This window comes from Pleurodeles waltl, chromosome 1_1 (genome assembly GCF_031143425.1).
Source record: "Pleurodeles waltl isolate 20211129_DDA chromosome 1_1, aPleWal1.hap1.20221129, whole genome shotgun sequence".
NCBI lineage: Eukaryota > Metazoa > Chordata > Amphibia > Caudata > Salamandridae > Pleurodeles > Pleurodeles waltl.
Genome location: NC_090436.1, coordinates 717,885,303 through 718,173,660, shown reverse-complemented (window position 1 = coordinate 718,173,660; position 288,358 = coordinate 717,885,303). Strand labels below are relative to the sequence as shown.

The following is a 288,358-nucleotide window of genomic DNA, read 5'->3' as shown; positions in this document are numbered from 1 at the left end:
TGCAGTGGTCTCAATTCACTTCTGTCAGAACACCACACCACATTGGATAGTTTGAATACCCCACACCTGATACACATCCACACACCCAACACACCTACTCAGTGCATAATATAACACACCCCTACACAACCCACAATCCTTTACAATCAAAATGCCACACACAGCCACAGACAACCAACATCCCAGAGACTGGATAGGCACCCATTTGTACTTCACAATGCACACATCACACGCCTGTACAACATACAAAATGCACATATTAGCACCACACACAATCCACAACACCCGTCACCCACTCACATCACAGCACTTACAGCTCACCATTTACCTAACTCTGCACCCTTTCATTTTTAACACAACAGCACCAGCTACACAACTACTATCATGTCCCCACAAAAACACCCACGTTTCACTGATGAAGAGTTTAGGGTCATGGTGGATGAAATTGCCAGGGTAGAGACACACCTGTTCAGAACACAGGTACAACAAACATCTATTGCCAGGAAAATCAAGCTGTGGAAAGGATAGTGGACAGGGTCAATTCTGTAGACAATTATCCACGCACAAGGAAGGACATCAGGAAGAGGTGGAACGACCTCAGGGGGAAGGTCTGTTTCATTGCATCCAGGCACCAGCTCGCAGTGCAGAATAATGGTGGTGGGCCCCCACCTCCATCCCCTACTTTCACCTCTTGGGAGGAGAAGGTCTTGGACACACTGCACCCTGAGGGCCTGAATTGAATACCAGGGGGAGTGGAGTCTGGTAAGTACCAACAACATTCATGTCACACAATTGTCTTGTTCTACATGCTCCCTCACCACCTATATCCACTCTAAATTATGTTCCACCCACTACAACTCTCACCTAATCACCTAATACTCCTCCCTGACATGCCATGTGTCCACTAAACACATCTGGCCTCACAATCCTTGGAAATGGTATGATTAGCACCGGCTAATCATAGTGTTACAACTCCCAGAATGCTAAATCCTAACATTGCCAACACCAGTACGCTGCACCAAATATTACTTGTCATGCATGTCAAAGCAATATCCGATCCAACCCATCTTGATTGTGCTAGTGTGGAACAGTACATGGCAACAACAGCAATGCAATGGCTCACTCACACTAACATCCCAATCAAAATACATCTTTAGCTGAGTGCCCATATATAATGGACACAGATCAAAGATCCCAAGCTAGAAACATACTAACCTGTGTTGGAAAGTCAGATTGCTGAGTGGCTGCACATGCAGTACATCCAGATACAGGACAATGACCATTGTAAACTCATATACTATGTTACTACAAGGACACCAATGTGCATTCCACAGCTCTCATTTGTGCCAGCTATCATGCCAGACAGTTCACTAGGTAACAGAGGTGAACAGCCATGTCAATTATCTGACAATACCAGATACCATCAGCTGAACAATCACTACCAACATGGTTTATCAGCATAAAACATGGTGTATGGAACTGAAGTTACAGAGTTTCATGTTGTATCCAAGTTACATAGTGCATCAGCTGTTAATTTAATTGTTGGGGATCATGCCAAGGCACTGTCTGCAACTCACACAACTGGTACAATAAGTTCATTGTAACCTGAACTCTGTGTTCCAATCCCTCCACAGGTAACCTTGCCATTGTGAGCATGAGAGGATACCAGAGACTGCCACTGCACCTCTAAATGAAGGCATCAGTGAGGACAACACCCCTGGATGGCTGGATAGTGACAAAACACCTGGCCCATCTGGGATACCTGGTCAGTCAAGAATTGTCTGCCTCACCCTGCCCATAGCAACTCCATCCAGCCCTGTAGCATCTATATCACAGGTAACCATTCACCCCCTTACCTGTGTCCCAAGGACTGTGTCATCCATTTTGTGCCCCACAATACATATACCGGAGTCTCACCTTGCCACCCCAGACAATGATGGAGCTGCCACCACTGGGAGTGGGCACACTGTGGCAAGGGCACAGGCATGTGGCGGCAGGGTGTGTGAGAGGGATGCTCTGGGCCAGAGGATAGATTCTCAAAGGGACACTACTGACCCTGATACCATTTCCTAAGTCTTGGGAGCCTACCAAATTTTCCAAGGCATGAGGGGCCAAGTTATCACCATGTTGGGGGAAATCCAAAAGCTGCAGAGGGACAACCACCAGCAAGTCATGCAGCAGTGGCAGGCACAAAATGGGCACTTGGCTTCCATTGCAGGGTCGCTGAGAGACTTGAATAATACACTGAGCAGGTCTTGTACCCATAATCTGGCCCCTTCCACTAGCAATACAACATCAGGCCCTTCTACATCTGCGATTGCTAGTAGAATGGAGGTCCTGCTAGGGGAAGGACACGCCTCAGACATCCCACCCTCTGTAGTTGAAGAACTCCCCCACAAACTTGGGCATCTACCCAGACATCCCGCAGGACCAGATGCCAAGACCAAGCCCACTGCCAGGAAGTAAACCTCTCCTGCACTGTTCCCCTTGTGTGCCATAGATACACCCTGTTGACTGTTCTGTAACCAATCTTCATTTTCCTATGGTGCAAGGACACTGGACCTCTGTTCCCAAATGGTGCTGCAGGTACCCTGATGATGTTATCTACCATGACTAAACCTATCACCCTTTTTTGTGTCAGTTTGACGTTCATAGTTACAAATGTGTTTTGTTTCTCCACAATAAATCACACTTAAACACAGGTCCTGTGTATGCCTCATTTATCAGCTATATTCATTAGTTATGCATGCCAACTCTAGTCTGATCATGTCCCACTGTATTGTACACCCATTGTTATGGACCCCATATGTGGACTCCATCAGCAGGAGACTCATTACAATAGGAATGTAACTGTATATATACCAAATAGGTTGTACACTACAAATACACATGATCAGTGAAATATATGCTAACAGCATAAAGAGCATGACTGAGAGTAGCACCAGGATGTCTGCTCAGGTGTAACACAATGCTAAACAACACGATACAGAAGATAGGGACATGTCACTCTACCAACAAGGCAGGAGCCACACAGATTGGTACTTTGTTTCACCAGGTACAGCCTTATCACATATCCATACCATTGCTTCCAAATATACATATCCCTTGGTACGGACACAGATCAGTACTGATCAACCGTGCCTGGAAACTTTTACTTACATTGGCCACATATCTTTAGGCTTGTAATTCACTTATGTCAGTCCACAGTGACATGCACATCGGTCTGCAAAGTAGGAATACACGTACAACTAGATTCAAGGTAGAATATATAAACCTGTTACCATTGTGCAGGGAGAGGCTATGGTCCCACATTTCCACATGAGCCAGACACATATTCAGACACAAATGACAGCATTAGACAACCTCATGTACCCTATAGGGGACCTTCATCGGAAAACACTTTACTACCCCAGTGTCCTGACAGTCTAAAAATGTCAGTAACACTCCACATAATCAACACTCATAGTATCTAGTATAAACCATGTTCACTTCTATGTCTTTCTGTAATTCCCATCTGTTTCTGACACTGGCTGTCATTTGCCAAGGTTGATCAGTCAAACAGGATCTTGTGTTTGTAAGAAAAGATGGATGGTACATAGCAGTATACACTCCTCAGTTCAGTTCACCTGTTCATTGTCACTGGCTGGAACCAAGGCTACATGGGTGCAATCTGTGATTCCAACCACATGTGGAGTGTGTCTCGTAACATAAAACTCCACCTTTACATAGGCCAAATCCACACATTGGGGAACCCTGATGTAGCTGCCCACGTGTTTCAACAATGCACACAGAACATCCCTCAATACCAGACTGAACATGGGCTGAGACATTCCTAGGGTTAGGGCCACTGTATTCTGAAAGGACCCAGTGGCCAGGAAATGTAGCACTGAGAAGACTTGAACGATGGGAGTTACGCTATAGGTATTGTGAATGGCAGGCATCAGATCTGGCTCCAATTGATCACAGAGATCCATGATAGTATGACGATTCAGCCGATAGGTCCGGATACAATGTTTCTCCTCCATGGTGTGCAGGTCTACTAGTGGACAGTACGCTGGAGGTTGTCATCCTCTCCTCATGGCAGGAAAACTATGTGAAGAAATTAAAATATAGTATGTGGAATGCAGACCTCTTGTAAAGTCACTAACACAACAAAGACATAGCTGCTGTCAAGTTTGGTTACAAACTCAGATAACTACATTACAGCACATAGATATTAACCCGATGACACCCTCATTGGGGCACATTCCCCCACTTAACTATTGAACTATACATACAGATTAATCAGTTACTGTACATGGTTGTCACTCCAACTGATATGACATGTCTTACACTGATTGTTGCACATCATCTATATTTTCGAGAAGCCATGTGAACATCTGACTATGTGTACATTTCTAAGCCCATATGTCCTCCTATAACACAGTATTTACTGTACAAATGCACATATTGACAACTTATCATAAAGACAGTACTTACAGTTGTACTGCATGATATGGGGTACAGTGAATGATGCAGATGATAAAACTATTTCATACATGTAATGTGCTTCAAATGGCAGCCACCTGAGCTACTGTAGTGGACACATGGAAGTGACCTAAGTCCGCCGGCTGAAGTCATCATGGCAGTAGGCGGTCACAACCATGGTGGAAGTTGCCATTGAAAGACATTGCTGCCTTTGACGGACTTGGGCCAATGGCGAGGTCAGACAGTGGTGACGGTCCTGTATGTGGCGGACGTGACTGCCATCTTCTGCAGTATTGCTCACTTGACTCCTGACTCTGGGAGCTAGCATGCCATGTCCTGCAGGTGATAGGGCACCAGCTCATCACCTGCAGGGAGAAGCTCATGAAGGAGGTCCTACCCCTGTATGAACAGCTGTATGGTGCACCAGAGGAGCAGGCGAGTCCAATGCAATATGTATGTGTGATGGGTGTGGTGAATAATGGTGTTACTTCATTTTTACGTAGTGAAGGTGTTGATGCATGCAGATGATAATCTGTAAATGAGTGTGAGTTGAGGGGATGGGAATGTTTGCCTAGTTGCTGCCACTGATGTATACTGTCCAGTACTAGTGGTATGGTGCATGTGGACATTACTTTTTCCTTATGTTTGTGTCATCCATGCATGTCAACGTCCATCAGAAGAAGGGAATTTGGCATGCCATTGGCAAGCAAGTGCGGACGCTGGGGGTCCACGGCCAGCAGAACCTGCTGTAGGAAGCTGTGGGAGGATCTGAGGTGGTGGGCCCGGAAGACGGTGGAAGCCCAGCTGGGGATGTGTCTGGAGCCTGTCGTACCTTGACCCCCCCTAATGGCCCACATTTTGGCAGTGGCTTACCCTGAGGTAGATGGGTGTTTGAGGGCAGCACAGCAGCCACAAGTGGGTAAGTACTGACATATCCCATGTAATTGCCTCTGATAGCTTAGTGTATGATGTCTGAGTATTGCAGCTGTGACAATGTAGTACATGCTACAGGTATGGTGGCTACTAGGAAGACATGGTTCTACTGTTGCCAACATACAAACACAGATGTTCCCATTGTATTGTGCAAGGGAGCATGTTAGTCAGATTTGTCTACCAAATAGTATGACTGTATGTGGAGATGCACATGTGACTGAGTCATATGTGTGACTCTTCTCAGCCATACATATCTGTAACCTGCTCTGTCATCCTTCCCACCTAGCGCTCCCAAGTTCATTTACCCAAATGGTGAGTTGTATAGCTCTTTGGTGTCTGTCCACTCCTATTGCACTGGATCCGCTACATGTGCAACATTGGGTCTGACAGATGAGTATCAGGGCCAAGTAATCCTGTGTTCTGAAATAGTTGGACACTTCAAGTAAGACTGTCATCTAAATCAGTCTTTTAGTATAGCTAACTTACAACACTCCCCATGAGGTCTGAGGTGTCCCCATTGTCATGTCAGATTCATACATTGGTAAATGTATAGTTTAATAAGGGTGGACATCCTACAATGGGGAACTTATGGTGACAATACGACATTGACATTTCAGGGTATGACATTGACATGTGTACAAATACCTTTTATTCTAATTAATTTGGTGTAGAGAAGGTAAGTGGCTAGGCTGCTGAACCCTTAGCCTATGTGTATTGCCTATGCTACATAGGCCAATCCCATACCTATATGAGTGCAACATATGGTATTTGCTGCCTACATTATGTCTCAATTGATACTTTGTGCTGATTTGATATTGTAGCCTGTTGTTTCCTAGATATATTTTTGCAAATCTGAAGCCGTTTGGACAGTTTTGCTTATGACTATGCTCATTTCTGCCTGATGTAATAGTGTAGCAGGTGTTCTATTTTACATACACCTGTTGGTGTTGTGTGATATGTTGTCATTTGATTAGGTTTACTCCTGGTGTATGTGTCATTAATGGGTACAAAAGTAATCAGTTGCAAAGGTATTTGTTCTGGAATTAGGTAGTGTGAATCACATGTCTGGACAGTTGTTAGTGATGTAGGTGTTCATATGTTGTCATATAGAGGTTTCTATTTAGCATGTATGGTCGAATGGTATGAACCCTTCATGAGCATTGTTTGGTGTCCACTTTTTTTGCTGGTGTAACTATGCTCTCTGTGGTTGTCTGTGGATGTGTTCTGTGTGCTAGGTAGGCCTCTATTGCAACACATAGGACTGTTGCCTAGATGACAATATCTCATATTAGTGGCTGCAGAAACTCCTAATGAATCTTTTCCTTGGATTTATATAGATGTTTCAATGACATGCTATGTCATTTTGTGATGCACCCTTTACGGGAATGCCACATGTAGTGTGTTCATCTGAGGTTTTTGCCATTGTGTAAGCTGTGTACAGAATGATCAGATAGGAGCGTGATTGGAAAGCAACATGCTGTGTCATATGTGAAGTGAGATGAGTTTACTTTCAAAGAACATGAGTTGAGTTTTGGTGATGGACTGTGCAGGTGTTGAGTAAGAGTAAGCGTGATATTGTGTTATCAGTCAACTGCATTTCCCTAGACTGATTGGATGATGGACAGTGATGATCTGTATTGGGGATAGATTTTTGATGCAGCCAATCCATCTTGAGCATGATACTTTTGAGTTACAGCTGATTTGATGGGATGGTAATGTAGTGTAGCCATATTTTACTGTAGCCTTTGCACGTTTGCCTAAAGTATTAGGCCTCTGTGCACTTTGTCCTAGATGCATTTTATTTAGCCTCGCACTGTTATTTTACAATAACCAGTTTCACAATCTTGTTTTATTTTCTTCTATCACATTGTTTAGCTTACTTCAGCACTGAAGTTCTCAAACAATACATTCCTGCTCGCTCTGTGCTTCAGTCAAGGATACAGTCTGGTACATTGCCGATAGACGTGGTAGAAGTTTAGTCTCTAGGGTTCGTAGAAAGTACACATTCTTACGTAGGGACGTTTCTTAGAACATTGGTGTGTTAATTATAAAAACACTTCCTAGTCCTGATACACGTAAGAGGGAGATTCCGACCAGGAACCCACAACTAGACGCTGACTGCCATGTTGCAGATGCTGATCCCGATCACAGGCCTTTGCTCAGGTATGAGGGTCAATGTCCTCCCAGGGGAACATGAAAGGCAGGCTTAGAGCTTAACATGCTGTGCTCAAAATCAAACTTAGGAGGGAGAACGTAATCTAGTTGCATTATGATAGCGTTATTTTTATGTTTCACTCTCCTCATTACTATTTCCATTCTACTGTGTTGTATGGTTCTGGTTATTGCGGCTCACGCCTTGTTATCTAAAATGCAGTTGTTTTATTAAACCAATCTATAAAACTCAAACTGCCTTTGTCATTTCTATATGAGACCACACTGTGTATGAGAGAACTGGTTGGGATCTGAGTGACCACGACTTCCCTGGGAAGCACTAAGATGTCATGCGCTCGGCTGACCAATTGTCTCTTCCCTTAGGGAGAGATGAGGCACTGCTAGTTAGCCAGAGCTCAACCCGGATTTGGGGTGACAAGGGTCCTCCACCGTGGGTTAGACTTAGTCCCCCACACTGCGAATGATCCTGCCGCCCAAAGATCAAGTAGTCTCATTAGGATTATGAGAGCCTACGCGACATGGCGGCGCCAACGTTTGGTCTGGCTCTAATTTTCGGGTCCACCAGTCTCTCTCGGTCTCATATATGATAATGATCCCTCGGTTCCTTTAACGGAGACGTCCGTGGCACAGAGGACTTCCACCACCGTGATATAGGTAACCCTGAATAGAGTGAATGGTTGTTTAAGCTTGAACCTTAAAAGGAAAGACCCCGTATTGGTGTGCCCTCTCTGAACCAGTACTGTTTTTCCAATGGCGAATCCCCAAGTAATACAAATAGCTCTTAATATGAGACAGCCGCTCACGGCACATTTGCTTGCACATGGTCTTACGATCCAGGGTGGTCCGGTCACGTTTGTGGTGGCCGCCAATGCAGCCTATAGAACAGAACTTTTTTACTCTTGGGTCACATTCCCAGCAGTTGATGGGAATACAAATGCATTTCATACATATATGGTTGCGAACGTGCCTGGCCAGTACAGGGCGTACGCATACCTAGAGATACCTCTATCTTATCAAGAACATAATAATTGGCTTGATGGTGCCCTACCCCATACTATATTGCCAGTAAGGTTAGGTCAACTGAGTAATGATGGTCTGACCTGGCCTTTATTGGCCACATATACACCACATCCTGCGGTTTCAAATATGCCGGTGGCAGAAGTTCGTTGTTTATATACAGACTTAACGGCTACATATAGACACTTAGTACAATTTGTGATGCAGACACTAAATACAAACCCAGAGCGTGCTGCTCCAGCACAACAACATGCAGTAGCTCCAGGTATAAACCCGGCGACTGTACACTCTATTATGGGTAAAGTTCCAGCAAAGCGGGAGGAGACTCCATTTTGGCTGGCACAGAAAATTAATACGCTGGAGGCGGTATTTCCTCAGGACAAACATATAATATTAACTATGTGTTTACCATTTGGCATGGTTCCCACAGTGGAACATTGTAATACATGGGGCACGGTGTTTGCCGTGCTCCACACAACGCCACACGGCACACCGACATTAGCGAACCTACCGGAAGTGCTTAACCAGATTCAGGATGAATATGGGGCTGCCCCAGCCCTAGATTTAGGAATGCAACTGATGGGCAACTTTGCCACGGTTTCTTCAATAATACTAAGTAATCTTAAAGGGGAGGCAGTTGCACTTGCGGTGCGTATGCGTCTTCGTGACGTCCCACAACTAGATCAGGAGCGGGAACTGCCTAAAATAATAGCAGAAACATATTCCAGTATTGGTCGAGATAGCCTACGGGCTAGACTGCAAAAAACACAGTTTCAGGGAAAAGTTAGTAAAGACAATGCTAAACAACAACCTGAGGGTAATAAGAAGTGCTGGGAGAAAAAACAACAGACACCTAAAAAAGAAAGGGGAGAATCTCCGCATACGGAGACCCCGCAGACTAGGTATAATCTCAGAAATAGGGATAATTTGAAAACGCCTGATAGATATCAATACACTGATACACGCCAATCTCGTTCCTTTCAGGACTCATCGGAAAAGAGAAATGAGAGAGGTGGGTGGTCAGAGCGGAGAACAGAGTACGTGAAACCGAGACAGGAATCACAACGCTCTTCGGAGGTTTCTGTCAAGAAGGAAGAGAAACCGATACAACAAAAACAACAGTTTAAAAAGAAAAAAGTGGCGGCAGTCTCAGTTAGACATGCCACTCAGGAAGAGAGTTCTCTTGAAGAACAAGACTTGGGCACTAGCACTGCTAGACAGCGCGGCAGAGGTCACAATAGTTCGCCGAAATCTTCTGGAGCATCTGGAGGCGAAAGCAACTGATGACTTCATACAAGTTGAAACAGCAGATATGAGTGTCTCTGAACCCGATAGGGTGTATACAGTGACTTTACAATTGGAAGGACACATTGAACGCACTATAAACGCGATCTTTTGGGATCGTGTAGTCAAGATATATGACATTTTGCTGGCTGAGCAGGATTGGCCGCCTGACTTTGTTCGCACTTGCCCAGTGGGAGAGGAGGTTATTAAACCTTCATTCTCATCACTTGTTCCAGGGGAACTCGCTGAGTCCTATTGCATCAAATGGGCTCAAGCACAACCACCTGCCTTATATAGAAATCCCGTAGGGTGGGATAGGGATTCTCCATATCATGTAATTCCGATTAAAGGTGAACTTCAGCCACATCCGCAGTATCCTATAAAACATGAAGCAAGGGCACCGGTGAGGGAAATACTTACACAACTAGAATACCAGGGAGTAATTGAACCCAGTGTCTCACCGATGAATAATCCCTTGTTCCTTGTAGCTAAACCAGACCATTCATATAGAATAGTCTTAGACTACATACATTTGAACGGACATACACGTACATTTGCTATACAAAATTCACATAGCGCCGCACTGATGAATAACATTGTGCGGAAAAAATACAAAACGACTTTAGACATCTCGAATGGTTTCTTCTGCCAGAATATAGCACCCGAAAGCAGGGATTTGACAAGCTTTAGCGCGTTAGGCTCCCAGAAAAATTCTGTTGTTTACCTCAGGGGTATAAGAATAGCCCGGGACTGTTTGTGGCTCGTGTGACTGCAATTTTACACGAGTTGGACCCTGAAGCATTGTCATATGTAGATGATATATATCTCATGGATGACGAGTTACTACAACATTTAAGACGGGTAGCCCGCATTGTTGTAGAGTTTGCCAAAATTGGCTACAAATTTAACTTCAAAAAATCCAAAATTGCCTTCCTCAGCGTCATATTCCTGGGATATGAGCTGTCGAATGAAGGTAAGAGCCTAGCGCCACAATTTTTAGAATAATGTGCACAATTGCAACCACCTAATACGATTAAGAAACTCCAATCATTGATGGGCTTTCTAAATTTTGGCAGAACATACATTCCTGATTATGCTACACGCATAAAACCTTTATACAAATTAATCTGTCCTGATTTTTCAAGCAAATTTTGGACAATTGAACATACACATACTCTTCGGGAGTTACAGACAGACCTAATTGCTGCAAAACATTTACATACACGGGACAATAAGACGCATTTGGTCATCAGGGTGATAGCTGGGGTCATTGGGTTTACGTATGTCACATTTAATGAAGGTGAGACAGTCCCGATTGGATACAAGTCCCACTTGTATTCGGCTGCTGAACAACGATTCGCACCGACAGAGAAAATTCTCACTGCAGTACAGATGGCTGTTATTAAGGAACGACCTCTTGCCCAGGGTAAATGCATTATAGGTGTTTCCCCTATTCCGGCCCTGGAGGCTGTTACAAAAGCGAGCGTTCCTAACGCAAAAGCACTACACCTGCGATGGATACAATTGGCTACGTCTTTAACAGCCTCTGATGTAGATTAAATTTTTGACCCAAAATTACAAACTCAGGAATTTATGCAATATGAAGTAGAATATCCAGTTCCCGCTGACATGTTGCCTATTGATCAATATTAAGTAGTCATGTACAGTGATGGCTCTGCGCAACCGGCGGTGGGGACAAAACACCAATATTCTGCTGCATGTGCTGTAGTGAGTGGCCATATGGAGGGGGAAGAGTTCAGCCCCCAACATACTTATACACAAACATTAGGGGATTGTACAGCACAATTGGCTGAGCTGAAAGCTCTACTAATGGCATTGGAACATACAAATCTGACACAGTTCATACTGTTTGTTTGTGATTCGTATTATTGTGTCCAGTCTTTTAATGAATACCTACGTTACTGACGCTTGAATGGGTTCAGAGATTCAAAGGGTAACACCATAAAACACAGACTGCTGTGGGGGAAGGTAGCAGACCTGAAGGAGATGCTACCTAAAGTCCATGTTGTCCATACTCTTGGACACCAGCGCGTTGGAATATATGTTGCTGGGAATACTTTGGCTGATGAAGCCGCCAAGTCGGCAGTGGCAGTTGCCACTGTGGCCGCAGTGACTCGTTCGAGTTCCAAACCAGACACAGAGATTCTGGACGCCATGAAAGCTACGGTTGATGGCACGCCTTTTCCTAAAGGATTTCCTAATAAATATCAGTACTTCATGGGAAGTATGCTCTATGCTGAGGTTAAAATACCTAGTGTAGGCATACTCGAGATCCCCAATAAAGTTGTAAGACCACAATTGATTAATGCAGCGCATGAGGGAGTGGCATCTGCACATGCTGGCGTGGCCGCCACAATTTCACTATTACAGGCCCATTACTGGTATCCTGGTCTTCATAAAGAGACTAAGCGGTATGTCCTTTGTTGTGACATCTGTCAACAGATTAAAGTTTCAACAGCTAAGCGCCCGCCGCAGACACCCCTCTTAATATCTAACAGACCATTACAATGTGTGTATTTGGATCATAGCGTTCCACTCACACCGGATAGTGCATACAAATATAAACTAGTCGCTGTGGATTCTTGCTCAGATTTGTGTAGGTGTGGCCACAGCGCTCGGCTGACTCTCGAACTGTTATTAAAGATTTGCGTATCTTTGTCAGTACATATGCAGTTGCGGCATTCCATTCGGACCGGGGCCCTGTTTTTGCCTCAAGGGCATTCAGGGACACCATGGCTTCGTTGGGGGTCCAGCTCCAGTTCTCGTCTCCATTTCATCCGGAGGGAAATACTGTTGTGGAGCGATTAAATCACGATTTAAAGCAATCCTTCACAGCCAGAGTATTAGGTACGGGTCGTAGTTGGCTAACCCACCTGTATGGAGTTCAGAGAGCACTGAATAACCTGCCTAGAAAGTCCCTGGGGGGTCGTACTTCATATGAGTGCCTGTTCGGAACACAAATATTTGTTCCGGATCTTGCTGGTCCTGGTGTGGAGGTGGCGGAAACACCCTTTGACATAAATGATCGTGTCACTCTTTTGCAGGAATTACAACAGTTCCGTGATGATAACTCTTCTAAAAGTGCTGCCTCCACAGGAATTAAGAATGTGCCAGTAACACCTACTGGTTGGATTCCCAGAGTCGGGGATCGTGTGCGTGAAAAGGTTGCAGTGAAAAAAGAATTTGTCCCTTCTTATCGAGCACCTGTCTCTGTGTTGTGAATTCACGGAACGAGAACTGTTGTTTTACCACCGTTGCCGGGGGCCAAAGAAAATTGCTTTGTTTCTATTGATAATGTCAAGTTACAACATGTGGCCGATTCTGCACAGCAGACCAAGAGGAACGTTCCCGAATCCCTCTCACTACTGGAGAAGATGTTCTGCTGCAAGTTATCTATACCAGCACTGTTGCCTCTCCGAGCTTGGGGAGGCTGGACGATGATCTCGCTTTAGTTCCACTGACAACAAATAACTTAGAAACATTTGATCGAGTCACCATGACTACTGATGTGGCGGGTGGTGCTATCTACAGTGTGCCACCGTGAGAAACACCAACTCCTCCATTGAATGCGACAACACCTTTTGCACAAACTGCCTCTGGGTACTTTGCCAACAACAACGATGGTCTATCGGACTCGTTTGCCTCCTCTACTACTGACCCAGGTCCACGTAAGCTGATGTCTTGGCTTAAAGATACGTATTTTGTTTTCCCTTGGAAGTATCTGTGGCTCTTATTGACTATGTCAGCATTCTTTCTTTGGATAGGGTTTGTTATTACCTTTTTTCTGTTGATACATGGTCATTTTCTTCCTGAGAGATCAGCGGTTGAACAGGTGGAGGAGGTGTTGAAGCCACATTTTTCATCACATAAGGTTCGAAGGGACTTGTCCTTTGTGAACATTTCTGCGGTGCCAATTCCTGATGGGATTGTGTGGGATAAAGTAATGTTTGATATATCCGGTCCCACTGAGATAATTCAAATACCATATGTCCTAAAGTTATCTATGAATGATATTGTTATACCAGGCATTGTATCTGATGATTGGGATGTGAAGACAGTTGATTCTATGATGACTGAATTACAATACTATACTGTCTATGAAAATGAAGATGTTTACCAGTTTAAAGAGAATTATGGTGACATGTTTTGTTATAATTATTATGGGCACCATTTTATACATAAAGCAAGTAGTCCAAAAACAATATTTGACTATACGCAATGGGAGCATTGCCCAACTCCCCCGCAAGGGAGTTCCAAAACTTATTATGACAAATTTCCGTATTTTTCTGGGCATAATCAAATGAATGCTAAGTCGTGTTATTTTAAGTTAACTCCGTCTAAAGGTAAGCAAATGTTGTTGACTAATACGAAATTCATACATTCAGATTCTTTTGTTTCCCGACTGTCGATTGAAGGTTATGAATATTGGTCAAATAATGTTGATTTGAAAAGTGTTTGGGGAACAAAACATTGGCAGACAAAGGGTAGAGAAACATTGTTTAGAGCATGTCTCATTCCCGTCCAAATGATTTTCTTGAATGAAACAGTACAACAGACTAGCTGTTTGGGCTTAGCAACAATTAGAGAATTGAATGTGCCTAGTATACCAGTCCCGGCAAAAATTTATAACTGGCAGAAATACATAAATGCCACTTTTGGTAAACTTACAGGCTGGGTCCAGAATGGTACATTTCACACTTCATTGACACGTCCGGGCGGGTGGTTGTTGTGGCCTATAGACACCAATGGATGTCATCAACGTTTTGTCACCTCCTTGGGGAGTTTCAGGGCGAATCGGGCAGACCCTTGCTGTATATTACCAGAACATGCTGAAATTATTACTACATATAGTGTGGGGAAATTGTGCCAACAGTGGTTCACATCATCCTCACTAGATGCAGTTAAGACACATCTCACACTCCTGTCTAATAACACTGACTTACAAGACTTTTTGTCAGGCCGGAAGACACCACGTAGGAAGCGTTTCTTGTACAAAGTGTACAATGAAATATGGAAACTTTCCCAGCAGGAGGCTGCAGCACGATTAAGGCAGATAGATCAGGAAAATTTGAAAAAAACATTAGCTGTTGTGGATAATGGAATTCACAACTTGTCCGACCAAATATATACGATTAACAACATTGTTTCTTCTGCTATAGACATTATACGATCTGATATGTCTTCTTTATATCATGGACAAAGTCAGACCAGGTCCATTATGCAGTTGGGTTGGACGCTTCAGACATTGAAGGCGGGTCGCGTTCCGTGGCAGCACATCAGTGCCAGGGAGATATTTTTTTCCTTTAATTTAACGCGACAACAACAACTAATGGCTAAGAAGGAGGTGACATGTCATGCTCAACATTGAAAAATTAGAAAGATTGCCTTTTACTGTTTCCGAAATACCGTCTGCAGAGTGGTTGATGCACGGGGTTATTAATCTGCCTATTTCTGCGTTACAATTCACATCTTGTTTGAAACATGTTCCGGTCGGCAGATATGAAAACCTGGGAGATAGTTTTATCCATGAGGTGTGGGAGCTTCCCTTCTTGTACAAGTGCCTCAATGGCATGAAAGAAGTCTTTCTTAGCGGTAGTGAATGTGAGACTTCAGTCAGCCATTCGATGATTTGTAAGCAGCTGTCCTTGCATGGGGCATGTAATGCCTCGGTTGCGAATTTGGCTTGCTATCTGAAGGGAGTTCCAGTCCCCTTGATTAAACACACATTCCAGGTGCTTTCAAACAGCAGCTACATCCTCCTCAATAGTGAAGACTGTTGTGGTATGCGAGCCGGAATAGTTTACGTTGTTTCGGTCTCTAAGGTCGTTACTTGCTGCGGGAATGTGTTGTTTCCCCCCACTAAATTAAGGGAGGTAGCAAATATTTGGCCTCATATTGCTACTTTACAAGGTGAATTTTGACAAGTTAAGTAGACTAAAGGCTTTATTGTTTCAGAAGCATGTGGCCCTTACATCTGCACGCGAGACCTACGCACTTCAGGTGGCAAGGTCGTCAGCAGAAATACAGTCCCTGTTAAATACCAACTTTCCGAGCCACTTTGGTGAACTCGTGGGATGTATATTTAATGAGTCCAGCACAGCTGGATTAGCACATTTTTTCAAAGCCGTTGGTGTTGGTTTCATTCATACCTTCTTTTCCATTCTTGGTTTGATACCTTCGGGTATTCATTCGATTTTCGGAAGCATTTTTGGAGGATTTCCGATAACTTTGGCTTTATTAGCTGGCGTTTTGCTGTTGCTGTTGTTTTTCCGCAATGGCTGTCCGGCCGCAACAAGGACGAATGTGGGCCGTCCCATCAGCGCAGCTGTGTCGTGAACGTATGATGCAGCACTTTGGAGCAACACTCCTGGAACATTTGGGGTGTGACTGGTCTCTGTCATTCCGACCGGTTTTGGATTGTGTGCAGCCCGTGTTTCAGTGCCATTGGTGCTCTTTTGAACATGCACTAGTCATCTGTCTCTCACAGCAATGCCCCCAGTGGTTGATGCTGCTCTGTTGATGTTCCCGATGAGGGCTCATTCCCAGACATGCGCGCTGCGGCTGCGTTTGCTTCGTGAGGCTGATTACGAGTTACCCTTCCTGGAGGAAGTTGATATTAACTCGTTCACGGACTGTGTCCGGGATGCCGCCTTGGTTGATTCTGGGGCTTTGGAACACACCTGCTCCTTGATAGTCTTTGGCCTGGATTTTTAGGTTTTGTCATCTGCCGAAGTGGAGAACCTCCTGCTTTCCATGACCACTAATTGACTTGGATCATCTAAATTGACACTCTCACATGAATTTGGCTCTTGCCACATGCTTATTTTTAAATTGAGGACTGTTGTGCCTTGGTGTCCTCATAACTTGTTGAAATTCTATAGAGTTTTAATAATTTTTTAGCTTAGGGCATTTTTAGCTTCGGCTTAAACCACTTTCTACCGACAAGGGGAGGGTGTAGTGTAGCCATATTTTAATGTAGCCTTTGCACGTTTGCTTAAAGTATTAGGCCTCTGTGCACTTTGTCCTAGATGCATTTTATTTAGCCTCGCACTGTTATTTTACAATAACCAGTTTCACGGTCTTGTTTTATTTTCTTCTATCACACTGTTTAGCTTACTTCAGCACTGAAGTTCTCAAACAATACATTCCTGCTCGCTCTGTGCTTCAGTCAAGGATAAAGTCTGGTACATTACCGATAGACGTGGTAGAGGTTTAGTCTCTAGGGTTCGTAGAAATTACACATTCTTACGTAGGGACGTTTCTTAGAACATTGATGTGTTAGTTATAAAAACACTTTCTAGTCCTGATACACGTAAGAGGGAGATTCCGACCAGGATCCCACAACTAGACGCTGACTGCCCTGTTGCAGATGCTGATCCCGATCACAGGCCTTTACTCAGGTATGAGGGTCGATGTCCTCCCAGGGGAACCTGAAAGGCAGGCTTAGAGCTTAACATGTTGTGCTCAAAATCGAATTTATGAGAGAGAACGTAATCTAGTTGCATTATGATAGCGTTATTCTTATGTTTCACTCTCCTCGTTACTATTTCCATTCTACTGTGTTGTATGGTTCTGGTTATTACAGAAGATCCATGTCTTCTTCATCTGAATCCTCCTCCAGTGTACATTCCCTGGTGGTGGCGGACATATCTGGGACCACCCCAGCTCCATCTCTTGTTATCTAAAATGCAGTTGTTTTATTAAACCAATCTATAAAACTCAAACTGCCTTTGTCATTTCTATATGAGACCACACTGTGTATGAGAGAACTGGTTGGGATCTGAGTGACCACGACTTCCCTGGGAAGCACTAAGATGTCATGCGCTCGGCTGCCCAATTGTCTCGTCCCTCAGGGAGAGATGAGACACTGCTAGTTAGCCGGAGCTCAACCCGGATTTGGGGTGACAAGGGTCCTCCGCCGTGGGTTAGACTTAGTCCCCCATACTGCGAACGATCCTGCCGCCCAAAAATCCAGTAGTCTCATTAGGATAATGAGACCCTTTGCGACAGTGAAGTAGTGGTCAGATGGTTGGTTTATGTTGTGGGTGTAACTGTTGTCATATAGGAAAGCTGGAAGTATCTTGCGAAATGATGTAGACTCTGATTGGTTTCTGACTGGGGCTTTATTAGATGTTTTGTAACAGCTGTGCATGTTGTAATGTATGTATATGTGAAGAATTTGATGACTCTCTCTCTCTCTCTCTCTCTCTCTCTCTTTCTGTGCATCAGCATTGGCAGGTGAAGGAATGGGGCACAGCCGAGTGGGGAAGCTGCCAGCCACAGGACCTGGAGTGCTGAGACCACGGACACCGAGGGACCCAGTGGCCTTGAGGGTGAAGGGAGTGCCACAGGGGTGACAAGATCCATGTCTTCTTCATCAGAATCCTCCTCCGGTGTACATTCCCTGGTGGTGGCGGACATATCTGGGACCACCCCAGCTCCATCTCTGTCCACCACCCCTCTTACTACCACCCTGTAGATCCCCACACAGTTGGCCATGCCCACTCACCCAAGAAGGTGGACATCTCCTTTGCCACGGGGACCTCTGCCCCTGCCCTTGTCAGTCCTGCTGCCCTTAGTGTGAAGGTTATTGACCTCCTGAGGCCCATCTATGTGGGTCAGTTGACCAACGTAAATGCCATCCAGGGACTGGAAACTCAAGTCCAACTCAAGTAATGCGTTCCTGGATGGCATTCACAGTTCACTGGCTGGCCTACAGAGATAATTTCATGATCTGACCTCCACAATGACAGCAGTCAGTCACCCTTTGTCTTCCATCCCCTCTCCACCTTCCTCTTCCCAATCCCAAACCCCTCTTCCCCCCGACCCGGCCAAAGCACAGAGACAGACAAGCATGCATGCACATCAACATCCATTGGTAGCTCAATCAAACACTAGCACCACAAGATATACCACCGGCATGCACACAAGCAACAAACACCTGCACACACATCAACAGTCACTACCGTCCCTCAAACCCCCACCACCCTCAGCATCACATACACAACACCTAACACACCTGCATAGACCACACCAACATTCACAGATCCAGCCACTACACCTATCTTACTCACAGATAGCACCACAGCAGACCTGCAGACATCCATCCATATCACCAGACACACAGACATCACAACCACTAAATGCTCCTACATGCAGCACATCCACCATACCTGCAGTCACCACCCCAAAAAACAGTCACCCACCCACCATAGCATCCTCCAGCACTTCCACCCCCCCTCAGTCCCATACACATAAACACTCTCACTCACCCACCCAATAGACAGCCACCACCCACAAGCATATCTACCCCACACACTCACCCACTACAAGGACACAACATGTCAGACAACCACTCCCTCACCCTCCACTCCCAAAACCCCTTTTGACGGCCATCCCCTGTGCCTAAGAAAGTGTTCCTTTCATGTTTTGACCTTTTCCCTACTCCTCTTCCCCCCATGAGACTCCTAAATGCTCCATTTCCCTCATCAGGCCTGTCCCTTTTACCTCCAAGACCTCCTCTATCCCCCTGCAATGTCCCATGCCCCTCCCCCACCAAGAAGAAGTCTACCCCTCCCAAGATAATCCAACCCTCCCCTAAGCCTAAATCGAACCCCCCCCTTACAAGCCCAATCCCAAAAGACCCTCTCCCAAGGCTAAGGCCAAACCTCCCTCTAACCCCCACTAATCCCTGAGGTACCTGCCTGACCCCTTGATGCCCCTACCTGTGGAGGTTACATGGCAGTCAGGAGTCTGTTCTGGGCACCAAGAAGTACATAAAGTGCATGTTGCATGATTCATATATGTACTGTCCTATCACCTTGAACTATTTAATATTTGTACTAATTTATATTACATATTTGGAAAACTAGTTGTTTGTTTTGATGTTACATATTTGTCCTGGATTTCTTTTCGTGGGGCATTTTATAAAATGGCTGACTTTATTTGTGTGTGAGTATTTTTGTGTAAGTGGTGCTTGTGCTTCCTGTTTTGCTGGGCTGCATGTGAGGTTGTATGCAGTGCATTTGTCCCCCAATGATGTTTGTGTGTTGTGTAATGGGCATGTGTATGTTGGGGATATGTTGTTGTCACGGTATTGAGTGATGTTAGTATTGGCATGTGTTTGTTGCATTATTGTGTGCCTTTGTGTGGTTTGTCTGTGTGCGTGTGTGGTGAATGGTGTGTCAGATACATTGTGATGTGTGTTTGCTGGGTATGTTGAATGCTGCGTTGTATGGTTGTGTGATAGTGTGCGCTCGTTCCTTGATTGCAGTACGTTGTGTTGTATGTGTGATTTGTCAATGGGTAGTGTGTATTGTCGGTGCTTGCCGATGCTTTGATGGTTTTGCATATTAAACAGGATGCAGACTTTCAAAGTCTGTAGGAACACAATGTTGACTTTATCTGTCAGGTGAACTCCATAATTTCTATATATATCCATTTCAAACCATTAGTTATTGTGGTACATAGCACACATGTTATGGTCTCTGAGGAACGCAGAAACACTTTTATTAACATGTTTCCTGGATTTGTCTATTTGTGGATTTAATTTTTTGACCACTTCCACTTTTGTCTTTGGAAAATGTTAGACAAAACAAAGGCAGTGTGTGGGAAAAGTACCATTAATTTTCCAAAAGTATCTTTCATTAGGATTTCCAATCCTATCCCAGTAACTATGCCCACGTCATTGCCCCCACAGTGCACAATCATGAGGTGTGGATGTTGGCTATGTTAACATCAGTGTTGTTATCAGATCAACCAATATACACAACCAAACACCTTTATTTACGAAAGATAAATTTTCATGCACAAAGTCAGGTTGCCCCTGAGGACTCTACCTTCATGGACTCTCCATCAACCCCACCATATAGGTACATGGTTAGACAGGCTCTGTGGCCCAGGCCAGAAGGTTAATGACTGACAGATCACAGGTGGTGTAACATTTAGCCAACAGCCAAACACACAAGCTCAGATCAGATCCCACAAATAGGCAGCAGTACTACAATGGTCACATAGGGACACATGCATTCCCAAAATACCATAAAGTCAGATAACACATGTAGTTAGGTACACTCAGCCAATTGGGACATGGCACACACAGCACATGCAGTGACCATGCACCCCTCAGGCCGGACATCCGGACATGTACTCACTGGCCCACATGGTATCCATGCCAGATTGACGCCAACCTGCATTCCTTATCTGGGAATTGTATCTGTGACTCCATGTCAATAGTTCTCATATTTCACCAGGAAAATAATGTTTTTGTGTTTATTGACCTCAAAAAAGATGTATAAAACATTGGTAATTTCGATGTTCTATGAGTGACAGTCATCAGATCCAGGTACTGTAACTGCTGTCCAAGCCGTAATGTTTAATTAAATAAAGTGTTTCCTGTTTTACCAGATGCCTCTTGTTTCTTGTGTTTATAAAGGTAAAACCTAATTCGAGCAACAACAATCCATAATGATTTCAAGCAAAGGCAGCAATTGATGCCACTTCAACCGTCTCCGGCCAACCCAAGTATTATCTACATCAGAGAAACCCAGATCTCTATCAAAACCACTCTTTCTAGCACTCTCTCTGGCCCAAAACACAAAGTGGTGACCCATAATCCAAACTCTGAGTATTCAGGAGGGGAGCTAGAGTACTACACAAGACAAGGCTGCAGTTGAAGGATGCCATTTTCAAATAAAATGCAGTTGAAATGGAGGCTGCTAGTTACAATTTGAAAGAACACATTTGAATGGTTGTTCTAAATATGTAGGTGTATAAAGCTAGGTAGTGATTTTGTGAGAAAAGTAACTATATGTTGGATTCAGTTTTGAGAAATTATAAAAAAGTATTGCTGTTCGGGATATGTTTTTTTATTTCAAATATTCAACCACACCTGCTACATTTGCTTTAGAATTGAGCATGGTGGTCCCAGAAACTATTATGAACTTGTGACCTACTGCTGCAAAAGAATGTTGCAAACTAAGTTACCATTGTATCACAGCTACAGGAGAATAGGAGGAAGGGAATAAAAATTATGAGAGTGTTACTTTATAGTTGCAGTTCTTGTGGAAGAAAAAGGTTAAAGGTCTGATTAGGTGTGTACAACTTTTTGATTTGATCAAACAGGAGTATATGTGACATTGTTTGACAATAAATAGCAAAAATGAATTATTTCTTCCTGTGCAGATTCATTGCGGTGGATCCATGGATCCAGTGAAAACCTCTATCGTTTCGGGCTATCTTTTGAGGAGTGTTGGTAAGCGCTAACTATATCAGCCAGTCAGAAGACATTTAATATAAGTTAAATATGAAAGGGAGATTGTGATTGATTTTCTGATTGAGGAACTGTTGGAAAATGGGTTATTGGTAGGGCAGGTAGGTACCTACACCTAGCAACAAGCCACAAACCTCCACAAAAGTACAGTTAGGTCTCAGTAAATTAATCCCAGCTCTACCCTTGGTAGCTTGGCATCGAGCGTCAAGGCTTAACTTAGGAGACAAAGTGTAAAGCATTCAAATATCACACAACAGTAATTAAATAAAACACAGGAAACAGTTTAAAAATCCAAAACCAATTTATAAAAATAGCTTATATTTTTATCTTTAAAATGACACAAAAACGATTAAAATCGGTTCAGGGGAACCGGAGATATGAATTTTTTAAGTATTATTATTTTCTAGCGCATAGAAACAAAAAGCGCCAATCGGGTCATCTGGTTGCACCAGGACCGGGACAAAGTCAAACTTTCAGGCCGACCGCGATGGAGCCCTGCTCGGATACAGGTCGCGGGAAGCCTCGGTTAAAAAGTTACCTTCTGACTTAGTCTTTATTTTGAAGTTTTTCTTCACCGGGACGAACCTGCCAGTTGGATCCGACCTCCTGGAGCCCTTGTCCGGATACGCGAAGTCGGTTTCCTCGGTGGTGATTTCTACCTTCGGACTTAGTCGTTTTTTCGAGATGAAAATCCTTCGACCGGGGTAAACCTGGATCTTGATCCGACGTCCGTGGAGCCCTTCTCGGATACGATGGCTGGAAGGTCCCGGTCAACTTTTTACGTTCGGACTTAGTCTCTTTTTCGGATGTTTTTCTTGACCGGGACGAACCACGAAGTCAGGCCGGGTCGCGGTTGAGGCAAGCCGGCTAGAATTTCCGCGTCGAGTCGGTCACTTTATGGAGCTTTTTTCTAAAATTTCTCCAATCTTTTCCAAACTTCTGGGGCTTCACCCAGATGTTCTTTTAAGGTTCTTTTGGGGTCCACAGCTCACCCCAAGGGTCCAGAAGTTCTGTGATGGTCCTTGGGAAGTGCGGACTTCAACTCCCAGAGTGCACCTGGCGCAAACTCCTTTTTGGCCACTGGGCAGTGGTCAGCTGGTCACTTTTTCAGGAGTTGGTGCAGGGGACTCTGGTTAGCAATTTTTCACCTGTAGCAAACAGGGAGTCCCTCCTTGAACCAGTGGAAGCCAGGCAAAGTCCTTCTTGTGGTGAAGCCCAAGTGTGCAGCTGGTGCAGTCTTTCTGAGTGCAGGGTCCAGGTGCAGGCCAGGGGTCCAGCAGGGCAGTCCTTCTTCTCCTTGTAGTTCTTTCTTCTTGAAATTTGGTGGGGATCTGAGGCGTGGGTGCAGGTCTGCCAGTTTTATCCTTGCTCCTGGGTGAAAAGCAGGGGGGCCCTGGTCCTCCAATCAGGGACAGGGTCGTCCCCCTGTGATGACCACTTCCTGGGAAGTGTGGCAAAAATCCATCCCAGAAGGCAACAGTCTCTAAAAATCCAAAATGGATGAATCTGATTTTTAGAGGAGAGATCTGGCTGAGCCCACCCACTGGTGTGGCTAAAAATCATAAACACACCCCTCTCCTGCCCTCTCCTAATCTAATCAAGGGGGCACCTAGCTGTCTGGGGTTGCAGGATGTGGGGGTGTTGCTGGGTGCTCCAGATGTCCTTCTCTGCCTTTGAAGACCAGTTTGGCAGCCCTCCCCCTTCCTGCTTCCCCATCTGCTGAGGGGAGATTCTCTCCCCCAAGCACATTCCTTTGTGTGAAGTCAGGCCACTTCACACCTCATTAAAGTAGCCTGGCAGAAGCTGCTGCAGGCTGGCCAATCAGAGCACAGCAGCAAAAACAATGCAGAGCTGAAATTGGCAACTTTTTAGGTAAAGTCTAAACTTTTTACCTGCACTAGTTATATTAAATCCAACAACTGGAAGTTGTGGGATTTATTATAACAATCAATTTGATACCAAATTCTTGGTATGTAACATTTAAGGAGACTTTAAAATTTTAAATAAAGTCTGCCCATTCTAGCCTATGAAGGCCATTTACTTCAATGAGGGAAAAACGAATTTGGCTGTTTTTACCTCACCAGGGCTTATAAATCTATTTTTATAAAGTCCCTGCTTATAGTTACATGGCACCCAGCCCTAGGGGCACATAGGGCACACCTTAGGGGTGACTTATATGTAAAAATAAGGTAGTTTAAGACTTTGGAAGTACCTTTAATTCCAAAGTCGAATTTGCATATAACTTTAATTTAAAAGCAGCCAGGAAGGCAGGCTTGCTTTTAAAATGACACTGGGCACCTCAGCAATGCACCTAGGTGTGCACCACCTATGCTGTGGTCCCTAAACCTACATGCCCTACCATATACTAGGGACTTATAGGTAGGTTTACTTAGCCAATTATAATTAGCCTAATTTGCATATCCATTTTACACAGAGCACAGAGCACAGGCCCTGGGACTGGTTAGCAGTACCCAGCGCACCATCAGAGTCAGGAAAACACCAGCATAAAGTGGAAAATGGGGGCAAAAAGTTATGGGGCCTCTGCAATCAGCCCCAGTTTCTCACACAACCCCCCCCCCAGCCCACACGCCCAGGAGACTCAGCCCAACCCTGGGAGAGTCTTCCTGGCTTGTTAGGCGAGGAAGACAGTGAAGAAAACTGGCTGTCCCTTTGCAGGGCCTACTCTGCCTTACATCCCCCTGTCAGGGTCACTCCCTCTGGGTAGGGAACCCACCCCAACAATGAAAGGACCCATTTCAAACTGAAACTTCCCTCTAGGGGGGTCTTCCTCCTCTCTCTCTGCCAACTTGGGTAGTGAGGTGCCCACCTCCCCTACTCCTAACTTTGCTAGGGCAACACCTAGCTTACCCAAAGAGGTCACCCAACACTTGAGCAACCCCACCATGACCAATAGGGTCAGGGGGCCTACTTTGCTATTGGCCCTGGGGTCTGCCTCCCAGGCCAAGTACAGTGCTGCCAGGAAGGCTAGCACCCAGCAGAGGCTACTGACAGCTGTCAGTACCCAGAACCACACCCTAAGCTCTCCACTGACAGGTGGCTGAGCTGCTTTAGGGGCATCTTTGGGGTCCTGGTACCCCTCTTGCTGTCTAGAGTGGGGGGCTACCACCTCCTGTGGCAGACACCCTCCTTCCACTCTCCCTTCTGTCAGTGCAGGGGCAACACCTTGCATCTGGACAGCTGCCTGACTACTCAGGACTTCCTTGGGGTCAGGTGAGGCCTCACCAGTGCCAACTCTGGGCTCCCCCCCTACTGGGGCAGAAGGCCTTTGGCTCCTTGGAACTCTCTTTAAGAGTGGCCTACCTTTCCTTTTCTTCTTTCCTTTTCTTGGGGACCCCTGTCTCCTAACTGTAGGGACTGACTCCCCAGGACTTTGGGTAGGGAGGGCGCCCTGGGCGACCACCCCATCTGTGACCAGACTCACCTCTGGGAGGTCATTGCCCAGGATACAATCTAGGGGAAGGTCAGCACTGACTACCACCCTAATCCAGTCAAGGATACCCTCCCTCTCTAGGGGCACTATGGCTACAGGTTTGGAGGTGACCTCCCCTGTGGCTATCCTGACTTTCTTTGTCTTTCCTGGGACATACATGTCTGGGGTCACTAACCGGTCACTCACTACAGTGTGACTGGCACAGGTGTCTCTCAGGCCAGTGGTAGGGATCCCATTCACTTGAATGTGGTGGAAGTGCCTACTCCCACCCTCAGGGATCACCAGCTTACCATCTGGTCCTGTCTCCCAGCACAATGCTAGGAGGACTTCATCATCTGAGGAATCCTCCTCTATGGCTACACTGGACAGCCCAGTGCTAACCACCTTCTTTGGACAGGCTGCATCTCCTCTGAAGTGACCTGTCTGCTGACAGTCAAAGCAAGCCCTACTGTCCAAGAGCTTTTTTAACCCTGGGTCTCCCTGTCTCTGCATGTCAGAGTGGGAGTGGGATTTACTCTCCTCCTTCTTAGGGTTCTGGGGTACAGAGGGAGTCTCTGTGGTGGGCTTACCACCTCCCTCCTTAGGTTTTTGGGGACCTGTCCCCCCCTTCTTGGAGTCTCCCCCCTGGGACTTGACAACCACCCTGGTTCTCAACCACTCATCAGCTGCCTCCCCTAGCTCTCTAGGGTTGGTCAGCTTAGAGTCCACTAGATGCTGGCGTAACCTTTCTTGGATACAATTGGTCAAGATGTGCTCTCTCATGATCAGATTGTATAACCCCTCATAAGTATTTACTTTGTTGCCAATAATCCAGCCCTCTAGTGCCTTTAGTGAGGTGTCCACAAAGTCAACCCAAGACTGGGTACTGACCTTCTGGGTGTCCCTGAACTTCATTCTATACTGCTCTGGGGTTAGACCAAACTTTTTAGTCAAGCAACTCTTCATACTGGGGTATGAGTCTGCATCCTCCCCACTCATGGTTAGGAGCCTATCCCTCCCAGAGTTGGGAACTAACTCCCAAAGGAGTGAACCCCAGTACTGAGGCTTGACTTTCCTCATCTGGAGGGCCCTCTCAAAGGCCCCCAGCCACTTATCGATGTCATCCCCCTCTACATAGGCAGGAACCACCCCTTTGGGTAACCTGGGGGCAAAACCCCCACCCAGGGACACCTCAGTTTCTTTCTCGCTGCTTCCATCTTTTTTTTCTTTGCTTGCCCACTTCTTTTTTTCTAGGGCAAGCTTATCTGCCTCCAAAGCTATGTAGGCTAGCTGGGCTTCCAGCTCTCTCTCCCTGATGGATGGGTTCTCTCCTCCTGAAAGGACCCTCTTCCTACCACTAGCTTTGGGTCTGCCCCTAGTGACTGTATCCAGTGAGGACCGTTCCTCCTCTTCCTCACTTGGGGTCTGATGCCTTCCCTCCCCTGAGTGGTTAGAGTTAGCATCTTCCTCTTTTTCTTCCTCCACTGGAGCTTCCTCTGTCTCTACCTCTTGGGCCTCAGCCCATGCTGTCAGGGATGTGATCAGGATTTGCTTCCTGAGATCAGTGGTTGCAGGCAACCCTCTTTCAATACACAACCCCCTAAGCTGGACTACTGTCAGTGTGGGTAGGCTAGCCAGATCAAGCTCCATGGTTCCCTAGTTTTGTGTCACCAAAAACTTTTTGCAAAAATTGGAAACAAGAATTTAGAAAAATTACAAAAATTCAATAATTGAAATTAATCCAAATTAATTTTTAAAAAAAATTAAAATTAAAAATTAAAAAATTTTTTTGCACTAGGACAATTTAAAGGATTTTTAATTTGTTTTATCTAAAACTGTAACGTGATATTGAACACAAGTACAGGATCCCGTCGCTGCTTCCAATTATGTTGGAAAATGGGTTATTGGTAGGGCAGGTAGGTACCTACACCTAGCAACAAGCCACAAACCTCCACAAAAGTACAGTTAGGTCTCAGTAAATTAATCCCAGCTCTACCCTTGGTAGCTTGGCATCGAGCGTCAAGGCTTAACTTAGGAGACAAAGTGTAAAGCATTCAAATATCACACAACAGTAATTAAATAAAACACAGGAAACAGTTTAAAAATCCAAAACCAATTTATAAAAATAGCTTATATTTTTATCTTTAAAATGACACAAAAACGATTAAAATCGGTTCAGGGGAACCGGAGATATGAATTTTTAAAGTATTAATATTTTCTAGCGCATAGAAACAAAAAGCGCCAATCGGGTCATCTGGTTGCACCAGGACCGGGACAAAGTCAAACTTTCAGGCCGACCGCGATGGAGCCCTGCTCGGATACAGGTCGCGGGAAGCCTCGGTTAAAAAGTTACCTTCTGACTTAGTCTTTATTTTGAAGTTTTTCTTCACCGGGACGAACCTGCCAGTTGGATCCGACCTCCTGGAGCCCTTGTCCGGATACGCGAAGTCGGTTTCCTCGGTGGTGATTTCTACCTTCGGACTTAGTCGTTTTTTCGAGATGAAAATCCTTCGACCGGGGTAAACCTGGATCTTGATCCGACGTCCGTGGAGCCCTTCTCGGATACGATGGCTGGAAGGTCCCGGTCAACTTTTTACGTTCGGACTTAGTCTCTTTTTCGGATGTTTTTCTTGACCGGGACGAACCACGAAGTCAGGCCGGGTCGCGGTTGAGGCAAGCCGGCTAGAATTTCCGCGTCGAGTCGGTCACTTTATGGAGCTTTTTTCTAAAATTTCTCCAATCTTTTCCAAACTTCTGGGGCTTCACCCAGATGTTCTTTTAAGGTTCTTTTGGGGTCCACAGCTCACCCCAAGGGTCCAGAAGTTCTGTGATGGTCCTTGGGAAGTGCGGACTTCAACTCCCAGAGTGCACCTGGCGCAAACTCCTTTTTGGCCACTGGGCAGTGATCAGCTGGTCACTTTTTCAGGAGTTGGTGCAGGGGACTCTGGTTAGCAATTTTTCACCTGTAGCAAACAGGGAGTCCCTCCTTGAACCAGTGGAAGCCAGGCAAAGTCCTTCTTGTGGTGAAGCCCAAGTGTGCAGCTGGTGCAGTCTTTCTGAGTGCAGGGTCCAGGTGCAGGCCAGGGGTCCAGCAGGGCAGTCCTTCTTCTCCTTGTAGTTCTTTCTTCTTGAAATTTGGTGGGGATCTGAGGCGTGGGTGCAGGTCTGCCAGTTTTATCCTTGCTCCTGGGTGAAAAGCAGGGGGGCCCTGGTCCTCCAATCAGGGACAGGGTCGTCCCCCTGTGATGACCACTTCCTGGGAAGTGTGGCAAAAATCCATCCCAGAAGGCAACAGTCTCTAAAAATCCAAAATGGATGAATCTGATTTTTAGAGGAGAGATCTGGCTGAGCCCACCCACTGGTGTGGCTAAAAATCATAAACACACCCCTCTCCTGCCCTCTCCTAATCTAATCAAGGGGGCACCTAGCTGTCTGGGGTTGCAGGATGTGGGGGTGTTGCTGGGTGCTCCAGATGTCCTTCTCTGCCTTTGAAGACCAGTTTGGCAGCCCTCCCCCTTCCTGCTTCCCCATCTGCTGAGGGGAGATTCTCTCCCCCAAGCACATTCCTTTGTGTGAAGTCAGGCCACTTCACACCTCATTAAAGTAGCCTGGCAGAAGCTGCTGCAGGCTGGCCAATCAGAGCACAGCAGCAAAAACAATGCAGAGCTGAAATTGGCAACTTTTTAGGTAAAGTCTAAACTTTTTACCTGCACTAGTTATATTAAATCCAACAACTGGAAGTTGTGGGATTTATTATAACAATCAATTTGATACCAAATTCTTGGTATGTAACATTTAAGGAGACTTTAAAATTTTAAATAAAGTCTGCCCATTCTAGCCTATGAAGGCCATTTACTTCAATGAGGGAAAAACGAATTTGGCTGTTTTTACCTCACCAGGGCTTATAAATCTATTTTTATAAAGTCCCTGCTTATAGTTACATGGCACCCAGCCCTAGGGGCACATAGGGCACACCTTAGGGGTGACTTATATGTAAAAATAAGGTAGTTTAAGACTTTGGAAGTACCTTTAATTCCAAAGTCGAATTTGCATATAACTTTAATTTAAAAGCAGCCAGGAAGGCAGGCTTGCTTTTAAAATGACACTGGGCACCTCAGCAATGCACCTAGGTGTGCACCACCTATGCTGTGGTCCCTAAACCTACATGCCCTACCATATACTAGGGACTTATAGGTAGGTTTACTTAGCCAATTATAATTAGCCTAATTTGCATATCCATTTTACACAGAGCACAGGCCCTGGGACTGGTTAGCAGTACCCAGGGCACCATCAGAGTCAGGAAAACACCAGCATAAAGTGGAAAATGGGGGCAAAAAGTTATGGGGCCTCTGCAATCAGCCCCAGTTTCTCACAGGAACCTTCAAAGCAAAGTTGAAAAGTTTGCCATTAATGGTTGCCTTGTATGAGAGTGGTGTACCATTCTTCTGCTTGGCTTTTGCACATTTTCAGTGAGGAGAAATTCTAACTGCTACTGAAAGACAAACTTATAGAACAGTAGACACACTTAAGAGGTATATGTACTAAAATGTAGTTTATTTTAAAGGGAATAGTAAAGGCATAACTGCATATGAGGCAAATGAAAGTGAGTAACGTTCATAAAAACTAAAAAGGAACATACATAGAGGGTAAGTGATAAAAATAAGAGAAAGTAGAATAATCAGCAAAGGAAGAATTAAAGGCTCTGCTTGGAATTAGAAAACCTGGTTCACAAGCCTTGAACTGTTGTTGTACTATACAAAACTAACACCTTAGATAGGTTGTAGCTAAGACACAGACTAGGGTGCTTTGAATTTAATAGGTGTAACACCATTCAGAGTTTCAGTGACTTAGATGTACAGTTGTAGAGCAATATGCCTAGTTAAATATGCAATCTCTTACCCATACTGCACGTCACATACCTATTTAGAAAACCACAGAGGCACTCACACACTCAGAGCCTGCAAAACCCACTTATACATTTGTGCACACATCCAGACAGCAAGTATTTATGTAGTAGTGTGACCAGCACTTGGGGACTGATGCAGTCCCTCCGATATGTAAAGAACTACTCAGACTACCAAATTAACCATTCAGAAAAGTAGTCCTTTAAACATGGCTTTGGCATACTACTGCAGAGCTTGACTGTGCAATTTTACTACCAACATGGCATGACTTTCAAAGAATCTTTTACTAGTCTTAAGCTCTCCTTTTAGTACAGAACACCTACGGTTCAGTGACTAAAAGCTGAAACACGTGCTTCTGACTTTCGCTGAGTTAGATGTGCACTTACAAAGTCCTTTGCTCAGTTATATATGCAGTTTCCCACCCATACTGCAATTCATATACCTATTATCAAAATGATAGAGCTACTGACACATCCAGTCAGACACTTGGAGAGCCGCTTATACATTCATGCACACACCCAGACAAGCAGTTATGTTTCCAGCAGTATTGGAGCCAGTTGCACACACACAGTTCACCATATTTACTTAAACATCCTGTGGGGTATTCATAGAGGTACTGATACACTCAGTCAGATATGTAGCCAAGTAATGACACAATCTACTCACCCAACTAGACAAATAGTCCTTTAAACATGGCTCAGGCCTACTACTTCTGAGCTTGAGTACGTAGTTTTACCGCTAGGTCAACTTGCCATTAAAATTCCTTTGCCAAGCCTTAAACTCTACTTTATCTACAGATAATCTCCCCGCACCTAGACAATCAGTGACACACATGTACATGGGAGTGAACACAATGACACACCTACTTATTTGTAAAATGTAATTTGATACTATTTTCTGTAGCACTTAATGTATTTTTTATTTGATTTGAAGACATCCATTTTTATTGAAACAAGAAGAATCAGAATGCCTGATAAGAGACAAAAAAGAAGGAAACAATACTACTTATTTGAAAGTGAGAGTAAAAAGATAGAAAAGGGGGAGAGTGTAGCCAAGAAAGCTGGTAAGAGTGCTGAGGATTTTCTGAAAAAGTATGCAAAAAATTGCAAACTGAAAGAAACTTGTCTAGTAAAAAGAATAGTTTAAAATCAAGTGATAAATAGCAGTGATTACATGCTTTTAAAAGTAGGAAATGTAAAAAGGTAAGAGAGACTTTGACTTGGAGACAGAAACAGTTTAAGGAGATAAGAGTAAAAATGTTTTGAACTAGAATAATGTAAAATGTACTAAAGAAACTGAAGATGTATAAGAGGAGAAGTGCTGCACTTAAAAGCAATATATTGTGAGTATAATGACAAAACATTTGCTCTGAAAAGGATTTTTTTTATCTTAATATTCAACACAATGAAGACACTAGACAAAACAGTATTCTGCTTGAGGAAGAGAACATTAAGGAAAAGGCTTTTTTTTGTAAAATCTTTAAAGGTGAGTGGATTCCCACATCTAGTACAGGACCATTTTTAATGAAGAGAGCTACTTACAAGCGAACCCATTAGTGCATGCAGTTGACACAATTAGTTGTAGCTATGAAGTAAATGGTGGTACTCCATAGAAAAATAAGTGATAGTTCCTAGGAATTTAGAAGAAGTGATAGCTGAAGAGGTACAAGGAAAATGTAGACAGTCTCCTGTGTACAAGCGGAAGTGTAGTAGTATTTGTGCTGTCCGTCAGGAACCAATTGATAAATCGAGAAGTTTCATAAGAGAATTTTCATGCAGAAGTCTAAAAAAGAAAATTATAATGCTGCAAGGATTAGATGCTTGCAAAGTTCAGAAATACACTTGCATTCAAGGGCATTCACTGGCATGTCTTTTAAAGAAAGTGTGCAAAAGCACCTTTGATCACTTTAGAATGTTAGCTGTGCATCATTAAAAAATGTGAAATTTTGTTAGGAGAGTTTACTATCTAAAAAATCCTGCTTTATGTTTAGGAGAAATGAAGAGAGCCCTATTGCATGGTACTGTGGCAGAGGTAGAGAACATTTGTGAGGTTGTTCAGTTTTGTTTCTTTGGACCTGAAGAGGAGTGTAGGGAAAATGAGGAGATAATCACTGCAGGTGTAGAGCAATAGGACACTGAGATTAGTATTGAAAGATGTGTGCAAGAGACAGCTAAATTCAACACAGTGGCCCTCATTACTACTTTGGCAGTCTTCTCAGAAGACAGCCAAAGCCGTGGGTGCTAGAAGACCGCCAGAGAGGGCGGTCTTCCCACCACCATAATACAAGTACTACAGGATTGTGGTAGTCATTCTGGCTGTCGGAGGTGCTATGGCGGTTCTGCCACCGGCCCACCCCGCTAGTATGACTCCACCAGCCGCATTATGTGCAATAATATGGCCTGGTGGTGTCTTGCTGGTGTGGTGCTGCCGGCGGTGGAAGCGCCCCTTCCCGTTCCTTGCTGGGCGGCCTTCTCCCCGGACCAGGTAAAGTGATCGTCTAATATGGGAGAAGGGTGGGGGGTGTTGTCTGTGCGTATGTGAGTATGTGGTGTCTCTGTGTGTGCATGAATGTGTGTATGCGTGGTTGTATGCATGTCTGAATGTTGAAGTGAGTGCGTGTATGCATGTGAGTGTGTATGCGTGTGTGTATGCGAGTGTGAGTGTTGTGAATGCATGTTTGTATGTGTGTGTGTATGCGAGTGTGAGTATTGTTGTGAATGCATGTTTCTATACATGTGAGTGAATGCATGTATGTAAGTGTAAGTGAATGAGTATATGCATGGTGCATGTGGGTGTCTGTGTGCATGTATGTAGGGATGGGGTGGGGGTGCTGTGTTTCAGGGGATAGGGGTTTAGTGCTTACTGGGGGGGGTCATCTACTGGTGACAGGGAAGGAATTCCCTGTTACCAGTACTTTTTCTGCCATGGTTTTCATGGTGGTGCTACTGCCGCAGAAAGCGTGGCAGACTGGTGGCTTCTAATACCGCCAGCAGTCTTCTGTGGACCGCCGGGTCGGAGATGATCATCTGCAGCCCGGCAGCTCCGACAGCCGTGGTGGTATGAGTGGAGATGTGGCGGGTTGCAAGAGGCCAAAATGCCACACTCATAATGTGGTGGTCTTCACTGCAAGCCTGTTGGCGGTGGGACCGCTGCATTTACTCATAATGAGGTCCAATATCTTCAGAGAAACCAAAGTATGTTTGTATTTGTTGTCACTGTACTCACTACAAAAGTCAAACTCATAAAGTAATTGTATTTTTTATAAGTGAGGAAAAAAACTGAGATAGGTGGCAGGAATTTGGTGCATATCTATTTGCAGAAGAGGACTGTGATTTAGCCACGAAACAAACAATATATAAGTATTGTTATTATAAACCAGATGATAATGAAATGCAAGCTAGAAGAATACATAACAGATTAGAATTGATCGCAGTAGAACTTCAATTATTAAATGTTTATGAATCAATTCTCATTCTATTTTGAAGCAATAGTTTGAATGGAACCAAAGACAGGAAAACTATCACCAACAGAGTTACAGAAAGGACGTAAAGGAAGAGTAGTCTATTTAACTTTAGATTAAAAAAATGTTGAGACTCTAGGTATTGAGAGAGATATTTATGAACCACTCATCATTCTAGTAAATTGTGTGCCCACCAAAAAGTTTAAAAAAAATATGACAAGAGATAGTAGATGTAAGCAAAGTGAATAAAGCCATGTTATACTTGAAAGCAAATAAGGTTTTATACAAAAATTTTGATATTATTGGAGATGTAACTTGTATAAATGATGAAGTATTACCATCAAGTGTACAAATAGAAAAAGTGGATAAACAAAAGTCAGAAGAAATAAATAAGCACTATAGTATCCATCCACTTTATCCCAAAGAAGCTGTTGTGGGTACCATTGATATGTTTCCTGCTACAATGAGTGTGTGGGAAAAAAGGTTAAATGCTTGCTGCTTTCCACAGCCATTTCCAACAGGAGCAAGTGGGTGATATGATGACCAGCCTGTACAGATACCAGCAGCAGAATACAGGTCAACAAGACTACAGTCAAAGAACCCTAGGTTTTACTAGTGTATATCATATATATTCCATCTATTATTTGAGAACAACTTGACAGGACTTTTTTACGCTGTGAACTATAATCAAAAAACAGGAGTTAATCTAAAATCTCTCTGCAAGGGTGTTTGTTGACAAAGTACAAGGTAATGATGAAAACCTGGCATACAACTTAATTAATTTGATGGCATGTCAATGTGGTACCAATTGGTATTGGTATCGTTGCCATAGACAACCTAAATGAATGCTGCAAATCTTAGGTGTGCCTGCTTGGTTTGTCACACTTAGTTTTGCATAGTATGATAGGGATGATTTACTTGAGTTTATAAGAAAAGAAAACTCTAACATTAAGGATATTAATTTGAAGACAGCAGAATAACTTTTCTCTCTAGATACTTCTAATGTTTGTAGATATTTCAATCTCACGTTTCAAGCAATGCTGGGTTTCCTATGCAATAAAACAAATCCTCCTCTTGGTGAAGTTACAGATTTTTTTGGCGTAAGGAGTACCAGGCAAGAGGTGCCCCTCATATTCACACGCTCTTATGGATAAAGCACCAACATTTGGGACTGACAGCGATGAGTCTGTGCTATTTTTTATAGAACAGTATGTTACATGTACCATTTCAAAAGACAATGATGACAAAGGCCTAAGACACCATGTTCTATACTTACAAACACATAACTGTGGCAAGTATTGTCGCTGAAGATACAGATGTAAAGCGACATTTTATACAAGGTGTTGTTTTGGATTTCCAAGACCTATCATTTCCAAAGGAATAGTGAACATCTATTTATCAGCAGTCAGACATGCACTGACACAAAAATATCCCAAAAATACATATAATATGAGAAGATCAGAGGTCTCCAAGTATATTAATGATTATAATTCTAAAGTTATGAAATGCAAAAATGGACATAAAGTTTGATGCAGACAAATCCATTATTGTTGCTTGCTGTGTCACTTCGTACATTACAAAATCAAAGAAGACTGAAATGAAGGAAATGGGGGAGGAGATTTCTGAAAAAAAATCTCTAACCAAGAAATTGTATAGCTTCAGCTTGAAAATGCTTTCATATAGGGAAGATAGGTCTTGTTTGGCCACCAACAACCCCATATTACACAGCAGTAGTTTCATCCTCGGTACGTCCACATCATTAGATATTCCCCAGGAGAACATATTTGGGGTTGGCCAGCAGCTGTATCCCTAGTATAGCATTGCGTTCTGAAAGCACTCAACGCCAGTATGTTTGTAATTCCAAACATGTCCATGGTATGTTGAGGAAGTCATCCTTGTTGCTCCCACAATGCAAGCAGTCTGATGAGGCTGCTCTTCCCATTCTATGGAGTTGGGCCATATCATAGTAAATCCTATGTAGGATTGGATAAGACGTTGGATGGCTACTTCTCGGGGAAACATCAGTGCAGCCTCCTAGTCAAAGGGCCTTATTACAACCTTGGAGGATGGGATACTACATCACAAGCATTACAGATATCCTTTACACATTTTACAAGGTCCATATTATCTTATGAAACTTGTGAAACTGCTGGTGGAAAAGCTGTCACGGTTGTGACAGAGTATCCCACCCACCAAGGTCACAAACAGGCCCTAAGTCTTCAAATGTGCCAATATCAGCTTTCCATGTAGCCCTCAATTTCAGAAGGACACCTGGTATGTTGCTATTAATAGTTTTGTAGGTGCAAGATACTGCTTTTTCCTGTATTTCCTCCACCAGGAGCCTGCTCTCCAGGGGGGCACATTCATGGAGGTCTGGGGGGATATTTTCAGCTTCCCATGCATGTGTGTGTTGCAGATATTTTTTTAAACTGTTGGTTGTGGTGTTGGAATTCCCTCTGTACGAAAGAAAATGGCATTTAGGCATCCTCCACCAACAAATCACCCACCTTGGAAATACCTATGCGGTCCCAGGATGTAAAGCCTTTTAATTTGGTTATTTCTTTCAGGATTCTACCCAACCATATTGGGATTTTCCGGGTGATTTTCTGTTTCCATCCCATACAGGACTTTGCTCTATCCTATGCCTCTAGAGTCAGTTGGGTAGCAGGTAAGAGGCCATATCGTTCCCTGCCTCTGTAGTGTTGATATGGCTGCACTTGAAATTTCATCTTTTCTAGGGCATACGTTGGGTGGTCACTGGCCACATATCTCCAGTCATTGAGTACTATTAGGTGCGATGCCCAATAGTAGGCCCGAAGGTCTGGGAGAGCTATACCTCCATTGTAGGAGTTAAGTTGTAGCTTATAGAGGGCTATCTTGTTATGGCCATCATTCCACAACAGTTTTCTAAGTTTGTTCTTGATTCTATTGAAAATGTCATCTGGGAGTCTGTAATATGAATTTTGTAGCGCATATAGACATTTTGGGAGGGTGATCATTTTAAATAGTGCTGCTTTACCCAAGAGTGCTAAGGGAAGTTTCTTCCAGTGGCTCACATCCACCTCATAGCATTCAAGATTGTCCTGATATTTTGTACCATGCATCTCTCAGACTCTATAGTGGCATAAATCCCCAGTTATTGGAATCCCTCCATAGTTATTTTGAGTTTCTGGGTCAAAGCACCCTCCAATGGGGAAAAGTACTGATTTTTCCCAATTCATTGTGTATTCGGAGTGAGATTACTAATGTTCAATGTGTGGAGAACTGCAGGGATTGAGCTTTGAGGTTGGGATAAATAAATCAGGATGTTGTATGTATATGAGGAAATCTTTTCTTCCAGGATTGGGGAGCCGTATGGAAACCTTTGATTTTGGGTGGGCATGGATCAAACCTGCTAGTGGTTACTGTTGGGTTCCGCTCCTGATGGGTAATTTGGAGGACTGTATGCAATTTACTTTCCTAGTTAGTCACCGGCTTCGGGTAGAGTAGGTTTATTCATTTCCTGAAGTGTGGTCAGAACCCCTTTTTTTCAGCGTCTAGGTCATGAAGGGCCAGTGGATTGCATCAAAGGCTTTTTCGGTGTCATTTGAAATGAACAGGTGGGGGTCTTGTCTGTTGCCATCCAACCAATTCTCCGGTGGAATGCTTTGGCATGAAGTTGGATTAACCACTGTGGAACAATGGAATGATCACTTAAAGAAGGCTAGTGGCCAGGATAGTCGCTAGGACTTTGGTTTCCTTGTCAGTCAATTAAATCAGCCCGTAAGAGACACTGGATGTTGGGGGCTTCCCGGCTTTGTGTGTGATCACCATCGTAGTTCTGCCAAGGTCAGATGGGAGGACACCAGCCTTTTGTGCCTTTAGGTATATTTGCAGTAAGTGGGGAGATAATATATCAGCTTGTTTCTTAAATAACCTCACCCGGAAAACCATTAGGTTCCAGAGTTTTACCTGAATGTATATGCGTATGTCTGCATCTGGGGAATTGCAGTCCTCACCGGATAACATTGGCAATACGATCTCATTGAGATAGTCATCAATTTAGGCAGTATCCACCAGGAGCCGCTCTTCATGAAGGGCTGCATATTATTTAACAAATTCTCTTGTGATCTCCCCATCCGTGGAATAGAGGGTACCCTCCCTCTCCTGTATTTGCTATAATCATCTAGCCTCCAATTCTCACCCAGGCCAACAGTTTCCCAGAGGTGTCACTGACCTTGTAGAGGCGGTGTTGTGTGACTAGTATATAATTGCATACCACATCGGTAGCCAGTTCGATATATTCTGTGAGTAGGGCATCTATCTGCCTTCTTAGCAAGAGGCTCAGGGAGAGGACAAGAACAGCCTCTGCCTTCAAGATTTGTTTTTCTAGCTCTTCAACTTCCCTTGTTGCCTTTCTTTTCTTAAAGGTAATAATAGTTTGAATCCTGTCCCACCAAGACTGCCTTGTATACCACCCATAGTGTGACAGTCGATGCAACTGAGTCTTTGTTGATTAGAAAGTAGAGGTTTGTGTCTGTATGGATCTCTTGCTGCCTAGATTTTTCTCTTATTTCCCAGGCTGTCTGTCTTCAGGTATTAATTTTTGTCGCAGGATTTCTTCCCATTGTCACCCACAGCGGGGAGTGGTCAGAAGGCCCCTCGCTAGGGAGTCAGCCCTGTGTTACATATCTACCTCACCCATTGGTAAAAAAAAATATGGGCAAGTCTGGAGTAGGCTTTGTGGGATTCCGAATAGTAGGAATAGCTCTGGCTCTGTGGATGGTGTAATCTCCATAAATCAGTGAGACCCAGTGTGTCAACAAAGTGAGACAGGGGTGTAATCCTACCCAGATTAGGTGTCCCTCCTGATGTGTTCATGTCAGGTACATCAAATTATTGAAATCATCCCCTTAAATATGCAGAGATGATTTGGTGTCAAGTCAAGTAGGATGTCAGCGATTTTAGTTAGAATGTATGATTGGAGGCAGGGGGGTATAAGCACTGATTAAGGTAATGCTCAGCCTCCCCCAGACACCCTGAACTGCTGCATAGGTCCCCAGGAGATCAGGCCAGGGTTTCAGTACTTGTTAGGTGGGGTTTTTGGATCAGAGATTCTACCCTCGTGAAACCAGCATGTGACAGTGTGATATAGGATCCCGAGCCAGAAAATGACAGTGGGCTCCCTTGAGGTGGGTCTGCTGTAAAAAGGCCACCTCTGGCTTAAGACGTTTAAGGTATGCAGCCAGAAGCCCTCTTTTAGTCTTATACCCCATCCCATTTATGTTCCAGATGAGGACCGACTGCTTCCAGGGGCCCAATCAGTGCTGTGCATTATGCCTAAGTGGTATCATCACTCTCTGACTCTTGTCTCAGGGTATGTGAATAGTACAGTATGTATGTCGATTCCTCCGGTGAAAGAACCATATAGCTTTGCTCCCTCCCCGTCCCCCATCCCCACTGCTTGCATGTCTCCTAAACTCATAAGGCAAACATGTTGCAGGCCTAACTTGGGGATCTGCCACCCTCCCGATCTCAACATTTTCAAATAAGGTTAGAATCACCTACAGAAAATAAACATGCAGAAAAGAGAAGAACCCAAGGGAAGAGAGAAATCGGGGTGGGAAGTAGTGGGGTGGGAAGCGCAAGAGAAGGAAAAAGGAAAGGGGGGGGGGAGAAAGAGAGCACTTAGTGCACACAGATGGGTAAGTATGTCCAAAGGTAGGTATGCTCTCTAGAGGGTCATATCACATTGTAGCTGTCAGAGCACCACAATGCTCCTCAGCTATTTAGTTGCCACTACCTGTGTCTGACGCACTGGATTTAGAGTCTGAGTCTGTGTGAATGGGTCAGCAGTTGTCTGGTCCCGCTCCAATGCTGTGATTTCTTTTGCCAAAGGATGATTACTCTCTAGTTCTGAGGAGGAGTCCACTCCACTCAATTCCGTCTGTGAAGTTATTTGGGGGGCTGTTCTGGGGTTGCTTTTGCCCCTGTTGTTCATCCCCCTCTGCATCAGACATCCAGTGTCCATTTCTTCTTGGTTCTCTAGTTGTATAATGGGTCCAGATGGAGTACCTCTAAGATTCTTTTGTAGTCGTTGCAATGGATAAGCTTTGGGCCTAGCTCCCGTTGGTTGGGGCATCTGGCATCCTGTGCCAGTCACCAAACTGGATTGGATCTGTGGTTGTTTCTCCAGCCAGGTCCAGGCATCCTCCGGAGAATGTTAGGAAAGGGATTTTCCCTGGTAGAGGACCTTTATCTTGGATGGAAATAGCAGCATGTATTGGAGTTGTAGGGCACGGAGTTTCGTTCTCACTGAGTTGAACGTGCATCGCTAATGTTGGACTTCCAAGCTGTATTCAGGGAATATCATGATCTTGGAGCTTTCATGGGGTACATCCCCTAATCTGCATGCTTCTCAGAGGAGCATGAGCTTTGCAATAATAGGTCGTGGGGGAGCTTCCGAGAAAGGTTCCCGCTCTGGGCTCTGTGAGCCCACTCCACCACAAAACATGAGGAAAATAGTTCAGCAGGAAAAATGTTCCACAAACAGAAGGTTAGAAACTCACTTGTGGCAGTGCCTTCAACTCCCTCTGGAAATCCGACAAAGTTGAGATTGATCCTTCTGGCTAGATTGTCTGCATCTTCAATTCCCCATAGGACAAAAGAATTGGTCCTGTGTTGATCGTCTGCTCTTTTCTTAAAGGTTTGGACAATTTCCTCCACCTCGGTATGCCTTGTCTCCACCACTGTCGCTCTGTCAAAGACATTGTGAAGATCTTGGCATAAGAGGGACACCTCCAAGCACACTTCTCTAATATTACTTTTAAGCACTTCTTTAAAGGATTGTGTAGCTTGTAGTAGGTCTGCATTACCAGTATCAGGACCAGTGGTGTCTTCCTGTTCTGTAGGAGGCGTAGCCACCATCATATATTGGCCCAACTTGCCCTGTTGTGTTTGTTTGGGCTCTTTGTCATCAAAAGTGGACTGGTGATCTAACAGAGAGGAAGAAGGCTGCATGGGTGGCTGTGGAGTTGTTATTTGTTGTTAGGGAATAAGTATCTTTCCACAGCACTCACTTTGTGGGACAGGCAGAGTAGTTAGGGCAATGGTCCACCCCTCACGTTTTTGTTGGTATGGTGAAATCTGTTATGAGCATCACCCCCATGTGGCACAGATGAGCAGTCAGTGAACCCTGTACCCCCTTTCTCCTTAGGGACCCATAAGGGCCAAAGCATTGCTTCCCATCTGGGTAAGAGTGGATCCTTGTTGTGGCCGATCCCCTCAACCAGTCAGTTCCAGCAGCCCTCCACAGCCTCCCCTCCACTGGTTCAGGGTAGCCAGAGACACTTGGGGCTTAATGTGCCCCAGTCAAGGTCCCAGTACAGGGGTGGGGCCCCAGGTTCAGACCAGATAGCAGGGGTTCCTGAGAGGCATGGAGGTTAGAGGGGGGTTGACAAAGCACCCCTTGCCGCAACGCTGTTGGGGAGCCTGCTGTGTACAAGTCTTTTTTGGTGCAGCGTGACAGCACAGCAAGGGAGTCCCAGTTTTGTTATTGGTCCTAGTTTGTCCCTCTTGCTCAGGCACTATAGTTTGCACGCATCAGCACCAGCAGAGAGTGGACCAGCTGCAGGTAGGTCTCGTGGTTGGGGGGAAGGAGAGAGAAGGCACTTCTGCCCCATTGCCTCAGGAAGCCCCCAGTCAGTGCACACAGCATCTGTAGTCATTTCCGGCCCTCCAACTGATGAATTTCAGCTCTGATCTCCCAAGCTCCAGGAAATCCCTCACGGCAGCTCCTCACCTTCACAGGCCGCCTTTACCCACCACCGATTCTCTATGTGGGGTAGCAGTCTGGACACACCACAGAGAGCCAGGTTGCCTTAGGATCTTGCAGTCAGGGGTGTCCTCAACTCCAGTGTCCTCACAGGGCCCGGATTCAGCCCATATGGGCTCTGAGACATCTCTCGGAGTGCCAGCGAGAGCAGCAGTTTATCAGTTCAAAGTCCCGTCTTCCTTACCTCTCAGCAGCATTGCATGCAGCCTTTACCACCCTCCAAGTCTCCACATGGGGCAGTGGTCTCAATGCAACATAATGAGCAGGGCCACATAAGAGTTTCACAGCCAGGGGGGTGGGGTCCTCAACCCGGTGTCCTCAAAAGACATATATTTGAAAAACAAATATGATGCATACCTACTATCCAAGAAGAGGTCCACACCTAGAAAACATGTGTCTTAAAAAAATTCTGCAACACTATAGGTACAGAAACATAGTGATGGAAAACATTGATGAAGGGAAATATCCTGTAATTGGTTGTGACTATTGTTTGGTTCAACATGCAGAAACTAACAATAAACAAAGAAAACTTGGCTGTCAAACTACTGAGAAAGAAGTGTTTTTCTACTTAGCACTTCTCAAAATGTTCAAGCCTTGGTGTTCTGAAAAGGAGTTACTTTGGCAGAATGACTGCTATAAAGACTCTCTTAATCTCTTAAGAGACAGCATTGAGTATCCACTCATTCCCAACTACCTGAACATTAGAAATTGAACAAGAAGACACAATTGCAACTGATAAAGCAAAGGATAGGTCACAAAGCAGCCAGAGTACAAGCCCTCTCAGTCAATATCCACTTGGTCAGCCAATAATAAAAAATGACACAGCCATAGCGATGAATGAGATGGTGACAGCAATACAACAAGCAAAAGAAGAACATTTTAACTTGGAAGAATTAGTAAGACAACTACATGATGAGTAGAAAGATATATATATAGAAGATAAAGAAAAATACAGCATGGATTGCTACATGAAAGAATCAATGTAAATGTCCAACATTTAAACCAATTCTATTGTACATCAACGGACAAGCTGACACTGGGAAAAGCTTTTGGATCCAAGTTCAAACCTCTTACGTACAGAGGGCTACAGACTCCATTTTGTTCTGTGTAGCAACAGCACCTGCTGGATTAACTGCACACAATATTAAAGGAATTACTTTGAATTGACTACTTATGCAACCTGTTGAACACAATGTTTAACTGGAGTATCAAAAGTTATCTGGTGAAGCTTGTCTTGAAGTTTCCAGAGTTTTGAAGAAATTGAAACTTTTAATCATCAATGGGGTGAGCATGGTCTCAAACTAGTTGTTGCAATAAATCACCAAAATCAATTGCATGATTTCCTCCAAAAAGTACATCATACGCTCTCCTCAGTATCTGTTACATTCTCAAATGGAGAAAGGCAAGCATTAAGTCCCTGGTTTATGAAAAGTTAGTGCTGCGTTTATGTCATTTTTTGACTTGGAAGTTTGTGCTGCTTTTGCGTCAAAAAACGTCTCACAACAATTGACAAAAAAGAACACCAAGGAGTGACTGCAATCAAAATTGAATTCTTTGGAGAAGTTGTTTTTCAAAACTGCAGGATTAGAAAAGTGTTTATGTGCTTGTAAAAACTGTAAGGTAACTTTGAGGTTTAATTTAAAAATTGACGAATGATTTGTTAATGGTGTCTTGTGTAAAATAATTAATTTAATTTTCTTTCCGAACAGAAATAAGGTGGAATACCTAACAGTTAAGTTTGATCAGCTTGAAGGTGTAAAACACATAGCAAGACCTGTCACACGTTTCTTGCTTGAAAAAGTTTTGTATGTCCGAAGGAAACAGGTCCTAGTGTCTCCAACATGTGCTGTAACAATCCAGAAATCTCAAGGTTTAAGTGGAGATGCAGCATTCAATAACATTGGTAGTATCGTTTCCAAGAAGGTATCTGATATGTAGTATTGTCACGGGTTAGAACTTTGTCCGATATGCATCTCATAGAGTTTGATGACAGCAAAGTAAATGATGATTCAAGTAGTATAAAAGAGTATAATCATTTGCAAAGCATGCAAGATGCTCATTCAGGACAGCATCCAGTTTAGGAAAAGCCTAGAATGTTAGCAAAATGAAAGGCTTCAAAGAGTAACAGTGACATTCAAGAGAAAAAGTGCAAGGAAGGCAAGAAAGATTTGGAGAAAAAAATAAAAGTGCTGGTGAAATAGTTGGTTACCAGTTGACAAAGCCCTCTGAAGTCAACCGTTATGCCAATGTATTTCTCAATGCTCTATTCTCTTTACCTCATCTGGTTCATGCAATTGAAGAGAAAAAAGATATAAGATTGCGCTTTGCACTTTCTTCCTTGTTACAATGCTTGTGCAGTGATAGAACAAAAACATATACTGCATCTTGCATTAGAGATCTTGCAGATCTGTGTATTAGATCTGTACATTTCACTCAAAACACTCTAGAAGATGCACAAGAATTCTTGATGGCCGTACTTGGGTCCAGATTTAAGAGGGCCTAGTGCCGTTCCAACGCCACATTAGCGTATTTTTTATGCTACTATGGCATTAGAAGGCCAAATACACCACACCATATTTACAAAGTGGCACAATGCATGCATTGTGCCACTTTGTAATACTTTGCGCAACATCATGCCTGCACCAGGCACATTGTATGCAAAGGGGGCGTTCCTCCACTAGGGGGGCCAAAAAAATGGCGCAAAGAAATCTAACAGATTTGTTTACATAATTTTTCCAGGATTTTTAATGCCCACTCACAGCAGGCATTAAAAGGAGACTCCCATTGGTTTCAATGTGCCTCTGGGTGCTTTGAAGGATTAGCTTCAAAGTTTTTGATGCTATTCCTGCAAAGCACTGAAGTAGCGTCAAAAATTCTAATGCTAGTTCCCTAACTACCTGCATGGTGCACCATATATTAAATACGGCGCACATATGGTGGCATTAGGGGGGTGCTAAAAGTCCAAGAAAAGTGGCGCTGCACTAGGCAGAGGAGATGGTACCTATTGATAACCTATTTGGACTTAGTTACTCGTGGCAACATGACTGTGACAATTGCTATTTTTCATCAAAAACAGAAATTGATTCAGAAAGATTCATCTACCTAAGTTTACCAGACTTTAAAACTGTCAGTTTTCACAAATTGTTTAAAGATGCATCACAGAATAATACATGCCCGAAATGTCACCCAGGACTCTATAAACTTTGACTATAAGAACTGGCAAATTTATCATTCTAACACTACAGTGATGCACAGTGGATGGAACTAAAGTGAAAGACAACTTACATATTTTAAAGCTGGACAAATCTCTTTTTCTGGCAAATCATATAGCTGTGAAGCCACTATTTTTCATGAAGTACTAAGTATTACATCTGAATGCTACACCACCTACTTAAAAAATACAACTGGACGGACAAAGTGTAATGACAGCAACTTTATATTCAAGCAGAGATTACTTTATAAACTACCAAATTCCCATCTACTCTTTCTTCAACCCAAATTCTAAAGAGGATTGCTGCATAAAAATGGAATAATGCACTTCTAGGACTTCTAATACAATAAGTTAAGACACCATTTGGCCTACCAAGGGTTATGTCTACAGAAGGGACTACAAATACTGAAATGCACTTACTCATGGAACAAAGCAATAGATAAACTACTAAACTGGAAATCGAGATCAGAATCTAGAAACTAGGAGAAAAAACTGTTTTATACAGAAAGAAATACTGCTAAAGTTATCAAAGTTAAACATATTTGTGGATGTTGAACTTGTTTTTCAAAAGTTAAACAAGATGGAAAGAAAATCATAAGAAGAATGTTACAATGAAAGAGAAATTAGAACAACAGCTACAGAATTATAAAAGAATTAGAATTGGAACTCGGATATACTTTACTCCTTTTTAAAAGATTGCCAGATTCAACAACAGCATGCGGCCCTCCAAGGGTGATGTCTTTATGAGGCTTTTCATGTAGTGCTATGCTTGATACATATTAATTGTATTATAATGCTGTTAAGATAGAAATGCACTCACCTTAAGCACATGCCTGTTACATAACTTAATAACTGCAGATAAAACAGTTAGGTATTTAGTTGTAGTGAGTACGATGCATAGTAATCTTAATTTAAAATAGCATACCTTGCTCTTATGGTTTTTTTTTACAGTCCAAATGATTGTTTATCCCCACTGTTCAGTGATGAGTCTCTATACAACACTGCATTTATGGTGTAAAAATATGGAAGCTAAGAACAGTGAAAAAGGAAATTAAAATGCTTAAATTGCTTTAAAATAATATAAATTTGTTGTGTTTTATTATTAACAACATCTTTTTTCATTTCAGATTGTGAAACTCTCATGATAAAATGTATAATATGAAACTTAATTTTTATTTAGGTGTTCCTCCATTCATAAATATACCAAACTAGACATAGCTCATTAGAAGGGTACACTAATACACTAATGCACACACTGACACAATAAATTGCACATTCATGCGTACATTAACACACTGAGGCACACATTGATGCATAAACTAACATACCCAGACACACAGTTAAGCTTGCACTAACACACTCAGACACACACTGATATATACACTGAGACACCCAAGCACACCCTGATGTATACACTAAAACACCCAAGCATATACTGATACATTCACTAACATACCCAGGGGCACATTTATGTATACGCTGACTCACCCAGGTACACACGGTGGCATACACTAAAACACCCAGAAACACAATGATACATAAACTCACACACCCAGTCACACACTGATGTATGCACTAATACACCCAGACAAACAGTGATACATACACTAACATACCCAGACACACGATTAAGAAGCACTAACACACTCAGACACACAGTTATACATACACAGAGACACCCTAGCACACCCTGATGTATACACTAACACACCCAAGCACACACTGATAATACACTAGCATATCCAGGCACACACTTAGGCATGCACTAACATACTCAGGCACACACTGATTTATGCAGTAACACACCCAGACAAACAGTGATACATACACTAACATACCCAGACACACGATTAAGAAGCACTAACACACTCAGACACACAGTTATACATACACAGAGACACCCTAGCACACCCTGATGTATACACTAACACACCCAAGCACACACTGATAATACACTAGCATATCCAGGCACACACTTAGGCATGCACTAACATATTCAGGCACACACTGATTTATGCAGTAACACACCCAGACAAACAGTAATACATACACTAACATACCCAGACACACGATTAAGAAGCACTAACACACTCAGACGCACACTTATACATACACAGAGACACCACCCTGATGTATACACTAACACACCCAAGCACACACTGATAATACACTAGCATATCCAGGCACACACTTAGGCATGCACTAACATACTCAGGCCCACACTGATTTATGCAGTAACACACCCAGCAATACACTATTAAATACACTAACATAGCCACACTCACATTTAAGGAGCAGAAGCAGGTGGATGATTGCCTTCTTCCATGATTCCTCTGGAGGAAACGATTTGCAGATTTCTCCAAGAAGAAATAGTACAGAAATAACTGTTGTGTGTGGTCTTCTCAAAATGTTGTACATGTTTGAACATTACCCAATAGGAAGGGAGCTTCTATGTTTTTACATTGAGCGGATCCGCAGACCTCTACTCGGATCTGCAGATTCACCGAAATCTCAAAATAACTGATTTCTGTAGAAAAAATTAAAGAGGATCATTTTTAGGGTCCCAACTATGTTCACCCTTATTCTGTAATGTAATTGAAAGGCTCCTATATACTTAAAATATTTTTTAAATAAATCTGCAAACTCATTCAACAGCACACAGAGGATCCAGAAAAACAATTTAAAAAAATGAAATAATAGAGTAAGTGTAGTTGCATTTTAATTATCAATACTTTCTTATTGTTTTATCAACGTTATTGTCTTGCATTTCTACATATATTTACCCCATTCTCATTAGTTTCTCCTTGGTTTTTCTCCTCTGTTTCCTGTATTGTCTCCTTGCTTTTCCCTCATTGTCACTGCTTTTTCCTTGCTTTCTTTGCATTTTTTGAGTACCTTCTCATTGCTATTCCTTAGTTTTAAGAACTTTGTCCTTTTTTTGCCACACTTTCTGACTACCTATTTATTATTGTTAATTTATAGTGTGAAGTAGGAACAATGTAGGAGTTTGGCCACAGCCCTTTGGTCAATCTCCCACTGCATTTTAAAGACCATAGAAATTCACTGAAAAAACAAAGGTTACAGGGATGTCATAGTTAGGTACTGAATTTACTCTAAAAAAACATAGAAATTCAGTAATTACAGTTACCAGCACTAACTATAACTTACGACCCACAATGCACTGTTCATCATGAGTGATGTAATATGTGAGTTCATATGAAGTGCATTGCGGGGGTATATATATTTTCTAGTGAGGATCGCCACTAGATAGTTATTGTTAGGACCACGTTTCTATAGAAAGAACATTTTTTGTTTTGCTAATAACTTTGGCGCTGCTGGACTTTTTGCCTTACGCAGGATCATCCTCTGTCTTTTTGCCTCCTTCCTCCTGCTTTTTCTGACCTCTCGCTGTTGGCTCTAGGACTCTGAGCACTTTGTCACTGCTGACCAGTGCCAAAGTGCAGGTGCTCTCCCATCTAAAGTTGGTATGATTGGCTTATACCTAATGGGCATATTTAATTTACCTATAAGTCCCTTGTACAGTGGTATCTCTATACCCAGGGCCTGGAAATTAAATACTACTAGTGGGCCTGCAGCGCTGCTTGCGCCACCCACTGAAGAAGACTTTCAGACCTCTTTCAGGCCTGCTAGCGCAGGGCCAGTGTGCGCAGTTTTCTGCCACAGGGACCTGGCACCTAAAGTTACTTACCAGGCCCAGAACTCCCCTTTTACTACATGTAAGTCACCCCTAAAGTACGCCCTAGCTAGCCTTATGGGCAGGATGCCATATGTAGAAAGGCAGGACATGTGCCATATTGCATGGCCTGTCCTGGTAGTGACAAACAGCCTAACTTGGTATCTCACTGCTGTGAGTGTTGCCTTCTCATAGGATTGCATTAGAAATGCCCTGCCTTATGTGTAAGGGGTATTGTCTGATTTATGAGGGGTAGCGTAGGCATGTTTGGTATGGTTGTAATTGTGATAATAAATACTGTTTACTGGTGGGGGTGTTTTTTTTATTACTATCACAGAAATGCCACTTCTCGAAAGTGCGCATTTCTCTGTGCTTATGACTCTGGTGTTTTGCAGCTTGACTCCAATTCACGTCTGGGCAGAGTGACAGTTGGGGCTTTGTGCATACTTTTCAGACAGCCTGTACACAGGGAGGGTGGGGGTTTTCACAGATGTGCATCTGCGTACTAAATAGTCTTCCTGGGCTGAGAGAAGGGAGAGGCGGGGCACACCTATATTTGTAAAGGCTGTGCCATGGCCTCACACAATAGGGTCATTAACCCCCCACTGATGTGTGGAGCCTGTACTGAAAGGATAGAGGGGGCATTCCCAGAACCAATTGTAACTGGCTGGAACCTCTTCTCCCTACCATTGCAAAACATTGAAAGGACTGAGTATAAGTATAGGGGCCCCTGACCCCTGCATCCATTTCTTCACGAGGGGTGCTTCTCAGTGGTTGCGGCTGCCATAGCGCTGATTGCAGCACGCCTATGGAGCCTTGGGAGCTCATAGGCTCCTTGCTGCATTGTGCCCCTTTGAAAATGATCACCGCCGCAGCCCGGACTTCAAGAGTGGCTTTGGCGCTTTGAAAAGCGCTCTTTTTGATGCCATTAATCATCGCCGCAGCTCAGGCGTCCGATATTTACAGAGTGCGAGCCTCGCGCACTCTTCAGTGCCCCCGGGGTACCGTCCGCTCCCTGAAGCGCCCCCGGGGCACCAGCCGCCTGCGATCTTAGAGAAGATCACCGCGGCGGCCCGGGTAGCTGGAAGAACACTCGCGCACCGCATTGGGTGCAGGCGAGTGTCTGCTCGGCCCCAGGAGGGGTCCGATCTTCTTGTGGCTTCAGGCAGGACCAGGGGAAGGCACAGGGAGTGCCCCCTTCCCCCTGGCCTCTGGGTTAGGAGCGGGACGCTCCTTTTTGGATGCTAGTTGGAGGAAGGGCCAGTTGAGGCCCAGGGGAGCCCCAGAGATTGTGGGTCCCCAGAGGGGCCCGTCATTAAACCAGAGCGGGTGCGTGGCGCCCCCCTCCTGCCCTAAGTTGTTTTTGCTGGCTTTGGCTCCCCCCGTGAGGGCGGGTTGAGGCCCGGGGGGGCACGGGGGAGCCCCAGTAGTCACGGTCCCCAGAGGGGCCAGTCTATAAGAGAGAGGAGGTGCATGTCACCCTCCTCTGACCCCAGAGGATAATGGAGGCCCCCGTTTAGCACAGAGGAGTGCCAGGGGCCCCATTGTTCGTCTTTCAGGCACTGGAGGTGCCTTCATCAAACAAGGTACTGGCTAAAGGACCAATATAGTTACAATCCAAAGTTCTTTCCACAGACTTTTATTGATTCATATATTACCTACTTGCGTTTGGTTTTTTTACATTTGTATGCAAATGTTCCTTTTATGGGCATGACTTGCTAATATGTTTTTCTAACTTGCCATATGTTTTCTAATGTTCCTACTATGGGCGTTTCATGATATTCCTATGACAAGTGCTTTAGTGTAATAACGTGTTTCCTGACTACTGCTTATGTTGCAGAATACTAAGTAACCTGTGTGTTATGTGTGACTACTGCTAGTTTGAAGAGTAACTAATGGGTAACGTTCTGACAACTGCTAAGGTAGCAGGATAGTACTTATATGTGATGTTTGTCTAATAATTGTGTTGTGTACAATACAGTATATTTTTATATAATTTGGTGTTTTGTTTCCTTTGTGGTTGGGATATTGCGTCACGTGTGTTGTGTGTGTTGTGCAAACGCTTTACACATTGCCTCTGGGATAAGCCTGACTGCTCGTGCCAAGCTACCAAGGAGGTGAGCCGGGATTATCTTGGACGTGTAACTCCCTTGCCCTTACTAGAGTGGGTAAGTTCTGCCTGGCTGAGGTGCATACCCTAGCCAACCAGAAACCCCATTTCTAACAGGCGCCGACTGATGAATCTTCACAAAATTTCCAAGAAAATATGACGCTCACTTGAGCTCATTTTTGGAAAGTTTTGGGGTGATCTGTCCAGCGGGGGGCTGGGAAAAATGGGGACCCAAAACACTTTTTCACATGGAAAAATTGAACAGCGATAGTGCCAAAACTACTGGACGGAATTACAACAAATTTGGCAGAAAGGTAAGTCCTGGTACTGAAAGGGACCTGTTTCTTGTTTTGGTGTAAATCCAGTCAGTAGTGTTTGAGAAATTCAACAAATGGTATTTATAGGGATGCAGAGGATTGGTGACCACCCCTGATCTTGCACTGAGATCTGATTGGCTGTCAACACTTAAACCAAGAAGTATTGGCAAGCATCTTGGGACTTGGCAGCTGAGTCCCAGAACAAAATACAAAAAAGGGGGGCCAGGGTACAGACACCCAGAACCCTTTGCTCTGGTGGTAGGGTCTCTGAGGGATCCCCGGGCTAAAAAGCATTTTTTACAATTTTCACTGCGATTTACGGCAGATCTGAGGATCCAGTGAATAAAAAAAAAAAAAAAAGTACAGGCTCTTGCCCTTCAACCTTTTGAAGCCCATTTTTTAAATTATGTGTGGGGCGCTGCACAGCCCCCCCAAACACAGGAGACCACCGCCTCCCCAGGGTGAAAATAATTATTGGCGTGGGGGAGGCCCATCAGCCTCCCCGACAGCCCCAGGGACTGCCACCTCTTTGGGGCTTTCATTATGTAACAAGAGGAGGCCTTCTGGCCCCTGCTGTCCTGGGGGCTGCCACCTCCCCATGGCTTTATAAATTAAATAGAGGGAGCACCCATACCCCAGAAACTGCCAGCTACCCAGGGCTTTTTTTACTGTGGAGTGTGGGGGGGCTGTGTGCTCCCCCACTGCCCTGAGGACCACCACCTCTCTAGGGGCAAATATTAGAAAGAAGTGAATGGGGTCCATTTCGGACCCCCTTATCCATGGGAACTACCACCTCCTCGGGGCTATACTTGTTGGAGGGGTGCCACGTGCCCCCCTCAAGGAGCCAATGATAGCCCTGGGGACCTCACCCCCCAGGGCCCGCTATGTCCCGAGGTACCCACCCAAGACCATAGCTGTTTGCTGTGGCTTGGCTGCAGCTTTCACAGCTGTAGTCAAGTCACAGCAAACACTCCAGTTTCTGACAGCAGGATCTGTCAGACAGGCCCGCTGCCAGAAAGTGGATTTTTTATCTCATTTCCCTGCACACAGGTATGCATGAAAGCTTTGCTTCAGCAACCTCGATGCTGCTACTTAGAGGAGCTCCTTGGTTGCTGATGCAATGGGACAGTGGGGGAGGCCTTGAGGCTTGCTCTGCGGTCATGAATGACCCATAAAGGGCATCTTATAAAATAAAGTAAAAAAAAACATGTAGGGACTGTTGGGAAGCTCTTGAGGGTTCCCCCGTGGTCCCGATAGCCCATAAAGGGCAAAATAAAGAATAATCAAAAGGCGGACTTGTTTCCTTCCTTCCTTTTTTTCTTCGAAGCACAAATGTTTAAGGCTCATATGAAAGGTAATCTTACTCTGTTTAAATGGCAAATACATTTTTCTTTTCAAGTTGTGCAGAAATATTTCATTCTAAGTATATCATACATGAAAGCCTAAAAAACTCTCTATCTCTATCCCCCTCAATCTCTTTATCTCACTCTTTCAATCTCATTCTCACATTCACAGACCCACTCAGACAGCTACGCACCCACTCACAGACCCACTCAGACACTCATGCACCTACTCACAGACGCACTCAGACCCTTGTGCACCCACTCAGACCCATGGCCACCCTAATGCACCCACTCACAGACCCACAAAAACACTGATACACCCACTAAAACACTGATGTATGCACTCTCACATCCTAGACAGACACTCTCACAGGCATTTTTACCCCCAGATACACCCTCTCACACCTACTCAGACACCTAGAAAGCCTGTGGCCACCTCTGCCACGCACATCAAAGGGCCGCGCACAGCATGGGGTTGGGTGGTTGGGGGGGGTGGCTGCAGGGTCTGGCTTGTGGTCAAGCTCCTCTGCACACAGGTGGTGGCTCTGCACTGTGCAAAGTTGGGTGCTTCTAGGGCGCTAGCTTCAGGGCCTACCCGCCACCGGCTGTGTGCAGCAGTGGTTGGATTAAAGTATAATAATAAAAATTACTATACCGAAACAAAAATTGAAATTCACTGAAAATAAACAAAGGCTACAGGGCCGTTATAATTCGGCTCTGAATTTACCATACAAATTCACTAGTCATAGTTAGAGTTACCACAAGTAACTATAACTCATGCCCTCACCATTCTCTGATAATTACCCACAAATCACGGCACTTATGGCATCTTTGATAACTTCATTGATAATTTTAATGTAATATTTGCAGTACATTTTTTAAAGAAAAAAGCGTGCATGGCAGGGGCATGAGTTACAGTTACCTTAGGATAGAAGTTATAGTTACTTGAGGTAACTCTAACTGGTGAATTTCTATGGTTTCTTACGTTTAAAATGTGAGCCTAACCATAACTGTAACCTTTGGTTTTTTAAGTGAATATAAATATATGTGTGTATATATATATATTAATATATATATATATATATATATATATATATATAAAACAAAAAAGGTCTCGGAATGCAGGTGCTCTGCACAGCGGTCCTGGATGGGCTCCGAGAGGCCCCAATACAACTTCCAACACTACTTCAAATACCAGGAGACCCAGGACACCTCCAAAATGCAATTTAATTTATTTCAGCACAAACATCCAACGCGTTTCGGCAACAGCCTTACTCATGGATAAATCATTGTCATAGTGCTCCAAGCTAAAAACCCAAGTTAATAATAGACATAAAAAACAGACAAATCTACATTCCCCCACCATGAAGCACATAATGCGGCGGCCATCTTAAAGTGCACCTATACGTGAATTACACAGTAGTTTGTACCATAGTCTATCAAGCTGTTAATGAAATTCAGCTCCAATATTTGTTCAAATCCATCATACTATTTAACATGATATCGTTTTCCAAAGAATAAATAGAATAAAAACCAATTGCAGAAATACATGAATATATGGAATACTTCATTATAATATAAAGGTATAATAAATATAAATCTTTACAAAATTTAAAATTCAATATATTACTTATAAATCTTGAGTACTTATACCTATGTCTGAATTACTACCATTAAGTCCTATAATATCCGAATGGGCATGTATATTTGCAAAAGACTTTCTTAAAAGATATCGTACTGTTCTAGAGATATATTTACAACCTTTTTCATATCATGGAACCTATCAACCCAAATGGGTAGACGTACACGTTCTTCTACTGTAAAAACCTCCTAAAACCCAACAACTATTCACTTAAATAAATAAATATCAAAAAATCACCACCACTCAAAAGTGCTATTCTAAAAGGCCGCCCTATTACCCCTACTCGCTCGAAAGAAATGTCCCTAAATGGATACTCAGCTCCTCAATCGAGTTCAGTCCTACAGGTTCCAATGTTTCGAAGTCTATTATATATTTAGACTCCAAAATACGTAACAACCTCTCTCTGTCACCTCCCCTTCTGCTAATCCTCACTTGATCAATAACTACAAACATCAACAAATTCTCATTGCCAAAATGTTGGCTAAAGAAATGCCTAGCTACTGGGTAGTTCTTGTCCTGATTCTTATTAGCTCGTCTATGTTCCAAAATTATTTTCTTAGCATTGTGTATTGTGCTGCCCACATACAACTTCTCACACTGGCATATCAAACAATACACACAATAAGACGTGTTGCAGCTGTGATTACCTCTAATTACAAAACTGTCTGACCTTCCTGGAACCTTTAGTGTCCTGCAGCTGTTGCTAGTTTTGCAGGCTTTACATTTCATACAACAGAAAAAACCTTCCATTCTCGTGTTTTGCATACATCCTTTCGATGTTACATCATTGCGACACAAATTATCCTTGAGAGATCTGTTCCTCCTAAAAGTTATCTGGTGATTATCATTGATCCAGTTGGTCAGAACAGGGTCAGTCTGCAAAATATGCCAGCTCTTAATTAGTATGGAACGTATTTTATACGACTGATTGCTGTAAGTTGTAATGAATCTAATGGAGTCACACTCCTTCTTTTGACTCTTGTTAGTTCCATATAAGACATCATCTCTATTCAAGGTCTCCACTTTCCGTGTGGCTTGATCAATCACTTTAGCCCCATAGCCTCTGTTTCTAAACCTCTCACACATTACCTCACACTCCTGTTGAAAATCGGCTTCCTCACTACAATTTCTCCGGGCTCTCAACAATTCTCCAAACGGAATGCTACGTATCAGGGTCCCCGGATGCGCACTGTGAGCACATAACAGACTATTGCCAGCCGTTACCTTCCTATACAGTTTGGACACTAGTTTACTACCCCTCACAGAAATTTCTACATCGAGGAACTCAATGCGCCTCGAATCTAGATGTTCAGTAAATCTTAAGTTACATTTGTTAGTGTTCAAATCTCGCACAAATTGCATAGCTGCCTCCTCATCACCCCTCCAGATTACAAAGATGTCGTCAATAAAACAACACCACAAGACCACATTGGTATCCAATTGGGTGATCTCTTCTGCCACCTGTTCCTCCCACCAGCCCATAAACAAATTTGCATAGCTGGGAGCGAAACAGGTGCCCATAGCTGTCCCCTGCAACTGCCTGTACAGATGACTATCAAAGATGAACACATTATTTTTAAGACAAAACTCAATCATAGTGTACAGCATTTCCGAATGGAAAAAGAAAGACAATGACCTTGCTCTGAGAAAGTGTCTAATAGCTCTCACCCCCAAGTCATGATCTATACTTGTATACAGGCTAGTCACATCTAAGGTTAACAGTAAGAAGTAATCTTCCCATTCGATACTCTCAATGATTTTTTAAAAGTGTGTGGTTTCTTTTACATAGGAGGGTATTGCCTCAACGAAAGGGCGTAAGAAATAATCAATATAGTTCGATGTATTCTCCAAGAGGGACTCCATAGCCGAAACTATAGGCCTCCCTGGTGGATTAACTGCATCTTTGTGAATTTTAGGGAGAAGATATAGAATTGGAATCTTCGGATGATCACACTTAAGAAACAGGAATTCATCCCATTCTATCATCCCTTGATCTCTCCAATTAATAAGCATGACAATATATTGCTCATTCATTGATTTAACATCTCCCCAACTCACTTCTTCATAACACAGAGTGTTACTAAGCTGTTTCATTCCCTCTGCCACATATTCAGTGGTATCCTGAATGACTACATTGCCCCCCTTGTCGGATTGCCTGATGACAATGGTATGATCTTCTTTCAACTTCCGGAGAGCTTGCCACTGTTCACCTGATAAATTGCTGTTCTTCACATTCATCACACCATACCTCAACTTCTTCAGTTGTTTAGTCATTTCTCGTTCAAAGACATCAAGGGCATCACAATGAATGGCAGGTAAAAAGGTAGATTTCGGTTTAAAATTGCTCGGGCAGATACTATTTAAGGCAATACCAGTTCCCATCAAATTTAAGATAGGATCCTCATGAGCAACCACCCCCTCACATAAATCCATTGCTGTATATAACACATCAATATCGGAGATGCATAAATTACTCACATTTTTCTCAACCCCCACTTTCTCATAATTTTTAACCTTAGTGTGATACCACTTTTTTAATTTCAATTTCCTAATGAACTTGAAGGTGTCAATCCTAGTTAAGGTATAGTTAAAACAGCTGGTTGGGCAGAATGACAGACCCAGAGGTAAGAGATCCTCTTCAACAGCAGACAGCACTCTGCTGGAGAGATTTATAATATTCAAAGTTTTCACCTGCACGCTCGGGTTACCACTCCCAGGGGTCTTGCATCGTCTCCTGCGTCCCCTCTTCTTGGCCTATCTGTTCCTCTCCCTCTTCCTCTGACTCCTCGTCCTCTGCCCCTCTGGGGGTGAGCTCCTTTGTGTTGTTCCATCCTTCCCTGGTTCAACAGTCTGAATTGCTTTAAAAAATTCAATTTGTCCACTTCTTTATCCGATGTAGAGACCCCAGACAAAACAGTGTCTGGTACGTCTGAAAGATTTCCATCCGTAATGTCACTTTCTTCCTGTTCCTCAATTGGTTGATTAGCCTGTACAGAGTCTCTCAAATTTAATTCAGAAACTCCCTCGTTGTACATATGATCAAATTTCCGTTGGAAAGTTAGAATACGGCCTGCTTGATAATCCTTAAAGTCCAGTATGAATTTTCTCTGCTTTTTAGCCGTGATCCCTTCCTCTAATTTACAGAGTTTTTCTCTAAATTCTTCATATGCTCATCAAGTGTTTCTTGTGTGACTAATGACAATAGCTCCAATCTTATTTTCTCCATCTCTTCCAAGACTTTACTCCTGTCCTTCGTTGCATATTTAATTAGTATACGCATCATATTCAATGAGCTCTGTTTCGAATTCTCAGCCCACTCTTCGAGCATTTACGGATCAGGATCCTCGTAGGTAGGAACAGTATAAATCCTCAGTCCCCTAGGGACACGCTCCACATCGATATATCTCTGTAATGATTCAACCTCCCACCATTTAGACAATTCCTTTCTGTGCAATTTTTCCATTTTATCATATAGGGTTTGCAGTTTCACTTCAACCTTCATATTACCGCGACTGGGCTGAGTACGAGGCCCCTCATCCATCTGGGCAAAAAATAGTTTATTCGATTTCTCCTTTCGTCGTGCTTCCCATCCGGAAGCCATAGTTGCTGAGATAAGTTAAATAGTTTGTCAAGTCAAACAGATACCAATGTCTCTGCTATTGTTTTGGATGTGGACAATACAACCTTAGATCTGGTGTATTTCCCACTCTGTTCCTGTACCATGTAACTACCAGGAAGAGGTTCACGACTGGGCACTTCTATAGTCTTGAAACGTTCAAAAAATTGGTTCAACGCAAACACAAAAAGGCAGTTTTTCTTAACAGCATGTATGGCTTCTATATTCACAGTATCACTTTCACTGGCTGTGCGCTGGTGTCACATTGGTTCAACGAGAGCTTCTATGTTAGTAGCCAAAGTCCGTCACTCCTCCGCATGCCAAAACAAAATAACGCGCTGTAATAATAACGGCAAGTGCGCTTGTCAATGGAATGCAGCCGCGCTATCTCATACAGTCATAATGTGCCAGTACTGCGTCCTGACTGCGTATTTGTTTCCAAGATCAGCTGTACACACGACTCGAAAACAGTATATTATACAAACAATACTGATCGGGGAACAGACGCACTCACTTGTGCACTTCCTCCCCGTTTCAGCGTTTGACGCGCTGCGCGAGAGCACACCACGGCCTCCCGATTCCAATACTCACACACAATAAAAAAATAAAAAAACACCCACTGAATCCAAGCTCATGCTTGGGTGCAGGCAGGAGGGTTGGCCACAGTGTCTGGCCATCCAGGCCCTGTTGGCAAACCAGGCCGTGCACAGCCAAAGGCAGTGCGTGGCGCTGCTTATATTCACTTCTGTGCATGCTAAAAAACAATACAAATTCATTGAAAAAAACAAAGGTTACTGATACATTATAGTTAGGTCCTGAATTTACTCACACAAAACCTTAGAAATTCAGCAGTTATAGTTAAAGGTATTTCAAGTAACTATAACTTACTCCCTAAGGTAAATACAACTCACCCCTTCACCATGCGCAGCTAACTACTCCACATTAAAATCACTGATGACATCTTCTTTGGCATCTTTGTTATTATCACTGCAACATTTCCAATAAAATTATTGATCAGAAAACTGTGCATGGTGAGGGTGCAAATTATAGTTACCTTAAGATGCAAGTTATAGTTACTTGAAATAACTATAACTGCTGAATTTCTTTTGTTTTGTGTGAGTAAATTCTGAACCTAACTAGAACATCCCTGTAAACCTTTGTTTTTTTCAGTGAAAATATTTATATTTTATATTTATTTATATACATATATATGTAAGTATAGTTAGAGTTAGGGTGACAAGAGATAGGGATATATGAATATTTGACACCAGGTTAGAAAACTAGAGTAGATTTTAATAAATACAAGACCAAAATGACAAAAATCCAATCAGTAGAACTTGACAGAAATGTTTGAAGAATAAACTGTAGTAGGGCGATTAAAAGCAAAAAGCACCAACACGGGGTATCTGGTCATGCAGGACCAGGACAACATTATAAGTTCAGGCCAACTTTGATGGAGCACGGGCCAGCTACAGGAACTTAATTAGGCCCAGTGAACAAAGTGCTGGTTGCGGAACATTGCATGGATCTGAGTCAAAGATGCGTTGTGCAGCTGATGCAATGCATGGGTTTCAGGATGCGGCAAGGCTACGGTATTAGGTCCTGTTGCGTCCAGGCCAAGGATTTTGTCAAGATAAGAAGGCCAGTGTCAGAGATGCATCACTCAGCTGAGGCAATGAGCCGGTACTGATGAGGGATGAATCTGCAATGGCGTCCTCATCGAGGCTGCCTTCACTGAGGGATGTGAGGATCTGCTCTGGGGAAGCATTGTGCAGTGGCAGTTCTGAAAGCAATGCGTTGAACCAAAGATGCAGGCTGATGTGGCAATGTGAGGCTTCTGTGCTGGGTCCAATCCATGCAGCAGCGGCAATGCATCGGTTCTACTTGAGAATGAGCTGCTCAGCCAAGGAGATGTGTTGTTTCTGCTCTGGGATGCAACTCTCAGCAAGGAGTATGCGTCGGTTTTGTGGGAAAGCTTCTTAGGCCCGCTTTCTAATGGTCCAGGACTGGGGTGGCACCACTTTGCAGGGAAGACTCACAGAATGACAGAGTCCAGGTGCAGATGCAGGTTGGTTGGAAGTCTTTTGTTTCCCTGAGACTTCAGTTCAGGAGGCCAGCCAAGTAGCCCTTGGAGTCACTCTTGGTTCTAGAGAGATGCAGGTCGAGCACTTCTACTCCCAGGCAAGAGGGTAGCAGGCAAAAGGTCAGAACAGCAAAACAGAAGTCTAACAGAGTAGTCCTTCTGCAGCACCACAGTCCTTCTTCCTGGCACAGTGTCCACAGATCCACAGTATTTACAGATCCAGAAGTGTACTGAAGTGGTGATGTCTGAGGTCCAGTCCTGTCTGAGGTCCAGTTCTTATACCCAGTGTTGCTTTTGGTTTCAGACTAACAACAGGGGGTATGCAGCCCTTTGTGTGGGGATAAGACACAGCCTATTCAGGTGTAGCTGAAGCTGTTTCTAGCTCCTCCCTCCCATCCCCCGATGATGGCCCATCAAGTCACAGATGGCCCACCAAGTCACATCTAAGCTACATTGTGTGTGGCTATCTAAATGAAATTCACACAGCCCAACCTCCAACTACACCCAATCATGTGACCAGAGGCAGGCTGTAGGCACCAAATGGTTATGGCAAGAAAATGCTAACTTTTCTAAAAGTGTCATTTGCAGAATTGCAATTTAAAATCTGACTTCATCATAAAATTAGATTTTAAATTGTGATTCAAGACACAGTATACTTGGGGTGGGTTGTCTCTTCCCATTTAGAAATTACACTCACAAAATGTGATAAGTTAACTCCCATGTTGTCCTATGCGAGAGGCAGGCCTCACACTAATGGTAAACAAATTTAAGGGTTTTTCACTACCAGGACATTTAAAACTATGTCATACTTTTCAAACACATTACACTCTGCCCTCTGGGCTGTCCAGGGCATACCCAAGGGTAGCCTATTTTATTAAAAAGGAAGGTTTGGTCTTGGCAAAAGCTTTACTTTGTCAAGTCAAAATGACAGGTTGCAACTTCACATGTTTAAAGGGCTACCTAGTTAGGGGGCACAATCAGTGCTACATACTCTTTGGTAGCATTTAATTTACAGGCCCTGGGCATAGGTAGTGAACTTTACTAAGGACTTATAAGTAAATTAAATATGCCAGTGTTAGCATGTTTCAGGGAAGAGCACAAGCACTTTAGCACTAGTTAGCATTGGTAAAGTCTGCAGACTCCTAAGACCAGCAAAATAAGGTAAGCAAGATCAGGTGGTCGGAAGGCAAAACGTTAAGGGAAACCACAGCAAGGATGCCTGTCTATCTATCTGTCTGTCTGTCTGTCTGTCTGTCTGTCTGTCTGTCTATCTATCTATCTATCTATCTATCTATCTATCTATCTATAGATATCCCATGTGTTGTAGTACCAGTGTTTGTCTGTGGGTAGTGCTTAACTTACTCCAGGGCTCCAAAGCCTTTTTTTTCACTATTAGGGCTGCAGCAGAATAAGAATTGTATATTGTGAATAGTAATTATCTTACTCTTATGTGGCTGTGGGTTTTGTATTAGCATGTCACTTTCTAAACCTCTTTTCAATTTTCCATAACCGAACCTCTTTGCAGTAACTATTCCTTATTTTACCACCACTTCTGCTTGTCCATCCCACATTTACTCCTAAATCTTTTACTTACATGTGCAGAGAACTATGCCACTGGGGTGGAGATCTCCTTAATGAAAAGGTAAGAGAGACAAATATGGAAATGCTCACCTGTAAGTTTGTGATGTTCTTTTTTGTAGTACATGAAGAAGTACTACTGGAGTACTTTTTTGTGTAAACTAAAATGCTTTTGGCGAATCAGGTCCTTTGTCATTTTCCAAGGCCAGGGCCCTGTCATTCACATTCTGTGTCATGATGATCTGGAAAGCAAATTTTGTATGCGCTACATTCCAATCAAATAGGGCCACAGACCTTCTATGGGATCTTACCCATTCTTCCAAACCTTCAATAAAAGTGAGCACATTGTTGCAGTGTGCACAGAGGGGCTTGGCATTGCGAACGCTGCAGCTCAGATGACAGTGGCAAAGGGAAAATGAAGGTGAAGCCATCCTATAGGCACAGGCAACGTCTTAGGTTATACAGCAGAGGCACATCATACACGAGCATCGTACCGCAATCCCGAAGTCCTCACAATTTTTCACAAACAGGGGAGCAAGTTCTTGCAAACAGGGAAGCAAGCACGAAGCAGGCACAGACATTGTACCTAGATAAGGGGGGACAGCCTGGTCACTGCTACCTTACAGCCACACATTAATCAAAATACAGCATAAGCAGTCTGATCCGGCCTCTAATTTCATAGACGAGCATGCTTGTGTATGCCAACCAAACAAGAACCCACTGCACTTTCTGTTTAAGAACTTTTTGATTTGCTTTCCATAGCCCCTAAGTGCTCTTTTGACATCTCTTTTTTTAGCAAATTTTAATTGGTTTTAGTGTATGAGACTGATTTTATTTTCACATATGTGTAACACGCTATTACATACATAATTAAGGTTTTAAATGTTTGGTGTTAATATGTAATTAAAACATGAACTTGAAACTCTTCAAATTCTGTATGTGGAACTGCTTTCTGCCATTTTCACTGTTCATGCTATATAAATGTTAAAAATAAAATTACAAATAAGATTTGATTCAAGACAAGTGGGACTTAAATAAAAAAAAATACGGTTCATGTTCCACATGTTTCAAATACTTGGCTTTGATAGATGTCCATGGCCATAGCTGTGCAGACAGTGCTAGGGATATTGACCAATTATGATGCTTCAATATTTGTGGAAGGATTTCTAATACATTCTGTATTATATATTTTAGCTGCATTCAGATCACATTTTTTATAAAAAAGAAAACATGTTAATTAAATACAATAAAATACCAAACACAATTTCTTTCCTTGTAAGATATTTATTAATTTCCTTAATTTTACAGTAGAAAAATCATGTGAATATAACAATAAGAATGATAATGGTAATCAATATAAACGTCACAAATACTAGAAGTAGTATAATTCGACAGTATTTTAAATGTTTTTTTTCTTTTTCCTTCTTTTTCAGCAGGGAGTCGTATCCTGGAGTATAAATGTCCTCCAACCAAAACTGCAGGTCATTGGGATTTTCCTTCAAGAAGAAAAACAGAATTCAGTTTCAGTGTAAAAGCAGAAGCTGTACAGACAATCTAAGCAATTATGTTGTGACATGCTTTAGCGCCTGATTTAAGGTTTGCCTGATGGTTTACTCCATTAAAAATGTGACTGGTATCCTGGCTACCTTATTACAAGTGCCATAGTGTTGGCAAGTGGATTATTAGTATGGGCAGATAAGTACCTACACCTAGCAATAGGCGACTGACCCCCACTAGGTTCAGTTAGGTCTCAATAAATTAAGGCCAGCTCAACCCTTGGTAGCTTGGCAACGAGCAACAAGGCTGAACTTAGGAGAAAACGTGTGTAAAGCATAAAAAAAACACAGGAAACAGTTTAAAAATCCAAAACCAATTTATAATATTAGGAAATATTTTTATCTTTAATTTGACACCAAAACAAATAAAATCAGAGAAGGAGAACCGGAGATATGAATTTTTAAATGATTAATGTTTTTTAGCACTTAGAAACTAAAAGCGCCACTCAGGAATCTGGTCGCACCTCGACCAGGGCAAAGTCAAAGTTTCAGGCTGACCGCGATGGAGCCCTGCTCAACTACAGCAAGCAGGAGGCCTCGGTCAAAAGTTTACCTTCAGACTTAGGCCTTCATTTCAACCTTGGCGGTCTCCTCCAGAGACCGCTGAGGTTCCGCCGGGCTAAAGACCGCCAGTGTTGGCAGTCTTCCGCCAATCATATTATGACTGCTGGCGACCCTCCGCCAGTTTTTTGGACGGACAGTACCCCCAGCAGCCATACTGGCAGTCGGCGGTGTAGTGGAGGCTGCTCCTCCGTCACCGCCACGTCATCAGAACACCGCCGACCGTAATACGACTCAGTATTCGGCGTGGCGGTGTTCTGGTGACGGGGTGCTGGCGGCGGAGCAGCCTCCATGGATCCCGTTCCCTCCTGGAGGATCACCGGAATAGGTAAGGTGATCGTCCGTTAGGGCAAGGGGTTGGGGGGGTGTTGTGTGGTGTGTGCGTGCATGGGGGTGTGAGTGTGTAGAGGGGTTGTGTGAGTGCATGTATGTATGTGGGGGTTAATGTGTGTAGGGGAAATGTAATGTGTATGTATGTGTGCATGTGTGCATGTATGTGCGCATGTATGTGTGTGAGTGGTGTGAGCATGCGTGTAGGGGGTGTGGGGATATGTTTGGGGGTTCAATGGGGGTCAGAGGGCGGTGTTGGGGAGGGGGTCCTACTACCTTTGGGAGGTGGTAGGGGGGTCATGGGTGTTGGGGGTGGACTCAGGGGAGGGGGAGAGGGAGACCCCAATCAGTAGCAGGGAACGAATTCCCTGGCACTGGTGGTGCATACCACCATGGATTTTGTGGCAGTTGAAAACCCCACAAAATCCATAGCGGTATGCGGGGTCCTCATACCGCCGGCGGACTAATGACGGCCGCCGGGCTGGAGACCATTGTCTCTAGCCTGGTGGTCGTTACCGCCGTGGCGGACGGTGCAGGACATTGGCGGTTTGGCATTTGCCAAACCACCAATGTCATAATGGGGCGGTAATGACCGCCGGCCTGTTTGCAGTCTTACCGTCCTATTTGCACCATCCGCCAGGGTTGTAATGAGGGCCTTAGACTTTTTCTTGAAGATTTTCTTCATCGGGACGAAGTCACCAATCTGATCCGATCCAACCTCCCTGGAGCCCTCTTCGGATACGCTTCACAGGAGAACTCGGTGAACAATTCTACCTTCGAACTTAGACGATTTTTCAGGATGGAAATCTTTGACCGGGCCAAAGCTGAATCTTGATCCGATGTCCCTGGAGTCCTCCTTGGATACGTCGCACAGGAAGTCCTGGTCATCTTTTTACATTCAGACATTGTCTCTTTTTTTGAGGTTTTTCCTTCCGACAAGGGTAGACCCTCCACAGCAAGCCGATTTCGATGAAAGGTCATCGGATTATCTTTCCAGGAGTCCCCGGTGAAATCCTGGAAGTCTGGGGCTCGGGAGCTTTTCAGCAGGATGAACCTGCAAGTCATGCCGGGTCGTGGTGGAGATATGCCCGCTTGACTCACCACCGCGGGTCGGCCCCAAAAGTCTTAGAAGGTCCTTTAGGAGTCCACAGCTCACCCCAAGATTTCAGAAGCTCTGAGCTGCTCCTTGAGGGTTAGGACTCCAACTCCCAAAATGCACTTGGTTAAACTCCAAAAATGACCACAAGCCACTGGTCAGCTGGACAGTTCCTTCAGGTTTTGATGCAGGTGACTCTAGTTAGCTCTTTCTCACCTGTGGCAAGCAGGGTGTCCTTTACTGAACCAGTTGAAGACAGCAAAGTCCTTTCAGTGGTGAAGCCCAAGTGTGCAGCTGGTGCAGTCCTTCAGAGTGCACTGTCCAGGTGCAGGTCAGAGGCCCAGCAGGGAGTCCTTCTTCTTCATGTCTTGCTCCTGGTAGGGATCTGAGGTGGTGTGGGTGCAGCTCTCCCAAATGTATCCTTGTTCCTGGGATGAAAAGCAGGGGACAGCTGTCCAATCACAGGCAGACCACTACCTTCTTCGATGACCACTTCCTGGGAAGTGTGGCAAAAATCAATCCCAGGGAGCAACATTCCTTAAAACTCCAAAATGGCAGAAACTGAACTTTGAAGGTTAGGGCCCATATTTATACTTTTTGACGCACAACTGCGCCAACGCAGTTGTGCGTCAAAAATGTTACCGCCGGCTAACGCCATTCCCAAGTGCCATGCGGGCGCCTTATTTATTGAATGACGTTAGCCGGCGCTGCGGACTGGTGTGCGTCAAAAAAAATGACTCACACCAGGCAGCGCCGGCGTAGGGGAAAATGGAGGTTGGGCGTCAAAAAATGGGGCAAGTCAGGTCTGAGGTAAAATTCAGGCCTCAACCCGATTTGCGCCATTTTTTTGGACGCCCAACCCCCATTGAAATGACTCCTGTCTTAGCAAAGACAGGAGTCATGCCCCCTTGCCCAATGGCCATGCCCACGGGACTTATGTCCCCTGGGCATGGTCATTGGGCATAGTGGCATGTAGGGGGGCCCAAATCAGGACCCCTATGCCACAAAAAAAATACTTACCCCAACTTACCTCTACTTCCCTGGGATGGGTCCCTCCATCCTTGGGTGTCCTCCTGGGGTGGGCAAGGGTGGCAGGGAGTGTCCCTGGGGGCATGGGAGGGCACCTCTGGGCTCCTTCTGAGCCCACAGGTCCCTTAACGCCTGCCCTGACCCAGGCGTTAAAAAACGGCGCCCATCACGCTGGGCGCCGTTTTTTAAGGCCTGCCCCCTCTTGTGCCTCAAAATGACGTCACAGTATAAATATGGGGCACAGGCCTTAAAGTCATTTTTTGGAAGGGAACGCCTACCTTGCATATAATTAACGCAAGGCTGGTTCCCCCTTCCAAAAAATGACGCACATGGTGGAACTTTGACGCCCGCGGGGTCGGACGTCAAAGTATAAATATGGGGCAGGGTTTGCGCCGATTGTGCGTCAAAAATGTTGACGCACATTCGGCGCAAACAGAGTATAAATATGCCCCTAGGTCTGGCTGAGCCCACCCACTTGTGTGGCTAAAAATCCTTAACACAACCCTCTCCTGCCTTCTCCTAATCTAATCAAGAGGGCACCTGGTTGTCTGGGTTTGCAGGAAATCGGGGACGTCCTGAGCTGCTTCAAATGTCCTTCCCTCCTTTGAAGACCAGTTTGGCTGTTCTCCCCCATCCTGGTTCACCATCTGCTGAGGCAGGTCTCCTCCCCCAGGCACTTCCTTTGTGTTCAGCCCAGGCCACTTCACACCTCATCAAGGCAGCCTGGCCAGGCTGCCAGAGGCTGGACAATCAGAGAAGGGCACTACAGAGCTGAAGTTGGCAACTCAGTTCTAAAACTCTTTCCCTAAACTAGTTATATTAAATTCAGCAATTTCGAGTTGTTGGATTTATTATAACAATCAGTTTGAAACAAGCGTCGGCACCACATACCTGGACCAAGACGGCTGATTGGACTTGCCCTCCCCATTTCCCTTACATTTTGGAAAGTGCAATCCATTGAGGAAAAAAATCATCAATTTATACGAGAAGACTTTTCTATAGCTTAACATTGCTCTAACGTTAGAGGACTTAGTTTGTGAAAAATGTCAAAATAAAAAAAAATCTTGGATATGTATATTGGTATCACTATAGAACTGTAATATTTCTTGGATAGATCATGGGAAAAGGGGAAATTCATTTGTTTTCTAATCTACATTTATATTGTCATCTGATGACTGCTGTGTCTAGGTTGGTTTTTTAACATGTATGACTGAGTATGTATGGTTGTATGTTTTTTTTATCTGTAATTGTCTTTCTTAGGGGGTATTGTATATTTGTTCATGATTCTGTTTATACATATCAAGTATGTGAATCAATAAATTGTATTATGCTTTCATTGATTTTCATCTAGGACCTATTGTCCTTTAGTAGTTATTATTCTTGGCTTACTATTTCATTGTTTGTTTATAGGGATTCTGTTATTTCAGAACCCTTGTCTGAAGGTGGGTTTCTTTTTCGTTTGGATCAATCAGAGAAGGGCACTACAGAGCTAAAACTGGTAACTTTTAAGAAAAGTTCTAAAACTCTTACCATGAACTTGTTATATTAAATCGTTGTTGCATTCATATTAACAATCAGTTTGAGACCGAGCTTGCCATATGTAGCTCCTTTACTAATTAAAATGAAGTCTCCCATTGTATCCTATGGAGCCTATTCACTACAATGAGGCAAAAACAAATTTGACTATTTTTTGTCACCAAGGCTCATAAAACATATTTTATAAGGTCCCTGCTTATAGTTACACTGCACCCAACCCTGGGCACCCAGGGCACACATTAGGGGTGATTTATATGTTAAAATTAGGTAGTTTGAGACTTTGGAAGTACTTTTAATTCCAAAGTCAAATCTGCATGTAACTTTAATTTAAAAGCATCCAGCAAGGCAGGCCTGCCTTTAAAATTACCCTGGGACCTCAGCAGTGCACATATGGAGGCACTACCTATGATGGGGACACTAAACCTACAAGCCCTACCATACAACAGGGTCTTATAGGTAGGATGACATAGCCAATTATGATTAGCCTAATTCGCATACTCATGTTACACAGAGCACAGACCTTGGGACTGGTTAGCGGTGCCCAGGGCACCATCAGTCTAGAAAACACCAGCACAAAGTGAAAAATGGGGGTAAAAAGTTTGGGGCCTTATATATCTATATATATATATATATATATATATATATATATTTATATATATATACATAGTTTAAAGTAGTATATGTTAAATATTTTAATATAAACATCAATATAATGTTATTTTAATAAATTCCACTAATACTATATAAAACACACATATATATATGATATACGTGTGTATTTTTATACATATATGTGTGTGTGTTTATATATATATGCATATATATATATATGCATATATACATACAATGTAACACAATTAATAAAAATATCTAGTTTACATTATATTTATTTTTTATTATTTATTAGAAATTCAGCAGTTATAGTTAGAGTTCTTTCAAGTAACTATAACTTGTGCCGTAAGGTAACTGTAACTCACACCAATGTCATGCACAGTTGTCTCATCAATAATCTTATTGCAAATGCTGCAGTAATAATATGAAAGATGGGATAGAAGATGTCATCAATGATGTAATATTTGTAGTAATAACCTGTGCATGGCAAAGGCGGACGTTATAGTTACCTTAGGGCACGAGTTATAGTTGCTTGAAAGAACTCTAACTATAAATGATGAATTTCCATGGTTTTCAATGTGTAAATTCAGAACCTAACTATAACATCCATGTAACCTTTGTTTTTTTCAGTGAATTTGTTTTTTAACTTCTAGTAATTTTCATTGTTATATGCTAATTCAATCATCGCTACACACAGCAGCGGTTGGCCACAGGGCGTGCCTCAAGCCAGGCCCTGAGCCAACCCCCTATAAGCATTCAACCTTGCATCGTGCACAGCCTTCACCCTGCAGCCAGTCCAAGCAGCCAACCCCCCTAACCACCCAACCCGCATGGCCTTCTGGCTGTGCACAGCAGCAGTTGGTAGCGGTCTTTCTGGGTGTGAGAAGGTGTATCTGGGGTTGAGAGTGGCTGTCAGAGTGGCTGTCCGGATGTGAGTGCGTACATCAGTATTTTAGTGGGTGCAACAGTATATGAGCGGGTCTGTGAGTGGGTGCATCAGTGTTTCAGTGGGTCTGTGAGTGGGTGTGTGACAGTTTGAGTAGGTGTGTGAATGGGTGTGTGAGGGTCTGACCGGGCTGTGAGTGAGTGCATGAGGGTCTGAGTGGGTCTGTGAGTGGGTGCGTAAGTGTCAGAGTGAGTGAGTTAGTGGGTAAAAGATTGAAAGAGATAGAGTAAGAGAAAGAGAGTGAGAGGGAGCAAGACAGAGTTTTTAGTAAAATTTTAAAAAATGAAACAAGTCCGGCTAGACTCACACCCTCAACATTCAATGTGAACGTCATAGATCTTCACACTGAGATATTTGTTTCTTTTTTGTTATTTTTTTAGACCTTTATGGGCTATCTAGGACCCCGGGGGAGCCCTCAAGGGCACCGAGGGCCCTACATACTTTGTTTTAATATATAAAGTTTTTTATTACATTTTTAATGTTTAACAAGCCTTTTACGGGCTATCTAAGACTGTGGGGGAAGATTCAAGGCCTCTTTTGCGGTGCCATTGCTTCAGCAGGAACAGAGCTGCTTTAGCAGCAGCTCTGTGCTTGCTGAAGCATGTCATCCCTTTTCTTTTCATGTATGCAGGGGGAAAGAGATGAAAGCTTTGGTTTTTGACAGCGGGACCTGTTTGACAGGTCCGGCTGTCAAAAAATTAAGTGTTTCGTGTGGCTTGTCTGCAGCAACAAAGCTGCAGACAAGCCACAGCAAATAGCTATGTCCTGCGTTGGGCACCCAGGGACATAGAAGGAGCTGTCCCTGGGAGTTGGTGGTCCCCAGGGCCATCAGAGGCTCCTCCAGGGAGACCACTCTGCCCCGCTCCAGTGTAGCCATTGCCCCTGGGAGGTTGTGGTCCCCAAGGCTAATGGGGGTCCAAAAAGGACCCCCTTTACATACTTCTATTGTTTACCCCGGGGAGGTGGTGATCCTTGGCGCTCAGGGGTTGCCTGGATTCAAGCTAGTCTGGCTGATGAAGGGTGATACCATGAAACTGGTCCCAGGATGCTTGTTTCCAGTCCAGGGAGGACTTGGCGTCGCAGTTCGGGTGAGACTGTTCCCATGAGGAACATGGTCAAGACTCATTTGCATATGGATGGGTCCAAACTGGGGTGGCATGGTGAGCAAAAGAATGATGGATTAAACCCAGATCTGTGACTGGGGGTGAATCTTTGCATTGTTCGGCAATCCGTCCATCATCCTTTTGTGTTGCTAAAGTTGCCCTATGTGGGAAGGGTAGGCTCTGACATGGGTCCTGTGCTCACTGTGCAACTGGATTCAAGCTAGCTTGGCTGATGAAAGGTGATACCCTTAAACCAGTCCCAAGATGTCTGTTTCTGGTCCAGGGAGGACCTGGCTTGGCAGTTCAGGCTAGACTGTTCCCATGAGAAACAGGGTCAAGAGTGATTTGCATATGGCTGGGTCCAAACTGAGGTGGGATGGTGAGCAAAAGAACAATAGATTAAACCCAGATCTATGACTGGGGGTGAGTGTATGAATTGTTCAGTGCCTCGTCCATCATTCTTTTGTGTTGCTAAAGTTGCCCTAAGTGGGAAGGGTATGCCCAGACGTGGGTCCCGTGCTCACTGTGCTACTGGATTCAAGCTAGCCTGGCTGATGAAGGGTGATACCCTGAAACCGGTCCCAGGATTCTTGTTTCCGGTCCAGGGAGGACATGCTTTGGCGGTTCGGGCTGGACTGTTCCCTTGATGATCATGGTCAAGCCTGATTTGCCTATGACTAGGTCTAAACTGGGGTGGCATTTTGAGCAAAAGAACAATGGATTAATCCCAGATCTGTGACTGGGGGTGAGTGTTTGCATTGTTCAGCACTCCGTCCATCATTCTTTTGTGTTGCTTTGTATGGGTAAAACATTAAACTAACTATAACTTTCCTGTAACCTTTGTTTTTGCAGTGAATTTCTGTGCTTTTTGTAACGCACACATTAATATGTCTGTCAGGCAGTGGCCAGCCAATCACAGCCTTGATTTTCCCCTGGATTCGAGGAGGATCCTCAGAGGATTTGCAGATTGTCCCCAAAATAATGGGTAATTTTGTGCCCATAAAGGGTCCCTAGGGGACGCCTCCATGTATCCTATGAGGTCATGTATCCTGACCCCTTATATGTTTTTACACTGTTTTCTTTCTCACGACCAAGGCAATGCAAGAAACAAAATAGTGGCCACAACTTTTCTGTCAGGTTACGACCAGCCAATCAGGGCCTTACTTTTCCTCCAAATCCGCGGAGGATCAGAGAAGGAATTGAGGTGCATATGAGGAGGATCCATCTCCCTATATATTCAAATTTGGGCCCACGTTTATACTTTTTTTGCGCCGCATTTGCGTCATTTTTTTATGGAAACCGGCACATACTTACAAAATATAATTGTCTTTTCTAAGTGTGCGCCACTTTTGCGTAAAAAAATGATGCATATGCGGTGGAAAAAATGTATACATATGGGACTTGGTTTCATTAAATAACTAGAAAACTACTTAATGGATTTACACCAAATCACAAAAAGTGGTTTTCTGGACAAATAGCTAGCTTTATGCCACATCTGGTGTAAATCCACCTAGCGGTTCGGGCTGCAGTCATGTTCAAAATCCCTATGAAAATTAACGTAGAGAAAAGGTGCTTTTGTACCCCCACTCCCAGCCCATTCTGACCGCGGCGGAAAAGCCGCGGTCAGAAAAGGGAATCCGGCGGTTTCAAGCAGCGCCGCCATGGAGATTCCGACCCCCTTCCCGCCACCCTGTTTCTGGTGGTTTTTACCGCCAGGAACAGGATGGCGGGAACAGGTGTTGTGGGGCCCCTGGGGGCCCCTGCACTGCCCATGCCACTGGCATGGACAGTGCAGGGGCCCCCTAACAGGGCCCCATAAAGATTTTCACTGTCTGCATTGCAGACAGTGAAAATCGCGACGGGTGCAACTGCACCCGTCGCACCCCTGCCACTCCGCCGGCTCCATTCGGAGCCATCTTCATTGTTGCAGGGCCTTTCCCGCTGGGCCGGCGGGTGCTCCTTTGGCGGGCGCCCGCCGGCCCATCGGGAAAGCCAGAATGGCCGCCGCAGTCTTTCGGCGGCCTGATTTTGGCGGGCGGCGACCGCCGCCCGCCAAAGTCAGAATGAGGGCCATAGTGCCATCATAATGCAAATCTAAGGGCCTGAGCCTACCCTGTAATTGTGAGTGCAGGTAAACTACTATTATTATTTGTGATCTCTGGGAGTGGAGAACACCATACCTTTGTTTGCATAGTCAAGTGGTCCTCAAAGGGAAGTGTAAACTCAGTTTGCACAGGCTGCATGCCTCGGAGGGCATCTGTTCCATAGACGGGTCAGCTCTGCTAGAATCCTTCTCTCCTAAAATAAACGCTATGGTGACCTCACTTATAAAGTTAGCTTGATACAGTGAAAAGCTACTGTGATATGCCTTTAGGAGCATGGGAAGAATTGCTGAATTGACAGAAAACACCCCTGGCACTTGTTGTGCCCACTGAGCAGTCAGGGAATATACAGACAGAATCTTAACCAAGTGGCTGCACAACAAGTGACATTACAGTGTGTTTTAAAACAATGGCACAAAAAAAATGTGCAATGTATGACAGTGCAGAGCAGAAACATCTAAATTACTAGAGTGCTAAGAAATGAGACATAACTATAGTGAGTCCATGAATGGACCTCATGACAAGCCCCCCCCCTACGGACGGGACAGTAATCTAATACACAAGTGAAATAAAAACAAAAGTATAAGTCAAGCAAACTCAATGCAATACTAGAAGACATAATATACAAAAATTATAAAAACTATTTACAAAAGTACTGGTGAGAATTTGAAAAACAGACCAAGTTATTTGGGGTTGGAGGCACCCAAGACCTCTTCCACCAAGTCAATGTTTAGTGAATCCAGGATGGGTTCCATCTCCGCAGATGATCAGTAGCTCAAAGGAACAGATATGATCCTCATTATCAGCCAATGCCGAGTGAATGGCTGGTTGTGCTGCAACATGTTATCTAAGTCTGAGGTGAGTAATCCTGGTGCCATTTACCTGTCTCCCCATTGGGATGAAACTCATACCAAGCATCTTGAAGCAAGCACAAGTTCATTGGATCCGGAAATGGGTCTTGACTCCTCAGCCGACTTATGTCCATAGGAACAGGAGGTTGCAAGGCAAGGCAGATATCCAATGTCCATTCAAAGGGACACCAAGGCAGCGAAATACGGGTTGAATGCAGGTAAACCAGGTCAATCAGAAGTACAGTGACCACTCAAAGTCTAGTTCCTGGAGTAACAGGGCTTCAAGCCACTGGACCATGCACCTACAGCACTGCTGGATTGTTGTAGTAATGCTGCAGATGAGGAATAATACCAAGGGAATGCCTCCAAAAATATTGGAAAATAGTGAATGAATAAAACCCATAAATAAGTTACCTACCCTAGTTCATTTATTTCTTTTTTAAAGTGGTGGGATTTGTGAATTGGTGGCAACACACAGAGCAGCCCCCCGTGTAACGTTGTGACGGATTCACAAATTCCAAAGACATCAAAAAAACTGTTTCAAACTATTTTTGTCATCCTTTGCAGATAATAATATCACCAAATTAAAAGAATAATGGGGTCAGGGTACCTCTACCCTGACTGTATCAACTATATTGTAGCCCTTATTTCATATTTCAGCACCAGGGACCATTTCCTGATGTAGAAAAATAGGGTCCACAACTTTCCACTCAAGTTGCAACCAGCCAATCAGTGCCCTTCTGTGGCACGAGTGTCACGAGTGTCGGCCCCCACTTGACGGATCACCCTGAAACTTCACATGCACAACAAGATCCTTTGGCACACTTTGGCCCATATTTATGGATTTTGACACAAAACTGTGCTACTGCAGTTTTGTGTCAAAATCCTTAGCGCCTGCTGGTGCCATTCCCCAGAGCCAGCTGGGTGCCATATTTATGGAATGGCGCACGTTGGTGCTAAGGAATGGCTAGCGTCTAAGAAGAAGACACTAGCCGAGGGGAGATGGCGGTGGGAAAAAGACGTTAGTGGGCCAAAAATGACGCTATGCTGGTTAGCGGCAATAAATATGCCACTAACCAGCCTAGTGTCATTTTCTGACGCAGTATCACTGGAACATGACTCCTGTCTTATTAAAGACAGGAGTCATGCCCACCACTCCAATGGCCAGTGTCCCCTGGGAAAGGCCACAATACCCAGTTCCAGGCAGGAGGCCCCATGTAAGGGGCCCCCAATGGCACAGAATAAAAAAAAATATATCCTACCTGTACTTACCCAGAATTGGGTCCTCCATCCTATGGTGTCCCTCTGGTGTGGGTGGGGGTGTTCCTGGGGCTTAGGGTGGACATCTGTGGGCCCATTCCATGGTGTTTAGCCCGTAACACCTGGTCAGACCCAGGCATTAAATAATAGCACTAAGCAGGTTTAGCACCATTATTTGGTTGCGCCTACTTCTTTGCACCAGAGTATAAATATGGTGGTAGGGGTTAGCATGATATTGTGGACAGGAACGCCTACCTTGCACCTAATTAGCACAAGGTAGCTTGCTGCATCCACAATATGGTGCTTACTCCTATATTTTGACACTAGACGGGTCTAGCATCAAAATAAAAGTCTGGAGTTAAGTTTGCCCTGTTTTAGCGTCAAAATAAATGATGCTAAAATGGTGCAAACCAAGTATAAATATGCCCCTTTGTTTTGAAAATTTCATGAAGATTTGTGAAACAGTACATAAGATATAGGCAAGTCAAAAATGCTTTTTCAATGCGTGAGTTATAGTTACCTTAGGGCAAAAGTTTTAGTTACTTGAAATAACTGTAACTATAATGTCTCTGTAACCTTTGTTTTTTTAGTGACAATAAATGGCACTGCACTCAGGGATCTTCTTTGAGCAATTTATTTCACAATGAGAGTTGTTGCACAAACCACCAACGCATTTTGACTATATTAGTCTTTCTCACGGTTGGTGAGTCCGTTTTTTCTGTCAGTTTATATTGCTTAGGCACTACAGAAATAGGACATTATGGGACATGTTTTCCTTTTGTGCAATGATAATCAAAGTATGAATAACTTTCACTTGTCCACATACAATTATTTTATTGTGTCAATTACAGACATATGTATTATAATTAAATACAGTTATTATGGGCCAGATGTATCAAAGGATTTTGCATTCGCACACAGTGCAAATTAGTAAATGTCACCGTTTACGAATGCAAAATTGCCTTTCTTGATTTATGAAAGGAATTCGCAGTGCAATTTTAAGGAATCACAAAAATAGCGATTCCTTAAAATTAGGACTCCATTTAGGGAATCGCAAATTGCGATTCTCTATATAGGAAAACACAAATAGGGAATTCCTATTTGCGATTTCCAAAGCACGTGTATCATGCATTTCCTAAATGCGAATTGGGCATTTAGGAAACGCAATTATCACCAAATCCAATTTGGTGGTAACCATGTGCAATTTAAAAAATGCATTAAAAATGCATTTAAAAAAATGACATGTAGCACAGACATGCCCCTATGGCATGTGTGCGCTTCACATGTCCACTGATTTTTTTTGGGGTGCCTCAAATGGGGCCTCAGGCCTCCAGCACCCTGGGATTTGCATTACCTAATTTGTGAATACCTAACAGGAATTTGCAAATTTGGAAATGCAAAACCATTCGCACCTATGAGCCTACAGGCCCACAGGGATGAATGGAGTCCCACTCCCTAACTGCGATTCGGTAATAGCGGTTGCGACTTTTAAGAAATCGCTATTACTGAATCGAAATTTTCATACATCCCATTTTGCATTTCTTAAATAGCGATTTCTTAAAATTTGCTATTTGAGAAATGCAAACCAGGAGCTAGATACATCTGGCCCGCAATTCCTTAATGCGAATTGGGCATTAAGGAATTGCTGTTTACCACCAAGTTGAACTTAGTGGTAACCATGTGCAAATTTTAAAAATGCATTTAAAATGCATTTTTTAAATTTACATGTAAAGCACACATGCTCTTTTGGCATGTGTGCACCTTGCATGTTGTAAAAAGATATTTTGGGGTGCAGCAGAGGGGGCCTAAGCACCCTGGACTTTGCAATTCCAAAAACTGCGAATTCCAGTTAGGAATTTGCAATTTGGGACATGCAAAATATTCGCAAATATGGGCCAACAGGCCCATAGATGTGAATGGGGGCTGTATAGCAATTTGTGATTCGGTAATTACCGAATCGTAAATATGATACATTGCATTTTGCGAATCAGAAATAGCGATTTCTTAAAAATCGCTATTTCCGACTCACAAAATGCATTCTTGATACATCTGGCCCCAAGTAATTTATATTAACCCCTTCGCTGCCAGGCCTTTTCCCCCTCCTGTGCCTAGCCTTTTTTTGGCTATTTGGGGCAGTTCGCGCTTAGGCCCTCATAACTTTTTGTTCACATAAGCTACCCACGTCAAATTTGTGTCCTTTTTTTCCAACATCCTAGGGATTCTAGAGGTACCCAGACTTTGTGGGTTCCCCAGAAGGAGGACAAGAAAATGGCAAAAAATACAGTGAAAATTTCGTTTTTTTTTTTAAAATGGGAAAAAGGGGCTGCAGAAGAAGGCTTGTAGTTTTTTCCCTGAAAATGGCATCAACAAAGGGTTTGTGGTGCTAAAATAACCAGCTTCCAGGAACAGGCAGACTTGAATCAGAAAACCCAATTTCTCAACACAATTTTGCCATTTTACTGGGACATACCCCATTTTTACGATTTTTTGTGCTTTCAGCCTCCTTCCAGTCAGTGACAGAAATGGGCATGAAACCAATGCTGGATCCCAGAAACCGAAACATTTCTGAAAAGTAGACAAAATTCTGAATTCAGCAAGGGGTAATTTGTGTAGATCCTACAAGGGTTTCCTACAGAAAATAACAACTGAATTATTTTTAATTGAAATTGAGGTGAAAAAATCTGCAATTTTTCTCCACGTTTTACTCTGTAACTTTTCCCTGCAATGTCAGATTTTTTAAAGCAATATACCGTTACGTCTGCTGGACTCTTCTGGTTGCGGGGATGTATAGGGATTGTAGGTTCATCAAGAACTCTAGGTACCCAGAGCCAATAAATGACCTGCACTCTGCCTTGGGTTTTCATTCTATACCGGGTATACAGCAATTCATTTGCTGAAATATAAAGAGTAAAAAATAGCTATCAAGAAAACCTTTGCATTTCCAAAATGGGCACAAGATAAGGTGTTGAGGAGCAGTGGTGATTTGCACATCTCTTAATTCCGGGGTGCCATTACTAGCATGTGAATTACAGGGCATTTCTCAAATAGACGTCTTTTTTACACACTCTCTTATATTTGGAAGGAAAAAATGTAGAGAAAGACAAGGGGCAATAACACTTGTTTTGCTATTCTATGTTCCCCCAAGTCTCCCGATAAAAATGATACCTCACTTGTGTGGGTAGGCCTAGCGCCCGTGACAGGAAATGCCCCAAAACACAATGTGGACACATTACATTTTTTGACAGAAAACAGAGGGTTTTTTTGCAAAGTGCCTACCTGTACATTTTGGCCTCTAGCTCAGCCTGCACCTAGGGAAACCTACCAAACCTGTGCATTTTTGACAACTAGAGACCTAGGGGAATCTAAGATGGGGTGACTTGTGGGGCTCTGACCTGGTTCTGTTACCCAGAATCCTTTGCAAACCTCACAATTTGGCTAAAAAAACAAATTTTCCTCACATTTCGGTGACAGAAAGTTCTGGAAGATGAGAGGAGCCACAAATGTCCTTCCACCCACCGTTCCCCTAAGCCTCCCGATAACAATGGTACCTCACTTGTGTGGGTGGGCCGAGCGCCCACGAAAGGAAATGGCCCAAAACACAATGTGGACAAATCCCTTTTTTTTTTACAGAAAACAGAGGTGTTTTTTGCAAAGTGCCTACCTGTGGATTTTGGCCTCTAGCTCAGCCGGCCCCAGGGGGGGGCAGAAATGGCCTAAAATAAATCCCCCCCCACCGGGGAGCGACCCTTGCCTACGGGGTCACTCCCCTTGTGTGGGGGGACAGAAATGGTCTAAATACAGTTTGCCCCTCCAGGGGAGCGACCCTTGCGTGACGGCGCAAAAAAAAAAAGATCCCTGGTGCCTAGTGGTTTCTGCCCCCCTGCAAAGCATTTCTCTTCCGATCGTGCTGGAAGCTGAGCTTCCAGCGCGATGGGGGAGGCTCTGTGACAATCAGCGCGCGCTCGCGCGCTCTCGCGCTCGCATGCTGACGTCACAGGTGGGGGAGTGGGGGGTTGGGGGTGGAAGGGGAAGGGCTTCCCTTTCCATCCCTAACTTGGGGGGTTGGGGGGAACCCCACAGAGGGAGCGCTAGCACTCCCTCTGGGCTGTGTGCCCTGGATGTAATGGTTACGTCCTGGGCACAGCAGCACTGTGCCGCAGGACGTAACCATTACGTCCGCGGCACAGAAGGGGTTATTCAATTTGTTTTATTTCTTAACGGCAGAGACAAAAAATACTTATTTCTTCCTGCATACTAATTATGGAATCATTGTAATGCCCCAGTGGGCATTAACTTCTCTGTGTATCTCTTTCAAATTAAACATTTCTCAATGTTATGTTACAACATTTCCACTTTCCTTTCTCCGCTGCTTCCTGCCGATCAACTGTGTACCTGTAGCCTAACACACAAGAAAACAAAGCAGAGTGATTATTGGAGTGACCTGACCTGCAAATACAAAAAAAATATTGCAATGTTTCATATTTCTTGCAGTGTCAAATAGGCAAACATGATTCCATAAGTAGTATGCAGAAATAAGTAAGTGTTTTCTGTTTTGATTGTGGCATGGTAAGGGAAGTTGTACATTTTTTTATTTAATTTAAAGGTATGTGCTTGTTTTACTTTGCCCACTTGATCTGCAATGGTTGAGAAATCTTGACTATGAATATAGCTATAATATTTGGTTTACATGTCACCAAAAAGCCCACTTGTGGGTAAACACTACAATTGGGTGGTGTGTTTCACTTAAATAATTTTGAGTAGCGTGAGTCACTAGCGTAACATTGGCTCACACACACACACACACACATATATATTGATTTATTTATATCTAGATAGATAGCTAGATAGATAGATAGATATTCACAGAAAATAAATAACAGTTACAGCGATGTTACAGTTAGGAATTATAATTAAAACACATAGAAATTCAATAAAAAAACAAGAATTGCAGGGGTGTGCTGGAAAGTGGATTATTAGTAAGAGCAGGTAAGTACCTACACTTAGCAATAGGCCACTAACACCCCACTAGGTCCTGTCAGGTCTCAATAAATTAATCCCAGCTCTACCCTTGGTAGCATGTGCGACAAGGCTTAACTTAGGATACAGGTGCCTACAGCACTTAAAAATCACAAAACTGTAAATAAGTAAAACACCAAAACTCAATAAAAATCCAACATCAATTTAGAAAAATAACTAATATTCTGATCTTTATAATGACACTAAAATGGCAAAAATCAAACGTAGGGAACGAGAGATATGAATTTTTAAATATTAAAAGTAATTCTAGTGCTTAGAAGCAAATAGTACTTCAAGGGTTAAAAAAAGGTAACACTGGACAGAGACAATGTTCAGAGTTCAGGCCACCCATGATGTAACACTGTTACACTTACTTTCAGAAGTGTTTCTTGATACAGGAAAGTATTCCACAGCACCACCCAAGGGTTCAGAGGCTCTGGTGTGCTTCTTGGGGTCTGTGACTACAGCTCCCCTAATGCACCTCTTCAACTTATGGAGCTCTTTACAACAGTTGCTTCAAATGTCTCCAAACTTCTGGATCTTCTTCCAGAAGTCATTTTTGGGTCCTTGAACTGTCCACATCTTGATCCAAGGTCCCAGAAGCTCTGAGTTGCTCCTTGGGAGTTAAGACTACAATTCCCAGAATGCACTTGGTCAGAATCATCAAATGGCCACTGGACGCTGGTCAGCTGGGCTCTTCTTGCAGGGGACTCTGGGCAGCTCCATTTTACCTGTAGCGTACAGGGAGTCCCTTTTTGAAGCAGATGAAGACAGGCAAAGTCCTTTTAGTGATGAAGCCCAAGTGTGCAGCTGGTGCAGTCCTTCAAAGTGCAGTATCCCGGTTCAGGTCAGGGGTCCAGCAGGGCAGTCCTTCTTCTTCTTCTTTGTTTGTTCCTTGTAGAGATCTGAGGTGTGGGATGAGTTCTGAAAAATGTATCCTCGCTCCTGGGGTGAAAAGCACTTGGGAGCAACTGTCCAATCACCATTCACAGGCAGGCCACTACCCTTTTGGATGACCACTTCCTGGGTAGTGTGGCAAAAATCAATCCCAGTGAGCAACATTCCTTAAATATCCAAAATGACAGACACTGAATTTTGGAGGTTAGATCTGGCTGAACCCACCCACTGGTGTGGCTAAAAATCCTTAACACAACCCTCTCCTGTCCTCTCCTAATCTAATCAAGAGGGCACCTGGTTGTCTGGGTTTTCAGGAAATGGGGGCGGTCCTGAACTGCTCCAAATGTGTTTCCCTCCTTTGAACACCATTTTGGCTGCTTTCCACCCATCCTTTTTCACCATCTGCTAAGACAGATCTCCACCCCAGTCACTTCCTTTGTGTTCATCCCAGGTCACTTCACACCTCATCAAGGCAGCCTGGCCAAGCTGCCAGAGGCTGGGCAATCAGAGAAGGGCACTACAGAGCTGAAACTAGTAACTTTGAGGATAGTTCTAAAACTCTTTCCCTGAACTACTTATATTAAATCCAAAAATGGCAAGTTGTTGCATTTATTATAACAATCAGTTTGAGGCCAGACTTGCCATATCTAGCTTTTATAAGGTCCCTGCTTCAAGTTACACTGCACCCATCCTGGAGAGCACAACCTAGGGGTTACTTATATGTAAAACAGAAGGTAATTTAAGACTTTGGAAGTACTTTTAATTCCAAAGTCGCATTTGCATATACCTTTACTTTAAAATCAGTCAGCAAGGCAGGCCTGCTTTAAAATGACCCTGAGCACCTCAGCAGTGCGCCTATGGGGGCACTACCTATGCTGGGGTCCCTAAACCTACATGCCTTACTATACACTAGGGACTTATAGGTGATTGACATAGCCAATTATAATTAGCCTAATTTGCATACTCATTTTACACAAAGCAGAGACCCTGGGACTGGTTAGAAGTACCCAGGGCACCATCAGAATCAAAACCATCAAAAAGTGAAAAATGGGGGCAAAAAGTTAGGGGTGTTTTACAATCTCACACAAGCCCAGCCCCTCCCCCCAGAGCACACACCCGGGAGACTCAGCCCAACCCAGGGAGAGTCTTCCTGGCATATCAATGAAGTTAGAGAGTGAGGAAAACTGGCTGTCCCTTTGCAGGACCTACTCAATTACATCCTCTTGTCATGGTCACTCCCTCTGGGCAGTGAACCCATCAGAACAGTAAAAGGACCCATTTAAACTATAACTTCCGTCTGGGGAGTCTTCCTCCTCTCTCTCTGCCAACTTGGGTAAGTGAGGTGTCTATCCCCCTATCCGTAACTTTGCTAGGGCAACACCTACCGTACTCAAAGTGGTCACCCAACACTTAAGCAACCCCACCATGACCAACAGGGTTAGGAGGCCTACTTTGCTTTTGTCCCTGGGGTCTGCCTCCCAGGCCAAGTGCAGTGCTGCCATGAAGGCCAGCACCCAGCAGCGGCTACTGACAGCTGTCAGAACCCAGAACTACACCCTAACCTCTCCACTGACAGGTGGGTGAGCTGCTTTAGGGGTGACTTTGGGGTCCTGGCACCCCTTTTGGTGTTTAGAGGTGGGGGCTACCACATACTGTGGCAAACACCCTTTTTCCACTTTCCCTTCTGTCAGTGCAGGGGCAACACCCTGCAGCTGAAAAACTGCCTGACTACTGAGGACTTCCTTGGGGTCAGGTGAGACCTCACCAGTGCCAACCCTGGGCTCCCCCCTACTGGGGCAGAAGGCCTTTAGCTCACTCGAACTCTCTTTAAGAGTGGCCTACCCTTCTTGTTCCCTTTTCTTGGGGACCACTGTCCCCTAACTGTGGGGACTGGCTCCCCAGGACCTTGGGCTGGGGAGTGCCCTGGGCGACTGCCCCCCTTAGACCACACTCACCTCTGGGATGTCATTGCCACAGATACAATATAAGGGAAGGTCAGCACTGACCACTACCCTAAACTAGTCAAGGACACCCTTCCTCTCTAGGGGCACTATAGATACAGGTTTGTTGGTGACATCACCTGTGGCTATCCTGACTTTCCTGGTCTTCCTGGGACAAACTTGTCTGGGATCACCAACCAGTCACTCACTATAGTGTGCCGGGCACAGGTGTGGCCAGTGGTAGGGATCCAATTCACCTGAATTAGATAAAGGTGCCTACTCCCACCCTCAGAGATCACTAGCTTACCATCTGGTCCTGTCTCTCAGCCCAGGGCTATGAGGACCTCATCATCTGAGGAGTCCTCCTCCATAGCTACACTGGACAGCCCAGTGCTAACCACCTTCCTTAGGAAGGCTGTATCTCCTCTGAGGTGACCTGTCTGCTGGCAGTCAAAGCAGGCCTTATTGTCCAAGAGCTTCTTTAACCCTGGGTCTCCCTGCCTCTGCTTGTCAGAGTGGAGTGGGATTTACTCTCCTCCTTATTAACCGGTTCTGTGCCTTGGACGAGATGATCTCGTCCAAGGCTACAGTTCCCCTGTGCCTTGGACGAGATCATCTCGTCCATGGCACAGGGGAACTTGGGGGCGTGCTAGCGCGCCCCCCGTGCACCCCCCTCCCCCCCCCCCCCCAAGTCGGGATGGAAGGGGAAGACCTTCCCCTTCCACCCCCGACCCCCCCACCCCCCGTGACGTCAGCGGATTTGTCACAGGGGCCTCCCTAGTCGCGCTGGAAGCTCTGCTTCCAGCGCGATTGAAAAAGAAATGCAAAAGCATTTCTTTTTCAATCACTTGGGAGGCCCGGAGGGGCTTCAAAGGGAATGAAAAGTATTTCCTTCCCTTTAAAGTCCCTCCGAGGGTTTCAAAAGCCGGATTGCTTGCAATCCGGCTTTTGAAACCCCACTAGACACCAGGGATTTTTTTTTTTTATTGAAACTGACAAAAGGGAGCGACCCCTTGGGCAAGGGTCGCTCCCAGGGGGGGCATTTATTTTTTTTTATTTTTTTTATGTTTCATTTATTTATTTTTTGGTGGGGAGCGACCCCTTAGGCAAGGGTCGCTCCCCTTGGGGGAAAATTATATTTTGGCAATTTCTGCCCCCCTTGGGGGCAGATTGGCCTATTTTGATGAGGCCAATCTGCCCCCAAGGGGGGTAGAAACCACTAGACACCAGGGATTTTTTTTTTTTTTTATTGTTATTGACAAAAGGGAGCGACCCCTTGGGCAAGGGTCGCTCCCAGGGGGGGCATATTTTCGGGAATGCCTTTTCTGCCCCCCCTGGGGGCAGATCGGCCTACTATTAGGCCGATCTGCCCCCAGGGGGGGCAGAAACCTCTAGGCACCAGGGACCATTTATTTTTTTTATTTTTTTTTATGTTTCATTTTTTGTTTTTTTTGGTGGGGAGCGACCCCTTAGGCAAGGGTCGCTCCCCTTGGGGGAAAATTATATTTTGGCCATTTCTGCCCCCCTTGGGGGCAGATTGGCCTATTTTGATGAGGCCAATCTGCCCCCAAGGGGGGTGGAAACCACTAGACACCAGGGAGTTTTTTCTTTGTGTGAATTTCACGCAAAGGGAGTGACCCCTTAGGCAAGGGTCGCTCCCTGGGGGGGGAGGGCAATTTATTTTAGGCCATTTCTGCCCCCCCTGGGGGCAGTTCGGCCTATTATTAGGCCGAACTGCCCCCAGGGGGGGGCAGAACCCTCAGGGCACCAGGGCAAATTTTTTTGTTGTGTTTTTTTTTTTGTTTGTTTGTTTTTTTCGAGATGGGGAGCGACCCATCAGGCAAGGGTCGCTCCCCTGGGGGGCAAATTGTATTTAGGCCATTTCTGCCCTCCTTGGGGCAGATTGGCCGATTTTAGGTCAATCTGCCCCCAAGGGGGCAGAAACCACTAGACACCTGGGATTTGTTTTTTGGCGCCAATGTCACACAGGGGGAGCGACCCCGTAGGCAAGGGTCACTCCCGGGGGCGGGGGTGGGGGCTGCGGGGGGCAAATTTATTTTAGGCAATTTCTGCCCCCCCTGGGGACAGTTCGGCCTATTATTAGGCCGAACTGCCCCCAGGGGGGGGGCAGAACCCTCAGGGCACCAGGGCAAATTTTTTTGTTGTGTTTTTTTTTTAGTTTGTTTGTTTTTTTCGAGATGGGGAGCGACCCATCAGGCAAGGGTCGCCCCCTGGGGGGCAAATTGTATTTAGGCCATTTCTGCCCCCCTGGGGGCAGATTGGCCGATTTTAGGTCAATCTGCCCCCAAGGGGGCAGAAACCACTAGGCGCCTGGGATTTGTTTTTTGGTTCCAATGTCACGCAGGGGGAGCGACCCCGTAGGCAAGGGTCGCTCCCGGGGGCGGGGGTGGGGGCTGGGGGGGGCAAATTTATTTTAGGCCATTTCTGCCCCCCCTGGGGACAGTTCGGCCTATTATTAGGCTGAATTGCCCCCGGGGGGGGGGGGGGCAGAACCCTCAGGGCACCAGGCCAAATTTTTTTGTTGTGTTTTTTTTTTTGTTTGTTTGTTTTTTTCGAGATGGGGAGCGACCCATCAGGCAAGGGTCGCTCCCCTGGGGGGCAAATTGTATTTAGGCCATTTCTGCCCCCCTGGGGGCAGAAACCACTAGGCGCCTGGGATTTGTTTTTTGGCGCCAATGTCACGCAGGGGGAGCGACCCCGTAGGCAAGGGTCGCTCCCGGGGGGGGGGGGGCCTGGGGGGGGGCAAATTTATTTTAGGCCATTTCTGCCCCCCCTGGGGGCAGATCGGCCTATTATTAGGCCGATCTGCCCCCAGGGGGGGCAGAAACCTCTAGGCGCCAGGGCAAATTTGTTTTTTGTGTTTTATTTTTTTTTGTTCTTTCTTTTTTTAGAGATGGGGAGCGACCCATCAGGCAAGGGTCGCTCCCCTGGGGGGCAAATTGTATTTAGGCCATTTCTGCCCCCCTGGTGGCAGATTGGCCGATTTTAGGTCAATCTGCCCCCAAGGGGGCAGAAACCACTAGGCACCGGGGATTTGTTTTTTGGCGCCAATGTCACGCAGGGGGAGCAACCCCGTAGGCAAGGGTCGCTCCTGGGGGGGGGGGTTGGGTTGGGGGGGGGCAAATTTATTTTAGGTCATTTCTGCCCCCCCGGGGGCAGATCGGGCTAATATTAGGCCGATCTGCCCCCGGGGGGGGCAGAATCCTCTAGGCGCCAGGGCCAATTTTTTTTTTTTTGTTTGTTTGTTTTTTTAGAGATGGGGAGCGACCCATCAGGCAAGGGTCGCTTCCCTTGGGGGGCAAATTGTATTTAGGCCATTTCTGCCCCCCCGGGGGCAGATTGGCCGATTTTAGGTCAATCTGCCCCCAAGGGGGCAGAAACCACTAGGCACCGGGGATTTGTTTTTTGGCGCCAATGTCACGCAGGGGGAGCGACCCTGTAGGCAAGGGTCGCTCCCGGGGGCGGGGGTGGGGGCTGGGGGGGGGGAAATTTATTTTAGGGCATTTCTGCCCCCCCCCTCCCAGGGCCGGCTGAGCTAGAGGCCAAACTCCACAGGTAGGCACTTTGCAAAAAACACCTCTGTTTTCTGTGAAAAAATATGTTCTGTCCACATTGTGTTTTGGGCCATTTCCTTTCGTGGGCGCTAGGCCAACCCACAGAAGTGAGGTACCATTTTTATCGAGAGACTTAGGGGAATGCTGGGTGGAAGGAAATTTGTGGCTCCTCTCAGATTCCAGAACTTTCTGCCACAGAAATGTGAGGAACATGTGTTTTTTTTGCCAAATTTTGAGGTTTGCAAAGGATTCTGGGTAACAGAACCTGGTCCGAGCCCCGCAAGTCACCCCATCTTGGATTCCCCTAGGTCTCTAGTTTTCAGAAATGCACAGGTTTGGTAGGTTTCCCTAGGTGCCGGCTGAGCTAGAGGCCAAAATCTACAGGTAGGCACTTCGCAAAAAACACCTGTTTTCTTCCAAAATTTTTGATGTGTCCACGTTGCGCTTTGGGGTGTTTCCTGTCGCGGGCGCTAGGCCTACCCACACAAGTGAGGTATCATTTTTATCGGGAGACTTGGGGGAACGCTGGGTGGAAGGAAATTTGTGGCTCCTCTCAGATTCCAGAACTTTCTGCCACAGAAATGTGAGGAACATGTGTTTTTTTAGCCAAATTTTGAGGTTTGCAAAGGATTCTGGGTAACAGAACCTGGTCCGAGCCCCGCAAGTCACCCCTCCTTGGATTCCCCTAGGTCTCTAGTTTTCAGAAATGCACAGGTTTGGTAGGTTTCCCTAGGTGCCGGCTGAGCTAGAGGCCAAAATCTACAGGTAGACACTTTGCAAAAAACACCTCTGTTTTCTTTCAAAAAAATGGGATGTGTCCACGTTGCGTTTTGGGGCATTTCCTGTCGCGGGCGCTAGGCCTACCCACACAAGTGAGGTATCATTTTTATCGGGAGACTTGGGGGAACATAGATTAGTAAAACAAGTGCTATTGCCCCTTGTCTTTCTCTACATTTTTTCCTTCCAAATATAGGAGAGTGTGTAAAAAAGACATCTATTTGAGAAATTCCCTATAATTCACATGCTAGTATGGTCACCCCGGAATTCAGAGATGTGCAAATAACCACTGCTCCTCAGCACCTTATCTTGTGCCCTTTTTGGAAATGCAAAGGTTTTCTTGATAGCAATTTTTTACTCTTTATATTTCAGCAAATGAATTGCTGTATACCCGGTATAGAATGAAAACGCACTGCAGGGTGCAGCTCATTTATTGGCTCTGGGTTCCTCGGGTTCTTGATGAACCTACAAGCCCTATATATCCCCGCAACCAGAGGAGTCCAGCAGACGTAACAGTATATTGCTTTCCATAATCTGACATTGCAGGGAAAAGTTACAGAGTAAAACGTAGAGAAAAATTTATGTTTTTTTCACCTCAATTTCAATATTTTTCTTTTTCAGCTGTTATTTTCTGTAGGAAACCCTTGTAGGATCTACACAAATGACCCCTTGCTGAATTCAGAATGTTGTCTACTTTTCAGAAATGGTTAGGTTTCTGGGATCCAGCATTGGTTTCATGCCCATTCCTGTCACTGACTGGAAGGAGGCTGAAAGCACAAAAAATTGCAAAAATGGGGTATGCCCCAGTAAAATGCCAAAATTGTGTTGAAAAATTGGGTTTTCTGATTCAAGTCTGCCTGTTCCTGAAAGCTAGGAAGCTGCTGAGTTTAGCACTGCAAACCCTTTGTTGATGCCATTTTCAGTGGGAAATCCACAAGCCTTCTTCTGCAGCAACTTTTTCCAATTTTTTTTTAAAAAAACGAAATTTTCACTGTATTTTGGCCAATTTCTTGGCCTCCTTCAAGGGAACCCACAAAGTCTGGGTACCTCTAGAATCCCTAGGATGTTGGAAAAAAAGGACGCAAATTTGGCTTGGTTAGCTTATGTGGACAAAAAGTTATGAGGGCCTAAGCGCGAACTGCCCCAAATAGGCAAAAAAAGGCCTGGCACAGGAGGGGGAAAAGGCCTGGCAGCGAAGGGGTTAAGGTTGAAGTGAACAGAGGGAGTATTTGTGGTGGGTTTACCACCTCCTTTTTTAGGTTTTTGGGGACCTGACCCCCCTTTCTTAGAGTTTCCCCTCGGGACTTGACAATCACCTTGGTTCTCAACCATTCATCAGCTGCCTCTTCCAGCTCACTGGGGTTGGTCAGCTTAGAGACCATTAGATGCTGCCCTACCCTCTCTTGGATACAATTGGTCAAGATGTGCTCCCTCATGAACAAATTGTTTAACCCCTCATAAGTATTCATTTTGTTACCATGTAACCAGCCCTCTAGTGTCTTAAGTGAGGTGTCTACAAAGTCAATCCAAGACTTGGTATTGACCTTCAGGGTGCTTCTGAACTTCATTCTGTACTACTCTGGGGTCAGACCAAACTTTGTGGTTAAACACCTCTTCATACTGGGATAGGAATTTGCTTCCTCTCCCCCCTAGGGTCAGGAGCTTATCCCTCCCAGATATTGGGACCGACTCCCATAGGAGTGAACCCTAATATTGGGGCTTAACCCTTCTCATCCCGAGAGTCCTCTCAAAGGCCTCCAACCAGTTTTCTATGTCACCCCCCTCTACACAAGCAGGAACAACCGAATTGGGTAACCTGGGGCAGAACCCACCACCCAAAAACACCTCAACTTCTCTTTCACAGCCACCATCTCTCTGGTCAATCTTTTCCCACTTCTTCTTCTCTAGGGCCAACTTCTCTGCCTCCAAAGCTATGAGGGCTACCTAAGTGGGCATCAAGTTCCCTTTCCCTGAGGTCTAGTTCTGCTTCCTCTTGATCTGATGCCACAGAGCCTGCTCTACCACTAGCTCTGGATTGGGCCCTAGCTGCTGAAATCACAGTTAGGCAATCATCTTCTTCCTCCTGGAGGTTGGAGAGGACATCTTCCCATCCCCTTCCTACCTCTGGAGCTTTCTCTACCTCCTTCTGCACTACCCAGGCTTCAAGGTACCTGATCATCACAGCCTTTCTAAGGGTGTTAGCAGCAGGTAATACCCTCTTTCTGCTCAGCACCCTAAACTCAGCTGCAGTGAATGTGGATAGGATAGCCGGATCAAGCTTCATGGTCTCCCTTAAGTTTTGTGTCACTTAAAAAACTTAAAGAACAATTTAGAAAAATACAAAATGAAGTAATCTAAAAAAAATAGTCCAGATTTGAAAAATCAAAAGTACTTTTGCTCTAGGTCAATGTAAAGGATTTGTAACGTATTTTACTTAAAACTGTAGTGTGATATTAAACACAAGTACTGGATCCCACCACAGCGCACCACAAATGTTGGAAAGTGGATTATTAATAAGGGCAGCTAATTAGCAATAGGCCCCTAACCCCCCTAGGTCCATTCAGGTCTCAATAAATTAATCCCACCTCAACCCTTGGTAGCTTGGCAATGAGCGACATGGCTTAATTTAGAAGACAGGTTCGTAAAGCAGTTAAAAATCACAAAACAGTAATAAGTAAAACACCAAAACTCAATACAAATTCAACACCAATTTATAAAAATATACTATATTTTTATCTTTAAGATGACACTAAAACAAAAATCCAACTTGGGGAACGAAAGATATGATTTTTTAAAGATTAAAAGTAATTCTAGCACTTAGAAGCAAATAGCGCTCATAAGGTTAAAAAAGGTCACACTGGACATGGACAAAGTCCAGAGTTCAGACCACCCACAGTGTAACACTGTTAAACTTACTTTCAGAAGTGCTTCCTGATACAGGAAAGTGGTCCACAGCACAAGCCATAGATTCAGAAGGTCTGGTTTGCTTCTTGGGGTCTTGGACTACAACTCCCACAATGCACCTCTTCAACTTTTGAAGCTTTTAACAACAGTTGCTCTGAATGTCTCCAAACTTCTGGATCTTCTTCCAGAGGTTTTGTTTGCATCCTTGAAGTGTTCACAACATGATCCAAGGTTCCAGAAGCTCTGAGTTGCTCCTTGGAAGTTGGGACTACAGTTCAGAGAATGCACCTGGTCGGAATCCTCAAATCGTCACTGGATGTTGGTCAGCTGGGCTCTTCTTGTAGGACTTGATTCAGGGGACTCTAATAAGCATCTTTGTAACTGTAGCTTACAGGGAGCCCACTTCTAGTGTTGCAGAAGCAAGGCAAAGTCCTTTTCTTGGTGAAGCCCAAAGTGTACAGCTGGTAAAGTCCTTTTGAGTGCAGTTCTCCGAGTGCAAAACAGGGGTTCAGCGGGGCAGTCCTTCTTCTTCAGTATCTTATTTCAGGAGGAACCTGAACTGTGGGGCAACTCTGACATATTTATTCTTGCTCCCGGGGTGGGAAGTAGGGGCTGCTCTTGTCCAATGGGGTGCAGGCCACCACCCTATGGGGTGACCACTTCCTGTGAAGTATGGCAAAAATCAGTTCTCTAAAAATCCAAGATGGCAAGAGTCTCCCTTAACACACCTCTTCCAGGCCCTCTCCTAATCTAATCGGTGGGGCTCCCACCTGTCTGGGGGAGCAGGAAATGGGATCCAGTTTTTGTCCCAAGTGGTTTTCCCTCTTTTGAAGACCAGTTTGGCTACTCTTCCCCCATCCTGCTCTGTCATCTGCTGCAGCAGTTCTTCTCCCACCAGAGGCTTCATTTGTCTCCGACCAGGCCACTTCACGCCTCATTAAGGTAACCTGGCTCAGGCTCTCCGAGGCTGACCAATCAGGAATGGACACTACATGGCTGAATTTGGTAACTTTCAGAAAGGGTTCTAAATCTTTTTCCCTGTGCTAGTCATATTAAATTCAACATTGAGAATTTGTTGAATTTATTATAACATTTAACTTGGTACCACACTTGCTATATTTAGCTAATCTATATTGGAAATAAGACTTTATTATTTCAAAATGAAGTCTTCCATTGGTAGTCTATGGTGCCCATTGACTACAATGGGGAAAAACAAGTTCAGCTGTTAGTCCCTCACCAGGGTTTATAAAACATATTTTATAAGGTCCCTGCTTATATGCACACTGCACCCAACCCTGGGGGCACCTAAGGCAAACCTTAGGGGTGACTGTTATGGGAAAATAAGGTCGTTTGAGACTGTGGAAGTACTTTTTTATTCCAAAGTCGAATTTGGGGTTAACTTTAACTTAAAAGCAGTCAGCAAGGTAGGCCTGCGTTTATAATGACACCAAGGACCACAGCAGTGCACCCAGGGGTGCCCTATGTACCCTCAGGTCCCTAAACCTACATGCTGTACCATGTACTAGGGACTTATAGGTAGGTTGTCAGAGCCCATTATAAATAGGCTTAAATTAAAAATATACCATTTTAAACAGAACACTGGTCCCGGAACTGGTTAGCAGTGCCCAGGGCACTGTCAGAGTCAGAAAACACCAGTATCAGCAAGAAATGGGAGCTGGTATTTAAAGCAGCTCCCTGCTTGAGGGAGCAATGCCCGCTCCTGCAGGATGTGGGGCAGACTGGGATTGCATGGGTCTTGACACTCCCCTAGCAGTCCTGCCACTTTCTCTTTCTCTTTCTCTCTCTTCCATCCCATTACCGGATGAAAGAGAGAGAGAGAGACAAAATCATTGCAAAAACATAGCTATGTGAAAACATATCTAGATGAAAGAGTCACCTGTGGCCTAGTGGTTAAGGCCTCAGACCCTTCATGAGAGGGTTCAAGCCTGGATGTGTCAGTGGTCATTTCCTTCATTTAATTTCCTTTCAACTTCAAATATTTAGGGTACAAACTGAAACATGATCTTACGATTTCTACTTGACAAATACATTTTGTTTTTTAATTTGTTTGGAAATAGCGAATTTAAGTATAACATTCATAAAAGCCTAAGAACCACCTCTCTCTCCCTCTCTCTCTAGCTCTATTTCTCTCGCTCAATCTCCTTCTCCAATTCTTCTCTGTCTCTCAATCTCTCACTTCTCTCTCTCTCTTGCTCTCTTCCATCCCATAATCAGTGGTTTCAGGGGCTTGACCGCAGGCCATGCGGCCAACCACTGCAGTGCACTGCCAACGGCTATGCGTGGCTGGGGTTTTGGGTGGTTATAGGGGCTTGGATGCAGGGCTTTGTCATAGGCAAAGCCATGCATCCAAGCCCTGCAGTGCACAATGTGACTGTTCCCCCGTTCCACTGTTCAAGGATGAGTATCTATATGCACTTAATTTATAATGCAAAACTATAGAAACTGAGAACAGTTGAGAAGGGAATATGATATGCTTAAGTAAAGTTTGTAACTTTTATACAGAAATTTTAAATTCTCTTGCGTTGCAATTAATGATATTATTTCTATTACAGGTTGGCAATGTTTAATACATAAGTTATCAATATGAAACTTTTACTTTCATATATGATTTTATTTTTTAATGCAGATTAAATTAGCTATTTACTTTGCTAACGTAAGTAACTAGTTATATATCACACACTCAGACACACAGGGGGTTATTCTAACTTTGGAGGAGTGTTAATCCGTCCTAAAAGTGACGGTAAAGTGACGGATATACCACCAGCCGTATTACGAGTTCCATAGGATATAATGGACTCGTAATACGGCTGGTGGTAAATCCGTCACTTTTCCGTCACTTTTGGGACGGATTAACACCTCCTCCAAAGTTAGAATAACCCTCACAGTGTTGCACACAGTAACACATCCAGGCACAAACTGATGGATATACAAACACATTCAAGCAGACACTCATGCATACAGTGACACAGCCAAGCGCACACTGACAGATATACTACCACAACCAGGTACACACTCATGCATATGCTATAACATCCAGACACACCCTGTTGCATACACTAACACTCAGGGACACACTAATGTGTACACTGATGCATGGAGAAACATATGCAACACACTGATGTATACACTAACAGATCCAGACAGACACTGATGCATACACTAACAGATCCAGGCACACACTGATGCATACAGTGACATAGCCAGGCATACACTGCTGTACTCAGTGACACACCGATGGTACAATACCAGACCCAGACACACACTGATGAATACACAGACACACCCAGGGACACACTAATTCCTACTCCAGCATTTCCACATACATACTGATATATACAGTGGCATACCCAGGAACATACTGATGCATACATTGACACAGCCGTGCACACAATGATGCATACACAAACTCATTCATGGACACACTTATGCATACATGACGATACCCAGACATACTCTGATGAACACACTGACACTTCCAGGGACAGTTAGGCAGATGATGACAAATCAAAGCACATAGTAACGCATACACTTAGAGATCCAGGCACACACTGATGCATACACTCACAGCCAGGCAAATGCTGCTCCATTTACTGACACACCTTGTCACATAATGATACATACACTACAGCACCCAGGCACACACTGATGCATGCACTGAGGCACCAAGGCACACATTCATGTATACACTAACACATCCAGGCACAGACTGATGCATACAGTGACACACCCATGCACATACTGATGCATACACTGACACACCCAGGGACACACTGATGCATACACCGACACAGTCAGGCACAAACTGATGCATACACTAATTGACCTAGGGAGACACTGATACATTCACTGATAGCCCTAGGGACATACTGATGCTTTTGCTGACACAAGATACACCCACATCCATAAACTACAAATATTTTAACACAGTCACAGCTCTTTGTAGTACATTTATATAAAAAATATCCTTTTTGTCTACACAAAGAAAACGCTTTGTCTTTTCTTTTAGAAGTAAGTTTTTGTTTTTTTATAGAAATAGTTAAAAAACTACTTTTATAAACAAGAAAACTATATGCAGAACTGTTGCATACTCAAAAAACTTGTTTTGCTAACTAAAATATAAGTAAAAGAAATTAACAGTGGTGGCTCTTCACTTTTTTAAGCATGATGATTATGTCTGCATTCTTTTTTAACAACAAGTTCCTGGCACTTGCCACAATGGATGACCATCTCCTTGAGCTCATTGCACACTGGTGGATTAGATATATGTTGCACAGCTGGAGCTCCAGAAAAAGTAGATGGTCCTGGTGTAGAAGGATCAATAGCTCTCTCCCTGATGTAACATAGATATACACGCTCTTGGTACGTTTTAAAATGTTACCATAGCTGTACTTTTTCTCAGTGCCTCTGGAAAGGTTTTTTCACACAGAGTGCACTCCACATATCTTGCACAAGCTTTTGTTTCAGAAGCGGGGATAGTGAACCATATCCATCAGTTTCCTTTATATGACCTCCATGCACATCTTCATCCTGTACCTCCATGCTTGCAGATCTATCAGGATCTGGTTCTATGAGCAAATTAATGGGTGTGTGAGTGTTTGTGTAGATGATTTTCGTTTGATGCTGCTTTTACTTACTCCCTCAGCCAATCAGAGGGTCTATTTTTTAAATTATGGTACCACTGGACTTCCGTGAATTTCCCACGGTCCTACCATCCAGATATCACTAAATTTTAACCCTTTCATGCCCACTCCGAGAATCTCTTTAAACCCAAATAACAAAAGCACCATTTCTGAGTAACGTTTTAACTTTCCCCTCAGTCTCTCTCCCACATGTACTACTAAAGCATATACCAAAATGTGCTAAGATATCCACTACAGTGTCAGAGGTCTCTGTACTGAAGTGATAAGGGGGACACCGGGTTCTTCAGTATGTGAGTAATACTACTGTAGTATTACTTCCATACTACAAGAGTCCAGTTTATAAATACCCCCATACCGCTAACTGTCTCCCCTCCAAATATTTATCCACCTCACTCCCTCTGATCATGACATCCTACTCCTGTCAGCTTCTAACCCTGTCTGCAGAGCCCCCAAAACATTGCTAATCACCAAGGAAAAGAACTGCTGAATTTCATGCGACCATTAATTTCATGCGACCATTCCAAAATAAATCTACAAAGTTCTCTTACCTATGGTAAACCTTGCCTCAAATTAACATGTTATTGATACTTTTGAGATGGACTCCCCTCTTAGAACTTTTATCCATGTTGTCTGTAGCTCACAGGCCTATTTCACTAGTATCCGGTCATTCAATGCTATATTGCATGATCTTTTTTCTTAAGTGGTGGAAAACCCAACTTAAAGAGCACTAAAACCTGCATAAATGCACTGAATATTTAAACAGAAGTTTAGATACTGTTAAATCTTTGTGAAATCAGGAGCACATTTCATTACTGTAGGCCTGATTCACAAATACCATTTTATGAGTAAGTATGTTAAGGAGTAAGCCAAGAGTACTACAGGAGTAATTCTCAGCAACCTCTTTGAGAATTGGTCCCTTCTTTGCTTTGGTAATAATCTCTCATCACTTTCAAAACCCTCCTCTATTCCACTGCACATCTTTCAACCATTCTTCCAACTTTGTCATTGACTTAGCCACCTTGTTGCCATTTTAGATCTAATCAATAAGAATTACCCTTGCCATGCTCCTTTCAACTCCAATACTGCATTCCATCAGCTCTGTCCACCTATTCTCCCAAACACTCTGCATTCTTTCAAATATTCCTACTGAATTAAATGTATTTAGGGCCGTATTTATACTTTTTGGCGCACAACTGCGCCAACGCAGTTGTGCGTCAAAAAATGTAACGCCGGCTAACGCCATTCCAAAGCGCCATGCGGGCGCCTCATTTATGGAATGACGTTAGCCGGCGGAGCTGACTGGTGTGCGTCAAAAAAAATGACCCACACCAGGCAGCGCCGGCGTAGGGGAAAATGGAGCTTGGGCGTCAAAGAATGGGGCAAGTCGGTCTGAGGCAAAAAATCTGCCTCAACCCGATTTGCGCCATTTTTTTTCGACTCCCACCCTCCATTGACATGACTCCTGTCTTAGCAAAGACAGGAGTCATGCCCCCTTGCCCAATGGCCATGCCCAGGGGACTTCTGTCCCCTGGGCATGGCCATTGGGCATAGTGGCATGTAGGGGGGCACAAATCAGGCCCCCCTATGCCACAAAAAAAAAAAAAAAAAAATCACCTGAACTTACCTTAAGTTCCCTGGGATGGGTCCCTCCATCCTTGGGCGTCCTCCTGGGGTGGGCAAGGGTGGCAGGGGGTGTCCCTGGGGGCATGGGAGGGCACCTCTGGGCTCCTTCCGAGCCCACAGGTCCCTTAACGCCTGCCCTGACCAGGCGCTAAAAAATGACGCTAAAGCGGCTGGACGTCATTTTTTTGGACCCGCCCACTCCCGGGCGTCATTTTTGCCCGGGAGTATAAATACGGCGCACATGCCTCGGAGTCATTTTTTAGACGGGAACGTCTACCTTGCATATCATTAACGCAAGGAAGGTGTCCACGCTAAAAAATGACGCAAACTCCAAGATCTTTGGCGCTAGACGGGTCTAACGCCAAAGTATAAATATGGAGTTCGTTTTGCGTCGGATTTGCGTAAAAAAAAACGACGCAATTCCGGCGCAACCAGAGTATAAATATGACCCTTAATACTTAAAGCTGTGACCACACACTATGTGCTGTCTCAAGCTCTCCAAACCACTACACTCCTTATCCCCTCCTCCAGTCCTACATAATTTCATTCCTCAATCATATTTTCCCACTAGACTTTAAATATGCAGTCATTTTGCAATTGCTAGAACAAAAACATTGGTGAATCTTCCTCCATTACCAACAACTGTCCTGGCTTCAGCAGTCCTCCGTCTCTATATTACATAACACCTAGGGCTGTATCATGATGGCCGGCACGCTGCAGTGTTGAGTGCATGCGTTTTTTTGCAGCTGAGTGGTTTACATCTCACATATATACCTTAGAATGTCTCAAACGTAATGCATGAACTTGAGTCAGAACGAGTCTGAAACAGAGTTAGGCAATCTTTTATCACATTTTTGACTTTTTCTGTCTAAAGTTCATGCAGTAACTTATGAATTATATGTATGAACTCTAGATGTATGTGATGCAAAAAGCAGGCACTTGGCTCTGCATTCAGACCATGCACCTAATCATGATAAGGACCAGGAGGTCAGATTTATAAAGGCTTTCACCAGTACCACTTTTCTCACACATTTCCACCTGTCTGCTGTGTGCAATAATGTATGCTATTCACTGTACTATCTAAGCTTACTATTCTTGTCAATACTTAAATAGCATTTGACTGGTTCTTGTATTCCCTTGATTTTGTTTCAAAGTTTTATGTTATTCTTCCTTATTTGCCATAAATGACTGCATACAGGTGGCCATCATGTCTCAGCCCAAATGAATTGATAATGTCAACTCTTCCGTGGCTTACTCCTATGGACTCCCTGTTGATGAGACACCATTATTCCTTTATTTTCCTACTTTCGGTCCTCCACCTCCAATCACAGATCTTCAACATCTTCAAAGCTGTATGTCACTGGATGTCTTTCTTATCAAATATGCAGAACTCACTGAAATTGTAAATCAACTTTCCTCCCACCAAATACTTGTCTCACTCCCCATCTATCCTTATTGTCCTTGGCATTCTCACCCACAAAGAAACATGATTTTGTTAATTATAGCCAAGGAAGCAATTATTAAACCTTGATCATATTTGCTTTAATATGCCCTCGTTGTTCAAGAGTCGGCCTTAAGGGCGTTTCCCAGTTAAACAATCTTTCCTAGTAAACCTGAGGATGTTTCCTTTTATTACATGTGCACCAGAAACAAGATGAAAAACATAATACATGGGTTGTATAAGAGTGACAGTGACTCTCCTACCCAAATCAAATAGCCAACATGTTTCCGCCCGGTTCTAAAGTCTGCAAGGGTCTGAGTCTTTCTTCAGGGCTAAATACATCTCTGCCTAGGGAATCATTCAAACCATGCACAAAAAGGCCAATACTCCCACCTAATGAAAGTCTCCTCTTGAAGGGAACCCTGTACTATTGGGACATTCAGGAAATATGTGAATCACCCCGGTAGTCAGTCATTGCAATGGTCATGCCTGCATTTTGACCTAGATGTACCCCACATTGTTGCCACTAAACTGATTCTTTTCTAACATAAGGGGCCTGATTACGACGTTGGCGTAGGTATTCCTCTGTCATAAACATGATGGATAGCCCACTCGCTGTATTACAAGTTGCATTATATCCTATGGAACTTGTAATACCGCAGACAAGATATACATCACATTTGTGATGGAGTAATCCCCTCTGCCAAGGTTGTAATCAGGCCCAAAATCTGCTGCTGCATGCATAAATAGTATATGCACACGGTAATGTCTTACTAGTCTCATCTGCTATTATTCTCACCTATTAATATTTTGGGAACCAAACATGATATCGGACTGTCTACTGTTCTATTCGTGCAGTGTACAGCATTTTATGTTAGAAAGCTCCTGCTGCTCAATAAAACATTTTTTTAAATGTGTCCTTTTGTTATGAAGTCAACTCAATTTTTGTGGTATTGGCACTGGGTTACTGTTGTCGAGTCCCCAGTCTGACTCCTATAACATGGTACAATTGGTCAATCTCCACTTGGCATATTTACATTTCCACTACAATCATAGTATAAGGTATAGGAAACTACACCATTGGCATGGAAATTTGAATGTTGCCTGTGAACTGTAGAACCTGTTTTCATTCACATGGCTGACAAGTAAACACATGGCTTTTAGGTTTATATGTGCAGTCTGACTGCTGCAGTTGTTAAACCTGTAAATGAGCATGTCAGTATAAACATTTTGACAGGAAAACACCTTACTTTTAAATATTTAGTAAGTCATCCCTACGTAGGCATTGCAGCCCATAAGGTAAGGTGCATGGTATTTAAAAGTGAAACAGATAAGAATTTCAAAATATTGTTGGCATGTTCTTCCAATTAATGACCCCCAAAAGCTATTTTTGCTGCATATGGCTATTTTGGAAATGCCCCTTTCTGCAGAATTATCCCCAAACTTTCTGACTTTCTCCTCCTATTTTTCTGACCCTCTTTTTGTTGGCTTTAGGACTCTGGGCACTTTATCACTGCTTATCGGTACTAAGGTGCATGTGCTCTATCTCCTAAAACTTTGTATATTTGGCTTACACCTGTTTGGCATATTTAATTTACCTGTAAGTCCCTTGTAATGTGGTATAGCATATACCCAGGGCCTGTAAATTAAATGGTACTAGTCGACCTGCAGCTCTGATTGCCCCACCCACAGAACAAGGCTTTCAAACCTGTCTCAGGCCTGCCTTTGCAGTGCCTGCGTGCTCAGTTTACTGCCACACTGTTTGGCAATTCAAACCAATTGCCAAGGCCTAAATTCCCTTTATACTTCACCCAAGTCACCTCTAAAACAGGCCCTAGATAGCCCTATCGGCAACGTGCTGTTTATGTAAAAGGTAGGACGTATACTTTTATGTGTTACATGTCCTAGTAGTGACAAACAGCCTCTTTCATTTTCAACTACTATGTGGGCTGCTCCTCTCATAGGTTCAAATTGGGAAGTCGCTTATATATGGTGAAGTGGTCATTTTTGTCATGTGAGAAATAGCGTGGATATGTTTGATATGTAGTTGGATTTCACATTACTATTTTAGAAATGTCACTTTTAGAAAGTGGGCAATTCTCTGTGCTTATAACTCTAGTGCTTTGTAGCCTGATCCCAATCTACATCTAGGGCAGAGTGACAGCGCCACTTGGTGCATACTTTTCAGACAGCTGGGGAGAGGAAGGATCGTTCAAACCTTACATGTCAATAGGATCTATCCTGTCCTCACACAATAGGCTGAATACCACCTCCTGATCTTGGGAGCCAGGGCTGGGTTGAAGGGGGTTCTGTTTAACTTGGAAGGGTTCCTTTGAAGTCACTCCTTCTTCAAAGACATTTTGGAGCATAAGTACAGGGGCTCTAACCCCATGCTTTTACTGCTCTATTGGAACTGGGCCTGGACCTCTGTCAGAAGGACTGCTGAACAGCACCAAGAACTCATCTGGACTGCTCTTATGTTGTTCCCCTGCTATCTGCTGTCAGCTAGGTGGCCTAAAGAACTCACTGGAATGTTTTTCTGCTTGTTGTGCTGCTGCCAGCTGCTCCTTGACTGTGAGTTGCTGGGCCCTGGTGAAATGACAGGAAGACCCACCATCATTGCCCGATGTGCTTGGCTGCCTGCTTTGCCCCCAACTGCAAGTGTTGTCCAGGGGCTTACTAGCTGACTACTGCTCCCTCAGATACCTTGCGCTAGGAGGATTATTGTGGGAATTCTGAGGCTGAGCAATTTCACTTGCTTTCATTGTTACATGGGGAGCGCTTCCCCACTAATTTCTGCCAGATTGCTTTCTTATTCCCTAACGTGCAGTGAGTGCTTTAGATTCCCACTTTATTTTGAGGCCAGTGTATGCTGTATGTTTTTATCTTATTTGCATCACGAGCACATGTTGAGTGCTGTATTTGGCTGGCCTGAACCTGAAAACGTGGTTCCACAATGAGGTGCATGGTGAGCACTTTTCCCCTTCATGAAAGGAGTGACTTGCTGGATGAACTGTGCCTCTCTGGGGACCCATTGATGGTTGCACGGTGAGAACTCCCCTCACAGGGGCCCCACCAGCTCAACAGACAACCGAACTCCAGCCAAACTCAGAAACTCTCTCAGTGCAGCCCCATTCTCCTGAGCCTGCTGACTGAGGGACTCTGCAGGCTCCTCCTCCAATGCTTTCACGGTTGGAAGGATGCCAGAAGCCCATGGCCTGCAACACCTGAGGAGGGCCAATTCCTGCTAAGAGCACCGTGGTGAGTCAGGGCCCAGGGGAGCATCAGGGCTACACCTCGGCCCCTGCAAGTGGTTTGTTGGCACCACGAGTGGCCCTCACTACTTTGCTGCACTCCTCTCAGCTGGGGGGCATGTATGTGGCTTGTCCTTGCCAGCCGTTGGCAGTCTCCAGTGACTGAGGTTCCAATTCCCGGCTGGGATCAAAGGTAGTTCACCGAGGCACAGAACTTTGACTAGGGGCTGTGCATTCATAAGTTGTTCTCTGCAATTCCTCCCCTTGGGTTTCTGATCCCAAAGGGACATAATTAAGTAGTACTTGGGGGAAGTCGACCGTCTGCAAATCTCCCAGGTCAGAAGACCGCATGAGCACTATAGTGTGAGGACTCCCCTAGCACGAAAAGAACCTTACCGTATTTTGTGCGATAGACATGCAACAGAATACTGTGGTTGGTGATATGGCAATTTATGTGATTGCCTACACTAACCAACTTGTTGCATTACCTACACTAATATCTGGCTATATAATTTGTTTTTCCCATGCCTTGTCCGGATGATGAGTATTGTTGCCAGCATTGCTTAATATGCACAGTGTTTCTGGGTTGATGAGCCGTGGTATTTCCTAAGTGTCCTTTCATAATCAGGATGACATAGGATGCACGGTATTCTGTGATGGTACTCCTGCTTGTTCAAAGGTTACTGCATTTTGGGGCATGCTATATGTCATTTTTGACTTGCATTGCCATGGTCATACACCCTATTCATTACATGCACCAAACACACCATATTTATGAGTTATGATCTAATGATACCTTTACAACATAATACGTTTTGGGCCTGACTACAACTTTGGAGGAGAGTGTTAATCCATCCCAAATGTGACGGATATCCTGCCTACCGTATTACGAGTTCCATAGGATATAATGGACTCGTAATACGGCGGGTGGTATATCCGTCACATTTAGGACGGATTAACACCCTCCTCCAAAGTTGTAATCAGGCCCTATATTTTGATACAAACTTGTGTGGAGACTTATGTGGTGTAATTATTTTGTCAGTGGTGTAAGTGTGTTGTGCAAACACTTTACACAAGACCTCTGAGGGTACACCTGACTCCTCTGTGCAAGCTACCAGGGAGTGGACACAGGTTATCTTTGGTGTGTAACCTACTCACCCTGACTAGAGAGGTGGGCTCTGCCTGGCTGAGGTGCATACCCTAGCCAACCAGAAACCCCATTTCTAACAATCTGCATATGCATATGGCTGTAGCTGTTCCAATCAGAAAAAATGAAGGCCAATTAAAATACTATTTTTACTCACATTGGTTTAGGATAAGCTCCCAAAATGGTCCAACGCCTGTTTTAATATTTATAAAAAATCCAATTCACTAGTGAAGTTGAGTTTTTTAATAACTTTTAGGTAACTTTTAAAAAGGTAGACTTTGCCTGCCAGAAACGTCTTTGGGCAAATACCATTAGCCCATCTGCAGCTGCCCCTGACAGGGCTTTCCCCTAAATGTGATGTGAAAACTGCTTCCAAAGCAGAAACAACGATTGAAGCCTTTTGGTAAGAAGACATGAGTGTGAGGAATGTGACTCATCCTCTCAAGCTAAGGGCACCTGGGGAGGGTTCCTTCCTGAACTTAATTAGCTTGAAAAGACCAAGGGAAAGCCTGTCCATTCATTGTTAAATGTAGTGTGAGACCAGGAGAGGAGAGGTCTTTTGACTCCAGAGCACAGTGCAACCACTCAGGCACCATCCCATTGGGAGTGGGAGCTGTTCTGAGAACCAGTTTGGTGAGTTTGAGGATGAGGGAACTGCTCATTTCCAGCCTTATGAAAGGCTAGAAAGGTTCTGCCACATTAGATTTCCCTACAAGAGTGCACAGCTGGATAGTTTGCAGTAAGGTAAACAGAATGTGTGGCAAAAGAAGGTGGGGCTTTCCTTTGACCTTTGTACTCATTGCTTAGGGAATGTCCAGGAATCACCCATTCCACTGGCTAGTAAATTGTACAAAATTAGTACCTCACCTCCAGCTCATCAGAACACATGAGTACCTGTGGATGAATAGAATATCTGGATTTGTTGTCCATTACCTATGTAGAGACCTAGAGGGTTGGACCAGCTCCCACCCATACCCTGGACTGAGACGTGGGATACAAGGTTCAGTTTGCTGTGTTTCAGTGTGGCTGGAGGCACACAACAATCTGCAAAATGCCTTTTTCCAAGAGTGGCCTGCTGACCAGCAGCAAGTACAAGCTGCAAGAGGCCTTTTTCCAAGAGTGGCCTGCTGATGCTGTGGATCTGACCTGGATCCCTCTGCAGAAGTGAGACACGGTCCCTAAGTGCTGTCCCGGGGGTCCTGTGAGCTGTAGGAAAGACTAAGGTGAACTGATACCTAAAATAACTTCAAACATCTCCAAAGCTTTAGCAGGACTTCATGGGAAATGTATCCATTTCCAAGGGGATGCCATCAGATGCAGCTTCAGGCATGGCTCAGTAGGGGATTTTGAGCCGCAAAAAATATGGCCCAGACTTACTAAGATTTTGCTACTTTTGTGGCGCAGCCCTGACGCAAAATCCATTTTGGCATTTACGAAGCCATGCAAGGTTGATTTGCCTGGCTTTGTGTGATTTAGAGAATATAGAGTAACACAATGCAGTGCATAGCTCTGCCTTCCATTAATTTGCTTCAGGTAGGTGTTACATTGGTGAAACATGGGTGTTACCTGGCATTCACCAATGTATTTTGATTCAAACCCAAATTTAGAAAGACTTGTAAACTTTGCGCCAAAATGGTGTGCCTACTTGACCCAGGCGTAACAAGGAGAAATAGCTTATTTTCTTGTTACATTCTATTTCCATGTTTGCTGCATTCCTCAACACATAGAAGGAGGAATAAGACTTTAAGAGTGTTTTTGCTCAGTAAGGTATGCCTTCCTGCATAAAAACAATCCTGTCTGTGATGCAGGCACCCTTGCACTATGGTGTAAGTGTGCATGTCCTATTGCTAGGTAGCCACAAATGTACCAGTGCATAAAGAAAGCTAAACAGCACCATCTCTTGGTAAATGTGGAGCTGTTCAACACACTCCTGTGCAATTCAGCAAGGCAACTTGCCACTAGTGAACAGGACCCAAATGTTTCTAAAAGCAGCTTGAACCCACTCTGCCCTGTGAGTTCCAAAATCACATCCTAATGCCCAGTGTCTACTTCATACCCTCTCTATAAATATGGTTATGTTGCTTGTTGGGTGGAGATCGCAAAGTTGAAGGTGGCAACACCTTGGATTAGAGTATGACTTTCTGCACGGTTCACAGTTTTGGCCCTCTGAATTAATGACTTCATACTCCTGTCCAGCCTGTATGTAAGACATTAGGGTATTAGGTGAGGGGATGAGTGCCCACTTCTGCACTTCTGTTCTCTCACAGAGCTGGTGCATTGTGTGCTGCCTAGTGCCAATATGGGCACCGTTGCACAATGGTACCAGGGTGCCTACTTTATGAAAAGATTGTTATTGTAGAGTGAGGAACACCTTCCTGCACACAAAACAATCCTTAGAGGCATAATCCCCTTTCTGTGCTGGATGAAGAATGTGGAAAAGGAAATAACAAGCAGAAACAAATATATTTTTCATTGTTACTCCTCTGTTGGGTAGACCAATTTGTAAATCTAGGTAGGTATCAAAATGCATTGCTGGACGCATGGAAACTCCAATCCTCCATCCATGTATTACCTACCCAATGCAAAGTAATTTAAGGCATTCTGTAGTTACTAAACCATATAAAGCCAAGCAAATTGACTTTGTGTGGCTTAGTAAATGCCAAAAAGGATTTTGCATCGTGGCTTATCCACAAAGGTGAGACAAACTTGATGCAAACTCTTAGGGAATCTTGGCTTCAGTCTCTGAATTGGAATTTAAAAGTCCTAAGTAGGACAAGGCAGCAGGCTATGGCCAAAAAGGGCTCCAAGACATCAGATAGCAGCTGGATGAGGTCGAGGTAAGGCCATTGCCGTTTGGCAGGAAAGCTCAGAGCAGGAGAAATTTGAATTTTAGTGATGAAGGTGTTTCACTGGCCAGATACTTTCTGCGCCTTCACTCAGTGAAGATTTGTACCCTCAGATTTAGTCACTTTTATTGAAGCTCGGATTGTTCATGTGGGGAAAAGCTGAAGGTTGTAGCCAAAGAGGGCTTCATAAACTGTATAACTTACTTTGTGTGGCTATGCTGAATCTGATTTGTTGCTGCTGAAAAGCTCGGAGCCTGGAGCAAACTGGATCTTTGGCCCAGCAGCAATGCCCCATTACTTTGGAGATTCTATGGACTAAAAAGATTATAAGTTCCAGTCAATGGTCCAGGAGCTTGGGGATAGAACTTGTGGTCATGATTCACTCAAGGAAGGGCCTGAAGTCCAAGACAGGTCCAGTTGGAACTGATCAGCTGACTGGTATAGAAAAAGACCTCTTTTGACTAGTCGTATCACTGTAGCTTTAACAAGAGGTGTAAGGAAATGCCTTCTTGGCATGGTTACACCCTGACTTTTTGCCTTTGCTGATGCTAAGTTTTGATTTGAAAGTGTGCTGAGGCCTGCAAACCAGGCCCCAGCACCAGTGTTCTTTCCCTAACCTGTACATTTGTTTCCACAATTGGCACACCCTGGCATCCAGGTAAGTCCCTTGTAACTGGTACCCCTGGTACCAAGGGCCCTGATGCCAGGGAAGGTCTCTAAGGGCTGCAGCATATCTTATGCCACCCTGGAGACCACTCACTCAGCATAGACACACTGCTTGCCAGCTTGTGTGTGCTGGTGAGGACAAAACGAGTAAGTCGACATGGCACTCCCCTCAGGGTGCCATGCCAACCTCACACTGCATATGCAGTATAGATAAGTCACCCCTCTAGCAGGCCTTACAGCCCTAAGGCAGGGTGCACTATACCATAGGTGAGGGCACAAGTGCATGAGCACTGTGCCCCTACAGTGTCTAAGCAAAACCTTAGACATTGTAAGTGCAGGGTAGCCATAAGAGTATATGGTCTGGGAGTCTGTCAAACACGAACTCCACAGCACCATAATGGCTACACTGAAAACTGGGAAGTTTGGTATCAAACTTCTCAGCACAATAAATGCACACTGATGCCAGTGTACATTTTATTGTAACATACACCCCAGAGGGCACCTTAGAGGTGCCCCCTGAAACCTTAACCAACTACCCGTGTAGGCTGACTGGTTTTAGCAGCCTGCCACACTCAAGACATGTTGCTGGCCACATGGGGAGAGTGCCTTTGTCACTCTGTGGCTAGTAACAAAGCCTGTACTGGGTGGAGATGCTTATCACCTCCCCCTTGCAGGAACTGTAACACCTGGCGGTGAGCCTCAAAGGCTCACCCCCTTTGTTACAGCACCCCAGGGCATTCCAGCTAGTGGAGTTGCCCGCCCCCTCCAGCCACGGCCCCACTTTTGGCGGCAAGGCCGGAGGAGATAATGAGAAAAACAAGGAGGAGTCATGGGCCAGTCAGGACAGCCCCTAAGGCAACCTGAGCTGAGGTGACTCTGACTTTTAGAAATCCTCCATCTTGCAGATGGAGGATTCCCCCAATAGGGATAGGAATGTGACCCCCTCCCCTTGGGAGGAGGCACAAAGAGGGTGTAGCCACCCTCAGGGCTAGTAGCCATTGGCTACTGCCCTCCCAGACCTAAACACACCCCTAAATTCTGTATTTAAGGGCTCCCCTGAACCTAGGAACTCAGATTCCTGCAACCTAAGAAGAAGAGGACTGCTAAGCTGAAAAACCCTGCAGAGAAGACGGAGACACCAACTGCTTTGGCCCCAGCTCTACCTGCCTGTCTCCCCCCCTTCTAAAGACACTGCTCCAGCCAAGCTTTCCCCAGGGACCAGCGACCTCTGAATCCTCAGAGGACTGCCCTGCTCTAGAAGGACCAAGAAACTCCAGAGGACAGCGGCTCTGTCCACCCAAGACTGCAACTTTGTTACAAAGGAGCAACTTTAAAACAACTTGCGTTTCCCACCGGAAGCGTGAGACTTGCTACTCTGCACCAGACGCCCCCGGCTCGACTTGTGGAGAAACAACACTTCAGGGAGGACTCCCCGGCGACTGCGAGACCGTGAGTAGCCAGAGTTGCCCCCCCTGAGCACCCACAGCGACGCCTGCAGAGGGAATCCCGAGGCTCCTGACCGCGACTGCCTGTTCCTCAGATCCCAACGCCTGGTAAAGACTCTGCACCCGCAGCCCCCAGGACCTGAAGGATCCGAACTCCAGTGCAGGAGTGACCCCCAGGAGGCCCTCTCCCTTGCCCAGGTGGTGGCTACCCCTAGGAGCCCCCCCTTGCCTGCCTGCACCACTGAAGAGACCCCTTGGTCTCCCATTGATTTCAATTACAAACCCGACGCTTGTTTGCACACTGCACCCGGCCGCCCCCGTGCCGCTGAGGGTGTTCTTTCTGTGCTGACTTGTGTCCCCCCCGGTGCCCTACAAAACCCCCCTGGTCTGCCCTCCGAAGACGCGGGTACTTACCTGCTGGCAGACTGGAACCGGGGCACCCCCTTCTCCATTGAAGCCTTTGCGTTTTGGGCACCACTTTGACCTCTGCACCTGACCGGCCCTGAGCTGCTGGTGTGGTAACTTTGGGGTTGCTCTGAACCCCCAACGGTGGGCTACCTTGGACCCAAACTTGAACCCCATAGGTGGTTTACTTACCTGCAAAAACTAACAAACTCTTACTCCCCCTAGGAACTGTTGAAAATTGCACTGTCTGGTTTTAAAATAGCTATATGTGATTTATGTGAAAACTGTATATGCTATTTTGCTAATTCAAAGTTCCTAAAGTACCTACCTGCAATACCTTTCATTTGAAGTATTACATGTAAATCTTGAACCTGTGGTTCTTAAAATAAACTAAGAAAATATATTTTTCTATACAAAAACCTATTGGCCTGGAATTGTCTTTGAGTGTGTTCCTCATTTATTGCTTGTGTATGTACAACAAATGCTTAACATTACTCCTTTGATAAGCCTACTGCTCGACCACACTACCACAAAATAGAGCATTAGTATTATCTCTTTTTGCCACTATCTTACCTCTAAGGGGAACCCTTAGACTCTGTGCATACTATTCCTTACTTTGAAATAGTGCATACAGAGCCAACTTCCTACAAGAGGTCATCCTTATGACCTTTTGAGTCCAATTATTTATCCTGGGATAGGAGGGAGAGCAGTTCCAGTCTTCTTCACACCTCTCAGGTCACAGAGAGCAGGCCCAGTTCTCTTCTGTTTTGCCACATGTAAAGGAAGAGGTCTAAGGAGAACAGGAGGAATGCAATATCATGTTTGCATCAACCTGTGGCTACGAAAAACTCTTGGCTACTCCATAACCAATGGGATATTGCAAAACAGTCCCACAGTGCCCTTCTCTATCTAAATCAAGATGGAAAAATCTTTCTTCCCCTGTCCAGTGCACCAGTGGCCAGAAAATGCTATGCTATTGAAATGAACAGCCCTCTGTGGTCAGGCTAAACCAGCTCTGGGGTTTGTCTGAAAGACTCAGGGAACAATAAGGTTCCTTTCCAGGTGTGAGCTAACAGTTGCGTGTGACAGGGTAGGCCTCTTTGAAGTTAATCAAGTTCCTTGGCAGAGCCTATATGGTCAGCGTGCCAGAGGAAGCACACCTTCTCACACTGGTGCCTTTGTCTTGTTCTGGGTGCACTTTCATACTTCATCAAGGGGGTTATTTGGCTGCCAGGTGGCAATGGGAGGTCATGCAAATGAACCTCCAGACCCTTGAGCAGCGGAAAATGCGCTTTTAATAAATATTTTTAAAAATTCAAGAATTAAATGTGCTGCTATTTCCTACCGCGAAATAGCATTATTAAATGTAATATTACATCCCAGTGCTTTCCTAGGAATCATCCTGTCTTGCTACAGTACAAATAGCTTTTGGGGCTTTTTGGCTGTTCCTCTGTGAGGACATGTGCTACATTAAGATTTTACATGCCATACTTTTATTAACGATGCTCCCTGCCCTATAGGCAATCAAACCTACATAGGTAAGACATAAATATTTAAAAGGAAGGTTTTGACCGGTGACAAGGGGTTATTTTGACAGGTCGAAGTTATGGAGTGTAACTGCACAGACAGGCTAACAATGGTAGACCTACGGTCACGTTTGTACTGTCACTGTGCTGCAGTTCCCTAGAAACCTTTAACTTACATGCCCTAGATGCACTTCACACCACATACTAGGGTCTCATAAGCAAGCAACATATATCAATCAAGGGTATCCTGATTTACCTCTCGCGCAGGCAATTTACCTCTGGTTAGCAGAGGTAAAGTGGACAGAGATCTACAGCAAGCAAAAAACAGTCAAGCAAAAATCTGGGGGTACACCACAGAAATACTGGTCATTCTAAACATTGTAGACATGAAGAGCCACACTGGAGAGAATGAGAGTGTGATACTCCATTTTTATTCCATTTGAGGCATGGATTAAACCGTGGATCAGGGGTAAAGGCTGAATCTTTTTCCCCTGTTTGAAGGTAAGCAGAAAAACTTCCGAGCAGAGGAAGGAACTCTCCAGGCTTAATAGAATGACAGGTTCATGTCAGATCATACAGTTACCTCTGTAGATGATGAATTAAAGGGCAGTGACTTATCGGGTGTAATCAGAATCTGATGCCGAGCAGACCAAACCTTATTCCATGTATTCACCAGAAGTTTGCTCTTGAGCACATGACCCACTCATAGACAGTAAGGCCCAGATTTAAGAAGGCCTAGCGCCTCCTTGTGCCACATTAACATCATTTTTTATGATGCACATGTGGACCAGTGAGGCCTAATTTGCTGCACCATATTTGCAAAGTGGCACAATGCATGCATTGTGCCACTTTGTAACCCCTTTCCCTATTTTATGCCTGCCCCAAGTGTAATGTATGCAAGGGGGGCTGTTCCTGTGTTAGGGGGACTGCAAAAATGGCGCAGTGGATTGTAAGAGATTCCACTGTGCCATTTTTAGTGGCTATTTTAATGTCTGCACAAAGAAGGCATTAAAAGGGTGCATACCATTGCTTTCAATGGGCCCCAATGTCCTCTGCAGGATTAGCACCAACATTTTGGTGCTAATCCTGCACAGTACATCAATAGTGTAAAAAATGTGGGCACTATTGCCCCTACCCTGCACCATCGTGCACCATACATTAAATACGACACACACATGGTGGTGGTAGGGGGACACTAAGGGGCGCAAGAAAAGTAGTGCAGCATTGGATGCAGCGCCACTTTTCTTAGACTCGGGTCTAAGTCCTGACAAGGAGAGGTATCTGCAACTCCATTTAGCTGAAACCATGTGAACGTTTTCATTACACTCATTCTGTGACACAACCCCAGAGATGGGTTTACTAAAAGCGTCTTCACCATTAAGAATCACAGGGTATAATTTATGAGGATTCCTTCTAGCCTTGTGTGAACCTTGAAAACTGTTTTCTCAGACACACTTCTGATTTTGTAGATTGAGACCCGTTTTCCCTCATCAGTCCTTCTGTACTTCAATTTAAATGGTCCATCCATTTCCTCTTGTACAAATCACGCTAAAAGAATGAATGTGGTCTGGAGCAAAATATACATGACAATATTGTGCTGACCATGATTTATTAAAATAATAAGTAATATATTTATCTGATGCACAAGAACAACGTCCCCTGCACAATAATTTTCTGCACTCAAAGTAACCTGAGTAGAAATGTTTAGTTCCCTTCTAGTGTCATTTCTGATTGCCTCTAACATTTAAATAAAGTCTAAATTACCAAAGCTCTACTAAATCTAAAGGCTTAGTAATATTATATGGCACTCCTGGGAACTTGTGAATCTTTATTTAGATTGGTGAAATGTTTTCTAAATCTTGCTTTTATTGTTAGACCCATTATTGGCCCTAACTACAATTCATTCTTACTCCCTCCACAGAAAGAGCAGCGTCAGAATTGGCTGGGACTGCCAGTGTTGTTGGGCTGGAGAGAGCACTGTGCGCATGTGAGTTTGGCCTGCCCGAGAAGGCTGGTCAAATATACATGCGCAGTGAGAGGGAGTGCTGTTACCCTCATGGCCCGCACCTTTCAAAGAAAACGTTAATAAACATATTGAAAGGTTTTGCAGCTGCCGCTGCTGGTGGGGAGCAACGCTCCCCCACCCTAATGGAGGAGCCACCCTATCCATGACACATCATGTTGTCATCTGCGATGCACTGTCTAATTTGCGATCCATCACAGGCAATAAATATCTCTACTTTTGCCCTCTAAATGTTTTTGAAAATTTTCATAGTTTATCCTTTCACCTACTAGCGAACCTCAGAACTGCTTAAACTGTTAATCTGGCTTTATCCAAGTTATTTGCACTTATGCAGATTTTCTGCAACAAATGAACAAATTATTGTTTTTGTTGCTTTCTCAGGCCAGGTGATGATTGTTGATTCCTTGCATTCATATCTAAATGGTGCATTCAACTTTCTCTGCAAGCCATTGCCTGTAAGTATCAGAACTTAAATGTGATCTTCGGTAGTCATCACACCTTTACCCCATGTACAAATGACATATAATACTTGTGAGTGAAATGTTATTTAACAGGTGAGTCTTCCAGGAAAAAGTATGCATTTTTTTTCATGTGAAAAAGCAAAGGAAGGCAATTAAATATAAGAGAAGTAAAGGGCACCTATAGGACGTTTTATTTTAATTTGAAATTGCTATTATTTTCAGATTTCGTGGTAGCCCTAATTTCTATGGTCATTCCCCAATTCTTGTTACCACTGATGCAGCAGAGATATGGCTGCTACTTTGGCGTAACAATGTTGAGTTACATGGGACCATATTTTGTTTAACATGTAATTTTAACAAGTTAATTTTAAAGTGGTGCACTGAAAGCCTATATTGATGTGCATTCACTATAGACGTGTCATCTAACATGATGCCGGAAAGATCTTTTAATCTTAGTATATTCATTCATTTTGATTTTATACAATACCTCATGATGTTCAGAAACATACTTCACTAAAATAATAATGAATTTCTTAAAGATAATGATTTAAATGTCAAAGACTAATTGAAGAATGCAGTTCCTCGTTATACCTATCATTATGATTTTACAAGTTATTTTCTTTGCAAATTGACTGTGACATGAATTTAGAATGAGATACATTTTTTGTTACATGTGTTTTATTCCTATTTCAATAAAGTGTGCCAGTAAACTGTGTTTGCTTAGTTTAGTCATATTGATTTGCTAGGCCTCTGACTTGCAGCAACGTGAGAAAGCTGTCTTTCTTTTTTTAGCATGTCATTTCTTTCAGATTTCGTTCCTGTATAATGTTAGCTTTGAAATAGATGTCCTATTGGTTTACACATAGAGAGCCTGAGAAAGTAACCTTGAATCTGGTACATTGAGAAACTGTAGACATGAATGATATACAACTGTTTCAAATTTTACAAGAGAGGAACATGGATACCTTTCTCATGATACACATCAGAAACAACCCCACATATTGGTTGTAGTACACCAAATAGAAGGTTACCTTTGAATTCTCTGAAAGACAAAATGTGTATTGCAAAAACTCCAGGTCAGGCAAGTTCTGATCCTTCAAGAAGAAAAGCATTATTGAATGCCCCAGTAGGTTTGAGAGATTTAAAAGACCAGGAACTGAATGAGTGGCTGTACAATTTAGGTGCATCAGGTGTGATTCCAAATGTGTATGGCAGGGCAGGGCCAGTACAAACCCCAGAAAGAGAGAGACCATTATATCAATCAATCAAATAATTTCTTAAGCGCACTACTCACCCGGTAGGGTCTCAAGGCGCTGGGAGAGGTGGGGGGGTTGCTGTTACTGCCCAAAAAGCCACGTTTGAAGGCGCTTTCTGAAGGTTAGGAGGTTCTGGGTCTTGCATAGGTTGGTGGGGCGGGAGTTACAGGTCTTGGCTGCGAGGTGGGAGAAGGATCTGCCGCCGGAGGTGGTGCGTTGGATGCGGGGAACTGTAGCGAGGACGAGATCGGCAGAGTGGAGCTGTTGAGTTGGTATGTGGAAGTTTACTCGTTCGTTAAGGTAGGCCGGTCCAATGTCGTGGAAGGCTTTGTGAGCGTGGACGAGGACTTTGAAAATGATCCTTTTGTTGATGGGCAGCCAGTGTAGGGATCTGAGGTGGGTGGATATGTGTTTGTGGCGAGGGAGATTGAGGATGAGACGTGCGGCTGCGTTCCGAATTGCTTGAGTTTTCTTTGAAGCTTGGCTGTGGTCCCTGCATAGAGGGCGTTGCCATAGTCCAGTCTGCTGCTGATGAGGGCGTGGGTGACTGTTCTTCTTGTTTCTAACGGAATCCATTTGAAAGTCTTGCATAGCATGCAAAGGGTATTAAAGCAGGAGGATGATATGGTGTTCATTTGCTGGGACATGGAGAGAGATGAGTCTAGAACAATGCCAAGGTTGCATGCGTGGGTGGTGGGTGTTGGGGGTGGTCCGAGGGTGGTGGGCTACCAGGAGTCATTCCATGCTGTCTTGTTGGGGCCGAAGATAATAATTTGAGGTGGTTTGCTGACATCCATTTGGCGACGTCGAGGAGTCCGGCGTACAGGTTAATCTTGGCGGTGACTGGGTTCCTGGTGAGGGAGATGATGAGCTGGGTGTCGTCTGCGTATGAGATGATGGTGATGCAGTGGGGGTGGAGGATGTTGGTGAGAGGAGCCATGTAGAAGCTGAAGATGGTGGGGCTGAGGGAGGATCCTTGGGGGACCCCACAGATGATCTTGATGACTGTAGACCGGAAAGGGGGGAGGCAAACTCTTTGGGTTCTTACGGTGAGAAAGGTGGTGAGCCAGTCCAGGACCTTGTGTCGAATTCTGGCGTTGAAAAGGCGTGCGCGGAGGGTTTGGTGGCATACAGTGTCGAAAGCTGCAGAGAGGTCTAGGAGGATGAGGGCGACGGTCTCGCCCTTGTCCACTCTGGTGCTGATGTCGTCTGTGCAGGCGATGAGGGCGGTCTCAGTGCTGTGGTTCTTGCGGAATCCAGACTGGGAGGTGTCAAGTATGTTGTTTTCTTCTAAGAAGAGAGACAGTTGAATGTTTACTATCTTCTCAGCAACCGTTGCGGGGAAGGAGAGAAGAAAAATGGGATGGTAGTTTGTGAGGTCTTCCGGGCCTGCTTGGTTTTTTTTGAGAAGAGCGTATATGTGACCAAATAAAAATTAGAATTGACTGAGATGATATTAGGACCCTTAGATAGAACTCAACTTACAGAGAGGATGATTTGTGGTTAATGTGCAAAGACATTACCAAACGTGAAGGTCAGGCTTATGACCTATTAGCTGTAGAGGAGTTACAGATTATGATTCAGTAGTAAAGATATTTTGAACATGAGACATCCTAGAATTAAGTTACAGATCAGAGAATTAATATAGTACATTAAAAATTGGGTGCATTAGATAGCTGAGAAGGACAATGGACAAAGATGAGAGATCAGAAGAAGGAGAGAACAGATTTACCTCCGGCAGCAACAAGTCAGTGAGAAGGAAACATAAAGATGGTGCCCATGAGGGAAATTTCCAGTGGAGGGCATGTTCATGTACCTTGGAGTAGAAGCAACATTCTGCCATTTACAAATGATTTCCTGAAATTGTGAGAAAAGCCTGTAGAATGATATAGGCAAACTGACAGATTTGTGAAACTTTCAAAATGCTTGTGAGAAGAGTTGAATACACTGTTTCACATTGTGGTTCCAAGTGATTTGTGGACTGAATGTAAAACTGCTGTTGATTGGCCTGAGAGATCCAGTGGCAAATGCACCATCTGAAGAGGTGATGATAAAATATCAGAAGGTGTTTTTGAAAGAAAAGGTGTCCCCTAAAGATACTGGTTGGCTGAGGATTGACAGAACAGCTCAGGAATCTAAGGAGTCAATACATTCCTATTAGGAACGATTGTTGCAGGCTTTGAAGCACTTCAGTGGTACTGATACCATAGAGGTGAAAGACATGGTTCACTTTGTGTTCAGATATGTGCAGGGGCTAAAATCAGAAGTGAATATCATGATTCAGCTGAATTTGATTTGTTAGCAGAACAAACCAATTGATGAGGTCCTGTGGTATGCAAAATACTACAATGTTGAACTGGAATTTAGGCAGAAAATGTTATAGGAGAAGCTGATGGTAATGCAAATAAAGGCTGTGCAGAGATCACAGAGTCCACAGTTTGCAAGGAATGCTTGTGGAATGCAGGGAATATATCAACAGGGAGCTGAGGTAATGCAGGGAGGAAATGGTTTCCAGCAACAAGTTGGAGAGAATGGTGTTCCCTTAGATCAGGTTGGAGATGTCGACTTTGAACAGAATTAACCCATTTCACTCTTGCGGCCAGTTGGGCCATTGGAAGAGGAAGTATCTTCTTACTGCTGCAAATAATCAGATACAGAATAATGGAATGATGCAAACTTAGGATGGCAATCAGGTTCAGATGCATATAGTGTAGAGACCCCAAATGCAAAATTCAAATGTGTCCCAGAGATAGCATATGCAAGCTCCACAAGCTCCAATGTCCCAACAACAATCAAATGTTCCCCCTACAGAAATTCAATAAAGTTACACATGTAAATTCAGATCACATTGCTTTCTTTATTCTGTTAAATAGTATCAACCAAATATCACATAAATACCTAACACATAATAAACAAAACAAGCTAAAACTGTGCATAAGATAAAAGCTTAAAATACTACCAATTTCATTTTTCAACCAAAATTCAATAAGTAAAATCATATAAATAATTAAAAATGTACACTATTCTGCCAAGTTATGGCTCCCTTTAAAAAAGACCCCACCCCCGGTACACCAACACATCAGGGACCATTTGCTGCCACACGAAAGCTGGGCGATACTGCAGAAAGCCCCTTTTCCTCAGCAAGGGGGATAACATTTTTGCCTAAATGGTGCATAAAAATCACAGAACAAGATCAAATGGAGCAGAGACTATGCGGACACCCCTTCACAGGTGTAAATTTGTATACATTTTGGGTCATATTGTCCAAGCGGGAAACACAAATTACATCTAATTACTCCTAAGTGGAAGCACGAAATAAAGCAGGAGGTATTTTGTCCCACCCCCAAAAGCCTTCTGCAGAGGCAATATTCCTCTGTCACGGGAGCCTTACTTCCCGAATAGCCCCAGAGTGCTGACCCATATGTTAAAACCGGGAGGCATTTGCATCTATATACCTCAAGCAGGGGCTGTATGGGTTTATTCCCCACTCTTGAGGTAAACTCAAAGGTAGCTCCTACAGCAGCGTTAAAATGCACAGACCTTCTTGAGATGCAGGGCTTCCATGTACCCTTATCGTCAAATGTTACCCCCAGATAGGGAAATTCCTGTACACGGCTATTACATTGGCTATTGATCTTTACTGCTTCTACTTTACTCCTTGGTTAACCACAAACCATGAAATATGACTTACTTCTATATACTTCCAAGTTCAAATCAGACATAAAATTATCATACACCCTAAGTACCTCACGGAGACCATTCATGGTCTGGGCCATAAGTACTGCATCATCCGCATATATCAGGACCAGGACACTCTTTCCACTTATTTTAAGGACATCCTTAAATCTTTCCATTGTGCAGCCCATTAGAATATAAAAGAAAAATGGTGGGGGCCAGAAAACACCCCTGTCTTATACCCCTTCTAAACTCAAAAGATTCCGTGCATTCTCCCTCCATCCCGAACCTCACAGTTGCATTTGTTCCAGAATGTAAGTAACAAAGCAGCTCCTCAATTTGGGGCTCCAAGCCCATCAAGGTTCGCCTTTCCCATAACTTACTATGGTTCACCTTATCAAATGCGCAGCTAAGATCCATGAAGGCAAGGTACAGGGTGCCCTTCTTGTCCTGCGTATATTTACCAATCAGCATTAGCAACTTTAAACACTGCTCTTGAGTTCCAGGTCCCAGGTCCCTCCCAAAAGCCATACTGGACCCTACTCAGCACATTTTGCCCACTCATCAAATCCTCAATGTGTCTTAAAACTATTCGCCCCAGGATTTTCACTGAGAAGTCTAGGAGTGGGATTGGGTGGTAGGATTTGGGATCACTCCGGTTTCCCTTTTAATATACGGGGACAATGCACGCCGATTTCCAAGAGGAGGGGATCCCTGCACTGACTGCCGCATTTATTGAGCAGTATGGGTGCCCATAGCAGAGGGCAGTATTTATATAGATCAATAGGAATGGCATCTGGACCTGGTGCTTTATGGCTAGAGCTGTCCTGTAAAGTCTTCCACTCCTCATCAAGAGTAAATCTAATAGCCAGGTTAGGGGTATGTCCATGTAGCTCATCCATTTCCTCCCCTGTGGTACCCCCCATAAAAAACCTGCAGAAATGGCTCACCCAGACGTCAGGTAGGATACTGCAGACCAGACGTGCAGTCATTTCTGTCCCAAAGGTATCCCCATTTACGATTTTCCAGAACATGCCTGAGTTCTTGGTGCACAGCGCACGTTCCAGATCCTCCCAGGCCTGCTTTTTGAGCTGCTGTTTGCTTTCATGTAAGACAGCTTTATACTGAGCTTGTGCACTGCTCACGTAAACCTTATCTCTTGGTTGTGCCTTTAAAGCTTTCTTCAGGGATTTCCTCGCCTCATAACAGGGCCTACTGAACCAACCTCTGTGGAGCTTAGGAGTGAGCTTTTCAGTTTTAAACATACATTCTTTAATGGCTTAGTTTAGTCTGGTCACCACCACAATAATATCCCCCGGTGGGGAGACTCTGCCAGAAGGATCCCTGTTATCAAAGTTAGATTCTGGCTCACCACCCTCTCCACTACCTGTGGGATGTTTGCCTCTCTCCATCCAATTCTCCTTCTCTGATCCTTTATTCTCACAGCTACCGGCCCTCCAAACACAGGTTTACACATGATATATGATAAGTTTATAGAAACCGTGAGAGGGTTATGGTCACATAAATACTGCCTTATGACCTTACCATGCCAGACCAGATTTCTCAGTGAAGGAGATACAAAAATATAGTCAATTGTCGTCTCAGCCCCTCTCCCCACAAAGGTTGGTACCTGAGATTCATCTGCAAACTCCAGGTCACATATATCCCAATCCCAGACTCTGTATCCCCTTGATGAGGGACCTTCCCCTTACATCCTGTGTTCCCTTAATTACATGTACACTGTTATCCAACTCAAAGGGATTCGCCACTGTGCATTACCCCCCTATCTTCGCATTGAAATCCCCAGAAATGATGGCACACTTACTTCAATACCACACACCTCCACTCTTCCCCTCAGTATCTGCAAAACTGAAAAAAGGGCCCCAATTTGGTATCCAGAGTCCCATACTGCATTGTAAATTCAGATCATTTGACATCTTAGTTTCCCTTGATTGATTTGAGTCATAAGGAATTTTCATACACTTTCCAATTGAGGTGCTAGAAAAAAGAAGAATGTGTTTTTGGTGCATCCTTAGAAGTGGATCAGTATGGTCCATCGGTTGATGGTGATGAAAATGGTCATCATGTGTCCTTCGTAGACAATATTGGAGCTACTCGCTCTACTGTGAGGTACCTAAAGTGGCAGTTGTAGGTGTAGCAAATTAGCAATTGACCATCCCAGTGACAGAACTTGTCTGAGTAAAAATAGGTTCCTTTGAGGACAAACAACAATTTGTGGTGTGTGATTGGAGTCATGTGAGTTTGCTTGGACGTGTCTTGCTATGCAAGTAAAACTGTTCCATTAGTTGCACCCCAAGTGGTATAGAGACACACACCAATGATAAGGAGTAACATTTAAAATTGTAAATCAGACCCCAAGGGTCACATTGTTCCCCTACTTGACATGTAATTATTTGCCTGCAGATTTGAGAGATGCTGTGACCCATGAAGTTTGGGACTTTTCAGGAAAGGAGATAGGTCTCATCAAGGTAGTTAAGCCTATTAAGATAACTGTGAAATTGAATGCTATGTATCCAAGGATACGCCATACAATATGACACCCAAAACAATTGCAGGAATTACCCCGATGATAGAATCATTTGTAGAACAGGTAATTCTAAAGAACATAATGGGAATTCCATGTAAATCTCACAATATGGGACTGTGGAAACCCAAGGGAAAGTACTGCATTTTCAAAGAACTGAGAAAGGTAAATTAAAGGTAAATTGAATAGTCATTCCTTGCTGTTCCATGGTACTTAATCCAGCAGTGATTTTGTTTCATATTCCTTGTGAAGCTGAGTGGTTCACTGTGATTGACCTCTGCCAGTCATTCCTCTCTATATCCTTGCATGAAGAGAGACAGTTTCTCTTCATGTTTCGACCGTTGTGATTTGGCATGATGCAGAGTCCCACAAGGGTACACAGAGAGTCCATCCATCTTCAATCAAATTTTGAAGAAGAATCTGGAGTCCCTAGAAATGCCTTTCCACTCAGTCCTGATCCAGTATGTTGATGACCTGTAAGGTGCATCAAATACTCAAAAGCATGCAAGTATGATACAATTGTTCTGTTGAACCACTTAGCTGAGAATGGACATAAAGTGTCCCTGACAAAATTGCAGTACTATAAGAAAGAAATCTTGTACTTAGAACACCACATTGAGAAAGGTGTGAGGAACATGTCACAGCAAAGAATTTCAGCAATACTGAAGATGAATCCTCCAACAACTCAGAAAGAATCAGGGTGTTTTTAGTAATGGTTGGCTACTGTCATCAGTGGATTCCAAACTTGTTCCGTTTGGCCAAGCCTTTACAGAGGCTGACACACAAAGATTTGTCTGATCTGGTACCATTGGATGACAACTGTATCTGTGCCTTCACAGAGCTGAGAGAACATCTCTGTTGTGTCCCTGCTGTGGGAAAGCCTGATTACAAGAAATGTTTTACTTTGTATTGTGAGAGGGAGGGATGTGCTCTCTCAGTTTTGACTCAGTCACCTGGGAACACAAACAGGCCAGTGGCTTATTTTCCTGTCACTCCTGATCTTGTAGCTTCAATATTGCCTGCTTGTCTTAGGTCCATAGCTACAACTTGTGTCAGCATAGAGCAGTTCCAAAGCAATGTCATGGGTCGTCCTTTGACTCTTTTGGTACCCATCTCTGTGGAGAAATAATGTTAACATGTGCCAAAACCCAATATTTGATGAATGCTAGGCTTTCTCATTTTGAGTAGAATCTGCTAGCTGTGCCTCATGTGGCTCTGAGCTGGTGCACTACTTTGAATCCAGCAACACGCTTGCCTACACCTGTTGATATTAAAAATAAATGGTATGGCTGAGGTTCAGCATGACTATCTAGATGTCATTGAGATGGCATTGAACAATGCACCAAGCCAAGACCTGACATTCAGAATGTCTACTTCCTGAATCAGATTTTGTAATGTTTGTTGATGATTCCTGTTTGAGAGACCACGATGGAAACCTGAGAGCTGATTATGACATGTACTGACTTAGGTGTGGTTGAAGCCTCCTGGCTTCAAGGGGTCTTTTCTGCCTAAGTGAATTAGTTGCTCTTACTAGAGCCTGTTGTGTTTCTGAACAGCTGAAGGTGACTACTCAGTATGGCTTTGGTGTTGTCAATGGTTTTGGACAGTTATGGTCCCAAAGGGGGTTTCTGACCTTTTCTGGCACACCTATCTGAAATGGCTATAAACTGCATAATTTGTTGAATGCATTGGAGATGCCTGCCCAGATTGCAGTTATGAAGTGCTCTGCACACCGCATAGCCACTGATAATGTTACTATTGGCAATATTTTGCCAATGAAGTGGCTAGATACTGTGCTCTGAATTGTACAGCCTTCAGTGGAGAGTACTCCAAAGAAGGAAAAGATGAAACTGAATATAATTTCTTGTTAACTGCTACAGATACTTGTGAGGAGATTAAAGCATTGCAGGAAAAAGTGTTCGAGGTAGAACAGCAGGGATGGATTAGAGCAGATTGTGTCAAAACAGATACAGATGATATTTGGATTTCGAGTAATGGAAGAAGTGTGATGCATAATAGCTTGTTGCTACTTATGGCTAGGCATTACCATGTACTGCTCATGTGGGACATGATGCAATGGTGTCCTTGCTTTGTCAAACATTGTTTAACCCCAGATTCAGATTGGCGTCAGAAGCTCTTTGTCACAGGTGTGTCACCTGTCAGCAGATGAATGTAAGCAAATGTACTGCAGTGACACTTTATCACACAGGGAGATCAGGAGGACCTTTCAACAGAATGCAGCTCAATTTTATTAAGCTATCCACATGCAATGATTGGATATATCCCTTGCTTAGCATGTGTGTTTTGTGTCTTTTTGTTGAGGCTTACCCGACCAGGAAAAATGACAGTCTTGCAGTAGCAAAGCTGTTGCTTAGAGAGTTGATTCCTAGGCTTGGATTTCCAACTTCCCTAGAGTCAGACCGAGGGACTCACTTTAATAGTGAAGTATTGAGAATACTGCATGAGGCATTGCAAGTTGAGCAAAGACTACTTTGCAGTTACAGGCCTGAGGTGTCTGGCATGGTGGAAAAGGCAAACAGAAGTTTTAAATCCAGATTTGCAAAAGTCTGTGCTTCTACCTCACTGAAATTGCCTGATGCATTGTCTCTTGTTTTGATGAGTTGTGCAGTACTCCACACAGGAAAACTATTTTATCACCTCATGAAATTATTATAGGACATGCCATGAGGTTACCAGCTGTGCCTGCAAATGCACTTGTGAACATTACAAATGACCTGGTACTAGATTATTGCAAAGGACTAGCTTACATAGTTTGTCTGTAAATCATCAGTTTGGAGAAGTTACAGTTCAGCAACAGCAGGAATTGTGCCATGATCTGTGCCCAGATGACTATGTGGTGGTCAAGAAGCACGTAAAGAAGCTTTGCTTAGAGCCATGGTGGAAAGGCTCTCACCAAGTGATATTGGTGACAACGAAAGCTGTGAAGTGTGCTGGTCTACCCAACTGGGTGCACCCTGCAAACACACACAAAGTTTTAGGTCTCCTTGATGAAAAAGCACCTAACTCTGAAGGGTTGGTTACAGTGAGCCGAGGATAGCAGATTAGACAAGCTGCTGGGATATTCAAACAACTAAAACAGCACAATTATGGTCTGAGGAGGATCTGAGGGAGTCAACAACAACAGATGGTGCAGAAGGGTTTAGATGGAAATGGTTGACAGTGCAAAGCTCAGGTGCTGATGAAGAACCTAGTGCTGTAGCAAAAAGAGTTGTACCTGGATATAAATGGCCAAATGAGCAAACAGTGGCAGTAGTGTAAGTGCCCACAACTATTTCAGAGGAAACTGAAGAGTCTGGTCAAAGTGACAGTGTTATAGAAAGATCAGCAGCTTAGAGATCAAAGAGAAGAAGAGTACCTTGTCAAAATGCTGTCCCTCGCATCCGCCGCTCCACGGCGGGTGGGAGATCTTTCTCCTTCCTGGCGGCCAAGACCTGGAACTCCCTCCCCACCAGCCTCAGGACCACCCAGGACCACTCCGCTTTCCGGAGACTCCTAAAGACCTGGCTGTTCGAGCAGCGATAACCCCCCTTTTTCCCCTAGCGCCTTGAGACCCGCACGGGTGAGTAGCGCGCTTTATAAATGTTAATGATTTGATTTGAAAGTATGCAGCACTTGAATGGACATACTTGGTGGCAAATGAATGGGAGAAGGAATTTGCAACCTTTTTTTAACAATGCGTATCCTGTTAAACATTCTTGAACTCGTTTGTGAAGCAGAACTGAACTTTGAAGTTTTGTCAGCACTTGATAGACTGGGACATTATCTCCTGAAAGTAGTTATTAGTGATTCTGCACTGTGGATTTATTAACAGAAGCTTTGAACAATTAGTAGAAGCTCTTGTAAACTTTGTAGAGGATCAAGAAGACTTTTTGCAGCTATATTTTGAAAATGTTTGAAGAACAGTTAATTGCCATTTGCTTTGCTTACAACAAAAGACCTGAAAGAGACAGTTGCTGTTTTGCAGCTGTCATTACATTTTGCAAACTTTTGTATTTTTGGTCTGAATTTAGAGAACTCATGGAGTCCAATAGAAACGAGAGTAGTACACTTAAATACTTATGTGTAGGAATGTTAGTTGTAGCAATTCTGATGATGATTTTGTTGCTGGTTGGATTGAGTTTACCTACACATTCTAGATCAGATGTTACCTCCACAATTGACTCAGTTCATACAGTTCCTATTGTAAATAAAGAGTCCTGTTTAGATGTGAATTACATGCAGATGATTCCTGAGGAGATCTGTCTCGAAGTGTCTATTATAAGTTGTTATATGAATACGTTGACACCATGCAGGTTAAAATCTGCTATGTCTGTACACAGTTGCCTTCATTAGTTACTGAGGTATACCTTATCATATTTTGCACTTGATTTATGGAATTTCCTGTTGTTTATTGCTGACTCTTATGTATCAGCAAGAGTATTTCCAGTATTATTACTCAAATTATGGCTATGTTTTTCAGTTGTCCCCAACATGAAACATTTGAGCCGAACTGCAAAAGCTAAAAACGTTGACACAGTAGGAGGATTTTTCAAGCCTACACTGGCATTTAGTACAGACTATGCCCATATTCCACCAAGACCCGGAAAAGACTACAATGCATCCAGAACGCCTCTGCCCATCTCATCAAGAACTCCCCCATGACACAGCCACACCTCCGCCCTTCTGAGAGACCTACACTGGCTGCCTATCAACAAGAGAATCACCTTTAAGCTCCGGACCCACGCCTACAAGGCCAACACGATGCCGGACGAGCCTACCTCAACCACAGACTCTCCTTCCACACTCCCGCCAGACAACTCCGCTCTGCCGACCAGGCCCTCGCCAATGTCCCCTGCATCTGGAAAACCACAGTCAGAGGAAGAGCCTTCTCCCACATCACCGCCAAGACCTGGAACACCCTCCCCATCCACCTCAGATATCCCCCACCCTGTCACAGTTCAGGAAGGACCTCAAGACCTGGCTCTTTGACTGATCCTCTGCACCCCCTCACACCTCCCACAGTGCCTTGAGACCCTCACGGGTGAGTAGCCGCACTTTACACATCCCTGATTGTTGATTTGTTGATCATATAAACAATTTGATATGTGTTCTTATTGCAGTGGAGAAAGAGGTTATAGCACAAGTTGAATACAGAAGGAGAGAAATCAAAACTAAAGTATAAAGGGGATTAACATTTTGAAGTTGGCGAAAACAAGAAGAAACACATTCAGAAGCAGGGAGTCAAGCTGCTTTAACCTTAGATGGGTAACATGTAGGGAACATCGGCCTATTAAAGCCTAAATCGAAAACTGATATAAAAGTTGTACGAACTAGTGAGTGAAGACGTGTTTTTGTTCAAGAGTGCTTGGTTCTTCATGTTAGCTGGACAAGATCCTGCTATACCAGGAGTCTATTTAATTTGCTGGAAACAGGCTTATTTTAGGTTACCTAACGGAAGGTATTGTACATGCTATTTAGGAGGAGTGTTTCTAAAGATTTATCATGTAGAGCATTTTGATGATCCTGTATGGGACAAGAAGTCAAATACCAAAGTCAAGAGAGGTGCCAGTGCTTCAGAAGTTGTAGGAGATATTTTGGGTGCAATGATTCCATCTGTCAGAGTGATTCTAAATGACCTGAAGATAAGCAAGTTATCAACTATTATAGATATGTTATCTACAGAAACAGCAGATTGGTGCTTTCTTGTTAGTCAACACTAAAATGGTTGCTATGCGATCAATGGTTTTACAAAATTGACTTGCATTACACACCCCTCTTGCGAAAGAGGGCAGAGTTTGCAAGATGTTGCAAGTTCAACAATGTTGCACATTTATACCAGATAACAGTAAGGAGCTGTGAACATCCATTAGGAACATGACATAGCTGGTAGAGGGATTTGAAGAGTTTGGAAGCAGCAGGTGCTTGGGGATCCTTTTGGAAGTGGTTTTTCAGAGGTTGGAAAGTGGTTTGGGAGTCTAGGAAGAAGAATTGTTGGCAGTATACTGAGATCTTTACTGATAATAGTATTGTTTGTTGTACTTGTGTTTGGTTGTTTTAAGTTGTGCAAGAGGAAGAAAGCGAAAAGAGCAGAAAAGGCCAAAAGAAAGGAGGAAAAATCAAACTTGAAAATAGAAAAAGTATCTATTACAGTGACATTAAGCAGTTGGAGGCATCCAGAAGATCTTACCTGGCTTGACCTCAGAGATTTTGATCTGTTTCATTGATATGAACGATTGTGATTTAGTGTGATGGCTCGATTCGCCATTAGAAGGGAAACTTATGCAGATGGCTGCTACTTTGATGTCACAGTGTTGATCTATGCATGACCTTATTTTCAATTAACATGTAATGACTTTTAACAAGTTAATTGTAAAGTTGTGCACTGAAAGCTTATATTTATGTGCATCCACTGTAGACTAGCCATCTAACATGATGCAGTAGAGCATTTTTAATCTTATTATAATCATCCATTTTGATTTCATATGATACCTTATGATGTTAAGAAACAAATTTCACTAAACTGATAATGAGGTTCTTAAAGATAATGATTTAATTGTCATATACTAATGTTGAAGAATGTATTTCTCAGTTATACCTATCATTATGATTTTACAAGTTATTGTTCTTTGCAAATTGACAGCAACATGAATTTAGAATGAGATTTATTAATGATGGATAATACGTTTAATGTTGCATGTGTTTTATTCCTCTTTGAATAACATGTGCCATTAAATTGCATTTGGTTAGTTTAGACATATTGATTTGCCAGGCCTCTGACCTGCAGCAATGTGAGAAATCTGTCTTTATTTTGCTAACATGTAATTTATTTCAGATTTCGATCCCATATAATGTTAGCTTGGAAATAGATGTCCTATTGTTTTACACGTAGACAGCTTGAGAAAGTAACCTTGAATCCAGTACATTGAGAATTTGTAGACACAGATGATTTACAATTGTTTCAAATTGCACAGGAGAGGAAGATGGATGCCTTTCCCCTGTTGGTAACGGGAATCCTTCCTAATGTTGCAGATGACTTTCATGCGATAGCCTATGATTGGACAGTGGAATCTTCTATCCTCGAACCATTGATAATTGGACAAATCAGAACTTAGTTTGGACTTAAATTCACCATTCCCAGTTGGATTGGGAGCACTCTCCAATTTCTTTTCCCCTGGACACTCTTGTCACTTTTGTTTCTTTTGCTTGTGACTTCTGCTTCAACTTTTCTATGGACTCTAACAGGTACAGACTTTTATGATCTCGTCCCTTACCCTTCTTAATATGCTGATGAAGAGTGCTTAGTATGTTTAATAGTGATTAAGCTTCAATTCTTTCAGAACCTAGGTAATCCCATGTTGATTGTTGATTTTGTGACTTTATAGTTTGGTCTTGAGACTTGTCGACATTAACTTGAGAATTAGTTTGTAATACAATCCTTTACCTTTATATTTATGTTAACTTGGGGTATCCTTGTATGGCCATATTGGTGATACCGTTAATAACAAATTAATTTTTTGAATTGTGATGCCCATATCGCTTACCTCCAGCTGGGTGAAAAGATTTGTCAACCTCGTTTAGAGCATACCTGAAATGCTCAGTGAAAAATGAAAAAACTCCCATGCTTTACCAAATACCTAGAACCACATTAGTTACATATTCCATGGCCATTCTCAATTGTGTCAGTATCTGAACTTTAGTTGCTTCTTAATTTCAATTGCTAAAGAATTGTTACATAGTACTGTACCTTTAAATAATGCGCCAAGTGGGGATGTACTGACTGCTCATCATATTCTTTAATAGTCCATGAAGGTTGTTTTTTCTTCTCTTCTATTGCCTCACTCACAGAGTACTCCTGGTATAAAGGGTTGTTCTTGGTTGTGGATTTCAAGGTAACCGGAGTGATGTGTTTGCTTATAGCTTTATCTATGGTTCCTTGGTTGTCGTGTGTGCTGTTCAAACCAGTAGTCTCTCTGATAGTTTTGTCTTCTTTCTGAAAATGATTACATAAATATGGAATAAAATAAGAGAAATTATATGAACAATACTAAAGAGCAATAGTTTGTATGTTATAAATAAAACCAATTTAACTACTGAAAGTACAAAAAGGTAATCACCAAGCAATGTTAAACATTATTTCCATTCTTTCACCAGTAATTTCAGCTCGATCCAATATCGTCTGTACCTCATTTTCTTACACAAATGAATTGTGATCGCCATATCATTTTCTGCTGGATTCTTTTAAACCTGAGTTGTCTAAACAGATCTGTTCTTTCCAAGGTATTTAGAATTGGCTTTGAGCTCCTCTGCTTTAAACCATTTGATTTTTTGACCAGCCTCTATCATCAATTGCTTTGAAGTCTTTTCAGTTTCATCTTAGCTTAGTCCAGAGGACTGTTTCTCTTTCACCTAAAGCTACAAGTTGGCTGGTGTATCCTTCTGCCTCTTGGGAAGTGAATCAGTAACTGTTAGAAATGTGGTCTTTGGTTGACAGTCAGGTTACCCCCTGTTCAGGCTTAACTTCAGAGTACAGGTGTAAAGTATTTGTACCAGCTCATACAGTAACTTCATGAAAACACTACAAAATGACACAACACAGGTTTAGAAAAATAGGAAATATTTATCTAAACAAAAGCAGACCAAAACAACAAAAATCCACAATACACAAGTCAAGTTATTAATAAAAATGCAAAACGGGTCTTTAAGTAGTTTCAAACTCACACTAACACTGTTAGCGTGAAAATGTACCTTGGGTGCATCAAAATTAACCCCGCACGGGTGAGTGCGCATCAAAAAGGGCTTGCTATGCATTGATTCCACTCACGAGCAGGACCTTGCGTCATTTCTCCTTTCGCCGGTTTGGTGCGCGTTGATTCCTCTCTCTGCAGTAGAGCGATGCGTCAATCTGTTCAGCTCTCTCAGGTCCGGACAGGCGCTTGTGTTGTTTTTACATGCCCAGCAGTACTTGAGTCACAAATCCAGCCGCACGATGATCTAAAAACCACGCAGCATGGGTTGTGATCTCCCAGCCTCCGTCAGTGATTCTGCGCGTCATTCCTCCTGCTCCGTGCGTCGATTCTTCAGTCACATTTCCGGTGAGCATCGATTTTCAGCTGCAGAGCCGGCGGCTCATCGTTTCTTCAGCCCCAGATCAGAGTCGCATCGATCTTTTCCACGCATGGCGCTCTGTGCGTGGATTTCTTCTTCTTTAGGCTGCCAGCTTCTCCCTTCAGGGTCCCAGGAACTGGATGGGCACCACAGGGCGTAGTAGGAGTCTCTCCAGAGACTCCAGGTGCTGGCAGAGAGAAGTCTTTGCTGTCCCTGAGACTTCAAACAACAGGAGGCAAGCTCTAAATCAAGGCCTTGGAGATTTCTTATCAAGATGGAAGGCACACAAAGTCCAGTGTTTGCCCTCTTACTCTGGCAGAAGCAGCAGGATAGCTCCAAAAAGCACAGTCACAGGCAGGGCAGCTCCTCTTCCTCAGCTCTTCAGCTCTTCTCCAGGCAGAGGTCCCTCTTGTTTCCAGAAATGTTTCTAAAGTCGGTAGTTTTGGGTGCCCTTCTAATACCCAGTTTCTCCTTTGAAGTAGGCCTACTTCAAAGTAATGTCTCTTTTGAATGTGAAATCCTGCCTTGACCAGGCCAGGCCCCAGACACCCACCAAGAGGTCGGAGACTGCATTGTGTGAGGACAGGCACAGCCCCTTCAGGTGCAAGTGACCACTCCTCCCCTCCCTCCTAGCACAGATGGCTCATCAGGAAATGCAGACTACATCCCAGATCCCTTTGTGTCACTGTCTAGTGTGAGGTGCAACCAGCCCAACTGTCAAACTGACCCAGACAGGGAATCCACAAACAGGTAGAGTCACAGAAATGGTATAAGCAAGAAAATGCTCACTTTCTAAAAGTGGCGTTTTCAAACACACAATCTTAAAATCAACTTTACTAAAAGATGTATTTTTAAATTGTGAGCTCAGAGGCCCCAAACTCCACATGTCCATCCGCTCTCAAAGGGAAATTACACTTTATTCAGATTTAAAGGTAACCCCCATGTTAACCTATGAGAGGGACGGGCCTTGCAACAGTAAAAAACTAATTTAGCAATATTTCACTGTCAGGACATATAACACATTACTATATGTCCTACCTTAACCATACACTGCACCCTGCCCTTGGGGCTACCTAGGGCCTACCTTAGGGGTGTCTGACCTGTAAGAAAAGGGAAGGTTTAGGCCTGGCAAGTGGGTACACTTGCCAAGTCGAATTTACAGTTCAAACTGCACACACAGACACTGCAGTGGCAGGTCTGAGACATGATTACAGAGCTACTTATGTGGGTGGCACAACCAGTGCTACAGGCCCACTAGTAGCATTTGATTTACAGGCCCTGGCACCTCTAGTGCACTTTACTAGGGACTTACTAGTAAATCAAATATGCCAGTCATGGATAAACCAATCAACAATACAGTTTACACAGAGAGCATATGAACTTTAGCACTGGTTAGCAGTGCTAAAGTGCTCAGAGTTCAAAAACCAACAGCAACAGGTCAGAAAAAATAGGAGGCAGGAGGCAAAGAAATTGAGGATGACCCTGCATAGGCAAAAAAGTCCAACAGTAACGATGCAAAAGATGTATAATTTTAAGCCGACAGACATTATCTGCTTAAACGTGAAAGCTATTTTGAAAGGAAGGCTTTCCCTACTAAAAGAATCATGTTCTACCAATACACATGCGATTAACTGAAGTTTGGTATAATTAAGTATGTAAATGTAAATTAGCAGTTGTATAGCGCACTACTCACCCGTTAGGGTCTCAAGGCGCTGTACTCATACTGCTATGGAACCCCTCCTGGCTTTTCCCTGTGAGGCACCCACTCCTGAGCACCCCCAGGGTGAAGCCAGGGATCCAAGCGCTGTTGTGGAGATTAAGCAAGCTATTGCCCAGAGTTGCAGAGTGGGACCCATGAATTAGATTAGGCACCGAGGCGAGAATGATCTGGTCAAGGGGAATTGAGCCCAAGACCTGCCGAAGCAGGACTTGAACCCTGGTCTTGAGCCAGATCTCTGCTTCAGGGTCTGCCGCTCTAACCATTGAGCCACACTTCTCCACGAAGTATGAAAATGAACTGAAATATTTTTCAAGATATATTTTCCCAGAACATTTTTTATATGTGTAAAAATGTTACATTAGAAATAAAAGCACATGATTGCAAGATAGATATGTGGGAAGGACTGAATAAGGTGGCTTCTGGTGATTTTAGTAGTGGAAACCACCTTTGATCTATGTCTTCCATGAGGTAAGATGTCCTTCGTTTTTCTGTTTGTCTCTCAGCGAGGTCCATAACAGCTGCGAGGTATAACAGTGAGGATGGAAAGATGCAAATGAAGAAAATAAATTCGAATTTAAAACAGAAAAAAAATATAAAGAGCCGAAATAGGAAAAGCAAACAATAGGGATAGGTGAGGAAATTATATAAAGATGATGTATGAGAAACAGAAAATACATCTCAGAACAAGGCAAGATAAAAAACGGAAAATAAGTATCTAAAATATAGAAAGTGGTGGAAAATATAAAGGAAGAAATGTCAAGCAGAGAATTAACAGACAAACATTATGAACACCAATTACAATAGCAACAAACAAGGGAAACAGCACATGAGTAACAGCAAATACCAACAGATTGTCCACATGTAGCATAGAATGTTTCAATGCGTGTCACCACCATTCATATCATAGAATTAGATAGATAACTATTTAAAAGCAGGTTAAATAAATCAGGTATCAAAGAAAAGAATTCTAATGCACTATATTGCCAAACCAGATGTGAAACAATGAATCAATGCCATGCACAGCTAAGGCTTTTGACTTCATGTACGTTTGCAGACCCCGGAAATGGAAAAGAACATGGATTATGCATGGTTGCCATTCTCCAGTACTGTGATACAAAATGAGCAGTCTAAAAATGACCCTTAAGGATCTAATTGAACAGCAAGATTGCAGACCTTGATGAAACTCAAACAACAAATGTAGAGAAAGGCAGAGCCAACAAGGCACAACATAAATGCCATTACTGAATGTGGGACAAGTAAACAAGCACATTTGTTCAACACCACAGAAAAAAGGTGGCGAGCTAACAACAGAGATGGATAAGAGAACAATCAAACCAGCAATGCAATATCAGATCACGTAGGAACTGAGCAAATTGCTTAGCAAGAAATAAAAATTGTAGACTGTATGGAAAGAATAAATCAGGTAGTGTGTTGCTCACCCCACAAATATACACCAGTGACTAAATATGGAAGCAAGAAGGGTGGACTACTCTGGGATTTAAAAGCAGCAAGGTGGCTTTGTGTGGCTTAGTAAATCTCATTTAAGCTCTTGTATTGTCTTGCGTTATGCAAGGAAAACAGAGCTTGACTATCTTTGACAATATTCCTCCAAGAAAAGGCTAAGACCAAGAGGGTCAGTGCACCGTCTTGGAAAATTTCTCTGGTGCGTACGTAGGGCACTCCTCCCAAGTCTACCATGGCCCATGGGACCCCACCCCTCCAGGCCCAGTGCACTCTGAAGAGACTTAGGGGACCCCATATCTCTGGGACAGAAGAAGGGCAGAAGTGCTGAGCATGTTGCCGACCCCTGTACCTTTGCCTAGGTGATCATGATGTGCAGTCACACTACCTCCAGCCTGCATTTAGCTAAGGCAGTACATGACTGGGTTGCTCTTACCTTCATGCCTGAGCCAAAAAAAAAATCGCATTTTTGCTTCTGCCCATGGCGGGAGCAGAGAAGAGTGTGAACAGCTCCTAGAGAGCGTGACGAGCTGGCAGGGACTGCAAGAGCCTTGGGGTTCCCAAATGACCCCAAATGAAACAGCAGCACCAAAGTGTTCTGCAAACACGGGCACCTGCTACTTAAATAAAATGAAGTGCATTGAATGGTTGCTTTGGCATTACCAACAGGAAAGCAGCAAAGCCGATAATTGATTTTCACAAAAAACAAAAAGCTGGAAGAAGGACTTGCCCATAACACCCTAGTCAGGTCCAAATTTCTGCATATTTGCGTCTGTGGTGCCCCATCTTCAGACGTTGTGGAGTGTGGAAACGCCTGTTGGTTGTCCTAAACCTGGGGTAGCATCATAGTAAAAGTAATAATGAAACTCAGGGACACATTGTTTACTATAATTCTTCATTAGTAATGTTGATGGTTGACAATGCAAGGTTTAACAGTATAAAAATGCTTTAGCAAGTAGACATTATCCCCACTGAGTTCAATTGTGTGTTATAACATGTATTGCATATCGAAATGGTGAGACACTGACAAAGCCATTATGGCTGCCATATTGATAATGACGCACCCTAATATGGTGCTATTGCATCTGGGGGTACTGTGGTTGAAGGGTTCATGACCCACTAGCGGTGGAACATGAACAGAGGGTTCATCCAAAGGTATTTTCTTCTACCTTCTTGTGTATATTTGTAATATAATGGGTAGTATTTAGAAGTGTGTGTAATGAGTAGTTTCCATTTTATACGGAAAAACACTGACTAGACAATGATTTATTGAGTGCTGTTGTTGAATGCCAGTGAACTGGGGTTACAAGCCCACACCACCTTCTCAGAGTAGGCCTTGAACTACTCATGTTTGCTGTCCTGTTTTACAATGTGGTACTTGGTTCCCAGTACAAACTCACATCTTTTGCAACTAATAACTCAATTTCTTATTGTCACCAATTGCTGAACATCATTTCATTTGGAGGTATATAAGTGAGTAAAAGACAACAGTCAACATTCAGTAGCTGTCTCTTCCAAGACTGTGTGCATTGGGTTTGAACATAAAAAAAATAAAAAAACACTCCTTATCGGCCACAAGTTAATGGGGATGCCAAACACTAGAAAAGAAAAAAAAGAGGAGACAAACAAATCAAAAAGTCAGAGAAATTAAAAATGACTGGTAGTATGTTGAAATAAGTTATAAAGTTCTGATACAACAGAAAAGCTGACTCAATAAATACTAACTGCCACATTATCCAAGACAATTCACAGTAATGACAATGTTTTTCACCCACTGTACCACTCTAGGCAACAGCCTGCCTTATTTAAATCAGTATTGATACTGCTCCTCATGGGAACAGCCCATGTGAAACTCTACACATGGTCACTTTAAGAACAGAATACAAGCAAACCCAGACCAGTTTTTGTATTATAAGGCTTCGTCAGCTAGGTGCAACATGGGTCAAATGGCACAATGAGCAAGAGACCCACGTCTCATCATACCCTTGTCCACTTAGGGCACAACACCAATCACACAAAAGTGATAAGAGGAACACTTTTAAAATGCATAACCACTGGCAATCGCTTAGAGTAGCATTCCGAGCAAACATCTGTCTTATGCAAATCAGTACTGACCCTGTTCCCCATTGGAACAGTCCATCCTGAGCTGCCATACAAGGACCTCTCCAGAGGAGAACAGAAGCAACCCATTTTGGCCTTGTCAGTGAGGTATACCTTAGCTTTTATGGCTAGTAAGGAAGGGACCTATGTCTAAACATACCCTTGGCTACTTAGAGCATAACATCAATCGGACAAATGGTAATATGAGGAATGTTTGCAAAAAATCTAATTACTGGCAATTTCTTGGGGTAGCATTCCAACTGATTGTATCCACCCCTGTGTGAAATTCTAGACAAGGATGTGCCTTATGCTAATCAGTACTGACCCTGCTTCTCACTGTAGCATTCCTCCCCAAACTACCAGACCTGGCCAACTGAACCGAAGATGCATCTGAGTGGAAAGGTCAAATTTAGACACAACCCGTCTTGGGTTGCTTCTGTGCTTGTTCAGAGACAATCTGGTTTGTCAGTTTGAGCTGGACTGTTCCTACTGGAGCAGGCACACAGTTCATGTACATATGGCTGGGTCTAATCTGAGGTGGCATGGTGGGCAAAAAAACAATTGATTGGAATTCTACCTGAGTGATTACTAATGGTTAAATAAATTGCAAGCTTTCCTCCAATCACATTTTCTGTGTTTGATGTCAATCCCTAAGGGGCCATGGGTATGCCTAGGGTTAGGTCCCTTGCTCAATGTGCTATGGGAATCAAGGTGTAACAAATTAAAAACATTATGAAAGAAACATAATTTGAGTTTTAGGACTACAATTCATAGAGAAACATCCATTTGGGCCTAATTGTTAAGATGTATTAAATGGCGTGACTCAAGCTACATTTACCATTTATTACTGTAATAGATAATTAACTTTACCTAATCAAGAGAGTGTAGAAGATTCCAGTAGGATTTTGTCTAAGAGTTTGTCTAAACTACGCGCAAAACACAGTTTGTAATATTCACAAATACAATTTAAACAATACTATGCCACACTTAAATGCTACGGCCTAAGTTCTCCTATGTGATTCAATCTGTAAATGTCCAAAGCATTCAAAACAAAATATTTCAAATATTACACATTATTTATTGCTGGGTTCTGGCCCCAGGATTTATGGTGTTTTATCGAGTTATCTTGTATTCTAGATGATTAATGTAAATACTTACAAACTAAGGCCCTCATTCTGACCTTGGCGGGCGGCGGAGGCCGCCCGCCAAAGTCCCGCCGTCAGGTTACCGTTCCGCGGTCGAAAGACCGCGGCGGTAATTCTGACTTTCCCGCTGGGCTGGCGGGCGGTCGCCTTCAGACCGCCCGCCAGCCCAGCGGGAAAGAGGCTTCCACGATGAAGCCGGCTCGGAATCGAGCCGGCGGAGTGGAAGCTGTGCGACGGGTGCAGTTGCACCCGTCGCGTATTTCACTGTCTGCGCAGCAGACAGTGAAATACATGTAGGGGCCCTCTTACGGGGGCCCCTGCAATGCCCATGCCAGTGGCATGGGCACTGCAGGGGCCCCCAGGGGCCCCGCGACCCCCCCTACCGCCATCCGGATCCCGGCGGTCGGACCGCCGGGATCTGGATGGCGGTAGGGGGTGTCAGAATCCCCGCAGCGGTGCAGCAAGCTGCGCCGCCGTGGAGGATTCAATGGGGCGGCGGTACACTGGCGGGAGCCCGCCAGTGGTGTCGGTCCGACCGCGGCTTTACCGCCGCGGTCGGAATCCCCATTGGAGCACCGCCGGCCTGTCGGCGGTGCTCCCGCGGTCCTCCGCCCTGGCGGTCTTTGACCGCCAGGGTCAGAATGACCACCTAAGTATTATAGAAAAGGGGTAGATGTAATATTTCTAAAACTTTAAAGCATACTTGTATTCATCTGTCCCTGCTGACCTGATGTTTGGTGTTAGCAGGCACCTAAATAAGCAGGAGAACATAAGAAAACATGAACAGTAGCTTTAATCTTGTTGTCACAAAAATAACACACTTCTGAGTTTGTGTTTATTGGTTTGAGTATGTATTGCTATTTAATTATGTTGTGATTTAAATATAGTTACTTATTGGGTCTGTGAAGTCATTGCAACTGGTGTTCCAGTTATGATTTTCATGTCTGTTGTGGGAGATTGTGGTCCTAACCATAACTTGCAAATCTCAGTGGGTTTTTCTGATTTCAATTCACAACCAAAACTCCACTTTTGCTGTAGATTTTTTTGTGAATTTCTAAATTTTAAAGACATACATACATGTTAATAACTCCACTTTACCGCTGACATTTTCAGTGATTTTTGTATGTTTTGATTATATACCACATGGAACAATTACCTGCTCCCAATCACTCGTGAGCAGTCAGCCCCCACTGAACATGGTTTTTGCCTGTTTACAATGAGGGGGTTGACCACAGGGGCGATCCCACAGCCCTCTCTGATTCCCCGCTGTGAATGGCGTCAGGGCATGAATAGCGGGAGTGGACCATAACACTTAGCTTTTGGTGAGACCCAATGCACAACACTCCTTTGGGTCCAGCTTCCTTTGCACATAGACTTCAGCCCATCCACAGCAGGGGGTGGCCAAGGCAGCGAGGCCATGTGCACAAACAGAACAGGCGGGCTATCAACAGTGTGCAGGACCTTCCACTATGCACAGCACGGGTTGGACACAGGGCACTATCCCACTATGGCAGGGTCTGGACTGTGAACTGGCTCTTCTCTCAACCAGGTGCATGTGGTCAACTGCACTTGTGGCTATTGACAAAGCTCAACAATAGGGCTCTTAGGTTTCGTTGTTTGTAAATCCTCTGTCAGATTTATGGATCCTAAATTGAATTGTGAAAACTTACAAAACATAACACTGTGTTGTTAATTATTTATTGTGTGTGTCTATGAAAATTTAGTAACAATGTGTACAAACAAAATTATTGTAATGATAGCAGTAAAAGGAGAGTATCTAGTCTATGTACATTGGACTATGCATATTTATATGCACCCAACAAACCTTATTATGATTGTTCAAACTTATGGGCTAGATAGGACAACTGGTTTTGTTGTGGCTGCATTTGCAGGGTGTGTTCTTATTATTGCCTCAATATACTAGTTTTAGCTCAAAATGATGTTTCTGCCAAGTGCTGTGCCAACACATAAAAGTCCAAAAAGTTGAGCACAACATTACGAGACCCTCTCTTTGACAGATTTCCAAGAAACTCAAAATGTCAAGATTAGCTAACAATTATAAGACTTTGCCCTGTGATGTGCCAAGAAGTAAAACTGCACCAAAGTTATTAGTAAATACATTATTTTCTATCAAACTTTTAATGTATTCCCTTTTTAGATCTGCTTGAAATCAGAGATTCCTGTATTGGGCTTAAGGAGTTAACAGCCTACTAAATTTCATGCATATTTGTTAAAGAGCACCAATGATATCAGCACATGTTGAAAATAGATTTGGACCCCTTTTAACTGTGCCTTTCTGCAGTGGAGTTGCACAAAACTTGTCAAACCCATAGACAACTAAACATGCTAAATGTCTACAAGATTTCATAGCAATGCATCAAATGATTCCACAGTTATAGGCAAATGAGCACTTCTTTACCCCTCTTTTCATCTGTGGCTCACCTTCATGAATCAGCATAAATTCTGAACGTATGCTAAACATTCTAAGCATCTGCCAAATTTAATGGAAATTTGCCAACCAGCATCAAAGTTATAGGCAAACAAAAGCACACATATAGAGCTGTTAAAATATGTCTATAATGTTCCATATGTATGCCTAAGTTGAAACAATGATTAAATACTAATGCCACCATACTCGGCTTCGGACGTCAAGATGCCAGTCGCACTCTAAGAGTGCTCCGGACCCCTCCGTCATCCGCCGCTGCAAGCCCGATATTTTCCCACATCCAGTTTACCCCTGATGCGATAGCAGCCCCACCTGGAGGCCAGGAGATGAGTTGCAGGGAGTAAAAGATCCGCTTGGGGAGAAGCCCTGACCCCCTGAGAGGCGGCAGAGATGGGCAGCTGAGCCTCTCTGTTGTCAGCCGTGACCCAGCCCACCAACCAACAACCGGGTGCCTGCCCCATGAAGGACCGGGTGAGGCAGGAGATCCGTGGAGGAGTGGGAGATGAGCTGTGGAGCGTGAGCGTTGGGGTAGCGCTGCAGCCTGCCCTGGGGCCTGGGCCAGGCAGGCCCGAACAAAAGAGAAGGACAGCACTAGGTGGGTGCGAAAAGGCCTGAAGCCGGTTGAGGAGCCAGAACGATCCTACCACCCGTGCTGTGCAGGCCGGGGCTCCCGAGGACAAGACCGGCTGCCCTGCCCTAGAGCACGGATTGAGCGAGCCAGGCCGAAAAAGAGGTGCAGCACAGACGGGCGCGTGAAACTCAGGAGGCTGAGGGGGAGCTCAAACGATCCTGTCACCGCACTGGCAGTTCATGAGTGGACAGGAGCAGAGAGGTGAATACCGAAGAAGGTGCTGCAGTGTGGAGATTGCAATGGAAGCTAGGCCCCCTGGAACCTGACACAGTCGGAAGACCAGTGAGGAGCGTTTGAGTGGAGGCTACGATGGGGCCAAGCAACAGAGGTGGAAGTGACTAGGTGGCCCAGAGCAATAAGCGGTATGGTGGGATGAAGAGAGCCGGGTGCAGAGACTGCTGGAGAGTGCTGTCCTGATAGGAGTGGGTGGCGGACGCGGACTGAAATGCACTGTACTCCAGACGCAACAACCTGCAATTCATTGGCTTTCCAGAAGGAGCATAAAAGACCCAGGTGGTCGAGTTTCTGGAACATTGGATTAGATCGTGGATGCCAGAACAACAACTGTCACCTTGGTTTGCCATTGAACATGCCCATAGGGTGCTGGCACCCAGACCCCCTCTTGGAGGGCCCAGACAACCAATGATTGCTAGGTTTCTTAACTTTAGGGACCACAACACTATCCTCAGAGAAGCGAGAGCACACCCAGATCTCCGCTGGGACAATCACAAAATCCTCATTTTCCCAGATTATACACGTGAAGTGCAAAACAAATATTGCTCCTATGAGGGAATCAAGCAAAAACTAAGAGCAATGCATCTGTCTTGCATGTTTCTCTTCCCTGCGCGTCTTAAGGTCATCATGGATGGGAAATCCTTCTTCTTTGACTCGCCGGAAACTACTTGGAACTGGCTCCCTAAGGAGCACCGTGTTGCCCGGAAGGAACTCCCTCCCTGTGCAGAGAACTCCGAGGGACCTAGCCACATCGGCTCACTGGGGTTGAGGAGTGGACGAAGACGCACTAGGTCCCGCCGCAGTAAGTGGAGTGGGCCTACCCGATCGCCCAAGAAGGAGTCAATGAGCCCAAGGGATCCGAAGGAACCGACCACATCCAGCGGTCTAGAAGAGAAGTGACCTGTGCCAGACCACGAGGATGATCGCCTTAGCCAAACTCCCTCCCTATCGTGAGATATAGAGACAAAACTGATCCCAAGCAACTGTAACAGAGACAGGAGGGAGATCAACTGACTGGAATTGGATGCAGAATGAGGAGATGTAATATTGCAGAACTCTGACTATATGGAGGGGTCCACCACTCCACACCCATTCAATATACCTTGATTTTTCTAGTTTTGGTTGTGTTCAGGGACAACAGATGATTCAGGGATGGAAGTATGGGGTGAGGGGCAGTTGGGGGGATGGGGTGAAGTAACAGTAGAATAATTTACTGTCATGTTATGGCTAAATTATGTGTGTACTAATGTTTTTCTTTCAGATGGTCACATCACGCCCCTAGGGCTACATTACTCATGCGTCTCTCAAGGAGAGACCCAATTTATGCGACCTTCTCCCTGGGGGAACCGTCAAGACACAGGGAGGTTTATTCAAATCAACACCGATTCCCCGCACACACTGGAGCTTCCTAAGCAGGTTTTTTCCTGGAATGTTAATGGGGTCCTAGACAAAATCAAGCGCTCAGCAGTCCTTGGTGCCCTCTGCCGCTTTGCCCCTTCTGTGGTGTTACTCCAGGAGACACATTTGGTTGGCACCAGATGCCCTATGCTCGCGAGAGGCAGTTACAACAGAGTCTACCACGCAGGCTTCTCTAGAAGCTCTAGAGAGGTGTCCTGCTGCACCGCTCACTACCCACAGTGATCACCATAACCAAGCTAGTTCAGCAAGGACGATATGCTGCAGTGTCTGGCACAATCGGCGGCCGGCAGATTAATCTCCTGAGTGCTTACGCCCACCAGGGCATTTGAACAATTCCTAGAGACTCTCCAGGGAAGTGGTGGCACAGCTCTCCCCGGGGCTGACAATCCTGGGAGGTGACTTCAACTCTGTCATGAATCCAGAGGTTGACACCACAGGGTCCTCATGCATGAATCGGGTAGCTCGAACTACAAGACATTGGGCGCATGGACTAGGCCTCTGTGATGTGTGGCCGGTATGGCACCCTAGAATGCAACAGAACACGCACACATCAGCAGCGCACCATACACATGCAAGAATAGACCTCCTCTTCATGCCGGCACTGGATGTTTCTTGGGTTGCTGGAGCAGAGATACTGCCTGTCTCTGACCATGCACCACTCCTTGTCCAGTTGGAAGACACTGGCATGGCCCAATGCCCACTGTGGCGACTGAATGCCTGGCACCTCCAGGATGGAGACTATGTTCAATCCCTAAGAGGACAGCTCACCCACTACTTCGCGAGCAACTTGGTGTCCGTGCCGTCGCTGGGCATGTTATGGGCCAGCTGTAAGGCCACTCTCTGGGGACATGCCAAGCATCTTCTCAGGGTACGAGAACGCGTGAGGAACCAACAAGTGACAGACCTTGAGGCCCAGGTATTACGCATTGAGATGCAACTCTCTACTGCCACTCATGCGTCCATTACTAGACAGTTAGGCCTAAATAGAGAGTGAATCCGTCATCTCATCCTTGAAACTGCGAAGCACATGTGTCATGCCTCGACGGCTGGCATGTACGGATGGGGGGACAAAAACAGAAAACTGATACACTGGCTGGCAACCACGCCCTAAGCAGGCTGGGTTGTCCCTGAAATTGTCAATGACTCAGGCACCACCTCCCAGACACCCCAAGATATTGCACAGAGCTTTGCCACTCATTACACAAGACTTTATGCGGAACGCCCTAGACCCCAATTGGAGAGAGAGCCCCCCCTGTTGAGAGACCTGTCCTTCCCTAGAATCTCAGCAATGGAGAGACACTACCTTGACAAACCCATAGTGCTAGAAGAGATCAGAACTGCTATTTTGGCTCTGGCCTCGGGTAGGACCCCGGGCCATGATGGGCTTCCGGCAGAGCGTTACAGTAAGTGCAGCAACATCTTGGCCCTACACCTGCTGAACATGTACGAGGAACCTAAACAGATGGGTGGTTTTCCCCCGGGCCTCGACCAGGCCACTATCATGGTGATCCCAAAGACCCACTGTCCATCGCAGCATTGCTCTGCCTACCGCCCCATCTCACTCCTTAATACCAAATAAAAATACTACCTACGATATTGGCCACCAGGCTGAAAAGAGTGCTGCCTTTGCTGGTCCACCCAGACCAATGTGGTTTCATGCCGACTAGGAGTACCAGGCACTGCTTTAGACGGCTGCACGCAGCACTAGCTTACCGTGGTTTCCTGATCCCTCCCCTGGCCCTTCTTCTTATACATTTCAAAAAAGCCTTTGACACAGTGGACTGGTCCTATCTTTCCCAGAGTGCTGGGATTGGCCCTAAATATCGGGGACTGGTGCAACTCCTTTATTCCAATCCAACTGCCCAGGTGAAAGTGAATGAGGTTGTTTTGGACCCCTTCCAAATTCGCCGGGGAACTCGCCAGGGGTGTCCACTGGCCCCACTTCTCTTCGCTCTAGTGATAGAGCTGCTTGCGAAGATTATCAGAGAGGACCCATTAATTAGCGGATGGTCTTGGCACAGTGGCCGTGAGGACCGCTATGCATTGTATGCCAATGACGTGCTCCTGTATGTGGCTAACCTGGCCAGTAGTGGACCCAAATATCTGCAGCTAAGGAGGCTGTTCTCCGAGGCCTCTGGCCTGACCCTTAACCGCAATAAGTCTGTACCGGTCCCATTGCATCCTGCAAGGGACTGCTATGACTGGCACAACAGCATTCCCATTCGACTCAACAGCTTCCAATACTTGAGAAGTACTGTGGCCCTCCCGCCGGAACTGGCCTGGTCACTCAATGTCGCACCACTCACCTGGAAGATCAGGGATGACCTCCAGGGATGGCGGACCATGCCCCTTAATGTCCTGTGAAGGATAGCACTCTATAAGATGATGGTATGATGGTTCTGCCCTGGTTCCTTTACCTTCTCCAGAATTCCCACCCCCCAGAAACCTAGGCGATGGTTTAAAGAAATGGATGCAGTGGCGCAGCAATACCTATGGCATAACTCTCACTCTACACTCACATTCCGCACCTGTCAGCGAGATGTATATGAAGGGGGACTAGAAATGTCCAATTTATATTTATTTTACTTAGCAATGCACTTATTGGTGCTGAATGACTGGCTGGGAGGTGGGTGGTGAATCCAGCCTACCACCTTGAACTCCTGACAATAGGTTTTCCCAGACTGCTTGAGCTGTTGTATGGTAACCCCCTCCCGCACAAGTTTCCCGAGGTGACGAGGGTGGTGCTGATGGGATGGAGGGCGGCGCAGGGGGTGACAGGATGGTGGCAGAGCCTCACCCAGTAGACCCCACTGTGGTGAGGAACATGGCTCCGTGAAGTCTCTGCCTTTCAAGTGTTCCAGAAATGGGACAATATTGGCATTTAACTTTTAGGAGATGTTTGGACGGGCTTCCATATGTGGTCCGTTTGGGAGCTTCAATGGCAGTACTCGCTCACAAAGACCCAGGTTCATAGGTACCTACAGCTCAGGCATGCTTTGGGCGTGCACATCCAGGCTGGCACTGTCCTCTCTGAGTTTAGCCCGGTAGAAGCAAAGACCCTGATAGGAGGTTTCAGCAGAGGGGGCGTGTCTCAGATATACTGCACTCTGGTCACCCACACAGTGGTACCGCTCGAAAGGTGGGACAGCTGGTTGAGCGAAATAGAGGAAGAGGATTGGCGAGATGCCTTGATGGCCCTGAGAAACCTAACCATGACTGCTCGCCTTCAACTGGTACAAGCATACTACCTGCATACTGCATACCTTATACCTGATAAAATGCACAAAGCGGGTCTCTGTCCCCATGCAGACTGCCCCTGCTGTGCAAGTCCTAATGCAGACTTCTACCACATAGTGTGGGTCTGCCCCACATAACAACCTATTGATGAGCGCTCACCGCTGAAATCTCCAGGATCCTGATGGTGGAGATACAGGCAGCCCCGCTGTCAATCCTATCGGGTGTCCTTGAAGGAGTGGGAAATAGCAGAGTGGAATGGGCCTTCCTGGGGGTGGTGTGTCTGGTGGTCAAATGAGATATCGTGGCCAGCTGGAATGCAGAGATGGAGCCGGCAATTGCTCGGTGGAGGCAGGGGTGGACTGGTGCACCCAGCAGGAAAAGTTGGTATGTGAGGCGAGAGGGTGACTAGCCAAATATAACAGGGTGTGGGGGAGATGAACAGGGGCATGGGAAATCTGATCAGTTGAAATGCCTTGTGTATGACGACAATTGCTTGATGTGTTCCTGGACATCACAATATGTGGTGATTATGTTCAGATGAAAAATAAATGGGATTTGTGTATTGGTACGTCTAGGAAGTGCAGATGTGACCTATTGCTACTAAGCTGTTGTAACAAAAAACTAATAAAACTGTTTAGCAAAAAACATATATATAATACTAATGTCCCAAAATCTCCTGAACAGTTATACACAAAACCAAGCAAAGGTACTTCCTTGAGTACATTTCTGCTTTCCAATTTTTGTGCAAATATAGGTCCTCAATGTTTATGTTATCACCAAAACCCTGTGATAGCAACTTTGAACCATAGAAGTAGTAGTAATAGTAGTACTAGTAGTAAGTTTTATTGTATTTGATATGAAAAATATTTGTTACATTTTTAATAAACCCCTATAAAACATGGGCCTCCAGCCCTTTTTTGCAGTGAGTGCTACTTCTGATCAGTGAAAATCATTGAGAGCTACTGGAGGCTAAGCAACTTGGATTGCTACCAGACAGCTCCACACTCAGCTTAATTGACTTTAAGTCTTATATCCATAGAGCCAGATATTGTTGTTTTGAAGAGAAGTCTTTGACTAGGAGCACTATGTATGTGCTCCAATGCATGTATGCATAAAAGGGATATATGTGTATGAGTGATTGAGAGCCTGTATCATACGTACAGACGTGGGTCCTCTGCTCACTACCACATTCAAGCTAGCCTGGTTAATGAGGGGTGATACCCTGAAACCGGTCCTAGGATGCTTATTTCCGGTCCAGGGAGGACCTAGACTGAGTTGCATATGGCTGGGTCCATACTGGAATAGCATGGTGAGCAAAAGAACTGATGGATTAAACCTCGGGGTGAATGTTTGATTTTTTCCACATTCTATCCATCATCTGTTCTTTTTGCATATGCACTGGTGGCACAGGACACACCTCTTGCCATATATATTCACCATTAAATGTTTAACACCAACATACAACCATCTTTTAAATGGAAGAACTTTAAAGTGTAGAAAAATGTTCTGCAAAATTGTTTATAATATGGACACTTTCAATTTCTCCTACTTAAAATAATGGTTGTATTTTTCAATTATAAATATGGGGCTGTGTCTACTAGCCACTGGAAAGATGGTGCCTGCTGTACATTAAGACAACACTTTAAAATGGGAGAAAATTAAACTTTATGTATATATGGATCCCATAAAACTAATTTCCTCTCATTTCCAAATGTCATATTCATTTATAAATACCAGGCATCTTGCGCCCAGTGGTCTGTAGCTATGGTGACATACCTACAACAGGAAAATACAGCGATTTGTTAAAATGGAAGGAATTTTAAGTGAAGAAACCTGCTTCATAAAACATTAAGGGCCTCATTACGAGTGCAGTGGTCTTCAGATCTCCACACTCCTGGTGGCGGTCAGGACCATCGCTGTTGTGGCAGTCCAACCACACATTGAAACCCTGGAGGTCATACCACCCGAGAACCGCCAGCAATGCAAGGATGCATGATCCAGGCAGCCTGGCAATGGCAGAGATTGTAATCCACCAGGGCAGTGCTGCCCAGTAGATTATGACCTTGCTCTTCGCCAGCCTTTTCATGCCAGTTACAATGGCATGAAAAGACTGGCGTAGAACAGGTGCAGTAGGCCCACCTGCCTAGCACCGTCATAATGTTCACTGTCTGCTTTTCTTTTCTTTTCAGACAGTGAACATTTCAAGGGTGCTGGTGCACCCTGCGAACTAGAGCATTGCCAATGACTCGATAATGAGCCAGAGACAATGCTGTAGCCTGTTTCTCACTAGGCTGACAGACGGAAACTGAGGTTTCCGCCCGCCGACCTAGCTCAAAACTCCTAATTACTCCAATGGAGTGGTTGCCACAATGTGGCTGTCACCCTGTCAGAAGTTTGGCGGATGAGCCTTTCCATCCAACAAACTCTTAATTCTGATTTAGAGATTGACGAAGGAGGTTACTCCATCTCAAAGATGACAGACATCCTGTTTGCTGTATTACAAGTTCCATAGGTTATAATACAATTGTAATACGGTGTGAAGGATATCCATCACATTTGTGATGGAATAGCCCCCTCTGCCAAACTCTAAATCAGGCCCTAAAACTTAATTGGCTTAATTGGAAGTGAGAAAGAAACTAAATAATGTTTCATAGAAATATTTTTTCCAATTAAAATTTCTCAGATTTAAAAAAAAAGATACAGTTTTCAGTTATAAATGTGGCACAGTGTCTACTGGCTACTCGGAGCAAAAGGCCTGCTGCTTGAGTTTTTATGTACTTCCACAGACCTCTGAGAGTTTCACTGTGCAGAATTCTGTGAGTTCCATGACTTCCGCCCAACTCTAATGCTTGCAACCTAAATTTTACTTTGATGTAGAGACTTTAGAAATATATGTTTGGCAAAAACAAGTAATGCTTCTCTTGGCAAGTGTCTTCTAGAGAAAGACGTTGACTGATCAAAGCTGTTGAGGTTTTAAAAAGCAGGATTCTGTTTGCCACTCCTTCTAGCTAATAACCCTAAAAACAACATTTTGACAATTTTGCAACACACACTGAATATTTGAGTGTAACTATAAATCTTAAACTTAAGTTGAATAATACAAAAGAGGTGTATCAAACACTAAGAAAATTTAGGATGCACAAGGTTTTGAGGGACTTCCAATCAGAGGCCATATTGTGCTAGTCTTTTGTTAAGTAACCTCCCCAGTGATATTGCACTCTCATCCTTCAGAGACAGTTTGCCACATTCCCAGATTATGTGAGTTGAAAGAACTGAGAGACCTAAGGAAACGGGTACAAACGTAATAATTAGACATAGGGGGTCATTACAACATTGGCGGTAAAAGACGCTTACCGCCGCGCAGTAGACCGCCAACACACTGCTGCGTCCGCAGAATACCGCCACTGCCATTATGACCCACAACTCGGAATCTGCCAAAATCTAGACACCCACACAAGTCCGCCACACCAAAGGTCAGTGATAAACTGGCGATAACAAAACCTCCACCATCACGCCAACAGGAATACGCCCACACTATCACGACCCACGAATCCACGCGGCGGTCTTTCAACCGCAGTATTCCATTGGCGGTACACACCGCAGCGCTCAAAATATACACACACTTACAAAACACAGCCACATTGGACAATTCAAAATACACACACCTGATACACATACACACACCACTGCCACACACTCAATACACTATAAAACAGACACCCACATCACACACAAACCCTTACGACAACAATTGCGACAGAAGGCCAGAGAGAGACACCACTAGAAAGAACAATAGCATCCACAGGCACTCAACATCCACTCAGCTCACACAACACACCTCTAAAAATCACCCCACACATCACAACACACACCACCCACACCACCCCATGGCACTGCAAAGACACCCCAGGTTTTCTGAGGAGGAGCTTGGGTCATGGTGGAGGAAATCATCCGGGTAGAGCCACAGCTATTCGGATCACAGGTGCAGCACACCACCATAGCTAGGAAGATGGAGCTATGGCGAAGAATCGTGGACAGGGTCAACACAGTGGGACAGCACCCAAGAACTAGGGATGACATCAGGAAGAGGTGGAACGACCTACGGGGGAAGGTGCGTTCCGTGGTCTCAAGACCAGATTGCAGTTCAGAGCACTGGCGGCGGACCCCCACCTCCTCCCCCAGAACTCACTACATGGGAGGAGCAGGTCTTGGCTATACTGCGTCCTGAGGGCCTCGCAGGCGTGGCTGTAGGAATGGACTCTGGTAAGTCAAACCTTTAACTACTTCATCCCCCACCCACCTGCATGCTATCACATACCCCCACCCTCGCCCTCACCCCCATCACTCCAACTCCTCACATATGTCCCAATATCACAAACCACACATCCCAAACCCAAGCCCTGCATGTAACACCAAAGCATGGACACCCATCACCAAAGCATGTCCACTCCACATACCCATACACCCCCTAAACCATTATCACACAAGGTCCCACACAAGAATGCAAGCACTGGGCTACAGGGTCACCCACCCATTGCACACCATGGCACACACAGATGCAATAATCATGCTTTTACACCCCTGCAGGACCCCTACCCACTGTCACCGGACAGGAGGGTCCAGACATGTCCACTCCACTAACAGAAGAGGCCCACAGTGATGGCAGCAGCTCTGTCCAACTGGATCTAGATGACCAGCCCGGCCCATCTGGGACCTCGGGACAGTCGGTTCCCCTCACACTGGCACAAGCCACAACAGAGCCTCCCCCCTCTGGAAACACCAGCACAGCACCCACCCAGCGGGCCCATACCTCTGTCCCCAGGACACGTCAAGCAGCAGTGTGTCCACCACTACAGGGAACCCAGGCTAACCCACCACCCCAACAACACCACAGACCTGGGGGCAGTGGTAGTGGGCACACGGTTCAGGGGATGGAGGCTCAGGGAAACAGCGGAACTGGGAGGACTGCTGTGTGACAGGGGGAGGACAGGCCCAGGGAATCCACTCTTCGCGAGGCCCTCTCCAACAATCATGGAAGCCTACCACCATTCCCAGGAGACGATGGCAATGGTACTTGCCAAGTTTCAGGAGACCCAGCGGCTGCAGGAGGAACAGTATTTGGGGTTCAGGGAGGAACTCAAATCCATCAATTCCACCCTGGGCACCATTGTAGGGGTGCTGAAGGAACTTGTCAACACCAGGAGGGACACTATGGCACAACAAGGGGCCCCTGACACTAGCCTGGACGATGAACTGCCCACCACCTCTGCCGGCGCTAGTGGACAGGAGGCACCGCCACAGGACCACGACACCAGCATCCCACCCACTGCAGATGGAGAACGACCCTGCAAGTGGTCCCTGAGATCAAGGACAAAGACAGAGAACAATGCCAAGACCCCCGCCAAGAAATGAGACAACCCTGATTGTCATCCTTCTGTCCCACTTTGTCACCCTGTCCATCCAGCAACTGCCCCAGCTCCACTTCCTATGCCCCTTTGGACAAGGCACCTGTGAGACTAATAGACTGGACTCTGCCATGAACATTCCTCCAGCATCACCCCTGGCCATTTAACAACCCCCTCCACTATTTTGCACTTAAATAAACACTCTTAAATCACAAAACAATCTGGAGTCAGTCTGTGCTTTCGAAAATGTGTATTAGCAATAACAGTGGCAAAATGCTATAGCCAATGTAATGTCAACATACCTATGTCACACAGCTCTAGTCCATGCGGAAACAAAGCAGAGGTCACACAGTGGGACCCATATCTGTGAAATCGAAAGGGAAAGTGACAACTCAATGTCCTTACACTGCGTGAAAATGACAGACAGATGAGAGGTAGAAGAATTAAATCAGATGTAGCATACAGTGTTGTCTTCTTACCTTTGTCTCACTGGAAGTATTGCTGGATCACTGTGTTCCTGTTGTCTATGTCCTCTTCTTCTGCTTCCTCGTCTTCACTGTCCACAGGCTCCACAGCTGCCACAACACCTCCGTCTGGACCATCCTCCTGCAGAAAAGGCACCTGTCGTCGCAAAGCCAAGTTGTGAAGCATACAGCTGGCCACGATGATCTGGCACACCTTCTTTGTTGAGTAGAATAGGGAACCACCTGTCATATGGAGGCACCGGAACCTGGCCTTCAGGAGGCCGAAGGTCCTCTCTATAATCCTCCTAGTTTGCCCATCGGCCTCATTGTAGCGTTCCTCTGCCCTTGTCCTGGGATTCCTCACTGGGGTCAGTAGCCATGACAAGTTGGGGTAACCAGAGTCACCTGCAAATGTCGAGGGACAACTGTTAGACACACACTAACTCTTAGGTACATCCCCAGACACCTAGTCACACTGTATTGGGTCCATGTCCTCACCTAATAGCCACACACGGTGCCTCTGGAGTTGCCCCATCACATAAGGGATGCTGCTATTCCGCAGAATGTAAGCGTCATGCACTGAGCCAGGAAATTTGGCATTCACATGGGAGATGTACTGGTCTGCCAAACACACCATCTGCACATTCATAGAATGGTAACTCTTCCGGTTTCGGTACACCTGTTCACTCCTGCGGGGGGGGGGTACCAAGGCCACATGGGTCCCATCAATGGCACCTGCGATGTTGGGGATGTGTCCCAGGGCATAGAAGTCACCTTTCACTGTAGGCAAATCCTCCACCTGAGGGAAAACGATGCAGCTGCGCATGTGTTTCAGCAGGTCAGATAACACTCTGGACAACACGTTGGAGAACATAGGCTGGGACATCCCTGATGCTATGGCCACTGTTGTCTGAAAAGACCCACTTGCCAGGAAATGGAGTACTGACAGCACCTGCACTAGAGGGGGATTCCTGTGGAATGGCGGATAGCTGACATCAGGTCTGGCTCCAACTGGGCACACAGTTCCAGGATTGTGGTATGATCAAGTCTGTAGGTGATAATTACATGTCGCTCCTCATTGTCGACAGGTCCACCAGCAGTCTGTACACTGGAGGATAACACCATCTCCTCACCTGCCCCAGCGGACGTGCTCTATGGAGGAGAACAGCGAGCAGAGAGTCAACCAACACTGAGGTACGTAAACACAACTTAATCGGAAAATGTTTTAAAATAGACATGTGGCTGTATTAGTGTTTAAGCAAGGCCTAGATATGTGTGACGCAGTAAAAAATAATACCATGTGGCCCCCTGAAATGACGGCTGCCTGACCTGTAATGTGGGACAAGGGGATATGAGGTAACTGCGCTGGCATTGTACACCGTCACGGTAGGCGGTCGAAGACCGCGGCGCAATCCTGCATTGGTTAACATTGGATCCTATGGGTCCCAGGAGCCAATGACGATGTACGCCGGCGGTGACGGTACGCACCGCCGCGGACGTCACCGCCATTTTCTGTCTGTTCAATCACTTGATACCTGATCTTCAACAGGAGAGGACCTACACTGCAAGTGCTGCTGTGACCTCAGTCTGGAAGAGACAATGGCTTGTGTGTCTGGGGAAAGGGCCCCTGCCTTCAGCACGGAGGAGTTGGAGAAACTAGTGGATGGGGTCCTCACACAGTACATGCTACTCTACGGTCCTCCAGACAAGCAGGTGAGTACACTGTGAGCATGCTGTATGGGCAATGCCTGTTTGGAGTTGTGTGGATGAAAGATAGGGGGGGGAGAATGAGGCATGCATGAAACGATGGTGAGTGCATGTGCATCATGGCAAGGGTAGGGATGCGGGCCAATGACTGTGACGATGCGGACGGTTATATCTTCTCCTTTTCCCCTGTACTATTCCTGTAGGTCAGTGCCCACCAGAAGAAGAATATTTGGCGTGCCATCGCCAAGGAAGTCCGGACCCTGGGGGTCTACCACAGACGGAGAACCCACTGCCGGAAAAGATGGGAGGACATTCGCCGCTGGAGCAAGAAGACGGCGGAGGCCCAGCTGGGGATGGCCTCCCAGTGTGGGAGGGGTGCCCGTCGCACCATGACCTCCCTGAAGTTCTGGATCCTGGTAGAGGCGTACCTGGAGTTGGACGGGCACTTGAGGGCATCACAGCAGCCACAAGGGGGTGAGTATGATCTCATTTAGCTGATTCAGCGCGCATTGCAGGTGTGTGGGTGGGGGAGGTGGGCTGTGGGTTCCCCTAGGCCAGGGAGAGTTTAGTAGGCAAAGTCCCTTCTCAAGACAGGCCCTGTAACACCCCACCCCACCTGTGTACAGAGCCAACTACACCTTGTCAGGCTCCTGTGACTTCCATGTCTGCAGCAATCGGGCATAGCCTTATAACCCATGTCCCTGTGATTGATTAGGGAACTCCAAGTGCACGGCGTAGTGCAGGGGGCTTCTGTGTCTGTAGTGTCCGCCAACTGTAGCGGTATTGGATGCACTCAACATGTCTTTCTTCTGTCTCCCCCCCCATTTTTGTGGTCTCCCGGTGCTTGTGTGCATTAGCATCATCAGGAGGAGGAGCAGTGGCACCAGAGCAGGAGGGAGCTGCATCCCAGATGGCCCTGGAGACGACACAACAAAGTCAGAATTCACCAGTGGGACGGAGGGCGAGTGGAGCTCCATGGCAGGGACAGGAACTGAGACCAGCGACACGGGCTCCTCCTCTGATCGGAGCTCCCTTGTGGTGGCAGGCCCCTCTGTGCCCCCGCATCTACAGGTACAGCTGCCACCCCCCCTTCCAGCACTGCCCTCCCAGCAGCCCCTCAGCGTTTGCCCCGTGGCCACTCACCCAGGAGGAGGCCATTGACTTCCTCAGGTCCCTCACTGTTGGGCAGTCTACCATTTTGAATGCCCTCCAGGGTGTAGAGAGGCAGTTGCAACAGACCAATTCATACCTGGAGGGCATGCATTCTGGTCAGGCAGCCCATCAGTGAGCTTTTCAGACTCTGGCCTCAGCACTGATGGCAGCCATTGTCCCTGTCTCTAGCCTCCCCCCTCCAACTTCCTCCACCCAGACCCAAACCCCTGTACCTCAGCCTATCCCAAGCACACCATCAGACCAGCACGCACACACGCCAACACACAAGGGAAGCTCAGGCAAACATAAGCACCACACATCCCACAGGCACTCACGCAAGCATCATACGCCTGCAGACATACCGACAGCCACTGCCTCCACTGTGTCCCCCTTCACCTCGTCTCCCTCCTCCCTCCTAGTCTTGTCTCCACCCACACCTGCATGCACTACATCATCAGCCACTACCTCCATCACCAGCACACCCACCACCACGCCCGCTCACGTGCAGTCACCACCCCCACTATCATTCACACATCCCCTGTGTCGTCTCTCAGTGTGTCTGTGAGCCCACCTCCCAAGGTACACAAATGCAGCCACACACCCACCTAACAGCCATCCACCTCACGACAGCCTTCAGCCCATGCACCTTCACCCAAAGTCACCAAACGTACACCTCCTACAACCACTACCTCTTCCTCCACTCCCAAACCCCCTCCATCTACCCGTCCCAGTGTGTCCCAAAAACTTTTCCTGTCCAACCTTGACCTCTTCCCCTCACCTCGCCCACCCCTTCAGTCTCCTAAGGCCCACCTCTCCAGGTCCCAACCCAGCACCTCAGCCACAACATCAGTGGGAACAGTGGTACCAGTAGTAACTGGCTTCTGGAGTGCGCCAGGCAGCAGGGCAGCCAGTGTGCCAAGGAGCCAGAGCACGGACAGTCCACCACCTCAAAAGCACAAAAAGTTGGTCAGTGCCCAGCGGGAGAGAGGAAAAAAATCTTCCACCAAAGCCTCTCCCAGGGGTACAGTTGGGAGTGTGGAGACAGCTGCGCCACCATCCAAGGTGGGGAAGGGGCACAGTAAAACAGGCAAGTCTGGGAAAACCTGCACGGCGGACAAGGCTGCCACAAGCACCACTGCCAAGGTCACCGCCGCCACAAGCACCGCTGCCAAGGACACCTCCACCACAAGCACTGCTGCCAAGGACACTGCCGCCACAAGCACCGCTGCCAAGGACACTGCCGCCACCAGCACCGCTGCCAAGGACACCGCTGCCACAAGCACCACTGAACAGGACACCGCCGCCACCAGCACCGCTGAACAGGACACCGCCGCCACCAGCACTACTGAACAGGACACCGTCGCAACAAGCACTGCAGGCCAGTGAGTGCCAAAGATTCCAACGCTACTGAGGCCGCCACGAGCAGGATGAAGCACTCTGGGCACAAAGCCCCCTCCAGAACCAGTGGAGATTCACATCCACTACCTCTGTCCTTGGCAGGATGAAGCACTCTGGGCACAAAGCCCCCTCCAGAACCAGTGGAGAAAGGCATCCACTTGAGAGACTGTGGCTTTGCACTCCCCAGGATAAAGCAGTGGGCAAACCACCCACTTGAGTGACTTAAGAGACTGGGGCTTTGCACTCCCCAGGATGCAGCAGTGGGCAAACCACCCACTTGAGAGACTTGAGAGACTGTGGCTTTGCACTCCCCAGGATGCAGCAGTGGGCAAACCACCCACTTGAGAGACTTGAGAGACTGTGGTTTTGCACTCCCCAGGATGCACCAGTGGGCAAACCACCCACTTGAGAGACTTGAGAGACTGTGGCTTTGCACTCCCCAGGATACATCAATGGGCATGGAGCCCTCTCGTGGATCTGGCGTTGTGCACTCATCCGGCTGATGTGCCCCCCCTTCCCTTCCCCCTGAGGTGCCTGTTGTATTTCTATCTGATGCCCCAGCAGTGTTCTCTCTGTTTTGATCGGGTATTGAGTGTGGGCCTCGCCCATGCATTTTGGGCCCAGTGGTCCACGGATTATGATGGTAGAATACCTTAGACTTGTAGTCTTGGTGTATTTATTTGTTTCTAGTGTACATATATGCATATGAATGTATATATTTTTGATCACTGTTTTTGAATAGATTACAAACGTTCGACTCATTTCCTTTTGTCCTTACATTTTTACAAGGGGGTTGGGGGTTGTTAATTTAATGTATCAACATGTACTTGTGTGTGTGTTGTAGTGGGTGGGGGTGGGAGTGTTGCGTGTGTGTGTCACTCTTTTTTCCTTACCCTTCCCTGTGTCGTAGGTGCAGTAGTCACCGTGGACTTCGCCGCCGTCTTTGTTGTTCCTGGTAGAGAAGCAGGAAGATAAAGGCTGGCAGTATCTAGAGCTCAGGTTCCATGGCGTCCTAATTCCTCGTGGGGTGTGTAGAGCTGAGCGTCCCTTCCAAGTCCTGTTTCCGCCATGTTTTTGTTTGCGGTGAATCCACCCCCGGAAAAGGTGGCAGATTGGACTGTTGAAATACAGTGGGCGGAACCTTGTCTTCCGCCTGTCTGTTGGCGGTTACCGCCGCGGTGTTTGCTTGTACTGCCGTGGCGGTCGGAGTGTTAAGGTGGCTGTCTATGTTGGCGGTTTCCGCCACGTTCGTGATTTGATTTTTTTTACCGCCGGCCTGTTGGCGGTTTTACTGCCGCTTTAACACTGATCGCCAGGGTTGTAATGACCACCATAGTTTCTAACAGGCATTGGAAAATAAATCAGTCTCTCTTTGTTCATCTTCTTTTAATTTCAAACACGATGATCATCACACATTGCCGTTGACTTTGCCAAATCTTATACAATTGTGACACAAGCATTGGCAGATCCAACAGAGTTTGACAGCTATTTTAGAATGGGACTATGTGTACATTTTGGAATGGTGTAACAATAATAGGCATCAAAACAAAACATTGTTCCAGGATGACCACCTGATGCTGGGCAGTCCCAAAGCCTACCATAATATATTTGAAAGTATTTTAAAGTATTGATTACAGTGATGTCTGTGAGAGATAGCTAGAGGAATATGTTTTTAAATCACAAAACCAAAACAGCAAAATGAATACCTTTCCTATAAGTTATTTAGTAAAGATACACCAGAAAGCACATTCAATTTGGATTAATGACATATGTGGTTACATGGTGTTTAGGGGAGTCTGATGCAACTTAAATTTCACTCAGTGGAGAAATAGTACAGTTGATTTTCAGGCAACTGCTTGGGATGTCAAGATATTCTTGGATGGGGTGAAGAAACAGGACAATAGTGGGATTTGAGCTGAACGATTATAATGTGATTAACTGATAAGGTAAGACACACTTCAGAAAAGTGAAATCTGTGACATGGTTGAGGGAATATTTTGATATACCTTTAGATGTTTTTGTGGGACTTTCAGCCTTTATGTGAACTTTTAGATTTTGAAACTGCAGCCAGTATTAACATTACCCTATAGCATTTTGTTTGCACCAAAGTGAAGTGAAACCTATATAGTCAGTAACTAAACTCAGTGCATACTTAGTGTTGTTTATTTGTATACTTACTTGCTTTATAGCACACACATGATGTGTTATTGGTATACTTTACAATTTTCCCAAATATTTCCCTACAATTGTAGTCTTTGATGGATCCTTGTTGACGCACAAATCTGTATCACCTTGACTTATCATGTGCATACCAACGGCTCAGACCAGGAATGGTGTAGTCCACAGATGAACTCTGGTGCTCCCTGTTTGGGCCCATCTCTATCTTTGTGTTAAGTAAGTAATAGAAATAAACTAGGACTGTGGCATTTTCAATACAAATGACAGGCGCAGGTCAAAGTTTCAGGGCTTCATGTAGAAAAGTATGAGGCGAAATACACGAAATAGCCTTGGTCAGTTTAGCAGCAAGAATAAGATCATATGTACAAAGAACTCAGTAAATTCATCGGTAAATCCCGGCACTAATTTACCTTCTAAGCATGGGGAATGGGGGTGGAAAATGTAGGACTTTAGACAAAGTATTTCACACATACTATACAAATACACAGGTTTTCAAAATATGCACCAATGAGGGACAGGCCACAAGAAACAATTTACCACAGAATACATGTGAAGATTCGCTCACAATACTATTAAATAGGATTCAGAGGCTCCACAACTCTATTCGGGTAACATGAATTGCAACATTGTATAAAGAGAGCCCTGGGACAGTTAGGTTGTCCTTGGTTAGGTACATCTTAATCCCAAAGACTGGGAAAGCTCACAATTCGCAATTAGCATAAGGGTGACAACAACAATGATCATGTGCTGTAGTGCGGCATCATTTCAAAAACTGTAAGACAGTAAGTACACTTTTGGTTTTGTCAATGAAGGATCGGTTTCAAACATATTGGAAGCTTAAAATGTGAAACAACATTCACACCCTTACTAGAGGCTCCCTAATTGCATTCCCGGTGGAATAACACACACTATTTAGACTAACTGTAATTTCTAGTAACAAGCTATATAATAGTTAGTGTCTACTTTCCCCTCAACTCAGTAGATTTGCTACTACCTCCCAACTCAAGCCCTTTATTCCCCTAAACTGCAACCCCACCATCTCCCTCAGGGCCTCATTTACTAAGTTTTAGTGCAGGGCAGTGCCGCAAGCCTTTTTGCTGCACTGCATGGCATCAAAATTAGAAGGGCAGGAATCTATATATCTATAAGATACAACGCATTGCTGTTGTTTTCCCCTGCTCTGGTGCACAAATTGATGCGTATCTCCAATGCAGGCATTCTTGCATCATGATGCAAGGGTGCCTGTGTTGCAGGGATGATTGTTTATGTGCAGGAAGGGACACCTTCTTGCACATAAACAATCATTAATGGCATTTTCCTTTTTCTATAGAGGGAAAAAGCAGAGAGAAATAATGTTATTTCTTCTTGTTGTGCAACTACAACACCACCATGAGGTGGCATAGGAATATGAAGCATTCCAGACGTGTAAATCTGGGAATGTCTCAGATTCCATCGGATTCCATGGGTGTAGCATGGTAACACCCACAACAACACCCATGGAACACCCCTTGCACGCAGTGTTATGTGTGAAAAGGGTCCATATTTACATGGCCATTAAAAGCCACGTATGGTGGCTTTGCATAGCCTTGTAAATAAGGGCTGGCACACTGAACCCCCTCAGCGTGAAAATAAATGATGCTTCGGTGGCACAGTGTGCCACTAAGGCCTTGTAAATGAGGCCCGCGGTGCAACACCTTGGGCTGATGCAGGTGACTAATAAGTGAGCCCTGCGTACTTGGGACAGCGCTTGACCATCTCTGTATAGGAATACTTGCATCTAGGTGCAGAAGAACCTGAATATCGCACTGAATTATTAAACAGTCATTTCATCACTACCAGACCCTTGAGTTCTCCAAGTGCATCCGACAAAAAACAGATGTTCTGAAGGTGAGTGATATGGGCTTTTCAAATACTGAAGTGCCATTATCAGTCCAAAAAACTTTTCAAACAAAATTAACAGAAATACATTTAATTACAGTTTAGTATTTATTTGTAACACTTTCTTTAACATGAGTAAAATAATGTACTAAAGAATAAGGCAAGCAGAAGCAACAGTACGAAAGATGTTACTAGATTCAAGCAAAAGAACACATTCACTTGGCAGTGGAGTGATGTTATTTCCAACGGGTCATTGTCAGAGTTACACCAAGAATCTGTCTCACACACAGTCCTGTCTTCTGTCAGAAACGCTAGTCTTTGTCATTGTTGATATGTGGTCGGCTGGCAAGCGTGCAACCATTCTGTTTTTGTTGGGTGACACTAATGTGGGAACATGAAAACACGTAAGATCTCCAATAAAAAAAGCAATTGTGATTCTTCTCCGCATATATCTCCTTCATCTCTACGTGGCACTTTGGACTTTACGTTTAGTTTCGAAAGCAACCCTTTAACAATATAAAAAACGTAAAATATTGCACGACAGGTAATATATCATATTTAGTATTGTTAAGCTCAAAATTAATAACGCAAGTTGTGCCGATTAGAAGCGTTAATGGTTGACGGTTTGTTCTGTCTTTAGTTTATTCTGCATTTTCTAAATAGATTAGAGAAATAGACATTTTCTTGCAGGTCTCTAAATACCAATATGTAGGTGTCAGGCAGCTACACGGTTAATTTTGACTGCAGGTTTGAAGTTAGGGACAGTTGTTGGTATTTAACACAACTGTGCCCCTTCAAGACAATTGAAGATGGTTGATTCCCTTCATTGGGCTTAACATTAAGACCCTTCTTGGTAGATTCCACTCTCTTTCTCCGGTTCTTTTTGTTTCAGTGTTGAACGGGATCACTCCACACTAACTGTACTCTTAACGATTCTTATTGCATTCTCACGAAATCAGGAACATGGCACGAAAGAAAGTGCTAGAGGCTTGTAAATCTGACCCTTAGAGTCAACCAATATTGTGAATCATATAAAAGAATCTTGGCAAGATATATTTGCTATAGTCTCAAAGTACAATGAAACGACAATTGCTTCGTTGAACAATAATCAACCGAATTATGCCATTTAATTGTAAATGGTGAGGCTATTCCCCAAGAATTACAAGCAAGCCCATTTAGCTAAGAGGCTAGGAAGAGTAGTATAGGTGCTGGAAGTTGGAGTTCTGGGGAATGCAACTGCAGTTCAGAAGGAGAATGAGAAAAAAATGTGCTTTTATCTTTTCAGTTTCCTTGTGGGTTCAAGGACAGAGATCAAATAGGCTATGACAAAATGCTGCTTATTCTTTTAACATGAAGACCTTATCAGGATTTTGATACTAATCATTGGTTAAACCAAGAAAGTAAAAAACTAACCTCTTAAACTAGAATTGAATGTGTGTGCCTTTGCTGTTTCTTTATTTTTATACTTCACATAAGGAAGCAATATCTACATTCATGGAAAGCTTCTACATTTGGGAAGGGTGTACGTGTCCAACACAATAGCTCACTCAATCGGAATCTTCCAATCAGTTTGGGTTATTATAAAGAGTTGGCTGGAGTACAACTATTTTCAGTGAGGATACTACCACAGCCTATTCCAAGTCTCACTCTCTGCAATTTTTCCAAACACAGAAAATAAAAATATAAAACATTGCACTATGATATTCTTCACCTGGCAATACAAGAGCTCTAACCACAGACGCAGTGTCCGCTTTGGATGTTAGGTGTGCAGAATCGTGTCCAGACCACCACATGCAATTTTGCCACCTTGGGTAATATTGGATTTAGAAAAATATTCAGGTGCGGAAATGCAAACAAAAAGAATGTTATTCCAAGTTGAAGAAGAAGGTAGAAACAGGTGGAAATATTACATAAAGGTTCAACTTGCTCAGAGCAGGTGGTAAATTGCATCCCTTGTCAGAAAATGATAAAAAATATATGCTAGTAACCAAAATATCCCAGACGGAAATGCACCAAGCATAAAACAATATATTTTTAAGTATTGTACCAGTATATTGTTAAGTTCTTTGCACATGTCTATATAATAAAACTAACACTGTTGTGCAGCCATTTTAGTTATAGCTCCATGCACAATATTTTAACACACTAGGCTGCTGTGCACTTTAACCTAGATATATTTTATTCAGCTTCAACATACTATTGTTACAATAACCATTTTTACGGTCTTGTTTTATTTTCCGTTTATCTAACTGTTTTTGCCTAGACCAGGACTCTGTACTTAAACAAGGCATTCTTGATCACTATGTGCTTCTTCCAAGGCTACAGCACGGTACATTGCCGGGGAACGTGGTAGAAGTTTAGTCTCCAACATTCGTAGAAAACACACATCCTTACGTAGGGACATTTTCTCCGAATATCAGCTAGGTTATTATAAAAACACTTCCTTGTCCCTTAAACGTTAGAGGGAGATTCTAGCCAGGGAACCACGACAGTATGCTGATTGCTGAATGCTTCGCTACAGATGCTAACGCAGACCGCAGGCCTTTGCTCAGGTATGTGGGTTGATGTCTTCCCAGGTGAACCTGGAGGGCAGAATTAGAGCTTAACATGCTGTGCTCTATCATAGCCTATGTAGGAGCTAGTACATTGATTATTGTGACAATATGATAGCGTTGTTTTTATGCTTCACTCCTCTTGTCACCATTCTAATACTGTGTCATGTTGTGTCGTCCTGATTATTGCAGCTCACGCTTTGCTATCATAGATGCAGTCATTTTATTAAACTCATTATTGAAACATATACTGCTTCTGTTTGTCATTTATATATGAGACTGAATTGTAAATTAGAGAAACTGATGAGCCCTGAGTGAACATGACTTCCCTGAGAAGCCAAGTATGTCATGCTCTCGGCTGCCTAGTCATCCCTATCCTTGGGTAGAGATAAGGCCCTGCTAGTTAGCCGGAGCAAAACCCGGATTGGAGTGACAGGTGTCACCTGCAGTGGGTTAGACTTAGTCTCCCACACCGTGAGCAATTCTGCCGTTCAAAATCCAGTAGTCTCATTAGAATAATGAGAGCCTATGCGACAACACAATTAATCTATTTGTAAACTCTTAGGTCCACAGTTGCAAACAATACTGTAAATAGCCCAGTGCAAGTCACCTTCTTTAAACTTGCTACCAACACCTTGGAGTGAGCAGTCAACCATGGTTTTATGGTAAACACAATGAATATCCAGGTCCATATTCTAACCACGCAGCAACAAGTGGAGGCAGCAGCCCAGCATCAAGCAGCACCACAATCTCACAGAAAAAGACACTACAGACTCAACAGTACATGCACTGATCTCCTTAAAATGAGTTCAGCATACTTCCTTGCCTCATATAGGCTGGATATAAACAGCAAACATCAGCTGTTTACTGTTATGTGGGCAAAACGACACCCTGCTAACTATGATAGACATATATATTGCTACACCAGCCCTTATGGAGCTGCTAGTAGTGCTTCACTTCACAGCAACAGGTGGATTCCAGGTGCTTGTGGGCTGTCTGCATGGCTGTGGCCAGCAACCTTCAGTAAAGTCCAGAATTGGGCCCACGCAGCCCCAGTGAATTTGGTGCCACAGTGCATGTTATTCCTCAGTGTCTCACCAATAATAGTGTGAAGAGACAATTTTACCTAATTAAGGGCTTTCCAAATGTCATTGATCCAATGAACTGCATCCATTTTGCACACAAGAGGCAGAAAATATATTTTCAAATTGCAAGTTGTAACACAAATCAATGCTGAGAAGTGATTTGACTATAAGACATTGCTGGCCTCGTTCCCCTAAATCCACTCATTATGTCATTATCATAAAAAACAGTATAATCCAAGTAGCGGGAGAGAACGCACGCCAGAAAAACAATGTATTTGCTCGCTCCTTAAAGTATGGTGACATTGACTTATCTTCAACTAGCATATTTAATTTACTTATAAGTCCCTAGTAAAGTGGGACTACATGTAGCCAGGGACTGTATACTAAATGCTAATGGATCTGCAGCACTTTTATTACCACTTATTTAAGTAGCTCTTAAACATGTCTTGGGCCTGCCATTGCAACCTGTAAATATATATCTTTGCTCACGGTAAAGTCAGATTTTAAACTCATATTTTGAAAATGCAATTTTTAGAAAGTTGGTATTTGCCTGCCTTAGCCACTTAGTGCCTGTAGGCTATCTCTTGGTCTCATGACACACACAATAGAGAGCTTAAGCGTGCCTGGATGGGCTATCTCTGGAAGGATGGGAGGAGAGAGCTGGGCACAGCCCTACTTACACTTGAATAGGCTGTGTCCTGCCGCAACACAAAGGTCTGCATACCCCCTGCAGTTAGTCTGGAGCCCAGGCAGGATGCCTGGGGAGGTCAAAGGTGACCATCTAGAAGCTTCTCTCACCTTTTACAGGAAGATCACCAGGTATAAATATTGGACCCCAGACACCAACTCTACAATTCTGCACCTTTGAATACTTTGCCAGGAAGAAGAACTGCTGTGCTGCTGAAAGGACTGCCAATCTGCTGCACTGCTACTCTGCTGGACCACTGCTCTGAAGGACTGCTGCTCTGCTGTGCTGACCTGCTGTCTGCTGCCCTTCCACCTGGGTGAGGACTGTACCCTGCATCTGTTGAACCCAGGACCACTAGAGTAACTCCAAGGGCTAGTTGGCTGGCCTCCTAACTACAGCCTCAGGGACTGAAGGCTCCAACATCCTTGAACCCAGCACTTAGACTCTGCCATCTGTGAGTCTTGCCTCCCCAAGGAGTGTCATCCCAGTCCTGGACCCTTGGAAGTGGGCCTGAAGTTGTTTTTGCCAGCCCAGCTTTGGTCCCCATCGGAACTAACCTGAAGCAATGCAAAGCCATGTGAATCCTGCAAAGTCTCACAGCGCACCTGCCAGCATTATCAGATATGAAGCTGAGCAAGTCAAAGCGCCACAGAGCCTTGCCCCACAACTGCCAGCTCCATCATAATCTATGCAAAGCCCATCAAGCTTCACTGTACAGGTTTATCGTGATAGAAATCTAAACAAAAGCGGGGGGAGGGACCGGGAGGTTTTATGGTCCAGTGTACGATCTCCCAAACTGTAGTCAATAATTTAAGGTACACTGTTCCAAAAGATAAACTGTCGTCCTAGGGGACCACTGGTCTCAGGAGCGAGAGCCCTCAAGCATCACAATGGATGACTAGTATCATCATTGGGAAATGCTCCTCACCAGGCTGGCACTGCAATGCCTGGTGGGCACCCCAAGCGGGGGGCTCTAGACCATACTCATCTAATCGTGACTGGTAAAATCTACTGTGCAGTCAAAGATGCTTACATTCAGGCACCAGTAATCAAAAGAGAGGTCAAATTTTTTTTAAAATTGGTTATTCATCTCACACTCAACATCATCATTTAATCAGTATAATGAAGATGAAGACCAAGACTAAAACCAAAAAATTGAAAGTCATATGTAGAGTATAACCCGACACGCACGCAGGCACCACCAACACACATACACGCACACACACCGACATACATGCCAACATCCACACACACACTCAGACACGTACACCCACATTCACACATTCACGCACACATCCATACAGGCATACATACAGACAGACACGCACACATTTCCGAAACACGCAACACCCCCGCAAGCATACACGCACTAACACACCCCCCCTACATACACAGACCCACACCCCCATGCACCTACACAACACACAACACCCCCCTCCCCTAACGGACGATCGACTTACCTGTGTCGTCGATCCTCCGGGAGGGGACGGGAGCCATGGGGGCAGCTCCGCCAACACCACACCGCAAACAGAACACCGCTGCGCAGAATCACAGGACGTGATTAGCTCAGTGGTGTTCTGTTGGTGTGGCGGTGGAGGTGGAGCAACCTCCACTTCCCCGCCACCCGCAATTATGGCTGTTGGCAGCTCTCCGTCAGAATAACGACGGAGGGCAGTCAACGGTCATAATACGCTGAGCGGCAAACCGCCACTACTTCTTAAAAGACCGCCGAGGTTGTAATGACCACCATAGTGTTTCATGAACACTACAAACTTCCTTCTGTTCCTCTTATATATAAACTCAGTTGGGGTTCCAATGGGTGGAAGTTTGGACAAAGATAAACACCATGCTATATTTTGTGGTGTATGCCTTTTAGATCCATTAGTTATAGTGTAACGTCATCTTATGACTCATACCATTCTTCTGTGAGGGTACAGCTTGACTCTTCTATTGCAGTCTAATTTGAGAAGGGACCCGACTGCCAGGTTCCATATTGTTGTAGCCCAAGAAGTTGCTGTATTGCAGGACTTTCTTTCTAGGACAGCTGGTGAAATGTCTCAGTTAGGACAGTCGAGGAAGTCCAAACAAGATGATACTTAGTACAGATGGCAAAAATATTAATTGTGTAGTGATCACCTGACTCCAAATACAATTACTCCAGCTGGAAATACTTTTACATTACTAGAGACAGATAACTAATTTGTATAAAATTGTGCACTCTCTGGGAAGCAGGAAGAAGTATAAGGTGTGACTTTGGCAGCTTAAAACCAAATGTCTAATGTTAGAAATGGCCTTTCTGCCGGGTCACCCCCAAACATTTTGCCTTCCTCCTCCTCTTTTTCTGACCTCAGTTTTGCTGGCTTCAGGACTCTGCACACTTTACCACTGCTAATCAGTGCTAAAGTGCACATCCTCTCCCTAAAACATGCCCAATTGGCATATCTAATTTACTTGTAAGTCTCTAGCAAAGTGCACTACATGTGCCCAGGGCCTGTAATTGAAATACTACTAGTGGTCCTGCAGCACTGGATGTGCAACCCACATAATTAGCCCTTAACCATGTCTCGGGCCTGCCACTGCAAGGCCTGTGTGTGCAGTTTCACTGCCACTTCGACTTGGCATTTAAAAGTACTTGCTAGGCCTTAAACTCCTTTTTCTTTGCCCCTTAGTTAGGCCCTAGGTAACCAATAGGGCAGGGTGCTATGTAGGTAAAAGTCAGGACATGGACCTGTGTAGTTTATTTGTCCTGGTAATGTAAAACTCCTAAATTAGTTTTCCACTACTGTGAGGCCTGCTCCTGTCATAGGACAGCATTAGGGGTACCCTCATATACTGTTTGAGTGGTAGATTCTGAACTGAAAGGACATATTTAGTATGGCCAGAATGGTAATAGAAAATCCTGCTTATTGGTGAAGTTGGATTTAATATTGCTATTCTAGAAATGCCACTTTTAGAAAGTGAGCATTTGTCTACACTCAAACCCTTCTGTGCTTACAGCCTGTCTCCAATTCACCTCTGGCTAGGTTAGTTGACAGCTCCCTTGTGCATTTCACTCAGACAACCACAAACACAGGATTTTCAGCCATACCTGCATACTTAATGGGTCTTCCTGGGCTGGGAGGGTGGAGGACCTGACACTTACATGTCAAAGGACCGTGATCTGCCCTCACACAATGGACTGCCAAACCCCATACTGGGACCCTGGCAGACAGGATGGAACTGAAAGGGTACCTTGTGCACTTCTAAGCCACTCTTTGAAGTCTCCCCCACTTCAAAGGAACATTTGGGTATATGAACTGGGTCTCTGACCCTACCAACAGGGACACTTCATGACAAGATACTTCCTAGGAAAGAAACTCTGAACTAGAACCTGCAACCTGCTAAAAGAAGCTGCCTGGCTGCCCAAATAACTCACCTGACTGCTTTGCTGTAAAGGACTGCTGCCTTGCTGTTGCCCTGCTGCCTTGCAGCCCTCTGGCTCTGCTGAGAAGTGCTCTCCAAGGGCTTGGATTGAGCTTGCCTGATGTTTCCTGAAGTCTCAGGGCCAAAAAGACTTAGGGCCTGATTACAACTTTGGAGGAGGTGTTAATCCGTCCCAAAAGTGACAGTAAAGTGACGGATATACCACCAGACGTATTACGAGTCCATTATATCCTATTGAACTCGTAATACGGCTGGTGGTATATCCGTCACATTTGGGACAGATTAACACCTCCTCCAAAGTTGTAATCAGGCCCTTAATCTCTGCAAAGAACTCCTTATGCAGTGAAATTCAACGCACAGCCTGCTGTAAACTACGCAGAGCCTGCACCGCAATGAGAAAATCGCTGTGGAGATCGATGCAGCGCCAGCATTGCGACCGGAACTTCGACGCACGGCCCACCAGATCAATGCATCGCTAAGCCCGACTTCCTGCGAGAAGAATCAACACAGCACCTACCACGCGGCAAAAATTTCCTGCATCGCCCACCGGCTCGACGCAGCTCCTGTGACTTTGCCCTGTACGCCCAGGAATTCTTCGCATCATCTCTGGGGCATCCGAATACCCCGCAACCCGAAGAGTATCCAAGTGTGCGTGCCGGAAATTGACGCAAATCCCTTGCTGTGTGGAAAAGCATCAACGCATCGTCTGTGTGCGCCCAAAGAAACTGATGCACACCTCCCCGTTTTCCACACATTATCTCTTCTGCGGTCCCGTGTGGATAACTTAGATGCAAACCAGATACTTTGCACTTGCAAGAGACCATTTTTGTTTTTAAGAACTAAAGACTCTATTTATCATTACAGTAGTGATATTTCAACATGTGTTTATCAAATCTTGATTGTTTTGACCTTAATCTACTCAGATAAATATTCTATATTTTTCCAAACCTGTGTGGTGTATTTTTGTGGTGTTTGCACTGTGTTATTGCATTATTTATTGCACAAATACTTTACAGATGACCTTCTAAGTTAAGCCTGACTGCTCAGTGCCAAGCTACCAGAGGGTGGCCACAGGATAATTTGGATTGTGTGTGACTTACCCTGACCAGAGTGAGGGTCTTTGCTTGGACAGGGGGCAACCTGACTGCCAACCAAAGACCCTATTTCTAACATCTAAGCACCCAGATGTGTCATATTGTACTAAAAGGGTGAAGATGTGGGATTAGGGTATTCACTTATGAAAGCCTATGTTCTATCCCCAATCCTTGTAGTAGCTGATGTTGAAGATTCCCGGCTCACATGGCAAAGACATAGGAGAGCATTACTTAACTTTACCAGAATGATTGATGGGGAACTTGTTTACAAAATCTGTAGTAGCCATTCCACAGTTTACTCCCTAAGATTGCAAGGTCAATTGTCTGATTTAGGGGCTTGTTAGTTTCTACTGCCATGTCTAAATCTAATGATCTAGTGAAGAGAAGTCCTTGAAGACAGGAGCACATGGGACCTGTCAAGAAAACTTGTTGAAGCAAAGCACCAGTTTATTGTACTTTGTGTCTCTGTTTGTGTAATGTTAGAATAAGAGAGACATTGGTATGTACTAATGTATTTTAGCTGCTTGTACTTCACAAATAAAACAACCAGGCTCCAAGGTTTCAAATTAATTAACTGCAGAACTCTAGTTAGTTGGGCCATGCTAAAAAATAATATTAAAAATTACACCCCCGAATGAACAGCACTTTTTTCTGAAAAGGTTTGTTATACAGTTAGAACTAATCTCTAACCCTAGTTCAGAAAAGATCAATGGCCCTCATCTTCACAAGTGCTTAGACCACCTCTCAACTTTTTCTGGCTATCTTCACTGTGAACTCCCATTCAGCACTTATCAAGTGAAACTCTGATTGAATACTCACCTAAATCAACTAACTCAAGATAAATTGAACTCCATAAACATTTAAAGTAACTTTGTTCACTAGGATTAATCCTAATTTCTATATTGTGGTGTGGAAAATAGAGCTCACATTAGGCAAATACTGTTTCTAAGAAATTGTAGTGAACTTTAAATATATTCAGACCTAGCATTAATCCCCCAACACTTATATTATATATCATTGATTTTCGTTTTGAAGGAACTACTGACTTTAAAGGGAAATATTCTATTCATTAGTCAACATGTTTTCTTTATTAATTTTAGTACCTTCGTAGTAAAGTGCTAAAATATTATTTCTGTGTATGAACATGATTTGGATTTTTATACATTATCCTTTGAACCAGTTTTTTATTATGAGCGGTTAAATCTGTGCATCCTGAAGCATTTCCTCACAGTTAGATTTAAACTTTGTCCATGCTACCAAACAGTAAGACAACAAATACTTTACAGCTATCTTTGGTTTGCCTGTGCAGTGTCGTCTTGTTTGGATATAATGAAAGATCATGCAATATATGTATAAATGCCTCTTGCCACCATTTCTTCTCTATTTTGACATTGCTATTTGTTACAAGTGGGGCTTGCCAGGAAAATGGTTTTAACACATGAAGGCCACATTGAATTTGTTTTACAAGTTTTCATTTTATTTTTATTCATAGACAACTGGTCTCCAAGTGAGACCTACAGTGGCATAACGAACATTGAGCGGGCTACCCCTGCAAAGTACATAGAGTGGCTTGCTTCCTAACTTAGTTAGGAGTTCCCAGGCTGTTCTCCTGTGCTGAGGGGACCCTTAAAGCTTGAGCCCCCCCTACACTGCAGGTGCTGCAGGAGCCCATGCTACACCACTGGAGACCTAGAGGGCACTTTAAAGAGTAATATATGTGTGATCCTCTACTGTTCGATGGTGGTACCCTTAATGGGACGTTTTTTTATTCCTTTGAACAAATCCATTGGCATGAAGTCAGAGGATATTTATCTTGATCCCAGAAAGGCTATAACTGAGGCTAAAGACAGTTACTCCATTGTGAAGGTTTAGAATGACCAGAAAGCCATTGTGATGAAATGCTCACCATGTCTTACTAGTAATCTTTGCGAATCCTTGTACAGGGATATAAATTGGGTCCTCCTATACAATGTACTATGTAAACTCTTCAAAGTTAACTATTTGATTGACATTAAGAGACTGTAGGATGCAAAATTGATACCTTTGGGAGGGTAGTCTTAATGTGAGTTTAATTGGCGTTCTCAAAAACTCAAACATTATAGAGCCTAATTACTAAACGTAGGGTTCTGTGAGTAATCCTGGGCTTATCCTTAGTAGCTCTGAACTAAGCAAGAGGCTTCCCTCAGATAAAATCAATATTGTCTTCTAGCAGCACTACAACAAAATGATAGTCAAGAAATATATCAGATCAAATCCCCCTAAAAATAATCAAAATGTAATGATTAGAACAGTACCAAAATGACAAAGCATTTGTTTAGGGGATAAGGAGTTATGAATCTTTCAATATAATATTAAACAAATCCACAATTATACAATAGAAAAGTCAGCAGTCAATGTTAGTCTATAGGCCATGGGACAACTGAGTCTTATGCCTATATTAAGGTTGAAACCAATGAAGCACAGGAAGGGTAAAGCCTAGAAGTTGATCTCAGTCATTAGATTTACCTTCTGAATTACTCTCTGCTTTGGATTTCAGAAACTTCAGCAAACAAGGCAGGATGATTTGGCCAAGATAGGCTATACAAGGTCAGCTATGTCACAATCACAGCCCCTCTGAACCATCAATGTTTGATGCCAAAACTATGAACTCAAAACTGAAGCCCTCGAGGGTGCTTTACCAATGGGGTCTCTTTGCTGTATTTTCCTGTTGTCATGCTTCATTTAGAGATCTAGGCATTTTTTCTGAGTATGCAATTCTTCAGAGGTGTAAAATGAGAGCCACAGCCAGACATGAATCCAGTAGGTTGGATACCTAGTTTGCACACACCTGCTGGATTGTGCACCTCACTGCACAAAGTTTAGAGTAGGAGGAACCAATACATTTTGCTGCCAAAAGTTCACCTTGGTCTGATATTCTCTTCACAATTCTTAGTGTACAAGGCCACTGGTAGCAGAGGCAGACAAGATTCCCACTCACTCTCCTCAGTAGTGGCTTCCACCAAAATGGAATCTTATTGGAATGCTGCTTGTTCTTCCAAGATGCTCGTAGCCCTTTAACAACCTACTGACTTTTAGGAGGCCAACTCCCATGATATTTCAAAATGGCTTCAAGCATTGGAAATTTAGGTGGATGTAGGATTTAACTTAGTCAATCCTCAAGTAACAGATGTTCCCATTCCACAACTTTCTTCTGGGCTTCTTCAGGTTCAACAGCATCTGATTTCAAGGAGTGGAACAGCCTGTTTTATAGATGTAGCCAGGTAGTGCTTCATCATGTCTTCTAATCAATCATTTGAGCTTCATGGCAGGAATTAAAGTGTTTGAAGTCTTCCTGAACTGTAAAATACAGGAAAACACTCGCTCAGAAGATAACAGTGATCTTAGAGTAAACTTGACATCTGTAGATCACTGGCATTTGCTGCAAATGTATTCTAACCCAATCCCTTTGACAACGGATATTCAGTGAATGTAGGCAGCAGATTCTCCTGTTCACTTTCTCTGCAGTTTATGACAGAGTTGACCACCAAGTATTAATTTATGCCCTGGCAGTGTGTATTGGTTTCTTAGGCACAGTCTTGCAATGGTTTACCTCTTACCTCACCACCACCAGTTCATCCAGATGGCAACCTTAATATCCCTGAAATTACCTGCCTCCAGTGGAGTAACACAGGGAGTTATCATGTTGCCATCAAAATGCCAACAACTTACAACTCTACCTCAAAATCTCCTCAGCTCATTAAATTCAACTACTCAAATCCTGCCCTGCGCTAATCTGGAACCGGATTAAAACACCTACCTAGCACTTAATTAAAGACAGAATTCCTCCTGTTCACTAACAGCACCAAGCTACCAGATTTTAGCTTTGTTATTCAACATGATGCTTCCACCATCCAGCTGATAGCCTATGCAAAGTCATCTACATCATCATTCAACAAAGACTTCCACTTCGAAGAACATACCACCAAGAAAACCAAGAGTGCATGGTATTGGATTTCTACTAAAAAAAGTGAAACTCCTTCTGTCCAAAACTAACTTCAGATGAACAGTGGGCCTCCTCCTGAATGAAAGCAATCATCTACTCTTTGGCAACTCTGTCCCCATATTTCTGGCATGCCCAGCACGCATACTGCATGCTGCGGTTTATCAAATCAAGGACTTGTAGAAGTTCTAACACATCACTAGATTGGTGTCCTCCTTCTCTACCCTGTAGCAGCATCAAGAGAAGTTTAATCACCTTCAAGGGCATCTAAAACTACTCTACTGCATACCTGCCTGAGAAACTAATCATCAGAGGCAGTGCCATGCATGGAGCAATGAAAGCACAAAGAATCTGGAACAATGGGCCAGATGTATCATGCATTTTTGTAATCGCAAATGGCCCAGTGATCGCAAGAATGCATTTTGGTATGTATTAATTCCAATTTGAGATTCGGTAACTTGTTACCAAATCACAAATTGGAATTGCAACTACATACCGATTCGGTATTAGGAAGGCGCATGTCAAGGCACCACTTCCTAATACCAAATCGCAGAGGTATGTAGTAATGTTTTGTGACAGAAATGCAGTCACAAAACATTTGCATTTTACTGCCTACTTCAAATAGGTGGTAAACATTCGCAAACGGGAAGGGATCCCCAAGGAACCCCTTCCCCTTTGTGAATGTATGCGAAAACACTTTTAAGAGTAGGCAGTGGTCCCCCAGACCACTGCCTACTCTTAAAAAAAGGAAAAGAAAACTTTTCATTCTTCTTTTTTAAATGCATCTTGTTTTCCTTTAAGGAAAAGGGCTGCATTAAAAATAAAATATTGCTTTATTTAAAAGCAATCACAGACATGGGCCACCATCCCTTTGATTATAGCCATTCACAATGGGTCGCAAATTGCAACCAACCTCATGAATATTAATGAGGTAGGTCGATTTGTGAGCCATTGGGAATTGCTAAATGAAACTCCTGGAGTTTCATAACTACAAATAGCGATTACATAATTATCATTCACAAAAAATCACAATTAGGTAATCGCTATTGGGAAAATGTATACATCTGGCCAAATATCTCTATCAATATCAGACCTGTTCCTATACTCCTGCAAATCAGAAAGAAATTGAAGACATCTTTTCCAAGATCTCTCCTACACCACATGATTGGATGCTGCATCTTACTAAGCTTAATTTAGAAATCTTGAACTGCATTCCTGGGTAATCATCTACTGCTCATTCTTCTGTGTCACCCTAGTTATAGTAACAGTAAATAATTACACCATCTTTTTACCTGTAAAGCAGTGTATTATTTGCTAACAAACAGAGCCTTTGCCCCCTCATTTGGGAGGAAGGGCCACCCCCATCTATTTATTGATAAGAAGAGTGTTGGTCATTGTGAGCAAAGGTCAACCTGACAGACACTTTTCTTTTTCAGGTTAGGCAGCCAGGCTTTAGATATGCATTAAAAGCACGGGTGCCTGTTTGCCTGAGCTGAAATTTACCAGGCTGAGGATTTCACAGCCCTGTGGATGAGATCTCCTCAGCCTTGTAAAAATACATTGAGGCCTTTCTCCTCATGACAAGGGGAGCATCGCTGATTGCCTCAGTCCTGGAACCTGTATACTGCAAAATCACAAGGGGGAGGGCCTTAGTCAGCACCAAGGGTTGGGCATAGAAGGCCTGTAACAGATGCCCTAGAGTGGTCACTCCTTTCTCTTGAGAGGTTGGCTATGAGGAAGGAGGAGTATGTCGTTGTAGTAAGGTGCACCCAAGGGGAAGGTGTTAGGCGGGGCCTGTAGTGGGCTTAAAAACTGCAGACCACTACAAGCTGGCCCTCTTTGTTTCTGCTCTTCACTCCATGCCCACCAGCGTGGCAATCTGCAACGCAGCCTGGTCAGGTCAGTACTAAGAATGGTGAGGGAGCAGGTCAGGCAGAGGCCTACTAAAGTAGTTGTAACATTTAAAGCGTACTGCCCTTGGGGCTCAGGTGCTGTAAATGCACCCTAGTTGGCATTGCTGTGACTTGCACAGGAGAAAGGTGGTTCTGCAGCATGTATCCCCGTCTGTACTTTGTAGCTTCTTGTTAATATAGGGCTTGATTCCAGTGTGTGTGCGTTATACAGGAATTATATGGTTATAGTAATACATAACATAAAGGCATAAAAAATAGTTCAGTGTTTAGAATGCAATTAGAAAAAAGACAGAACTTAAATTCCCTTATTTTCTCTTCCATTTCTATGCTGTGATAATAGGGAGGTGCACCTCGCTAAGGTGGTGGCAACAATATCCCAGGAAGACAAACAGACTTAAACTAGGAGGAGGTGTAGTCAGGATTGAACAACAGCTTCAGAGCTGAGGGGGCGCTAAACACAGTGCGATGTTTCCAAAGACCGCCATGATGCCAACATGCATAGGTGAAATGCTCCCTGATTAATTTTCATTTGTTGCAATTCATCTGTTTTCTTTCAGATTGCTTGGAATCGATCTTCCTCACAAGTCTGCTTTTAAGTGTACCGCAAGAATAAAATAAGTAAGGTGAACTATGATAAAAAGGTTTGTTTTCATAACCGGTAAGCTCAAATGAAAGACAGGATTAAACCGAGTTAGGAAGGTGGCTTACCAGCTCAGGCGTGAGTCTTCCATTTCAAATTCAGTGTTCTAATCTTAGAATTAACCTCTCAGCAAGATCAATTTCATCTTCTCAGATTTTTAAAAAAATACAAGAATAAGACATAATGCTGCATCCGAACATGATTCAGCTATTATGGGTAGATTTGGTTGGATCATTGTTATACTGAGTAGTTTTGCCAGTCGTCTAACTCTTGACCTACTTGTGATTTCTCCAGCTTCCATTTCCAAACAAGAGTCAAATGCTTCCTTCACAATGGCACAGCACCTGATTGCAGGCATGTTGAATCTCAAAGCATGTTAATGACGCCTCAGATAATATTCACATCAGTAACTTTTGTGTTGGGTTCCTGCCAGCTAAATATTTAAATTAGATTAAAGTTCAGTGCGCAGCAATGTTTAACTATTTCAGGGATGACAATGTTATGAAAGGGGAAGCATCCCGAACGAGTCCTGAACAACAAAGTCGTGAAAAACGAAAGCGAAACAACGCTTTCGTTTTCCACGACTTCCTTGTTCAGGGCCTTAACCACGCATGTGCTGAACCACGTACATGCGTGGTCAAGGCACAGAAGAAGGGAGTCAACGTGATCAAGCAGGAGGTAAGTTGGGCTGGGACTGGGGCTGTTTTTTGGGGGTGGGGTGGGGGGCTCGGGTGATTAAGGTTTAGGGGCAGGGGAGGGGGATCAGACTTTAGGTTTTAGGGGTTGGGTGGGGGGTTGGGGTGCTTAGGTTTTAGGGGCGGGGTGGGGAGTCAGGGTATTTTTAGTTTTTGGGGTGGGGGGCTTGGGGTGATTAAGGTTTAGGGGCGGGGGAGGGAGGTCAGGGTTTAGGTTTCATGGGTGGGGTGGGGGGTTGAGGTGCTTTAGGTTTTAGGGGAGGGGGTGTAGGTTGTGGTAATTTTGGGGGGGGTTGGGATGGTTGTGGAGGTGAGGGGGGTTGCTGTACTTTTTAGGGGTGAGGGGCCAGGGGGGACGCATGCTTGAACCATGTATGCAGTTCACTAATGCCTTTACCAGGAATGACTTTACAACGAAAAGTTGTTGTTAAGGCATTCGTGGTAAAGGCATTAGTGGTAACAACAAGGTCGTTGTTCTGACCGCGTTGTTCAGGCATGGGTGGTTCAACACTCGTTGTTCTGACATATAACCTTATGAAAGTCTTGCTTTTGTAGATCTAGTACATGAAATGCTGCTGGGATGCTTGAATGGTAGAAGTTCTAATGCATACAGATTCAGTCTCTCTTGGTTAACCAGTTTTCAATCGTCCTACCTAACTATACTTCTGCGGAGTTTAGCAAAAGCATGGTGGTTGTTTCTTAAATGAAAACATTTGTACTTACTCCAGCCGAGGAGTCTACGATGTAGTGGTAGACTTACTCTTGGCTGAAAATTAGGGGATAACTTGGGTCAAAGATGTAAAGAAAACTGTATTGGATAGCCAATCTTAGGCCCTCATTACCACCCTGGCAGACGGCGGTAAAATGGAGAAAAATACTGCCAATAGGCTGGCGGTAATTTTCCCCATAATATGACAATGTACCACACTATCCGCCACGGCGGTAACGAACGCCGGGCTGGGGACTTCAGTCTCCAGCCAGGCGGCTGTCACTAGCCCGCCCATGTGTTTATGACCCCACCTACTGCCATGGTTTTTGTGGCTTCCCTTCCCTACCGCCACATAAACCATGGTGGTAGGCCCTATCAGTGACAGGGAATTCCTTCCTTGTCACTGATAGTGGTCTTCCCTGCCTCCTCCCCCCTTTCACTCCAGACCCCCCCACGGCATACACGCACCATCGAACACATGCATATACACACTCGTACCCACATTCATCCATGCATGCATACATCCACACACATTGACATACATACAGACACACATGCATGCACACAACAAAACATCCATGCACTCACACATCCATACACGCACACACGGACAGCACCCCCCCACACACGGACAACACCCCCACCCTCCTCCCCTGTCAGAGCACCCGAATTACCTGATTTCAGGGGGTTCTCCGGCAGGAGATGGGACGGGGCGCTGCTGCCACCAGCAGTGTCCGCCAGCAGAACACCGCCAGGCCGTATCATGGGTCATGATACGGTCTGTGGCGGTCTACTGGCGTGGCGCTGCTGCTGGCAGCAGCGCCACCTTACCGCCATCCACCGCCATGGCCGCAGCCGGAATTTCACCATCCTTCTGGCAGAATTCCGGCTACGGTCATAATTTGGCGGACAGCTGGTAGCCACGGCAACAGTCTTTTGTCGGCCGTCGTTGCAGCAGTAGGCAGTATATACCGCCAATGTTGTAATGAGGGCCTTAATGGTGAGTAGAATGTCTCTTAAAGAGAGAACTGTGGCATCAGCTGATGGAATTAATTACAGGCTAGTATCCTGCACAGTCTGTCATCCCCAGTGGTCCATGGAATGGTTATCACTGAGCAAGAAAAAATATTGACAATGGTGGTCATTATGACATTGGCAGTCATCTGACCGCCACACCAGCGATGGCGGTGGTACCGCCGCCAGGCCGGCAATAATGACCGTCAAATTATGACCATGGAGGTGGTCCTTCTCATAGACAGCCAATGTACCACCCCAGCTGCCAGTGCAGTACGGCCACTGAACACGGCGGTAGCCATCTCAAGGCAGGCGGAAGACAAGGATCCGCCCACCATATTATGACATAGCATACCGCTAGGATTTCCGGGGCATTAGCAACGCCACCAAAGGCCCGGCAGAAACAGAACATAAAAATGGAGACACTATCCTCCAGGGACACAGAGGAGTCTGGGGCCACCATGGAACCAGAACTGGAAGTCTTCCTGATGCTGTACCACGCCATGGCCGTTCAGGAGCACCAACACCGACGAAGACCACAACGGTGAGTACAGCTGCCTAGCACACAAGGGAGTGAGGGGAGAGTGACACACACACACGCACAACACACACCACACACCCAGAACAATCTGCAAAGTAAACAACACAACATCAGCCAGAAGTAAAGAAAGCCAGGACACATAACTTAGGTCCAACCTCTGTATTTCACTGGACCTGCGCCCACAACAACTGATGCAACTAAATATAAAGGGCCATTGTCCAGTCCAGTGTCAGCCATTAGCCACAGGGCAACATCCAAGGTCCAACTAGACTCCTGACAGCCCAGACACTCCACTGGCCAGGGGCATCATGGTAACAGTAGGCAGGCACATCACGGGGCAAGGGGTTGGGAGGTTTCTTTTTCACAGGGGGGTCCATGGGTTTGGGAGGGGGCGGGTACTTGTCCTTCTGTTTTGGGGCAGAGGAGTGGCCTTGGGACGGGGGCGGAGTGCCACCCTTTTTCACCTTAGTGGTAGGAGTACACTTAGGGGGAGGAACAGGAGTCGATTTGGAGCTGGAGGTACTAGACTGGGGGGTTGGACATTACTCTTACAGGCAGGACGGGGTGAAGGAGGGAAGAGATCAAAATGGGACAGGAAAAGCTTCTTAGGACCAGTGGGGTGGGATGTGGGAGGAGGTACCGGAGTGGCGGTAGAGGGAATGGGTGTAGGAGGAGGAGGTGTTCTGGACTTGGGTGCAGGTGCATGGACAGTGTGCGTGTGTGAGGTGGATGGCTGTTGTGAGTCTGAGTGGGAGCATTTGTGTGTCTTTGGAGTGGGGCAGACAGTGTGGGGAGGACAAACAGGAAGTGTGTAGGTATGCTGTGGTGGTGTCTGCAAGTGAGGTGGGTGTGCTGCATGAGGTGGTGGTGATGACTGCACATGTGGTGTGTGGGGTGCATGTCTGCGGGTCTGCTGTTGTGGTGACTTTGGGCAAGGCTTTGCAGGTGGCAAGATCTGGGACTGTTGATGCTGTGCATGCAGGTGTGAGTGCTGATGTGACTGCGAGGAAGGAGGAGGAGTGGGACACAGTGGAGGCAGTGGTTGATGTTGTGGGTGCATCTGTGTGTTGGCTGTGTGTGTGCTTGTGGACTGAAGTGTGGTGCCTGTGTTTATCTGTGTGAGTCCTGTCTTTTGTTTTGGGTGCATGCTTGTCAGAATGTGTACGTGGGATGGGTTGGGGGAGAGGAGACAGGGACTGGGAAGACGTAGTTGGAGGGGGGACAGAAGAAAAAGGGACACTGGCAGCCATTAGCGAGGAGGCCAGAACCAGGAACGATCTCTGAAGGGCTACTAAGCCACTGTGAATGCCCTCCAGGAAGGCATTGCATTGCTGCATCTCGGATGCCAGCCCCCGGATGGCATTCACTATGGTTGACTGCCCTAGAGAGATTGATCTTAGGAGGTGTAGGAAAGTACCCTCTTTTTGGCATGTTACCCCCAATTTCTGCCTGATGTCAGTGTGTTTGAATGTGTCACTGTGATCCTGCTAGCCAGGACCCCAGTGCTTATGCTCTCTCTCCTCTCAAACTTGTCACTACATACTGGTAACCCAGTGTTTCATCCCAAATTGGCATACCGGTCACCCCTTATAAGTCCCTAGTATATGGTACTTAGGTACACAGGGCATTGAGGTTCCAGGGGATCCCTATGGGCTGTAGCATTACTTTTGCCACCCATAGGGAGCCCATGCAAGGGCTCCTACAGGACTGCCATTTCAGCCTGTGTGAAATGGTGCATGCAGCATTTCACAGCCATTTACACTGCACCATGTCACTTATAAGTCACCTATATGTCAGGCCTTCCAACCCTGAAGGCTGGGTGAAAATGACCTGTGTTTGAGGGCACCCCTGCACTAGCAGAGGTGCCCCCACATCATCTAGGACCATTTTATCTGACTTTGTGCGTGCAGGGATGCCATTTTACACATGTGCTGGACATAGAACAATACCTATGTCCATCTTCACAATGGTAACTCAGAATATAGCCATGTAAAGTGTCTAACATCTGGGAAGTGGTTTTACAATGCCATGCACTCTATGGGCTCGACAGTGGACATCCAGTACTGCCATACCAGCCTTCTGAGGTTCTCCAGGCAGACCCAGCTGCTGCCACCTCACAGACAGGTTTCTGCCCTTCTGTTGCTTGAGCGGCTCAAGCCCAGAAAGGCAGAAAAAAGCATTTCCTTTGTGATAGGGGTGTTATTCTCTCTCCCTTTGGAAATAGGTGTTACAGGCATTGGAGGGGTAGCCTCCCAGAGCCTCTGGAAATGCTTTGAAGGACACAGTTGGTGCCATCCTTCCATAATCCAGTCTACACTGGTTCAGGGACCCCCAGTTTCTGCTCTGGTGCGAAACTGGACAAGTGAAAGGGGAGTGACCACTCCCCGTCCATCACCATCCCAGGGGTGGTGCCCAGAGCTCCTCCAGAGTGTCCCTGGGTTTTGCCATCTTGGATTCCAAGGTGGTGGGTCACTCTGGGAGCATCTGAGTGGCCAGTGCCAGCAGGCAATGTCAGAGCCCTCCCCTGATAGGTGCTTACCTGTGCAGCTGACCAATCGCCCATTCAGGGCAATTTAGGGTCTCTCTTCTGGCTGTTTCCTCAGATTCGGATTGCAAGACTCCAGCAGGAATCCTCTGCATCCTTTACTTTGCCTTCTACTGATGAAACTGTATCTGGACCCTCCAGGAACTCTACAAACTGCAACAAAGAAGCAAAGACAACTTCTGCAACATTGTATCTTCAGCTCCTGCCAGCAATTGTAACTGTTCCCAGGTCGTGCATACTCCAAGAACTGCCTGTCTTCAGCCGGCACCATAAGAATGAAAGAATCTCCCTTGAAGTGAAGGGGTCACTTCCCTGCTTCAGCAGGCACCCCTCTGCAGCGACGTCAAGTGGCGTGGGTCCCCTCTCCTGACGAAGTGCGTTGATCCAACAACACAGATGGTGGATTGAAGTTGTTCCGACGGTCCTAAGGTCCAACTGTCCAACTTTAGTGGACATATGAACTTGCCTCCCCACAGAAGACAGAACACCCATGCACCGTGTGATTTGCAGTTGCCAAAGCTTGTGTGAGACCTTCAACAAAGTTCTTTGTGCACAGCACAGCTACGGCCCCCAGCACTCCTTCCTGTGACGCACAGCTTCCTGAGTGGTTCTCCGGCGGAGTGGGATCCCTTTGTGTTGTGCTGCGTGGGCCTCCATTTGCACCTTCTCTGTCCCCATGCTGTGGGACTCCTGTGCATGCTGCCTGGTCTTGTGATGGCTCTCTGAGTTGCTGAGAGTCCCCTCTGTCTCCCTCTTCTGGGTAGAGGCCACCAAGTCCCTCCTGGTCTTGGGCAGTGCCATTTTCCACTAACCGCAAGCTTTGTGTGTGCCAATGCTTGTTGGCGGAATCCAGCGATGCAAACCAAACTGCAATCTTCCATCCAGCATGGGGCATCATCCGCATCAACCAGAAACCTGCATCCATCTTCTTGGGTGCAGTACTGACTGTTCTTCACCGGTGGTTCTTCATTTGCACCTTTATCCGGGCCTTTAGCAGGGGCTCCTGTTCTCCCTGGACTCTTCAGTGCTTCTTGGACTTGGTCCCCTTCTTCCACAGGTCTTCAGGTCCATGAATCCACCATTGGTGTCTTGCATAATCTTCAATCATGACTTCTTGTGTGTTCTAGGAAACTTACTGAGATTTACTCCTGTTTTCCTGGGCTCTGGATGGGTTCTATTACTTAACTTTGGTGTTTTCTTACATTCCCAGCGCCCTTCTACACACTACACTTGCCTAGGTGGGAAAACAACTTTCGCTTTCCACTATTTTAGAATATGTTTTGTGTTCCCCCAGGTCCATTGCAACCTATTGTCAATTTTCAGTATTTACACTGTTTTCTAACTGTTTTTACAGCTACTTCTGAATTCTAGTGTATATACTGTGTATATTACTTACCTCCTAAGGGAGTATAGTCTCTAAGGTATTTTTGGCATTGTGTCACTAAAAAATAGTAGTGTTATTTTTGTAACACTGAGTATTTTATTTCATGTGTGTGAGTACTATGTGACTACAGTGGTATTGCAAGAGCTTTGCATGACTCCTAGATAAGCCTTGGCTGCTCAGCTACCCCTGAACAGCCTGGCTTCTAGACACTGACTACATTTCACTAATAAGGGATAGCTGGACCTGGCATAAGGTGTCAGTACCTTGGTACCCACTACTAACCAGGCCAGCCTCCTACATTGATACTGCAACGATGGGATAAGTACTTGCAATTGACTTATCACTCTGTCACAGGTGCTTTCCACAGGAAAAGGTACCCCATACCTAGAGCTATACAAATATATACCTAGTACAGGATCTAGTCTTTCACTTTCTTTCTAAAAGACTAGGGTTAGGCAGAGTAGGTATTTTCTTTTCTCACACTCGACTCTAACACTGACTACACTATGGCCCTCATTCTAACTCTGGCGGGCGGCGGTTGCCGCCCGCCAGACGGGAAGCGCCATTTGGCCGCCACGCGGCCAAAATACCGCTTCCCGCATTCTAACATTCCCGCTGGGCCGGCGGGCGCTAAGCAAGTTAGTGCCCGCCAGCCCAGCGGGAATGAGGGCCGCAACACAGGAGCCGGCGGTGTTGCGGCGGTGCGACGGGTGCAGTTGCACCCGTCGCGCTTTTCACTGTCTGAAAAGCCGCCCTGGGCCCTGTTAGGGGACCCCTGCACTGCCCATGCCAGTGGCATGGGCAGTGCAGGGGCCCCCAGGGGCCCCAGGACACCCGTTCCCACCAGCCTCTTCCTGGCGGTGAAAACCGCCAGAAACAGGCTGGCGGGAAGGGGGTCAGAATCCCCAAGGCAGCGCTGCTTGCAGCGCTGCCCTGGCGGATTCGCCCAGCCGGGGGTAAACCGGCAGGAAACCGCCGGCCCCGTTTTTCTGACCGCGGCGGTATGGGCTAGGAAACACCGCCAGCCTGTTGGCGGTGCTTCCGTCATCCGCGGCCCTGGCGGTCTTTGACCGCCAGGGTCGGAATGACCCCATATGTCTTCCTCTGAGGCCACCCCTGGAACCATGGGAACTCCCTATGAGAACATGACTTTCAAATTACTAAGAGGGCTTGCTCAGAGAGAAGCTTAGTGGTAGGGAAGAATCTAAAGAAGAATTTTCTTTTGAGTCTCCTTCTCCAGGATGACCAGCAGTAGTCTGGTAACCAGGAAGAAGAGAGAGAGGGAGATTCTAACCCTTTGGAGTCAGGGAGTCATCCTATAGATTCATGGGAGGGCTCTTCACAAGATCTTCCACCTAGCAGACCTACTAGTGTAGCTGACAGTGGGAGGGGTTCACACACAAGTAGGGGTCCCTTCACACCTAGAGGTCGAGTCACTAGAGTCAGCAAAGCCTTTGTCCTGAGGAATAGCAGCAACCCACAGCTGGTGGCATGACCACAGAGGCACAGAGTGTGGCTCATAGGTAAGCTTGGGTCCCCACCCAATGTATGTCAGTGTATGCCGACAGGAGTCATACCTCATGCCAATGTGCAAGGCTAATGTGTGTCCCTCACTTCTTCCAAGTGACTCCGGCTACCCAAACCTGTTCTGGCTGTTGACCCCTGTTAGGAATCCAAGAACAGGGGCTGAGAATAGGTACAATGATGCTCATGGACGTACAAGGAGGATTGTGGAATGCACTTTCGGTCTCCTGAAGGCCAGGTTCAGGTGCCTCCATCTGACAGGTGGATCTCTCTGCTACTCCCCTGAGAAGGTCTGCCAGATTGTGTTGGTGTGCTGCACAATTTATCCCTCAGAAGCCATGTGCCCTATCTGCGGGAGAAAGGGGTGACAATGCACCTGTGGCAGCAGTGGACACTGAGGACAGTGAGGAGGAGGAAGAGGAGGAGGATGTGGACAACAGGACACATATCATTCAGCAGTACTTCCAGTCACACCCAAGTAAGACTGATGAACTTCAAATTTTTCCATCTAAGTGATGTGCTCTGTGGCTGTAGTATAATGCCAGCCACTACCTTTGAATCCCAACTGACTGTCACCTATACCTTCCCTTATTGCAGATGTTGATGTGGTTACAACAGTGTAATGCTGAGGTGTGTACAGACTGCAGAGACACATATGGAGGATGGATTCACACATTACAGGACATTTGCACAGAATCATGCAGTTCACTACAGTTCAATACATTGTACATTGCTTTCTGATAAAGCACTATTACTCAAGTTGTGTCCAAGGGTGTTTATTTATAAATTAGGTATACAATGCAAAGTGCAAAAGGGTGGGGTCATTGTTGGGAAAAGACCAGTGTAGTGGGCCAGTCTGTTTGTAGTACAGGTCCAGGGTCCAATGGGCCTTAGGAAGAGGAGCAATGGCAGTTCAAATTGAACAAGGGATCACAGAGGAACACATGGGGGATGTTCTGGAGGGGCTCATTTCCTAGCGGGGGTCTTGGTCTTGGCAACTGTCTCTGGTATCTGTCTGGGTCGCAGGCAATGTTTGTGGGGTGGTTCATCCTTCTGCAGGGGGAAGGGTGCTGGTGGCATGTGAGTCCTGTGGTATGGCCTCCTGTCCACTAGCTGCAGCAGATGTGGAGGACTGGTCAGTAAAATGGCTAGTTGTTGGACCTGGCTTTTTGGCAGGGTCATCCCCAAACTTTTTGCCTCCTTCCTCCTTTTTTCTGACCTGTTGTTGTTGGCTTTAGAACTCTGGGCACTTTACCACTGCTAACCAGTGCTAAAGTGCATATGCTCTCTGTGTAAATTGTACTGTTGATTGGTTTATCCATGATTGGCTATTTGATTTGCTTGTAAGACCCTAGTAGAGTGCACTATGTGTGCCAAGGGCCTGTAGATTAAATGCTACTAATGGGCCTGCAGCACTGGTTGTGCCACCCACTTAAGTAGCCACTTCACCTTATCTCAGGCCTGCCATTGCAAGGCCTGTGTGCAGTTTCACTGCCACTACGACTTGGCATTTAAAAGTACTTGCCAAGCCTAAAACTCCCCTTTTTCTACATATAAATCACCCCTAATGTGTGCCCTAGGTAACCCCTAGAGCAGGGTGCTGTGTGGGTAAAAGGCAGGACATGTACCTGTGTAGTTTATATGTCCTGGTAGTGTAAAACTCCTAAATTCATTGTTACACTACTGTGAGGCCTGCTCCCTTCATAGTCTAACATTGGGGCTGCCCTCATACATTGTTGAAGTGGCAGCTGCTGATCTGAAAGGAGCAGGAAGGTCATATTTAGTATGGCCAGAATGGTAATACAAAATCCTGCTGACTGGTGAAGTCGGATTTAATATTACTATTCTAGAAATGCCACTTTTAGAAAGTGACCATTTCTTTGCACTTAAATCTTTCTGTGCCTTACAATCCACGTCTGGCTAGGTTTAGTTGACAGCTCCTTGTGCATTCACTCAGACACACCCCAAACATAGGGTACTCAGCCTCACTTGCAGACATCTGCATTTTGAATGGGTCTTCCTGGGCTGGGAGGGTGGAGGGCCTGCTCTCACACAAAGGACTGCTACACCCCCTACTGGGACCCTGGCAGAGAGGACTGAACTGAAAGGGGACCTGGTGCACTTCTTAGCCACTCTTTGAAGTCACCCCCACTTCAAAGGCACAATTTAGTATAAAGCAGGGCCTCTGCCCTACCACCTCAGACACTTGCTGGAGAAGAAACCTGAACCAGAACCTGTATCCTGCCAAGAAGAACTGACTGGCTGCTCAAAGGACTCACCTGTCTGCTTTCTACAAAGGACTGCTGCCTTGCTGTTGGCCTGCTGCCTTGCTGAAATCTTGTCTGGCTGCAAAAGTGCTCTCCAAGGGCTTGGATAGAGTTTGCCTCCTGTTCCCTGCAGTCTCAGGACCAAAAAGACTTCTCTTTTTCATTTGGATTCCTCGTGCGCTGAAAAATTCGATGCACAGCTTGCTCCGCAGTGAGAAAATCACTGCACGCCGATCCAGAAAGACGCCGCTTGACGCGACAGCTGCGGTGCGACTGGAACTTCTACGCACGGCCTCGCATGAACAATGCCGCCCACCTTCCAGAGAGGAAATCGACGCGACGCCTGCAGTGAGGAAGAAAATTCCACGCACAGCCCCCCGGAACGACGCGCAGCCAGATAACAAGCCGAGGAATCCACGCACAGACCCTGGGACATCTGGTAATCCTGCGATCCACAGAAGGAGACGGTCCGCATGCTGGAAAATGACGCACGTCTTTCCCGAGTGAAAAATAATGACGCAAGTCCGTGTGTGAAGGGGCGAAACCAACACACGCACCATTTTTCCTCCCGTAGAACGACGCACGTCTCCCACGTGAAAAATAACGATGCAAGTCCGTGTGTGAAGGGGCGTAACCAACACACACACCATTTTTTCACGCATCTCCTCTTCTGCGGCCCTCTGTGGAGTTTTTCCACTCCAAACCAGGTACTTTGTGCCTGAGCGAGACTTTATTTACTTTTTAAAGACTTAAGACACTTCATATCACTTTTCAGTGATATCTTTCCAAATTCATGTTGCATCTTTGATCGTTTTGACCTGCAAATACCCAGATAAATATTATATATTTTTCTAAACACTGTGTGGTGTATTTTTGTGGTGCTATATTATGTTATTGTATGATTTATTACACAAATGCTTTACACATTGCCTTCTAAGTTAAGCCTGACTGCTCATGCCAATCTACCAGAGGGTGGGCACAGGATAATTCGGACTGTGTGTGACTTACCCTGACTAGAATTAGGGTTCTTGCTTGGACAGAGGGTAACCTGGCTGCCAACCAAAAACCCCATTTCTAACACTAGTGATAGGGGCCCACTGGTGTGCTGTGTCCGCCAGCATGATGTTCGGCATGTCACCCAGCACCCCTGCAATGGAGGCCATGGTGGTATTCAAGGCCTACAATTGTTGCATGACCTCCTGGTGATGTTCCCCTTACAGCCACTGGTTCTCCTGCATGATGTTGAGCACCTGACTCATCTTGTCCTGGGATTGTTGGTATGCTTCAGGACATTTGTGAGTGCCTCCTGTGTGGTTGGTTCCCTGGGCCTGTCCTCCCCCGGCACACAATTGCCTTCAACTGTTTATTTTAGGGTCAAGTAAATAAGATGCCTCCAAACCAAATACATGCCAATCAATTTTTTGTCTGTGAGTATTGGGTGGGGTACCTAAGTGCACTTACTGTTCACTGAGATTGAGCAAGGTATCATGGGGAGGCAATAGTAGGTGCTGAGTGGGCCACCCAGTTAGCCTGCAGGCTTCACCAATTTGCCCCAGTATGAGAGCACAGAGCAGCACTGACCCTCTGTGAAAGACGCATCCTACCTTTCCTTTGTCCAGTTCCCACCAAGCAAGTGGGCAGTGACTTGGGCCTCCAGAGAATGGACAGAGGTTCAAGGGTATTCCTCAAGGGAGGAAAGGAAGGAGGGACCTGCTTAATATATACCTTAGCAGGACCTCAAGCTCACTCTTTTGTTCCTGCTGCTGGCTGAATCACCTTCTCAGAGGGCAACAGTTTTCCTACTCACCCAAGCCCAGATACAGAGTCCTCAATGGTGCTCTGTAAGTTTCTGGTGAAAGAAAACTAAACAACAAAAACCTCCAGGATGGCTGGCTGGAAAAATGGGTGAGCCTAAGGGCAGCCAGGCATTCTAGCCCCACCTTATTTGCTTGCATCAAGACTTGGCTAGAAGGGAAGTTTTTGGGCTTGGCCACAGGGGTTTTCCCTCTTGGTGCTGATGGGTGTCACTGTATGGAATTTGTCACTATGCCTACACAAGAAATGTATTCAGGTGCACTACATGCATATAGTTGTGCATGCTAATATATATCAATACAACTGCCTTCTCTTTCAGCTTATGTATGTGCTGCTCAAAGAATGACAGACTTGTCCTCCCTGTCGTACTGGATCATAATATTTGGATTGCTTGGACTTTAAAGAATGTGAAATTATGCTAAACGGTTTGTTTACTTTGTTGTGGAAAAGGTAAAGAATAGGTATGGTGAACTGGCTTGGCTGAAACTCTGGAATTATATTGGGGAATGGGGCCACCCCTCTTTCATGTGGGCAGGGTTGAGAGGAAGGCCTACCTCTCATAACACCAAGATGAGAGGATGGCAATAACCACCTCTGTAGAGGGGGAGAGGAATGGCCTGGTGGACCTACAAGTCTTAGAAAGGAGACTCAATAAGCAGGGACACCTTTGGCCTAGCTTAAAACAAAGTAGTCAGGCCATTGGAACCAATAAAGACAAAGGATTTTCGAGGAAAGCTTCAGGTCCGACTACCTTAGGGACTGTCCTAGTCAAGGATACAATGTTCCTGGCTCCAACAAGAGTTATGTGGGTGCTGCATATGAGAGGAATGGCCTTATGTTGGTTCTGAGCTGACACTGGAGCCACCTGAAGGGCCAAGTCTGGTTAAGCTTTTTGACTGGTTACTCCTTGCATGCACACAAAGAGGTACATGAAACACCAGAGCTAAATGGTCTGCTACTTGATCTGTGATGATGCTGGGGCCATCAGGAAGACCAGGTCTTATTCAGGTATTCGCTTGATGCAGAGAAAAAGATATACAAGAGTTGATTAGTCCGGTTTTGGTTCTGAGCTGACACTGGAGCTACCGGGAGGACCTAGTCTTGTTCACGCCCCATTTTTTTAAGGGTATTCTCTGGATGCAAAGGAAAAGTTATACATGAGATGAATGGCACAGTGCTAGTTTTGAGCTGATGCTGGGGCCACTGGAAGGAACAGGTTTTGGTCAATCCCAAAATATGTTACACAAGAGATTATTTGCCTGCTGTTGCTTCTGAGATGATGCTGGGGCCACTGGGAGGACCATGTCTTGTTCAACTCCATTTTTGGGAGGGTACTGTCTTGAAGCAAAGAAAAAATATCCAATAGTTGAATGGTCTGGTGTTGATTTTGAGCAGACACTGGGGTCATCAGGAGGACCAAGCTTTGTTTCAACTCCCCTTATTATAAATGGTATTTACTTGATGCTCAGAATATGTTGCACAAGGGATCATTTGTCAGGTGTTGTTTCTGAGATGAAGCTGGGGCCACCGAAACGACCTTGCCTTGTACAACCACTGTAGCGAAAGGGTATTCTCTTTATGCACACAAAAAGATACACAAGAGCTGTATGGTCCAATGTTGGTCCTGAGCTGACTCTAGGACCACCGGGAGGACCAGGACTTTAGCCATTTTGAAAGGTTACTTTCTTGAGGCACATGTAAGAAAGTATCTGTCTGGTTAGTGCCCGGTGTGTGTTTGGCTGGGATATTTGGCACTTTTGTTATGCTGCTCTAGTGATAGCTAAATGCTTGACTATCAAGCAGCGGGGTTTGTGAGTCCAAAAAAAGTAACAGCATTAGGTGTGGGAAGTGCATGCACGCCGATGGACTACACACACTGCAGCTGAAAATGCTGTAAAACAAACATGCAAGACCAACATTGGTTGCCTGCAGTACATTTAAAAGTACTATAAGTTGACTATGATGTGGGTTTGGGTCTGGCTTGAGGTGAAGGGTGGCCTGAAGGAGGTCTTTACTGTATAGCTTTACCCCAGGTTTGCAGACATCATGGTGTCTTTATTTATGGGGAGGATGTGATTGGGTTTCATCAACGAGAAACCTGCTGAATTATTTGGCATCAGATATTATCATTTTGCTTCCAGTCAAAGAAGTCTCTCATTTGACTATTCTTATTGTATGGTCTTTAAGTCATTATGCTGGAGCAAACATAACAGCTGTTTTTGCACATGTTGATATATAAAGTTGTTAGATGAAGTTATGCCAAAATGTACATGCTGTTTCTTCCAACTGATCCTTATATTCAAAAAGATTTAAAAGACTCAAAAAGCTCATATAGGAAACAGATGTGGGACGAAAAAACAAGGAAAAGGTAGGATTTTTGGGCAAAGGCCTTATTTCTAAGTTAAAAATAAAGAACTCCCAGGCATTCTGGAAAATGGTAAACGATTTAAACAAACCCCCTACGATCCTGACTAGCTCGGATATTCCTGAATTTCTAACTCAATATTTTAACCAAGTAAAAGGTAGTAAAGAAGAGGTGCTGAGCCAAGGGGGGTTAATAGGGGTTATCGATCAGGGTACCGTCGACACTTTAACCTGCTCCAAGCTCAAAGATGGAAACTATCCATTGTTTACGGCTGCCCAGATTACTAGACTTATTATTAAGAGTAGGCAGGCTGGTGCTCCAGTCCCAAACGTGATCCCCAATGCCTTATAGAAAACAAACCCAGGTTTTTGGGCAGAGAAGTTGGCCGTGGTTTTTAATAACGCACTGGAACTTGAAGCTATTCCAAATTCTTGGAAGGGTGCCATCATTCACCCAATTTTTAAAGGTGGAATTTGTGCCAACCCCAAGAACTGCCACTTAATCCCCCTAACTGACTCAGAATCCAAATACTGTGCCGGGTCCCTTCTGGAGGATCTCAAGAGCTGGGAAAACATTAATATCATTCCGGTCAATCAGACACGTTTCATCAAAGGACCAGGAACAGCTGTAAATACTTTGGGGGTTATTCTAACTTTGGAGGAGTGTTAATCCGTCCCAAAAGTGACGGTAAAGTGACAGATATACCACCAGCCGTATTACGAGTTCCATAGGATATAATGGACTCGTACTACGGCTGGTGGTAAATCTGTCACTTTTCCGTCACTTTTGGGATGGATTAACACCTCCTCCAAAGTTAGAATAACCCCCTTTATCTCTCACCACCATTATAGATAAATGTAGTCAAAATAAACAACCTTTTGTACATATATTTTGTGGACTTTAAATCCGCTTTTGACTTGGTTCAGCATAGCCAGTTATGGGCAAACCTAACACAATGGGGTATTCCAGCGCAGTAAGAAATATTCAGATGTTATACACTGACACATGGATTAGGGTGAAAGTAGGTGATGGCTTGTTTTTATCAAGAAAAATTAGGACTGAATGCATCCTCAAACAGGATTGCGTGCTCGCGCCCTATCCTTCTAATCTATTTTTATCCGATTTATCCATTACGCTAAATGGGGTAAATGCGCACCCTCCAAAGATTGGGGAGCTCTGTATTTCAAACTTACTATGGGGGTCATTCCGACCCTGGCGGTTTCCGACCCTGGCGGTAAAGCCGCGGTCAGAAAAGGGGAACCGGCGGTTTCCCGCCGGTTTCCCCCCGGCCCAGGGAATCCTCCATGGCGGCGCTGCTTGCAGCGCCGCCATAGGGATTCGGACCCCCTTCCCGCCAGCCTGTTTCTGGCGGTTTTCACTGCCAGAACCAGGCTGGCAGGAACGGGTGTCGTGGGGCCCCATTACAGGGCCCCACAAAGATTTTCACTGTCTGCTTAGCAGACAGTGAAAATCGCGACGGGTGCCACTGCACCCATCGCACCCCTGCAACTCCGCCGGCTCCATTCGGAGCCGGCTTCCTCGTTGCAGGGGCTTTCCCGCTGGGCCGGCGGGCGCTCTTTTGGAGGGCGCCCGCCGGCCCAGCGGGAAAGTTGGAATGGCCGCTGCGGTCATTCAGCGGTTACCGCTTGGCGGGCGGTGCCCGCCGCCCGCCAAGGTCCGAATGAGGGCCTATATGTGGATGATGTAATCCTTCTAAATTACACCAAAGTAGGATTACAGCGATTGATAGTGAAAATAGCAGAATTTGCTGAACAAAGTGGAATGGTTATAAATGAGAAGAAAACGAAGACTATGGAAATAAGTTTTAAAAAAATACACAAAATGTACAAGTGGTATCTTCATGGCCATGAACTTGGGGGTAATATTTGATGAGAAGGGGTCTTTCATACCCCAGAAAACAGACTTAATGCAGAAAGGGAATGCGCTGTTGCTTGCCTTTCATACCCTGCAAAGATCACTAGACGGTCCTAGCTATCGCCCTTTGCTTCAAGTGATATCTGCTAAACTAGTTCCAAGTATCACCTATGGTAGTGAAGCCTTGAGGGGTAGAGATGCAGTTACTGTGAATGGGATAGTTGGTAAAGTTTTTAGAGCTCTTTTTCATCTTTCAGTAAATGCATCTCAGGCCCAAATCATGTTGGAATTTAGGCAGGAGTTAGGATCAAACTCAAAGTCTCCATCCTGGGTATATTTAGACCAAGCCTTAGACGATCTGGGGGTGAAGTCTCTGTGGGACGAGAACTTAGCTCTCAGTACTTTTCAAATTATGAATCGTATTACGAAGAAAAAGTCCTTGGCTATGGACAAGGGTCTTCTGGCCGACAGATCGCACTCCTGGGTTATAATAAATGAGTATAAAATGATGAAATACCAGCAGTACCTGGAGTCAGGATGGTCAAAGAAAGAAAAATATCTATTCATTAGATTAATTTGGCTTTCTCCCAGGAGGTTCAGCTATTCCCCCTCGGGAACGTTCTGGTTCAAATTCCCCCTGTACCTTATGCGGGTGTGGAGTTGGGAACCTTATACATTGGATCTGTATATGCCAAGGTATAAAGCAAGATTGCAGAAGATATCTTAAGGAGACTTTAACTTAAGGAATATACATACATGTAGGCAAGTGATAATAGCTATCTTTAAATCATCTGATATTATTTTAAATGCAAGATTAACATTTTTAAACCAGGTCTCCGAAAAAAATTGAAGTTTAATGTAAGACGAATTCAAGTGAGGGTACGGTATGAGGTAGTGATCTTTTAGCATGTTAATTGATATTGTACAAATTCACACACGAAATGCAATAAAGTGGTTGCGTCTTGGTAGCCGCCCCTTACAGTAACGGTCTTAAATCAAAGTTATTGACCATGTGTACTTCTTACGATCAAATATTAGAGGTGAAGTTTCATGTGTATAGGTAAAACCTGGCTAACATAAATTTATATTCTGAAATGATTTTGCACTGAAAAAAGTCTAAGGGGGTTATTACAACTTTGGAGGAGGTGTTAATCCGTCCCAAAAGTGACGGTAAAGTGACGGATATATCAACAGCCGTATTACGAGTCCATTATATCCTATGGAACTCGTAATACGGCTGGTGGTATATCCGTCACTTTACCGTCACTTTTGGGACGGACTAATACCTCCTCCAAAGTTGTAATAACCCCCTAAGGGGGTCATTCTGACCTCGGCGGTAAAATGCGCTTACCGCCGGTCAGAAGACCGCCATAACACCGCCGCGGCCGCGGTAAACCGCCACAGTCATTTTGACCCGCAACTTGCAAACCGCCAAAAACCCGACATCCACAAAAGTCCGCCACACCAAAGGTCAGCGAAAAAATGGCGATGACCAAACCTCCACCGTCACGCCAACAGAAATACGCCCATACCATTCCGACCCACAAATCCACGCGGCGGTCTTTCAAACGCGGTATTCCATTGGCGGTACACACCGCCGCGGTAAAAATACACACACACATAGAAAACTCAGCCACATTGGTCAGTTTGAAACACACACACCTGATACACATACTAACACCACTCCCACACACCCAACCCAATATAAAACACACACCCACATCACCCACAAACCCCTACGACCCAAAATTATTGACGAAGGCTAGAGAGAGAGCACAGAATAGACAATCCCACAACACAGAGGCACACAACACCATCACCCACACAGAATCCACGCACCAAACACCACACACCACCACACGCACCACACTCATCACCACAAACACCACCCCACACCTCATCCACACCACCCCATGGCACCCCAAAGACACCCCAGGTTCACTGACGCAGAACTCAGGGTCATGGTGGAGGAAATAGTCTGTGTAGAGCCCCAGCTCTTCGGGGCACAGGTGCAGCACACCACAATTGCCAGGAAGATGGAGCTATGGCAAAGGATAGCGGACAGGGTCAACGCTGTGGGACAGCATCCACGCAATCGGGATGACATAAGGAAGCGCTGGAACGACCTACGGGGGAAGGTGCGTTCCATGGTATCAAGGCACAACATTGCGGTGCAGAAGACTGGCGGCGGACCCCCACCTACTCCCCCAGAATTTACAGCATGGGAGGAGGAAGTCTTGCACATCCTGCATCCTGAGGGCCTCGCAGGAGTAGGCGGAGGAATGGACTCTGGTAAGTCAAATCTTCACTACTGCTTCCCACCCCCACCCCACCTGCATGCCAAATCAAACCCCCACCCTCACCCCCATCACACCAACTCCTTGCAAATGGCTCACCATCACAACCCACCCATCCCAACACCAAGCCCTGCATGCGACCACAAAGCATGGACACCCATCACCAAAGCATACCCACTGCACACACACATCACCCCCACAAGCCACCCTCACAAAAGCCCCCACAAGGGAATGCCTGCACTTGGGTACACGGACACCCACCCATCACACGAAATGCCACACACAGAAGCAATAACCATACCTTTATATCCCTGCAGGACCCGAACGCCACCACACTGCCACGGAGGGTCCAGAGATGTCCATGCCACCCCCAGAAGAGGCCCCCAGCGATGACAGCAGCTCTGTCTCCATGGACCCAGATGACCAGCCCGGCCCATCGGGGACATCTGGACAGTCGGTTCCCCACAGACAGCCACAGGCTACACCAGACCCAACCCCCTCTGGGAACACCAGCACAGCTCCCACCCAGCGGGCCCATGCCTCTGTCTCCAGGACACGTCAATCAGCGGTGTGTCCACCACTACAGGGCACCCAGGTTGACCCACCACCCCAACAACAACAGGGACCTGGGGGCAGTGGTAGTGGGCACACCGTCCAGGGGACAGAGGCCCAGGAACACAGGGGAACTGGGAGGGCTGCTGTGCGACAGGGGGGGGACAGGCCCAGGGAACCGACTCTCCAAGAGGCCCTCTCCTCCATCATGGGAGCTTACCACCACTCCCAGGAGACGATGGCGACGGTACTGGCCAGGTTCCAGGAGATCCAGGCACTGCAGGAGGAACAGTACATGGGGTTCAGAGAGGAACTGAGGAACATCGGTTCCGCAATGGGGACCATCGTCGTGGCCCTCAACCAGATAGTGACCACATTGCGGGACCATGTGGCACCCCAAAGGGCCCCTGTCACTAGCCCAGGCCAGGAACAGCCTACCACCTCCGCCGGCGCTAGCGGACAGGAGGCCCCCACACAACAACAGGCCACCAGAACCCCACCTCCTGCAGAAGAAGAACCACCCCGCAAGCGGAACCTGAGATCTCACAAGAAGACAGAGTAGGATTGCAAGACCCCCGCCAGCCTAAGATACCCCCTGATGTCATCCCACTGTCCCACATTGTCACCCTGTCCAACCTTTAACTGCCCCTGCTCCATCCTTCCACAGGCATATGGACAATGCACCTGTGCGACTGAGAACTGGACTCTGCCATGGACATTACTCCACCCCCACCCATCACCATTTTACATTCATGTACCTATATGTAGCACTTAAAATAAATCACTTATTGCACTTAAAATAACAGGAGTCTGCTTGTATTCTTAACAAATGTATTACACATAACGGTGCAATAATGTCCAGTTACTTTGTGATGACAACATACCCATTTCAATAAGCTTTAGTCCATGGGCAAACAAAGCAGAAGTCACGCAGTGGGTCATACAGCTCTGAAAAGGGAAGGGAAAGTCACAAATCAGTTAACAGGAACTGGGGGGAAACACAGACAGTGGAGACACATGAGGCCTTAAGTAAATGTAAAATGGCGTGGGTGATTCTTACCTGTGTGCTACTGAAAATATTGTTGTATGACTGTATCCCTGTTGTCCGTGTCGTCCCCGTCGTCTTCCTCCTCTTCACTCTCCACAGGCTCCACAGCTGCTACAACACCACCATCTGGACCATCCTCCTGCAGAAAAGGCACCTGGCGTCGCAAAGCAAGATTGTGAAGCATACAGCAGGCCACGATGATATGGCACACCTTCTTTGGTGAGTACATTAGGGATCCACCTGTCATATGCAGGCACCTAAACCTGGCCTTCAGGACCCCGAAGGTCCTTTCTATGATCTTCCTAGTTCGCCCATGGGCCTCATTGTACCGTTCCTCTGCCCTGGTCCGGGGATTCCTCACTGGGGTCAGTAGCCACGACAGGTTGGGGTAACCAGAGTCACCAATTAGCCACACACGGTGTCTCTGTAGCTGTTCCATCACATAAGGGATGCTGCTATTTCGCATGACATACGCGTCATGCACTGACCCAGGGAACTTGGAATTTACATGGGAGATGTACTGGTCAGCCAAACAGACCACCTGGACATTCATCGAATGATAACTTTTTCTGTTTCTGTACACCTGCTCACTTTCTTTGGGGGAAACCAAAGCCACATGGGTCCCATCAATGGCACCAATGATGTTGGGGATATGTCCAAGGCCATAGAAATCACCCTTCACTGTAGCAAAATCGCCCACCTCAGGGAAAATAATGTAGCTCTGCATGTATTTCATCAGGGCAGACAACACTCTGGACAAAACCTTAGAAAACATAGGCTGAGACATCCCAGATGATATGGCCACTGTTGTCTGAAAAGACCCACTTGCCAAAAAATTGAGTACTGACAGAACCTGCACCAGAGGGGGAATCCCTGTGGGTTGGCGGATGGGGGACATCAGGTCTGGCTCCAGCTGGGCACATAGTTCATGTATAGTTGCTCTGTCAAGCCTGTATGTAAGTATGATATGTCGTTCTTCCATTGTCAACAGGTCCACCAGCGGTCGGTACACGGGAGGATTCATCCTTCTCCTCGCAAGTCCCAGCGGACGGTGCCTAGGAAGGACAACATGGAGCACAGAGTCAAGCAACCCACAGGTTCGTTCACACAGCTTGCACAGTACACGAATCGCTATGCATTGAAAGGCTTGTGTGAGTGGCAATGCAAGGCCAAGGCCTGTGTGACGCAGTAGAAATTCAGCCATGTGGGCCCTTGAAATGGCGGCTGCTGACCTGTGAAGTGTGACAGTGGGATGTGAGGTCAATGCACTGGCGTGGCACACCGTGGCGGTAGGCGGTCGAAGACCGCGGTGCTAAGCCGCATTGGTTAACATTGCAGCCTATGGGTTTCAGTAGCCAATGAGGATGGGCGCCTGCGGTAGCGGTACGCACCGCGGCGGTGCGCACCGCCGTGGGCGTGACCGCCATTTTCTATCTGATTAATCACTCGAGACCTGATCATCCACAGGAGAGGACCGATACTGCAAGTGCTGCTGTGACCTCGGTCTGGGAGATACAATGGCTGCTGCGACTGGGGAAAGGGCCCCTGCCTTCACTTCTGAAGAATTGGAGAAACTTGTTGATGGGGTCCTCCCCCAGTATGCGCTACTCTACGGTCCTCCAGACCAACAGGTTAGTACACAGGGTGCACGTTGAATGGGCTATGCCTGTGTTGAGTGGGGTGTATGTAAGATGGTGGGGAGGGGAGCGAATGAGGAGTGCAACGCACGAAAAATGAGAGCATGTGCCACATGGCAAGGTTGGGGATGGGGGGGCCACTCACATTGACCAGGCAGAAAAGTGATGAGATTTCCTTTACCACCCTGTACATGTCACATAGGTCAGGGCCCATCAGAAGATCGACATTTGGGGCCTGATTCTAACTTTGGAGGACGGTGTTAAACCGTCCCAAAAGTGGCGGATATACCACCTACCGTATTACGAGTTCCATAGGATATAATGGACTCGTAATACGGTAGGTGGTATATCCGCCACTTTTGGGACGGTTTAACACCGTCCTCCAAAGTTAGAATCAGGCCCTTGGTGTGCCATCGCCAAGGCCATCCGGGCCCTGGGGGTCCACAACAGACAGGGCACCCACTGCCGAAAGAGGTGGGAGGACATCCGCCGCGGGACCAGAAAGACCGCTGAGTCTCTGCTGGGGATGGCCTCCCAACGTAGGAGGGGTGCCAGCCGCCAATTGACCCCCCTGATGTCCCGGATCCTGGAGGTGGCCTACCCCGATTTGTATGGGCGCGTGAGGACATCACAGCAGACACAATCTTTGCGCGCAGTGAAGGTGTCTGGGTGGGGGAGGAGGGCTGTGGCTATCTCTAGGCCAGGGCGCATTCTGTAGGCTAGGCCCCTCCGTTAGGCATGGCCCTGTGCCCCCGCCCCCCACCTCTGTAGGGTCCCAAGTACAGCTATCCATGGTCCGGCCTCACCCATGTGTGCATTTGTCATCCATAGACCTGTAGGCCTAGTCACAATAACTGAGTAGTGTACCCCGATTGTGCGGCCTAGTGTAGGGGGCTTCTGTGTCTGTCCTCTCCGACAACGGTGTTGCCAATGCATGCACTCAACCTGTCTTCATTTCTCCCCCCCCCATTTTCTTTGTCTTCCTGTTCATGTGTGCATTAGCATCATCAGGCGGAGGAGAAGTGGCATCGGCGCACGAGGGAGCTGCATCTCACATGGCCCCGGAGGGCCATGCAACAGACTCCGAGTACACCAGTGAGACGGAGGGCGAGTGGAGCTCCACAACGGGGACCCGTGGAGACGTCAGCGACACCGACACATCCTCGGAAGGGAGCTCCCTTGCGGTGGCGGCAACATCCGTGCCCACCGCCACAACAGGTACAGCCGCCACCCAGCGCACCAGCCCCGCCCTCCCAGCAGCCCCTCAGCGTCCACCCCGTGCCCGCTCACCCAGGAAGGCGGGCATCTCCTTCGCCCCAGGCACCTCAGGCCCTGCCCCAGTTACCCCTGCTGCCCTCAGTGAGGAGGTCATTGACCTCCTCCGGACGCTCATTGTTGGGCAGTCTACCCTTTTGAATGCCATCCAGGGTATAGAAAGGGAGGTGCATCGGAGCAATGCATACCTGGAGGGCATTCATTCGGGTCAGGCTGCCCATCAGCGATCGTTCAACGCTCTGGCCTCAGCACTGACGGCAGCCATTGTCCCTGTCTCCAGCCTCCCTCTTCTGACTCCCTCCACCCAGTCCCAGTCTCCTGTTCCTCTGCCTATCCCCTCCACACCATCAGACCAGCCTGCACACACCTCTACACCCAAGGGCAGCTCATCCAGACATAAGCACCACAGATCCCACAAGCATTCACCCAAGCAACATCCAGATGCAGACATGCCAACAGTCACTACCACCTCTGTGTCCCCCACCTCCTCATCTCCCTCCTCCCTCCCTGTGACATCTCCACTCACACCTGCATGCACACCACCATCAGCCAGTACTTCCATCACCAGCACACCCACCAGAACAGTCCGCACACGTGCAGTCACCACCCCCACTGCCATTTACACGTTCCCTGTGTCCTCTCCCAGTGTGTCTGTCACCCCCTCTCCCAAACCACACAAACGCAGGCAGCCACCCACCCAACAGCCATCCACCTCACGACAGTCAGTCACAAGCACCTGCACCCAAAGACAGCACACTTGACTCTCCTACAACCACATCCTCTTCCTCTTCCTCCACCCCCATACCCACTACACCTACCCGTCCCTGTCCTTCCAAAGTGCTTTTCCTTTCCAACCTTGAGCTCGTTCCAATCACTGACCCACCCCCTCCATCTGGTAAGAGTAAAAAAAGCACCTCAGCCACCACCAGCCCTGCATCTACTATGACCATAGTGCAGGGCTATTGGAGTCCACCAGCTCCTAGGGCAGGAACATCGGCCAGCAGCAAGGGGACAGCCAGCCCACCCCCTGGGAAGAGGACAAAAAAAAACAAAGGGCCGGCGCGACAAGCCTGAGACGGCTGCCACCAAGGACAGTAGCCTTGCCCCGTCACCTGCCACATCATCAAAGGGAGGCAAGGGCCACAGAGCTTCATCGAAGGAGGGCAAGGGCAGCAGGGCGGAGAAGTCAGGCGAGCTGCCCAGGAGGGACCCACCAGCCCCATTCCGGTTGTGACGGACGACACCCACGGGCCCAGGACTCCATCACAGGAGGGCCCCGCGACCGCTAGGTCGGATGGCGACTGAGCGGGAAGTCTTGGCCAGGTCTGGCTCCCTAGAAACACAGGACAAGCACCGCTGAACAGGGCCCCGCCGTGACAAGAACCGCTGAACAGGGCCCCGTCGTGAGAAGCACCGCTGAACAGGGCCCCGCCGTGACAAGAACCGCTGAACAGGGCCCCGCCGTGAGAAGCACCGCTGAACAGGGCCCCGCCGTGAGAAGCACCGCTGAACAGGGCCCCGCCGTGACAACAACCGCTGAACAGGGCCCTGCCGTGACAAGCACCGCTGAACAGGGCCCCGCCGTGAGAAGCACCGCTGAACAGGGCCCCGCCGTGAGAAGCACCGCTGAACAGGGCCCCGCCGTGACAAGAACCGCTGAACAGGGCCCCGCCGTGACAAGAACCGCTGAACAGGGCCCCGCCGTGAGAAGCACCACTGAACAGGGCCCCGCCGTGAGAAGCACCACTGAACAGGGGCCCGCTGTGACAAGAACCGCTGAACTGGGCCCCGCCGTGAGAAACACCGCTGAACAGAGCCCCGCCGTGAGAAGCACCGCTGAACAGGGCCCCGCCGTGAGAAGCACCGCTGAACAGGGGCCCGCCGTGACAAGAACCGCTGAACTGGGCCCCGCCGTGACAAGAACCGCTGAACTGGGCCCCGCCGTGAGAAGCACCGCTGAACAGGGCCCCGCCGTGAGAAGCACCGCTGAACAGGGGCCTGCCGTCTCAAGCACCGCTGAACTGGGCCCTTCATCTCAAGCCCCGCTCCGCTGGGCCCTTCCTGTCAAGCACCGCTCCGCTGGGCCCTTCATCTCAAGCACCGCTCCGCTGGGCCCTTCATCTCAAGCACCGCTCCGCTGGGCCCTTCCTGTCAAGCACCGCTCCGCTGGGCCCTTCCTGTCAAGCACTGCTCCGCTGGGCCCTTCATCTCAAGCACCGCTCCGCTGGGCCCTTCATCTCAAGCACCGCTCCGCTGGGCCCTTCATCTCAAGCACCGCTCCGCTGGGCCCTTCCTGTCAAGCACCGCTCCGCTGGGCCCTTCCTGTCAAGCACCGCTCCGCTGGGCCCTTCCTGTCAAGCACCGCTCCGCTGGGCCCTTCCTGTCAAGCACCGCTCCGCTGGGCCCTTCATCTCAAGCACCGCTCTGCTGGGCCCTTCCTGTCAAGCACCGCTCTGCTGGGCCCTTCCTGTCAAGCACCGCTCCGCTGGGCCCTTCATCTCAAGCACCGCTCCGCTGGCCACCGCCGTCTCAAGCACCGCTCCGCTGGCCACCGCCGTCTCAAGCACCGCTCCGCTGGCCACCGCCGTCTCAAGCACCGCTCCGCTGGGCCCTTCCTGTCAAGCACCGCTCCGCTGGGCAACGCCGTCTCAAGCACCGCTGGCCCATTGACAGTGCCGGTTCTGTGTCGAGCAGGGCTTCACGAAGCACTCTGGGCACCATGCCTCCTCCATTAACAGTGGAGTCTGTAATCCATCTGATGGACTGTGGCTTGGCACTCCCCAGGATGGCACATTGGGCAAGCCACCCACTGTAGAGACTTGTGAGACTGTGGCTTTGCACTCCCCAGGATGGGACAGTGGGCATGGAGGCCCCTCGTGGATCTTGCGTCGTGGACTCATGTGGCTGAGGTGCCCCCCCTTCCCTTCCCCCTGAGGTGCCTGTAGTTTTATCATCTGATGCCCCAGCAGTGTTCTCTCCAATGGTATCTGGTCTCCTGTGTGGGCTTTGCCCATGTGTTTGTGCACATTGGCCCACGGACTATGGAACTTTGACAGAATGGGCAGGACTTACTGCCTATGTATATAATTTTAACTATGTTCATTCCTTATTTTGTATCTTTCATATTGCATATTTCCAATAACTTCAATGGAGCTATTTATACATATATTTTATAGATCATTTTAATTGTGTCTTTGCATTATTCCGGTGGGTTTGGGGGGTGTCACTCTGACTTGTTGCTCTGCATTGGGGTTTAGGTATTTGGGGTGGGGGAGTGGGTGTATGGCGTATGTGTGTGCCCGTAAGCTTTCCTCCTCCCCCCTCCCCTGTGTCGTAGGTGCAGTACTCACCGTTGTCGTCTGCGCTGGCGTTCGTACTCCTGGTAGATGAGCAGGTAGACAATAGCTGGTAGGATGTTTAATTCGGGTTCCATGCTGTCCTCCTTCCTCATGGAGTGTGTAGAGGTGAGCGTTTTCCCGTTCGTAGTCTGTTTCCGCCTTGTTTTTATCGGCGGGGCTCCCGCCCCGGAAAAGGTGGCAGATTGGTGAGTTGTGATAGGGTGGGCGGTACATTGTCTGCCGCCTGCCTGTTGGTGGTGACCGCCGCGCTGTTTGTCTGTCCCGCCGTGGCGGTCGGAGTGTTAAAGTGGCGGGCTGTGTTGGCGGTTCCCGCCAGGGTCAGAATTCCATTTTTTTGACCGCCTGCCTGTTGGCGGGTTGGCCGCCGCTTTATCACCAACCGCCAGGGTCGGAATGACCCCCTAAGTGTTTTTAAGGATTTCATTTAGATTAGATATTGTATTGTAAAACTTGTTTTATGTGATTGTATTGTACCTTATGAAAAGTGTATTGTGAATGTTATCTTATTATGGATGGTGTAAAGGTTTTTATTAACTATTATACACTTTAATCAATAAATCAAATCAAATCAAATCAAATCATGCTGTTATCTTTTGTATTACATCTATTATATGTATTCATGTTACAAATGTAAGATTGTCACGCCCCAAAGTTTAACATGCTCAAGTTCATGCTCACAACTGACTGCACTAGACATTTCCAAAACTTCTGGCTGTTTGAATAAAATAAGCTACGGCTAGATGACCAAATGGGGTAGTCTAGTCTCTTATTATGTGTGTGACAATACCTGTGTGTGCTGACTATGGGCACTTCTGTTTTAAGCCGTAAATTGCCCAGGGCTGAGTTTCAATCAATGACACCTAGTCTCAGAGTGGGGTGGAGTCAGCAGTCTCATCAATCCCATCCCACTCTGTGAAGAGTGAGGGGATTCCACCTCCTCTCATTGGCTGCCCTAAGATCAGCCAATGAGAGGAGGCAGAAGTCCTAACCATCCTGGGACCTCTGAGGCTTCCCTCCTCGGGAGCTGCAGCAGCGCTAAGTTTTATGTTTTTCAATGTTTAGTGCATATGTGTATTAATGCATGAATTTGTGAGTGACTGCTGTGAATAAGTGTGTGTAGGTGCATGCGTGTGAATGTATAGGTGTGAGTGTGAATGTGTGCTTGTGTGGCCAATCCGCACTTTCCCTAATAAAAATGCCAGCCACCATGTAACAATCAGTAATAGATTCACATAAAGCTAGACACAGCATCGAAAATGAGGTTGCCATGATGCTTGTTTTATTAATTCAGGAACCTGTAATCCTTATGTCAAGGCTAGAAGTACTGATCAACAGGTGTGTGTATGTGGATTATTGGGGTCTCAATTATGTCATACCATCTATTAATATAATCCACTGTCATATATTTAATTAATCAAACCCACAAAGATGAAGGAAGGTATCTTATCCACTATAATTTTAACTTGAGTGAGGTTTGTGTCACATCTCAGGTGTAGAAACCCTTAAATTGGAATTTGCATAGCATGAGAATAATTAAATGTATGCATACACCTATTAGGCACGCTAAGTGCGTGCTGTCTCCTGATTAGTGCACCATGTGCTCACCGAGTAAGGCTGTTCTACTTGTAAGCATGCTTCAGTAACACCAAGCATGCTTAAGAGCAAAGGTATTCGCTCACAGGCACGGGAACTGCTCACCCACATGCTGCAGTTGCAAATGTTCTTATTGCAGCTGTAGAATGAACTGTGGAAAAAGTTGTGGACGATTTCCGAAGCTCACATTTTATTGAGAGTACAAAAATAAGAGAAAACCAGTGTTCCACTCTTTGCAGTTTTTAACTGTTTCACCCTTTGTAATTGTGGTACTTTAGCCCCGGCTTCTGAGCCATTACAATACGTTTCAGTTACTGATCAGAACTACATTTAAAAACAGGGAAGGGCGACAGAGTGAGTAGGACCTTCTTAAGATCAGTGCTGGCAATCATAGCGTCCCTGGCAAAACACGTTCAAACCAGCCAAACACCTTCCTCCGCTCTTTCTTTCTCTGTTGTCTATTTATCCATCCATTGTGTGTCTCTCTCCTTTCGCGCTCTCCTCCCTCTCTGTTTCCTGAAGCCGCTGGTGATCCTGCTTAATCCACGGGGACCAAGAGGAGGCGACAGAAAATCCAGCAACGGTCCTCGGCCTCCAATAACCGACCTGGCCTCCGCCTCCTTCCCCAGACGGGATAAACGGCCCGTCCGGCCCTACAATTGTAAATTGTCAACTGCGAATTGTATCCGAGCCTTTGTAGCAAGTACACTAACTACTGCGCTATCCCGCCAGCTTTCCGGTAAAATAAAATACTGTGAGCAGGAAAACGGGATGCTTGGTCTATGTCCTAGACTGTAGACTGCAACTGTGGCAACATCGAAGACTGCACGTGAGCAATTCACACCACAAACGACTGCTTTCAAATTCTTTAATCTGTATAAAGAGTACAGAGAAGGCGTGAAACGAGCCTCAGAGAACAGCAGACCCTCACAGGTTAAAAGTGCAGGGGACATGCACGGAGGACGTTCACCTGAGCAATTGCGCATTTAAGTTTGAATAACTCATCAAATTATGCAGATCGAGATACAGTTTAAGCACAATGTGAATACAGGTATTCCGAATAATAATACATTATAGGAAAATAATAACTCTAATCGAATTACTGACGTTGAAGAAGGCAAATAGTTTGCTAACCTAGTCAGACTTACCTGCTGGTAGACCCGGTTGTGCCATTGTCTTGCTTGTAAGAAGGCTGAGGTCACCATCAAAGACTTCGCATCCAATCGTAAAAATTTGTCAGGATGATTGTTATTTGGCAAAACAGACAGATCCATGTCTGCGTTCTGGTCCGGCGATGTTGACCCTCAAGTGTCCTGCACGTGGAGTCTTAGAGGCCGCTCCCGGGGGTATGTCTATTATTCACGAAGTAGGGAGTGAGCACACAGGTGGGTGAAACATGACCTGCCTGCTGCCGCCATTTCGAGCAAACGAGCAAGATAGCAGCTTCTTTATTCAAGCGTTAGGTAGTCGTTTTGGCACTATTAGTATACACCGAGGGGTGGATTACCATTTGTAATGCAGCACAGAAACCGAACTCATTGTGCCTGTGCTGGCGCTCTTAACGACTGACAAGCGCCACACAGCCTTGAAGAGGTGAGTGTGCACTTCCTTGCATAGTATTTGTACTGACGTAGATATCCTTTCAGTACAAGCTCCTACGTTTATACATAGAAGGATCCCATACAGTGGATGTATACTGTAAACTTCAACACACATGAAGTGCATATTTTAGTGTTTAAAAAAAATAATGAAAATATATCTCCATTTTAGTGTCTGCTGCAAGGAGGCGCTAACCTCCGGCTTTGTGACAAGATCTATGGGTGCGGAGTATTGCAATTTAGACTCCATCCTTTACGCGTCGTAATTGTGCAATTTATGAATTTACATTTGACATTACCTTTATTGTGTTGCTTAATATTATTAATGTAGATGGGTATCTAGACACATTAATGGAATGTAGTCACTGAAAGATTGAAGCTTTATAAAAGTGCATACTAATGTTCATATAAAGTGCTTATATGTATTCATTATTCACGTTTTAGATTTACTCTTTAAATGTCATTTATTGAGGTAAAATGTATTTCTCTGCTTCAAGTTTATGCTTTTTTGAAATTTAACGTGTACATGTATAACCAGATATTCAAAATATACATTCAATGTTTAGTTAAAGTAAGACTAACAACTGATTGAAGGCCTTAACTTAAAAATGTGGTTTCTTTAGACATTGTGTTCCTTTTCTTTGCATATGTGTTTTAATTGCTTCACTAGATAGTGAAGTGGAGTATTGCCTCAAACATTACTTTTACTGATAGTAAGGTCTGAGAGAATAAATCTTGGCAAGAGATGTAAAGATTTAATGAGTAGCTGAAGCCTCCTATTCATTATATACCAGGAACATAGGACGTCCAGGGTCGTGGTAACTATATGGTATTTGTGGGGTGAGAAACTCATATGGGTTTGCAAATGCAAACAATGGATCCGAAGCCGATTGGTCCTTAGAGGGGAGGAAACCAATAACTTTCACGTTGAAGATTCTGTTAGTTATAATTAAGGGGTACACTGTTAGAAGTTACAGCAGATTTCCCTTAGACTTTGAGGGGTACAAACCGTTTCTGCGTCCCTTCTTCTTCCAAGTATGAAGTTTCAGGCTGAACACTTATTCTCTTTTCCTGGAGGACATCTACTGAAGCCTTCGCTATGCTGACACCATCCTGCCTTTCTGAATTTCTGTGTACTCCATTCCAACCATTCTTATTTCCAATTTATAATTCTAATTCGGTAATTTTGAAATAATTTCATGTTTAGAAGAGAGAGCAGGTTTTTTTTATGGAACACCTCTTATAATTCTCAGTTTCTGTACTGCTGTGACTATTATAGCTTTGTATCTTAATTTGTTGAGACTGAACTGATTGAGACATTTAAGCTTGACAACTGTAATTCTATACATTTTCAACATTTTCATGATCTGCTTATACATTGGATTGATTATTGATTGGACATAAATCACTTGATTTTAATTTCAGATTTTTGGTCCTTATAATGTGGCCAAATGGGCTTCACAAATTGTTTAATATTTTTGATTCCCTCGCTGTCTCCGTTAACATAAAAACATCCACCCGGTGAAAGATTGTAAATTACACTTCATGGCGCTCACATATGGTAGCGGAGGACGGTTCTATGACTGAGACATAGGCAGTCATTGTATTTATATGAGAGCTTAGTTTTGCCCAAGCCCATTCCCAATCTCAAAGCCCATGTTCTGATTTGGAAGAGCAGCGGTATTCCAGAAATTTGGAATGCAGTCTTAGCAGTGGAGAAGTGAGTATCAATAGGGTTGGGCATTGCAATTGCTGTTGCCTAGCTTGCAGCATTTTGCTAAGATTGTGTGGTGTGATGTGGTGATTTCTTAAGTTGTGTGGATGTTGAAGCGCTTAAGGTAAAGAAGTTGGAACGATTATCGGGCTTGTCGTAGTTATCAGTGTAGAAGACACTGTGTTGTAATCGCCTGCTAAGTTTGTGGTGTTAGTCATAGGGCACTGCCGGCTACACAACTGAGATACGGACATAATTCTTTGTGTGAGAGTAAGGTGTGGTTGGTGTGGTAGATTCTTTTGTGTAGGGGTGAAGCTACACTAATCTGGGGGTTCCCCCGCTGCTCCAGTTCACTCAAGTGTGAGTCAGACTAGGCTGGGAAGTGTTCCTCCAGACCATTTCTTGTGTGATTGAAAACTATTGATTCTTTAGTGGAACAGATACAGCTGTTGAAATATTGCTTGCAATTGTTATTGTGCTTGTATTGCAATGTTCGCAAAGAATTGTAAAGGAGGGTGTGCAGCTGTGAGGAGTGAGAAATATGTCACAGTGTGCCACGCTGAGATTGGTCAAATGGTATGGTGGTGAGCTTTTATTGGATTTATTATGTCATAGAGTGCCGTGCTGCTATTGGTTGTTAATATTGAACAAGAATTGTGGACGACAATAAATTATTTCCAGGATAAACATTGAAATTGTATCCATAATTGTTGACATTATTGTAGGAAAAATGAAATTCTTTAAGGCTACATGCAATCTGGGCCCAATTCACAAAGGTAAACTTAGACCTGAAGTTTAAGTTTAGACCTAAAGTCTAAGTTTAAATCTGAAGTCTAAATATAGACTTCAGGTCAGAACTTAGGCCCCAATTCACACAGGTAAACTTAGATCTGAAGTTTAAGTTTAGACACAAAGCCTAAGTTTAGACCTGAAGTCTGAACGTAGACTATTAATCTAAACTTAGACTTCAATTCTAAGTTTAGACTTAGGTGGTCATTACAACCCTGGCAGTCAGTGTTAAAGAGGCGGTAAAACCGCCAACAGGCCGGCGGTAAAAAAAATGGAATTACGACCGTGGCGGAAACCGCCAACATAGACAGCCACTCTAACACTCCGACCGCCACGGCGGTACAAACAAACATCGCAGCGGTAACCGCCAACAGACAGGCGGAAGACAAGGTTCCGCCCACTGTTTTACAACATGCCAATCCTCCACCTTTTCTGGGGCGGATTCACTGCGAACAAAAACACAGCGGAAACAGGACTTCGAAGGGAAAACGCTCACCTCTACACACCCCACGAGGAACCAGGACGCCATGGAGCCGGAACTTCAGATACTCCCAGCTTTTATCTTCCTGCTCCTCTACCAGGAGCACGAACGCCGGTGGCGAAGACCACGGTGAGTACTGCACCCACGACACAGGGGAGGGGGAGGGAAAAAACAGTGATACACAAACGCAATACGCAACACCCCCACCCCACCCTCACCCACTAGAACACACACACAAATACAGCATGATACATTACATTTACAACCCCCAACCACCCCTGGAAGAATGCAAGGACAAAATGAAATGAGACGAATTATTGTAATATATTTAAAGACAGTAATAAAAATTATTTACACATATATATACATTTACACTATAAACAATTATATACACCAAGAACACAAGTCCAAGGGATTCCACCATCATAGTCCGTGGTCCACTGGGCCCAAAAGGCATGTGCGAGGCCCACACAAGATACCCGAACAAGACGGAGAGAACACTGCTGGGGCGTCAGATAGAAATAAAACAGGCACCTCAGGCGGAAGGGAAGGGGGGGCACCTCAGCCGGATGAGTGCACAACGCCAGATCCACGAGGGGACTCCATGCCCACTGTTCAATCCTGGGGAGTGCAAAATCACAGTCTCTCAAGTCTCTACAGTGAGTGGGTTGCCCACTGTTCAATCCTGGGGAGTGCAAAGCCACAGTCTCTCAAGTCTCTACAGTGGGTGGGTTGCCCACTGTTCAATCCTGGGGAGTGCAAAGTCACAGTCTCTCCAGTGGATAACAGTCTCCCCTTGTTCTGGAGGGGGCCTAGTGCCCAGAGTGCTTCATCCTGCCAAGGACTCAGGTAGTGGATGTGAATCTCCACTGGTTCTGGAGGGGGCCTTGTGCCCAGAGTGCTTCATCCTGCCCGTGGCGGCCTCAGTAGCGTCGTAATAATTGGCGCTCACTGTCCTTCGGTGGTGCTGGCGGTCTTGTCCTGGGCAGCGGGGCTGCTGGTGGCAGTCTTGTCCTGGGCAGCGGTGCTGCTGGCGGTCTTGTCCTGGGCAGCGGGGCTGCTGGTGGTGGTCCTGTCCTGGGCAGCAGGGCTGCTGGTGGCGGTCTTGTCCTGGGCAGTGGGGCTGCTGCTGGCGGTCTTGCCCTGGGTAGCGGGGCTGCTGCTGGCGGTCTTGCCCTGGGTAGCGGGGCTGCTGCTGGTAGTCCTGGGCAGCAGGGCTGCTGGTGGCGGTCCTGTCTTGGGCAGCAGTGCTGCTGGCGGTCTTGTCCTGGGCTGCGGGGCTGCTGCTGGCAGTCTTGTCCTGGGCAGCGGTGCTGCTGGCGGTCTTGTCCTGGGTAGCAGGGCTGCTGGTGGCGGTCCTGTCCTGGGCAGCGGGGCTGGTGGCGGTTTTGTTCTGGGCTGCGGGGCTGCTGCTGGCAGTCTTGTCCTGGGCAGCGGGGCTGCTGGTGGCGGTCCTGTCCTGGGCAGCGGTGCTGCTGGCGGTCTTGTCCTGGGCAGTGGGGCTGCTGGTGGCAGTCCTGTCCTGGGCAGCGGTGCTGCTGGCGGTCTTGTCCTGGGAAGCGGGGCTGCTGGTGGTGGTCCTGTCCTGGGCAGCAGGGCTGCTGGTGGCGGTCTTGTCCGCCGTACTGATCTTCCCAGACTTGCCGGTTTTACTGTGCCCCTTCCCCACCTTGGATGGTGTTGCAGCTGTCTCCACACTACCAACTGTACCCCTGGGAGAGGCTTTGGTGGCTGATTTCTTTCCCCTCTCCCGCCGGGCACTGGCCAACTTTTTATGCTTGACAGTTGGGGGACTGTCCGTGCTCTGGCTCCTTGCCACACTGGCTGCCCTGCTGCCTGGTGCACTCCACAATCCGGTGACTACTGGTACCACTGGTCCCGCCGATGTTGTCGCTGAGGTGCTAGGTTGGGACCTGGAGAGTCGGGCCCTAGGAGACTGAAGGAGTGGGTGAGGTGAGGGAAAGAGGTCAAGGTTGGCCAGGAAAGGTTTCTTAGGAACACTGGGACGGGTAGCTGGAGGGGAGTTGGGAGTGGAGGAAGAGGTAGTGGTTGTAAGAGGTGTACGTTTGGTGACTTTGGGTGAAGGTGCATGGGCTGGAGGCTGTCGTAAGGTGGATGGCTGTTGGGTGGGTGTGTGGCTGCGTTTGTGTACCTTGGGAGGTGGCCTCACAGACACACTGGGAGAGAACACAGGGGACGTGTGAATGGTAGTGGGGGTGGTGATTGCACGTGAGCGGTTTGTCGTGGTGGGTGTGCTGGTGATGGATGTAGTGGCTGAGGATGTAGTGCATGCAGGTGTGAGTGGAGACGAGACAGGGAGGGAGGAGGGAGACGAGGAGGAGGGGGACACAGTGGAGGCAGTGGATGTTGGTGTGTCTGCATGTGTCTGATGTTTGCGTGAGTGCCTGTGGGATGTGTGGTGCTTATGTTTGCCAGAGCTTCCCTTGTGTGTTGAGGTGTGTGCATGCTGGTCTGATGGTGTGCCTGTGATAGGCTGAGGTACAGGGGTGTGGGTCTGGGTGGAGGAAGTTGGAGGGGGGAAGCTAGAGACAGGGACAATGGCTGCCATCAGTGCTGAGGCCAGAGTCTGAAAAGCTCGCTGAAGGGCTGCCTGACCAGAGTGAATGCCCTCCAGGTATGCATTGGTTTGTTGCAACTGCCTTTCTACACCCTGGATGGCATTCAAAATGGTAGACTGCCCAACAGTGAGGGACCTGAGGAGGTCAATGGCCTCCTCACTGGGGGGCAGCAGGGGTGACTGGGTCAGGGCCTGAGGTGCCTGGGGCGAAGGTGATGCCCACCCTCCTGGGTGAGCGGGCACGGGGCAAACACTGAGGGGCTGCTGGGAGGGCGGTGCTGGTTGGGGTGGTGGCGGCTCTACCTGTAGATGCAGAGGGCACAGATGGGGCCTCCACCGCAATGGAGCTCCCATCAGAGGAGGAGTCTGTATCGCTGGTCTCAGCTCCTGTCCCCGCCGTGGAGGTCCCTTCGCCCTCTATCCCACTGGTGACTTCAGACTCCGTAGTGTCGCCCTCCAGTGCCATGTGGGCTGCAGCTCCCTCCTGCTCCGGTGCCACTGCTCCTCCGCCTGATGATGCTAATACACACAAGAACAGGGAGTCCACAAAAAGGGGGGGGGGACAGAAGAAAGACATGTTGAGTGCATGCACTACCGCTACCGTTGGCGGACACGACAGACACAGAAGCCCCCTGCACAACGCCATGCACTTGGAGTCCACTATTCAATCCCAGGTACATGGGTTACCCCCCTCTATCTTTCATCCACACCACTCCACACAGGTATTGCCCATACAGCATGCTCACAGTGTACTTACCTGTTTGTCTGGAGGACTGTAGAGTAACGTGTACTGGGGCAGGACCCCATCCACGAGTTTCTCCAACTCCTCCGTGCTGAAGGCAGGGGCCCTTTCCCCAGACACAGGAGCCATTGTCTCTTCCAGCCTGAGGTCACAGCAGCACTTGCAGTGTAGGTCCTCTCCTGTCGAAGATCAGGTATCAAGTGATTGAATAGAGAGAAAATGGCGGTCACGTCCACGGCAGTGCGTACCGTCACCGCCGGCGTACATCGTCATTGGCTCCTGGGACCCATAGGGTCCAATGTTAACCAATGCAGGATTGCGCCGCAGTCTTCGACCACCTACCGCGACGATGTACAACGCCAGCGCAGTTACCTCATATCCCCTTGTCCCACCATACAGGTCAGGCAGCCACCATTTCAGGGGGCCACATGGCATTATTTTTGACTGCGTCACACTCATACAGGCAAATTTCGAATTGTTAATCTTTTCAGACTAAGCTGTGTTTACGTACCTCAGAGTTGGTTGACTCTTTGCTCGCTGTTCTCCTCCATAGGCACGGTCCGCTGGGGCATGTGAGGAGATGGCAGCATCTTCCGGTGTACAGACCGCTGGTGGACCTGTCGACAATGGAGGAGCGACATGTGATCATCACCTACAGGCTTGATTGTGCCACAATCCAGGAACTGTGTGCCTAGTTGGAGCCAGACCTGATCTCAGCTATGCGCCATCCCACAGGAATCCCCCCTCAAGTGCAGGTGCTGTCAGTACTCCATTTCCTAGCAAGTGGGTCTTTTCAAACTACAGTGGCCATAGCATCAGGGATGTCCCAGCCTATGTTTTCCAACGTGTTGTCCAGAGTGTTGTCTGCCCTGCTGAAACACATGCGGAGCTACATCGTTTTCCCTCAGGTGGAGGATTTGCCTACAGTGAAAGGTGATTCCTATGCCCTGGGACATATCCCCAACATCATAGGTGCCATTGATGGGACACATGTGGCCTTGGTACCCCCCACAGGAGTGAACAGGTGTAGAGAAACCGGAAGAGTTACCATTCCATGAATGTGCAGATGGTGTGTTTGGCAGACCAGTACATCTCCCATGTTAATGCAAAATTCCCTGGGTCAGTGCATGATGCTTACATTCTGAGGAATAGCAGCATCCCGTATGTGATGGGGTAGCTCCAGAGGCACCGGGTGTGGCTATTAGGTGAGCACATGGACACAATGCAGTGGGAATAGTTGTCTGGGTCTGTGGATGTCCCTATGACTTAGTGTGTGTCTAACAGTTGTCCCTCGCCATTTGCAGGTGACTCTGGTTACCCCAACCTGTCATGGCTACTGACCCCAGTGAGGAATCCCAGGACAAGGGCAGAGGAACGCTACAATGAGGCACATGGGTGAACTAGGAGGATTGTAGAGCGGACCTTTGGCCTCCTGAAGGCCAGGTTCCGGTGCCTCCATATGACAGGTGGTTCCCTATTCTACTCACCAAATAAGGTATGCCAGATCATCGTGGCCTGCTGTATGCTTTACAACTTGGCTATGCGATGACAGCTGCCTTTTCTGCAGGAGGATGATCCAGATGGAGGTCTTGTGACAGCTGTGGACCCTGTGGACAGTGAAGACGAGGGAGCAGAAGAAAAGGACATCGACAACAGGAACACGGTGATCCTGCAATACTTCCAGTGAGACACAGGTAAGAAAACAACACTACCTGCTACATATGATTAAAATCTACTACCTCTCTACTGTCTGTCATTTTCACCCAATGTATGGTCACTGAGTTGTCACTTTCCCTTACGATTTCACAGATGTGGGTCCCACTGTGTAACATCTGCTTTGTTTCCCCATGGACTAGAGCTGTGTGACATAGGTATGTTGACATAACATTTGAAAGAGCATTTTGCCACTGTAAGTGCTAATACACATTTGCGAAATCACAGACAGACTTCAGATTGTTTTGTGTTTTAAGGGTGTTTATTTAAGTGCTCTATGTTGAAGGGGGTTGTAAACTGGTCAGGGGTGATGGTGGAGGAATGTCCATGGCAGAGTCCAGTCTATTAGTCTCACAGGTGCATTGTCCAAAGGGGCATAGGAAGTGGAGCTGGGGCAGTTTATGGATGGACAGGGTGACAAGGTGGGACAAAAGGATGACAATCAGGGTGGTCTCTTTCTTAGCAGGGGTCTTGGCATCGTTCTCTGTCTTTGTCCTGGATCTCAGGGACCGATTGCGGGGTGGTTCTCCCTCTGCAGGGGGTGGGGTGCTGGTGTGGTGGTACTGTGGTGGTGCCTCCTGTCCACTAGCGCCGGCAGAGGTGGTGGGCAGGGGCCCCTTGTTGTGCCACAGTGTCCCTCCTGGTGTTGACGCGTTCCTTCAGCACCCCTACAATGGTGCCCAGGGTGGAATTGATGGATTTGAGTTCCTCCTTGAAGCCCAAATACTGTTCCTCCTGCAGCCGCTGGGTCTCCTGAAACTTGGCCAGTACCGTTGCCATCGTCTCCTGGGAATGGTGGTAGGCTCCCATGATGTTGGAGAGGGCCTCGTGGAGAGTGGGTTCCCTAGGCCTGCCGCACAGCAGCCCTCCCAGTTCCCCTGTGTTCCTGGGCCTTTGTCCCCTGAACCGTGTGCCCACTGCCACTGCCCCCAGGTCCCTGTTGTTGTTGGGGTGGTGGGTTAGCCTGGGTTCCTTGTAGTGGTGGACACACTGCTGCTTGACGTGTCCTGGGAACAGAGGTATGGGCCAGCTGGGTGGGTGCTGTGCTGGTGTTTCCAGAGGGGGGATGCTCTGTAGTGGCTTGTGACAGTGTGAGGGGAACCGACTGTCCCGAGGTCCCAGATGGGCCGGGCTGGTCATCTAGATCCACTTGGACAGAGCTGCTGTCATCACTGTGGGCCTCTTCTGTGGGTGAAGTGGAAATATCTGGACCCTCCTGTCCGGTGACGTTGGGTAGGGGTCCTGCAGGGGTGTAAAATCATGATTATTGCATTTGTGTGTGCCATGGTGTGCAATGGGTGGGTGACCGTGTACCCCAGTGCTTGCATTCCTGTGTAGGACCTTGTGTGATGATGGTTTAGGGGGGTGTATGGGTATGTGCAGTGGCCATGCTTTGGTGATGGGTGTCCATGCTTTGTTGTTGCATGCAGGGCTTGGGTTTGGGAGGTGTGGGTTGTGATAGTGGGACATATGTGAGGAGTTTGAGTGATGGGGTGAGGGCAAGGGTGGGGGTATGTGATGACATGCAGGTAGGGTGGTGTATGTAATAGTTAAGATTTGACTCACCAGAGTCCATTCCTCCAGCTACTCCTGCGAGGCCCTCAGGATGCAGTATTGCCAAGACTTGCTCCTCCCATGTTGTTAGTTGTGGGGGAGGAGGTGGGTCCGCCGCCAGTCCTCTGAACCGCGATGTGGTGTCTTGAGGCCACAGAACGCACCTTCCCCCGTAGGTCGTTCCACCTCTTCCGGATATCATCCCTAGTTCTTGGGTGCTGTCCCACTGCGTTGACCCTGTCCATGATTCTTCGCCATAGCTCCATCTTCATAGCTATGGAGGTGTGCTGCACCTGTGACCCAAAACGCTGTGGCTCTACCCGGATGATTTCCTCCACCATGACCCTGAGCTCCTCCTCAGAGAACCTGGGGTGTCTTTGCAGTGCCATGGGGTGGTGCGGGTGATGTGTGGGGTGGGGTGTGTTGTGATGTGTGGGGTGATATTTAGAGGTGTGTTGTGTGAGGTGCGTGGATGTTATGTGAGTGATGTTGTTGAGTGCCTGTGGATGCTAGTGTTGTAGATGGTGGTGTCTCTCTCTGGCCTTCAGTCGATATTGTGGTCGTAGGGGTTTGTGGGTGATATGGGTGTGTGTTTTATATTGTATTGAGTGTGTGGGAGTGGTGTGTGTATGTGTATCAGGTGTGTGTATTTGGATTTGTCCAATGTGGCTGTGTTTTGTAAATGTGTGTGCGTGGATTAATGGGTCGTGATAGTGTGGGCGTATTCCTATTGGTGTGACGGTGGAGGTTTTGTTATCGCCAGTTTATCACTGACCTTTGGTGTGGTGGACTTGTGTGGGTGTCTAGATTTTGGCGGATTCCGGGCCATCACCCCTTTGGTCCTTTGCTGCCCGTTCCTCTTTCCAGTGTGCTTCCTCTAAGTCTACAAAGGCATCCTGCAGTTTCTGCTTAGTGGATCTCTTTGACACAGCCAGCCCTCTCTCTTTGCAAAGCTCCCTCAGCTCAGCCTTGGTGAGGGATTCAATGGGGACAAAGTCTGACTCGACGTAGTCTTCCGTGAAGCTGGAATCCATTTTCAAGCTGTACTAAGGTATCACAGGCACAACACAAAGTTCCAAATTTATGAAGGAGAGGTAGGATTCAAATTCCAAAAACAATGACCAAATGGAGAGAAAAAGGAGCAGAAAAAAGCAACTCGTAATGACCTTAACTCTGGGTAGAAGTCCTACCCTCACCGCTAATCACCAATGTTAGAAATGGGGTCTTTGGTTGGCAGTCAGGGTACCCCCTGTCCAAGCAAGGACCCTCACTCTAGTCAGGGTAAGTCACACACACAATCCAAATAGTCCTCTGGTAGCTTGGCACTGAGCAGTCAGGCTTAACATAGAAAGCAATGTGTAAAGTATTTGTGCAATAAATCATGCAAGAATACAGTAGAACACCACAAAAATACACCACACAGTGTTTAGAAAAATACTTAATACTTATCTGATAAGTTGCAGGTCAAAACGATTCAATAAGTATACGTTGAAATATCCCTGTAAAAATGATATAAAGTGTCTTTAGTCTCTTAAAAAACAGCAAGTGTCTCTTGCAAGCACAAAGTACCTGATTTGTGTTCAAATTATCCGCAAGGGGCCGCAGAGGAGGAGATGCGTGGAAAATGGGGAGGTGTGTGTTGATTTCTCCGGCTGCCCACAGACGATGCATCATTTATTTTCCATGCAAGGAAGGCCTTGCGTTGATTTCTGGCGCACGGACTTGGATCCTCTTCGGGTTGCAGGGTTTTCGGACACCCAGGGGACAATGCGTTGAAATCCGGCACTTGCAGGATGAAGCCACAGGTACTGCATCGATCCGGTGGGTATGCGTGGAAAGTTCTACCGCACAGCAGGCGCTGCGTTGATTCCTCTCAGGAAGTCAGGCTGCCTCATTCTTGCTCGGCTTTGCGTCGATCCAGTGGGCCATGCATTGAATTTCTGATCGTAACACTGGTGCTGCGTCGATCTTCTCCTTACGAAGTCGTGCTGCGTCATTCTGGTTCAGCGTGGAGCGATTTTTTCACCGCGATGCAGGTTGTGCATCATTTCTTGCAGGCTGTGCGTTGATTTTCACCACACAAGGGGTTCTTTTGCAGGAATGTAGACTTTTTGGTCCTGAGACTTCAGGGAACAGGAGGCAAGCTCTATCCAAGCCCTTGGAGAGAACTTCTCAGCACAGCCAGAGAGCAGCAAGGCAGCAGGGCAACAGCAAGGCAGCATTCCTTCTCAGAAAAGCAGTCAGGTGAGTCCTTCGGGCAGCCAGGCAGTTTTTTTTGGCAGGTTGCAGGTTCTGGTTCAGGGATTCCTCTCCAGTGGCATCTTGTATAGAAGTGACTTGATAAAATAGAGTGTCGACCTCAGAAGTGTCTGTCTTGGTAGGGTCAGAGACCCTGCTTAAATACCCAAATGTGCCTTTGAAGTGGGGGAGACTTCAAAGAGTGGCTTAGAAGTGCACAAGGTCCCCTTTCAGTTCCATCCTGTCCGCCAGGGTCCCTGTACGGGGGTATGGGAGTCCTTTGTGTGAGGGCAGGCTACTGTCCTTTGACATGTAAGTGTCAGGCCCTCCACCCTCCCAGCCCAGGAAGACCCATTCAATATGCAGATGTATGCAAGTGTGACTGAGCATCCTATATTTGGGGTTGTCTGAGTGAATGCACAAGAGAGTTGTCAACTAAACCTAGCCAGACGTGGATTGTAAGGCACAGAAGGATTTAAGTGGCATTTCTAAAATACCAGACAGCAGGATTTTGTATTACCATTCTGGCCATACTAAATATGACCGTGTTACTCCTTTCAGATCAGAAGCTACCCCTCAAACAGTATATGAGGGTAGCCCTAATGCTATGAAAGGAGCAGGCCTCACAGCAGTGTAAAACAAATTTAAGCGTTTTACACTATCAGGACATGTAAACTGCACAGATACATGTCCTGCCTTTTGTCTACACCGCACCCTGCCCCATCGGTTACCTAGGGCCTACCTTAGGGGTGACTTATATGTAGAAAAATTTGAGTTTTAGGCTTGGCAAGTACTTTTAAATGCCAAGTCGAATTGGCAGTGAAACTGCATACACAGGCCTTGCAAGGGCAGGCCTGAGACATGGTTAAGGGGCTACTTAAGTGGGTAGGACAATCAGTGCTGCAGGCTTACTAGTAGCATTTAATATACAAGCCCTGGACACATATAGTGCACTTTAATAGAGACTTATAAGTACATTAAGTAAGCCAATTGGGTGTGATGCAATGTCATCATGTTTTAAGGAGAGAGCATATGCACTTTAGCACTGATTAGCAGTGGTAACGTGCACAGAGTCCTAAAGACAGCACAAATGTGGTCAGAAAAAGAGAAGGAGGAAGGCAAAAAGTTTGGGGGTGACCCTGCAGAAAGTCCATTTCCAACAGTAGGACATATACTAATGTGTTTTTATATGTCCTGACAGTGAAATACTGCCACATGTGTTTTTCACTGTTGCAAGGCCTATCTCTCTCATAGGTTAACATGGGGGCTGGCTTCAAAAATGATTAAAGCGTAGATTCCCTTTGGAAGCAGATAGACATGTGGAGTTTGGGGTCTCTGAACTCACAATTTAAAAATACATCTTTTAGTAAAGTTGGTTTTGAGATTGAGTGTATGAAAATGCCACTTTTAGAAAGAAAGTACTTTCTTGCTTAAACCATTCTGTGACTCTGCCTGTTTGTGGATTCCCTGTCTAGGTCAGTTTGACAGTTGGGCTGTTTGCACCTCTCTCTAGACAGTGAAACAAAGAGAGCTGGGATTTAGCCTGCATATCCTGATGAGCCATCTGTGCTAGGGGGGAGGGGAGGAGTGGTCACTTACACCTTAAAGGCCTGTGCCTGCCCTTATACGTTGCAGCCTCCAACCCCCCTGGTGTGTGTCTGGGGCCTGGCCTGGGCAAGGCAGGATTTCACAAACAAGAGAGACTTTCCTTTGAAGTAGGCCTACTTCTGATGGAGGCAACCCACATAGCGTGGTTTCGCTGATACCGTACGGCAGGATTTTCAACGCAAACCTCGCTGGGCGAGGAAAAATGATGCAAAATCTGCCCGGTCCCGAGTGCTTGCCCAGATCGACGCATCGCTCTCCTGCAGAGAGGAAACACGACGCACGTCAACCGGACCGGAGGAGGAGAACGACGCACGGTCTCACTTGCGGGTGAGAAATCAACACATCGCTAGCCTTTTCTGATGCACACTCATGTGTGCGTGTTATTTTGACACTGCCCAGGTACTTTTCAATGCTAACAGTATTTTTACTGTTTTTTTCAAGGATTTAAGACTCTTTTGCTTTCAAAATTAATAACTTGACTTGTGTATGGTGGATGTTTGTCATTTTGGTCTTGTTTTGTTTAGATACATATTACCTATTTTTCTAAACATGTGTTGTGTCATTTTGTAGTGTTTTCGCTGAGTTACTGTGTGTGTTGGTACAAATACTTTACACCTAGACTCTGAAGTTAAGCCTGCCGGCTCGTGCAAAGCTACCAAGGGGGTGAGCGGGGGTTAGCTGAGGGTGATTTCCCTTTACTCTGACTAGAGAGAGGGTCCTTGCTTAGACGGGGGTAACCTGACTGCCAACCAAAGACCCCATTTTTAACACATACTGTTTGTGAATGGGTGTTGTCTAAGAGACAATGAGGGATATTTGAGAGCTGCTTATGCAGTCTGTACATTTAAGAGTAATCAAAGCTCCCTGGCTCTGAGGGGCGTTTTCTGCACAAGTAGTGGAATTGATAGCTCTTATTAGAGCTTACTGTGTCTCTGACCAGTTGAGAGTGATTATATTTACAGATAATTAATATGGCTTTGGTATTGTTCATGATTTCAGGCAGTTATGCTCACAAAGAGGGTTTGTGACATCATCTGACTCTCTCATTCATAATGGGAAGTGTTAGAAATGGGGTCTCTGGTTGGCAGTCAGTTGCACTCTGTCCAAGCAGAGACCCTCACTTTAGTCAACACAATGGAGATACACACTGAGATAACTCCTGCTCACCCATGTGGTAGCTTGGCACAAGCAGTCAGGCTTATCTCAAAGACAATGTGTTAAGTATTTGTAATGAAACACCCAGTAATACAGTTAAAACACCACAAAATGGACACAACACCAGTATAGAAAAATAGGCAATATTTATCTAAATCAAACAAGACCAAAACAAAAAAAACTCAACATACACAAGTCAAGATTTGAATTTTCAAAATAATAGATTCTTACTTCATAGAAAATAATGGAAACGTGGTTGTTACACAAAGTACCTGGTTTGTGTAAAAAATAAGGCCGCACGGGCGAGTGTACATAGGAAAAGTCAGTGATGCGTTGCTTCCTTACTCGCAAGTGAGGATGTGCGTGGTTTCTTATCTGGTCAGGTAGGCGATGCATCGTTTTTCTCTCCCGCAAGAGAGCAATACGTCGATTTCTGGACGAGGCACCTCAGATCTGCACAGCTTCATGTTGATTTTGACGACCAGCAATGATGCATGAGGAATCTGGCCGTCGTTTTCAGCAGCCGCAAGTGGGTGTTTGCGTCATTTCTCCAGCCACAATGTAGGTGATGACAATTTCCCAGCCGCGATGCAGGTGGTGTGTCAATTTCAGCCACAACACGGGTGGTGCATCATTTTTTAGAGCTGCATTGCAGGTGGTGCATCAAAGTTTTCCCTGCATGGCTTCCTGTGTGTCGATTTCAGTCCCGCTTCACCTTTCATAGCCCAAGCACGTGGCAGGGCAGGAGTCTCAGCAGAGAGTCCAGGTGATGGCAAAGGAAGTCTTTGAGTTCCCTGAGACTTTAAAACAGGAGGCAAGCTCAGTCCAAGCTCTTGGAGACACTCCACAAGCAGGAATGTACCACAAAGACCAGTCTTTGTCCTCTTTCAGGCAGAAGCATGGCATGAGTCTCAGCAGAGAGTCCAGGTGATGGCAGAGGAAGTCTTTGAGGTGCCTGAGACTTCAAAACAGGAGGCAAGCTTAGTCCAAGCTCTTGGAGACACCCCACAAGCAGGAATATTCCACAAAGACCAGTCTTTGTCCTCTTTCAGGCAGAAGCATGGCAGGAGTCTCAGTAGAGAGTGCAGGTGCTGGCAGGAGATGTCTTTGATGGCCCTGAGACTTCAAAACAGGAGGGAAGCTCAGTCCAAGCTCTTGGAGACACTTCACAAGCAGGAATATACCACAAAGGCCAGTCTTTGTCCTCTTTCAGGCAGAAGCAGCAACTTCAGGCCAACCAAGCAAAGCAAAGCACAGTCACAGGCAAAGGGGCAGTACTCCTCCTCCAGCTCTTCAGCTTTTCTCCCTGGCAGAAGGTCCTCTTGAATCCAAAGGTTATCTAAAAATCGGGGGGGGGGGGGTTGGGTCCACTACTTAAACCCCTTTCTGCCTTTGAAGTAAGCAAACTTCAAAGGAAAGTCTCTGTTGTTCACAAAATCCTGTCTTGCCCAGGCCTGGCACCAGACACATAGCAGGGGATTGGAGACGACATTGTGTGATTGCAGGCACAGTCCATTCAGGTGTAAGTGACTACTCCTCCCTCCACTCTAGCTCAGATGACCTATCAGGATATGCAAGCTACTCCCCAGCTCCCTTTGTCTCACTGTCTAGAAGGGATTCACAAACAACCCAACTGTCAGTCTGACTCAGACAGGGAATCAACAAACAGGCAGAGACACAGAATGGTTTAAGCAAGAAAATGCCCACTTTCTAAAAGTGGCATTTTCCAACTGACAAATTAAACCAAAATATGTATTTTTAAATTGTGAGTTCAGAGACACCAAACTCAATTTTTCTATCTGCTCCCAAATGGAAACTACACTTAAAAGATATTTAAAGGCAGCCCCATAGTAATCTATGAGAGTGGTTGGCCTTGCAACAGGGAAAACCAAATTTGGCAGTATTTCACTGTTAGGACATGTAAAACACCTCAGTACATGTCCCACCTTTAACAAACACTGCAACCTTTCCAAGGGACAACCTAAGGCCTATCTTCGGGGTGCCTTACATGTATCAAAGGGGAAGATATGGGCCTGGCAAGTCGGTATAATTGCCAGGTCGAATTGGGAGTTTAAAGCTGCACACACAGACACTACAGTTGCAGGTCTGAGCCATGTTTACAAGGCTACTCAGCTGGGTGGCACAACCAGCACTGCAGGCCCACTAGTAGCATTTAATTTGCAGGCCCTGGGCACCTCTAGTGCACTTTACTAGGAACTTACTAGTAAATAAAATATGCCAATCATGGAAAAGCCAATTACACATACAATTTACACAGGGAGCACTTGTACGTTATCACTGGTCAGCAGTGGTAAAGTGCCCAAAGTACAAAAAGCAGCAAAACACAGTGCAACACACATTCAAACCATGGGAAGCAGAGGCAAAAAAGACAGGAGAGACCACACCAAGGATGCCATGTCTACCATGTGTCCCTCCCTGCTGAAAGTGGGAAGAACTACCTAACCTCATGGGAGTTCTCATCACTAAGGTGGAAGAATCTGGACAGATCATCAGCATCGGCCTGTTCTGTTCCAGTAAGGTGTTCCACCATAAAGTCCATTCCCTGTAGGGAGATGGACCACCTCAACAGTTTTTGGTTCTCACCCCTCATCTGCATTAACCATCTGAGGGGCCTGTGGTCTGTCTGAACCCAGAAGTGGGTCTCAGCTTCTTCAGCGTGCAGACCACAGCAAAAGCTTTACACTCAATTGAACTCCTTCTGTGGAGGAAAGTAACCTCCTACTAATGAAAGCTACAGGCTGGTCTAGGACCTCTTCATTTAGCTGTGACAACACTGCGCCTACACCATGCTCTGAAACATCAGTCTGTATGACATATTGTTGAGAGAAGTCAGGTGCCTCCAGCACGGATGCCATGCACATGGCTGCCTTCAGGGCATCAAAAGGTGTCTGGCAAGTATCAGTCCAGATCTCCTTTTTGGCTTGCTTCTTGGAGGTTAACTCAGTCAAGGGAGCAACAATAGTGTCATACCTCTTGACAAACCTCCTATAGTAACCCATGAGTCCTAAAAAGCCTCTCACCTCAGTCTGAGTCTTGGGATGCTCCCAAGCCAGAATGGTGTCAATCTTTGGCTGTAGGGGTGCCACCTGGCCACACACCCACATGGTGTCCCAAGTACACCACAGAACCCTGCCCTATTTGGCACTTACTCACCTTAATAGTTAGGCCTGCCTTCTGCAGGTCCTCTAACAGTTTGCAGAGGTGCTGCATGTGTTCCTCCCAAGTGGAGCTTAACACAGCAAATTCAATCCAGGTAGGCTGCACTGAAATCATCCAATCCAACCAACACCTGGTTAACCAGCCTCTGAAAGGTAGCCGGGGCATTTCTCATCCCAAAGGGTATCACCCTAAACTGGTAGTGCCCATCTGGGGTAGAAAGTGCAAACCTTTCCTTGGCCCCCTCAGTCAAAGTGATTTGCCAATATCCAGACGTGAAGTCAAACATGCTGAGATATTTGGCAGCCCCTAACCGCTCAATGAGCTCATCAGCTCATGGGATGGGGTGGGCATCATTCTTAGGGAGCGGATTGATTCCTCGGTAATTCACACAGAACCTGAGTTCTGGAGTGGCACTAGGAGCAACAGCTTTTGGGACCAAGAACACAGGACTGGCCCAAGAGCTAGTGGAGAACTCAATAAACACATGAGCTAACATTTTGGATGCCTCATCCATAATGTTGGCCCCGACGTTTTCAGTCATCCAGTAAACTTTGGGGCATATTTATACTCTGTTTGCGCCGGAATTGCGTTGTTTTCTTTTACGCAAATCCGACGCAAAACTAACTCCATATTTATACTTTGGCGTTGGACCCGTCTAGCGCCAAAGATCTTGGAGTTTGCGTCATTTTTTAGCATGGACACCTTCCTTGCGTTAATGATATGCAAGGTAGGCGTTCCCGTCTAAAAAATGACTCCGAGGCATGTGCGTCGTATTTACACTCCCTGGCAAAAATGACGCCCTGGAGTGGGCGGGTCAAAAAAAATGACATCCAGCAGCTTTAGCGTCATTTTTTAACGCCTGGTCAGGGCAGGTGTTAAGGGACCTGTGGGCTCGGAAGGAGCCCAGAGGTGCCCTCCCATGCCCCCAGGGACACCCCCTGCCACCCCTGCCCACCCCAGGAGGACGCCCAAGGATGGAGGGACCCATTCCAGGGAACTGAAGGAAAGTTCAGGTAAGAATTTCTTTTTTTTTTTGGGTGGCATAGGGGGGCCTGATTTGTGCCCCCCTACATGCCACTATGCCCAATGACCATGCCCAGGGGACATAAGTCCCCTGGGCATGGCCATTGGGCAAGGGGGCATGACTCCTGTCTTTGCTAAGACAGGAGTCATTTAAATAGGGGTTGGGAGTAAAAAAAAATGACGCTAATCGGGTTGAGACGAAAATTTTGCCTCAGCCTGACTTGCCCCATTTTTTGGCACCCAAGCTCCATTTTCCCCTACGCCGGCGCTGCCTGGTGTAAGTAATTTTTTTTTACTCACACCAGGCAGCTCCGCCGGCTAACGTCATTCCATAAATAAGGCGCCCGCATGGCGCTTTGAAATGGCGTTAGCCGGCGTTCATTTTTTTGACGCACAACTGCGTTGGCACAGTTGTGCGCCAAAAAGTATAAATACGGCCCTTTATGTTTTACAGGTGAACTGTCCTCAGTGTCCAAATCATGTTTACACAAATGAGTGACCCCTGGGATCAAGGAAATCAATGTGGCAACTGCCCCAACTCTTGGCGACAGTCCCTCTGTTGCTCTGGGGTCAGTGAGGGGGAGAGGTTCCCACCCTCCACATACCCATCTTTCTCCTTAGCAGACAGGAGGTCAGGAAGAGGCACACTCTCTTACTCCACTCCATCATCTGTTGCTTAGAGCATTATCACTTCTATCCTCTCAAAGTGAGGCTTGAGGCAGTTCACATGTAGGACCCTCAAAGGGTTCCTAGGAGTCTGCAGGTTCACCAGATAGGTGACATCACTCTTGCGCTCCACCACCTAAAAAAGATCCAGTCCATTTGTCCTGGAGAGCACGAGGCTCCACCGGAGCCATCACCCACACTTTTTGTCTGGGATAAAACTCAACCAGAGTGGCATTCTGGTCATACCAGCATTTCAGGTCTTCCTGGGTTGCTTCCAGGTTCTCCTGAGTGAGCTTCCTGAAGCGGGCTGTCTGGTTCCTAAAAGCCAGCATGCAACTGAATACATCATGGGGAGGCTTACTGGATGCTTTCTCCAAGCTTTCCCTAACCAGACTCAAAGGCCCCCTGACAGGGTGGCCATATAACAACTCAAAAGAGCTCAATCGAAGATCCTTTTCTGGCACCTCCCTTTAGGTGAACAGAAGGCATGGCAAGAGGATGTCTCACTTATGCCTCAAGGGCTCTGACAGGCCCATGATCATGCCCTTCAATGTGGGGTTGAATCTTTCAACCAGACCGTTTCCTTGAGGATGGTAAGGAGTGGCAAACCTGTAGGTTACCCCACACTCCTTCCACAGAGACTTCATATATGTAGATATGAAGTTGGTACCCCTGGCAGATACCACCTCCTTGGGGAACCCATGTGCATAAAAACCCCCATCAATGCACGTCCCACCAAAGGGGCTGTGATTGACCACAGGAAAAGGTTGGAGGGGAGCCTTACATTTCCTCAACTCTTGCCACTTTCCTGGCAAGTTTGGCAAGACCTACATTGCGCATCAGAGTGCCTGCGCATTTGGGGCCAGTAAAAGTGTGTGACAAGCCGTTCAAAGGTCTTGTCCTTCCCCAAATGTCCAGCTAAAGACACATCATGAGGCACACCCAGTAGGAAGGCTCTGAAGCACTGGGGTACCACCAGCACACAGGCTGTCCCAGGCTCAGCAACCTTAGGCTCACTATATAGGAGGCCATCCTCCCAATAAATCAAGTATGAACCAGACTCCTTGCCAGGCACCTGGTCTGCAGCCTGCTGCCGAAAACCCTCCAGAGTAGGGCACGTTTTTCTGTGCCTCACAGAATGCTTCCCTGGTGGGTCCCCCTTCCTGCTGCCACTGAGTCAGCTCGGGAACCTCCACCAGTTCAGCCACCTGTTCCCCTATAGGCTCCAGGGTGTCCCCCTCAGGTTCAGCCTCCTCCCGGACCGTGGGAACCTCTGGGGCACCTTGCCCCTCCTCCTTCTGGCAGGCACCTGGGCCACTCATCCAGCTCCAAGGCCTTCTGATCATCCTGACGGGCTGCCATTGACTGGGTGGACACACTCACACATGCACAGGCAAACCCAACATCTCCAAGTGAGACTCTTGTTCCACCTCCTTCAAAGGAGAATCCTCCAGGTCATTGCCAAGCAGATAATCTACTGGCATGGTTGGATTCATGGATACTCTCAAGGCACCTGAGACCCCCCATTCAAAGGGAAACTGCACCACTCTTCACAGGTGCTCTGAGTTGTCTACCACAACTAGTTGGTGAAGTGCATGGGAAACTACCTGCTCCTCAGACACCAGGTGACTTCTCACAGTAGTCACATTGGCTTCTGTGTCTCTCAGAGCCTCCACCCTCTGTTCATTGATGTTCACCCACTGCCTGTACTTTTTAGAGTTCTCGGGCAGGAGGGTCGTCTGGACCACTCACTGTCCCCTAGTGAGACAAGTGTCATCTCAGCTGGCTCCTAACCACCTGGAATCAACTCCTCCCTAAGCAATACACTGGCCAAACCCTGTGAATGAGCACCAGTGGGTGCTGGTGTCCACTTGGGCCATTTGGGATCCCCCCTCACATGACCCATCTGGTCACATGCATAACATTTGCGGGGACCCCTCTGCAGGTTTCCCTGTAGAGACCTATGGCTTCTTTTCAGTGGGGAGCTAGGAACCCTTACCCTGGGAACTAGGTTGGAGCCCTTTGGAAAACTCCCCCTGTTTATCCTTACCCCCCCACTTCTTCTGATGGGGACTCTGCCCACACTTGGCGTGGTCTCTCCCATAATTCTTTGGGCCCTGGTGCCTTCCCAACGGTCCGCTTCCTACACAAGCTTCTGGGGTCAGTCAGCTTGCTGTTAATCAGGTACTGGTGCAGCTCTGGAAAACAAAGCCTGTGCAAGTTTTCCCGATCAATTAAGTTGTAAAGCCCATCATAAGATGTTACCTTACTGCCCTTCACCAAACCATCCAGTGACCTGCAAAAAGAGTCAACACATTCTTACTAGGTTTGGGGTTCCTTCTTGTTGTTGGACCTGAACTTGTCCTTATACTGCTCAGGGGTGAGACCCTATCTTGTGAGTCGGGCATCCCCCATGATGGTGTAGGTGAGTCCCTGAGGATCCCCTAAGGATATCAAGGTGTCCCTTCCACATACTCACCCCAGATGTGCTTCAGGGACCATGTTCATTTGGAGAACAGATTCATACCCCTTAAACCACAAATAGATATCATCCTCCTGCTTATAATCCTTCACCAGGTCTTTGGAAATGTGCTCCCTTCTCTCAGGCTGCACTGCATTACTGCTGCCACCATCTCTACTAGACTGGCTTCTCTGATCTACTTCCCTTCAACTAAGCTCATGACCAGCTGTGTCTTCTTCTTCTCAATGTCCAGCCTCTTCTCCTCCAGCTCCATTTTTTGCTTCTCTAACATAAATTGGTACACCCTCTCTGCATGTCTGTCCTGCAACTCCTCATGAGTCAGAGAACACACTGCTACCACCGCTGGATACCCTCTCCCCAGGCAGTATAGGTACCACTACTACACCCTCATGGCTGTTGTATAACTCCTTACCATCAACCTCCTCCTCTGTGTGCCCCCAACCTTCTTGGCTGTCACACCAGCCCTCAGTGCCTTTTGCAGCTTCTCCTTCCTAGCTGCGTTCCTAATGGAACAGGCAAGATCCTTACTGAACTGTTTCAGTTGGGCAACTGTATAACTCTCCAGCTTCTCTAACTCAAAAAGAGCTCCAGATGGTGCATCTACAGATTGAGACATTAAGGCAAGTCAAAAAGTGCAAAGTTCCAAGGCAGAACAAAGAGTTCCCAATGAAAAGATCAGAAGTCAAAAAATTGAAGCAGATGCTGTCAAAGAAGAGAAAAAACAAAATCACAAAACAAGTGGCATGTTTCTCCAACTCAAAACATGTTTTCTCCAGTTTCTCCAACTCAAGAACAGCCTTTGTAAACACAGCTGGTGCATCCCCATATTGAGAAATGCTGGTGAGTTCAATAAAAAATGCAAAGCTCCAACAGAGAGTTCCCAAGAGAAGTTACAAAAATCACAAAAAATGGAAGCAGAGTAAGTCCAAAAAAGAGAAAAAGCAAAAACAAGTAGTATGTTGTCACGTAATGGTCTGCACTGAAAATAGTAGTGTACACTTAATCACTGTATGTCAAGTACAAATACAAGTTCTATCCTCACTGCTGATCACCAGTGTTAGAAATGGGGTCTCTGGTTGGCAGTCAGTTCCACTCTGTCCAAGTAGGGACCCTCACTCTAGTCAGTGTAATGGTGATACACTTAGATAACATCTGCTCACCACTTTGGTAGCTTGGCACAGGCAGTCAGGACACCGCACCAGTTTAGAAAAACAGCTAATATTTATCTAAATCAAATAAGTCCAAAATGACAAAAATCCAACATATACAAGTCAAGATATGATTTTTCAAAATAATAGATTCTTACTCCATAGAAAACAATGGAAACATTGTTGTTACACAAAGTACCTGGTTTACGTCAAAAATAAAGCTGCATGGGCGAGTGTGTGTCAGAAACATCAGCGATGCGTTGATTTCTTACTCGCAAGTACAGCTGGGCTTAGTTTCTTTTCCGGTAGGGTAGGCAATGCGTTGTTTTGCTCTCCTGCGGGAGAGTGATGCATTGATTTCTAGATGGGGCACCTATGATCCGCGCAGGTTTATGTTGATTTTGCAGGTGATGAGTCAATTTCCCAGCTGTGATGCAGGTGGTGCATCAATTTCAGCCGCAAGGTGGATGGCGCATCACTTTTACAGCCATCTTTCAGGTGGTGCATAAAAATTTTCCCAGCACGACTTCCTGTGCATGGATTTCAGTCCTTGTTCTACCAAATTCACCTTTCAAGGGCTCAGGGACTGTATAAGGCACCACTTGGCAGGGCAGGAGTCTCAGCAGAGAGTCCATGTGCTGGCAAAAGAAGTCTTTGATGGCCCTGGGACTTCAGAACAGGAGGCAAGCTCAGTCCAAGCCCTTAGAGACACTTCACAAGCAGGAATATACCACAAAGTCCAGTCTTTGTCTTCTTTCAGGCAGAAGCAGCAACTGCAGGCCAAACCAGCAAAGCACAGTCACAGGCAAAGGGGCAATACTCCTCCTCCTACTCTTCAGCTCTTCTACCTGGCAGAGGTTCCTCTTGAATCCAGAAGTAATCAAAACATCTGGGATTTTGAGTCCATTACTCATACCCCTTTCTGCCTTTGAAGTAGACAAACCTCAAAGAAAAGTCTTTGTTGTTCACAAAATCGTACCTTGCCCAGGCCTGGACCCAGACTCACACCAGGGGCTTGGAGGCTGTGTTGTGTGATGGCAGGCACAGTCCATTCAGGTGTAAGTGACCACTCCTCCCTCCACTATAGCTCAGATGGCCCATCAGGATATGCAGGGTACACACCAGCACCCTTTGTGTCACTGACTAGAGGTGGTTCACAAACAGCCCAAATGTCAGTCTAACTCAGACAGGGAATACACAAGCAGGCAGATTCACCGAATAGTTTAAGGAGAAAAATACCCACTTTCTAAAAGTGTCATTTTCCAACTGACAATTTAAAAAACAACTTTACCAAAAGATGTATTTTTAAACTGTGAGTTCAGAGACACAAAACTCCAAATTTCTATCTTCTCCCAAAGGGAAATTGCACTTAAAAGAAATTTAAAGGCAGCCCCCATGTTAACCTATGAGAGAGATAAGCCTTGCAACAGTGAAAAACAAATGTGGGTGTATTTCACTGTTAGGACATGGAAAACACATCAGTATATGTCCCACCTTTAACAAAAACTGCACCCTGCCCATGGGGCTACCTAGGGCCTACCTCAAGGGTGCCTTACATGTATAAAAAGGGAAAGTTTGGGCCTGGCAAGTGGGTGCATTTGCCAGGTCAAATTGGCAGTTTGAAACTGCACACATAGGAACTACAGTGGCAGGTCTGAGCCATGTTTACAGGGCAACTCAGGTGGGTAGCACAACCAGTGCTTCAGGCCCACTAGTAGCATTTGATTTACAGGCCTTTGCCACCTCTAGTGCACTTTTCTAGGGACTTATTGGTAAATCAAATATGCTAATCATGGAAAAGCCAATTACACATACAATTTACACATGGAGCACTTACACTTTAGTACTGGTCAGCAGTGGTAAAGTGCCAAGAGTACAAAAAACTGCAAAAAGGACAGGAGAGACCACGCCAAGTTTGCCAGGTCTAACAGGGAGTATGTTATAAGACTATTGGAAGCTCTACAAATTTATTTTATGAAGTGCTTCCCTCATCATATTGTTGATGATTATTTGATTGTAGGCAACCAATATGCAGTTGAAATTGTTTGATACAGTGCATATGGGTCACAAACCTTCAATGGTGAGTATGAGAAGGAATCCGAAGGTGAGAGCAACTATATCCTTTTGTTGTGAACATTGGATACATGGGAGGAAATGAAGAGATTGCTGGAGGAAATGTCAGAGGCGGACAGCAGGGTTGGATCAAAGCAGGATGTGTGAAGAGAGACAATGATCTATTGGTTTCTGTTGATGGCAGACGGTGTTGCCCAGTAGCTATCCTCAATGGCAAGGCATTTCCATGGATGCACTCATATTGGGAGGGATGCCATGGTGAAGTTGTTTAGACAGCATTGGTTCAACACACGATTCAGGTTGGTGACTGAAGAATTGTTCCACACGTGTTGTGTGTCAACAGATGAACATAGGTAAAATAAGTACTGTGACACTGAGCCACATAGGAGGATCAGAAGGGTCATTCAACAGAATGCATTAAGACTTCACCAAAATGCCTGTGTGTAACAGGCTGAGACATGTCCTGAAGATTGTGTGCATCTTTTCGCATTCAGTGGAGGCCTCCCTGACCCGGGAAATATCAGTCTCACTGTAGACAAATTGTTGTTGAGGGAGTTGATATCTAGGGATGGATTCCTGACTTAGCTGGAGTCATACCGAGGAACTCATTTCTATAATGAGGTCCTGAGAATGCTGTGTGCAGCTTTACAGGTGGAGCAAAGAATACATAGCAGTTATCAGCCAGAGACTTCTGACATTGTGGAGCAGGTGAATGGGATGTTGAAAGTATGATTGGTCAAGGTGTCTACCTCAACATCTCTGAAGTGGCCAGACATTTTTCCTCTTGCAGTGTCCATGACAGAAAAACAGGATAGTCACTTCATAGGATACCCATGGTTAGAGCAATGAGATTGGATGCAGTGCCTGCAAATGCTTTTGTGAACATTACGGATGACATGGTTCTTGACTGTTACAAGGGATTAGCTGATGTGGTCCTTTCTGTGTCCCGCCAAGTTGAAGCTGTTACCACCTCTTCACATCTGGAGCAGTGCCATGATCTAAGTCCTGGCGACTGGTTTCCTGGTAAAGAAGCATGTTAAAAAATCATGTCTGGAGCCTGGATGTCGTGGACTGTACAAGGTTATCCTAGTGACAAACACATTTGTTAAGTGTGGGAGTCTTCCCAATTTGATTTATGCATCTCACACTCAGACCGTAGTGCAACCCACAACTGAGAAACAGTGAGATGAGGGTGAACAAAGTACTGAGGCTCGGCAAGTACCTGTGACAGCACATCCTCAGCCTGAGAAGGATATTGATGAACTGACATTTGAGGAGCCTTGAGTTGAACTACTACTTGAGCCACACTCAGACCCTGACAAAGGGCCTAGTACTGTGTCACGCCAAGTAAAAAATGATGGCAATTGGTTGAGGAAGCAGGAAAGAGGAAGGAAAGAGAGAGATTGCAATTGGCTCCAGAACGAGTACTAAACACTGTCCCAGTTGACACTGAGGAGTCTGGCCTGAATGACAGCGAAAGGGAGCAACCAGCACTCAGGAAATCAAAAAGAGTAATAGTGTCATGCCTGTAATACTCAACCCCTGAATGGACATACGTTGCCGATAATGTTGATGGAGGGGAAACCTGTGAGTTGAAAGACAAAAGTGAGGTTCCAGTTCAGACTCCGTAAACTGCAACCGGAACTGCATTTAAAATGCACTCTCATCTAACGAGCTGAGCTAAAAAATGACTGATCATCTGAATTGAGCCTTGATTTGTAAATAATCAAAAGCACATTGTTTACAAGAATTTAGAAGAGTTCTCAGGCCCAAGACATAGGAAGGAGTACAATGGTGTCCTTTCAAAGGAGATGGAGTATGGCTAAGAACGTCGCACAAAGATTTCGTACATAATTTCATTGCATGACAATTGAACTTTGTTTTGCCATTTTCAGAAGTAGAAATGTACAGAGAAGACTCTGCTGCTATTTTCTACTCAACGGTCTGATTCTGGAGAAATTATGGAAACTAAGAACAGACATAAACATGGATATATGTTAGGAGGAGTGTTGCTTGTCACTATTGTAGCACTAATCATTCATTTTGTAGGATTGTCCTGTCCTACAGTAGCTGAGCTTTAGACTAGTGTTACCCCTTTGACCCTGAGTCCTACAGACAATAGTTTGCACAGACAAGATTATAGGGCTTTAAATGTAGATGCATCTAGAGGAGATTATTAATAAAATTCATGTTTTAACCTGCTTTATGACTATATTGACACTATGGATGCAAAGAACTGCTACGTCTGTATGCAGTTACCTACGTCAGATTCAGAGTGAATTACCTATCTCCATATTCCTCTTACATATTGTGTCATGTGTAGTCTTCTGTTGAGTCTGTTTTATGGAATGGGACATATTCAGTATTATTTTTCGAATTATGATGTGGTATACACTGAAGTTTCTTTGTTGAAGCATTTGAATCGTCACTTTAATGCTAAGGTGATAGAGACAGTTGGCAGTCTCCCTAAACTGATCACAAAACTTGACACAGCTTATACTCATAGACACAGTTTGACATGTTCTCTAACTGAAGTTGAGGAGAAACTATTAGTTTCAATAGAAGACAGGAAGAGAGCAATTGACAAAAGGGTAAAAACAGGATGGGATGAGAGGTTTAAGAGACAATGGGATAAAGAGGAAGCAAAACATTGAGACCTAGGTGTTATGCCAGCACTACTCTTAGATTGGCAACACAATGGGAAATTATGTATGAGTAGGAATGGGTCTTTCCTTAACAAAATTATCATGGGTAAAAGTGAGTGTGACCATGATTTCAAATATAGAGATATTTGGCTTGCATTCTTGGGAGAACATGATGCCATCATTCTTGGATTTTATTTTATTTTGGGGAACATATATATTACAAACTGCCCAAGGTATGGGATGGTACATGCTATTTGAGTGTGGTTTTCCTAAAGATTTATTATGTGGAACATCTGAATGATCGTGTATGGGAGATCAAACCTAGAACCTAGCGAGTTGCTACTGATGCTGAAATTGTGGAAGTCATTTTTGGTGCAGTGATTCCAAATGTAGGGGTAATCCTGAATGCTCTAAAAATTAGAAAGTTGTCCATCATAGTAGATAAATTGTCCATACCTACAGCAAGTTCCTTGATGGCTACAGATAGTGAAATGACAGCTAAGAAATCCATGGTTTTGTACAATTGTCTTGTGCAAGACATTCTTCATGTGAAAGAGGGCAGTCTGTAGGATGTTGTCGGACCAGAAATGCTGCATCTACTTCTCTGACAAGAAGGAGGACTTGAGAGGAAGTTCACAGGAGTTAAAAGCTACAGGTATTTGGAAAGCAATTGGAGATGGGGTTTCTAAGATTGAAAGATGATTTGGAAACCTAGAAAGTGGAATAGTAGGTTCTTTCTTGAGACCTCTTATTGTTATTGACATATGTGTGATATGTCTGTGACTTACCCTCAAGGGATATATATATATATGTAAAGGCAAGGAAGGAAAAACAACAATTAAAGGGATTGGTAAGAACTCAAAGGGATATGGAAAGAGAGGAGAGTCCGTGTCAATTTTCTGATGACCTGAAACATCTGGAAGATACTGGACAAAAGTTGTTGAACATTTCTTGGTCTTGGCTTGATATCACCTGATGTGGATTCTCATGTGTGATATTGTGATGGCTTACATCACTATCAGAAGGGGGATTGGAGTAATGCAATTTAGATTCCATTCTTTACACATCATCATTGTGCAACTCATGCATTTACATTTGACATTATCTTTATTGTGTGCCTTAACATTATCGATGTTGATGGATATTTAGACACAGTAATGTAATGTAGTCACTTACAGATTGAAGTTTTATAAACATGCATGCATGTTCATATAAAGTGCTTAAACTTAAATGTATTTATTTTTCATGTTTAACATTACTCTTTAAGCTGCAATTCTTGAAGTAACATGCATTTCTCTACTTCACGTTCATGCTTATTTGAAATTTAACAGATCCATGTATTAGAAATGCTCATTGGGGGGCATATTTCTAATCCCTAGCACCACTGGACTGTCACTTTATATGACGCTCCAGTGGCGCTAACCACTGTTCCATATTTACAAAGAGGTAGTCACCACTTTTTGTGGCGCTACGCCTCCTTGTGACTATGGCCCCTCTGATGCAGTATGCTGCATCAGAGGGGCTTGCAATGGGTGTTGCTATGGGTGTGCCACAGCAACACCCACTGCATTTTGACGCTGCCTCAGATTTACGAGATTTCATAAACCTGAGGCAGCGCAAAAATCTAACACCACCCCCAGGGGTGGCGTTAGCAAGGTGCAACAAGGAGGAATACTTTTATTCCTCCTTGTTTTTTGCTTTTTCTATGCGTGCTGCATAGAAAGAGCAAAATGCCAGAAATTATTGTTTATGTGCAGGAAGGTGTCCCTTCCTGCACAAAAACAGTCATTTGAAAATGACGCTTTGACACTTCCTTGTGTGCTGCATTGTGGTCTGCAGCCTACTGCCGCAACCACTTTCTTTAGCACATACAGAAGTGTCAAAGCAGCATTAGTGATTGTTTATGTGCAGGAAGGGACACCTTCCCGCACATAATCAATCACACCCCTCAACGCAGACATCCTTGCACGATGGTGCAAGGATTCCTGCGTTGGCAGCTAAATTTTGCACCAGCACAGGGGACAACAAAGGGGTGTGCCATATTCACTTAAATACGGTGCATCCCTGCGTTGTGAAAATGATGGAGCGTGGCACAGCCAAATTTGGCACAGCATCGTGCTCTGTCATTTTCCCATAAATATGGGCCTAAATGTTTAGTTAAAGTCAGGCTAACTTAACTGACTGAAAACCTTAATTTTTTTTTTTTTTTTAATAGTGTATTTGTTTCTTTTGCAGATGCATTTCAAGGCATTGTTAGCTATTGAAGAGTAGTTTTGTGTTATGTATTACTTTTGCTGATAGTAAGGCCTTAGGGAATACATTTTGACCATAGATGTGAAGATTTAAGAAGCAGCTGAAGCCTTCTATTCATTGTGTACCAGGAATGTAGGATGTCCAAGGTCGTCATAAGTGTCCAGGATCTGTGGGATGAGAAATTCATATGGTGTTGCAAATGCAGTTGACTGATCCGAAGCTGATTGTTCCTTAGAGGGGAGGAAAACAGTATCTTTCATGTTGAAGATTCTATTTGTTTTAATTAATGCTTGTGCTGTTAGAAGTTAAGACAGTCTTCTCTCACACTTTGAGGGGTACAGACCTCTCTGATTCCCTTCTTTTTGCAATTGTGAAACTTCAGGCTGAACACTTAGGCCCTCCTTACGGGTCAGCGTACCGCCGCAGTGGAGTTGGCGGTCGCACTGCCGTGGGCCTGGCGGTGAAGACCCCCATATTACAAGTCCTGGAAAGGTACCTGCAGAACACAGCCAAGTCACCGTTCGGCCCGCCACAGTGGAAGTGCTGGCACACCAGGCAGCAGCCATCTCAAGCCTGGCAGTCAGGCAGCATCCCACGACCATATTACGAGGTTGCACACCACCAGGATTTCTGTGGCAGAACCACCGCCACCAAAAGCCTGGCGGAAACAAATAATATAAAGGGAACAACCACCTTCAGGAACACAGGCACGTCTGTAGGCGTCATGGCACAAAAAGTGCAACTCCTTTCAATCCTCTACCTGGCCCTGCAACTCCCGGGCCAGTGTCAGCGACCACAACATTAACCGTAAGTACACCAGCTTAGCACACACTGGAGGGAACAACGTTTGTAGACACACACAACACACACATGACACAGGAAACTATGCCCACACACACACACACACACACACAAACACCCGTACCAAGACACACACCAATACCCACCACCACCACACATACATGGTGAATGAAAGGCAGGACTAGGTAGGTAACAACGACACCTACGGTGTAGTGTCAGATGAGAACCATATATTGCTAAAATGTGCAACAATAATTGTACAAACAGGCCCAAGGGCCAGTCCAAAATCCATAGAGCCCAGAGCACACTGAGCACAAGATGACACCCCAACTTGACTCCTGACTGCAAAGTGCAGACCTCCACAGGGCAGGGGCATCAATGGGGTATGCAAGTACCTCAGAGGTGAGGGGCCTGTGGGGGCGGGGGTGGTCCTTGGTCTTGGAGGAGTGTCCTTCCACCTGGGCCTGGGCTTGGGCTTGGAAGTGGAAGGAGTGGGCTTGGCCTGGGAAGAGGAGGAGTAGGCTTGGGCCTGGGATTGGCAGCAGGAGCAGTGGACATGACAGAGGCAGAAGTGGCAGGTGGTGGAGAGGCATGGGCAGGGGCAGTGGCAGTAACAGACTGTGATGCGGAAGGCTGGGGCAGAGGAAGGGTAGTAGGGCACTTGTGGGGAACAGGGAAAACTCTAGTAGGAAATGATTTTTGGGGACACATGGGAGGTCGCTGGAAAGACGTTTGGGAGTGGAGGGAGTGGGTATGATTGTGAGGTGTGTATGCGGATGTGCATGGGTGCAGGTGCGTGGGTGGATGAAATGTGTGTGCTGAGGGACTACTGGGTGGGTGACTGTGTGTGTTTAGATGTACTGGGAGGAGGTGGGTAAGAGATGCAGGGACATGGCAAGGGGGAAGTGTGAGTGTATAGTGGGATGGTGTCTGAAGGTAGGGTGGATGTGCTACATGTGGGTGTGTTGATAGTTGTGGTGTCTGCGCCAATAGTGTATGTGGTGCATGAATGGAGTCAAAAGATGTGGTGACGGTGGCAGTGAGAACATGTGGCAGGAACAGTGACTGATGTGATGCTGACTGCAGGTGTGAGTGTTGTGTCGACTGCAAGGGAGGAGGAGGTGGTTGGGGAGTCAGTTCAGGGTGTGGATGTTGACATGTCTGCCTGTCTGTGTTGAGTGTGTGCATGGCGGTGGTGGCGTCTGTGGCGCCTATGTTTGTCCATGCGTACTGTGTCTGTTGATGTGGATGCATGAGGGTCAGTAGGTGTGCCTTGGATGGGTAAGGGGAGAGGGATGTAGGATTGGGAAGAGGTAACTGGATGGGGGACGGAGAAAGAAGGGACACTGGCTGCTGTCAACAAAGAGGCCAGAGCCTGAAACGATCTCTGTAGGCCAGACAAGGCACCGTGAATACCTTCCAGGAATGCATTGCACTGTTGCATCTGGGATGCCAGTCCCTGGATGGCATTCACAATAGCTGTCTGCCCCACAGAGATGGACCTCAGGAGGTCAGTAGCCTCCTCATTGAGGGCAGCAGGACTGATTGGGGCAGGAGCAAAGATGACTGCGGCAAAGGGGATGCCCACCCTCTTAGTTGAGCGGGCACCGGCAACTGGTTTGGAAGCTACAGGGAGGGAGGTGCTGGTATGGGGGGTGGTGGATAGGGATGGTGCTGGGGTGGTCCCAGATGGGTCCGCCACCACCAGGGAGTCGCCATCGGAGGAGGAATCAGAAGATGTAGTGGTCGATCCGGTCTCCCCTGTGGCACTCTCCTCGCCCTCCGTCCCACTGATCCCCTGGGCTCTGCTGGTAGCAGCCTCCTGGGTCCCATGGGTTGCAGCTTCCCCACTCGCCAGTGCCTCTTCTCACCAGTTGATGCTGATGCACACAAAGACAAAGGAGGAAAGGGAGGGAGAGAAAGAGAGACAGGGTACAATCAGTCAATGCCAGCACAACCGTCACACAGGGTAGAACAACATCATTTGATGCCATGACATTATACATTGTTCCCACCTCTGAACATCCTACTACTTGGTAACATCATGGGAGAAACTGCAACAATGCACATGTCAACCGCTGATGGCCTGACTGAGGTATATCTCTACATGAGGAGTGTCATACCTGCCACACCTATCCAGTACCTGCCCCCTACCCATGCCCACTGTGACAAGCATGCAAAGGACTGGATACCCAAGAGGATCCTGCATGGCTAGTTGGCAGGCCCCCTTGGCTATTGTTAAGAAGCCCTGTCCCCAATTTGTGCACCCACCCCACCATACATGCAGTGCCTGCCAGCTGATTGAAGTCATGGATACACCCCTGGCACAGTGGTTGGTTAGGACCAATCACAATGTTCTGACACCCCAGCTCTTAAGATCCAGTTGCCATGTGTCATAGGTGCCATTGGCAGCACCCACATTGCCCTGGTGCCACCCAGGAGGAATGAACAGGTGTTCAGAAACCACAAAAACTTTCAATCGGTCAATGTGCAGGTGGTTTGTCTTGTGGACCAGTACATCTCCCAGGTGACGGCCAAGTACCCAGGCTCTGTGCATGATTCCTAAATCCTGCGGAACAGCAGCGTCCCACACATGATGGCACCACTCCAGAGGGATCGGGCCTGGCTCATCGGTATGTACCTCTGCATATGTGTGCCCCCAGCTCACTGCACCCTTGTGTCCCTGCCCTATTGCCTTCCCAGTCCTGATATGCCTCTCCCCTCTATGCACACAGGTGACTCTGGCTATCCCAACCTGCCCTGGCTCCTGATACCTGTGAGGCATTCAACTTCAGCTGCAGAGGACCGTTACAATGAGGCCCACGGTCGTACCAGTCGGGTCATTGAGAGATGCTTTGGTCTGCTGAAGGCAAGGTTCCGATGTTTGCATGTCTCTGGGGGTGCCCAGCTCTACAACCCACAGAAGGTGTGCCAGATCATTGTGGCCCGCTGCAGGCTGCACAATCTGGCCCTGAGGCGTCACATCCCATTGCTGGATGCAAAGGAGTGGGTAGCTGTGCCAGTGGCTGAAGAAGGGAACATGGGGAGTGATGAAGAGGAAGATGATGAGGATGCAGCTGACACTAGGGCAGAGCTGATTCAACATTACTTTGGCTGAGATGCAGGTATGTGCAAACTGTGTGGTATGTGTCCTCTACAACTGTTTGCCTTGTCCCTGATGCCACCTGTTGTCTGTGACCACTGACGGTAATGGTTGCAGGTCTGACTCTGTGTGTGTTGGGTTGTGTGTCACATGTGCCCATGACTGAGGTAGTCACAGTGTACAGGTCAGGCCTATGGTCAGGCAGGTGTTGTGCTGGTGCACTAGTGTCATCAATGTGTATGTGGAATGCTCCCTGAGTTGCCAGTGCAGGTGCTATGTGTGTGCCACACAGGGTTGTTGCATCTGTGCAGCATCCATCCTGGGAGTCGACATTGTGTGGCAGTGCAGCATTGTTGTTGGTGGCAGTGGGTATGGGGCCAGGTCTGGCGATGTGAGGGTGGGACCATTGGGTTGGTATGTGTTGTATATGTGTGGGTACTGGCCATATGGTTGTGGACCTGGCTAGCATATCTGCCCTGGACACCTGTTCCTACAGTGCATTTGTGTGGAGTTGGCATCTTTGACTCCTACACTGATTATTGTCCCTACCCTGTTCTCCTTTCAGGACAATGTTGTGGTGTTATGTGCTCCCTGCCTGGGCTGCTGCCTCCATTGACACATATGTCCAGCCACTGCCTGCTCCACGATCTACCTCCTGGCATTTTACTCCCCCGTCACCCTCCCATGAATGTGCTGGGCAATAGGTTGCACTTGTACACATATTGGCAGTTCCAGAAATACTCATGGCAAATAAACATGTAGGCATGGACTGTGCTCAGTTGTAGTTTGTTTGTGATCTACAAGTGTGATGGGTGATGATTGGGGTCATAGCGGCGGAGATCATCAGAATGGTGAGGCCAGCTGTAGGTGGTCCAGCTCCAGTCTGCTGGCCATGGGTAGACAGAGATATGGGAGCGGACAGTTGACAGGGTGTCACATACAAGGGAGAATGTTCAGGAGAGGGTCACTTCCTGGTGGTGGTCGTGGTTTGGGCATCATGTCCATCTGGGTGTCTACTTGGACGTCCTCGCTTGCGTGGAGGTTCCTCAGCTACAAGGGCAGGGGTGCTGGTGTCCTGCGAGACCGGTGGTGGGGCCTCAATGCCACTGGCTGTGACTGACATGGAGGGCTGTGATGGGATGTGGCCAGTGGTAGGGATCTGCTGGTGGGTGGTGGATTCACGCATGAGTGTTCAGGTCCTTGAGCACCCCTACAATGGAGGTCATGGTGGTATTGTGGGCCTGCCACTGTTGCATGGCCTCCTGATGGTATTGCCCCTGCAGCCGCTGTGTCTCCTGCACAGTGGCGAGAATCTGAGCCACTGTGTCCTGGGTGTGCTGGTACACCCCCATGACTTGTTTGAGGCCCTCCTGGGCAGTCAGTTGGTGTGGCTGCCCTGACCCTTAGGTCACAGTTCTACTCCCACTACCCCTGGCCCCCTGTGCCCCCGGCACAGTGTGCCCACTACCAGTAGCAGCAGGCCTGTCATTGTCTGGGGTGGGTGCCCTTGACTCTGGCTGCTGTACTACGGGGCACAACTGGGGCACTGTTTTGGGGTTCTGTGCCATTTCTTGACACAAAACCTACCATACCACATGACTTCTGTCTTAGAAAAGACAGAAGTCATGCCCACCACCCCAATGGCAAGCACAGAGGGAAAGAGTCCCCTGGGCATGGCCATTGCATCCAGTGCCATGTAGGGGGTGCCCATTTCAGGGCCCCCAATGGAGCTTAAAATATTTTTAAAAAATACTTACCTCTACTTATCCTACTTACCTAGGATGGGGTCCAACATCATCCTGTGTCCCATGGTGTGGATGGGGGTGTCCTCGGGCCTGTGGAGGGCACCTGTGTTCCACCATGGAAATGGGCCCACAGGTCCCCTAACACCTGCCCTGACCCAGGTGTTAAATAATGGATCTAAGCAAGCTTGGCACCATTATTTAGGCCCACCTCCCTCCCGTGCACCATTTTTGCATGGGAGGATAAATAAGGTGTTAGGGCCTTAGTCTCATTTCTTGGATGGGAACACTCACCCTTCATCTCATTGACGCAAGGTGGGATCACGCATCCAAAAAAATGACTTTAACTCCAATATTTTGATGTTCGACTAGTCTAGCGTCAAAATATAAATATGGAGTTAGGTTTGCGCTGAATTAGTGAAAAAAAATGACGCTAATTCAGCACAAACCGCGTATAAATCTGGGCCTTAGTCTTTTTCTTGAAGATTTTCATCATCGGGATAAAGTTACTTATCCGATCCGACCTCCATGGAGCCCTCTTCAGATACGGGTCGCAGGAGACCTCAGTGAAGAATTCTACCTTCAGGCTTAGTCGATTTTTCATGAAGGAAATCTTCATCCGGACCAAAGCTGAATCTTGATCCTACATCCTTGGATCCCCCCTCGGATACGCTGCCTGGGAAGTCCCGGTCAGCTTTTTACGTTCAAACTTTGTCACTTTTTTGGATCTTTTTCCTTCTGACGGTGGTCAACCATCGACAGCAAGACGTTTTAGATGCAAGGTTGTCGGATTACCTTTCCAGGAGCCCCCGGTGAAATCCTGGCAGTCTGGGGCTCCGGATCTTTTCAGCGGGATGAACCTGCAAGTTAGGCCAGGTCACGTTTGAGGTAAGCCAGCTTGACTTATAATGGCGGGTCGGTCCCTTTATGGAGCTTCTTTTGAAAAGTTCTCCAATATTCTCCAAACTTTTGGATCTTCTTCTAGAAGGACTTTGATGATCTTTTAGGAGCCCACAACTCACTCCAAGGCTCCAGAAGCTCTGAGTTGCTCCTTGAGGGTTAGGACTCCAACTCCCAGAATGCACCTGGCTCAAACTCCAAAATGATTACTGGATAGTGGTCAGCTGGTCAGTTTCTTCAGAATTTGATGCAGGGCACTCTGGTTAGCTATTTTGTACCTGTAGCAAACAGGGAGTCCTTTCTTGAACCAGTTGAAGCCAGGCAAAGTCCTTTTTGTGGTGAAGCCCAAGGGTGCAGCTGGTGCAGTCCTTCTGAGTGCAGTGTCCTGGTGCAGTTCGGGGGTCCAGCAGGGCAATCCTTCTTCTTCTGTTGTTGTTCCTTGTAGGGATCTGAGGTGTGGGTGCAGCTCTGCCATATTTATCCTTGCTCCTGGGATGAAAAGCTCGGGGCAAACTGTCCAGTCACAGGCAGGCAACCACACTCTTAGATACCAGTTCATGGGAAGTGTGGCAAAAATCAATCCCAGGGAGCAACATTATTTAAAAATCCAAAATGGCAGAATCTGAATTTTGGGGGTTAGGTCTGGTGAGTCCACCCACTGGTGTGGCCAACATGCCTTAACACACTCCTTTCAAGGCCTCTCCTAATCTATTCAGGGGGCACCTGGCTGTCTGAGTTTGCAGGAAATGGAGGAGGTCCTGAGATGCTCCAAATGTCATTCCCTCGTTTGAAGATCAGTTTGGCTGCTCTCCCCCATCCTGTTTCACCAACTGCCGAGGCAGATCTCCTTCCCAGGCACATTCTTTGTCTTCAGCCCAGGCCACTATACACCTCATCAAGGCAGCTTGGCCAGGCTGCCAGACGCTGGCCAATCAGAGAAGGGCACTACAGAGCTGAAGTTGGCAACTCAGTTCTAAAGCTCTTTCCCTGAACTAGTTATATTAAATTCAGCAATTTCGAGTTGTTGGATTTATTATAACAATCCATTTGACACCAAACTTAAAATATCTTTTGGGACTTTATTAATTACATCAAGTCTCCCTATTGTGGCCTATGGAGCCCATTTACTACAGTGGAGGAAAAACAAATTTGGTTATTTTTCCTCACCAGGGTTTATAAAACACTGTTTATAAGGTTTCTGCTTATAGTTACTTAGCACCCAGCCCTAGGGGCACTTATGGCACACCTTAGGGGTGACATATGTGAAAATAAGGCTGTTTAAGACCTTGGAAGTACTTTTAATTCTGAAGTCGAATTTGCATATAACTTTACTTTAAAAGCAGACAGCAGGGTAGGCCTGACTTTAAAATGACACTGGGCACATCAGCAGTGCATGGGTGCACCACCTCTGCTGGCATCCCTAAACCTACATGCATTGCCATACAATGGGGACTTATAGGTAGGTTGTCACAGCCAATTATAATTCACGTAATTTGCACAGAGGTTTACTGCATGAATACAGTTTAATTATGTTTTTCCTAGTGTTAGCACTGGCATTTCCATCTACAACAGCTGCAATCATGGTGAGGCAGTTTGAACTATCTTGAGAATTCTTTATGGTGGTTAGAGGTGGGCAAGCCAGAGAGCCAGGTAATTTATGAGAAGAGCCAACTCAGAGCCAAGCCAGGGGCCAGGCTTAACTCTATGAGTCAGCAAATAAATTGTTCTGGTGCAGCAGACTGGTTGGTGGGGAAGGTTGGGAGGATTTCATAGGAGGGAATACAGAGACAGACTGTTGCAGGTGTAACAGATAGGTGCCCATGAAAGAAAGGTAGCTAAGAAAGCCTGCTGACTCTGCCCAACTCAAGCTGTATTTCACACCAGCCTATCACACTGTCACCACTCTTCAGTCACTGAAGAGTAGTGATAGTGTGGCAGCCTTCTTGAACAAGTAGCTCCTTAACCACTTAACCACTGTTCGCTCTTCAGCCAAGTGTAAGTAAGAAGCCTTTCATTTGTTGAATTAATATATGTATCCCCAAAATTGAGAAGCGTGTATTCAGACAAAAATGTTTGTAGTTTCAGAACTCATCAGCCTAGCAGGCATTTGGTGACAAATAGCTGAATTTACAAAAGATATTTAAAGCGATTAGTTGAGTGATAAATCATGAAAGAATAGTTACAGTTTTTACTAAAATGATTAACTTGCTGTAAGGGGCATTGCAACATTGACTGCCATGTATTAACCCTGTAGACACATTCCAAAGTGTTAAAGCCATTTTCACATTACTGATGGCAATCTTGCCTGATGCAGCAAGGTAATCACTGCCGGTAATCTCACGTGGGATGGGCACTAAAGTCAACTTGTCTGACATTGTCTCTATTACTACAATCGTATTATTAGTAGCTCGGTCTGATTTCCATTGAACATAAGAAGCTCGGTATGTTTTCCATTTGACATAAGAAACTCTTATTAAATAAAAGTTTAAAGACCCCCGCTTCAGGGCACTTCATTAATTCCCCCACTCTTTCTCCTTTTCTTTTATCACTTTCCATGCCATTTTCTCCACTTGTCTTACCCACATGTCCTTTACCAGGTTGCACTGTGTTTTCCTCTCTGCCGTGTCTCTTATTAGCCGCTGTCAATCTTGCTTTGCTTTCCTCTCCTCTGCCTTATCTCCTCCTTTTCAATCCCTCTCATCTCTCATTCATACCATGTACTGGACAAATCAAAGGCAGGTGTTTGGAAGAGGAGAGCTTGAAAGCACCAACAGAATAAGTGTCAGATGAAGACAGGGCATCTAGGTAAAAGAGAAAGAAGGTTGGGGTGCCCTTACATTAAGCATGCATATCGCTAAAGTGCTGAAAATGAGGGTGAAAATGCAGAAAAATGTGCAGGCAGAATGCAGTACACCCATAGCCCTGCCATTACTTTCCCACCTCCATCCCCTTCCTCTCATCAATATGGAGATATCAAAAGTGGTAAGAGCCCGGTAAGAGTTTTACTGGTCACAAACCTTTCCGTTCCTTAAATCAGAGACTATGACAATGGTAGAAAGTTTTTTTTTCTAATTGACTAAACCCCTTTAGCAATTAAGAATTTGTTTTGAATGTTAAATGGATTTTAAAACGGGTTCTTAGTTGCCATTTCAAATGGATGATTTTGAGCGTCCTACCCAAATTGTCAGAGCCTGATGCATGAGTGGTTAACAACTGTAATTCTAGTTGAAAGCCATTGACCAGTTATCGACTCCTAAGTTGGGGTGATAACTGACTCGCAAAGGGAAAGGGATCCCGATCAGACCCCTTCCACTTTGGAAATCATAATGGTAGCTTTTTTTTAAGTTTTCCAAAAAGAAAACCATTTGCAAAAGAGACCCAAGCTTCCCCCACACACAAACATACATACAAAGGAAACATAAGCTTGGTGGTAGTATAAGTTTCATTAACATGAGTCGCTTGAGGCTTATAGTTTAAATAATACAAAATCATCAGAATATTGTTTGATGTAATTTAGATGGCATCAGTGATGTCATGGAACATGTCATTAGTGATGTCATACATGAAGTCATAAGCAGTATTCTAGTTAGGGCTAGTAACTATAACTGCTGAATTTCTATGTTTTTGTTTAGTTCAAAACCTTAATGCTGTCACTCAAAAATTCACCTAACTATAAAGTGCCTTTTTCAGTCAATTTTTAAGTTTTTTTAAAAATTGAAACTCATACTTTTATCACACCTAAATATGATGCTACTTTAACCTTTGTTTTTTTCAGTGATTTAAAAATCTATATATATGTACATATATATATATGTATATATATATATATATATAAAAATACATAGACACTAACTACTCGAACAAAGTATGCATTAAGAATGTTCAAATTTTTAGTTTTTGTAACTCACTTCTACAGAAATATTCCTAGCACAGTTTTTATAGTCTTTGTATGTATCTGTACCTAAACTTCATATTTATTTTTGAAAAAGACACTGATCAGTTTTTTCATATGCTCTAAGCTATGTGTACATCTGTTTTTAGAGTGTGTGATCCCTCTTGCGTGGACCTTGCAAGATCGCAGAGTTATACATTTTGTTCTAGTCTGTGCAGAGTTCTTTTTCACCTTGTAAGTCATTAACAAATGCTAATGTTTAGTAATTATGTCAATAAAGTATGTGTATTGTATTAATTGTTTTGTTTACAATTGTAATGACTCTCGCAAGATGATTGAAGGAGCCAAACTCAGAACGCCCTCCGTGAACTAAGAGGGGGGTGTACTTCCTGTCTGGTCCGGCTCTCGTGATCCTCTCACGAGGTTGTACATTTGCAATAAAGTTCATGACAGTTAATTTTTGTCATTTTGAAGAAAGTAAGAGAATAGAAGTGTTGTTTAAAGTACGAAAACATTTGATGTACTGTTGCATTTGAGATATTAAGAAAGTTCTTCACAATCTTGCGGGCCTCTTGCGAAACACCCGTGAGACACGGGAGAGGAAAGAATTCCCAGGGAAGGATTGTGATTGGTTCATATGGATGTCTTCATTTAGCAAAGAAAAATTCCTTTCTTGTTGCACCATTTGCTCATTGGATTTTTCTGTGATTACACCTTTTTAGCTACCTCTCTGTCTTTGCCGATTTTCTGTGATCAGAAGGTCATCATCTGATTCAGATGAGAACACCACTCCTTTTCATGCAACTCAGCCACCTCAGCCACCCAGGGAGCCCCTGATGTGGCAATTTTGTCAGATGCAGCCTGCTATGTAATTTGTAAGATATGCAAAAGTGAGTTCAGTAGGAACAACTGGAACAAGTTATATTCCATGAGTGTCACTGGGATGTGGTGACATTTGAGAGCTAAAGCACCCTGAACGCCTTGCTTGTTCTGAGTTAGCCCATGCTGCAGAGCTTGATAACTCATTAGGGGTGTCTGCCTCTTTTCAGCATGGTGACACTGTGACTGTCCAGGCACTCCCCACTGAAGCACATAACAACCTTGCATATCTGAACAAAGCCCTTTTTTGCTACTTATTCAAGGAGATTATTTCTTCTTCTGAGGCAAGCAGGGCTGCACAGGACAGACTTGTCCAGCATAATTTTTTCCTCTTTTGTTTTGAAGGATATGTTGTTTTTTTACTCCCAGTTTCTTGTTTTTGTCACATCCCTTTAAAACATAATACAGAAAAGGTAAACATGTTAAAAAACTCAAAAATACAGTGGTTTAAAACATTACTTGAAACAGCTCTTTTCAGAGCTACCCTATACTTTCATTATGTATGTTGTTTTTAATATGGATTCCTTTTTTTCCTTCTTGAAGACTCTTGTGAGACACTCAGGAAAGCCATGATGCTCCCAAACACAGCACGAGTAATTCTCATGCGCCTCCTGCAACAGTCAGGTGCACAGTCCTCTGCATCCACTGCGAGGGGGCAGTGTTTGCTGGTTTCCATTCGCAAGCGTCTTACAAGGCTGTATTTTTTATCAAGGAATTTGCATTTTCACTAAACATACCCTGTTGTAATAGACATAATTTGTATGTGCCAGATTTCCGCTGTCTTTTTTTAATAGGATCTTGCAAGACTTATGCAACATCGTAAAGTTTTTTTAAGTCACCCATTGTACATTCTCCTTCATTGCATTACTTGCAAATTTTACTTCCTTCTCCTAGGAGTTTATGAAAACGTGACAACTCCAGTCCAATCTTTTCACAGAATGGTAGCAGTATATAATAGGGAGTGAGGAGAGGCTGGACACCACATGATAACCATGCTATATAGTAGGTTATAATAGGAACTGGCCATTCACTAAGACCTTTCCCCAGGACAGTAAGGATGCACAATACAATGTGGGAAAGGACTGTCCTCAACACTGAAAACTCTCTCTCGGATGAAGAGTGTGTGTACTAGGGTGTGGGAGGAAACTGGCCTCTACACTGAGACATCTCTCAGATCGTAGGTGTACGTAGTACGGTGTTGGAAGTTACTGTACTGGCCTCTCTGCAGAGACCTCTATCTGGGAACGCAGGTGCGTGAAAAGATTGTGTGAGGAGGGAGTGACACCTATCATTAGATCTCTCTCTTGGATGGTGAGTACGCGTGGTAGTGTATTGATATGGACTGGCCTCTCTGATGAGACATCTCTGTTAAATAACAGATTTAGAACTATGATGCAGAGTGAAATAAAGCTCTATACATTAGCAGACAGACTAAGGTATAGCTAGACTGCCAGGTCAGCTCAGACATCTCGTTAGAATAACACATGTGCAAAATAGGCTGTGGGTAGCGACCGACTCCCTCTGCTCATACCTCTCTTTATGAAAACTCAAGGCACATTTACAATCCCTCAGCACCTCCTTGTGCAACATAATCATATTTTTTTATGCTAATGTGGTGTTAAGGAGGCATTTTTTCTGCACCAAATTTACATAGGGGCATAATGCATGCATTGTGCACTTTGTAACCCCTTGCCTCACATTTATGCCTGCGCCGGGCATAATGTATGCAAGGGGAGCGTTCCAGTCCTAGGTGGCTGCAAAAATGGCACTGTGAAATTTACAAGAATTTGCTGTGCCATTTTTGGCATCATTTTGAATGCCTGCTCAAAGCAGGTGTTAAAATGACACACCCACAGTAACCTATGGGCCTCCTTGCGCTTTGCTGCACTAGCATCAACATTTTTTACTCTAGTACAGCAAAGCACCACAATAGCATAAAACAATTCTGATGCTATTGTGCTAACGACCTCCATGGTGCGTGTATCATAAATACGATGCAACAATGGTGCCATTAGGTGCCGGTAAGGGGGTGCAAGAAAGTGGTGCATCATCTATGATGCACCACTTTCTTGAAATATGCCCCTTAATGTTATTAGTAGAGCTTAAAATAGAGTATACTCTGTTGCCAACCATGTCTTGGACAACCAGTGTGCATATTTGAATGTAAGGACACACTCACCTCTATTTTAGACACCTCCTTATGGGGACAGGCATGTGTAGTAAGATGTAAACAGAGACAGATGTCTGCACTGGAACTTCTCTCCAGAGTGACAAACATATATATATATAAATGTGCAAAAGAACTGCCATCTCCATCAGCTGACAGCAGTGCGTAGTATACTATGAGGATGCATTCGCCTCTGCACCAACACCTCTTTCTTGTATAAAACACTTTATACTAAAGTGAGAAGAAGCACTAATCTCCCTATAGTACCTTATACATACAAATACGTCATAAAGCACAGTTATAGTTTTTGAAGATAGCGCTGACACTTTAAGTCACAATTTCAAGACTGTAATATTAAAATATTTAAAACCCATTAGAGGAAGAAACCAGCAATAACTTGAAACTTTTCATTAAAAAAAATAACATTACAGACAACAACAACTACATTATCAAACTACAAAAACAACAATAACTGGAAAACAAACAAAACAACAGACATAACTAATGTATAACATTTTTTCCGTACTCCAGCGCCAACAGCTCCTCCCCTTTTGCTTCATTTGCCTACTGGTGTATGTAGATCTTCTTTTCCTTTGTTTCAGCCACATTAGCCTGCCAAACAATATCTACTTTAATAGTCTTTTTCTGGAAGGCTAATGACAAAAGAGTCACTTGAAATAAAATACATTTTGCAAAAATAAGGTCAGCCGGGAAATTAGAAACAACCAGTGTGTTACACCAATACTGGAATCTACACCTGCTCAAGCAGATAACAGCCCCTCTTTTCTAACTAAATCACTTTTTTTGCTGTTTAAGTGAGCAGCTCATTTCATCACGAAAAATTAGTAGAACTACACAGAACAAGCTTCATCAAGGGTACACATTTCGCCGTATGTAGTAGCAACAATATCAGTTGTGCAATTAATGTTTTTTTCCTTTGTTTTTACAGTTCCTCTTTCTTCCAAAGTGAAAAAAAGTTTTTCTCCTCCTAATATGTGACATGATACATCTGTTTTGCAAAACTTCTGTTTTCTACTTTCCTCTTAAAAATAAGACAAAAAAAGCAAAAAATGAAAGGTACATACTGATTAATAATTGATAGCAGTGATATATAACTATATACTCTTTTTCTTTTACATAGTTCACCCACAATCACATAGTTATATGTACTATACCACTATCTTCATATTCCTTTCTCTTGAGGAATTCAACACCCTCAACCAGTGTATTTTTTCACAATTAAATTATAACGTGCCGTGTTTATAAATTAACACATTGCCTAACAGTAAACACAGGCCTTGTATTTACAGGTTGCAGATTCTTCATTTTATTATTTCAGAAACACTGCTTCTATTACTTACAGCTACACACAGATGGAGCCTTTCATTTTTTAACACAATATCCCTCTACATTCTAAACCCTACCTCTCACAACCTATATTAAAAAAGATGCACTTCTACAAAAAGCTTTTCACTCACTAAACCTTGTATAGAATATGTTTAACAACAGTACTGCACTTACTGACACTTCTCAACAAAGTTCATAAAGTACATTTTAAATTACTTGAACTTAGAACATTTTCTTATATGCAGATGAATACACCAGTCTGCCTCCGTTCCAAATTCAGTAATTTCTGTTCATTACTAATCCAACAGGCTTTCGTCTCCTCCAAATCAACAAGAACAACAAGGACAATGTGAACTCTCACTGGTTCTGCACCCAATCACATCACAGCATTTCTTCAACCATGTAATAAAAATGGTAACTATTGGTTGAGCCTTGGCCCTTTTTTTTTTTACTCCCCCATACTATTTCATGATACTCTCGCAGGATCGTAAAACACCTCAGCAATTTCCCCTCGGGTCTCCCGATCTTCTTGCGAGATTGTATGTGTCCATGCAGCAAGCATCGCTCCCTGAAACTTGTGAGCTACTCTCGCTGAGAGCCTAGCGGAATCCCAACAAAATTGTAGGAAAATATAGGCCCTACTTTAAGGAAAATGCAGTACAACTGCGCTAGCTCAGCTGTGCATAGCAAAAACATACCGCTGCCTAACGACATTCGTTTGTGCCATCGGTGAAGATGATGCACCATGGCACAAACAAAAGGTTAGCGTAAAAAAATGTCGCTAGCCATTACTATGTGCTGTATAGCAAAGTGACACTAATGCAGCAAAAGTGGTGTTAGAATGTTTTGCAACACGTCTTTTGACAAAAATCATGTTAGTGCCATATTTAGCAGCATTAGTGTAAAAAAAAAGCATGCGAGGAAGAAAAAAATATTAGGCAGCCAAGATGGAGAATGCAGGCTGGGAGAGACCCCAGAGAGATCCCAATCAGCCCAGTACAATCCAGGATGGACCAGAAAAGTCTCAGGAGAAGGAGAAAAGGAAGGAGAATTGTCACTTTAGTGAAGAGGAGAATTACATCTTGGTCATTGAGGTGAAGGAGCACCAACACCACCTCTTTGTCACCTCCACATTGCCCGTAGGTAGGAGAGAGGCTATATGCCAGGCAATAGTATATAAAGTCAAAGTGTGACAGAGGTGAAGAGGACTGGCACCAATTGTAAGAAGCGCTGGCACGATTGCAAGCGCAGAATAAAGAAAAACTGGCCAGGAACCGAAAGGCAGCACTGCAGGAGGACCTGGATGAGCTGGAGGAGATGGTGGCAGCATCCATCCCGGAGGAGCTGGTCACCGGAATTGCAGGACAGGAAAGCGCAGACTTCCATGACCTACCACAAATGCATGGTAATTTGCAGTGGCAGGCTATCTGGAAATTTACAAATGGGAGGAGGGGAGGCACATATGACACACTGAATGCATGCAAAAGGGTCACATCAGGACACATAGGGCCAGAATTAAAAGGCCCTGTTGCCACCGGAGTCTCACTTTAAGTGGCACTCTGGTGGCCCTATGCATTCTGCCATATTTACAACGTGCCACTTTTTCTGACTTAGCAGCACCTTGTAAATATGGTTCTTTCACACAAAGCACTTTGTCTGGAAGTGGCGTGGAATCTGTGTTGCTGTGGCTGTGTCACAAGAATGCCTATTGCATCTTGATGTTGCCCCAGATGTAAGACTTTTTGTAAACCTGAGGCTGTGACTAAACCCAACTCCACCCAAGAGCGCATGGCGCAACAAGGAGAAATTCTTTCCTTCCTCCTTCCTTTTTGTGATATTGCTCTTCCTATGTGTGCTGCATCCTGCAGCACACATAGAAAGTGCAAATGCCTGGAAAAGATTGTCTTTCTGCAGGAAAGTGTCCCTTCCTGCCCAAAAACAATCTCCGCCGCAGCGCAGAATCTCTGCTCCATGGCACAAGGTTGTCTGCGTTGAGGCTTGGCAGCAAATATAACGCTGATGCAGCGGCCAACACCAGGGTGCACCATATATGCTTTAAAATGGTGCATCCAAGCATAATGAAAATGACAGAGTGTGGCACTGCCAAATGTGGCACAATGTTGTTTTCCCTGAAACCTAGGCAATAATGGCCCAACGCTTCAGATGCGTCCACACCTTGCACCAACCATTTCTCAAGCATCCCAGCAATGGCTTTACTGTTGCCCCTGATCCACTTGCTCATGTGTAACACTCAGTGGGCAACATGTAGTATGCTAGTTGCACAGGGGGGCCCAACAACAGCTGTCACACAACTCCATGCACAATTTGGGAATAGGCACAAAAGTGAACATATACAACATATGTGGCATGTCTGTGACCATCATTTGTGCTGCTATACAAGTAGCTTCCATAATACCATGTAAGAAGATTGCATGTGTTGTGGGAATGGTTGCTGTTGTGCACAAAGGGATACCTACATGGGTAAAAACAGCCACAAGTGGTATTAATGTTGCACCAGGGACCCAATTTTACAAGCCCGTAATGCAACATTAGCATCATACAAATTGATGCCAATGTGGATTCAAGCTGCCCATTCCCTGTGGTGTGCCACATTAACAAAGTCACAAAATGCATGTATTAATCCACTTTGTACATCCTTACACCACTATATGCCTGTGGCAGATAAGATATGCTGTATGCAAAAAAAACATCCCTTATGCAGGGAGGGAAGAACTAATGGGGCTGGCAATTCATAAAGGTTGCACTGTGCAATTGAATTACCTCATGTGTGAGGTCTGCCAAAGGCAGATTTAAAAGTAACGCAAGCATTGTAAGCAATGGACCTCCCTGTGCTTTGCTGCACTAGTGCCATCATTCATGGTGCCATTGCAGTAAAGCACCAGTGACAAAACTCATTAGACTACTGTGGGAATGTCCACCATGGTGAACAGTATTGTAATGACGTGCTTCCATGGTGTCAGTGGCCGGGGCATGGGGTCTGCAAGGAAAATGGTGGTGTGGGATCAATGCACCAAATACCTTGAAAGTTTGCCCTATGTGTGATTCACAATGCAACACATAATAAACAACTACAACCTGTAGAATTACAAACCTGTCACACACCAGCTTATTACTCCCAGACAACCTTGAGTTCTTGGACTACACTAAACATAATCCAGATGTGCTGACCTTTTCAAAGGCATCAGAAGCTGTGTGGGTCACACATGTGTTGCATGGGAAGATCACAAATAAACACATGTAATGTTTATTACATGCAGTGTCAGGTGTGAGATGGGCACATGAAAAATTCACCAGGATAAGGTATGCAAGGTTCTTCACCTTGGCATGTTAGGTATTACTTATCAATATCCACCATTCAAGTACAAGTCAGACATTTTACATGCTTGGGTAAAGCACTATGATGTCTGTGTCTAGATATACTGGCACATATTTACCTATTTATAAAGAATTACACAGTGCAGCTTGCTCTGCTGAGCAGCATCAATTCAAATGTCCAGTGATGTGTGCTTGTCGCAGATAGTCAGTGCATCCCTCTACTTACCTTGGTAATGCCTAAATATATGAGGAACTGTAGGAGGCTTGACTGGCTTGTAGTGAGTACCTAGGGGTACTTGCACCTTGCCCAGTTATCCCTTATTAGTGTATAGGGTGTCTAGCAGCTTAGGCTGATAGATAATGGTAGCTTAGCAGAGCAGCTTAGGCTGAACTAGGAGACGTGTGAAGCTACTACAGTACCACTTAGTGTCATATGCACAATATCATAAGAAAACACAATACACAGTTATACTAAAAATAAAGGTACTTTATTTTTATGACAATATGCCAAAGTATCTCAGAGTGTACCCTCAGTGAGAGGATAGGAAATATACACAAGATATATATACACAATACCAAAAATATGCATTATAGTCTTAGAAAACAGTGCAAACAATGTATAGTTACAATAGGATGCAATGGGGACACATAGGGATAGGGGCAACACAAACCATATAATCCAAAAGTGGAATGCGAACCACGAATGGACCCCAAACCTATGTGACCTTGTAGAGGGTCGCTGGGACTATTAGGAAATAGTGAGAGTTAGAAAAATAACCCTCCCCAAGACCCTGAAAAGTGAGTGCAAAGTGCACTAAAGATCCCCTAAGGACAAAGAAGTCGTGTTAGAGGAATAATGCAGGAAATACACAAACGAACAATGCAACAACGATGGATTTCCAATCTTGGGTACCTGTGGAATAAGGGGACCAAGTCCAAAAGTCACAAGCAAGTCGGAGATGGGCAGATGCCCAGGAAATGCCAGCTGTGGGTGCAAAGAAGCTTCTACTGGACAGAAGAATCTGAGGTTTCTGCAAGAACGAAAAGGGCTAGAGACTTCCCCTTTGGTGGACGGATCCCTCTCGCCATGTAGAGTCGTGCAGAAGTGTTTTCCCGCCAAAAAATGCCAACAAGCCTTGCTAGCTGCAAATCATGCGGTTAGCGTTTTTGGACGCTGCTGTGGCCCAGGAGGGACCAGGAGGTGGCAAATTGGACCAGGAGGTAGAGGGGACGTCGAGCAAGAAAAGGAGTCCTCTTAGCAGCAGGTAGCACCCGGAGAAGTGCCAGAAACAGGCACTACGAGGATGCGTGAAACGGTGCTCACCCGAAGTTACACAAAGGAGTCCCACGTCGCCGGAGACCAACTTAGGAGGTCGTGCAATGCAGGCTAGAGTGCCGTGGACCCAGGCTGGACTGTGCACAAAGGATTTCCGCCGGAAGTGCACGGTGGCCGGAGTAGCTGCAAAAGTCGCCGTTCCCAGCAATGCAGTCTAGCGAGGTGAGGCAAGGACTTACCTCCACCAAACTTGGACTGAAGAGTCACTGGACTGTGGGGGCCACTTGGACAGAGTTGCTGGATTCGAGGGACCTCGCTCGTCGTGCTGAGAGGAGACCCAAGGGACCGGTAATGCAGCTTTTTGGTGCCTGCGGTTGCAGGGGGAAGATTCCGTCGACCCACGGGAGATTTCTTCGGAGCTTCTAGTGCAGAGAGGAGGCAGACTACCCCCACAGCATGCACCACCAGGAAAACAGTCGAGAAGGCGGCAGGATCAGCGTTACAGAGTTGCAGTAGTCGTCTTTGCTACTATGTTGCAGTTTTGCAGGCTTCCAGCGCGGTCAGCAGTCGATTCCTTGGCAGAAGGTGAAGAGAGAGATGCAGAGGAACTCGGATGAGCTCTTGCATTCGTTATCTAAAGTTTCCCCAGAGCCAGAGACCCTAAATAGCCAGAAAAGAGGGTTTGGCTATCTAGGAGAGAGGATAGGCTAGCAACACCTGAAGGAGCCTATCAGAAGGAGTCTCTGACATCACCTGGTGGCACTGGCCACTCAGAGCAGTCCAGTGTGCCAGCAGCACCTCTGTTTCCAAGATGGCAGAGGTCTGGAGCACACTGGAGGAGCTCTGGACACCTCCCAGGGGAGGTGCAGGTCAGGGGAGTGGTCACTCCCCTTTCCTTTGTCCAGTTTCGCGCCAGAGCAGGGCTAAGGGTCCCCCGAACCGGTGTAGACTGGCTTATGCAGAATTGGGCACATCTGTGCCCAAGAAAGCATTTCCAGAGGCTGGGGGAGGCTACTCCTCCCCTGCCTTCACACCATTTTCCAAAGGGAGAGGGTGTTACACCCTCTCTCAGAGGAAGTTCTTTGTTCTGCCATCCTGGGCCAGGCCTGGCTGGACCCCAGGAGGGCAGATGCCTGTCTGAGGGGTTGGCAGCAGCAGCAGCTGCAGTGAAACCCCGGGAAAGGCAGTTTGGCAGTACCAGGGTCTGTGCTACAGACCACTGGGATCATGGGATTGTGCCAACTATGCCAGGATGGTATAGAGGGGGCAATTCCATGATCATAGACATATTACATGGCCATATTCGGAGTTACCATTGTGAAGCTACATATAGGTAGTGACCTATATGTAGTGCACGCGTGTAATGGTGTCCCCGCACTCACAAAGTCAGGGGAATTGGCCCTGAACAATGTGGGGGCACCTTGGCTAGTGCCAGGGTGCCCTCACACTAAGTAACTTTGCACCTAACCTTTACCAGGTAAAGGTTAGACATACTTAAGTGCAGTGTAAAATGGCTGTGAAATAACGTGGACGTTATTTCACTCAGGCTGCAGTGGCAGGCCTGTGTAAGAATTGTCAGAGCTCCCTGTGGGTGGCAAAAGAAATGCTGCAGCCCATAGGGATCTCCTGGAACCCCAATACCCTGGGTACCTCAGTACCATATACTAGGGAATTATAAGGGTGTTCCAGTAAGCCAATGTAAATTGGTAAAATTGGTCACTAGCCTGTTAGTGACAATTTGAAAGAAATGAGAGAGCTTAACCACTGAGGTTCTGATTAGCAGAGCCTCAGTGAGACAGTTAGGCACCACATAGGGAACACATACATATAGGCCACAAACTTATGAGCACTGGGGTCCTGACTAGCAGGGTCCCAGTGACACATAACAACCATACTGAAAACATAGGGTTTTCACTATGAGCACTGGGCCCTGGCTAGCAGGATCCCAGTGAGACAGTGAAAACACCCTGACATACACTCACAAACAGGCCAAAAGTGGGGGTAACAAGGCTAGAAAGAGGCTACTTTCTCACACAACCCCCCCCCAAACGAAGGACAATAAGGCTAACCTTGGCCAGTTGAGACTTTATTGTCTAAGTGGTGATAAGTAGAGAGTAGCTCTGCAATAGACTGGTTACTCCCTTTATCATCCACTATATGGTTACTTCCCTGTGGGGATGTAAACCACCCTGTTTGAAGTTTTTTAGCTAAGCAACAATGTGAAGATGTATTTTCAGAGTTTCTATCAGTAAGTTTTAGTTTAGAGCAGTGGGAATTATCCACTGAACCTATTTGTAATGATGGAAATGCCAGACAGGGATGCTGTTCCCCCCTCCAAAATACCGCTCCGCGGTCGAAAGACCGCTGAGGGTATTTTGGCTTTTGCACTGGGCTGGCGGGCGACCGCCAAAAGGCCGCCCGCCAGCCCAGTGCAAAAGACCCTTCCCACGAGGACGCCGGCTCAGAATTGAGCCGGCGGAGTGGGAAGGTGCGACAGGTGCAGTGGCACCCGTCGCGTATTTCAGTGTCTGCAAAGCAGACACTGAAATACAAAGTGGGGCCCTCTTACGGGGGCCCCTGCAGTGCCCATGCCATTGGCATGGGCACTGCAGGGGCCCCCAGGGGCTCCACGACAACCCATACCGCCATCCTGTTCCTGGCGGGAGAACCGCCAGGAACAGGATCATGGAGGATTCTAATGGGCAGCGGAAAACCGGCGGGAGACCGCCGGTTTTCCGCATCTGACCGCGGCCAAACCGCCGCGGTCAGAATGCCCTGCGGGGCACCGCCAGCCTGTTGGCGGTGCTCCCGCCAACCCTGGCCCCGGCGGCCCATGACCGCCGGGGTCAGAATGACCCCCTTTGTCCATATGGCTGGAAGAGAGAACAGGGATGCTGTTTCTCTTGAGTTGGAGCAGGGCAGGGATGCTGTCCTATGAGCTCCACACTAGGGCAGGGATGCTGTCCTAAGTGTTGTGAGGCAGTGCAGGGTTTCTGCACTAAAGTTTCTCTGGGAGGGTTGGAGGGATGCTCCATGTTACCTAAAATGGTGCTCTTTTTCTCACCAATGTTAGTTATCCCACAGAGAGGTACTTCTACCTCAGGGAGTCCAGCTTTACCAGCTGATGATTCCCTTGGAACAGGTGCCACCCCAGGAGAGGTTTCTCCCACCACAGGAATGGTATCCTGAATGGTAGGGTGGTTAGGGGATACTGTGATACCATTTTTACCTGTTGATGGAGAGGGATCCTGAGTTTTCAGGCCTTCTCTCCTTTGCTTTTTCATTTCAGTAGAAATGAGAGGGAACAATTCCTCAGGGATGCCCAGCATGGCTGCATGGGCATAAAACTCTACATCAGCACAACCTGAGGCCTCTAGGTCATTACCTAAGAGACAGTCTACAGGTAAGCTAGGTGATACCACAACCTGCTTAGGGCCAGTAACTCCACCCCAACTAAACTGAATTATAGCTAAGGGAAGAAACTTAGTGGAGTTATGGACATCAATAATCTTATACTGTTGTCCAATGATGTGTTGTTCAGGATGCACTAGGTTTTCAGTCACCAAAGTGATACTGGCACCTGTGTCCCTGTAGGCCAAGGCCTCAACACCATTTATTGAAACTGTCTGCCTGTACTTATCCATTGTAAGGGGACAAGCAGCCAGTGTGGCAAGGCCAATGCCACTAGGTGTGAGAGAAACTGTCTTGAGACTGACTACCCCAGTTTCTATGATGGACCCATAAGTGAACCCAACTACACCCTTAACTTGACTGTTGCCAGCAGTCCCACCACTAGTACCACTACTGCTAGGGGCAGTAGAGCTTGATGTATTAGTGGTGGTAGGCTCAGGGGGTTTACCTGGACAGGACTTATCCCCTGGCCTATGGCCTCTGTTTTTACACACAAAGCACCAAGGCTTTTTAAATTGTGTAGGTTGAGAAGAATAGGAAGAATTAGTTTTATCCCCACCCCCTGAAGAGTGTTTAAGATTTGAAGTGGGATCTTTGGTTTTACCCTTATCCCCATGCTTATCTTGAGATTTTTCACCATCTTTCTTCTTATTGTTCTCTTTGTCACCCCCTGTAGGAACTTTTCTGTTCACCCTTGTTCTGACCCATTTGTCTGCCTTCTTTCCCAATTCTTGGGGAGAGGTCAGATCAGAGTCTACCAGGTACTGGTGCAACAAATCAGACACACAATTATTAAGAATATGCTCTCTCAGGATCAAGTTATACAGGCTGTCATAATCAGTAACTTTACTGCCATGTAACCACACCTCCAAGGCCTTCACTGAATGGTCAATGAAATCAACCCAGTCTTGTGAAGACTCCTTTTTGGTCTCTCTGAACTTTATCCTGTATTGTTCAGTGGTTAAGCCATAACCATCTAGGAGTGCATTCTTAAGAACTGTAAAATTATTGGCATCACTTTCTTTCACAGTAAGGAGCCTATCCGTACCTTTTCCACTAAATGATAGCCATAGGATAGCAGCCCACTGCCTTTGAGGGACATCCTGTACAACACAGGCCCTCTCAAGTGCAGCAAACCACTTGTTAATGTCATCCCCCTCCTTATAAGGGGGAACTATCTTATGCAGATTCCTGGAATCATGCTCTTTTGCAGGATGACTATGGGGAATACTGCTGCTGCCACCATGGGTTCCAAAACCCAACTTCTGTCTTTCCTTCTCTAGTTCTAAAGACTGTCTATCCAAATCCAGCTGTTGCTTTTTAAGCTTCAGTCTGGTTTGTTCCACCCTCAACTTATTGAGTTCCCTTTCTAACAATCTGTCATCAGGGTTGGTGGGAGGGACATTTCTAGATACAGAGGTATGATGGGAATGAACAGAAGGAGACCTGTCCCTTACAAAGGGCACCCTAACAGCTTGGCTGACAGTGTAATGTGAGAGCACATCATCTGTATGATGTGACTCCACCTCAGCACCAACTATGCTAGACTGTCTTGTAATGGGAAGGCTAAGAAGTTTCTTTCCTGAAGCTTTTCCTGGGGGAGTCCCTGGATCAGATTGGGAACCATTAGCTACTTTTTCAACAGATGGGGCACTTCTAGCCTTATCCTTTTCTCTAAGCATGTTAAGTAACAATTCCAAGGAAGGATTCTTCCCTACACTCAAACCTCTCTCTATGCAGAGACTCCTTGCTCCTTTCCAGCTAAGGTGATCATATGCAAGTTTGGACAGATCAACATTTTGGCCTGTGCCAGACATTTTTAGAGAGAGTTAAAGTGATAGAAAAAGAGAAACAAGTTTGTCAGAGCTTTTAGAAAGACAGAAAAAAAAACTTTTAAAACTTTTTAGAAAGTTAGAAGTACTTTTCAGCACTTAGAAAAGAGTGAAAAGAGGAAATGCAAAACTTTTTGGCTATGTGTATATACACTGAACTTGTTTTGTATATTTTTCTCTTATGAAAAGTACAATGACAAGAGTGGTAAGTAGTCTCAAAGCACTTATCCCACCGCTGCACAACCAATGTAGGAGGCTGGACTGGCTTGTAGGGAGTACCTAGGGGTACTTGCACCTTGCACCAGGCCCAGTTATCCCTTATTAGTGTATAGGGTGTCTAGCAGCTTAGGCTGATAGATAATGGTAGCTTAGCAGAGCAGCTTAGGCTGAACTAGGAGACGTGTGAAGCTACTACAGTACCACTTAGTGTCATATGCACAATATCATAAGAAAACACAATACACAGTTATACTAAAAATAAAGGTACTTTATTTTTATGACAATATGCCAAAGTATCTCAGAGTGTACCCTCAGTGAGAGGATAGGAAATATACACAAGATATATATACACAATACCAAAAATATGCAGTATAGTCTTAGAAAACAGTGCAAACAATGTATAGTTACAATAGGAGGCAATGGGGACACATAGGGATAGGGGCAACACAAACCATATAATCCAAAAGTGGAATGCGAACCACGAATGGACCCCAAACCTATGTGACCTTGTAGAGGGTCGCTGGGACTATTAGAAAATAGTGAGAGTTAGAAAAATAACCATCCCCAAGACCCTGAAAAGTGAGGGCAAAGTGCACTAAAGTTCCCCTAAGGACAAAGAAGTCGTGTTAGAGGAATAATGCAGGAAAGACACAAACCAACAATGCAACAACAATGGATTTCCAATCTTGGGTACCTGTGGAACAAGGGGACCAAGTCCAAAAGTCACAAGCAAGTCGGAGATGGGCAGATGCCCAGGAAATGCCAGCTGTGGGTGCAAAGAAGCTTCTACTGGACAGAAGAAGCTGAGGTTTCTGCAGGAACGAAAAGGGCTAGAGACTTCCCCTTTGGTGGACGGATCTCTCTCGCCGTGGAGAGTCGTGCAGAAGTGTTTTCCCGCTGAAAGAATGCCAACAAGCCTTGCTAGCTGCAAATCGTGCGGTTAGCGTTTTTGGACGCTGCTGTGGCCCAGGAGGGACCAGGAGGTCGCAAATTGGACCAGGAGGTAGAGGGGACGTCAAGCAAGACAAGGAGCCCTCTTAGCAGCAGGTAGCACCCGGAGAAGTGCCAGAAACAGGCACTACAAGGATGCGTGAAACGGTGCTCACCTGAAGTTACACAAAGGAGTCCCACGTCGCCGGAGACCAACTTAGGAGGTCGTGCAATGCAGGTTAGAGTGCCGTGGACCCAGGCTGGACTGTGCACAAAGGATTTCCGACGAAAGTGCACGGAGGCCGGAGTAGCTGCAAAAGTTGCCGTTCCCAGCAATGCAGTCTAGCGAGGTGAGGCAAGGACTTACCTCCACCAAACTTGGACTGAAGAGTCACCGGACTGTGGGGGCCACTTGGACAGAGTTGCTGGATTCGAGGGACCTCGCTCGTTGTGCTGAGAGGAGACCCAAGGGACCGGTAATGCAGCTTTTTGGTGCCTGCGGTTGCAGGGGGAAGATTCCGTCGACCCACGGGAGATTTCTTCGGAGCTTCTAGTGCAGAGAGGAGGCAGACTACCCCCACAGCATGCACCACCAGGAAAACAGTCGAGAAGGCGGCAGGATCAGCGTTACAGAGTTGCAGTAGTCGTCTTTGCTACTATGTTGCAGTTTTGCAGGCTTCCAGCGCGGTCAGCAGTCGATTCCTTGGCAGAAGGTGAAGAGAGAGATGCAGAGGAACTCGGATGAGCTCTTGCATTCGTTATCTAAAGTTTCCCCAGAGACAGAGACCCTAAATAGCCAGAAAAGAGGGTTTGCCTACCTAGGTGAGAGGATATGCTAGCAACACCTGAAGGAGCCAATCAGAAGGAGTTTCTGACGTCACCGGGTGGCACTGGCCACTCAGAGCAGTCCAGTGTGCCAGCAGCACCTCTGTTTCCAAGATGGCAGAGGTCTGGAGCACACTGGAGGAGCTCTGGACACCTCCCAGGGGAGGTGCAGGTCAGGGAAGTGGTCACTCCCCTTTCCTTTGTCCAGTTTCACGCCAGAGCAGGGCTAAGGGGTCCCCTGAACCGGTGTAGACTGGCTTATGCAGAACTGGGCACATCTGTGCCCAAGAAAGCATTTCCAGAGGCTGGGGGAGGCTACTCCTCCCCTGCCTTTACACCATTTTCCAAAGGGAGAGGGTGTAACACCCTCTCTCAGAGGAAGTTCTTTGTTCTGCCATCCTGGGCCAGGCCTGGCTGGACCCCAGGAGGGCAGATGCCTGTCTGAGGGGTTGGCAGCAGCAGCAGCTGCAGTGAAACCCCGGGAAAGGCAGTTTGGCAGTACCAGGGTCTGTGCTACAGACCACTGGGATCATGGGATTGTGCCAACTATGCCAGGATGGTATAGAGGGGGCAATTCCATGATCATAGACATATTACATGGCCATATTCGGAGTTACCATTGTGAAGCTACATATAGGTAGTGACCTATATGTAGTGCACGCGTGTAATGGTGTCCCCGCACTCACAAAGTCAGGGGAATTGGCCCTGAACAATGTGGGGGCACCTTGGCTAGTGCCAGGGTGCCCTCACACTAAGTAACTTTGCACCTAACCTTTACCAGGTAAAGGTTAGACATATAGGTGACTTATAAGTTACTTAAGTGCAGTGTAAAATGGCTGTGAAATAACGTGGACGTTATTTCACTCAGGCTTCAGTGGCAGGCCTGTGTAAGAATTGTCAGAGCTCCCTGTGGGTGGCAAAAGAAATGCTGCAGCCCATAGGGATCTCCTGGAACCCCAATACCCTGGGTACCTCAGTACCATATACTAGGGAATTATAAGGGTGTTCCAGTAAGCCAATGTAAATTGGTAAAATTGGTCACTAGCCTGTTAGTGACAATTTGAAAGAAATGAGAGAGCATAACCACTGAGGTTCTGATTAGCAGAGCCTCAGTGAGACAGTTAGGCACCACACAGGGAACACATACATATAGGCCACAAACTTATGAGCACTGGGGTCCTGACTAGCAGGGTCCCAGTGACACATAACAACCATACTGAAAACATAGGGTTTTCACTATGAGCACTGGGCCCTGGCTAGCAGGATCTCAGTGAGACAGTGAAAACACCCTGACATACACTCACAAACAGGCCAAAAGTGAGGGTAACAAGGCTAGAAAGAGGCTACTTTCTCACAGGAACCTTCCCAACATTGCCACAAAACCTGCGTGTAGTAGGGGTGTCCCTCTTGTCTGTCCTAATGCACATCTACAGGAAGGAACACATCCTGCTAAATCTACTAACAGGAATGCTGACTGCCACATACAATGTTTGATGATGATTGCAACACACATTGAAAGTAGTCAACAATAAGATTACTAAAAATGTCTGTTCTCAGTATCACAACACATTAACAAGCCTCAAAATGTTTCAGGTCCGCCTCTCACCACACGTGTGTTGACAGAGTGATGGAAGTGGGTGGGCTTTTCACATACATCCTCCTAGCCACTTAGGTCCAGATATATGACAAAGTAGTGCAGCGTGCTGCTGTGCCAAAAATAACAGGGCTGCACTGCACTACTTTTGAAATGCAGGGATGCACCTTATTTACAGGAATACGGCTCACCCCTGCGGTTCCCCCTGTGCTGGCGCAAAAGTAAGCTGCATGCGCCAACGCAGGCATCCTTGCACCATTGTGCAAGTGTTTTTGCTTTGAGGAGACTGATTGTTTATGTGCAGGAAGGAACGCCTTCCTGTACGTAAACAAACATCCATGGCATTTTGCTTCTCCTATGTGTGCTACAGAATGCCACAGACATGGAAAAAGCAAACACTAAGAAGGAATAAAAGCATTTCTCCCCAGTTTGCCATGTTAAAGCCAACCCTGGGTTGGCATTAGTAATTGCTGCTGGCACAAATTTAGGATTTATTGTAAATCTGGGCCTGCATGATACGTTATGGAGGTTTTGGTGGAATGGTCACGGCAACATTCATAGCATGCCCCTCTGATGCAGAAAACTGCATTAGAGGGGCCTATTTTTACAAGGACTCGTAATGCCACAAAAAGTGGCATTACACCTCCTTGTAGAAATGGAGCACTGAAAAGCACCACAGGAGCATCTCTAAAAGTGAAGCTCGGGTGGCGATAGCGCCTTGTAAATCTGGCCTCTAGAGTCATGTATTCTGCATCCTGCACCACACAACATGACAGTGAACCATCTTGTGGGTATGTGTGCAAACAGGAAGGTCTACCTTCTACCAAAGCAACACGTAGTCCAGCAATGCAGCCATCCTTGCATCTATGCAACAAGGAAACCTGAGATGCAAAGATTAGTGTTGTCCTGCAGGAAGGAAGAAAATCCTGTTTGCTCACATACACACAATGTGGTTGAATTTCACAGTGGGTGGTGCAGGATGCTGAACACATCACTCAGAGTGTATAGGAGGATGCATGTGGACAGTTCACTCCCGACCATCACTCCAACAATACACGTAGGGTGGCAGATGAGTCAGTTAATAACTCAAATATCGGTAAGAACAAATTCCAAGTACATCTGTATGTCACCACTTGTGGTGTGAGCACAAACCTGGACAATGCTCATGTCTTGAAAAGTTTACAGAGTCAAGTCAATGAAAGGGGTACATATGTCAAAGACCATGATTAAAAAATTAAGGTGGGTGTAACACACTGGAAATTGTGGACTGGTAGATTATGCAAATGGTGACTACACACAAATGATGTTCAGGTGGACTAGTGTGCCATTAGTGGGCCACAAATGTGGGCCTTGAGTTGGGGGTCTGTACCATGTCACTGAGCCATCAGTAGCAAGTAAATGATGAGCCATGTCAACAGCCACTACAGTCAAAGATTGACCTTGCACTATCCCATTGCAGAGGATGATGCCTTACCTCCTGCAGACTTGCCTGTCCTGGATTTTACAGATTTTATGGATGACCAGCTGCCGACCATCAATGCTGACACTCTCTAGGATGTCCTGGGTTACTTCCAGACACCATCTCCAGTCACAAGGAGGACACACAGCATTGCAGGGCCTCCACATGAATTACCCAACTACTAACACACAGCACCAACCAGTCCTGCCACAGCCCTAGACTCTGAGGACCCTGACATTACCTTTCAGAGGATAGTGGTAGGAGTCTAGCTGGAGCTGGCACAGCTGGTGCAGGTTGAGATGGAGACACTGGCAGGCAGCCTAGAGGGACTACAGAGGTGCCTCAGTCGAAGTAAGGACAACTCTGCTGCCATCATTGGCATCCACTCTCCGCTAAGGGGACTCAAGCAGTCCATTGTCAACATAGCTGCTGTCATGAGGCAGAGGCTCAGCCAATTGCCCTCCTAAAGTTCCAGCAGCATGATTGATAACAGGCTGGGAGCTATACAAAATGCCCTGGAGTCGATACAGTGGGAAGTGGCCTCCCCCAGGGAAAACATAGCTGCCTGCCACCGTGATGTATCAGTGGTGCTGCAAAATCAGCAATTCCTCCTTGTTGCAGTGATCCCTTATGTATTCCCACTAATGGTAGCTGCTGGGACCTTGGATTCTACATCTCTATCCCCTGATGTGTATGTGACCACCTCAACTTCAACATCAGCACCACCCATGGCACAGGAGGCACCACACACATCAGAGGATGAAGATGTGGAAGGAACACTATTCACAAGAAAAACCACCCAGTAGTTCCAGTCTGTGCCACATGGACAGTATCTCTTTAGTTCTGTGCTTAAGATCATGCCAGTGTTGTGACAGCTGGCAATGTGCCCTCTTTACTCTACCACTGTTGACTGTCATTTGTCTCAATAACTACCTATTGTCAATTTGGACACCTCCTCACTAATGCACACTTCTCCTACATATGTCTCACGGCATGTCCCTCACCCTTGGACTCTGACTGAACATTAAGGCCCATATTTATACTTTTTTAGTGTCGTATTTGCGCCACTTTTTTATGCAAAAACAGAGCAAAATTACAAAATTCAATTGTATTTTGCAAGTTTGCGCCTCTTTTGCGTCAAAAACTGACTCAAATGCAGCACTAAAAAAGTATAAATATGGACCTAAATGGCTCAGGATCTCTCATGAGGTCCGTGAACAGTACATTATACAGCATTGGAAACAAAACTTCCACATGTAAATAAATCACATATTCACATGTCTCGTGCTCTTTTTTCAGTGCTCAATCAACTCCTATAAATGTATGCATTGTGTGAAGCTATGTCTATGAGTACAGAACCAAAAGACATGTGTGGCTTAATGTCAAACACAAAGGTACACATTTTTGTGCCTCATTAGCATCATCATTCTTCTGAGGCCAAAATCCCCGTGCAATATTAACAAAGTGGCGCAAAGGAGGCATTGCACCACTTTGTCACCCCTTGTGCTACATTATACCTTGGCGAGGCATCATGTATGCAAGGTGGGGTTCACCCAGTAGGGGGAGCTGGAAAAATGGCACTGGGGATTCTAAGAGATTCCACAGTGTCATTTACTTTTCTTCTTTTAACACCTGCTCAGAGCAGGCGTTACAAGGGGGCACCCCACTGCTTTCAATGGGCCCCTATGTACAGTTCAGAGTTAGTGCCAATATATTTTTCGCTAAGCCTGAACAGTAAATCAATATAGTCTAAAAAATTTTACCTATTGCTCCCTCCCTGTGGCATGGTGTGCTGAATTTCTAATGCGGCACACACATGGTGGCGGTAGGGGTTTGCTAAAGGGCACAGTAAAAGTGGTGCTGCACTAAGTGCAGCGCTAGTTTTCCTAAAAATCAAACTAACTGTGCACATGCCTTTTTTACATCTCCTAAGTACCAGGTAAACACTCACCATGCACATGTCATACAAACATGATATTACCATGCTCACTCACAATTATCATGATGGGTAGATCATGTAGGTTAGTCTGCACACATCTTGCTTGCTACAATCCATAGACATGTACCACATCCATCTGGAGAAGAGCTGAAATCTCCATGTGTACTGAACTGACTGTTGCCCATCACAAAAAGCTCCTTGCACAGCCGCTACCTCACTTCATTTCTGAAGAATAGTGAAGCACCGGTGGTGCAAAGTATCTCACTGATAATCCCCCTAGAGACCTCAACACATGTACATAATTTGTACAATGTCCAGAGTAAATTAATGCAACATGTGGCGCACAGTGCAGCAACATGTGCTGTTACAAATTTGTTGGCAACAGCACTGCAATTCTAAAAGCCAGCACCTCTGACACATATCTTGACTGACATCACTGTGTTTGTGGGCATAACTACCATTTCCTAAGACCCACAATTCCATTGCAGCACATGTTGGCACCTGCGCATCAATCAACCAATTCTACATCCTCTCTTTGATTATTTTTTTTTTTACAGTGAACTTTCATGGTTTTGGTAATTGTATTTCCTAACTGTAACATCCCTGTACCCTTAGCTTTTTCAGTGAAGTTCTATGTTTTTTGTAATTCCATTTCCTAACTATGAGGTCCCTTTAACCTTTGTTTTTTTTTTAAATATATACATATATATATATATATATATATATATATATATATATATATATATATATATATGTGCATATATGGCCCCGCCATGCACAGTTATCTGAGCAATAATGTTTCTGCAGATGTTACAGTACAGTGACACTATCAATAATGTTATCAAAGATGTCATGAGTGCCATAATTTGTGGGGCAATTAGCATTGCATGGTGAGGGCATGAGTTATAGTTAACTTAGGGCACGAGTTATAGTTACTTGAGATGAATCTAACTATAATAGGTGAATTTCTATGGTTTTGTATATTTAAAATGTGAACCTAACTATAACATCCCTGTAACCTTTGGTTTTTAAGTGAATTTTGATGATATTTTTAATGCTATTTCCTAATTATAACGTCCCTGTAGCCATTGTTTTTCAGGGAATTTCTATGTTTTTTTTTTTTTAACATGAAATAACTTTCAGTACTATATGTTAAACCAACACTGCCATGCACAGCCCTCAGCCGTTGATGGTGGCGGTTTCCCAAAGGTCTTGTGCAGCGGGGGTAGTCCACAGGGCCTGGCCTGCAGCCAGATGCTGTGGCCAGCCCCCCTAACCACCCAACTACACCCTGCTCATGGCCTTTGGCGTGCTCAGCAAGAGTTGGCCGCAGCCTGTTTCTCTAGGTGTGAGAATAGGTGTGACAGTTTGTATCTTGGTGTAACAGTGGCTGTATGAGTGTCTGTCTGGGTGTGAGAGTGGGTGCATTAGTTTCTTAGGCCCATATTTATACTTTTTTTGCACCGCAGTTGCATCACTTTTTGATGCAAAAGCAGCGCAAACATACAAAATACAATTATATTTTGTAAGTTTGCACCGCTTTTGCGTAAAAAAAGGATGCAAATGCAGCGCACAAAAAGTATAAATATGGGCCTTAGTGGGTCTGTGAGTGGGTGCGTCAGTGTCTGTCTGTAAGTGGCTTTGTGAGGGTTTCAGTGGGTCTGTGAGTGGGTGGGTGACAATCTGAGTCGGTCTGTGAGTGGATGTGTGAGTATCTGAGAGAGTCTCTAGGTGGGTGAATGAGGGTCTGAGTGGGTCTGTGAATGGGTGCACGAGGGTCTGAGTGCGGCTGTGAGTGGGTGCACAATTTTCTGAGTGGGTCTGTGAGTGGGTGTGGGAATGTCTGAATGGGTCTGTGAGTGGATGTGTAAAGATGTGAGTGGATGTGTGAGTGGGAGAAAGAGATTGAAAGAGAGAGAGAGAAAGAGAGTGAGAGGGGGAGATATAGAGAGTGTTTTAGGCTTTGATGAATTATATATTTAGAATGAGATATTTCAGGGCAAATTGAAAAGAAAAATGTATTTGTCAATTAAAAAGAATGTGATCACCTTTTAATATGAACCTACAACTTTTGATGTTGAAAATAAATTAAACTAGGGAGTGAACACAGATACACCTGTACTAGAACCCTCAACTTTCAGTGTGAGAGTCTGTGAGCTTAACCATTATGCCACAGTGACTCATGCTGTGCAATTTTTGCATGGAGAGACCATTGCAATTACTATATCACGCTCTCTCTAGGATGGAAGAGAAGAAAGAGTAAGAGAGTGACAGGAAAACAGGGGATACTCAAGGCCCCATGGTCCTAGCTGGCTTCCCACATCCTGTTGATTCTGGCATTGCACCCACTTTAAGTAGCAGCTCCCTGCATGTGATAGTAATGTTTTCATCTATCTTCCCCGCATGCATATTTGGGTGCAGGGAAGACAGATGAAGAGTCTGTTTGACAGCTCTCTTTGGCAGAAAGCAGACTTTATTTGCTTTTGCTTGGTGGGAACTGTCAGCTCCCACCAAGCAAAAGCAAACAGCTATCACCTGGGAGTTGGCACCCAAGGACAAAGCAAGAGCCAGCCCAGAGGGTGGCGATCCCCAGGTCCATCTATGGCTCTTCAAGGGAGACCGCTGTGAGTGAGGGTGTGAGAGTCTGAGTGGGCCTGTGAGTGGGTTTGTGTGAATGTCTGAGTGGGTACATGAGTGGGAGTATGAGTGTCTAAGTGGGTTTGTGAGTGAGCGTGTGAGTCTGAGTGGGTCAGTGAGTGGGTGTTAGAGTTACTGAGTGAGTCTGTGATTGAGTGCGTGAGTATCTGAGTGGTTCAGTGAGTGAGTGCATGAGTCCTTGGGTGGATCTGTGAGTGGGTGCATGAGTTTCTAAGTCAGTCTGTGAATGTGTGCATTAGTGTTTGAGTAGGTCTGTGAGTGGGTACAGGAGTCTCTGTATGTGCCTGTGAGTGAGTGCATGAGTTTCTGAGTGGGTCTGTGAGTGGATGCATGAATGTCTGAGAGGATTTGTGATAGGGTGCGTGAATGTCTAAGACCTGTAAGTGGGTACATGAGTGTCTACGTGGGTCTATGAGTGAGTATGAGAGTGTCTGAGTGGGTCTGTGAGTGGCTGCGTGAGTCTCTGAGTGGGTCTGTGAGTGGGTGCATGAATGTACTGACTGAGTGTCTGAGTGTGTGTGTGAGTGGGTCTGTGAGTGTCTGTGTGGGTATGTCAGTAGCTGTTGAGTGACTCAGCCAAAAAAGAACCTCACCTGCCCTTTTATCCAACAAGAGTCTACAGCTTTGCAAAAAATATCTACCCAAGTGGAATTCTTTCTGCCTCCTTGGGTAAATGTCCAATGAGTATTCCACACTACAGCTGTGTAATGTAGCACAAGGGAATGTCACCATTGACCTTGTATGCGTTTAGGCAACATGACTGATCCTGTTGCATCTTTCTCGCCAGGCACAGATAACTACTCCACATAATATATCATTGATGAGATCTTGTATGGCATCTTTGATATTAGCACTGCAACATTTGCAATAATATTATTGATAAGAAAACTTTGCATGGTAAGGGCGCAAGTTGTAGTTACCTTAGGGCGGGAGTTATAGCTACTTAAAAGAACTATAACTGCTGAATTTCTATGGTTTTGTACGAGTAAATTCAGAACCTAACTATAACATCCCTGTAACCTTTTGTTTTCTAGTATATATTGATATATATATAGTATATATATGTTGAACACGACTACAGCCCGAACCACTGGAGAGAATTACACCCAATTTAGCAAAAGACTAGCTGTCGGTACTCAGACTGTACATTGGGTTATTTGGTGTAAATTTATTCAGTAGTTTTTGAGAAACTGAAGGAAGTCAGAATTTGTATATCTGTGATCGGGAAACATCACAAATAATAACGTGCTCATGCAGAGCTCTGTATGGCTGCCAACAGTACAACCAGGTGTTGGCAGACATCCTGGGACTTTACTTTAGCTGAGTCCCACAAAATAAGTAAAAAGTAAGACAAGGAGCCAGCGGGTAGAATCATCCTGACCTCGTAGTTCTGGTGCTGGGGTCCCAGAGGGACCCCCCTGGGCTACCAGACTTTTTTTTTTTAAACTGTTGCCCTAAGATTTTGCAATGATGTCGCAAATTAGTGGAACATTTTTTTAAAAACAAGCCTGGGCTGCTGACCTTGTTTTTAGGAAGCCTCCGAGTGGGGCAGGTCCCAGGGGCATTGACATTTTGAATGCAGGGGTCCACCTGCCCCCCCCCCGCAGCCTCGAGGACAACCACCTCCCGGGACCAAAGATATTCTCTGTGTGGGGAGGCCGCGTTGCCACACCCATAGCCCCTGGGTCCACCACCTCCCTGGGGCACCTATGTAAATTAATTCAGGGGTGTTGCCCGGCCCACGGCAGCCCCATAGACTACTGCCTGTCTGAGGCTTTAGATAAAATGGATGAAGGGGGGCTGCTTGGACCCATGTGGGCCTGGGACTGCCACATCTCCGGGGCTTTAAACAAATACAGTGCAGTGGGCCATCAGCATCTCCCTAGGACTTTAAACAAATACAGTGCAAGGGGGCCACATGTCCCTCTGCAGCCCCGGGGACCACCCCCTCTCTGGGGCTGCAAACAAATACAATGTAGGGGTGTGTGCAATCCCCCCAAAGCCCAGGGACCACCACTTCCCTGGGGCTTTAAACAAGTATAATGCAGGAGCCCGCGTCCCCCCCTTGCAGCCCCATGGACCACCACCTCCCTGGACTTTCAACAAATGCAATGTGTCTGGGCCGCATGATCCCCCCCTGCAGACCCTGGGATTGCCACCTCCCCAGGGATAAAATAAAAGAATGAAGGGGGTCTGTTGTGGACCCTCTAATCCTGGGGATCACCACCTCCTAAGAGCTACATGACATTGGAGGCGACCACATGGCCCGCCTCATGGAGCCAATAATGGCCCTGGGGACTGCCAACCTCCAGGGCTGGCTGCTGCAATGTCCTAGGATGCCCACCCCGGGACATAAGTCAAACAGCTCTCACTTGCAGAAAGTAAAGTTTTCATCTTTCTCCCTGCAAGCAAATATGTGTTCAAAGAAACAGATAAAATCATTGCTACCACAAGTAAAGAGCTTCTATTTCAAGCAGCTCCCTGCTTGTGGGAGCAATACCGGCTCCCTTAGGACAGGGAGCCAGCTAGGACTTCAGGGGCCTTGAGGCTTCCCTCGCGGTCCAGTCACTCTCTCTCCCTCTCTCTGGAATGGAAGAGAGAGAGAGAGATTGTCATTACAATGGTCTCTCTATACAATGACTTCAAAGAGTCAGACTAGCAAGATGCTTGTTACAAATGCTATAGTTACCTTTGGATGCAAAGCAAAACAGAGTAATGTCTGGCCTAGTGGTCACTGTCTTGGGCTGTCACTCAGTAGGCTGAAGGTTCAAATCCTAGTATCTCTTGCCAATGTGCCTGTTTATTTTCTAGTGTTGTCACTGTTAAACATTGCAAGTCATTGGAACATTGAAGTCTTTTGACCCTCAAAATCTGTGGGTTGAATAAAATAGCTCAGGTTGGAAACCACAAAGAAATGAGTCACCTCTGGCCTAATGGTTAAGGGCTCAGACATGCACAATAAAGGTTAAGGGTTCTAGTCTAGGTGAGTCTGTTGTCATTTCCTGCTTTCGTTTCTTTACAATTAAGTATATCATTCAACAAAGCCTAAACCTTGCTCTCTTTCTCTCATGGTTGGGTATTTTACTAAAAATGACTTTTACAGGCTACCTTACACTGCGGGGGAAGCCCTAAGACTCGGAGTGCCATTGCTTCAGCAAGCAGGGAACAGCTTTGACGGCTGCTCCCTGCTTGCTGAAGCATTTCTTCTCTTTCCCCTGCATGCGTGCAGGGGACAGAGGTGAAAGCTTCAGATTTTGGCAGCAGGACTTGCTTTGCAGTTTCCGCTGACAAAACCTGATGTGTTTTGACATAGCAGAAGCAGGCCGTGGGGGGTAGCGGTCCCCAGGGCCAGCAGTGACTCCAAGAAGGGGGCAGAGCGGGTACCCACTAATGTTTACTTAGCTCCAGGAGGGGTGGTAGTCCCTGGGGCCCGGCAGGTCCGAAACAGCCCCCCTTTCAATTCTCTTCTGTTTTCCCCAGGGGGTGGTGGCCCTGGGGCTTGGGTATCCCACAGGGAACCCCCTTTTTAAAAAAAATATTTGCCCCAGGGGGTGGTGGCCACTGGGGCACTAGGGGGCTGTGCAGCCATCCCCGCTCAAAAGTCAGTGTAGCCCCTGTGGATGGTGGTCCTTGGGGCTAATGGGGATCCCAAAGGGACCCCCTTTTCATTTTTTTACATATTTGCCTAGGGGGTGGTGGTTACCCGGGCCACAAGCCCCCCAACATATCATTTCTTAAATGTCCCGGGGAGGTGGTGGTCCCCAGGGCAGTGGGAGGAGGCCGGGTGGCACCCCCTGCTTATCATAACAGCCCTGGTGAGGTGGCAGTACTCAGGGCAGTGGGGGGCATGCAGCCCTCTGCATAAACAATATAAGACCTGGGGAAGTGGCAGTTCTGGGGCAGTGGGAGAAAGAGCGAAGGCCATCACCCCACCTTTTCTAAAAAACATTCCCCTGGGACATGACCCTCCCAGGGGCTTTATAATAAGAAAGCGCGGGAGACCGTGCTTTTTTTTAATTTTATTTTACCGCAGATCCGCTGTGTATCTGACCGTAGCATTAAAAATAAAAATGCTTTTTAGCCCTGGGTGTCCCTTTGGACTCCACCACCAGAGATAAGGGGTCAGGGTGTTCGTACCCTGGCCCTTTTTGTAGTTTTTTATATTTTTTTCTGGGACTTGGCTTGAGCTGAGTCCCAATATGGCTGACACCACTTCTGATGTTGAGATGTTATAAGCCAATCAGATCTCTGCACGAGATGAGGAGGGGCACCAAATCCCTGCATCTCTATATCTACAAATTTGAATTTTCTTAAATTTCTCAAAACCTACTGGACAGATTTATGCAAAATACCAAAAAGGGCTCTTTCAGGACCAAGAGCTACCTTTTGGCTACATTTGCCTTAATTCCGTCCAGTGTTTTTTGTGCTATCGCTGTTCAGTTTTTCCCAGGGAAATTAACATTGGAAATGCTCTAAATTCCCCCCCCTCCCTTATCTAGGCCCCTGCTTGACGGATCACCCCAATATTTTCTAGACAGCAGCTCACGTGACTGTTGGGACAATTTTATAAAGATTTGTTAAGCGGTGCACAAAATATAGGCAAGCAGATTCTAAGGAAACTAGGTCCTAACTATAACTACCTACTGGTGACTGCCACTAGGAAATATATGTGTGTTTGTGTGTGTATGTGTGTGTGTTTGTGTACAGATATATATATATATATATATATATATATATATATATATATATATATAAATCACCATTGTTTGCTCCGTTTCAGCTGAACCACTTTTCGGGGCGGCCAGGCACTGCGAAGACAGAGCACCTTAGCTTGAACATAAACTCTATTAATGCGTGATTCAAGATTTAGAATAACACTACGACTTTAAGGCCACAGTATAAATGGGTGATTGGCTTCACCACGTGATGAATTTGAATCTAAGAGCCATGTACCTATGAGGAAGGCTGTTGGTATCAGCCGAAACGCGTCAGGAAATACTGGTTTCTTTGTGTGTGGCGAATAAAGTGCCTTTTTCAACAGTGAACCTTGGTGTATGGTGCTTTTCTCCGTGGGGAAAGTTTGGTTTATGTTCAAGTGAAGGTGCTCTGTCTTCGCAGCGCCTGGCCGCCCCGAAAAGTGGTTCAGCTGAAACGGAGCAAACAATGGTGATTTATTTCAATTTGTTAATTAACCGGCCTGTCCAGGCGGGAAAGCAGCACCACTGCACATCGTAGCAGGTCTGTGTGACTAAAAATGGATTGTCACATAAGAGCAATCAGGTTGGGATATTCACAGCAAATCTGACAATTTTCCTTTGGATTCGCCTACGAAGGTTTTACACTTTGGTTGATTATTTCATTTTGGCTCCAGCAACCCACTTGGGGCAAAATGAAAAAATTGCAGGACCACCACAACCAGCATGCACTGTTACTCACTTGAGAGGCCCACTGGGGCGGACTGGTATTTAAAGAAACTAATCAGGTGCCTGTAATTAGACAAACTGAAGCCATGCTGGTCTTTTCAGAAAGAAAGAAATGCATGGAACACTTCCAGCACTGGCTGCACCTACGAGGGAGAAACACTTTTATATTTTTCTCTGCTGAAGAAAGGATTGACCTAGAAACACGTGTCCAGAGATGATTTTATCACCTAAGGCCTGGAATAATGAAACTGCTTAAAGAATTCACTGTGAGTTGTTGGCTTTGCTTTTTTTGCCCGTTTATATAACCTGTTGGGAGTGCGCTTTCACATGAGGACAACTTCGTTTTATATATATATATATATATATATATATATATATACATATATATATATATATATATATATATATATATGCAAACACACACATTTACAAGAGGTACCATCAAATATAGGAGGTTATTACAACTTTGGAGGAGGTGTTAATCCGTCCCAAAAGTGACGGTAAAGTGACGGATATACCACCAGCTGTATTACGAGTTCCATAGGATATAATGGACTCGTAATACGGCTGGTGGTATATCCGTCACTTTACCGTCACTTTTGGGACAGATTAACACCTCCTCCAAAGTTGTAATAACCCCCATAGTCTCATACGTATATTGTGTTTCTCATATATGTGTATCTCATATATATTTATTGCATAAAATCCCATGTCTTGCAACTAGCACCATATACGATTTTTATATTAAGGTGCTACTACATTGTGTAATTGATTGTAAAGTAGATCTCATTCCTGTGCAAATATGTTTAAAAAGTGTTATCATTCAAGATACATATTATATTTCTACTCCCAAATCACATATACTTTGGCCCTAGAATGCTGTTAGCCAGTGTATAGAATGCTATGTCTGAGATAACTCAATTATATCCTGCACTTATCCCAAATCAGATTTCCAGAAGTTTCCAAATTTAAAGTGCCTAAAAGTTTATAAAGTGAATGTGATCCTGTACATTTTGTATTTATAATGTGCTCCTATTAAATTACATTTGATCATATATTGCAAACATCTCATTACACTGTTTAAAGACTATACAGGCTGATATTTTAAAAGTGATGAAAAATCACATCATTTTTGGAGCTTTTTATGTCCTTATCTCTTTCCTTTTTTGAGTCTTAGTATAGTAAAAGTGGTGAAATTGAATTCAACAAAGGATGTCCTCAAAAATGAACATACAGTTCTGCATCCAAGTTATGTCAAAGAGGGGCTTCTGTTCCTATTAATATAATCAGTATTGATTAAATTGTTCTCACTATTAACTCTCAATCACTATCTCCTTCCCCCATCTAGATATGTTTAATGCCATAATAACATAATTCTTTTGGGTTTCCTTCATGTTTCTCCCAGAAATGTTTGGCTATAGGGTAGGAAAATCTTGGTTTTTGATGGCATGAAGATGATGAAGAATCCTGGGTTTTACCTTATTTGTTATGCTCACCATATAACTATTAGTGCAGGTGCATTGTAATGCTTAAATCACATAGGGTCTAATTTAGATCTGGGTGGAAGGAATACTCCGTCACAAACATGACGGATTTCCCATCTGCCCTATTACAATCTTCATAGGATATCATGGGATCGTATTACGGCAGACAGGATATCTGTCACGTTTGTGACGGAGTATTCTCCGCCACCTAGATCGAAATGGGTCCCATAGTCTATTTCACATGTATTGTGTTCCTTGCTCTTCTGTTGTTTTTTTATTGTATAGTTCATATGCCATTGTATTCATCCCATATTCATATGTCTTGCCTTGTGCACATTTCCAAAATCCAGGTTGATTTAGCCAATTTCTGTTTGATAATTTCACAGGAGTCGTATTAATTTGCATTAAAATGTCTCTCAGGGACGCAACATTTCTATATGTTATCCTTGAATGTTTGTGAGGATCTCCTTCAGATTTTCAGCCAATCATAACATTTTCATTTTTTTATATTATTTCTTCAAATCTAGATGTTCAATATTATAATACATAATACTGAAGTTGTCAATTTTATTTTTTGGTTCTTTACTATGGATCACTGGTAATTCTTCCCTTGATTTTGTTCTGGCCCTTTCTATGGTATGTTGAAGGACATCAGTGGGGTAACCTCTTAAGTCAAACTGTATAAGCATTTCTTTTGCTAGACACTCAAAATCTGTGGTTTCTGAGTAATTTCCTTTGGCTTGTTACAGCTCTCCAAAGGGCGCACTCTTCTTCAGAGACTTAGGGTGTCAACTGCTTGCATGCAATATGCTATTGCATGAAGTCACTTTCTGATGGATTTTGCTACTTATTTTCATGTATTTAATATAGATTTCAATGTCTAGAAATCAGTTCAGGTTGTGCAGATGGTATGGGTGAATTTTAGATTGTATTGATTGTTATTTAGGGCTAAGATAAAAATTTCCACACTTGTGTAATCACTTTCCCAGATTATGGTTAAATTATCAATAAATCTCATCCATAATTTCATGTTTCAACATGTTCTGGTTCTTTTCTGTCCAAACTACCTCTACTTCCCAGCACCCCATCAGCAGGTTAGCATACGTGGGGGCAATAGATGTCCCAAATGCTGTTCCCTGCTTTTGCATGTAGTACATGCCATTACACATGAAATCTTTATGGGGTAGATTTACAAACATTTTGCTCCGGATTAGCACAGAATATTTTTTTCCTAATGTAGTTTCTAGAGCAAAACATGTTTTGCACTGGAAATTTCCCTAAAGGTAATGCAAAGCAGTGAAAAGCACTGCTTTGCTTTACTTAGCACCAAGTACCAAGGGGGCATTTCATGAGTGGTACATGAGAATTGCCATGCAACCCCCTATACCTTTTGATGCAAAACCCTACCTACAAACAATAATAGACAGGGTGTTTTTTTTTAACCAAATGTTAACACCATTTAAAAGGAGAAATGTTTTTATCACTCTTTTCTTTTCTGACTTTGCATGCATGCTACACAGTACAGCTCACATACAAAGTAAGGAAAGTTTTAAATGAAGTCTAGGCATAGTATATTTTACTTGAAGGCTATCCTTCCAGGTCAAAACCCATGCTAGACTCACACAGCCATCCTTGCACTATGGCACAAAGGTGTGTTTGTGGCACAGAGCAACTAAAATATGTGCTGGCACTAGGGAGAGGGGAGGAGAGAGTCATATCACTATAGATATAGTGCTCTCCTGCTCTCTCCCTGTCATGCAATGCAGTGCAGCACCTTTGGGTGCTGTGATGCATTACCTGGCATTTTTGTAAATCTGGCCCTTTGAGTCAAGCAAAATTCTTACATTTCCAATAGCATATTGGAATGCTCCAAGTAACTTACTGACATTGCTCTAAAAAATATTTACATACTGTAGATCTATCACAGTGTTGGATAGATATGTATAGTGAGGTTACATCTATTGTTGCCATCACATAGTCCTCCTTCCAGGAACTCTGCTGGATTTAATTCAGAAAGTCCATTGAGCCTCTCAGGTATGATGGTAATGCTGCTACAAATTAGAAGAAGAACATATCTATAAACCTTGAGTTATTCTCCAATACAGAGTCTATTGAGTTCAGAATCGGATGACCTGGCGGGTTCTTTATATTCTTGTGTACTTTTGGAAATAAATAGTTGGTTGATACAACCCGATACTCAGTTTTCAAATATTTATATTCATTAAAATCAATCAAGTCCAAATTCAACCACTCTAATTATGATGAAATTCCAAGGTAACTTTCTTCATTGGATTTTCATTTAAACTTACATTGTGTTGTCTATTTTTCAATTGTTCTTCTACTTTTGACATATACTTTATATGCTGTTTGATCACTATGGTTCTGCCTTTGTCAGATGTCTTTATCACTATTTATCTTCCTGTACTTGTCCTACAACTTTTCTCTCCTGGTAGGTTAAATTTTGTCTTTTCCTATGGGCTCTTTTATTGGTTTAAGGATTGAGATTGTGTATCATAATTTCCTGAAATAGGTCAATTTTATTTCTGGCAGGCATTTGTGGACAAAAGTGAGATTGAGATGTACATCCATGCTTTCCAGATTCCCCATGTTGTTAGTCTCATTTTTTTACAAAGTTGTATATCTGATATACCTTGCAAAGACTCCATGCTCTCCAGTCTTCTTCCAATATAGCCAGTGCCTTCAAGTCAGGTAGGTATTTCTTTAGTAATATTGACTGCTCTATACCATCTATTTCTTCTTCCCTGATATTCTTGGGATGTGTCAGGAAATATTTGTTTAATTTTGAACTTGTGAGAACTTTTATAGATCTGTTTGTACATTTTCCAGGTCTAGTTCAGCATCTGTGAAGAAGTATAAGCCCTTCTTCAATACTTTTATTTGTTTTTCATTTAAGGTTTTAGTTGAGCGATTAATCACCAGATTCTCCTTTGTTAAGTATTTTATTTTATTTACTTTCTCTTTTCTCCTCCTGGTTTTATACTTCCATCCTCCATTGCTTCTCTGTATCTTGATTTTTCACCCCCTTTCCCTCTTTTGGGTGCACTCCCTCTCTCCATTTCCTTGTACACATTTGGATTAATCCCATCTCTCCAGGAAAATCCGAATTTGTGGACAACTGACCTTCATCTGCAGAGCTGATCTCAGATCTGTCAATAGTTTCTGGCATCTCCTTGTGCCCAAAGGCTTTGTCCATGACCCATCGTGAAGGTGTGGATTCGACCATTAACATACTCTAATCAGTCTTTATTGAATTTCCAGGCTCTTCTTGTTTCTACCTCTGTTTCATGTTTGCTAACTTTCTTCTCTATCTGTTCCAGGGCTTCTTTCATTCCTTCATTAGTTTTATAATTATCTAGCTGCTGTTCCAATTCTTTTAACTTCATCACTGCTTTTTCTAATTCCCTTTCTACATGTATTATAAGGTTTCTAATCAATTTGAATGAGCACTTCTTTGTATCATTTTGATATATATATATATATATATATATATATATATATATATATGAATTCACTTAAAAATTCAAAGGTTACAGGGACATTATAGTTAGGTTTTGTATTTACTCGCACAAAACCATAGAAGTTCAGCAGTTACAGTTATGGTTACATCAGGTAACTATATTTTGCGCCCTAAAGTAGTTATACCTTGCGCCCTAAGGTAGTTATACCATGCACAGTTTTCTTATCAATAATTTTATTAATAAACTTTACTAGAAAAACAGACACAGATGTCACAGCCCCTGCCAAGCAAAAACAAACAGCTATCTCCCAAGGGTGGGCACCGTAAAAGATAGCAGGAGCCGGCCATCGAGCGTGGTATTCCCGGGGCCGTATATGGCCCGGGAGGGGAGCTTCCTTCTTTAAAGGCCCTGGGGAAAATGTGGTCCCTGGGGTGTCGGTGCAGCCCCCACAATATTCTTGTATTTGGCCTGGAAAAGTGGTGGTCTCAGAGGTCCAGGGTGGTTTGTATTCCCCCCATATAATATTTATAAATGGCCTCAGGGAGGTGCTGGTCCTCGGTACCTGGGGGGGATCCATGCAGCCCCCCAATAATCTTGACTTCAGTCTGAGGGGGTGGTACTCCCCAGAGCATTATAAGCCCTTGGAGGGGCTCCCAGTGAGTCTCCCTCCATTTTATTTAAATATTTAAATGCCGCTGGGACCTGGCCCAACCGGGGGTAAAATAAATGACAAGCACTGTAGACTGTGCTTGTTTTTTAAAAAATGTCGGCTGATCCATGGATTTTGTCGAGAATGTGGGGGTCCCAGGTAAACGGATACAGCACCAAAACAAGGTGGGTTAGGGTATTCTTACCATGCCCCCTTTTCTTTTATATGTCTTCTTTTGGGAATAGGCTGAAGCCAAAATGGTTGGCAACACTTCCTGGTTGAAGTGTTGGCAGCCAATCAGATCTCAGCACAAGATCTCTGGGATCCACGGAACCTCTGCGTCACATGAAAAGAAAACAACAGCCGAACTACATGCCAATGCAAGGAATTTGAACTTGTTATTACTGGGATGTACTGCAGCATGAATATGTAAAAGTGTCTGCTTTAGTGGTGTGAAATGTAGGAATTTATTCCATTGAATTATGATACAAAAAGACTCTGACCAATGAATAAGGTTGATTGGACAGCCAAAACGTGTCTGGTGCAAACAATTAAGCATTGCCGCCTTTTTTAATGAATAAAACACGGACTTCACACAGAGTCAGGCTTTGGCTGTTGTTTTCTTTTCATGTGATGATAACAGGATGCTCTCTGCCTGTGATGCTGAAGCCCCCCTGTTAGGGTTGGGGGCCCTCCCATTCTCAGAGGTGTATTTTGGAATATCTATATATATATATATATATATATATATATATATATATATATATATATATATAAACACTACTTTTTTTTATCTTCAATAAAACCCTCTACAGGCAGATCCAGGGAATCGCAATGGGCATCTGTTTTGTCCCCAGCTATGCAGGTTTACACCTAGGCTGGTGGGAGGAACAGGTGGTTGGGAATATACCCATTTGACGAGCATGTGGTCATCTAGGTCAGATATTTTGATTACATGTTCTGTATTTTGAGAGGTAATATTGAGTCGGCATATGGCTTTGTCAGCATTCTGAAGGACAATTCATTCAGTTTGAGACTCACTAGTCAAATTGACTCCAGGAAGGTTGAATTTCTTGATGAGAAGCTTCAGGTTGTGAACAACAGACTTGAAAGTACCCTACATAGAAAATAAACAGCAGGCAACAGTTTGTTGCATGCATGAAGTAGCCATCCAAGAAGCTCTATAAATAGCATTCCATGTGGTGAGTTGCGTAGCCCCAAGCACAGCTGCAGCTCTGATGAGAGTTTTAAGGTAGAAACAGTAGTGAAGAAATAGAGGTTTCTGGAATGCGGCTTTAAGAAAAAGAGCATTGAAGAAGCTAGCAGTAGGGTGACCCGAGTGGACAGAGAGACTTTGCTAACACTGAAAAAAGGGTTGGAGGAGGATAAGAAGTCAGTTAGGTTCATCATTATGGAGCATAGCAGAGTAACAGAAGTTAAAAAGAGTTTCCGCAAACATTGGTTTGTATGGCAAACTGATGAGAAATGTTCTCGGATAATGGAAGACCATCCCAAATTCACATTAAGAGGAAGTCCCTCCTTGAAGGATTCTTTGAGCCAGTGGCTAGTACGCCAACTCAAAATTACTATCTGTTTTCAAGGGTGTTTTATTTGTGGGTCTTGCAAGGCCTGCAAAAACAGTAATAATTGCAAAACTGTCAGTTTTCCGTCTGCTCCAAAATTGTTTACCATCAAGAAACACCTAAAATGCAATTTGGACTATTGTGCTTATGCCTTGATTTCTCCTTGTGGGAAATATTAGATTGGAAGTACCATGCATATAGCTAAAAAAGAGTCGCGAAACACATGTGTGTAATAGTTCATGAAAATAAGGTTTACACTCTGGCTAGACATTTCAAGTCCTATCATGAATTTGTAGTATTGGATTGGATCCCAATACATCAGATAGGAGGTAACAGAATCCTTTGGTTGAGAAAACATGAATAACGGGTGATTATGGAGTTTAATATCTTACAGCCTATAGATTGAATATGGATGATTAGTTAGCTGTACACCTGTTGTGAAACGTAGTAATGATGAAAATTAATAATGGTAGTGTGCATTATTGCATCACCTTACCTGACAATTTTTCCTTCCAGGTTTAACATTTAAATGTCTGGTTTGAATGATTTTTATTGGTGTTTTGGTCACATGTTTTAGATGGAATGTGCATTTTACAAGCAGGAGGTTTCATTGTAAAGTGTGAAGCCAGAGGATTGCATTAATGAATTGAGAGTCAAACGACTTGACAAAAAAGCTATGGTATCATTTTTGGAACAGATTTGCCCATTGGGGCTTGATTAACAATTATATAGGATTGATCAAATGGTTAATTTATGTTAAGGATGTGGGCCGAATATGTGCAGAATTGCACCTTCTGATATATTTGATTGATCTATCGCCTGGTGCCCTACGAAGTGAATTACAGGCTAAATTTTGATAAAATGCCCACTTCAGCTAGACTGGAGCATTGTCATTCTCATGGGATAATGGTAATATACTCTGGGAATAACGGTGTTACTGCCTCTTTAAAAAGCTGAGTTTAATTTGAAAGGTGCCCCCCTGTAGATTGACTAAGCGCAAGAGAGAGGTTAAAACTATTGAAGGATATAACTAGAGGATGACTGTTTTGGGTTTAAATATTATATTGTGCAACATATGAATGAAGGCTTCTTTAAACTGTATACATGCCTGGTCAGGCTTTTATTTTTGCATCCAACATGCAAGCACTGTGGTGGTTAAATGATTGTGATGGCGAATGTTGAATCAACTTGTGACCAAGGAGGCTTGACCTTCGAAACGTTTGAGTTTTGCCAAATTGCTTTGGCAGAATATATACTTCACCTTGCAGTAGACTGTGGCTGCGACTAGATGAACACATTGTGGATATATGGAGTTATAGTTAGGATCATGATTCCACAGGAAATGTCTTTTTCGTTTTCCTAATAACTTTGATGCTGTTTGTTAAATCTTCACAAAACTTTCCAAAACAGTTATTTTTCCTTACAAACTTTAGGCACAGCTCTAGCCCACACACTTGAATGGATTTACACTAATTCACACTACTACACTATTTATCGTAAATTGTGTGCAAGGGCAATGCAGCACTAAAGTCAGATTTATCAGGCCATTCAAGGTCATCCTGCTTGGCAATGCATAGCTTGATAAATCTGGAGTAATGCATGGCAGCGCAAATTGCTGCCTTGCGTTACTCTGCCCCAGGGAGGCTTTCCATGGGTGGAGCGTGTGTGTTCCCATGCATCTGCCCATGCATTTTGGTGCTTTCACAGATTTTCCATTAGTGGCAGACCTGGGAATGCATAAAATGCTAAGCCTCCCAGGGAAGCCATAAAGAGAAGAAATATATTTATTTCTCCTCATTTGTTCCTCTTTCTATGCATTTCACAGCACAAATAAAAAGAGGAAAATGCCTATCAGGATTGTCTTTGTGCAGGAAGGTATCCCTTACTGCACAAAACAATCCTGTGACGTAGGGATCCTTCCATTAGAACTTTGTTCACTTTACCACTGCTAATCAGTACCAAAGTGCTTATGATCTCTCCCTAAAACATGGTGAAATTGGCTTATACACATTTACTTGACTTATAGATCCCTAGTATATGGCGCAATATGTACCCCGGGCCTATAAATTAAGGGGCATATTTAAGAAAATTGGTGCAGCACCTTGCGCAGTGCCACTTTTCTTGCCCCCTTTATCACCACCATTCCGCCACCATGTGTGCACAGTATTTAAAATATGGCTCACCATGGCAGAAGGTAGGGGGCAATAGTGTCATTTTTCATGATGCTAATAATGTACTCTGCAGGAGTAGCGCCAAAATATGGCACTATTCTTGCAGAGTACATAGGGGCCGATTATGAATAATGGAAGCCCCCTTTTAATGCCTGCACTGAGCAGAAGTTAAAAGTGCCGTAAAAAATGACGCAATGAAATCTGTTAGATTTCCTTACGCCATTTTTTCGTCTCCCTAATGGGGGAATGCCCCCTTTACTTACATTATGCCTGGTGCAGGCATAATGTAGCGCAAGGGGTTACAAAGTGGCGCGAGGATTTTGGCATCATTAAGCCACATTAGCATCATAAAAAATGACACTAATGTGTGCAAGGTGGCGCTAGGGGATAATAAATATGCTTACCTTTCTCTTCAAGCTACAGCAACCGTCACTGATGACTGACAGCATGAGATCTGCACTCGTGCCTGAGCAACGACAGGCCACGGTAACCACTAAAGAGAAGCTTCATCAAATCCTTGAAATTGAACATATCCTGTTCTATTGATTGGATTTTTGTCGCTCTGTTCTCATTTCATTTATTAAACATTATTCTATTTTTCTAAATTGGTATGGGGTTTAGCTTGTGTTTTGGTTTCACTTTATCACTGTTTGTTTGTTTGTTTGCTTTACACATTGCTTCTAAGTGAAGCCTAACTTCTTTTGTGCAAAGCTATAAGAGGGTTTAGCACAGATTAATTTAGTGACTTTTCTGGTTCATGCTGCTAAGAAATGTGGTTGTTGCTTGAGGGTTTTCATTATCTCAGTCATTAATCCAGTATCTTACAACATCTTTTAAATTCATTTACTGCAATTGTAACTGTAGATTACAAGAGACCTGCTATTTTATTCCGAGTCCTACTGGCCTGTTCGGTTAATGTCTGATAAAACGATCTTCAGGTATTGTGTTCATTGATTCAAAAAGATGTTGTCAGCAAATCTTAATGCTTTCAAGAGAACCACATTAACACAACCCAAACCAGCCTTTTCAATTCTCACAGTCTTCGCAAAATGAGTGTCAAGTGCCAATTCCTGTTTGTGAAGGAAACGTTGCATTATTTGGGGCTGACCAGTTGAGTTAGACATAGCAGAAATAGACCTGAAAAGTCTACACTGTACAAAATCAAGTCATTTGGCAAGTTCCTTCGGGAATACTTTAATTCCATAAAAAAGAGCAGGCATTATTTAAGAAGAGGCAAGAGTGGAGTAAGGCATGTTTTCTTGATCCTCACAGTTCAGAGATGCTGCCTTGCCTTATCAGGCCAAAAGGTGACATTTACAATTTCCAACCCAATGGAACCATATCCCAAGAAACTAGACTGGATTACTTGAAAGGAAGGGGTGAATACCCCATGTGGTCAGACAATTCTATCATAGGACATCACCCCCCCTCTCCTCCCCTCCCCCATCAAAAACCGCTCTCCGGTCCACAAAACAGATACATGGAGTTTCGTAGAGGCAATAGAAAGCCTTATGAATTAAATCGAACAGTGCAAGATGTTGTTTAATGTTGCACAAAGGAGCACATCCATGTATGAAAAGTCCAAAGTAAATTCAGGGAACTCCCCAAAGGTTTCAGTTATTCCAAATAACTTTTAAGTAGAATTGTGCCTCAGCACCTAATAAAATGACACATCGACTATTAGATGGAAGTTTGGACAGTTGAAAAGTTATTCCTTTTAGGGTATGCAGAAGACTTCCATGAATCCAATTCCAAACAAAATAGAAACAATGGTGCCAACCAACAGGCCAATAAGTTTGAATATTTTTTTATAGTCTAGCCAGAATCAAAACCAGAAGTCGTGCTTAAACCTAGTATGCTCCCTACTAACTGCCCAGTTATTTTAAACACAAATTTCACTCTTATTTGTCAAAGCTGTAAATACTAGTATACATTTAGAACTATAACTTGAAAAAGTCATGTAAGAAGAGAACACAGTTCCCCAATACCCACTATTATATAACTTATTTGTTTAAGTGGTGGACAGAATTCACAGAGTTTCATTTTGAAGAATTCTGCAGCGATACATGAAAACTATGCGAAATACCGTGGAGTTGGCGAGTGGGCAGAAACCAGCACATTGTGGCCCCACGCTGATTTTTAGCTGCAGGAGCTTGTTCCACGCTGTGAAATCTGCACGAAAGACACCATTAGCGCACTAGGGGCCATATTTATACTTTTCGACGCACAACTGCGCCAACGCAGTTGTGCATCAAAATATTTAACGCCGGCTAACGCCATTCTGAAGCGCCATGCGGGCGCCGTATTTATTCAATGACGTTAGCCGGTGTTAGCCGGTGCTGCGGAGTGGTGTGCGTCAAAATAAATGACACACACCAGGCAGCGCCGGCGTAGGGGAAAATGGAGCTTGGGCGTCAAAAAATGGGGCAAGTCAGGCTGAGGCAAAATTATCGCCTCAACCCGTTTTGCGCCATTTTTTTTTTACGCCCAGACGCCATTAACATGACTCCTGTCTTAGCAAAGACAGGAGTCATGCCCCCTTGCCCAATGGCCATGCCCAGGGGACATGGTCATTGGGCATAGTGGCATGTAGGGGGGCACAAATCAGGCCCCCCTATGTCACAAAAAAACAAAAATACTTACCAGCACTTACCTTAATGTCCCAGGGGTGGGTCCCTCCATCCTTGGGCGTCCTCCTGGGGTGGGCAAGGGTGGCAGGGGGTGTCCCTGGGTGCATGGGAGGGCACCTCTGTGCTCCTTCCGAGCCCACAGGTCCCTTAACGCCTGCCCTGAGGCGTTAAAAAATTACGCTAACGTGGCTAGACGTCATTTTTTTTTACCCGCCCACTCCTGTGCGTCTTTTTTGCACGGGAGTGTAAATAAGGCGCACAGGCCTGGGAGTCATTTTTTAGACGGGAACGCCTACCTTGCATATCATTAACGCAAGGTAGGTGTCCACGCTAAAAAATGACACAAACTCCATGAACTTTGGCGCTAGATGCGTCTAACGCCAAAGTATAAATATGGAGTTCGTTTTGCGTCGAATTTGCGTAAAAAAAAACGACGCAAATCCGGCGCAAACAGAGTATAAATATGGCCCTAGGTTTTGCTGCTGCTCGAGTACATCTTCTACTCGAGTGGCGGCTTTCCAAACACGAATAGTCTGAACCACCTGCATTGAAAAAACATTATGCTGGGTGCACGCCTAGCTCCTGAAAATAACACTAGGTGGCCCAATTGTCGCTCGCACTTGTCAACTTATCGTTGGCCAGCCGCATGCAAGAAATAACTCTGACATGCGGCAGTCGACGGGATTTGGCTGTAACTCCGTGTTACATGCAGAACTCAGAGTGGCCAAAACTCCACCAGCTCAGCCTGTGGAGCAGAATTTATCACCCACCGCTTGTTTATTTCCAAAGTGCCAAAACTTCCCATGATGTTTTGTGTTATGAATTTCAAAGCTAGACTCCTTTGGGCTCCTTAGCATCCCTTGTCAGCCAAATGTAGTTCTTCTATGCCTTTTCTAGTTGATGTAATCCTATTTTAAATAGACAATGAATCAGGGTGCAAGGCAAATGTCAACATGGTTTTCATCATTGCTGTTTTGTTTGCCTTCAAAACAGGGGAACCTTGCAAGGTGAAATCTTTTGAGGCCAAATGTTGCTACAAGGACAACCCTTGTTATCCCACCATCTATTAATAACTTTACCTGTGCCGAAATTCACTTCCAGTAGGAAAATTCCTGATGGAGATTCTAACCAGCTTGGTATACAGTTCATTGAATATGATTCTGATCTAATACATATCAGCTGATCTACTATTTCTGTAGAGCCCAAGGTTGCATATCTTTTCACTCTAACTAACTTGAGCGTAACGTTTACCAGTTGGGGCAAATAGTCATTCTCATTTCTCATTTCCAAAATCTACTTAATAAATAATGAGAGGTTGGAATACTTAATTTACCAATCCAGAACAGGAGTGTAGTATGGGTAGCAATAGTATTCTTTAAAGACACATTGTCCCACTGTTGGGCTTTGTCCTTTCTGCAGGGTCATCCCCAAACGTTTTGCCTTCACCCTCCTGTTTTCTGCTAACCAGTGCTAAAGTGCATGTGCCCCTCTCATTTAAACATGGTGAAATTCTCTTACACCCATTTGGCACATTTAATTTACTTTTAAGTCCTAGTAAAGAGGTACTACATGTAACCTAGGCCTGTAAATTAAATTCTACTAGTGATGTTGCAGCCTTTATTGTGCCACCCACTCAAGTAGTCTTTGTAACATGTCTCTTGCTGTCATTGAAGCCTGCATGTGCAGTTTAAACTGCTGTTTCCTCCTAGAAATACACTTTTTGGCAGGCCTATACCATCTATTTTAAGACATGTGTCATCCCTATAGTAGGCCCTAAACAGCCCATAGGGCAGTGTTTGGTGTATGTAAAATGTTGGATGTGTTCTTTAAACTTTTATATATCCTGGTAGTGAAAAAACTCTTAAATTCATTTTTCATTACTGCAAGGCCTGCCTCTCCCATAGGATAACATTGGGTACACTTATTACATTTAATAAGTGATAACTTTCAGTTGGGAGCACATAAGAATGTTGCATTTTGTGTCTAAAGATTTGTAATTTAAAATCTTCTTTAATGGTACAGTCGGATTCTAAATCACAATTCTGAAAATGCCAGTTTCAGAACTATCCCATTTTCTTGTCCCAACCATTTGGTGCTTGCTGCCTGTATCCTGTTTCACATGACTAGGTGTACCTTGCAGTTGGCCTTTGTGTAGTGCTCTCAGACAGTAAGACAAAGGAGCATACAGGCTGGCAGGATGGGTCATCTCTTACTTGCTAAGGGGCAGGAGCTGTCACCTACCACCCTTAGGCCCATATTTATACTTTTTGACGCAAACCAGTATTGCCTGGAAACTAATAAGAATGCTCTGAACTATGCTCTAGAACACATGCAAAAACCTAATAAAAACCATTTGCAGCTAAATCCCATTGGCCGATTCTTGTGTAAAGATTTGGAAATTTATAATGGCTTTCTGCTAAAATTATGTCTTGCAGAGGAATGACCATAAGATTAAACCAAGGCATTTCCCCTTTTTGAGCAGGATTTATTTGATGATCAGTAAATTGGTGCTACCATCAAAGATCTGAATACATCTAGTATCTTAGGTGCCCCTGCTTAAACATACCCCTCCCTCAATCCCTAGATACAGACCCCATGGATTATAAATTGAGTCGACCAATAAGAGTCCAAGTCCATCACTGATCCCACCTCACAAAGGGTGGCATGTAGTATTAACTGGAATGACAGGGCTGTGGTCCTGGGAAACTGTTATGGAGGTACAAGGACTTCATTTGGACCAGTGCTTAATTTGAGCTAGTGGATTCCGGTGCTCTGCACCAGCTGTTTATTTTCAGCACCAACTTTTATGGCAGCTGCCAAATGGTGGAGCTGTTTGTCTAATTTTGTTAAGACCACAGCAACAGTTGTTTAATAATTGAATATATATTAGAAATCTACATTAAAATCTATAATCCCTGCTACCCAAAGGTATACAAATAGCTTGTATTAGTAATTTTTCATATATACTTAAAGTCTGTCTGAATTTTCACACGTATGAATGGTATGGTTAGTTGTGATAGTACTATCACTGATAGAGCTAATGGGAGCACTGGGGGGTGCAGGCTGCAGTGGTCTCCTGGCAAAGGCCATGGCATTTTTTTTTTTTTTCAAATTAAGCACTGATTTGGCCCATTAATTTCATACTTGCCATCCTAGGAAGATGGGTGTAGTAGAAGGCTATTGGAGAGTGTTACACATATTAGATTTAGGGTGGTAGTACACCAAACGTTTTGCCTTTACCCACCTAATTAATTGAATTTTGTGTTTGTTGGTGTGAGAAAGTAGCCTCTTTCTAGCATGGTTACCCCCTTTTTTCCGCGGGTCAGGTAATGCTGTTTTAAGTGCCATTACACCTGCCCTATTCCAAGTAGTATACACCCAATTATAAAAAAAATAACCCTTAGCATCAACAGAAGTTTTATCATCACTTGTACCCAATCCTTTACGAGGAACATAAAAGGCGCGGCCTCCCACATTGGTTTCGCGTGAACTATCATAATCTTATCTGTTCCAAAGATGAAAGCTTGCACCCCGCCGGTCTGAGATGTCCGTGCAACAACGTCCACGGCCCTTTTCTCCTCTCGCAAACGGTCTGCTGCAACACATAATTTCACCAAACGCCTGCTTGCATCAGCCACCTGGGAGAAAACAAAAAGACCATCACGCATTTGCTTATGATCAGCTGCTACATCATCGGGCTCTAATTCATCAGAATATTTCCGATATAGTTCAATAACTTCTGAGCCAAATGCCTCAGTAAAATATAGCTGCTCCTTTTCCGTCCACCCTTTCATGTTGTCTAAAAGTTCAGAAGCAGAGACAACGCTACGAATTGTTTTACGAGCAATAGATCTAAGCTCAGACGCACGGTCAGCAGGCAACATAGAGCGACTGTCCCGCATCTTCTGTTGCTCCGAACTGGAGACCTCAGCTAACTCATGAGGGGCAGAAGGAACGACATACGGAGGTGGAGGGCGATCTGGTAATAAAAAATCATCGTGTGGTTTATTAAGGATAGGATAGAGAGGTTGCCTAACAGTGTATTGGCCAGTTACCTGTAATTTATGTTTTTTCTCTTCTATCGCCTTTAAGTCATTTCTTTCTTTCTCTCTTCCAATGCTTTCACATATACATTCTTCCGCTGCTCTTTCTCAAGCAGGGCTTGCTCACGCTTCACTCGTCCACGCACTTCTTTCTCCCACATTCGTACACAGTCAAACATATCTTGCCTAGACCTTCACTTACACATACATTGTTCCACATACTCAATCTTTTGCAAATCAAATGACCCATGCATAAGCCAACATAACTCAGGATCCGCACGAGTGTATTTATTCCATAATGTGCTGTACATTATAGAAGAAAGACCATATTTAACATACATATCTCTATTGGGCGTCCCCTCTGGGGGTGCTGGTTGCGATTCTTCCAGTCTCAAATTGGTACCATTACAAAAGCAACACATCCTACGAAGTGCGCTAAAAACAGGCATGCCAAAAATAGTGCAGAATATGCAGTATTATAATCAAAGTAGCACTTAAGGTGCTGTTCAAATCAAAATTAAATTGGAGAAAATTCTCCTCATTACCTGCCTATATAAATTGCAATTTATATATCAATTCAAAGGACACAAATTGACTAGTCACCCAAAACACGAGAGCCACAGTAAGTAGTGCTAAACTACATTACCAAACAAAGGCATCAAAACCCACAGCAAGTGCCGTAAAACGGCTCTTACCAATCACAGGGTGTCCAGGTTCCAACTGCCAAGTTCTAAAATCGACCAAATGGTCACTGCATGACGAATGAACAAAAAGGATCTCAGTCGAGGACTGGCGCCACCTGGATGTTCAAGTCAGAAGGAAGGGAAAAACGCTGTGGTTGCCAAGACTCGGGTCTCCTCAGGCATTGATCGTCCGTAGCGAGATCCCAATCCTTCGTCGCGACCAATCCGTTGGGCGTCCGAGTCACCGATGAGTCCCTGTTCGGGCGCCAATTTGTTGAAGTAA

The 288,358-nt window shown here is 45.3% G+C and overlaps 1 protein-coding gene across 1 annotated transcript; it reads right to left on the bottom strand.

Moving 5' to 3' along the window:
* Window positions 1-62,682: 62,682 nt before the first annotated feature.
* On the bottom strand, window positions 62,683-201,254 carry MINAR2 (membrane integral NOTCH2 associated receptor 2). The gene is made up of 4 exons (XM_069240901.1): window positions 201,129-201,254; window positions 177,092-177,142; window positions 126,176-126,421; window positions 62,683-62,862 (listed from the first exon to the last, which is right to left on the bottom strand). Exons 1-4 carry the CDS (start codon window positions 201,252-201,254, stop codon window positions 62,683-62,685), a joined length of 603 nt encoding a protein of 200 aa, XP_069097002.1.
* Between the last annotated feature and the right edge of the window lie 87,104 nt (window positions 201,255-288,358).

Excerpts from the sequence above, each read along its gene's own strand:
- MINAR2 (XM_069240901.1), bottom strand. The coding sequence starts at position 201,254 with ATGGATCTGTCTGTTTTGCCAAATAACAATCATCCTGACAAATTTTTA. Across the intron at positions 177,143-201,128 it reads ACAACCGGGTCTACCAGCAG|TTTGTAGAGTTCCTGGAGGG; the intron begins GTAAGTCTGACT and ends TCTTTGTTGCAG. Across the intron at positions 126,422-177,091 it reads TTTCATCAGTAGAAGGCAAA|AAAGAAGACAAAACTATCAG; the intron begins GTAAAGGATGCA and ends AATCATTTTCAG.